This window comes from Nelumbo nucifera, chromosome 3 (assembly GCF_055504915.1).
Source record: "Nelumbo nucifera cultivar China Antique chromosome 3, China Antique-T2T, whole genome shotgun sequence".
Lineage (NCBI taxonomy): Eukaryota > Viridiplantae > Streptophyta > Magnoliopsida > Proteales > Nelumbonaceae > Nelumbo > Nelumbo nucifera.
Window position 1 is genome coordinate 89,542,001 of NC_142651.1, and position 239,925 is coordinate 89,781,925.

At 38.9% G+C, this 239,925-nt stretch overlaps 5 protein-coding genes, 1 long non-coding RNA gene and 1 pseudogene across 15 annotated transcripts; 3 read left to right on the forward strand and 4 right to left on the reverse strand.

Annotated features, from left to right (window-relative positions):
• Positions 1–47,612: 47,612 nt before the first annotated feature.
• Positions 47,613–148,877, forward strand: PRP39-2 (Tetratricopeptide repeat (TPR)-like superfamily protein). 6 transcript variants are annotated; one of them, XM_010249128.3, is made up of 13 exons: positions 47,613–47,785; positions 47,942–48,045; positions 48,295–48,524; positions 93,860–94,027; positions 112,837–113,209; positions 113,297–113,440; positions 127,632–127,784; positions 127,880–127,996; positions 129,259–129,339; positions 134,688–134,837; positions 137,775–137,915; positions 138,039–139,349; positions 140,220–140,591. In XM_010249128.3, exons 1-13 carry the CDS (start codon positions 47,746–47,748, stop codon positions 140,301–140,303), a joined length of 3,096 nt encoding a protein of 1,031 aa, XP_010247430.1. In that variant the 5' UTR covers positions 47,613–47,745; the 3' UTR covers positions 140,304–140,591. The 6 variants fall into 6 exon arrangements, 5 of the variants coding, with proteins under 5 accessions (XP_010247430.1, XP_010247429.1, XP_010247428.1 ...); XR_016083608.1 differs by adding an exon at positions 145,632–148,877 and having other exon boundaries at positions 47,614–47,785; positions 137,775–139,349; positions 140,220–140,430; XM_010249127.3 differs by having other exon boundaries at positions 47,614–47,785; positions 137,775–139,349; positions 140,220–140,307; positions 140,502–140,591.
• A 2,204-nt stretch (positions 148,878–151,081) lies between these two features.
• Positions 151,082–168,626, reverse strand: LOC104590452 (uncharacterized). 3 transcript variants are annotated; one of them, XM_010249122.3, is made up of 7 exons: positions 168,466–168,626; positions 161,393–161,646; positions 160,927–161,066; positions 159,479–159,581; positions 155,548–156,099; positions 154,343–154,680; positions 151,082–151,591 (listed from the first exon to the last, which is right to left on the reverse strand). In XM_010249122.3, the coding sequence occupies exons 2-7, from the start codon at positions 161,559–161,561 to the stop codon at positions 151,436–151,438; spliced, it is 1,458 nt and encodes a 485-aa protein (XP_010247424.1). In that variant the 5' UTR covers positions 161,562–161,646; positions 168,466–168,626; the 3' UTR covers positions 151,082–151,435. The 3 variants fall into 3 exon arrangements, with proteins under 3 accessions (XP_010247424.1, XP_010247427.1, XP_010247426.1); XM_010249125.3 differs by having other exon boundaries at positions 155,548–155,943; positions 168,466–168,624; XM_010249124.3 differs by having other exon boundaries at positions 155,548–156,096; positions 168,466–168,624.
• A 22,772-nt stretch (positions 168,627–191,398) lies between these two features.
• MSRB1 (methionine sulfoxide reductase B 1) lies at positions 191,399–199,460 on the forward strand. Its single transcript, XM_010249121.3, has 5 exons — positions 191,399–191,611; positions 197,669–197,780; positions 198,681–198,746; positions 198,870–199,067; positions 199,160–199,460. Exons 1-5 carry the CDS (start codon positions 191,434–191,436, stop codon positions 199,185–199,187), a joined length of 582 nt encoding a protein of 193 aa, XP_010247423.1. The 5' UTR covers positions 191,399–191,433; the 3' UTR covers positions 199,188–199,460.
• Positions 199,461–203,094: 3,634 nt separating this feature from the next.
• On the reverse strand, positions 203,095–204,153 carry LOC104590455 (chlorophyll a-b binding protein 40, chloroplastic-like). The gene has a single exon (XM_088901696.1). It carries the CDS (start codon positions 204,073–204,075, stop codon positions 203,269–203,271), a length of 807 nt encoding a protein of 268 aa, XP_088757822.1. The 5' UTR covers positions 204,076–204,153; the 3' UTR covers positions 203,095–203,268.
• A 2,483-nt stretch (positions 204,154–206,636) lies between these two features.
• On the reverse strand, positions 206,637–207,695 carry LOC104590449 (chlorophyll a-b binding protein 40, chloroplastic-like). Its single transcript, XM_010249120.2, has one exon. It carries the CDS (start codon positions 207,622–207,624, stop codon positions 206,818–206,820), a length of 807 nt encoding a protein of 268 aa, XP_010247422.1. The 5' UTR covers positions 207,625–207,695; the 3' UTR covers positions 206,637–206,817.
• A 1,260-nt stretch (positions 207,696–208,955) lies between these two features.
• On the forward strand, positions 208,956–211,979 carry LOC148801708 (uncharacterized). 3 transcript variants are annotated; one of them, XR_016084619.1, is made up of 4 exons: positions 208,956–209,340; positions 209,510–209,574; positions 209,860–210,281; positions 210,447–211,979. It is a non-coding gene; the product is annotated as an uncharacterized LOC148801708 (long non-coding RNA). The 3 variants fall into 3 exon arrangements; XR_016084621.1 differs by lacking the exon at positions 209,510–209,574 and having other exon boundaries at positions 209,855–210,281; XR_016084620.1 differs by lacking the exon at positions 209,510–209,574.
• Positions 211,980–227,627: 15,648 nt separating this feature from the next.
• LOC148801709 (miraculin-like) lies at positions 227,628–229,170 on the reverse strand (annotated as a pseudogene).
• Positions 229,171–239,925: the final 10,755 nt, after the last annotated feature.

Below are 239,925 nucleotides of genomic sequence, written 5' to 3' on the forward strand. Positions count from 1 at the left end.
GTTCCTGTACCAGTCGACATAGTTTGGGCCCTTCAACTCGTTGTCATCAAGCAATTTTGCAAATTGTCCGTTTGCCATTTTCTGATAAAAGAGCAAACATCAGTCTACTACCATATTTGATTCATGTTTATTTCATAGATATGGATTTTAATCTACGTTCCATTTCCATTTATTCATCTCTGAGATTTCCCTCATTTCTCAGTGATGGAGATTACGGGTTGTTTCTGGAAATGTGGGAAATCACATAGGGTGCATGGAGCCAACTGTTTCAGCTGCATAACCCCACCACCTTTCTGTGAAGGATCATATTCACTCATCATATGAGTTTTCCCTTTGGCCTCTGTCAGATAAGGTTCAGAGCCGTTTTCAGGTAAACCTTTCTGTCTAGTGAGTGCTTACTCATCATATTCGTGAATGCCAAGGTACCGTGAGAGTTCCCATTTTCTGGTGAAGCCCCTCCCACATCGGTCTATGATGCCCCTATCATCTTATGAAACACTTAGACAAGCCTAACAGCAAATGGATAACCCATTTTCTAGTGCATTTCCTCATTACTGAAGGACCCATCCTCATGCTAATGATGGAAGGCCTTTAGAGAGTTCATCATATGAATCTTCCTATCACATGCACTCATATTAGCTGGAGGGAATAGTTAATTACGCCCTAGTTTGATCTAGGTCAAACCAAAGTGGCTCCCACTGACTTTCATAAAGCCAAATTTCGGTGGGCCTAAATCGGATAGGGTTCCGCATGTAACCTCTTGATCAGGTATGGGGCCCACCACTGAGGGAGGTCATCCAATGACCAAAAGGGACACCATGGCAATGATGTGCATTCAGCCATGGTGTGCGCAAGAGCCACTGTCGATTGAGCATGGGCCAAGCACTTATGGCCCATGTACGTAGCACATCACACATCCATACATCATATGCAAGGATAAATTGATCCAATCAATTAATTATCTGTATAGCCCATTTGAAGCCCATTTTAAATCCATAATATTAACCATTAATATTATCTAGGTATATGGGCTGAATTAGGATAGATTGGTTCGGCCCATATAGCTTTAAGAGTTAAGTGGGCTTTTAGCAGTTTTAACTATTTAAAACTGGGCCTTTACAGGTTGGGCCGAATTAACCATTTAATTAAACATCAATCCTCAGGCCCATTAGTAGGAAAATTAGGGCTGACTTTCAGCCTTGATTAAACCCTAGATTCGGTCCAAACAATTTGAACCAATCTTGGTTCGAATGGGTCTTGGGTTTGATCTTTAATTAAATCTTTAATTCAAGAAAAATAATCTGAAATTAAATACTGATAAACGAACGATCAAGAATCAGTCTATCAGGGCTGTTCGCACAATCCTTCTTGCAAAACAAAGGTTAGATCACTGGTTGCAGTTTCATAAACTGCAAATCGCAGATTGCAATTCTTCCATCTACGAAATCTCCTTTTCTGCGAAATCTCCTCCTCTGCGAGTTCTCCTTTTCTACGCCACCATCTTCGATCCAAAATAAAATAAATAGAAATCCCAATTTCTATTGATAATTACATCAGATTGAATACCTATACATTCAGTCTAAAAAATAAAAAAAAAAAATATTTTACAGACCAAATGTAACAAAATAATCCATAATCTGCAAAATCGTAGGTTCCCTGCGCAAATCAAGATTTCGATCTCTTCTTGTACGAACAGCCCATAAATCAAGAATATCATAAAGAACAATTCTAAACAATAATCAGATTTATATAAAATTAATTTTAGTTTATTCGCCCATTAATTTTGGGAACAAATTTCCCAAAACCCATATCTGCGCAAATCGGGTAGAATGCCTTCTGCCCATTTGCGCAGGTTCAGATCTGAAACAAATTGGTTCAAGATTTGAACCATGGCTCTGATACCACTAAAGGGATGAGAGATCCATCATATGGACGCCCAAATCTTGCAGAATAAAGGGGCGAATTTCAAAAATTTTTCTCTTCCTTTCAACTGGGAATCGCATTCCCTATTTAGAAAATCATATTTTCAAAGATCAATCTTGAACCATAAACTGAACCAGATCTGAACCAAAAGGAGTAGGAGAGGATTATGCCTGATATGGAGAAATAATATCTCCCAACGAATGTGTTCACGCCCAAGGAAGGATCCAAAGACTGCTCCCACTGAAGATGGCGCAGTGTAGGATGGAGCAGAATCAGTAGTGTTCTTCTCCAAGAACTCTGTCCTTCGCAAGAAACAACAGGATGGAACGTAAGCACAGCTTCTTATCAATTCTTTCTCAAAGAATTGATGTCAAGATCGAATCTTGACTTCTCCCACAACTGGAGATCGAACTGGATGTCTGGCAGCTGCAGGAAAGAGGCGGCAAGAAAGATCATTGCAGGGATTGCAGAAATCTTTCTTCTGTGATTTCAGCTCTGAAGAGGATCTGATTATGTGATTCTTCTAAAGGCTGCCGCCACCTCCTTCTTTTGTAACCCTAAAAGACCAGCTCCTGATCCAATTAGGAGCTGCTGATCCAAATCATATTTGGATCAGACCTCTCTTTAGGTGATAAGGATAAACCTTTATCTTATCTGCAGATTAGATCAACCTTCTCCTAATCTCATTAGGAGGTTTCTAGATCTAAATCATATTCAGATTAGGACTCTCTGAGTGGATAGGGTTAAGACCCTATCCTATCTGCTGATCCATCTCAGAATTCGCTCATATTTAAGTTGTTAAATAAGTCTAGTTCGAAATGGGCTTTAGGCCCATTAAGCTTATGTGCTCACTTAACCTTCCTAACTGCTGCCCAGTTGGACTTCCTTGTATGGCGTGGGACCCAAGCATTGATCTACACATCAGCCACATGGCTCCGGCCCAGCCTTTGTTACAAGGCCTGGCCGAATACACTGTTATGGACAGTGCACCCCCTAAAACCCATCAAATGGGCTCTATGGGCCCAACATTTACCCTAAGTGGTCCCTGGGCCAAGCCACCTTGTAACACTCAGGGACTGTGGGCAGATGCAAGATTAGCCAATCAAGTATTATTCTCAATGGTCTTACACTTAATCTCTTAGCCCATAATGATCATACACTGCCCGATAAGAGATGACCTCTCCCTCGGCTGCAAGGAACAGTGTTGCACTCTCTGCTTATATAGATCCCGGGAATTAAAACCTTTTGCAAACATTTTAGAAACCATAATATATATATATATATATATATATATATATATATACTTTTATATCTCATATAAAATATACTTTGCAAAACAAATCTTAACGATTGAAATCGGCTGCCGGCAGTCTTGGTTTCCATCAGTGTGAGTGCATCCCCAATCATTACCTTTGTTTGACAAAGGGGCTGATCTTGTCACTATGATCACCCATTCAGATGAATTCTCAAACTGTCCCAACACACACAGGTTTTGACCCCTGCTAAGGATCTCACTGATTGGTACATTAAAGACAGCCCAATCCGACACCTATCACAATATCATAATCGAGTCTAGGGGTCGGGTGTAACTTTCCAGATTTGCCCATCAATCTCCAAGGTCCAGGGCAACATTGGAAATCTGGTCTAGTTCATGGATTCAATTAATCCTACACTGTATGTGCCTAGGGTCTCATCCTGACAGTTGAGACAGACCACCCCAACCGACTTGGTGGCACCACAGTGTCAATCTTATCAAGATAGGTCTCCCCAGACCGACCCACTGGCTGTGAACATTCTAAACTAACACGAGTCTCATTAAGTGTCCAGTTTAAGGGTATTACACAGAAACGTACCAAGGGAACACGAATCAAATATGCACTTTTATTCATTTACAATAAACTCATAAAGTACATCATTCTGATTGAAGCTAAGGGCATACAAAACTGTCTAACATTATGGAATGCATTAAATCTGTTTCTTATCAGATATTGATCAATGAATCCCCCTCTAGGGATGTCTTTCCCTCTAGAGGGATTTGACAGGGAGACCCCCTTTCTCCGTATATTTTCGTTCTTTATGCAGAGGCTCTTGCAAAAAAATGGATGAAGAATCTCTAATCATGGGAAACCAGATTGGATGCAAGCTGGCTAGGGATGGCCCAAAGATCCCAATATTGCAATTTGTAGATGACTTCTTGATTTTTGATGAATCCTCAAACCTAGCTTGCCTAAGGATCAAAGAAATTCTAACTGATTTTGCAAAGGCCTCGAGACAGTCACCAACTTTAGCAAGTCTGTGGTCATTTTTCAAAAAACATGCCCATGAGATTCTAAAAATTTTGGCCAGAATTTAGAAAATTCCTCTTGAAAAGATGCTTAGACCTACTTAGGTGCCCCCATCATTAATGGAAGAGTCACAAAGAATACCTTTCAAAACCTAAAGGAAAATATTCTTAACTCTCTTGTATGTAGGAGGAGAAACACTCTCTCAATGGTTGGTAAAGTTAGTTTTCTTAACTCTACAACTAATATGATTCCACAATTTATAATGAAATCTTTCAAAATTCCAAATAATGTTATTGAGGAAATTGATAAATATCGAAGAAATTTTCTGTGGACCAATTCAAATGACAAGAAGTCGATTCACCTTATGAACCGGAATCGAGTGTCCTTAAACAAAAATAGGGGTGGACTATGTCTAAAAAATCTCTATTATGTTAATGAAGCATGCTTAGCGAAATTGGGATGGAAAATAATCAACGATGAAGGAAATTTGTGGGTCAGAATTGTCAAAAGCAAATATTTTAAAAAGGATGATTTATGGAATGTCAACATCAAAAAAGGAATTTCTTTGGCATGGAGAGGGCTTCTAATGGCTAGGGATTTACTAAGGGTATTGGTTGGAAAATTGGCAATGGTCATTCAATTAACTTTTGGAATGACAGATGAGTGGGAGACACTCCATTAGCCAACTTGGTCCCCCAACCAGGAAAGGAAAATCTGGAAGGAAAGTGAAATCAAGTCCTTGGTGCCTTCCCAAATTTGGAAAAAGAATCAAAGTAATTTTCGTTCCAACTAGCCCAAAAAGTGATAGAATGATATGGAGAGTAAACCCTAATGGTCTTTTTACCACTAAGTCAGCTTATAACTTTAAGAGCAATGCTGATTTGGTGCTTAGAAATGATTTTAAGTGGGTTTCTAAAGTTTGGAATTTGAATTGCCCTCCCAAGTTGTGAGTGCTTTTTTTTTCTACTCCTCAACAATAGACTCCCATCTAAATCCCTCCATAGAAGGAGAGGGTTTAATATTAATGGTGATTGTAATGTCTATGGGGAAGAAGAGGATTTAAATCATATAGTTAGAGATTGTGCAATTGCAAAACAAACTTGGGTGTTGATCAATCCAAATAACAATGGTTTAGGGATCCAAAACACTTTCTTGAGAGCGATACTAAAACTTGGGAGCACATTAGATGGAAATGTCCTGAGGTTGGAACGACAATGATTAACTTTGATGCCTCATGCTCTAATGGTGGTGCTTGCTCAGTTGCTAGTATAGCAAGGAATCACTTGGGGGAAGTTATTGATGTAAAAGCTTTTAATCTTAGAGTTTCTACTATCTATATAGCAGAGGTGTGGGATGTGTGGGAAGTCCACAATTTAGCCGAGAATTTCAAAGACTATCCTATCATCATTGAGGGAGATTCAAAGCTCGTGATCGACTATCTGAATCGAAGGACAGCCCCACCGTGGAATCTCATAAGCATCATTCAAGACTGCCTAGAGATGGAGTTGTTCGTGAATGGAACAACCTACAACATATCTACCGTGAAGTGAATCAAGTTGCAAATTGATTGAGTCATGAAGCTCAATCGTCTTTCAATGGTGTAGTTTCTATTGATTTGTGTAAGCTCCCTTTTCCTTTAGCTTTCATTTGTTCAGGTGATCTTTGGGGACGTGCTACCCCCGTCTTGTGTAGCCCCTTCTAGGCTTTATAAAAAAATACAGCTCATCTACTCTAATTTATTACCCCCTCTATTCACTAGCCAAAATTCAGTTTAGAACCCTTGCCACTTGCACTAGACAAACATTTATTTGTTTGCAATATATTTTAAATTAAAATATTGAAACTTTTAATGGCTAATGAGCAATTAAAGGCTCATTTGGGAGGGATGAAATTGATTGAGCTGCTTTTACTGGGACGCAATCAAAAAGCCACTAAAGGACACTTTCATCAGAAAGCCACTTTTCATGTAACATTGGTTATAGGCTTCCCAAATGAGCCTACCTCACAAAGCCGAAAGTTCCCAAATGAGCCTACCTCCATGCGGCTTTTACATTAAAAAAAAAAACTCTCCATGTGGCAAAAAATTGGTATGGTGTCTAAGTCTCAGCTTGGAAAGAGTATAAATAAAAATATGTAGAGTGTAAAACCTTGTATTTTATATTACTTTGTATGTATTTTCCCTGTACATATTTGTATTTGTCTTTTCGAGCCTAAGGAGACCACTTTGACACATTTATGCTCAAGAGTCAAGACCCAAAATCCTTTAAATGTGATGGTTCTATGTCTATTTGGCCCTAGATGATCATGTTTTAGGAATTACTAGTAAGTGTGCAAGTGCTTTGCACGTGGCAATTTTTTATGATGATGATGATAGTAAATGATATGTTTCTAAAATTTTCTACATTTTTTTATATTTCTGTCTATAAAAATTACTTATTTGTTACACTTGTTTTTGTTTTATATGATGAATATATATTTTTAGAGATGCGTCCAAATGTTCTCTACAAATTATTTTGTACTTTTATACTTTGTGTGTTTTCATATATATATATATATATTATATATTAATTTTTATTATTTAATTATGACATCAAATGTTGATACATTTGACCCAAAGAGTTAAATTCTTGACTCACCATCAAACAAGAAAATAACTCCCTTTTGGGTTGGTTTTAAATTTGTATTTTATTTTCATGATCAATAAAATCAATTATTCTTTGTCACACTTATCTTTCTTTAATATGGTTAATTAATATAAAATATTAGATATGCCCAAATGCTTTCCGCATAATTTATATATTTTTGTGTTTGTTTATCTTATTTTAATTTTTATTATTTAATTATAACATCATAAGTTGAAACATTTGACCTAAAAGATTGAATTGTTGATCTACCACCAATTAGGAAAGAAATTCCACTTGTGGGTTAGTTTTAAATTTTTTATTTTATTTTACCATTAAAAAAATTTTGTTTATTGTTTTTAATTTTTAATATGATTAATATTAAATATTAGAGATATGTCCAAATGTTTTCTACAAAGTTTTTGTATTTTTCATATTTTTTATTTTTTTTCATTTTTAGTTTTTATTTAATTATGAGGTTATAGATCAAGGGTTGACACATATGACCTCAAAAGTTAAACTATTGACCCAGAAAACAATTTCATTTTTCAGTCAGTTTTAAATTTTTTATTTTATACCAACATCAATAAAAACAACAATCATTTATCACACTTATTTTGTATTAATGTAATTATTTTAAACAGAATTTAAATTAATAAAAGTTAGTTTAAAATTTAATAAGTTCCTCATATCAAAATATATTTTATAAGGTTACTATTTTTTATTAATTTTATTTATAAAACTAATTCATAAATTATTTCCATATATAATATTAGTAATTTAATTGGATTTTTATTATAAAAATTATTATTATTAACAAAATTGAATTAAATTTTTACAATTTTTGTATTTTTTAAATATGATTTAAATCGATTCAAATTATAACTTTTAGGTTTTTATTAGTAATAACAGTTAATAATTATGCTACCCGATTAAGATAGTCAAGATTACTTAACCACATAGATAAGTTAACTAATTAAATAGGTAACTTAAAGCGTAGGCTTGTTAAAAAATTTGCACTTATAATTGTTGCATAACATATGGATTAATTGGCATGAAACTATGGACCCGTAGTACGAGTCTAAACTCAAAAAGGACAAATATCTAGGGGTGCAACTTGAGCAAGCCTAGCTTGAATCAAGACCAACCCATCCCACAAATTTACATGGGTTGGGCTTAGATTTTCGGTCCTTGGGTTAGTCATGGGATTAAATGTTTTTCCATTCTTAATTTTTTGGGTTTGGCATAGGCCTAGCCCTTGGGCAACATGAGCCCAACCCAACTTTATCCCATGTCGAGTTCAAGTGAATTATATACATATGTAAATGCACATATAGACACATTATTTACATGCACACACGCACACACACACATAGATATGTTAAATTTTAGTATGTTCTTATTAACTAACCCAAGCTTGGTGGCCCATGTTCGAGCCTAACTCGAGCATATCAAATTTTAGCGTGGGTTGGGCTTGGCTTAGATAAATCAAACTTGACCTCGAGCTCAGGCCTTAACTCCAATTCTAAGGGTTGGGCTTGGGTTGAACTTAATTGTTGTTATTTTAAATTATTGGGAAATTATTTTATCTAATTAAGTAAATAAATGTGAAAATTATTTTAATTACTTTGATATTTTACTTAAATAATTCATTAAATATGGTGATTTACTATTTAATTACTTTTTCAAAAAGTTCACTAACTAATTATGTAACGTAAATTTATATAAGTTATGATAATTTTCTATAATAATTACAATAATTGTTAATTATATTTATACTTAACAATTTAAGGAATTGTCAATAATAATTAAATTATAATTACTGTAAAACAATTTTATAGTAATTAAAATAACAATAATTATAATTTAAATAATCTATTAAATATGGTAATTTGCTATTAATATTGTATTATGGTGATTTGTTGTTAATAATTCATTTACATGCATGGTAAGTTAGGCGGGTTAGGCCTAATTTAAGCTTAATCCGGACCCAACACTAAGAATTGGGTCTAAGGTTTAGACCTAAGCCTAATCTGTCCAATCTAAATCTAATCTTACTAGAATTTGATGCACTTGAGTTTGGCTTAGGTTAGGGGCCAGGCTCATGTTGCTAAATCAGCCCATACTAAATATATATATATATATATATATATATATATATATATATATATATATATATATATATATATAATATGTTATAGTTGGGTTGGGCTCAAGCTACCTAGCCCAAGAACCGAAAATCCAATCCTAGCTTGTCTTAAATCACAATCTAAGTTAATCCAGGCTCGAGTTGGCTTCACCTAAGTAGACCCCTATGGATTGTTTAGGTGGAAAATAGTTTTCTTTACGAGTTACTTTAACTTTCTATTCTATTTCCATCATTAAGAAAAATAACTTTATTTATCACACTTTTTTGACATGATAAATACATATTTTTATTCAAATATTTTCTTTACCAATTAGTTTAACTTTCTATTCTATGCTTGTATCTTTTTTAAAAATTTTATTTGACCCTTTTGACCTAAAAGATTGAACCATTAATCCACCGCTTGAATAGGGAAATGGTAACAAGAGTTTACACCTTAAATATAGGACTTGGAAAAACCCTTATGAAGTCCATTTGGGTTGGATTGGAACTAATTTTTTATAGCCATTTTATTTCAATTAATAGAGGCACTTTAAAAGGGGATGCCATGCTTTTAGTGAAATTTCTCAAAAAAAATAAATAAATTTTATAATGATACATAGTTTATCAGATTTAGATCTGGTTCCTTTAACTATTATTTCTTATCATACATTTACAATTAATTTTTTCTTTTTGTAAATTTTGTTACCTTTGAATGGGAGGAAAATTACAATGGCGTATGTAAAGGTCAGGGTACATTTCTTTTTTATTGACTGAATTTTAATGGGAGGATGAAGTGGCATCTATCCACATAAATGACTTCTATGGTTCAATAGAAATCAACTTCAATGCTCACAAGACTGTGCTTGCATTGTTCGCGCAGTCCCTTGCAATCTTATATTGGAATATATCCCCATGAAAAAAACATACAAGTATGAAGATATTCCCAATGCACAGGTAAAATACTATGCAAACGGTGTAAGCACAGTCTTGTGAGCACTGAAGCCGATCTCCAACAATGATTATTATTACAATATTAAATGTCCTAATTATGGTGTTTTGTCAAAGAATACATTTGTCCAGAAATTACGTGATTAAAGGGTAATTTATGTCTAATGAAAATTCCAAAAAAATCCAATATTAAATTTCTTAACTATGATATTTTGTCAAATTATACATTTCTCCCCAAGAAATTCAGTGATTAAGGGGTAAGGGTAATTTATCTCCACTAAAAATTTCATAAAATTACAATGCTAAATGCCTTAATTGTGGTGTTTTGTTAATATACACATTTGTCCCTATGGCTCAGTTTGGAAAGAGTACAAATACAAATATGTAGAATGCAAAACCTTGTATTTTGTATATATTTGTACTATACAAATACAAATATGTAGAGTACAAAACCTTGTAATTTGCATTATTTGGTATGTATTTGCACTCTACATATTTGTATTTGTACTCTTTCCAAACTGAACCTAAGAAATTCAGTGATTCAGGGGTAATTTATGTCCAATGAAAATTCTAAAAAATCAGACCATATTCCCACTTTTATAAGTAGTTTAGATTTATGGGTTTGACTATGATGCTGGAAAGACATGGTAGAAGAAAAAAACTTATATAACTATTCATCCAAAATCATCACAATGGTAACTGATGAAGGAGAATTTGGCCCGACCTCATGATAGGGGGACACGTGGGCATGACCCCGCATAAGCGACAACTCGATATAGTCAAATCGACACGTGGACATGACTCAACACGTGTGACAACTCAGCATGAATCAGCTCGCTACAAAGCGAGCTCGGGTAAGCTGGTACCCCGAACTAAAGTCACATTGAGCTAAGATCGTCGCGGAACCGGGTCACGACAAAAACGAAACCAAGTTCGTTATAGATCGTACCCGGACCGATGGATCACCTCGGTCCAAGGGCACTTTGGCATTCGTGTTAGAGCGGAACTGAGCACAAGCCCGAGGAGCTCGCTACCTGTCAGCCCGCCATCGAACAGCTAGGTATCCTGCATGGGACTTGCCTACCGTTCAGACCTCCGAATGGCAACTTCAAGGAGCACACCACAGTACTTTGTATCCTACAGGGCCGTACCTCGTAACAGTCACATTAGTTCACCAACTCCCCGGTTCTGACGGGAAGGGATAGTATTATCGTTTGACGGCACGTGACAGTATTACCATTTGACAACGTATGACAATATTACCGTTTGACGGCATTTCGCCCACCTAACACGTTAACAAGTCCCATCACAGCTGGGATCCGATAACTGTTCCACCAACCCGCATGGACCCCAGTATATAAAGACTCCCCCCCCCTAGGAGCAAGGTATGTTCTATTCTTATTGTTGTGTGTGTAATCTCTAGCTCTCTCAATGTTATCATCATCAAGCTCTCTCCGCTACTACTGTTCTCTAACTTAGTCATCGGAGTATCCTCACCAGGTGAGCCACCCTAGGATCTCTGACTCATCTCTTTCAGGAAACCCAGTTTTCACCGTTGTTGGCAACCAGATCATATCCAGTAGGGAGCAGCCGGATTATGCCACATCAATTGGCACCGTCTGTGGGAATCTTTGTTACTAAAAGCCTTTTTATCTCCATTTCAAAAAACTCAAAACCAAACCTATGGCTTCTTCCAGCAACGCCGGATAGCACAGAGGAGCAAACGTCTACGGGGGGCAACCTCAATACTCAACTGCCTGTGTAGGCCAATTCACCATACCGCTCCCCACGGGGGGGATCCCGGCACCTGCTATGCCTCAACTGATTGAGCCTATGAATGCCCCACTTCCCCCTATGGTGGGGGCAACCTCCGTTGAACCATCCTTAGTCCCCCTGGGAGTAGGACAAAACCAACTAAACGACCTGGTATACTACGTACGGGCTATTCAAGCCCGAATGCAGCAGGTCCAACAGTTCCAGCTGTACCAACAACAAGTTCTGCACCACATGTATCAGCAGCAGTTTCCGCCGCTGCAGCAGAACCAACAACCTACGCCTCCCTAGTGTCCAATCACCCCGAGCAAACCCCGCCGCTAAAGCAGCTGTCCTAGCCGGGCAGAGACCTCCTAGGTCTCATCCCGCTGCAGGAGAGAAAGACAAGTCTCTCCCACTTCTCAACAAGTAAGCAGGTCGAAAGATACTCGGCCCATAGAATCACTTCACCTCAGCCTTCGTAACCTGAAGGCACTCTCACAAGAAACCGGTTCGAGGTCTTAGCTGAGGACTCCAGGCAAGACATTTCAGTTTGTAGTAGCCGGCAGTTCGAATCACTCCTGACCAAACCACCATCTGACAGTGCGGAGGTCAGTAGCACCGCTGCAGAACCAGTTGAACAACGGCCAAGGAGACATGTTGGAGCACCTCGGGTGGTAAATCCAGGCCAGCTCCTGCGACCTAGCCGACCCGAGCAACCTAAAGATAAAACGGAGATAAGCTCATGAGTCACAAAAACTGCTCCCCTCCTCTCAGTACCCTCTCCGCTATCCCCCGAGCTCCTGGTCTCCCCGATGCCAACGAACTTCAGGGTCCCCCCTGGACAAGTATGATGGGTCTTTCGACCCAAACGACCATGTAGATTCCTTTCAGTACCAGATGCATCTCGCTGGGGCTGACGAAGCCTGCATGTGCGTCGCCTTCTCCACAACTTTCAAAGGGGTAGCCCGCACTTGGTATAGAAACATTGCGCCTGGGACAGTTAAAAGTTGGGCGCAGCTCGTACAACTGTTCACCTTGCACTACATCACTAGTAAGAAGTGCCCGAGGTCACAAGAAAGCCTTCTCAATATAGTCCATGAAAGAATGGTAGGATCCATCTAATGGACGCCATAAAGGTTGCGGAATGGGTGGGGCGAATTTCAAAAATTTCCTACCTTCTCCCAACTGGGAATCATATTCCCTGAATTTAGAATACAATATTCAAGGATCAACTTGAACCCTAATCAAACCAGATCTGTACAAAAAGATAAATGGGAGGATTATACCTGATCCGGAGAAGCAGTATCTCCCAAAGTTGGTGTTCACGCCCAAAGAATGCTCCAAGATCTGTCCCTGCTGAAGATGACACAGCTGTGGATGGAACAGAACCAGCAGGGTGCGTCCTACACACTGGATCCTTCACAAAAATCCCCTGGATGTACTAAACACTGAATTCTTTCAGTCTTTCTTGCAAGACTGATGTCAAGAACTGGTTTCTTGACTTTCTTTTCTGCAAAGATCAAATCTTGCAACAATGCAGATGGCGGCGGCAAGAGGAGATTTCCAGAAACGAAAAGGCTGAACTGTTTTCTTTTCTGGAGAGAATGAGATCTAATCTCAATTCGCAGGAACCTTTCTTGCTTACCAGAACCTCTTGGATCGAAATCTTATTTCTCTCTCTTGGTTCATTCGAAAAAATCTCCTCTCTTTTCTTCTTGATTAAGAAATCTCCTAATTAGGAGTTATCCCAATCCAAATCAGTATTTGGATAGGGGATAATCTTAATCCCTTTCCCAGATAGAGTTAGCTTACTCCTGATCTTATCAGGAGGTTACCAGATTCAAATCTGATTTGAATTTGGTCTCTAAGAGTGGATAAGGCTAAGAGCCCAATCCTTTTTGCTAACTTCAATCTCAAATTCGCCCCATTGATGGGTGATCATATCAGCCCACTTCGAAATGGGCTTTTGGCCCATTAAGTATTCAGTGTTTAATTAGTTTCCAATCTGCTGCCCAGTTGGGCTTCTTTGTATGGCGTGGGACCCAAGCATTGATCTACACACCAGCCACATGGGTTCGGCCCAGCCTTTAATACAAGGCCCAGCCAAATTCACTGAAAATCTCAATGAACCCCTTGAGTCCATCGTATGAACCCTATGGGCCCAACACTTACATTAAGTGGTCCCTGGGCCAAGCCATCTTATAAAAACCCAGGGACTGTGGGCAGGTGCAAGATTAGCCCATCAGGTATTATCCTAAATGGTCTTACACTTAACCTCTCAGCCCTTAATGATCAAGCACTGCCCGACAAGAGAGGACCTCTCCCTCGGCTGCAAGGAACAGTGCCGCACTCTCCTCTCACATGGATCCCAGGAATTAAAACCATTTGCAAACATTTTGAAACCGTACATATATATGTAAATATATTAATTTTGCAAAAACAAAATTCCAACGATTGAAATCAACTGCCGGCAGTTTGGTTTCCATCAGAGAGAGTGCATTCCCGATCATTACCCTTTGTCCGACAAAGTGGCTGATTCTGTCACTATGACCACCCACTCAGATGAATTCTCAAACTGCCCCAACATACCCAGGTTTTGATCCCCACTAAGGATCTCACTGATTGGCATATCAAAGGCAGCCTGATCCAACACCTAGTGAAGTGTCATAATCGAGTCTAGGGGTCAGGTGTAACTTTCCAGTTTTGCCCATCTATCTCTAAGGTCCAGGGCAAGACTGGAAATCTGGTCCGGTTCAAGGATTCAAGTAATCCCATGCTGTATGTGCCTCGGGTCTTACCCTGATGGCTGAGACAGGCCATCCCAACACTTGGTGGCACACCAGTATCAGCCTTGGCAGGATAAATCTCCCCAGACATATCCAACGGCTGTGAACATTTAAAACTAACATGAGTCTCTACAAATGTCCAGTTTTAGGGTTTTACACAGAATTAAACCAAACAACATGAATCAAACATGCACTTTATTTATTTCCACTAAACAACAAAAGTACATCAAAATGATTGAAGCTAAGGGCATACAAAACTGTCTAACAGCTCCCACTTGCACTTAGGTCCAATCTGGTACAAGCCGGAGTCCCATACTTTCCACGTGTTTCTCAAACACCTTCTGTGTCAGTGGCTTAGTCAATGGGTCTGCCACATTATCCGCTGATGCTACCTTTTGAATTAGGACGTCCCCTCTACCAACGATCTCCCGCAGTACATGGTACTTCTTCTCGATGTGCTTTGACTTCGAGTGGGCCCGAGGCTCTTTAGCCTGGGCGATCGCTCCATTGTTGTCACACAACAACGGGATGGGTGATGTGCTGGATGGAATCGCTCCCAATTCGTGTACGAATTTCTTCATCCACACGGCTTCCTTGGCAGCTTCACTTGCGGCAATGTACTCGGCCTCGGTTGTGGAGTCTGCAGTGGACCCCTGTTTGCTGCTTTTCCAGCAAACAGCACACGATCCTATCGTGAAAACATACCCAGATGTAGACTTTCTATCATCTGGATCCGACTGGAAATCGGCATCGGTATACCCTAGAACTTGCAGTGAACTACCATCGAATACCAGACAAAACTCTTTCGTCCTTCGAAGGTATTTGAGTATGTTCTTCACAGCAGTCCAATGCTCCTGTCCTGGGTTTGCCTGGAATCTGCTTACCACACTCACCGCCTGAGCTATGTCCGGGCGAGTGCACAACATGGCATACATGATGCTCCCCACAGCTGAGGCATAGGGAACGTCTCTCATGCTCTCAATCTCCTCAGAAGTCTTGGGAGACATCTTCTTGGAGAGAGTGACTCCGTGCCTGAAAGGAACGTTTCCTTTCTTGGAGTTTTCCATGCTGTATCTTTTGACAATTTTGTCAATGTAAGCAGCCTGGGATAATCCAATTATCCGCTTCGATCTATCTCTATAGAGTCGAAGACCCAGTATGTATGAAGCTTCTCCAAGATCTTTCATGGAGAACTACTGTGATAGCCACACCTTGACCGAAGTCAACATTCCTACATCATTCCCAATGAGTAGGATATCGTCCACATACAAGACTAAAAAGGTGATCTTATCCCCACTGGATTTCCTGTAAACACAGGGCTCATCCGGATTCTGCTCAAAGTCAAACGTTTTGACTGCAGAATCAAAACGGATGTTCCAACTCCTAGAAGCCTGCTTAAGTCCATATATGGATCTATTAAGTTTACATACCATGTGTTCCTGACCAGCAGCAATGAAGCCTTGCGGCTGCTGCATGTAGATATCTTCACTAAGATCTCCATTCAGGAACGCTGTTTTGACATCCATTTGCCAAATCTCGTAATCATGGTACGCTGCTACAGCTAGCAGGATCCTAATGGATTTAAGCATGGCCACCGGTGAAAAGGTTTCCTCATAGTCGATGCCTTCTTTCTGAGTATACCCTTTCGCCACCAAACGAGCTTTAAAGGTCTCAACCCTGCCATCGGGGCCCTTCTTCCTCTTGTAGATCCATTTGCAACCAATTGCTTTTACCCCGGAGGGCGGATCCACTAGAGTCCAGACTCCATTGGTCTCCATTGAGTCCATCTCGGCTCTCATGGCCTCCACCCACTTCTGGGAGTCTATGTCTAACATAGCTTCCGCGTAAGACACGGGATCCTCTTCACTAGTCAAGGCTTCCACCAGGTAACTATCCTGGTCATAACCATATCGGACTGGTGGTCTGGATACCCGGGTGGACCTTCTAGGTTGGTCATTACCTGGAACTTGTGGGTCATCTCCCACTGCTCCTGAGCTCTCCTCATCAAGAACTATTTCCTGACGATGGGTGTCCAGGATGTAATCGGATTCTAAGAATCGGGCGTTTCGACTGCAGAACACTTTCTGCTCACTTGGGTCATAGAATAGATAACCCACCGAATCCTTTGGGTAGCCTATAAACAGGCAACGGCTGGTTTTAGATTCCAACTTGTCCGCACTTGTTCTTTTAACGTGTGCAGGACAACCCCAAATCTTCAAATGTCTCACACTTGGCTTCCTTCCGGTCCAAAGTTCATATGGAGTTTTCGGAACTGATTTGCTTGGAACCCTATTCAGCACGTAGGTAGCAGTCTCTAATGCGTATCCCCAAAAGGATGTGGGTAATTCTGAGCGTACGAGAAGTGACCGGACCATGTCTAATAAGGTCCTATTTCTCCTCTCTGAAACACCGTTGAGTTGAGGTGTAGCAGGAGGAGCTAGTTGTGACACTATCCCATTGGCCTTTAAGTAGTCCCTGAATTCGTCAGAGAGATACTCGCCACCTCGATCTGATCGAAGGGCCTTAATTTCTCTCTCTAACTGTTTCTCGACTTCCTGTCTGAACTCTTTGAACTTTTCAAATGATTCAGACTTATGTCTCATTAGGTACACGTAACCATATCGTGAAAAATCATCTGAAAGGTGATGAAGTACACGTGTTGATTCCGTGTCCTAACACTCAGGGGACCACATACATCAGTATGTATTAGGTCAAGTGTGCCTGCACATCTTTCAGGCTTACCGTCAAATGGCCGCTTAGTCATCTTACCTTGGAGGCAAGGTTCACAAGTGGGAAGATTTTCTACGGCTAGAAAATCCAAAGGACCATCCTTTACCAGTCTTGTGATTCGGTCGACACCGATGTGGCCAAGTCGGTAATGCCAGAGGCACGTGGGATTTATTGTATCACGAGTCCTTTTCTTGGGATTTTCGACCGACGTAGTTTCGGTTAAGTTAGTTTCCAAAGAATGATGCAGAACATAGAGACCGTTCTCTAGCTCCCCGCATGCGATGAATTTATTATTCCGTTTAACAGTAATCATATTACTAAAGTAAACAGTATATCCATCAGCACACAATTTTGAAACAGAAATTAAATTTCTTCTCAAGTTCTGTACATAAAGACAATCTTTAAGTACAATGACTCCTTCTTTAAAAACTAATTCTACGGTTCCTATTGCCGCAGCTGCAACACTTGCAGTTGTTCCCAAGAACAGTGTCACCTCACCTTCACTCAACCTTCTGCTAACTTTGAACCCCTGCAGTGAGTTACACGCATGAGTTGAAGCCCCGGAGTCAACACACCAGGACACAGAAGTAACTAACATATTAGTTTCTATGACACAAGTTTCGATATTACCTTTCTTAGATTCCAGGTAGGTAGGACAGTTCCTCTTCCAGTGGCCGGTCTGCTTGCAAAAGTGACAGACATCAGATGCCTTGTTCTTCTTCTGCTTCTTGGGTTTGGTAGTCTTCTTCTGGGGCTTCTTTGCCTTTCTCTTTCTCTTGCCCGATTTGTTAGCTTCAGCAAGCATAACCACAGGCTCATCCTTCTTGAGTAAATCCTCGGCCCTCTGCAACATATTGCTGAGTTCCTGGACGCTGACATTCAGCTTATTCATATTGTAGTTCATAGTGAACGCATTGAAGGAAGAGGGCAAAGAATTTAGGATGGCATCCACTTGCGTGCCAAGATCTAGCCCGGATCCAAGAGCTTCAAGTTCGTTGATGTATCCCATCATCCGAAGACAATGGTCATGAACTTTCTGCCCTTTGGTCATCTGCGCGGTCATGAACAATTTCAGGACCTTCTGTCGAGTAGAACGGTTCTGCTCCTCATACATTGTCCTTAGACTGTCCAATATGTCCTTGGCAAGTTCGATCTGATCGAACTGCCTCTGTATTGAGTTGTCTAATGAGGCAATGACAAAGCAGCGGGCTAGGGAGTTCTTATCCTCCCAATCTTGGTAGTCCCTCCTACGGGCCTCAGAAGCCCTATCACCCGGACGTTCCGGGGCAGGATTTTTCACTACCTTGTCTAACTTTTCAGAAGTTAGGACCAGCATAAGATTTCTATACCAGTCGGCATAGTTTGGGCCCTTAAGCTTGTTATCGTCTAGAAGCTTTGCAAATTGACCGTTTGCCATTTTCTGATAAAACAGCAAAATCATTAGTCCACAACCTTAGTTTGATTCATGTTTACCTACATAGATATGGCTTTTAATCTATGTTCCATTCCCATTTGTTCATCTCTGAGATTTCCCTCCTATCTCAGTGACGGAGACGACGAAATGTCTCTGGAAATGTGGGAAATCACATGGGGTGCGTGAAGCCAACTGTTTCAGCTGCATAACCCCACCACCTTTCTGTGACGGATCATATCCACTCATCAAATGAGTTTCCCTTTGGCCTCTGTCAGACAAGGTTCAGAGCCGTTTTCAGGTAAACCCTTCTGTCAGTGAGTGCACACCCATCATATTCAGGTTACGCCAAGGTACCGTGAGAGAATTCCCATTTTCTGGTGAAGCCCCTCCCACATCGGTCTATGACGCCCCTATCATCTTATGAAACACTCTAACAGATCCAACAGCAAATGGATAGCCCAATTTTATGGAGCGTTTCCTCATTACTGATGGACCCATCATTGTGCTAATGACGGAAGGCCTTTAGAGAGTCCATCATATGGATCTCCCTATCACTTGCATTCATATTTGCTGGAGGGAACAAAATCACGGCCTAGTTCTAATTTAGGTCAAACCAAAGTGGCTCCCACTGACTTTCATAAAGTCAGATTTCTGGTGGGCCTTAATCGGCTAGGGGTTCCGTACGCATCCCTTTTCAGGGTTGTGGGGCCCACCAGGCAAAGAGGGGGTCATCCAATGACCTTCAGGGACACCATGGCAATGATGTGCATTCAGCCATGGTGTGCGCAAGAGCCACTAACGAGTCATCACGGGCCAAGTACTTATGGCCCATGGTCGCAGCACATCAAACATCCAAACATCACATGTAAAGGAGGAATTGATCCAATCAATTAATTGCTGTAAAGCCCATTCAACGGCCCATTTAAAAACCAAGTCATTAACGATTAATGTCCACTAGGTGTATGGGCTGAATCGCAGATAGCAGTTCGGCCCATACAGCTTATCTCACAATAATGGGCTTTTGCAGTTTTAACCCTTTAAAACTGGGCTTTACAGGTGGGCCGAATTAATCCCTGTAATTGAACATCAGATTTGGAACGAAAGTGTGAGACAATTGGACTGAGAACCGCCCCTTTCGAAACCCAGATTCGGTCCAAACAGTTTTGGTCCAATCTAGTCCGAAATGGTCCAAAACTGATTTTCAATTTCAAGAATTAATTATTGAATGATCTGAAATTAATAGTTTTGATTTCTAGCAAACACAAAACAATTATGGACTGTTCGCACCACCTGCAAAACAGAGGTTAATGACAAGGGTTGCAGTTTCATAAACTGCAAATCGCAGAAAACGATTTCTCCATCTGCAAATCTCCAGCGCCGCCATCTTCTTCCATCTTCTTTAATCAAGAAAAATAACAGAAATCCTATTTCTATTAATTACATTCTTGATCAAATCCTATACATTCAGTCTAAAAATAAAATAAAAAAAATTATTTACAGACCGAATTGAATGAAATAAATAAATAGAAAAGAAAAAGGGTGCGCAGACCATCTGCGCTAAAACTGCACTGCGATCTCCAGGTTTGAACAGTCCATTAAATCAAAATAAATAAAGAACAATTCCAAATAAATTTTGGATTTAATAGAAATTAATTTCAGATCAATCGCCCTTAACAAGAAACAGTTTCTTGAAAAAAAAGAAGACAATCTGCGCAAATCTTGAAAGAACACCTTCTATCCATCTGCGCAGGGTCAGATCTGATTTTCTTTTGGTTCAAGATTCGAACCTGTGGCTCTGATACCACTGAAAGAATGGTAGGATCCATCTAATGGACGCCATAAAGGTTGCGGAATGGGTGGGGCGAATTTCAAAAATTTCCTACCTTCTCCCAACTGGGAATCATATTCCCTGAATTTAGAATACAATATTCAAGGATCTACTTGAACCCTAATCAAACCAGATCTGTACAAAAAGATAAATGGGAGGATTATACCTGATCCGGAGAAGCAGTATCTCCCAAAGTTGGTGTTCACGCCCAAAGAATGCTCCAAGATCTGTCCCTGCTGAAGATGACACAGCTGTGGATGGAACAGAACCAGCAGGGTGCGTCCTACACACTGGATCCTTCACAAGAATCCCCTGGATGTACTAAACACTGAATTCTTTCAGTCTTTCTTGCAAGACTGATGTCAAGAACTGGTTTCTTGACTTTCTTTTCTGCAAAGATCAAATCTTGCAACAATGCAGATGGCGGCGGCAGGAGGAGATTTCCAGAAACGAAAAGGCTGAACTGTTTTCTTTTCTGGAGAGAATGAGATCTAATCTCAATTCGCAGGAACCTTTCTTGCTTACCAGAACCTCTTGGATCGAAATCTTATTTCTCTCTCTTGGTTCATTCGAAAAAATCTCCTCTCTTTTCTTCTTGATTAAGAAATCTCCTAATTAGGAGTTATCCCAATCCAAATCAGTATTTGGATAGGGGATAATCTTAATCCCTTTCCCAGATAGAGTTAGCTTACTCCTGATCTTATCAGGAGGTTACCAGATTCAAATCTGATTTGAATTTGGTCTCTAAGAGTGGATAAGGCTAAGAGCCCAATCCTTTTTGCTAACTTCAATCTCAAATTCGCCCCATTGATGGGTGATCATATCAGCCCACTTCGAAATGGGCTTTTGGCCCATTAAGTATTCAGTGTTTAATTAGTTTCCAATCTGCTGCCCAGTTGGGCTTCTTTGTATGGCGTGGGACCCAAGCATTGATCTACACACCAGCCACATGGGTTCGGCCCAGCCTTTAATACAAGGCCCAGCCAAATTCACTGAAAATCTCAATGAACCCCTTGAGTCCATCGTATGAACCCTATGGGCCCAACACTTACATTAAGTGGTCCCTGGGCCAAGCCATCTTATAAAAACCCAGGGACTGTGGGCAGGTGCAAGATTAGCCCATCAGGTATTATCCTAAATGGTCTTACACTTAACCTCTCAGCCCTTAATGATCAAGCACTGCCCGACAAGAGAGGACCTCTCCCTCGGCTGCAAGGAACAGTGCCGCACTCTCCTCTCACATGGATCCCAGGAATTAAAACCATTTGCAAACATTTTGAAACCGTACATATATATGTAAATATATTAATTTTGCTAAAACAAAATTCCAACGATTGAAATCAACTGCCGGCAGTTTGGTTTCCATCAGAGAGAGTGCATTCCCGATCATTACCCTTTGTCCGACAAAGTGGCTGATTCTGTCACTATGACCACCCACTCAGATGAATTCTCAAACTGCCCCAACATACCCAGGTTTTGATCCCCACTAAGGATCTCACTGATTGGCATATCAAAGGCAGCCTGATCCAGCACCTAGTGAAGTGTCATAATCGAGTCTAGGGGTCAGGTGTAACTTTCCAGTTTTGCCCATCTATCTCTAAGGTCCAGGGCAAGACTGGAAATCTGGTCCGGTTCAAGGATTCAAGTAATCCCATGCTGTATGTGCCTCGGGTCTTACCCTGATGGCTGAGACAGGCCATCCCAACACTTGGTGGCACACCAGTATCAGCCTTGGCAGGATAAATCTCCCCAGACATATCCAACGGCTGTGAACATTTAAAACTAACATGAGTCTCTACAAATGTCCAGTTTTAGGGTTTTACACAGAATTAAACCAAACAACATGAATCAAACATGCACTTTATTTATTTCCACTAAACAACAAAAGTACATCAAAATGATTGAAGCTAAGGGCATACAAAACTGTCTAACAGTCCAGAGGGAAGGAGAGTCGACCCGAAGCTACATCAAATGCTTCAACGACACCTGCCTACTAATCCCAGACTTAGACCCGACCGTGAGACTCGCAGCAGCAAAAAAGGGGATCATTCATCGAGAATTCAAGTGGCATGTGGTGGCGAACAAACCCAAGGACATCACAGAATTCCTGAAGCTCGCCGATCAGTTCATCGGAATCGAGGAAGAGATGAACCAACGGACTGAAGCCCTAGCAGATAAAAGAAAGAGGGAGGGCCATAGCTCGAACAACGATGGCGACAAGAGAAAGAAAAGCAAGTCCCCCACCAGGGGAGGGAACAGGTCGGATTTTCATCCTCGAGCTCCCCCGGTTGAAAGAACGAGCTTCACACCCCTCAATGCAAAGCGAGGGGAAATTCTCATGGCAATCAAGGACGCTTCCTTTGTGAAGTGGCCACCCCGGTTGAGGAGTGACCCGACCCATAGAAATAAAAATGTATATTGTCATTTTCACAGAGACCACGGTTATAGCACCAAAAACTGTAAAAACCTTCGTGATGAGATTGAGGAGCTCATTTGTTGCAGGTACCTGAGAAACTTTGTACAGAAAAATAATAAAGGCCAGATAGACCAACGAGGGGAGCAGAAGAAACTCCCGAGTTCAGCAACCGGCCAAGTGAACAGAGGTAGCTGCCCGAAGAAAGACCAGCTCGTGGGATAATCAGCACGATCACCGGTGGGCCGGTCGTCGCGGGTTGTTCCACAGCGACGGGAAAAACTTCAACTCGCGAATTAGAGCGTGAAGAGCAGAACCCTCCAAAGCGGTCGCGACCTGAGGACCCAATATTCTTCACCGAAGACGACGCGCGTGGGATTCAGTACCCCCACGATGATGCACTGGTCATAAGAATGAAGATCAACGACTTTGAAATCAGGCGCATCCTGGTAGATTCAGGGAGTTCAACTGACATCCTATTCAAAGGCACCTTTGGCAAGCTACAGCTCCGGGAAAGTGACCTCCAGCTTGCTAGCACTCCTCTAGTGGGCTTCAGCGGAGATGAAGTCAGGCCCCTCGGGCAAATTTCTTTACCCGTGGAGGTCGGCACATGGCCCAACATTGTGAGGTTTGAACATACCTTCCTAGTAGTCGCAATGCCTTCCCCGTACAAAGCCATTGTGTGACGGCCCATCACTCACGTGCTTCATGCGGTGGTATCTACTTACTACCTGGCCATGAAGTTCCCCACGGGCTTTGGGGTAGGGGTACCTCGGGGCAACCAGCTCGAGTCCCGGAAGTGTTACATTGCTGCTCTCAAAGGGAAGGCCAAGCTAGTAGATGACCTCAAGTTAGAACGACCTGTGGAGTACTTCGAGGAGCGAGCTATGCCGACCGAAGGAACGATCCACATCCCGACCTCGGCGGAAGATCCAACCAGAACTCTCCAAATCGGAGCCGCAATTGAAAAGCCACTCCGCTCTCGACTGGTAAGTTTTTACTTAAGAATTTAGATGTGTTTGCTTGATCTGCGGCTGAAATGCCCGGCATAGATGCTAAGGTTATAACTCACCGGTTGAACACTGATCCTTTAGTCAGGGCAGCTAAACAGAAAAAGCACAACCTAGCCCCGGAGCATTGGAAGATAGTCGATGAGGAGGTCAGGAAACTCCTCGTAGCCGATTTCATTAGGGAGGTCCACTACCCGAGCTAGGTGGCTAACCCCGTTCTGGTAAAAAAGGCCAACGGTAAATGGCGCATGTGCGTCGATTACACCGACCTGAATCGAGCTTGCCCGAAGGATTGTTTCCCTCTCCCTAAGATCAACCGTCTAGTGGACGCGACCTCAGGGCACGAGTTGTTGAGTTTTCTGGACGGATACTTGGGCTATAACCAGATCAAAATGGACCCCACCGACGAAGAAAAAACAACATTCATAACCGATCTAGGACTGTATTGTTACAAGGTTATGCCCTTTGGACTGAAAAATGCCAGGGCAACCTTTCAAAGACTTGTCAACAAACTTTTTGAGCCATTGATCGGCGATAAGGTTGAATGCTATGTAGATGACATGGTCGTCAAAACCCAATTTTCAGACTGTTTAATAAGCGACTTGCAATGTGTTTTTGAAATTCTGCACAAGTATAGTATGAAGTTAAACCCTAGCAAGTGTGTCTTTGGTGTCACCTCGAGCAAATTCCTGGGTTACATAGTTAATCGGCGTGGAATCGAGGCAAACCCCAAAAAAATCAAGGCTATCCTAGAAATGAAGCCACCTCGCAAGTTGAAAGAGGTTCAAAGGTTGCCTTATGCCGCTTCATGTCCAAGTCGGCAGATCGCTGCCTGCCCTTTTTTAAGAAAATCAAGAAAAGTAAAGACTTCGAATGGACTAAAGAGTGCCAGCTCACCTTCGACGAGCTAAAGAAGTACCTATTTAGTATCCCGGTTCTGACCTGACCCGAGGAGGGCGATGTTTTAAAGCTGTACCTCTCCGCGAGTGACAAGGTGGTTAGCTCGGTACTGATAAAAGAGGTAGATCGGGTCCAGTGACCTATCTACTATGTGAGTAAAGTTTTGTAGGATGCAGAAACCATGTACCCAGAGATTGAGAAGCTGGCGTACGCACTGGTCACAGTGGCTCGGAAGCTTCGCCCATATTTCCAAGCCCATACTGTCATAATCCTCACAAACAAACCTCTGAGGAAAGTTTTACTCAAGCCTGAGGTATCTAGCAGACTGACGAAGTGGGCCATCGAAATCAGCGAGTACGACCTCCAGTACGAGCCTCAGACGGCGATTAAGGCCCAAGTCTTAGCCTACTTTGTAGCAAAATGTACCTTCACCACCGCAACCCCTGAACTGACGAAGCTCGAGCACAAAGAGGTAGCTTCGACTAGTACAGCACCGGTCTCGGTTGAAGCAAGGCCAACTTGGGACGAGGAGCCTTGGATCCTCCATGTAGACGGCTCATCCAATCAACAAGGAAGTGGAGCGGGCGTTGTTCTACATGGACCAAGCAGGGTGAAACTGGAATATGCACTTCGGTTCGAGTTTGTGACATCCAATAATGAAGTAGGGTATGAAGCACTACTAGCTAGGCTCACATTGGCGAAAGAGGTACAAGCAAAGCACATTGTCATTTACAATGATTCCCAGCTCGTGGTCAACCAGGTCATCGGAGATTATGAAGCCTGTGACCCCTCCATGGCCGGTTATTTGGCCAAGGTCAGGGAAGTTCTACAAAGCTTCCAGTCATACTTCATCAGGCAGTTTTCAAGGTCTGAGAACACTGAAGCCGATGCCCTGTCCCAGTTAGCCAGCACAAGCAGCAACACCATGAGGACCGTGCACATAGAGAAGAGGTACAAAATCTTGCATACATCCGAACCGCAACCTACCAGCAAAGAGTAGCCCGGTATTATAACGCTCGAGTCAGGAAGCGACACTTTCGTGTAGGGAACGTGGTCCTCCGGAAAATTATTGTACATGTAGGTAAGCTCGGACCAAACTGGGAGAGTCCCTACCGAGTGAAGCAGATATACGGGGAAGGTACATATGAGCTCGAAACCCTAGAAGGAGAGCGAGTACCTCGGGCGTGGAACATCAGCAATCTAAGGCGATACTACCTCTGATTACGAACTGGAAAGGCACCAGCCCTAGAAACAAGTAAGCAAGCTCTAACTCTCAGATTGTGTTTTCTAGCTCACAGTCTACTATGAGAATACTAACTTAGCCATCGGAGTGACCTTACCGGGTTGGCCACCCCGGGTCCTCTGATATTTAGTTCCTTACAGGTCCCTAAGGAGCAACAAAGTTCACGAGTGGACTACAGGTCCCTCTCAAAGCCTAAGCGCCACAAGAAGACCCAGTTGCCTCTACAGCATGGGCGAAGTTCAGGAGCGGACTACGGGTCCCTCCCAAAGCCTAAGGGCCACAAGAAGACCCAGTCGCCTCTACGGCATGGGAAAAGTTCAGGAGAGGACTACGGGTCCCTCTCAAAGCCTAAGGGCCACAAGAAGACCCAGTCGCCTCTACGACATGGGCGAAATTCAAGAGCGGACTACGGGTCCCTCCCAAAGCCTAAGGGCCACGAAGACCCTGTCGCCTCTACGACATGGGCGAAATTTAGGAGCGGACTACAGGTCCCTCCCAAAGCCTAAGGGCTACGAAGACTTGGTCGCCTCTACAACATGGGCAAAATTTAAGAGCGGACTACGGGTCCTTCCCGAAGCCTAAGGGCCGAATATGCCAAACTGACAAGGACCTTGACGCTGCATAAGACCTGGTTACTTCGTCGGCATAAGCAAGCTACTTCTAACACCTAAGGTAAAGACAGCTCGGGTACAAACCCTACGATGTCTATTTCACCTCGGTTACCCTTACTCGTTGCCAAGCTCGGTGATCAATTATTCGGGGAAACCTGCGCAGTTCGGAGCAAACGCAATTCATTCTTTCGGTAATCCCTATTCACTGCCAACTCGGTAGCTCGGGTAACCTATATTTTAAATTACCCAGCTCAGAACTCACTCACACTTAGAATTATTTTGGACTCAGGAGTACTCAGAAAACTATATATTTCATTAATAGAAAAAGTTCATCCTCGGTGTCACTCTCCTCCCGCGAGGAGTCGGGCTCCTCATCCGCTGCTTTGGCCACCTCGGGGTCCAAGCCCGTCATCGAAATGCCGCCGAGGTCGAGGTCGGGGAACTTCTGCCGAACCAAGAACCAGCACAGCTTGAATCTAGATCAATAGGAGTTCGAGCCGTATTCGACCTGTAGAGCCTCGAACTCCGAGGACTCCTTGAAACTCTCGACGGCCTTGCTCCTTTCTTCCGCGATGGAGGCCTCGAGGTGAAAGAATGGTAGGATCCATCTAATGGACGCCATAAAGGTTGCGGAATGGGTGGGGCGAATTTCAAAAATTTCCTACCTTCTCCCAACTGGGAATCATATTCCCTGAATTTAGAATACAATATTCAAGGATCTACTTGAACCCTAATCAAACCAGATCTGTACCAAAAGATAAATGGGAGGATTATACCTGATCCGGAGAAGCAGTATCTCCCAAAGTTGGTGTTCACGCCCAAAGAATGCTCCAAGATCTGTCCCTGCTGAAGATGACACAACTGTGGATGGAACAGAACCAGCAGGGTGCGTCCTACACACTGGATCCTTCACAAGAATCCCCTGGATGTACTAAACACTGAATTCTTTCAGTCTTTCTTGCAAGACTGATGTCAAGAACTGGTTTCTTGACTTTCTTTTCTGCAAAAATCAAATCTTGCAACAATGCAGATGGCGGCGGCAGGAGGAGATTTCCAGAAACGAAAAGGCTGAACTGTTTTCTTTTCTGGAGAGAATGAGATCTAATCTCAATTCGCAGGAACCTTTCTTGCTTACCAGAACCTCTTTTGATAGAAATCTGATTTCCCTCTCTTGGTTCATTCGAAAATATCCTCTCTTTTCTTCTTGATTAAGAAATCTCCTAATTAGGAGTTATCCCAATCCAAAACAGTATTTGGATAGGGGATAATCTTAATCCCTTTCCCAGATAGAGTTAGCTTTCTCCTGATCTTATCAGGAGGTTACCAGATTCAAATCTGATTTGAATTTGGTCTCTAAGAGTGGATAAGGCTAAGAGCCCAATCCTTTTTGCTAACTTCAATCTCAAATTCGCCCCATTGATGGGTGATCATATCAGCCCACTTCGAAATGGGCTTTTGGCCCATTAAGTATTCAGTGTTTAATTAGTTTCCAATCTGCTGCCCAGTTGGGCTTCTTTGTATGGCGTGGGACCCAAGCATTGATCTACACACCAGCCACATGGGTTCGGCCCAGCCTTTAATACAAGGCCCAGCCAAATTCACTGAAAATCTCAATGAACCCCTTGAGTCCATCGTATGAACCCTATGGGCCCAACACTTACATTAAGTGGTCCCTGGGCCAAGCCATCTTATAAAAACCCAGGGACTGTGGGCAGGTGCAAGATTAGCCCATCAGGTATTATCCTAAATGGTCTTACACTTAACCTCTCAGCCCTTAATGATCAAGCACTGCCCGACAAGAGAGGACCTCTCCCTCGGCTGCAAGGAACAGTGCCGCACTCTCCTCTCACATGGATCCCGAGAATTAAAACCATTTGCAAACATTTTGAAACCGTACATATATATGTAAATATATTAATTTTGCAAAACAAAATTCCAACGATTGAAATCAACTGCCGGCAGTTTGGTTTCCATCAGAGAGAGTGCATTCCCGATCATTACCCTTTGTCCGACAAAGTGGCTGATTCTGTCACTATGACCACCCACTCAGATGAATTCTCAAACTGCCCCAACATACCCAGGTTTTGATCCCCACTAAGGATCTCACTGATTGGCATATCAAAGGCAGCCTGATCCAGCACCTAGTGAAGTGTCATAATCGAGTCTAGGGGTCAGGTGTAACTTTCCAGTTTTGCCCATCTGTCTCCAAGGTCCAGGGCTAGACTGGAAATCTGGTCCAGTTCAAGGATTCAAGTAATCCCATGCTGTATGTGCCTCGGGTCTTACCCTGATGGCTGAGACAGGCCATCCCAACACTTGGTGGCACACCAGTATCAGCCTTGGCAGGATAAATCTCCCCAGACTTATCCAACGGCTGTGAACTTTTAAAACTAACATGAGTCTCTATAAATGTCCAGTTTTAGGGTTTTACACAGAATTAAACCAAACAACATGAATCAAACCTGCACTTTATTTATTTCCACTAAATAACAAAAGTACATCAAAATGATTGAAGCTAAGGGCATACAAAACTGTCTAACAGCTCCCACTTGCACTTAGGTCCAATTTGGTACAAGCCGGAGTCCCATACTTTCCACGTGTTTCTCAAACACCTTCTGTGTCAGTGGCTTAGTCAATGGGTCTGCCACATTATCCGCTGATGCTACCTTTTAAATTAGGACGTCCCCTCTACCAACGATCTCCCGCAGTACATGGTACTTCCTCTCGATGTGCTTTGACTTCGAGTGGGCCCGAGGCTCTTTAGCCTGGGCGATCGCTCCATTGTTGTCACACAACAACGGGATGGGTGATGTGCTCGATGGAATCGTTCCCAATTCGTGTATGAATTTCTTCATCCACACGGCTTCCTTGGCAGCTTCACTTGCGGCAATGTACTCGGCCTCGGTTGTGGAGTCTGCAGTGGACCCCTGTTTGCTGCTTTTCCAGCAAACAGCACACGATCCTATCGTGAAAACATACCCAGATGTAGACTTTCTATCATCTGGATCCGACTGGAAATCGGCATCGGTATACCCTAGAACTTGCAGTGAACTACCATCGAATACCAGACAAAACTCTTTCGTCCTTCGAAGGTATTTGAGTATGTTCTTCACAGCAGTCCAATGCTCCTGTCCTGGGTTTGCCTGGAATCTGCTTACCACACTCACCGCCTGAGCTATGTCCAGGCGAGTGCACAACATGGCATACATGATGCTCCCCACAGCTGAGGCATAGGGAACGTCTCTCATGCTCTCAATCTCCTCAGAAGTCTTGGGAGACATCTTCTTGGAGAGAGTGACTCCGTGCCTGAAAGGAACGTTTCCTTTCTTGGAGTTTTCCATGCTGTATCTTTTGACAATTTTGTCAATGTAAGCAGCCTGGGATAATCCAATTATCCTCTTCGATCTATCTCTATAGAGTCGAAGACCCAGTATGTATGAAGCTTCTCCAAGATCTTTCATGGAGAACTGCTGTGATAGCCATACCTTGACCGAAGTCAACATTCCTACATCATTCCCAATGAGTAGGATATCGTCCACATACAAGACTAAAAAGGTGATCTTATCCCCACTGGATTTCCTGTAAACACAGGGCTCATCCGGATTCTGCTCAAAGTCAAACGTTTTGACTGCAGAATCAAAACGGATGTTCCAACTCCTAGAAGCCTGCTTAAGTCCATATACGGATCTATTAAGTTTACATACCATGTGTTCCTGACCAGCAGCAATGAAGCCTTGCGGCTGCTGCATGTAGATATCTTCACTAAGATCTCCATTCAGGAACGCTGTTTTGACATCCATTTGCCAAATCTCGTAATCATGGTACGCTGCTACAGCTAGCAGGATCCTAATGGATTTAAGCATGGCCACCGGTGAAAAGGTTTCCTCATAGTCGATGCCTTCTTTCTGAGTATACCCTTTCGCCACCAATCGAGCTTTAAAGGTCTCAATCCTGCCATCGGGGCCCTTCTTCCTCTTGTAGATCCATTTGCAACCAATTGCTTTTACCCCGGAGGGCGGATCCACTAGAGTCCAGACTCCATTGGTCTCCATTGAGTCCATCTCGGCTCTCATGGCCTCCACCCACTTCTGGGAGTCTATGTCTAACATAGCTTCCGCGTAAGACACGGGATCCTCTTCACTAGTCAAGGCTTCCACCAGGTAACTATCCTGGTCATAACCATATCGGACTGGTGGTCTGGATACCCGGGTGGACCTTCTAGGTTGGTCATTACCTGGAACTTGTGGGTCATCTCCCACTGCTCCTGAGCTCTCCTCATCAAGAACTATTTCCTGACGATGGGTGTCCAGGATGTAATCGGATTCTAAGAATCGGGCGTTTCAACTGCAGAACACTTTCTGCTCACTTGGGTCATAGAATAGATAACCCACCGAATCCTTTGGGTAGCCTATAAACAGGCAACGGCTGGTTTTAGATTCCAACTTGTCCGCACTTGTTCTTTTAACGTGTGTAGGACAACCCCAAATCTTCAAGTGTCTCACACTTGGCTTCCTTCCGGTCCAAAGCTCATATGGAGTTTTCGGAACTGATTTGGTTGGAACCCTATTCAGCACGTAGATAGCAGTCTCTAATGCGTATCCCCAAAAGGATGTGGGTAATTCTGAGCGTACGAGAAGTGACCGGACCATGTCCAACAAGGTCCTATTTCTCCTCTCTGAAACACCGTTGAGTTGAGGTGTAGCAGGAGGAGCTAGTTGTGACACTATCCCATTGGCCTTTAAGTAGTCCCTGAATTCGTCAGAGAGATACTCGCCACCTCGATCTGATCGAAGGGCCTTAATTTCTCTCCCTAACTGTTTCTCGACTTCCTGTCTGAACTCTTTGAACTTTTCAAATGATTCAGACTTATGTCTCATTAGGTACACGTAACCATATCGTGAAAAATCATCTGTAAAGGTGATGAAGTACACGTGTTGATTCCGTGTCCTAACACTCAGGGGACCACATACATCAGTATGTATTAGGTCAAGTGTGCCTGCACATCTTTCAGGCTTACCGTCAAATGGCCGCTTAGTCATCTTACCTTGGAGGCAAGGTTCACAAGTGGGAAGATTTTCTACGGTTAGAAAATCCAAAGGACCATCCTTTACCAGTCTTGTGATTCGGTCGACACCGATGTGGCCAAGTCGGTAATGCCAGAGGCACGTGAGATTTATTGTATCACGAGTCCTTTTCTTGGGATTTTCGACCGACGTAGTTTCGGTTAAGTTAGTTTCCAAAGAAGGATGCAGAACATAGAGACCGTTCTCTAGCTCCCCGCATGCGATGAATTTATTATTCCGTTTAACAGTAATCATATTACTAAAGTAAACAGTATATCCATCAGCACACAATTTTGAAACAGAAATTAAATTCCTTCTCAAGTTCTGTACATAAAGACAATCTTTAAGTACAAGGACTCCTTCTTTAAAAACTAATTCTACGGTTCCTATTGCCGCAGCTGCAACACTTGCAGTTGTTCCCAAGAACAGTGTCACTTCACCTTCACTCAGCCTTCTGCTAACTTTGAACCCCTGTAGTGAGTTACACGCATGAGTTGAAGCCCCGGAGTCAACACACCAGGACACAGAAGTAACTAACATATTAGTTTCTATGACACAAGTTTCGATATTACCTTTCTTAGATTCCAGGTAGGTAGGACAGTTCCTCTTCCAGTGGCCGGTCTGCTTGCAGAAGTGACAGACATCAGATGCCTTGTTCTTCTTCTGCTTCTTGGGTTTGGTAGTCTTCTTCTGGGGCTTCTTTGCCTTTCTCTTTCTCTTGCCCGATTTGTTAGCTTCAGCAAGCATAACCACAGGCTCATCCTTCTTGAGTAAATCCTCGGCCCTCTACAACATATTGCTGAGTTCCTGGACGCTGACATTCAGCTTATTCATATTGTAGTTCATAGTGAATGCATGGAAGGAAGAGGGCAAAGAATTTAGGATGGCATCCACTTGCGTGCCAAGATCTAGCCCGGATCCAAGAGCTTCAAGTTCGTTGATGTATCCCATCATCCGAAGACAATGGTCATGAACTTTCTGCCCTTTGGTCATCTGCGCGGTCATGAACAATTTCAGGACCTTCTGTCGAGTAGAACGGTTCTGCTCCTCATACATTGTCCTTAGACTGTCCAATATGTCCTTGGCAAGTTCGATCTGATCGAACTGCCTCTGTATTGAGTTGTCTAATGAGGCAATGACAAAGCAGCGGGCTAGGGAGTTCTTATCCTCCCAATCTTGGTAGTCCCTCCTACGGGCCTCAGAAGCCCTATCACCCGGACGTTCCGGGGCAGGATTTTTCACTACCTTGTCTAACTTTTCAGAAGTTAGGACCAGCATAAGATTTCTGTACCAGTCGGCATAGTTTGGGCCCTTAAGCTTGTTATCGTCTAGAAGCTTTGCAAATTGACCGTTTGCCATTTTCTGATAAAACAGCAAAATCATTAGTCCACAACCTTAGTTTGATTCATGTTTACCTACATAGATATGGCTTTTAATCTATGTTCCATTCCCATTTGTTCATCTCTGAGATTTCCCTCCTATCTCAGTGACGGAGACGACGAAATGTCTCTGGAAATGTGGGAAATCACATGGGGTGCATGAAGCCAACTGTTTCAGCTGCATAACCCCACCACCTTTCTGTGACGGATCATATCCACTCATCAAATGAGTTTCCCTTTGGCCTCTGTCAGACAAGGTTCAGAGCCGTTTTCAGGTAAACCCTTATGTCAGTGAGTGCACACCCATCATATTCAGGTTACGCCAAGGTACCGTGAGAGAGTTCCCATTTTCTGGTGAAGCCCCTCCCACATCGGTCTATGACGCCCCTATCATCTTATGAAACACTCTAACAGATCCAACAGCAAATGGATAGACCAATTTTATGGTGCGTTTCCTCATTACTGATGGACCCATCATTGTGCTAATGACGGAAGGCCTTTAGAGAGTCCATCATATGGATCTCCCTATCACTTGCATTCATATTTGCTGGAGGGAACAAAATCACGGCCTAGTTCTAATTTAGGTCAAACCAAAGTGGCTCCCACTGACTTTCATAAAGTCAGATTTCTGGTGGGCCTTAATCGGCTAGGGGTTCCGTACGCATCCCTTTTTCAGGGTTGTGGGGCCCACCAGGTAAAGAGGGGGGTCATCCAATGACCTTCAGGGACACCATGGCAATGATGTGCATTCAGCCATGGTGTGCGCAAGAGCCACTAACGAGTCATCACGGGCCAACTACTTATGGCCCATGGTCGCAGCACATCAAACATCCAAACATCACATGTAAAGGAGGAATTGATCCAATCAATTAATTGCTGTAAAGCCCATTCAACGGCCCATTTAAAAACCAAGTCATTAACGATTAATGTTCACTAGGTGTATGGGCTGAATCGCAGATAGCAGTTCGGCCCATACAGCTTATCTCACAATAATGGGCTTTTGCAGTTTTAACCCTTTAAAACTGGGCTTTACAGGTGGGCCGAATTAATCCCTGTAATTGAACATCAGATTTGGAACAAAAGTGTGAGACAATTGGACTGAGAACAGCCCCTTTCGAAACCCAGATTCGGTCCAAACAGTTTTGGTCCAATCTAGTCCGAAATGGTCCAAAACTGATTTTCAATTCAAGAATTAATTATTGAATGATCTGAAATTAATAGTTTTGATTTCTAGCAAACACAAAACAATTATGGACTGTTCGCACCACCTGCAAAACAGAGGTTAATGACAAGGGTTGCAGTTTCATAAACTGCAAATCGCAGAAAACGATTTCTCCATCTGCAAATCTCCAGCGCCGCCATCTTCTTCCATCTTCTTTAATCAAGAAAAATAACAGAAATCCTATTTCTATTAATTACATTCTTGATCAAATCCTATACATTCAGTCTAAAAAATAAAAAAAAAAAATTATTTACAGACCGAATTGAGTGAAATAAATAAATAGAAAAGAAAAAGGGTGCGCAGACCATCTGCGCTAAAACTGCACTGCGATCTCCAGGTTTGAACAGTCCATTAAATCAAAATAAATAAAGAACAATTCCAAATAAATTTTGGATTTAATAGAAATTAATTTCAGATCAATCGCCCTTAACAAGAAACAGTTTCTTGAAGAAAAAAAGAAAACAATCTGCGCAAATCTTGAAAGAACACCTTCTATCCATCTGCGCAGGGTCAGATCTGATTTTCTTTTGGTTCAAGATTCGAACCTGTGGCTCTGATACCACTGAAAGAATGGTAGGATCCATCTAATGGACGCCATAAAGGTTGCGGAATGGGTGGGGCGAATTTCAAAAATTTCCTACCTTCTCCCAACTGGGAATCATATTCCCTGAATTTAGAATACAATATTCAAGGATCTACTTGAACCCTAACCAAACCAGATCTGTACCAAAAGATAAATGGGAGGATTATACCTGATCCGGAGAAGCAGTATCTCCCAAAGTTGGTGTTCACGCCCAAAGAATGCTCCAAGATCTGTCCCTGCTGAAGATGACACAGCTGTGGATGGAACAGAACCAGCAGGGTGCGTCCTACACACTGGATCCTTCACAAGAATCCCCTGGATGTACTAAACACTGAATTCTTTCAGTCTTTCTTGCAAGACTGATGTCAAGAACTGGTTTCTTGACTTTCTTTTCTGCAAAGATCAAATCTTGCAACAATGCAGATGGCGGCGGCAGGAGGAGATTTCCAGAAACGAAAAGGCTGAACTGTTTTCTTTTCTGGAGAGAATGAGATCTAATCTCAATTCGTAGGAACCTTTCTTGCTTACCAGAACCTCTTTTGATCGAAATCTGATTTCCCTCTCTTGGTTCATTCGAAAATCTCCTCTCTTTTCTTCTTGATTAAGAAATCTCCTAATTAGGAGTTATCCCAATCCAAAACAGTATTTGGATAGGGGATAATCTTAATCCCTTTCCCAGATAGAGTTAGCTTTCTCCTGATCTTATCAGGAGGTTACCAGATTCAAATCTGATTTGAATTTGGTCTCTAAGAGTGGATAAGGCTAAGAGCCCAATCCTTTTTGCTAACTTCAATCTCAAATTCGCCCCATTGATGGGTGATCATATCAGCCCACTTCGAAATGGGCTTTTGGCCCATTAAGTATTCAGTGTTTAATTAGTTTCCAATCTGCTGCCCAGTTGGGCTTCTTTGTATGGCGTGGGACCCAAGCATTGATCTACACACCAGCCACATGGGTTCGGCCCAGCCTTTAATACAAGGCCCAGCCAAATTCACTGAAAATCTCAATGAACCCCTTGAGTCCATCGTATGAACCCTATGGGCCCAACACTTACATTAAGTGGTCCCTGGGCCAAGCCATCTTATAAAAACCCAGGGACTGTGGGCAGGTGCAAGATTAGCCCATCAGGTATTATCCTAAATGGTCTTACACTTAACCTCTCAGCCCTTAATGATCAAGCACTGCCCGACAAGAGAGGACCTCTCCCTCGGCTGCAAGGAACAGTGCCGCACTCTCCTCTCACATGGATCCCGGGAATTAAAACCATTTGCAAACATTTTGAAACCGTACATATATATGTAAATATATTAATTTTGCAAAACAAAATTCCAACGATTGAAATCAACTGCCGGCAGTTTGGTTTCCATCAGAGAGAGTGCATTCCCGATCATTACCCTTTGTCCGACAAAGTGGCTGATTCTGTCACTATGACCACCCACTCAGATGAATTCTCAAACTGCCCCAACATACCCAGGTTTTGATCCCCACTAAGGATCTCACTGATTGGCATATCAAAGGCAGCCTGATCCAGCACCTAGTGAAGTGTCATAATCGAGTCTAGGGGTCAGGTGTAACTTTCCAGTTTTGCCCATCTGTCTCCAAGGTCCAGGGCTAGACTGGAAATCTGGTCCGGTTCAAGGATTCAAGTAATCCCATGCTGTATGTGCCTCGGGTCTTACCCTGATGGCTGAGACAGGCCATCCCAACACTTGGTGGCACACCAGTATCAGCCTTGGCATGATAAATCTCCCCAGACTTATCCAACGGCTGTGAACTTTTAAAACTAACATGAGTCTCTATAAATGTCCAGTTTTAGGGTTTTACACAGAATTAAACCAAACAACATGAATCAAACCTGCACTTTATTTATTTCCACTAAATAACAAAAGTACATCAAAATGATTGAAGCTAAGGGCATACAAAACTGTCTAACACGAGGTTCACAATCTCTCTTTCAAGCCGCACCTTCTCCTCAGTCAGCGAGGAGATCTGCCCTTCCTGGGTCAAGATCAGCTCCTTCCGAGCCTCAGCCCCCTTCGCTCTGAGCACCTCGCCCCGAGTCAGGTCCTGCTCACGGTGGAGTCTCTGCACCTCCGCCCTAGCTTCGCGAGCTTCCTTTATGCGGATTGCCAATTGGCAGGCCAGCGCGTGGCCAACAGAGTTAGCCTGCCAAAAGAAAACAGGGGTCAGTGAAAAAAAAAAAAGATGGGAGAGGGGAAGAGAAAAGCAGAACACTTACCACCATGCTATGAGTGTCAACTAGCCCCAAAAGCCGGTCTGAGGACATCTCTGCCCACTTCATGATTTCGTCCTGAAAGACGGCACCCTGGCTCTTGCGCATGGCCTACACGTGGTCCATGATACTTTCTTTCACGATCGGAAGATAACCCTCCGGAGCAATATCCGCTCCCATGGGCGCGGATGAACTTTCTGGCTCCTAGGGGCGAGCTCCCTTGTGGTGAACCTCATCCTTGACCACCTTGGGGGCAGCAGGTCGGGCCTCTTCCTGGGGAGGCGCAGTGGAGGCTGGCTCCACGATTTCAACTTCGGGAGAAAGATCAGCCTCCCGGATCTCTTCACGGTCTTCTTCTTTCCCTGAAATCTCCTCAAAAGACTCTCTACGTTGACCGGCATGGCAGCTGCAAAAACAGAAAGTAAGATTAGCCACGAACTAATCAGAACCTTTAAAAAAAAGGGGCAAAAAACCCAAGGCAACCTACCAGGACTCAAGCTGGCCTGCACGAGTTTGTCTTCAACAAGGTAGTCCGAGTAGAGGAAGTCGAGCTCCGCCCAAGACTTGAACGTCTCCCTTGTCTTCAGGCCCAGTCTAACACCAGAAACCTGAATCGCCGGCCTCCAATGGGTGGGGAAAGGCCACCCCGCGGGTTGCAGACCACAAAGTAATCTCGTTTCCAGGCCGGGATTCTATTGGAGAGTTCGTGCAGTAGCTTATAGCCCGGGCGAGGAGACAGGTAATAGGTTCTCCTATGTTCGGGAAGAGCACCAGAAGAGTTTTTCTTTATTGACAAAATGGTGGAAAAGATATTGAGGTCAAGGGGAAGGCAGTATTTGTGAAAAAGCGAAATGGTCCCTACTACGTTGCGAATGGAGTTCGGGTGTAACTGGTCTATGGTAATGTCAAAAGATTTCAGGACCTCTACGATTAAAGGATGCAAAGGAAGACGGAGGCCAGCCACGAGCTGCTCTCCAAAAATCACGATCTCGTTATGATCGTGTTCCCAGGGGAAGTTACCTGAGGGGAGACTGTAGGAGAACTCCCTCGGGAAATTGTACCGATACACTAGGGCTTGGAGCCGGTCCAAGGTCATCGTCGAAGGGCCAAAGTGATCCGGCACCCGACCTTGGTGAGAAGTGGATGCTTGACTACCTGAGGCCTCTCGAGCCTCCCGGGGTGCCTGTATCTCGGGAAGGCCGCAGACTACCTCTAAACCCGAAGTAGCCCCATCTACCGACCTGGGCCGAGGTACCTGCCTCGGCCTCACCTAGAAGACTATCAAAGCTAGAGGAAGACATGGAACTGAACAGAACTGAAGAAAAGCGAAGGGAGACTCACCAAAGAAAGACGAATGGCTTAGAAGGAAATGGCAAACTAGAAGACCCGAGCTAAAGAAGCTAAGCGCAACCCCAGATCGAAGACTAGTAAGCTTGTGGCAAAGGAAATGAGTCTCGGGTCCCCCTATTTATAGCCACTGTATCGAGGAAGTGACGGTTGAGATCAAAGCAATCCGATGACTCCTAAGAAAACAGGTTGCACGACCCTCGAGATCGAAATTGGTTTAGCGCGTTTTTTGGCATCCGCAGAGCCTATAGATCGCTTGACATCCGCGCGTGAACCGTACGCAATCCATCTGACAGAGACCTAGACTTCGGGCCAAATCCATTTGGCGTATCATGAACTCCCCGAACGAGGTCAAGGCCCCTAGCTCGAGGAGTAGAGGGCAATTGATGAAGGAGAATTTGGCCTAACCTCATGACAGGGGGACACGTGGGTGTGACCCCGCATAAGCGATAACTCGATATAGTCAGATCGACACGTGGACATGACTCAACACGTGTGACAGCTCAGCATGAATCAACTCGCTACAAAGCGAGCTCGGGTAAGCTTGTACCCCGAACTAAAGTCACATTGAGCTAAGATCGTTGCGGCACCAGGTCGCGACAAAACGAAACCAAGTTTGTTACAGATCGTACTCGGACCGATGGATCACCTCGGTCTAAGGGCACTTCAGCATTTGTGTCAGAGAGGAACTGAGCACAAGCCCGAGGAGCTCGCTACTAGTCAGCCCGCCATCGAACAACTCGGTATCTTGCAGGGGACTCGCTTACCGTTCATACCTCCGAATGGCAACCTCAATGGGCACACCATAGTACTTTGTATCCTACAAGGTTGTACCTCGTAATAGTCACATTAGTTCACCAACTCCCTAGTTCTGATGGGAAGGGACAGTATTACCGTTTGACGGCACGTGACAGTATTACCGTTTGACAGTGTATGACAATATTACCGTTTGACGGCATTTCGCCCACCTAACACGTTAACAAGTCCTGTCACAGCTGGGATCCGGTAACTGTTCCACCAACCCGCCTGGACCCCAGTATATAAAGACTCCGCCCCCCCAGGGGTGAGGTATGTTCTATTCTTATTGTTGTGTATATAATCTCTAGCTCTCTCATTGTTATCATCATCAAGCTCTCTCCGCTACTACTGTGCTCTAACTTAGCCATCGAATTATCCTCGCCGGTTGAGCCACCCCAGGATCTCTGACTCATCTCTTTCAAGAAACCCAGTTTTCACCATTGCTGGCAGCCAATTCGTATCCAATAGGGAGCAGCCGGATTACACCACATCAATAACCAGTCAGGTGGCCATCAAACTAGTTTTCAATAAGTGGGTTCAAATGCCATTTAAAACTTAAAATCATTTCATGTACTAGTAAATGTGTATATACACCAAGTGGCAATTTTAAATGATGATAATGATGATGACAATTATAATAATAGCAACAACATTCAAAGTCATAATAATAATAATAATAGTAATAATAATAATAATAATAATAATAATAATAATAATAATGTAATTCTCAAAACCCATATAAGAAAGAACAATGTTGAAAGGCATGTGCTAACGACCAACCTATGAAAACATTATTCACTTCATATGATATGAACTGTAACCCCCACCCCCTTTTGATCAATTGGCATTTATTTCCACTTTATAACTTTGGCCGACATGAAGTCCCATAAGTGAGAAATTGAGGTTTATCGCATATCTCATGAAATACTTCTCATTCCACAGGCTAGTAAGGTTCATGCTCAAAATATCACAACGTATATATTCATGCATTACCTAACTCTGAAAGATCATCTTGAATAAATAAGAAATAATAGTATTGTGTGGCTAAACACGCAAAACCCTTTTTTTCTAATTTGTGCATAATACTTTGAAGCTTGACAAAGACACGTAACTAAAACATGGTGATGTTATTCCTTGACTTTCAACCTAAAGGATCCAGCTTCAAATTATGCTACCCATGTTATAAGGAGAGATATCAGATCCTAAACAGGTGGGACTTAGAGAGAGTTTTAATTAATGATCCTAAACAGGTGGGACTTAGAGAGAGTTTTAATTAATGATCCTAAACAGGTGGGACTTAGAGAGGGTTTTAATTAATGAAGACTTTCCCACCTAAAGTACTGCTGTTTCCAGAGCAAACTAGCTTGCCTTAAAAGGGTGCTAATTAGTAGAGGAAAAACAGGCAAAAGCCGGCCATCCTTTGACCAGTGATCACCGTCTTATATTATACACCGACCGGCTTAGACCTAACCTGAACAAGGTGATCCAAAAGCCAAAAGTCCTTGGATATTGAGTATGATTAATTCTATTAGATGGAGACACTTTTTGGTTGGTAGAATAAGTAGAGAAAGATAGGAATACACCTTTTACAAATTTTGTATAAATTTTCCTGTCTTTTCTTTTTTTTTTCCTACTTTTTCCTTCAATCCAAACATAGTCTAATTGTCTGGTCAATTGATCTTGACAATGAGTTGCATGTCGTGGCAAGTTGAAACACAAAAAATTCATCTTTTTTTCTAGAATTTAAGTTATTTGACATGAAACCTTGTTTGAATCATCAACCTGTAAAAGTCCATACTCACAAGATACTCCAGCTGTTTGAAGATGATAATAATCAGCCCTAGCCCCTAGACAGTCTTGTCTAGAATCAGGTATGCCATTTTTTCACTCTACAATGTGTAATTGAAGCCACATCAGTTTTTCTGGTGGGCGCAAAAGGGACTTTGTACACCAAATAACCATGGGTTTCAGTCATTCTCACAAGTCACACCAAAAAAAAAGTTTCAGTCAGGGAAATAATAATAATCATCATCATCTAAAAGGGTCGTTTGATAACTATTGAAATTACTGAATTGAAAAACTTATTGCTTTATATATTTTATTAGATAAAATAATTAAATAATAAAACAATCAAGGGTATGGTAGTCTTCAGCTTCAACCATTAAAGAGCTAAGAACCTTCTTAATTAAAAACTTGTTCACTAAAAGTCTAAAAGACAAAGCGATTAGTGTATGTACGAATAGTAAAAGTTACCTTATGATCTTGACATATTGTAATTACTTATTATTAAGAGCCCGTTTGATGTGTTTTTTCGCATGGTCTTTCGGCTGTTTATAAGTTGTAAAGACCGATTTTCGGTCTATTTTCGTTTGACGTGTAAAAGATTTAGCTGATAAAAGACGGAATGCCGAAAAGACGTGAAAAGCCCATTTTGGGTTGATTTCAGGAAGTTCCAAATGAAGCTTCCCGCATCTTTTGTGTTTTAATCTCGCGTGAAAAGACACGAAAAAATACGCGTTTGTCAAACATACTTCAGACTATTCAGATCTTCATGCAAAAGCTCAATACATCTTTTAAATATCAAAACTACCAGAAAATCTTTCCAAAAAGACGCACCAAACGAATCCTAAGTCTAAGGGTTAAATTGTTATTTTGTATGGACTAGAGAAATTATATGGGGTCTTCATTTTAAAGTCTTTGGTACAAAATACTAGATTTCTTGGAGCAATTATGTAACTGCAACCTCTATTGGTATTAATTTGTTGGGTGTCAGCTACCCAATACTTGAATTAACTTCTTACTGATGTGATGGCATACACCGTAATTAGTTTTAGACTGAGCTGTCCATCTTCATTCATTAAAATGCATAGTAAATCTGACTATATTGGTATAATGTCCAAGGGACCACCAAAAGTGCAGGCTTGATGAGAATGGGATTAATAAAGCAACATCATTATAAGGGACCATGGGTTGAATAAACATAGTAAGAACCAGACCAAGATAAGCCAAAATTTTGAAAATAACTGGTAGCATCAGTTCAGTACTCACTCAATCCACTACAGTTAAACTGCTACTTCTTCTTTGGAACTTGGCTTTTACACCCCAATTGGGTTCACACCGAAAATTGGCAGTAACAGTCCCATTTTGATCCATATTCATAGCTCATGGAGGCCTATCAATTCAAAAGCGGATGTTGTTGAAACATTTTAATAAAAGACTATAGACAATTCTTTTTTCATTAAATAGAGAATTCTTTTTTATTCAATAGGCAATTCTTTCACTATAATGTTTTCTTTCTATTTTACCTTTCAATTAATATCTATACTATATACTATAGGGAGGTTGCATGGGTCTCCCTATGATTTCTCTATATTAAAAGAAATTGTAAAATTAGATTCACATGTGAGATTAAGTGTGTTTTCCTTCTCCTTTTTTCTTTTGTTTTCATTTTCATTTTTCGTTTTCCTCTTTCTCTCTCTCATCATACAGTTTTTCTTTCCTTATTCTCTCTTATCCCACCTTATTTAGCTGTTCAGTAGTATGGTCGACCATACTAGGTTTCGAGTTATGCCACACCACTTTAATGTATTCAGTTATGGTGTGGTGTGGTTCTAAACTCACTATCTTGTGTTTTGGACTACATCACACTCAAAAATATCAGCCATACAAATAAATCATGGTCCTAACCATGCCATAGGGACTATAGACCCCTCTGCCTATCCAATACTTTGCATGTATGTTAATTTACATAATATTTTTTAAATTATTTGTCATATATCTAATTAATAATATTTATCTTACCATTGCAAAAGTTATTACTTAGTATTAAAAGTAAGAATTTTTCTTTTTTATGTTTTTACTAATTTTAATAATTCAAGATTAATGTTTTATTAATTATTTATCATTGATATTAGTTTTCTTATGTATGTGTTTTATATTTTTATATTACTTTTAATTTTTCATCATTATTAATTTTTTCAATTCATCAGTTAATATTTTATTAAATCGTATTAGTCATGGTTAAATTGATCATATGTTAAATTAATTTGTATTTTTCTTAAAGAAGCAAAAAAAAAATATCACTCTTGATCGACTGCATAGATTATCTCACATTGTGTATCTGAGATAAGGCTGCAATTGAATTGAACTCTAATCGAATAGTTTGGGCTCAAATTCAATTAGGCTTGATTCGAGTTTGAACCTTGGGGTAAGCTCGATTAGTTATTCGAGCTTAAGCTCAACCAATAACTACATACAAACATATCGTATATATATTATAGAGTATAAAATATATTTTTATATTCTATATAATATTAGAATATACTATATATTATAAAAATATATTTTTATAGTTTTGAGCTTTCGAGCCAAACTCGAGTTGAATATTTAAACAAACTGAGCTCGAGCTAGAAGATATAGTTCAACTCGAACTTGAGCTTGAACTAGAACCTAGTAGTATTTTAGGTGGTGTTTGGTAGTGTAGTGAACTCACGAGATAGTGGGTTTCAAACCACACCACATCACTTTTAATGTGTTTGGTTATGGTGCGGTGTGGTTTAAAACCCACTATCTTGTGGTGTGAACCATACCCCAAAATATTGGCCACACCATTATCTTGTGGTCACAACCACACCATAGTCCCTTCTCCCAATCCAATACTTCACATGTATATTAATTCATACAATATTTTTTTAATTATTTGTCTTATATCTAATAATAATATTAATCTTTCCATTACAATTGTTATTAATTGGTATTAAAAGTAGGAATTTTACTTTTTGTGTTTTTACTAATTTTAATAATTCTCGATTATCTTTTATTAACTATTTATCATAAATATTAGTTCTCTTATGTGTGTGTTTTATATTTTTATATTACTTTTAATTTTCTTGTCATTATTTATTTTTTAATTTATTCATTAAGTTTTTATTAATCCATATTAACTATGGTTAAATTGATCACATGTTAAATTAATTTGTATTTTGCTTAAAAAAATAAAAAAACTACTACTCTTGATTGACATCATAGATTATCTCACATTGTGTATCCAAGATACGTAGAATCAAAACACAGGGTGTTCCCTGAGCCACACCACGCCCTACATAACACCTATGTAGGTGTGGTGTGGTTCAGGCTACCTATTTTTGTCCATAGTATAGAACACCTATTTTGTTGTGGCATGGTGTGTTCTCAAACACACTACAAGTGTGATGTGGTTGAGAATACACCACCCAATTTATCATCTAGACTATAAAACACCCCCTTAGTCAAGTTGAGCTAAGATATGCCAAAGTTCAGCTTGGCCTAATTGCATCCCTAATCCGAGATACATGGAATCAAAACACAGGGTGTGTCTTGAAGCACACCACACCCTATAGAATGCCTATGTGGGCGTGATGTGGTTAAGGCTACCCATTTTTGTCCATAATAAAGAAAGACCTATTTTGCTATGGTATGGTGTAGACATGTGGTGTGGTTGAGAACACACCACACCATGGTAAAATAGGCATGTTGTACCACACCATGGTAGAATAGACATTTTGTACTGTGTTAAAAAATTGGTAGTCTAAACCACACCACACCCACATAGGCATTTTGCAAGGTGTGGTGTGGTTTAGTACACCTATGGTATTGTGGTGTGGTGTGTTTGCAACCACACTATAAATGTAGTGTGGTTGAGAATACACCACCCAATTTTTCATCCATATTATAGAGCACCCCCTTAGTCAAGCTGATACTTGGCCTTCTGCACCCCTAATATGAAACACATGGAACTAAAACATAGGGTGTGTCCTAAACCACACCACACCCTCTAAAATGCCTATGTGCGTTACAAAAACACCTATTTTGCTACAGTATGGTGTGGAGCATACCTATTGTGTGGTTGAGAGCACACCACGACATGATAGAATAGGCATTCTATATTGTGTTCAAAAATTGGTAGTCTAAACCACACCACACCCACATAAGCATTTTGCATGGTGTGGTGTGGTTTAAGCCACACCCTATATTTTGATTTCATGTATCTCATATACATAATGTGAGTTGATCTACGCCATCAATCAAGAGTAATGCTTTTTTTTTGGATAAAAATATTGATTAAAAAACTAAATGTAATATAAAAATATAAAACACAAGCATAAGAGAACTAATGCTAATGATAAATAATTACTAAAAAATTAACCTAGAAATATGTAAAGACATAAAAAATGAAATTAAAAAGATAAATATTACTAATTGCATACAATACAATTAATTTAAAAAAAGATATCGTGTGAAATAATAATTATTAAAAATTAAATTAAATTAATTAATTATGATTTAAAATATTTAAAATATGTAAATGGGACTATAGTCTCTATGGCGTAGTTTGAACCACAAGATATAAGTGTGGTCGATATTTTGAGCGTGGGGTGGTCGAAACCATGAGATAATGGGTTTGGAACTACACCACGCCATAACCAAGCGCATCAATGGTGGTGTGGTGTGGTTTGAAACCCACTATTTTGCGGATCAACAACACCTTCAAATGCCACCTTAGTCATCCAATGTCTAAATTCTTGGGTTCTACTCCTAAAGCATGGAAAGAAGCTAGCTAGATAAGGTTGTGTTTGGTACCATTGCCACCTCTACTTGCAACATTCTAGGTTGGTTGGTACAAATTTTTGAGAAATTGTATTATCACACGCTAGATAACTACTTCCACTAAAAAGCATTGGATTGGGTTTTGCCATTTATGGTGAAAACATCAAATTTGATGTTTCCTTAAGAAACAACAATGGTGCCAAATGTTGTATTGATAACTTAAATCATTTGTGGTAGAAAAAAAAATATTATCATAAAATTTGTATTGACCAACCTAAAACCTTGCAAGTAAAAGTGGCAATAGTACCAAACACAACCTAGTGAACATTCGTTGCTCTTTTGGGTTGTGACTTTTACTTTTCCTACCCAACTTTCTTGAACTTCATCAATCTCAATTCAAGGCAGCAAGAGCTGAGCTATTAAGGGGGGTGACGACAGCATGGTTAATTTTGTAGGTGTTTGGCATCAGTGCTGGGAATACAACACCCTGGGTATGTCTGAGTTGTAAGCACTATTTTCTCTTATTTGGAAATGGTGCTGCCACATAAGTTGTTTTCTGGGAAAACAATACTGGTTTTGTATGGTATCGTTGCTGTAGAACCATTTTCAGCATTGGTCTATATTATCCATCATTCAAGATGATGCCACATTGGTGTCACATCATTGCACTGCTAGTAGCAACGTGTTGTTTTCTGAGAAAACATTGAATTTGGTGTTTCTTTAGACCACACTTTACTGATTTTCAAGGCATTGTCTGGAGCAACATTTTTTTTTGGAAAAACAGTACCAAATAAGAGGTCGTTTTCTGAAGCATTGCTTTTTCTTATGTGGTGCCTATGTGGCACCGTTTTCTCAGAAAACGACATCAGTGCCAAACACTGCCTTTGTTTTAGATATGTTTTTGCTCATGTGACAGTTTCTTTTGTTTTCAAAAATAAAACCATGTTATAGAACACCCACTAGAGTTTAACCTTTCTCTACGGGCTCATTGTAGCGATAATAACCACTCAAAGGGCGTTCTAAGAGAAACTTTGGCTGTCCATGTTACAGCCTTACAGGCTATCTAAAGCTTTCTCTACAGACAGCCAAAAATTTCCACTGAACTTTGAACTGTAGACGGTCAGAGTATTTCAAATCATAGCCCCTCACAAATTGGCAAAAACCCTTTTTATATTGATGAATGATGATGTATCATAATTCTATTATGAATTTGCACTAGCATTAGCATGAAATGCTCTATTTATATCCGTGGATTTTGATCCCAGTTTCAAGATATATCAAATGGATGGATTAGATTTGCATAGCCATAGGAGTGATCATTTCTAATCCGGCCCGGGCTCAGGAAAAACATGATGCTGGACGGACTTTGACCAATCAAACTTCAATAACATACGCCCAAAGCCGGCCCAGGCTTGGACTTGTATTTCAGGACCAGGATCTGGGCCAGGCTGGGCAGATGCTAAGCCCGGCCCATGATCACCTCAGACGTGGAGGAAAAGAAGAGATTCCGGATCTCCTGCAAATAAAAGCTCTGATCAAATAGCATACAACCGCATATTAGGAATATCTCCACTACGAAATGTTTCCAATGTGTGCGGCTGGATTCCACTGCGGCTGAACACCTCGTGGAGGAGTATATGAGTTTCTACAGTCCTCAATCAAAAACCAATGATTGAGTTGCAACTCGTTAAGATGATTCTAATCCAACAGTAAGTATATTGAGGTGACAAAACTTCATCATGGAGATCCACCCTACCTATCAAATTCCCGAAGTAAAAGGTCCCATCCCAAGACGGCAAGCCCCCAACGGCTTTTTTAGTCCAAACACCCAGACAAGCAACATTTCACACGTTAGGGTTTCGTTCCCGCGCACTCTGAAGTCTTAACTGAATAACTGAAATCCACACCTCCAGCTTCTCGGCCAGATTAAGAACATATTGATGGATACATCCGACCCATCAAACGATCTCGACGAGCCAGGTGGTTTCCCTCCATTCCCCAAAATTCAATTATCTCAGATTTTTCTCTTATTTATTTGATTTATATTTTCAATCTCCCCTACTTTTGAGTAGAGCTCGTTTGCAATCCAAATCAGTTAGACTAACTGATGGGTCATCGATTGGTCTTTTAATATAGTTGGTTCTGACGAGGCCAAGAATCTCGAGGCTTTAATTACAAAATGCTCAGGTGACTTTGATTCATGGACTTCACTCATAGCAGAGATTGAAAAAGCATCACCTGTAAGTGATCTGTTATTCCATTATTTCCAAGTCCAACCATTACATTCTCTTTTCAATAATTTTGGGTTTAAAATTCCTTCACTGTGTAGAAAAAAATTGTAATTCTGGGAAGTTTCCTTGTTCTGGTTGTCTTTTTTGTTTGGTCTATGTTTGCTTCAATTTACTATGAATCTGTGGATTTGTACTGCTTCGAGGTTTATTGGGATGCTGGATGGAGTATAATGCATGCGTTTTGTGTAAACACTGCAGGATGATATGGGGAAGATCTCTTTAGTGTATGACTCCTTCTTGTCTGAGTACCCACTGTGCTATGGTTACTGGAAGAAGTATGCTAATCACATGGCACGGTTAAACACTATTGACAAGGCTGTTGAGGTTTATGAACGAGCCGTGCAGTCAGCAACCTACTGTGTTAATCTGTGGGTTGAATACTGTAGCTTTGGTATGTTGTTATTTGAAGATCCAGTTGATGTTCGGAGGTAATTTAGATGCTAAGAAAATTTGGTATATAATTATAATAAAGTTATTGATTCCAGAAATGGTCAAAACTAATAACTGAAAGTTATACTTTCAGCATAAAGTAGAAGTTGTAACCGTGATTGTGGCTCTTGAGGGCTAAAAGTTATTTCTTTTCCATTACATCGTTATTGGTTACTTTATTTGGATCTAACATCTTATCTTTAGATTAGATGACAAAAATAATTGAGGATTCTTATTCTAGAAATACCTCCACTTTGAATTACATGATTTTGAAGTAATATCATGTACTTTTTCTGCAACTGATACTGACCCCATGTAGACTATAGTTAGGACTAAGCTTTAATAGAGTTAAGTTGGGAATTATGTACATTTTCTGAGGTAAACCACCAATTAGATGGTTTTCTTTTTTATGGTCCTTGATTATACTCCAGTTTTTTTTTTTTTCTTTTTTTTTTGTAGAAGGTAAGGTTATTTTATTTAAATGAAACAGAGAATACAAGGAGGCCCCAGAAAAGGAGCAAGATGGCTGAGAACAATCTCCCAGCTTACATTACAACTCAAACACACTTCTGGACCTCAGCTGAGCTCCAAATACCCGAGGCTGGAGTCCTTTAACCCCTGCAGTCCATGATACTAATTTTCCCACAGCACAGGAGATAAGACAATCTATATCCTTTGCGTTGTTTTGAAAAATTCTTCTATTTCTTTCCATCCAGATGGAATTGATCACAGCTGCAGGGATAGCCCACCATACACTTTTAGCCAGCTTAGAAAGTCCTTGCAGATTCCAGCTCCATAACAGGTCCGACATCTTTTTTGTCATGACCCATGCTAAACCTTCTGAAAGGAGGAAATGATCCCATACTGCTGCCGAAACAGGACAGTGGATAAAAGGATGGCTATTATCCTCTTCGGCTTGACCACATAATTCACAAAGTAAGTTCTCGATTAGATTTCCTCTTCTGGTCAGGTTCTGTTTAGTTAGGACTCTATCCAAAGTCACTGCCCAAAGAAGAACATTCACTTTAGAAGGGGAAATCTGGGTCCAAATTTTAACAGCAGGAAAATTTCCAATCTTCCCAACTGAAAGCACTTTGGCAAAGGAATTCACAAAGAAACTACCATCTGCATTCCAGTTCCAACTCCAAGTATCCTCCTCCACAAGGTTTAAATTCTGGTTTGAAAGCAAGCCAAACAAATCCACCACTTGTTCCAATTCCAAGTATCGTCCAGTTAATTGGAAGCATATTCAGGATTATGTGTTGGCCTTTGAACAATTGGTACTCATTTTCCAGAGCAGTTTCACTTTAAATCTGTGTTACCTAGGCAGGAAGGTACAACTCTACAAGTCCATTATAGCATATGGTTAAAGACAAAGTCTCACCATTTTCCAAATAGGGGATATATGTGTAAAGTTGAGTTTTTCTATATATAATACAAAATAGCATTATGCATCTAATCATACAGCATGGTATAATATAAGATGACATATATCCATCAAAAAAAAAAAATATAAGATGACATATTATATAGAAAGGCCTTTCTTAACGGATCAGTTAGAATTCTTCTCTCTTTATCAGACAAGGGGAAGGGAAAGAAGTTAGAATGCCTTCTCCAGAGAACCAACCCTATTGTTGCACATTGTAAGATGATGTGGTCAATCCATACTGTCCATCAGATGGGAAGTCCTCTGGATTTGCCTTGTATTTACTCTTCTTTTTACCTCAGCTCTACATCCCACCAATTTATTGGAGTTTTGACCAGGTGATATTAACTTTTAAAAGCTTTACCTTTTTTCTTTCTTAATTGAAGAGATTCACAGCGAAGGGCTAAGTTCGGACACATCATAGGGCTGATGAAGCTTTCTTGATTAATAGAGGGTAGAGAGGGAAGCACATCATACCCTTTTAGACCCTAAAATAAATAAATAAAGAATGTGCTCCATTTTAAAGATTCCTGGATTATCTAGTTAACTTGTTGAAACTTCTCTACCAAACCTGTATACAATATGCAAAACACATAGAATCAGCACAGAAATCTAATGAAAATAAACATCCCAAAGGCCCATTTCTGTTTCTCTTTCAATTCTAAAAATTTGTAATGACATTTGGTTAGCATTTGGGATTGGGAATGTTTTGAATACTGCTCTGGTGCTGTTTCTTAGAAGTGCCCAACCAGCACCATATGGATTGTCAACTTGTCATCCACAAAATATGTCCAAATTATCTAGCCACAATGTTTCCCAAGTATATGGGAAGTCTTAGAGGTACTTAATCTTTCCTTTATAATTTTTTTGAAGATAAATAAAGAATAAAAATTTTATTTTTTAGAATTAGATGTAGACATATCTGTTATCACACAACATCAACTTGACTTGTTAGGCATGGTAACTTACTGATGCAGTGTGTGTCTTGTTTTTCTGTTAATATGGAAAGATATACTTTATTTGCCCTCCTGAAGCATTAAAATTGCCTTTTCAGCGGATAGAGATGGACTGTTATGATAATGTGATTGGATACTTCCAGGTAGTGTTCAATTGGCTATCTTCAAGGATTGATGACCCTTGGTCCTTTTGACACATGATAAGAGAAGCTTAGGCCCTTGCATCAAACCAGTGGCCTTTCCAACTTTTTAGCCAAGGTAAAGATAGGTCATAGGAATGACTGGAGAAGAGCTCATTTGGAGGACACTGGACACCAGTCTCAAAATCAAATCTGTAACTATTGTTCTTCATTAGTAAATATGGCAGTATCAGGCTGTTTTTTTTGTATTGGTCCTGTCATTTCAAGCTCCTTGGAATGTTTTATGTTTCTAAGACCTAGCCTGTTTAGAGGGTCCAAGCCCATCAGCTTTCTGGTTACAAGGAAGACTGAATAGTGCCCAAGGCCCAAGACCACCCAGGCACCCATCAAATATGTATACATTAGAAAGTTACGTAGATCAAGTTAGTTATGATATCATGCTTGTATCATGTGTCTTTTATGTATGGGCCTATATAAGGCGGTTTGAATAAGAATTAGGCAGTCCTCTCAATTCTCTCTCTCTCTCTCTCTCTTGTTTAGGAGGAAGGGCTCCCTTGAAGAAGCCCCTGAGGTAAGCAGATCTGGCAGAGATCAAGGAGGCTTTAACAATGATGGTAACTCAATGTGAACAACTGAATTCCTTGGGAGCAAGGGATAGTGAGAAAGGCTCAAGGCAGTAATAGGTGACTGATGGGAAATTTATGTTCAGCTAAGTTGGACTTCCCTCTCTTCTCAGGTGACAATCCGATCTCGGATTCAGAGCAGAGTGGTTCTTTGAATACAATGAGGTTCTAGGTCACTAGCGAGTAGTTGTAGCTTCAGTTCACATGGAGGGTGAGGAAATACTTTGTTAATCAATGGTATCACAGATTGCGTCCTCATTTGATGTTGCCTGGTTTCGTGAAGGCTATGTGTGCCAGATTTATCCTGTCTGGCTATAAAGACTTTGATGAAGCCCATTTAAAGCTGTGATAGACTGGATCTATCTGAGAATACTAGAACGAGTTTAAAAAATTGGCCTCACATGTCTTTGGATGGCCTGAGAAGGCACTAGTAGGTTGCTTTGTGGGAGGACTCAGGGAAGATATTTGGATTGAAGTGGAAGTGTTGCAGCTGGTGTCTATCATGGTCGCTACAAGCTTAGCTTTGACTCCATGAGGAACAGACCAATTGGCTTAAAAGATTTCACCGGCATTAGGAACCAATCTTCAAGTCTCCTCTGGTCCAATCTTATCTGAGCGAGTACAAATCCAATCGCAACAGCTCCAATCTTCCTCTCAAGAAGTTTAGTTGGATGGAGATTCTCTCCCGGCCTAGCATGAGTGTGGGCTCTACTACAACGGTGACAAGAAATTCTCTCCTGGTCACAGGTGCAAGAAGCAAGTCAAGCAACAACTCTTTGTATTGTGAATGGAATAAAACAATGAAGAAGATTCGGTTTACACTACGGAACAAGAATGTGTTGGCACGGAAGACAGAGATGAGGTGCTAGAAATCTCATTGCAAGATCTTATGGTCAAGCCAACACTGAGAATGATGAGGGTGGAAGGTATGCTCATGAACTGCCTGGTTTCCATTCTAACAGATAGTTGGAGTAATTGAGTACTTTGAATTTTATCACAGAGCTGATAGTTTTCCAAATGGGCCTGAAGGTTCAACCTATTGAATCATTTCCAGTACATGTGGCCAATAGAAACCATATAACTTGTATTGGGATATGCCATGGTATTGAACTTAAAATACAAAGGAACTGGTTCACAGTGGATCTCCACCCTTCAGAATTTCAAGGGGCAGATATCATCCTTGGTATTTAGTGGCTAAGCAGTTTGAGCCCCACTGTATGTGATTGGGACAAGCTTTCCATGCAATTTACCCCAAATGGTTAGACATATTGTCTTATGGGCTGAAGCCCATCTACTGTTAAACATGAAATGAACTAGTCAATTCTTAAGTACTACAAACACATGAACCCTCCAGTTCTATTGTATACAAGCCAAGATCAGAGCCCAACTTCTGTCTGCTTCAAATTCCAAGTTGGTCTCCTCGCTCAAGTACTTGGGTTTCATCTACAAATTCCAAGGTCATCTTGTATTGCCTGCCTCATCATTTTTTTTTATCAGTTACACAAAAAGGATTTATCATTGCCTGTCTCATCATCCTTACTTACAGAACTTATCCAGCTCTTTAATGAGTCGGCAGTAGGGGGCCACTCCAGCATTTTGATAACTTACAAATGCATAGCCTCTCACTAGTACTGGCCGATCATGAGAATGATGATCCAACAATACAAGTAAGACACTCAATTGCCTGCAGGTTTCCTTCATCCCTTACTGGTGCTGGACAAGGTTTGGGATGATGTCAGAATGGATTTTATTACAGGCTACAAGTCTCCTCTGGAAAATCAATTATTATGGTGGTCGTGGACAGACTCATCAAATATAGTCACTCTGCTGCCCTATCTTACCCATATACAGCAGTACATGTGACCTGGGTTTTCATTCAAGAAGTGACATGTTTACATTGGACACCTGTTAGTGGTGTTAGTGAAGGGGTATTTCAGTCTTTGTACTTGTTGAGAATGCTGATGTGTACTGTTATGTTAGTTCGAGTGCCTCTTACTTAAAGAAGGGCACTCAAGTCTTTTTCAATAAGTCAATAATATAATAATAGGTCTGGCCGAATCAAGGGATGAACTTTTTTTCCCTAATTCGAACCAGCCTTTCTCTCTTTTCTCTCTTCTCTCTTTTCTTCTTTCCTCTCCTACTTCTTGCTGTCTACTTTACTCTACAGTCAACGAACAAGACAGAATTCTATGGCAGGTCAAACTTCAACATGGTATCAGAGCTAGGTTCACCAAATCAGACTTGCTAGAATTCTGCCTTCTGCGCATTCGAATTAGGGTTTCACTTGGGGTTCTCAGTTGTGAGTTGGAGACTGGGAAAAGGGCTGAAAAGGAGTGATCGCCCTCTTCCCTAGGAGGTCTCTATGCCTCCGATTGTGTCGTTGGTGATTGGTTGCTGTGGTTTCTAAGCCCTAGTTAGGGCTGGTACGTGTGGTGCAGTGGTGTCTCAGCCCTTCGTATGGTTGGCCTTCAGGCGATGAGGTAAAGTTTTTTTTATATATATTTTTTTGTTATGGAATACATGAGAGGTGTAGTACAGTTCGCATGATGGGTTTTCAGATTGCAGTATGCTAGGGTTTATGCTAGGGTTTATTCTGGTTTGTGTGTGATTCGAATGGCAATAGTGTCTACTTAATGGTGAAGCTTCCTATAGTTGTGGATTAATGTTGGTGGTGTTACAAGTGTGGTTTTCAGCTTTTGATATCGCTGAAATCAGTGTGTAGACCTCGGTGAGTAGGGGTTGTGGTGTTGTAGTTTTCAACATTTAATACTGCTGAAATCAGTGTACAGACTTCGGTGAGTAGGGTTTGTGGTGTTGCAGTTCTCAGCTGTTGAAATCAGTGTGCAGATTTCGATGAAGTGTCTGTGTGTAGTGTGCAGTGTGTAGTGCTCCTAATTCAGTGCTCAGAATTAAGGGAGTTCGGCAATGGCAGATAACAGTGATAGTAAACCTAGTGTCATGATATCTACTGACTACCTGAATGTCCAAATGACCTCCATTAAACTGAATGGAGAGAATTATGTCCCTTGGGCCAAGGCTGTAGAGGTTTTTCTGAAGGCGAAGAAGAAAGTGAAGCATATAAGAGAGGAGAAACCCCCCGCTAATTCTCAGGAGTATGAAGACTGGGAACAGGAAGATGCACAGATCATTACATGGTTGTGGAACAGTATGGAACCCAAAATCAGTGTGAACTTCATGTTTCTTGACACAGCCAAAGAGGTGTGGGATCATGCCAAGAAACTGTATTCAGGTCAGGATAATACCACTAGGGTATATCAACTGTATCAGGAATACTTCAATCTGCAACAGGGAAATCAGAGCCTTGAGGAGTACTATGCCAATGTGAGGAATATCCGTAATGAGTTAAATGTCTATCATCCTCTCACTTCAGATGTCAAAGTTCAACAGCAACAGCGAGAGCAGCTTGATGTAACACGGTTTCTGGTGGGGCTGAAGTCTGAGTATGAACCAGTACGAGCCCAGATACTAGGGGGATCTGCTCTTCCATCTTTAGAGGAGGTGTTTGCTCGTCTTCGGAGGGCTTCCATTGGATCTATGGACTCTAATGTCTCCGATAAATCAGCATTTGCAGTGTCAAGAGGCCGAGGTGGCAGAAGTGGGACTCGAGGAACCCAGCCTGGCAGGAGTGGTAGTGGTGGATCTACACATATCCGTGGTGGTGGTCGTACTGGAGGCAGAGATTCAGGGGGAGCTCGTGGTAGAGGACGTGGCTCGGGTCCACGGAAGTGTACTCACTGTGGTTTGGATGGACATACCATTAACTACTGCTATGACTTACATGGTCCTCCCTCGACGTGGGCCAACCATGCCATGACTAGTGACACCAGTTTCAGCCCTACACAGGAGAAACGGTCAGCTGACCCGATGCCTTCTACTCCCTCAGATGGTCCAGGCAAGGAGATGGTGAGTGTTCCTCGTGATGAGTATGAGAGGTTTGTTCAATCCAAGTCGCAGCAGAACACAGCTTCCTTTGCACACTCAGGTATGGCTTGTTTGGCATCCACACCCAACCCCTGGATTATTGACTCTGGAGCCTCCGATCACATGACGGGAACTCCAGGTGTGTTTTCATCTCTCACTCATTGCTCAACATCACAATCTGTTACCCTTGCTAATGGCTCCACGTCATCTATCTGTGGTGTTGGTAATGTTGACCTAGACCCTGTATCCCTATCCTCTGTTTTATATGTACCTAAGCTTCCATTTAATCTTATGTCTGTTAGTAAGCTGACCAAGTCACTTAAGTGCTCCATCACTTTTTACCCTTCTATGTGTGTTTTTCAGGATCTCAAGACGGGGATGAAGATTGGTGGAGGGCATGAAGCCGGTGGACTGTATTATCTTGATGGTGGTGGACGAACGTCAACGGCTCTTCAGTCATCCATTTCTCCTCTCCAGTGGCACTGTAGATTTGGTCATCCTTCGCTGAAAGTGTTGCAGTCCTTAGTCCCTTCATTGAGTCAACTTTCTGTTTTAGATTGTGAGTCTTGTCAATTTGGGAAACACCATCGTGTTCCCTTTCGTTCTAGGGTCGATAACCGTGTGTCGAGTCTTTTTTCTTTAATTCATTCAGATGTTTGGGGTCCTTATAAAGTGATGTCATATAATGGATACCGATATTTTGTTATTTTTGTTGATGACTGTTCAAGAATGACGTGGCTCTATTTAATGAAAGAAAGAAGTGAATTATTTTCCATCTTCCAGAAATTTTATGCTGAGATCCGTAATCAATTTGGTGTTCACATCAAAATTTTCCGTTCTGATAATGGTCGTGAATACTTGTCTTCATCTTTTCGAGAATACTTGGACCAACATGGCATTATACACCAAACTTCATGTACCTATACTCCGCAACAAAATGGGGTTGCTGAGAGAAAGAACCGCCATCTTGTAGAAACGGCACGCTTCCTCATGCACCACATGAATGTTCCCAAAACTTTTTGGAGCGATGCAATGCTCACCTCTTGTTTCTTAATTAATCGGATGCCCACGTCTATCCTTGATGGTCGTTCTCCTTTTAGTGTCTTATTCCCCAACATGTCTCCGTTTCCGCTTTCTCCTCGGGTATTTGGGTGTGTCTGCTTCGTTCATAATCTGAGTCCCGGGACTGACAAGTTAGATGCACGTTCCATGAAGTGTATCTTCCTTGGTTATTCCCGAACTCAGAAAGGGTACAAGTGTTATCATCCTAGTTCTCGTCGTTCCTTGGTATGTGCTGATGTTACATTCTTTGAGTCTACTCCGTTCTTCGTGGGGTCCGGTGCTGCTGCTTCCCCCACATCACCACCTCCTCTTCCTCTTCCTGTGGCTGATCCACCTCCTTTGGTTCCAGTCATGCCTACGTCCTTGCCTCCGGTGCCACCATTGGTTGACCGTCCACCCATCCGTCACGTGTATACACATCGCCCACGTGTACCGGCTGCAGCTCCTCCAGCTTCATCACCGTCGACAGATCCAGCTCCAGCTTCGACACCAGCCTCCGACCTAGATCTTCCTATTGCCTTACGGAAAGGTAAGCGTACTTGCACCCTTCACCCTATTTCCAATTTTGTTTCACTTACCCACCTCTCCGCTTCCCATCGCCAGTTCATATCTTTGTTATCCTCCGTGGTTGTTCCTAAGGATGTCCAGGAAGCCCTTACCTCTCCAGAGTGGTGCCGTGCTATGGAAGAAGAGCTCTCTGCTTTGCATCATAATCACACTTGGGATCTCACCGCTCTTCCTCCTGGGAAGCAGGCTGTCGGTTGTAAGTGGGTGTATAGTGTTAAGTACTTGCCAGATGGTCGTGTTGAGCGCCTGAAGGCGCGGCTGGTTGCCAAAGGGTACTCCCAAACCTATGGCATTGACTACACGGAGACGTTCTCCCCGGTTGCTAAGATAGGGTCAGTTCGTGTCGTCATCTCTCTTGCAGCTATGTCTGGTTGGCCTCTCCATCAGCTCGATATCAAAAATGCCTTTTTGCATGGGGATTTGCTCGAGGAGGTCTACATGGAGCAACCACCTGGGTTTGTTGCTCAGGGGGAGGATGGTAAGGTATGTAGACTTAAGAAGGCTATTTATGGACTTAAACAGTCCCCTCGAGCATGGTTTGGTAGGTTCAGTGAGGTGGTCAAGAAGTTTGGTCTGAAACAGTGCCAAGTTGATCACTCTGTCTTCAGTCTTGACTCTTCGGCAGGTAAAATAATATTGGTGGTGTATGTGGATGATATCGTTGTGACTGGGAATGATAAAATGGGCATTGACAGATTGAAGGCATTCCTACAGGAACACTTTCAGACAAAGGACCTTGGCAAGTTGAAATACTTTTTGGGCATAGAGGTAGCAAGATCTAAGCATGGCATTAATTTGTGCCAGAGGAAATATGTGCTTGATTTACTGGAAGAAACAGGATTGTTGGGTACTAAACCGGCTGAGACACCTATGGAAACAAATACGAGGCTGAGCAGTGATATAGGTGAAGTGTTTGAAGAGCCTGGAAGATACCGACGACTTGTAGGCAAACTAAACTATCTAACCATTACTCGGCCAGATATTTCATTTGCGGTTAGTGTGGTGAGTCAGTTCATGCAGAAACCTTTGGTCCCACATTGGAATGCAGTGCTAAGGATTGTGAGGTATCTGAAAGGAGCTCCTGGTCGTGGTTTGCTGTACAAAAGTGGTGGAAAACTGGTAGTAGAAGGATACACCGATGCTGATTGGGCAGGTTCTATGTCTGATAGACGATCTACCACAGGCTATTGCACCTTTCTGGGGGGTAACCTGGTAACATGGAAAAGTAAGAAGCAAACAGTTGTGGCAAGAAGCAGTGCAGAAGCGGAATATAGGGCCATGGCACATACTGCTTGTGAACTAGTGTGGCTGAGGAACCTTCTACAGGAGATAGGATATGACATCAGTACTCCAATGAAGCTCTACTGTGACAATCAGGCAGCGGTTCATATCTCTTCCAATCCAGTGTTTCATGAAAGAACCAAGCACATCGAAGTTGACTGTCATTTTGTGAGAGAGAAGGTGCTGAATGGGGTGATAGAAACTGCATATGTTAGTACGGGAAACCAGTGGGCAGACTTGTTTACAAAAGGCTTGAGTCGGGGGAGAGTGGACTACATATGTAACAAGCTGGGATTATATGATATATACTCACCAGCTTGAGGGGGAGTGTTAGTGGTGTTAGTGAAGGGGTATTTCAGTCTTTGTACTTGTTGAGAATGCTGATGTGTACTGTTATGTTAGTTCGAGTGCCTCTTACTTAAAGAAGGGCACTCAAGTCTTTTTCAATAAGTCAATAATATAATAATAGGTCTGGCCGAATCAAGGGATGAACTTTTTTTCCCTAATTCGAACCAGCCTTTCTCTCTTTTCTCTCTTCTCTCTTTTCTTCTTTCCTCTCCTACTTCTTGCTGTCTACTTTACTCTACAGTCAACGAACAAGACAGAATTCTATGGCAGGTCAAACTTCAACAACACCCAATCCATTCTTATTGACTGGGACTCTACATTTATGAGTAAATTCTGGTTGGAGTATTTCAAGGCCCAAGGCAGTAGACTGTTGCATGCCACCAGTAACCACCCTTAAACTAACAACCAAACAGAAAACAAGTGCTTGGAAACTTTGGTGCTTTGCTGGAAAAACTAAGATGGTGGGTCCTTTGGCTTCCCTGGGTTGAGTTTTGGTACAATTATACATACTATTCATCAACAGAAATGACACCCTTTCATACCCTATATAGAAGAGATCCTCCACCCTTGATAAAAAAATAAGAGATCCTCCACCCATCCTGCCCTATGAGAAAGGGCTGAAGCTGATGAACAGCTATCCCAACGTGATGATATTCTCTGCTCCCTAAAGGCTCATCTCTTGAGACCTAGCAACTGATGAAAGCCCACTATAACAAACGGTATCATCACTTGGAACACCAAATCGGAGACTGGATTTATCTGAAATTATAGCCCTACAAATAATCCTTTTTGGCCAAGAGGGTCTAGCTGTAGGACAATGAGTATGTATCTAAGGGTAAAGAAGTAAATCCAAATCAATATACATAATGAGACCTAGAGTGGATGACAAAATGAAGGCCTTGCAGCATAACAGAAAACCATTGGGAAAATGGAACTGGTTCGGCCTTGTGAAGACAAAATACTCTAATCTCGTGAGTTCCTTCGTGAGGCAGCATTGGTTGAGTCTCACGAGTCGCCTTGTGAGGCTGCAATAATCTGACCTTGTGAGAGTTGCCTCACTAAACTATTAAATCCTGCCTCACGGAAGACCGCCTCGCAGAGTGACAATATCTAGTTGCAAAATACACCTGCAGTAAATCTGAAAATAGAATGAAGAAAGAAGAAAAGGAGGGAGAAGAAGAAGTTCAGTAGAAGGTTTAGGAAGAAGAGAAGAGAATGGAAGAAAAGAGAGGAAGAGAGCTGTTCGATCCTGTTACGAGATTATAGGTTGTAATTATAGGCTGTAAATATGTAGTATTAGCTCAATTAGGAATAGCTTGATTATAGGAATTATTCTTTCTTTGATTTTCTTCCTATTTTAGTATCTACAAGGCTGTATGATTTTCTTCCTTTTTAGTATCCGCAAGGCTGTATGATTTTCTTCCTTTTTAGTATCTACAAGGCTGTATATATATGTACTATTTTCTCAATTGAAAGATATCAATTTCTTCCAATTCTTGTTCTATCACAGATCCTTTCCCTCTGTCCCTCAATTTTATTAAATATGTTATGAAACATGAAGATGTAAGGTTACAAAAATTTCGTGAGTGGACTTGCGAGGTTACAACAATTTCGTCTCGCAAGAGTGAAATGTTTTGCCTTGCAGAGCCACATCTACCTCGCAGGTTCCGTGAGGTGTTCAAAGACAAATACATGTATGTAGCTTGCAAGGCAAGTTGGGCAAAAGCCATCTTGCAGGGAGCATTATCAGTTCAGATTTAATACAGGTATTTAATGATTTCTATCATTCAGCCATTATCAAAAAGGAAATAACTCTAATTTCATATGCTTGATTCCCAAGAGAAAGGGTACTTTAGAAGCAAAAGATTTTAGACCTATCAACTTGATTGGGAGTGAATACAAAATTTTAGCAAAGGTTCTAGTTGAAAGATTAAAGAAAGTTTTAGGTGAAATCATCCCCCCGAATCAATTTGCATTCGCAAAGGGCGACAAATTATTGACAACATCCTAATAGCAAACGAATACGTTGAAGAGAGGAAGTTGAATGGCAAACCAAGTGTGATTGTGAAGCTTGATTTGGAAAAAGCATACGACAAAGTAGACTGGGAGTGTCTCATGGAAACAATGAGATTAATGGGGTTTGGAAAAAAGTGGATTTAGTGGGTTGAGGGATGTATAAGCTCCACCTGGTTCTCAGTACTAATTAATGGGCAACCAAAAGGATATTTTAACGCTAGCAGAGGCCTAAGACAAGGCTGTCCCCTCTCCCCATTGCTTTTGTCGGTTAAGTAAGAAAGATAGGATTTGATTGATTAAGAGATTTGAATAAATTTAGGAAGGATTAGATTTGAATAATTTTAGGAAAGTCATATCCTAGGATTAAGGGAAAGATTTAGTCAATCCCTGATTGCGAGAGATTCTAGGGGTCTGCCTTTCCTATCTTTTCTTATTTAAGTTGTATGCTCAACATGTTTTTATGATCAATAAAGAAAATTCTCTTTTCTCTCTCCCTCTATATTTCGCCACATGGTATCAGAGCTTTAGGGTTCGATCATAAATTTTAAGGCCGCCATGGTTGGCTCTGGTTCAGCCTCTTCGGATGCTACCAGTAGTGTGGTATTCAGTCAGCGGCTATTTCTCTTTCTGAGAATTCTCTTCAAATTACCATTCACAAATTGAATGGAAAAAATTATCTTGAGTGGTCTCAGTCTGTGCGGTTGGTGATCGACGACAAAGGGAAACTCGACTATTTGAACGGCAAAGTGAAACCGCCAGCCACTGATGATCCAAAGTACAGGCAGTGGCGTTCTGGAAATTCGATGGTTACCGCCTGGTTGATTAACTCCATGGATCTGATGGTTGGAAAACCATTCATGTTCCTGCCGACGGCTCGCGATGTGTGGGAAGCTGTTAGGTAAACCTATTCAGATTTGGACAATCATTCACAACTGTTCGAACTGAATGCCCGAATGTGAAAGATGCAACAAGGTGAACGTGAAGTAACAACTTATTATAATGAGATGATGGTTGTTTGGCAGGAGTTGGATTTATTTGAAGAAGAAGAATGGGAAAGTCCGAGTGATAGTGCTCGGTACAAAAAGAAGATAGAAAGAGGTCGGGTATTTGTTTTCTTGGCTGGTTTGAATAAAGAACTCGATGAGGTTCGGGGACGTATCTTAGGGCGAAAGCCCTTGTCGACTATAAGAGAAGTTTTTTCAGAAGTGCGTAGAGAAGAAGCACGGCGGCAAGTGATGTTGAAGAATGTTAGTGAAACAAAAACAGAGAATGAAGGGTCCGCTCTTGTGGCCCGAGGTGCAGACTTAGAAGGAGATAGACGAGGAGGAAAGCAGAGGCCTTGGTGTGATCATTGTAGAAAGCCATGGCATACTCGGGAAACTGCTGGAAGCTGCACGGGAAACCGGCGGGTTGGAAGAAAAATTCAGGTAGTGACAACAAGTCATGGGGAGGTGTCCGCGCGTTTCAAATAAGCAATTTGGATCTAGGGCAGCAATCATCCTCATAGTCTCTTCCTTTCACAAAGGAACAAATAGAGCACTTATATAAAATGTTTCAATCTCAATTGTTAGGAAATTCTAACCCATCCTATTCTCTAGCTCAGTCAGGTAATTTTTTCACTGCAGTCATTGCTTGTACCAAATCTAATGGTTCCTGGATATTAGATTCAGGTGCCACTGATCATATGACCGGCACTTCGCAATTCTTTTCTTCATATACACCCTTTGTAGGGAATCAAAATGTTAAAATTGCAGATGGTTCCTTTGCTACTGTTGCTGGGAAAGGAACAGTGTCTATTTGCCCTTCTCTAAACCTTAAAGATGTTTTGCATGTTCCTAACTTATCATACAATCTCTTGTCTGTCAGTAAACTAACCCTTGATCATATTGTCGAGTTAATTTTTGGTCTTCTCGTTGTGAATTTCAGGATTTAACCTCGGGGGAGATGATTGGGGGTGCTAAACAGGATGGTGGCCTCTACCTCTTTAATAAAGGATCAACCTTTGGAAGGCAAGACCGACATACTTGTTTCAGTTCTATCTCTGTTTCTAGTGACAGTGAAATTTTGTTATGACATTATCGATTAGGACATCCTAGCTTTCAATATTTAAAGCATCTATTTTCCAAGTTATTCATGAATAAAAATCATTCAGTTTTTCAGTGTGAATCTTGTGAATTAGCAAAACATCATCGTGTTGTTTTTCCATCTCAACCATATAAAAAATCAAAACCATTTACCATGATTCACAGTGATGTTTGGGGTCCTTCTAGAGTGACAACTCTTTCTGGAAAACATTGGTTCATTACTTTTATTGATGATCATACTAGGGTCACTTGGGTTTTCCTTTTAAAAGAGAAATATGATGCTGAAACTGTGTTTAAAAATTTCTACAACATGGTTCAAACACAATTTCAGACTCAGATTAAAATTTTTCGAAGTGATAATGGAAATGAATTTTTTAACAATGTGTTAGGGAATTTTTTTGCTGAGAAAGGAATTATACACCAAAGTTCGTGTAATAATACACCTCAACAAAATGGGGTGGCTAAAAGGAAAAACAAACATCTCCTTGAAGTTGTTAGAACTCTAAGTTTTAAAACTAAGGTTCCTAAGTATCTTTGGGGAGAAGCCGTTTTAACAGCCACTTATTTGATTAACAGACTTCCTACACGAATTTTGGATTTTAAAACACCCATACAGGTTTTCATTGACTGTTTTCCAAACTCTCGGCTAGTGACAAACATTCCCTTAAAATTTTTTGGAAGTGTGGCCTTTGTTCATAACCATGATCCCAAACGTTCAAAACTTGATCCAAAAGCACATAAATGTATTTTTGTAGGCTATCCCACTAATCAGAGAGGTTACAAATGCTTTGATCCAGTTTTGAAAAAGATGTTTGTGTTTATGAATGTCACCTTCTTTGAAGGAACCTCGTACTACAACAACTCCCATCTTTAGGGGGAGAGTAACACTAGTAAAGATGGTTTTTTAGATAGTTCTGATTTAATGTTTGAATTTGTCCATAATGATGTTCCTCACAACCGTTCACTGAAAGAAAGTGAAGCAGAAAATACAAAATTAGTGGAAACAAATGAATTAAATATTGAAAATGTTGAGTCTACCAATGAACAACCTTTGGTAATGCCATCTCAAAATGAAAAAGCTGAAACAACAGAGATGCGTGCGAAACAGTATAAAGGCCTTGTATATTCAAGGGAATATCTAGCATAGAAAAGGAGAGGCACTATTCCACGGCATCAACAAAAATCTGATCAGAGGTTGGATCATGAAATTGATGATAATTCTTAAAAGATTCCTGAAAATATTCCTCCAGGTAATTCTGATTCTTCTAGTCAGCTTGATCTTCCCATTGCTCTTAGGAAAGGTGTTAGGTCTTGTACAAAACATCCTCTGTCAAATTTTGTATCTTACAAAAATATTTCACCTCCATATTGTGCCTTTATTTCACAAGTGTCTAGTGTATCCATTCCTAACAGTATCTAGGAGGCTCTAAATGTTCCTAAGTGGAAAGAAGCTATTTATGAGAGCTTTGGAAAAGAATGCTACTTGGGAGAAAGTGGATCTGTCGGATGGAAAGACAGTTGTTGGTTGTAAATGGGTGTTTACTCTGAAGTACAACTCAGATGGATCGTTGGAGAGATACAAGGCTCGCCTAGTAGCTAAAGGCTTTATTCAGACATATGGAGTGGACTACTCTGAGACCTTTTCTCCAGTAGCGAAGCTAAATACAGTTCGAGTACTCTTATCTGTTGCAGCTAATCTTGACTGGCCACTGAATCAGCTGGATGTGAAGAATGCCTTTTTGAATGGAGACTTGGAGGAAGAAGTATATATGGAGCCTCCACCTAGTTTCACTGAGAAGTTTGGAACTAAGGTATGCAAGCTAAAAAAGTCCCTATATGGACTTAAACAGTCTCCCAGAGCCTAGTTTGAAAGATTCACAAGGTTCGTTAAAAGTCAAGGATATAGTCAAGGACAATCTAATCATATTCTTTTCACAAAGAGATCCACCAAAGACAAGGTTTCGGTTCTGATTGTCTACGTTGATGACATAATCTTGACTGGAGATGATATTGAAGAGATGAACAGACTGAAGCAGAGCTTAGCCAAGGAGTTCGAGATTAAAGACTTAGGCCAGCTAAGGTACTTCCTTGGAATGGAAGTGGCAAGATCGAAGAAGGGCATTGTGGTTTCGCAACGAAAGTATATTCTAGATCTCTTGAAAGAAACTAGAATGAGTGGTTGCAAAGCTTTAGACACTCCGATAGAAGTTAATGCTAAGCTTGGAGAAGTTAAAGATGGGGTTCCAGTAGATACGGGTAGATACCAAAGTCTAGTTGGAAGATTGATTTACTTGTCACATACACGTCCTGATATTGCCTTCGCTGTGAGCATGGTGAGTCAATTTATGCACTCCCCGTACGAAGAACATCTTGAAGCTGTGTATCGAATACTTAAGTATCTAAAAGGCACACCAGGAAAATGACTCTTCTTCAAGAAAAATGAGAAGAGAGGGGTTGAGGTGTATACAAATGCGGATTGGGTAGGTTTGATTACTGATAGAAGGTCAACTTCGGGGTACTGCACATTTCTTTGGGGCAATTTAGTTACTTGGAGAAGCAAGAAGCAAAGTGTAGTTGCTAGAAGTAGTGCTGAGGCTGAATTCAGATCAATGGCTCAAGGAGTGTGTGAGGTTCTTTGGCTAAAGAGGGTTCTAGCGGATCTTAAGAGACTAGTGAGTTTTCCTATGAAATTGTATTGTGATAACAAGGCAGTTATTAGCATTGCTCATAATCTGGTTCTACATGACAGGACTAAACATGTTGAGATTGACAGACACTTTATAAAGGAGAAGCTTGAAGAAGGAATAAGTTGCACTCCGTTTGTGTCAACCATGCAGCAAGTTGCAGATGTCTTGACTAAGGGCTTGTTGAGACAGCCATTTGAGCTTCAAGTTTGCAAGTTGGGCATGATAGATATCTTTGCACCAACTTGAGGGGGAGTGTCGGTAAAGTAAGAAAGATAGGATTTGATTGATTAAGAGATTTGAATAAATTTAGGAAGGATTAGATTTGAATAATTTTAGGAAAGTCATATCCTAGGATTAAGGAAAAGATATAGTCAATCCCTGATTGCGAGATATTCTAGGGGTCTGCCTTTCCTATCTTTTCTTATTTAAGTTGTATGCTCAACATGTTTTTATGATCAATAAAGAAAATTCTCTTTTCTCTCTCCCTCTATATTTTGCCATAGCTTTTTACTCTAGTCACAGAAATTTTTAGCCAATTGGTGAATAAGGCTATCTCTCTAGGACTATTGAGAGGTATTGAAGTCAAATGGGAAGCCACCCAGATATCTCATCTCCAATTTGCTGATGACACTATCCTTTTTCTAGAGGTTGATGAAGAATTTGTGTCAAATTTGAAAAGGGTCCTCACATGTTTTGAATGGATTTCTGGACTATTAAACTTTTCTAAGAGCAATATTGTTGGACTAAATCTAGCCGATGCACACTCCTTGAATACTTTTATAGACATCTTGGGATGTAAAGTAGAGAATCTCCCCTTCTCCTTTCTGGGGATGCCTCTTGGAGAGAATTCGAGAAATCAAATTTTTTGGGAACCAATTCTAGAAAAATGTGAGAAGAAGTTAGCCACATGGAAAAGAAACTACCTGTCCAAAGGGGGGAGGCTCACTTTCGTTAGAGCATTTTTGGCAAACCTTCCCACCTACTACCTTTCTATCTTCCGCTTGCCTAACAAGATAGCCATTCAGTTAGAAAAGCTTCAGAGAAACTTTATTTGGGAAGGAGGTGGGGAAAGGGGCTCTCATCTTGTGAAGTGGTCTCAGGTTAGCAAACCAAAGGAGGGTGGTGGATTGGGAGTAGGCCAATTGAAAGAAAGAAACACAACTCTTCTCAATAAATGGTTGTGGCAATTCCCTCTAGAACCAAGTGTGCTTTGGACTGCTATAATTACTAGCAAATATGGGAAGCACACCAACGGTTGGGATAGCAAGCTTCACTTGAATCGGGCCAAAGACACCCACCCTTGGAAAGGTATAATCTCGACTTACAATTCTTTCATCTCCTTTATCAGATATAAGGTGGGAAAGGGCGATAAAATTAAGTTTTGGACTGACCTTTGGTGGGGTGACTCTACCATAGCCAACTCCTTCCCTTGCCTATTCAGCCTTACCTTAAACCAAGAAGCTTTCATATCCCAGGTTTTACCCCCTACCCCCTTATTTCAATTGGAATCTAACTCTTAGGAGACCTCTAAGGGACCTGGAACTTAGTGTGTGAAGATATCTCTTGATGTACACTATTAGAGTAGTCGTTGTTGTACAATATCATATTCTTATTATTTTTTTTGTTATTTTTATCTTTCAGCCCTATAAGGGCATTCTTGTAACTATACATATTCTTTATCTCTTTAATATAAAAGAGACTCTTTAGGGGTGGGGGTCGATTATTCTTGGCACCCCTAAATTTGTTTTCTTCTTGCTCTCAATTCGGTTCACATGGTATTAAAGCAAGGTGCCCTTTGATCTTCTTTCTCTCTGATCCACCTTGTTTTCTTAATCTATTGAGAGCTTACATCTTTGCCGATTGGTCTTGGATTGTTTTGATCTTTCCAGGAACCACTTTTCTATTTTCTGTGCATCCAAAGAGAGAGATTTTATTGGATCTCTCTCGTTTGGCATCTGTTTGCAGCAAGATTTGAAAGGAGTTGTCACCTAGCCCTTCTCAACATACTCTAAAATTTTTACAAAGATCCGTGAAGTTTTGAGAGAGATCTGGACTTTTCTTCTAGGCGGCTGCGCCCAAACTTTCCTTTTCTAGACTATGTTCAGTTTTCTTTTTCTATTGGATCTTGAACAATCTCCGGTGAAAGTAAGGGGCTTCTTTCTTAGTTTTTGACTCTCTTGGATTGATTACAGCTTATTTCACTCATTTTTTATCAAGTTTTACTTCAGTGTAGTTCTTTTAAACTTCAACCGAACCCTATTTTGTGCTACTTTCTTGCTGCAATGGCTTCAGACAGAGGTGACATCATTCCTATGAAGATGAATGGACAAAACTATGGGATGTGGAAGTTCCATTTTGACTTTTATGTTGAAGGGAAAGGTTTAGAAGGATATTTGAATGGAACGGTCACTAAACCAGCTAAGGCCGAGGCCAAGGCTTTACAACAATGGAAGTTGGATAATGGTAAGCTTGTTTCTTGGATTTTGAGTTCTATTGATTATCATATATCTGTACCTATGAAGAGAATGAAAACAACCTATGAGATGTACTTGTATCTGGAAAAAGTTTATCAACAGTCCAACGTATCTAAATAGTATCAGATATTTTCTTACAACCAAGGAGATAGGAGGATGCAAAAATATTATTCTGGTTTTCTTGATTTATGGACTGAATATGAGATTGTTCACATTGAACCCTCGGATCCAGTAGAGTGTGTGAAATATCTTCAGAAACACTTTGAGAAGAGAAAGGTGACTTAGTTCTTGATGAGACTTAGACCTGAATATGAGATAATCAGGTCCAACATTCTAAGTAGGGGAACACTTCCAGATATGGATTCTGTTTTAGGGGAATTTCTTTGGGAAGAGACTAGACTTCTCACTGCAGCTGGATTTGATGGGAAGATGGATGAAGTTGGGGCTGAAACAACCTTTGTTGCTGATGGGGGTAAGAATCCAACCTCCAAGGAGTTCTCCAAAACCCAGTGTTACGAGTGTAAGGGTTTTGGATACATTGCATCTCACTGTAAGAAGAATAATGTGTGTACCTATTGCAAGCTACATGGTCACATCATTCCTGATTGTCCAGTCCGACCAGCTAAGGGTTCTTAGAAAAAGACTCAACCTCGGGCCTATTAGGCAACAGATGGACAAGCAACAGACACTGTATCCACCAAGGGTGATTCTTCAGTGAAAGGTGATTCAACAAGTGTCATGGATGAAAAAAAGGTTCGGCAATTGGTATCTTCTGCTATTTCCTCTGCTTTCTCTGCTATTGGCTTGTCTGGTAAGTTCTCTACATATTGTTCTTCCCCTTCACATGCTTGGATTATAGATTCAAGCGCCACCAACCATATGATAGGAGCCTACCTCAATCACCCAAATCCTTCCATTGAAACTCACCATAAACATATTACTGCCAATGGTGAAAAGTTAGACACCATTGGTAGCAATGATCTGTCCCTTCAACTGTCACCAACCAGATCCTTCCCTCTCTCCAAAATCCTCTTAGTACCGAACCTTAGTACTAATCTGATTTCTGTTGGCCAACTTGTTGATGAAGGAAATGTTCTCACCTTTTCTCATGATGGTTGCTTGATACAGGACCGGTACAATGGGAAGGTGAAAAGGAAGGGGCGTGGGCTGGGCCGTCTGTTTGTGTTGGAGTTCAAGAAATCTCAATCAGGGGCATCCTCAGCTTTACTTAGTTCTTCTTTTTCTGATTCTCTGTTGAGTTATAGAAAATAATGTTTGGGATTTAAGGCATAAACGATTGGGTTATCCATATTCCCAAAAATTAAAATTTTTGTTTTGACTCTGGTTTGATTAAGAATAAAATTCTTTCTGTTCATATTTTTGATGTTTCTTGCACTACGTGTTGTTTGAGTAAAAGTCATGTTTTACCATTTCTTCATACATCTGAACATGCCACTAAACCTTTTGAGATAATATAGTGATGTTTGGTTTGCTTCTATTACTTCATGATTGGGATACAAATATTTCGTATTATTTATAGATGATTGTACCAGATATATTTGGATTTATTTTCTGTGGCACAAATCAGAAGTCTTTGGTGCATTTAAATTGTTTCATACTATGGTGCAAAATCAATTCAAGTGCAATGCGACTATCCTCCGCTCAAATTCAATGGGAGAATATAGAGATGGAGACTTCCTGGCATACTTGAGGAGTTATGGAATTCAGTCTCAGCGCAGCTGCCCAAACACTCCACAACAGAATGGTGTGGCTGAACGGAAGAATGGACATATTCTCAGTGTTGTGCGGACACTACTACAGGAGTCTCATACTCCAATTTCGCTTTGGGTAGAAGCAGCTAGTACAATCGTGTATTTGATTAATTTTCTTCCCTCCACTGTTCTAGGCAACATTTCTCCCTTCCAAAAACTTTTTGGTGTTCCCCCAGATTTCTCTAGCCTTCATGTTTTTGTTGTCTTTGTTTTGTTCATCTTTCTGTTTATAAATGATCTAAATTAACTGCTCAGTCTGCTATGTGTGCCTTTGTGGGATATAGTCCTGACCACAAAGGATTTTTGTGCTATGATCCTACTATTCGTCGTATTCAGATTTCCCGAAATATTGTGTTTCTTGAACATATCTCCTTCTTTGCTGGGGTTCCTAGATTGTCTGCTCCTTCCATCTCTGTTTTGCAGGACTTTGATTCAGATGACACTACTACTTGCTCAACTGAGAGAGATTTTCTTGTCTCCACCCGCAAGCGACTACGTGTCCTGGCTCCTGTGCCTATAACCCCCTTTCCACCCGGTCTAGAGCATCCATCTCCGATAACCTCTGTAAGTGATACTTGACCCAAGATCCTCCTATTTTAGATAGTAGTTCAGTTATTCCACTTCATCGTTCTACTCGTATTTCTCGACCCCCTAACTGCTATGGGTTTCCTTCAAACCATAGTTCCTTTTCTGTTGTACTTTCTTCCACAGGTATCCCTAGATCTTATCAACAAGCCATTAGAAGTTCTCAGTGGAAAGAAGCCATGGATGCTGAAATTCAAGCCCTCCATGAGAGTGACACTTGGGATCTTGTGCCAGCTCCTCCAGATGCTTCTATTGTTGGAAGCCGTTGGGTCTATACGATCAAATTGAAGTCAGATGGTTCCCTTGATCGATATAAGGCCCGGTTAGTTGCCCAAGGATACAATTAGGAATATGGGATTGATTATGAAGAAACATTTGCCCCATTTGCTAAGATCACCACAGTTCAGACTCTTATGGCCATATCTACTGTTTATTCTTGGACTATTTACCAATTAGATGTGAAGAATGCTTTTCTTCATGGAGAACTAAAGGAGACAGTCTACATGAAACCTCTGCCTGGATATTGCAGTGATCCTTCACGTGTCTGTCGCCTAAAGAAGTCTCTATATGGTCTGAAGCAAGCACCTAGGGCTTGTTGCAGCTGGGTATAATCAGAGTTCCTCTGACTACTCCCTCTTTGTTAAGAGAAGAACCCAGGGTATCACTATCCTCCTATTGTATGTTGACAACATGCTTCTAACTGGGGATGATCATGATGGCATTTGTGAGCTGAAGTCCTTACTTCATAACTCATTTCACATGAAGGACCTGGGTCCTCTTACTTCTTGGGTTTGGAGGTTCATCATAGTAGTCGAGGGTATTTTATTTGTCAACAAAAATACGCCTTCGATCTCGTTAAATTAGTTGGAATCACTTATGAGAAACATGTTGATACCCCCCTAGAGCTGAATGTCAAGCTATCTAAATCCGAAGGCCTCATCCTTCCTAATGCTACCTTGTACCGTCAGCTTGTTGGCTCTTTGATCTATCTTACTATGAACATGCCTGATATTTCACATGCTGTTCAGGTCGTCAGTCAATTTGTCTCTACCCCGCGGCAACCTCATATGACTGTTGTTCGCCGCATCATCCATTATGTTAGAGACACAACCTCTTAGGGACTGTTTTTCTCTTCCTCATCATCCATACAGTTGAGGGTTTATTCTAATGCTGATTGGGCTGGTTGCGCTGACACTTGCCAATCCACTAGTGGGTGGTGCATCTTCATGGGTAACTCTCTCATCTCCTGGAAGTGCAAGAAACAACAAACTGTCTCTTAAGTCTTCTATTGAAGCTGAGTATAGAGCTATGTCTTTTGCATGTAGCGAGATTGTTTAGCTGAAGTCCCTTTTCATGGATCTTGGTATTTCTCTTCCTATTTCTATCCCTCTGTATGCCGGCAACACCAGCGCTATCAAGATCGCATCTAATCCAGTCTTTCATGAGAGGACTAAACATATCGAGGTGGATTGTCACTTTATTAGAGACCTTCTTGTTACAGGCTCTATATCTCTTCCTCATGTAGCCTCTCACATGTAGATTGCCGACATCTTCCCCAAGGCCATGACTAAAAGTCGATATCTCATTCTTGTGGGCAAACTGATACTGATGTCTACGCATCAGTTTGAGGGGGAGTGTGAAGATATATCTTGATGTGCATTATTAGAGTAGTCCTTGTTGTACCATATCATATTCTTATTATTTTATTTGTTCTTTTTATCTTTCAGCCCTATAAGGGCATTCTTGTAACTGCACATATCCTTTATCTCTTTAATATAAAAGAGACTCTTTGGGGGTGGGGGTCGACTATTATTGACACCCTAAATCTGTTTTCTTCTTGCTCTCAATTCGGTTCACATAGTGAAATCACTAGCTTCTTGCACACCTTGAGAGAGGTATACCTCTCCCAAAATTCCCCTGACCTTCGTGTGTGGACCCTTCATCCATTTGGTAAGTTTTCAACCAAATCTTGCTTCAAGTCTTTAGTTAGGGAAGAACAAACTACTGATCAGTACCCCTACAAGAGAATTAGGTGTGCTCATATCCCTTCCAGGGTCTGTTTTTTTGTGTGGGAGGCCAACTTAAAGAAAATCAACACTTATGACCTCCTTCAGAAAAAGAACCATGGAAGGTCTTATCTATCTCCTCATGTCTGTTGTTTCTGCCTTAAAGTTAGGGAATCTACCAACCACATCCTACTTCACTATGAGGAAACTAGAAAATTTTGGAACTTTTTTCTATCATTATTTGAATACAGCTGGGTTTTCCCAACAAATGTGGTTGAATGCTTAGGGCAATGGTTAGGAAGAGGATTAAGCAAAAGAGGGAAAACTTTATGGCAATCTGCTACACATGCTATTTTATGGAGCATTTGGGAAGAGAGAAACAACTGGGTGTTTACCAACAAAACAAAAAACTATGAGGAGCTGATTTCTCTAATCTGTTACAGATGCTTTTGTGGACTTCCAGCTCAATTTATTCCAGAGGTGTCACATTCGATGACCTCCAAAGAAACGTTGTAAATTTTCTTCACTCTAATCACATACAACTCATCGCTTTCCGCAGTTTAAGATCGGATGAGGAAGGGGAGATGATGATCTTGTACTTTGATGGGAGTGCTTTTGGAAACCCAGGTGCAGTGGGTATTGGAGGTGTAATTTGAAAAAAGAGATGGTATTATCAGTTGGGCTTTTAGTGGGCCGATTGGAATAGCCTCCTCAACAAAGGCCAAAGTCATGGCAGCTCTAACCAGCATCAGGATTGCAAAGGACATGGGCTTATTAAATCTTACCATTAAAAGAGATTCAGCCAACACCATTAATTGGCTTTCTAATCCTAACAGTGGTACCTGGTTGAAGCGAGAGACATCCTCTCTTCTTTAAATGCTCATATGGTCTGGATTCCGAGGGAGCTAAACTCTGAAGCTGACAATCTAGCTAAATCTGGCGCTCACAGGGATTACCTATTTAGTGATAGTTTTCTGCCTATGTAACTTTCTGAGTGCTTAATTGGTGTGTACATCTCCTCATGTACCTCTTCTTTTTATTGGATAAAGTTAACCTTTTTTTTGAAAAAAAAGGCAAGTTAGGCAAAAGGAGTATGATGAAGGTTAGACTCAGGGTGTTAGATATGTGATTGGTGCCTCAGGGAAACCACGACTGGTTGTAGTTGAGTGTCGTATTGACACGTGTCGCTCTCTGAGGAGACCCAAGATCATGCTGTAATTGTCTCTTGGTCTTGAAGGACACATGTTCTAAGAAGAGAAACAAATGGGATCTGTCCCCAGGTGTCACACTAAACAAAAGAATGTTTTGGAATTCCAGCTTCATGCATGTAGTCTTGTTCTAAATAGAGAGACCATCCTCTATGAAGGGGATCCAACTTTCATCCCATTTTGAGACTAAGTCCTATTTCCAAGAATATCTTCCCCTCTCCGCTTCCAAGACTCTAAGTCCATCCTCTTTTTTGATCAATTACAGAAATCATTTTATTAATGGACAATAATATTACAACATGCTAGGAAGAGGTAAATAGGCTTAACTCTCCCGAGAAAGAAGAAAATATGATTATAATACAGCCCAAAACATCTGTTCCCTTCCCACCCCTTGTTTTGCCAATGTATCTGCAAAAGCATTTGCAGTCCTCCCTTCTCTCATTTGCATATTTCCACAATCCATTGTCCTTCTGTAACTGTGAAAATTTGAGAGAAAAAATGAATTGATTGTATTGTTTTGGAAGGAGCATATACACAACTTTATATAGAATTACAGAGCTAATTTACAGGGTGATAAAATAGGAAACTAACTTTTCCTAAAAAACTAATTTCTATATCAGTGGGATTCTCTAATTAATATCCCATGATTCTAGGATATCCCATGATTCTAGGAAATTAAGTTTCCTAAACTGATGGACCTAAAATTATGGAGAATCAATCTTCTACTTTCCAACACTCCCCCTCAAGCTGGTGAATATGCATCTTTCATTCCCAGCTTGGAGATAAGTCCTTGGAATGCCACACTGCAAAGCCCTTTTGTCAGCACATCTGCCAGTTGACCATTCGTTGAGACGTATGGAGTGCAAATTAATCCGCTATCCAGCTTTTCCTTTATGAAATGCCTATCTATCTCAATGTGCTTTGTCCTGTCATGTTGGACGGGATTGTGAGCAATGTTAATAGCTGACTTGTTGTCACAGAATAATCTCATTGGACCTTCCCATCTGATCTTTAGGTCTTCCAAAATTATCTTGAGCCATAGTAATTCACATACTCCCTGAGCCATTGCCCTGAATTCTGCCTCCGCACTTGATCTAGCTACCACATTCTGCTTCTTACTCCTCCATGTCACAATATTTCCTCCAAGGAACGTACAGTAACCTGTAGTGGACCGCCTATCCATGGGAGAGCCTGCATAATCTGCATCGGTGTATGCCTCTAGGGTTAATCCAGTATTTCTTTTAAACAAGATTCCTTTGCCAGGATGAGCCTTTAGGTAATGTAGTATCCTATAGACCGCCTGTAGGTGAACCTCTTTCGGGTTGTGCATAAACTGGCTAGCCACGCTCACGGCATATGCTATGTCTGGCCTTGTATGGGCAAGATATATAAGTTTTCCTACTAATCTTTGGTACATTTCCCTATTCACGGCTGGATCTTCATTTGCTTCTCCCAATTTGTGATTTGGCTCAATCGGTGTAGAGGATGGTTTGCATGCTAACTTTCCTGTCTCTCTTAAAAGATCTGTTACATATTTCTGTTGTGAGATAAAGATGCCTTCACTGGAATGAGCTACTTCAATCCCTAGAAAATACTTCAATCTCCCAAGTTCTTTTATTTCGAATTCTTTGACTAGGCATCTTCTCAAGGCTTCCTTCTCCTTTTCATCATTTCCTGTCACAATTATGTCATCGACATATACCAGAAGAGCCGTGACTCCCCCTGCATCCGAATGCTTTATAAAGAGTGTATGATCTCCCTGACTTTGTTTGTATCCGATAGCAAGCATAACTTTAGTAAATCTTCCAAACCACGCCCTAGGTGATTGCTTGAGACCATATAGTGCTTTCTTCAACCTGCAAACTTTATTTCCTTTGAAGCCCGGAGGAATATTCATGTATATCTCCTCCTCTAAATTACCGTGAAGAAAAGCATTCTTTACATCAAATTGCTCCAAGTACCAGTCGAAGTTAGCTGCTAGTGACAACAAAATTCTTACCGTATTCATCTTAGCCACTGGAGCGAATGTCTCCTGATAGTCAACACCATAGGTTTGTGTATCTCCTTTTGCCACGAGTCTTGCCTTGTATCTTTCTAGAGAGCCGTCTGACTTGTACTTTACTGTGAAAACCCACTTGCAGCCCACGGGTTTCTTTCCTGGTGGTAGGTTAACAATTTCCCATGTTTGATTCTTATCTAGAGCCTGCATCTCTTCTCTCATAGCATCTTTCCATTTCTCATCAGATAATGCCTCAGATAAAGTATTAGGAATATGAATGGTGTTTAGACTAACTAGGAAACTCCTATGTGATGGTGAGAATTTTTTAAAGGACATAAAATTTGCTAAGGGATATAAGGGATGTTTAGTGCATTCTCTTGTGCCTTTCCTAAGAGCAATAGGAAGATCTTGGTCAGATGCTAATTCAGAAGAAATTTCTGGAACTGTATTTACCTCATTCTCAGGATTAGGAGTTGAATCTTGAACCTGCACAAGATTAGGATCCTGGTTTCGTCTTCTTGAATATACCTGCAATCTCATAGAGTCACAAAATTCATCATTCTCTGTCATGGGTCTGGTATGAATGGGTGAAGAAGTTGGTTTGGTTTGAGGTGGTTCGATAGGTGCAGATACAGATTGAACTGGTATAGATGCTGAGTTTGGGTGTTGAAAAACTGTAGGTAGACCAAGCGGGAACAATTCTCTGTCCTTATCTTCAATGAATGACAAAGACTCCCCCTGAAGATAAGGTTGAGTGAAATATGGTGTTTTTTCTTCAAAAGTGACATCAATAGAGACAAAGAATTTTTTAGTAGGTGGGTGGTAACACTTATAACCCTTTTGGGTGGACGAATAACCCACAAAAATACACTTGATGGCTCTTGGATCTAACTTCCCTCTATTATGGGTATGAACATGGACAAAAGCAGTGCATCCAAAGATTCTTGGGGTGAGATTATTTGTTGTACGTAGATCGGGATAAAATTGAGAAAGTGTTTCCATTGGTGTTTTAAATCCCAACACCCTCGAAGGTAATCGATTTATAATGTATGCGGCTGTAAGCACAGCTTCCCCCCAATAGGTTTTTGGAACATGTTGGTGGAAAAGTAAGGCTCGGGTTACAGCTAGTAGATGACCATTCTTCCTTTCTGCTACTCCGTTTTGTTGTGGAGTATTAATGCAGGAGGATTCATGGACAATCCCTTCTTTTTGAAAATATGGGGATAAAGTTTGGTTGAAATAATCCCGTGCATTATCTGATCTAAATCTTTTGATTCTGACCCCAAACTGATTTTGGATCATATTATGGAAATTTGGGAGTACACTACTTACATCTGATTTAGATTTAAGAAGAAAGATCCAAAAGACCCTAGTGCAATCATCAATAAAAGAGACGAACCATCGTGAGCCAGACACATTTGGAATTGTGGAGGGTCCCCATATATCACTATGGATCAAAAAGAATGGGACTGAACTTCTATTGTTACTGATTGGAAAGGGCACATGCTTGTGTTTTGCAAATTCACACACATCACAATGAAAATATTCAACACTCAATCCTTTAAACAAGGAGGGAAACATAGTTTTCAGAATTCCAAAAGATGGATGTCCTAGTCTAAAGTGATGAAGCCAAATGGTGTCTTTGTTGGATGATGAAAGGAATGACAGAGATAACTTATCCTGGACAATATTTGATTTGCATGATTCTTCAAGATAGTAGAGTCCATTCTTCTCCTTAGCAAGTCCAATCCTCTTCCCCGAATCCTGGTCCTGAAATATACAGTAAGAAGGATAGAAAAGCACATTACAGTTCATGTCATGGGTGAGTTTTTGGATGGATATCAGGTTAGTGGACAATTTTGGAACATGAAGGACACTTTTTAGTGTAAGTGATGGATTAATATGGATATCTCCAAGGCCAGCTACGGTAGTAAGGGAACCGTCTGTAATGGCTATTTTTCGATTGCTTGGGCAGGGGGTGTAAGTGCTAAAATGTAGTGAGGAGTGAGTCATGTGATCTGTGGCTCCTGAGTCAATAACCCATAAATCCGTAATAGGTTCATCTGAGACATTTAGCCCGTGAGGAATAGAAAATTTACTTGAGATTGCAAGAGAGCCTGTACCACTAGGTTTCTCCAACGATCCCAGAAGCCCCCTTAACTTTTCAATCTCCTTATTGAACTCAGTCTTGTCTGGAGGCTTTTCTTGGCTCGACTGATTTGTGGTGAAGTTAGCTTGATTTCGACTCTTCTGTTGTCCTCCTCGGTAGCCCCATTCCCTATTCGATGGTTTACCATTCAGCTTCCAACACTTCTCTTTGGTGTGCCTTGGTTTCTTGCAATAGGTACACCAAAGAGACTCCTTGTTGTCCCGTGCAGAGGACAAATCTGTCTTCATTCCTTCCAGTATTTTCGGTTGTTCCATCCTTGTAGTCATGGCTGAACCTTCTAGTACTTGGGGTTCAAGCATAACCCCCCTACGGCTTTCTTCAGCACGAATCAGAGAAATAGTCTCATTTAGAGATGGTACCTCTTCTTTGCCGAGAATCTGGACCCTAACTTGATCAAATTCTGCGTTGAGTCATGCAAGAAAGTCATAAACGCGATCTTTTTCGATAAAACTCTTTAGGATTGCTGCATCTGCTGCACATTTAGTCTCAATGCACCGATAATGATCAAGTTCTTGCCACAGGTTCTGCAGTAAATTTGCATACTCGGTAACTGTCTTGTTGCCTTGTTTAGTTGCTCCAGTCTTGACTTTGATTTCGTACACTTGTGCTGCATCACGTGCTTTTGAATATGTTTGTCAGACGGCATCCCAGATCTCTTTAGCCGTGGATAAAAACATACACGTGTCGCTGATTTCAGGGTTCATTGAATTCCATAACCATGACATGATCATGGAATCAGCTTCGTCCCATGCATCAAATCTTGGATCTCCTTCCTTCGGTCCCGTCCCTAAGAGATGGCTAAGCTTTCCTTTTCCCTTTAAATATGTTCGAACAAACTGAGACCACTTCAAATAATTTTTCCCGTTCAACCTATATGCTGCCTGAATGTTTTGCAGGTCGCCAGATGCTTGATGTGAGGAAACTTCTTCCGATTGTGCAGTGATATTTGATACGGTGGCTTTTGACATATTGGGTGGGCTTCAAGAAAGAGAGAAAAACAGACAATGAAGGTCTGAAAAACTTAGTAAGGGTTGGCGATGAAGGCCTAAAGAATCTTTCAGCCAATGTAAAAAAAAAAGTAACTGTAATGCTCCACCAAACTGAAGAGTGGATCGAAACCACTCAAAATCAAAACGGATCCAAATGAAACCAAAGGGATTCAGTAAATCTGCTCTGGGCAACAGCAGATCTAAGATTTCAGATTGATCTGATGTCTCTACAAAGAGATCCCAGAAAAAAGGATGAATCTGATGGCGCAACAGTCCAGAAGAAGCAAAAATGTAGAGTTCAGATCTGTAGCCGATCTCGAAGAAGAATCAAGGACACTCAAGAACCTCCCAAATACTGTTTGAGAGTTCTTGAACCAGCAGCAGAGATGACCAAAGAGATGCTATGTGTGGATTAGGTCGTAACCTAGCTCTGATACCATGTGAAAATTTGAGAGAAAAAATGAATTGATTGTATTGTTTTGGAAGGAGCATATACACAACTTTATATAGACTTACAGAGCTAATTTACAGGGTGATAAAATAGGAAACTAACTTTTCCTAAAAAACTAATTTCTATATCAGTGGGATTCTCCAATTAATATCCCATGATTCTAGGATATCCCATGATTCTAGGAAATTAAGTTTCCTAAACTGATGAACCTAAAATTATGGAGAATCAATCAAAGAGTCAATCTTCTACTTTCCAACAGTAACCAGCTTAAAACCAGCTTTGAGTTTCCTTCAACAATTAGTCTGTGAATATTCAGCTCCTTTATCTTTCTTAAACCTTCCATTAAGGCACATATCTCAGCTCTAAGAGAGTGACCATTCCCAATGGGGCCTGAAAACAATGCAATCACCTTTCCATTCTCATCTCTGAACACCCCACCAACACTCGAGGGCCCAGGATTACCTTCACTACTGCCATCAAAGTTCAGTTTTACGCACCCTGGGCCTGGTGGACAAAGGAGAGGTAATTGATGAAAATGGAGCAGAATTTGCCACTTCCATCCATCTATTCAGCAGGATATCTGTAGAGACATCAGCAAACATATCCAAAGACTTCAGCCAATGCACCACCCTAACCATTATTACCTCAATGATACCTTCTTTATTCCTCTCCTTATCAGAAAAAGTCCTAGAGTTCCTTTCTTCCTAAATAGTCCAGCAAATGGCAGTCCTCACACACCTCCACATAACCCTACCCCTTTTTCTTAGGCCATCTAAGGAAAGAAGTGGCAAACAAACTTCATATATCTGGTGGAGTGGTCTGCCTGCAATCAAATAAAGAGATAAACCATTCCCATATATCAGAAACAAAGGGACAAGAAATTAGTAAGTGGTAGGAGCTTTCACCATTAGCCTTGCAGGGTGCACCAGTTTGGGGACAAGCACCAATTTGGCCTTTTCTTCTGGAGTAAATCACATGTGTTACATCTTTCTAGGAATGCCTCCCAACAAAAAGCTCCAATCCTTGGAGGGATTGGCTCACCCCATATTTCCTTGACTAGGAAAGACTGAATAGAAATGTTGGACTGTTGTGCCAAGGATTTAAGAAGGAAGCACAAGAGAAAACCCCAGAGGGGGATAAAGTCCAAATTCTACTATTCCTTTTTGATGGGTCCCAAACCACCCCATTCAAGATCTAAATTAAGTCCACAACCATTCCCAATTCTGACTCCCTAAGGCCTCTTCTAAGACCCAAATCCCAATCATACCCAAAATTTGACTAAGAAGGGACCAAAAAATCAGACACACACTTCCCTTTGAAACGGGAGAGGGAGAATAAAGAGGGAAATTGGTCTTTGAAGGGTACATCCCCCACCCACAAGTGTTCCCAAAATTTAATCTGATTCCCAGAGCAAATATTATACCCGATATGTTGCAAAAAGGATGGAAGAATGGCATGTATGGATTTCCAAGGAGAGGCCCGGTTAGTCCTTTCTACAAGCCCAGAGTCCCAGCCATCATCTGCTTGTCCATGAATACTCAAGATAACCTTGGTCCACAACTTATCCCTATCCCCACCAAAAAATCAGACACACACTTCCCTCTGAAACAGAATAGGGAGAATAAAGAGGGAAATTGGTCTTTCAAGGGTACATCTCCCACCCACAAGTGTTCCCAAAATTTAACCTGATTTCTAGAGCAAAGATTATACCTGATGTGTTGCAAAAAGGATGGAAGAATGACATGTATGGATTTCCAAGGAGAGGCCCGGTTAGTCCTTGCCACAAGCCTAGAGTCCTAGCCATCATTTGCCCATCCATGAATACTCAAGATAACCTTGGTCCACAACTTATCCTTATCCCCATCAAACCTCCACAACCATTTACCCAACAAGGCTTCATTTTTCTTTCGGATATTGCCTAATCCTAAGCTACCCTCATCTTTGCACTTGGAAACTAACTCCCAATTCACTCTATGATCTCTCCTTTCCTCCCTTGGCTCCCATAAGAAATCTCTCATCAACTTTTCCAGCACTGTACTTATTTTTTTTAGGGATTCTAAACACAAATAAGTAATACACCGGCAAGCTAGCCAATGTAGACTTAATCAAAGTGATTCTGCCACCCAGAGATAGACAATTCTTCTTTCAAGAGGCTCACCTTTTCGTGAACCTATCAATTATAGGGCTCCAAAAACTATTATTCTTTGGATTATCCCCTAAAGGCATCCCCAAGTAAACCATAGGCCATTGTGACACCTCACATCTCAAAATTTCAGCCCCATCCCTTATTTCTCCTTCTTCCATGTTCACCCCTACCACACAGCTCTTATCAAAATTAACCTTTAAATTTGTCATTTTTTCAAATAATTGCACTACTCTCTTCAAATTTCTGACTCACCTCACATCCTTCCCTTCATAGAATAGAATTGTGTCATCAGCGAACTGTAGATGTGTGATAGGCAACCTGTCTCTTCCAACCCCCTACCCCCTCACTAAGTTCCTCGAATCTGCCCTCTCTATTAGTTTCCCTAACATTTCTGCTATCAAAGTAAAGAGAAATGGGGAAAGAGGGTCACCTTGTCTAATTCCCCTGGTAGCTGGAAAATGATCCACTACAAACCCATTCACCAGGATTGAGTAATGACAGGTCTCAATACATCCTAGGATCCATTTGCACCATTTTACCCCAAAGCCAAAGCAGTCTATCACTTGAATTAAGAATGACCAATCTACCATGTCATAAGCTTTCTCTAGATCTAACTTACACAATCCCTTTCTTCTTTCTTCTCCTTAGATCCTCCACACACATTAGCAATTAAAATTTGATCCACAACCTATCTATTTCTCACAAAAGCCCCTTGATTTTGTGAAATTAGATCTGAAGCACTTCTCTTATTCTTCTAGACAAGACCTTAGCAATGATTTTATACAAACCATTAACCAAACTGATAAGTCTATAGTCTCTTGGGTGACTTGCTCCAACTCTCTTTGGAACTAATGCAATAAAAGTTGAATTTACCCCTGGATTAATCACCCCCTTTGATGAAACTCATTAAAAACTTTAAGGATGTCCTGCTTCAATATCTCCCAACAATCCCGGTAAAAGGCCATAGTGAAACCATCCGGACTTGGTGCCTTAGATCTATCCATTTAGAAAATTGCCTCCCTTATTTCCTCCACCTCAAATTTTCTTTCAAGCCACTCCTTTGCCTCCTCAGAAAGTTTTGGCCAATCTAGACCTTCCTACCAAATCCTCAGGTTTAGGGGCCTTCTATATATAGATTTAATATGCTCTACAAAAGTCCTAGCAATCTCACCTTGTTGAGTAATGGGCACCCCATCAATCTCCAACTTTGAAATCAAATTTTTCCTTTTCCTCCCGTTGGCCACTGCATAAAAAAATTTGGTATTTCTATCTCCCTCCTTCACCCACTTATGCCTAGATTTCTGTCTCCAACTAACTTCTTTATACAGTATGCTCTCTAATTGCTTCCTCAACACCCATCTCTTCTTTATCCCTATCACCAAATGTGCCTTCATTTTCCTTTGCATCCAACTCCTCAATTTGATTTATCACATCCTGTTTCCTTTCCAAAATTCTACCAAGGTGGAGGATATTCCATTCCTTAATCTTTGCTTTTAGATCCTTCAATTTCCAATGAAATTTGATACCCTCCCAATTGGTCCTTGGGGCACTACCATTCCACCAATTCTTAACTAGCTTCATAAAACCCAGGTGGGATAGCCACATATTCTCAAACCTGAATGGTGATGGCCCTCTATTGCCAAGATTCTCCCCCATTAAAATAATAGGTCAATGATCTGAGGTTACCCTAGGCAAGGTTCTAGAGTTAACCACCCCCCCAATGTTCCTCCCAATCTGCTGTGAATAAGAATCTATCCAATTTTGAACAGATAGGATTTGCCTATAGGTTGGACCAAGTGAATGTCCCATGCATCAGTGGAACCTCCTTTAGTTCAAAACAGTTAATGAAACTATTAAACTTCCTAATACTTGTATTTCCCCCACCCCTAACACTGTTTATCTCCTTTAAATATCTGATGACATTGAAGTCCCCACCTAAGCACCATGGTCCTTCCCAAAGTCCTCTGATGTCTTCCAATTCCTCCCACAACTCCTTTCTCTATATCTAGTTGGGCCATATGTATTGGTCATCACCCACTCAAACCCATCTGCCCTTTGTCTAAACTTGAGGGACACAGTAAACCTCCCAATCAACTCTTCCATCCCTTCTAAAATTTCTTCTTTCCACATTGTCACTATTCCCCCTGAGCTTCCCCAAGCCGGGCTCATTGCCCAATTTATTTCCCTTGCCTTCCATGGTGATCTTTCCCATCTACCATCAAGTTCCATCAATTTCGACTCCTGAATCAGCACTATATCTGGGTCTTCTCTGCTTATCACTTCCTGTATTAATGGCCTTTTCCTTCTACCCACCAACCCCTTAACATTCCAGCTTAAAATCTTCATTCCACTAATTTTCCCCCTTTCTTCTACCCCTTTAGTTACTCCCCCTCCTCCCCTTTCTCTCACTGAACTCCTTATCTTCCTCAACATCTCTTCTTAGTCTCTCAGCCTCACTCAATTTCCTCTTTTTAGCTTTGCCATCCTCCTTTCCTTTACTTAGAAGACCTTCAAGTCATCCGACTTCTTCACTTTACAGCCTAATTTCTCTGTCAAGTCTGAACCGACCCATTCTGTTCATTTCTTTTGGCAACCACCTTCTCTATTAACTCATCACTTTTCTTTTCCTCTACTTTATCTCCATCTCTACTTCCCTGTGAGCTTCCACCCCCTAGACTTCTACCACTATTATTTTTCTCAGCTTCTTCTCTTTTCAGTTTGTCCAAGAGACTCTCTATTAACTTCCAAATCCTTTCCCCCCCTTCCTCCTCTCCCTTATACATCTCGTTATCTCCATAAATTCCACCCCAGGGTTTTCTTGAGCTTGTGGCAACACAGCTAGCTGGGAATCTGGAACACAGGCCCTTTCTACATTATTGAGAGGGTGGGAGCAGTGGCCTATTGCTTGTAGCTTTTGACTACCTAGTAGAAATCACTAATTGCAGCCGCCTACATCTCATTATATTTATACTTAACTTAAAGGATGAGATATTACAAGGATGCCCTTAGTAGGGCGGCTACTAATATAGCTGAACCGTCACAACTTAAAAAACATAAACTAATGGGCCTAAAGCCCAACAACTTCCTAACTAAATAAAAAACAACTCGGACCAACTCAACACTCCCCCTCAAGTTGGGAGTAAATGCCACACATTCGAACTTGCGTAGATCATGCTCCAGCTTGTTCTTTGCAACACCTTTTGTGAGAACATCCACGAGCTACAGATCAAAAGCAATGTATAGAAGACAAACTTCTCCAGAAGTTACCCTTTCTCTGATAAAATGTCTATCCACTTCAATGTGCTTAGTTCGGTCATCCTGGACTGGGTTATGGGCAATGTTAATTGCTGCCTGGTTATCACAGTATATCATCATAGGTTCTTCTGCCTGTACACCAATTTCTTCTAACAGGGAACAGATCTAGAGAAGTTCTGAAACTCCATGTGCCATGGCCCTGTATTCGGCTTCGGCACTTGATCTTGCCACCACTGTTTGTTTCTTACTCTTCCATGAGACAAGGTTGCCTCCAACAAGGGTGCACACTCTAGAAGTTGATCTCCTGTCATCAAGGCATCCTGCCCAATCTGCATCTGTATAAGCCTCTAGTTTCAACTATCCATGATCAGTAAACAATATGCCTCTGCCCGGGTGTCCCTTCAGATAAGCAAGAATCCTATCAACTGCCTCCCAATGCTGGACTCGTGGAGCATGCATGTATTGGCTTACCACACTTACTGCATAGGAAATGTCTGGTCTTGTCATACACAAGTATAGCAGCCGACCCACAAGTCTCTGATATCTCCCAATGTCCTTTACTGGTTCACCTTCTGATGCATTGATTTTATGGTTTTGATCAATAGGGGTGCTGATTGCCTTTGTTCCAAGCTACCCTGTCTCTTGAAGAAGATCCAAGACATACTTCCTTTGAGAGATAAAAAATCCATGTTTTGATCTTGCAACTTCAATGCCTAAGAAGTATCTCAGTTCTCCAAGATCCTTAATTTCAAATTATTTATGTAGGTTGCTTTTCAGACCATCAATCTCACTGAGATCATTCCCGGTGACAACAATATCATCCACATAAACAATTAGGACTGACACCAAAGATCCCCTTCGCTTCACAAACAAAGTGTGATCAGATTGAGTCTGAGTGTAGCCAAAAGCAATCAAGGCCTTTCTGAATCTGTCAAACCATGCTCTGGGAGATTGTTTCAACCCACAAATTGACTTCTTAAGCCTGCATACCTTTCCCTTTTCAGTATCATTGTAAAAGCCAACAGGAAGATCCATGTACACTTCTTCTTGCAGATCCCCATTTAGGAAAGCATTCTTCACATCAAGTTGAAACAAGGGCCAAGAGTATGAGGCAGGAAGATAAAGAAGTATCCAAACAGTGGTCATCTTTGCAGCTAGTGCAAAGGTCTCTAAGTAATTGTTGTAAGGCTTATTTAATTGTTACTTTATAGTTGCTGTTAGTAGGCTGACTTCTTAAGATACTGTCAGTTAGTTACTTGTCTTTTTTTTCTTATTAGTTTGGTTCTAGGGTGTGCCGCCAGGGGCATATTTGTAATTTCTATTCTTTTTATTAAGTTAATATAAATAGAGAACTGGCGGCAGCCAGCAGTATCTTTTTTTCACTCTCAATCGTATCTCCCTTTTCTTCTCTTTCTCTCTCTCTCTCGTCTCCCACTCTCCATGAATGATTACATGGGATCAGAGCCAGGTTTTCTAGGCTGTAAAAGACCTACGATCCCTCCTGTTTTGAGCAAGGTTTCCTTCTTTAAATTCTTGGACGTGGAAGACAAAGAAACCCTAGTAGGTTATTGGCAGAAACCCTAGCAGATTTCTGGCGGCACTTCCTATATTTTTTCCTTGGTCGTAATACCAAGGAAACCCTAGTCGGAGAAGGGCGATGCTGATAGAGACTCTCTTCCTTCTCTGTTCGATGCTGTGAAGTCGATTTCAGGTTGGCACCTTCGTACAGGTGCTGAATAGGTGTGTTCTTGTTTTTGTCTTCTTTGGTCAATGGTATGAAGGGCTTATTCCTTTGTTATATATACTTGTTTGGATGTTGGATTGTTAGACTGTATGAGCTGCAGTCGGACTGATAGTAATGTCTGCGTTGGTTGTGTTGAACTGATTACCGGGCTGGTTTAATGACTGAACCATCTCAGAGTTGATTTCAGCAGTGTCTTGTTCTCTTCCTCACATCCTAGAAGTAAATTCCTTGAGGGTTGGTATTCTGTTTGTGGCTGCTGTGTAGTTGTGTTGTGTTTGGACTGTTTTTCAGCAGTATCCCATGGCGAATTATGAATCAACCTCATCGGGGGTTACACCAACACACAACACAACTGGTATGGGAGGTGAAAACATGATTTTTCCCATGCCAATTACCCCTTTAAATGGTCTGAACTACCTGGAGTGGGCTAAAAGCGTAAAACTCTATGTAACGACAAGGGGTAAAGCTGGTTACATTAATGGAAGGGTGAAAGAACCCAAGGGTGAGACAGTTGAACATGATAGGTGGGACCAAGAAAACAGTATGGTGATGTCTTGGCTCCTCGCAGCCATGGAACCTAATGTGAAAAGAACTTTATGTGGGCAGACACCGCTAGTGAGATCTGGGAACAGGCCAAAACCACCTATTCTAAGCAAATGCATTATGCCAAGGTTTACCAGTTACAAGCTGAATCTTCAACCTGTAAACAGGGAAGCCGTAGTTTGTCTTCATATTATTCAGCCCTTACCTCCATATGGAAAGAATTGGATCATTATCAGGCTATAGAGTGGAAACATGATGATGATGCTAAGGCCTACAAGAATCTGGTCTCTCAGCAACGTGTGTTTGCCTTCTTGTTGGGACTGAACCCTGCATATGAACCGTTGAGGGTTTAGATCCTAGGAAGCAAAGAGTTGCCGACGGTTCACAAGGTATACTCCCTTGTTCAATTGGAAGAAAGCAGACAAAGTGTGATTGTTACAGCTGAGGAGGAGCAAAAGTTGCTTTGGCTGCAATGAATAATAACTCCACAGGGAAGAAAAGTGACACTAAGAAGACTGATGATAAAGATAAGTTGTTCTGTACCCACTGTTGGCGTTCACAGCATACACGTGACACTTGTTGGGACATCCATGGGAAACCCAAGTGGGCAGTGAAGAATCAAGAACAGGGTAAAAGTCAAGGTCAGAAGAAGATGAACACAACACAGAATGCAACACATGTGGCAACCCAAGATACTTGGGTTGCCGGTAGTACCCGAGACCACCCTAATAAGTCTGACCCTAAGGAAGATATAATGAATTCCTTCAGAGAGCACCTGGAATCTTATGGTAGGGCTTTGCGACAAATGGACAGCTCAGTCACTGGTACTCCCTCTACTTCATTTGCATCTACTTCAGGTAATACGGCTTCTGCATTCCATGTCACTCCCACGGATTCCCCTTGGATCATTGACTTAGGGGCCTCCAACCATATGACCGGTAAGCCGAACTTGTTTCAGACTTATAGCCTTTTGTCAGGAAGGGATAGAGTGAGACTTGCAGATGACTCTTTTTCCTCCATTGCAGGCCAAGGATCAATATCTCTTCCCCATGGCCTTAACCTGAATTGTGTATTGCATGTCCCTCAACTTCCTATAAATTTGCTTTCAATTAGTAGCATTACAAGCTCTTTAAATTGTAGTGTAACCTTTTTTGCTGACTCATGTGTTTTTCAGGACCTAACATCTAGGAGGACGATTGGTAGAGGGAGCCTAGTGGATGGTCTCTACATTCTTGACAACAAAGCTGGTCTCTCGGTGTCATCCTCAGAGTCACATAGTCAGTCAAATAAGAGTCAAATTTTTTTGTGGCATAGTCGTTTAGGTCATGCTTCTTTCGAAATAATAAAGTCTTTGTTTCTGGTTTTATTTAAGTCATGTTCAGTGTCAGAGTTCTAGTGTCAAACGTGTCAGTTGAGCAAACAATGTAGAACAACTTTTCACTCAAGTAATAAAAGATCAAATGTTCCTTTTCATGTTGTGTATTCTGATGTATGGGGGCCTACCAATGTAATCTCTGAGGGCGGATATAAGTACTTTATCACATTGATCGATGATTACTCTCGCTATACATGGGTAATTCCTATGCGTAGTAGAGACGAAGTTCCAAAGATTGTGAAAGACTTCCAGAGGATGGTATTTACATAGTTCCATGTTGAAATACAAATCTTCCAATCCGAAAATGCAAAAGAATGCTTCCATGGGGAGCTCAATGAGTTCTTTGTCTCCTATGGATCTATTCATAGGAGATCATGTGCCAAAACACCACAACAAAATGGTGTTGCAGAAAGAAAAAATAGACACCTCCTTGAGGTAGCTCGTGGGATGATGCTACATATGAATGTTCCAAAAAGGTTTTGGGTGGATGCTATACTTGCCGCTGCTTATGTCATCAATCGCATGCCCTCCAAAGTGCTGAACTACATGGCCCCTCATCATTTATTGTACTCTCAGTCTCCTTTATTTTCCATTCCCATGAGAGTCTTTGGTTGTCGTGCCTTTGTCCATGATTTGTCTCCATCTCGAGGTAAGTTAGACCCTCGGTCCATTCCTTGTGTCTTTCTAGGGTATCCCTCCTCTCAAAAAGGGTATCGGTGCTTTGATCCCGTTAGTCGTAAGTTTTTTGTGTCTATGGATGTGTCCTTTGAGTCTGAGCCATTCTTCCCTGCTTCTCCACAGGGGGAGAGTAGTAGTGTGGAAAAGGAGAAGCAGGTTCAGGTATCTCTTCCTTCTATTCCGAACCTTGCTCCCTTCCGTGTCTTCCAACGAACACGTCGTAGAGATCAGCAATGTGATAGAGATGTGGAGCAGCCAAACACTGAGCAACCGACACCATTAGACTCCCAAGAGGTAAGTCCACTCCCTAACCCTACTCCTACTGTGGATGACCTTGACATTCCTATTGCTCAACGAAAGGGAGTCAGGTCATGCACTACCAAACACCCCATTACCCATTTTGTCTCCTATGATCACATTTCCCCCTCATACCGAGTCTTCCTATCTACAGTTGATTGCATCCCTGTTCCCAGAAATGTTGCAGAAGCCTTAAAATGCCTTGAATGGACAGATGCCATGAAGGAGGAGATTAATGCTCTTCACAAAAATCAAACTTGGGAATCGGTGGATTTTCCAAAGGGGAAAGACCTCATGGGGTGTAAATGGGTGTTCACGGTTAAGCACAAGGCAGACGGAACAGTTGAAAGGTACAAAGCAAGATTAGTAGCCAAAGGGTACACACAAGTATACGGGGTTGACTATGATGAAACTTTTGCTCCAGTAGCTAAGATGAACTCAATTAGGGTTCTCCTGTCCTTAGCTGCTAATCTTGACTGGGAATTGCATCAACTGGACATAAAGAATGCTTTTCTGAATGGTGACTTAGAGGAGGAAGTATACATGGTTCAACCCCTGGATTCTGTGCCAAGGGAAGTGAAAATAAGGTGTGCAAGCTGCAAAAGTCTCTTTATGGCTTAAAATAGTCTCCCAGAGCCTGGTTCAGTAAGTTTCACATGGCGGTTCAACAGATGGGCTTCAAACAATGTCAGTCGGATCATACACTTTTTGTGAAGAGATGTCAGGAACAGGTTGTTGTATTGATAGTGTATGTGGATGATATCATCATTACAAGAAGTTTGAGCTCAGAGATACAAAAGTTGAAACAATTCCTTGCATCTAAATTTGAAGTGAAAGATCTAGGTCCCCTGAAGTATTTCCTTGGGATTGAAGTTGCCCGCTCAGAAAATGGTATCTTTATCTCTCAAAGGAAATACACCCTTGATCTATTACAGGATACAGGCAAATCAGGTGCAAGGCCGGTAGATACTCCCATGGATGTTGACCACAAGTTAGGTGACTGTGTTGGTGAACCTTTGAAAGATGTGAAACAGTTCCAATGGTTAGTGGGAAAGCTGATTTATTTGTCCATGACCCGTCCAGACATTGCCTATTCCGTTGGGGTCCTAAGCCAGTTCATGCACTCTCCTAAGAAACCACACATGGAGGCAACGAAGAGAGTTCTTAGATACTTGAAGAAATATCCCGAAACAGGTCTACTATTCAGTAAACACAATCACCTAAAGGTGGAAGTCTTTACAGATGCTGATTGGGCAGGAGCTGTGGATGACAGAAAGTCCACAAGTGGGTATTGCACATTTGTGGGAGGAAATCTAGTGATCTGGAAGAGCAAGAAACAAAGTGTGGTAGCAAGGTCAAGCGCTAAAGCTGAATATAGAGCTATGGCACATGGGGTGGCTGAAGTCCTTTGGCTAAAGAATCTTCTAGGGGAGCTTGGAGTTGTTATTCATAGTCCTATGTCTCTTTACTGTGACAACAAGGCTACAATAAACATCGCTAGCAACCCTGTCCTACATGAGAGGACCAAGCACATTGAGGTGGACAAACACTTCATAAGGGAAAAATTGGAAAAAAGGGAAATTTGCATCCCTTATGTCAACTCCAAGGAACAACTTGCTGATGTCCTCACAAAAGGGCTTCCATTACTTGCGGCACAATGAGTTATGTGACAAGCTGGGCATGATAGACATATTCAGCCCAACTTGAGGGGGAGTGTTGTAAGGCTTATTTAATTGTTACTTTATAGTTGTTGCTAGTAGGCTGACTTCTTAAGATACTGTCAGTTAGTTACTTGTCTTTTTTTCTTATTAGTTTGGTTCTAGGGTGTGCCGTCAGGGGCATGTTTGTAATTTCTATTCTTTTTATTTAGTTAATATAAATAGAGAACTGGCGGCAGCCAGCAGTATCTTTTTTTTCCCTCTCAATCGTATCTCCCTTTTCTTCTCTTTCTCTCTCTCTCTCTCTCTCGTCTCCCACTCTCCATGAATGATTTCAGTAATCAATGCCATAGGTCTGTGTGTACCCTTTTGCAACAAGTCTTGCCTTGTACCTTTCTATACTTTCATCTGCCTTATATTTTACTGTGTAAACCCATCTGCATCCAACTGTCTCCTTGCCTTCTGGTAGATCCACAATGTCCCATGTCTGATTCTTAATCAAAGCTACCATCTCTTCCTGCATAGTTGTCTTCCGCTCAGGTTTGGAGAGAGCCTCACTAACACCCTTGGGTATAGACACTGAATCAAGAGAGGAAAGAAAAGCACGGTAGGAAGGAGAAAGTCCACTGTAGGATAAGTACTGTGAAATACAATGAGCAGTACACTTTCTCTTCCCTTTTTTGAGAGCAATAGGGAGATCAAGGTTATCTGTAACAGTGTTAGTAGAACCAATGGGAATTGAAACAGTAGCGGGACCAAGAGGAATACCCGAATCCATGTCAGCCGAATCTGGAGTCTCCAAGGAATCGACAGGAAGTTATGTGAGTTCTGCTGTAGTGGAATCAACCTCCTTGTGAAGTCTCTGTCGTATGTAATGTTGAGAAGCAGAACGCAAAGGAGGTGGCAAGGTAGGTGACATAGGGTGGTGGTCAAGCACAGGAGTAGACACAGGGACTGGAACTAGGAGAGGAATAGACTGCTGACTCACTTCCCCAAAACACTCCCCCTGAGAAGGATTCTTTGAGAAGAAGTACGTGGATTCAAAAAAGGTGACATCTATGGTAACATACCGGCTCCCAGCGACTAGATCATAGCAGTAGTACCCTTTCTGATTCTCTGCATATCCAAGGAATACACACTTCTTTGCCTTGGGATCAAGCTTTGAGCGGTGAGGACCAAGGAACCCTAAAAAATTATGGCGCCACTTCCTAGGTCAAAATTGAAGAGTCCAACAGAAACTGGACTCTTCCCCTTTCTCCAGTTTTTCTTGATTTTGATGAGAAACCCTAGACCAGCTACAGGGCACACAGATCCACCAAAAAAATCCAAAAACTGGGCTTACCTGAGAGCTTCGATCAGCCTCTTAAATCACCATGCAGTTGGCCGATCTAGGGCTACATGAGAGAACAACTTCAAGGAACCTTCGGCCCGCTCTAATACCAAGTAGAAATCACTAATTGCAGATTTAGTCGAGTTTCTTGTGAAAGGAAAGAGGGGGAAGATGAAGATTTCAGCAGTAGAGAAGAAAGGAGAAGAAAAAAAGAGTAGGAAGTCAACCAGGATTGTAAAATTAACCCTAGCCGCCTACCTCTCATTATATTTATACTTAACTTAAAGGATGAGATATTACAAGGATGCCCTTAGTAGGGCGGCTACTAATATAGCTGAACAGTCACAACTTAAAAAAACATAAACTAATGGGCCTAAAGCCCAACAACTTCCTAACTAAATAAAAAACAACTCGGATGAATTCAACATACCTCACACTTACATCTGGCCTTCCATTTTTCATTGTTGGAAAAGCTCTTCCGCCAACTGCCACAGCCAGCCCAACCTTTTCAGCATTTTCCAATGATGGTCAGCCCATCATTGAGCCTCATAAAATCCTTGATCTGCATTGGGTGCGCTCAAGGAATACCAATGATCAAGGGAAGTACTTGTTGAATGGACCCACTGGCGGAGGAGGTTTCTTGGGAAATATATTCCACCCTACAACGAAAATTTCCTAGCATCAACCTTGTGGACAAGGTTTATTTTTTTTGGGGGGGAGGTAGGTGGGCGAATTGATAAGACCTAGCCTGTTCAGAGGGGGCCTAAGCCCAAGACCCAAGGCCACCTACAAGGAAGACTGAATAGTGCCCAAGGCCCAAGACCACCTACAAATATGTATACATTAGAAAGCCACATAGATCAAGTTAGTTTTGATATCACACTTGTATCATGTGTCTTTGATGTATGGGCCTATATAAGGCAGTTTGAATAAGAATTGGACAGTTTGGATTTCCTCTCAATTCTCTCTCTCTCTCTCTCTTGCGTGTGCGTGTGTTCAGGAGGAAGGGCTCCCTTGAAGAAGCCCCTGAGGCGCACAGATCTCACCTGAGGTTCTTCCCCTAATGCATATTAATATAATCTGTTGCTGGGCTTCTAATCTGATGGAGAAGATATATGGGGCTGGCTTTTGGGCACTTGCACTGTCCAACTAACTAAAAGTTTTATAAAATCCGTGACATAAGTCAACTAGTTATGGGGGAAAAGTATGAGATTATGCTTGAATCCCATTAATTTGGTGCTCATGTATAATTTTTTCTATTCAAATATTTATCTTCTAGAAGGAAATTCATTGAAAAAAAGAAACAAAATATCAATTTTTATCTCTCTGGATTTTAACTGTATGAACCTTCATAGATACACTATTTGTTGTATAAAATAGTTGATGATAGGTTGAAATTGGATTTATAAGTGCCATCCAATTTTTTATATGTATAAACATGCAAATCTGTGTCATATGCTTAGGATATGTTTATGGATAATTCTCTGACAGTTGACATTCCATCACTTAAATTGTATGCCAGATTATTTGAAAGAGGGATATCATTTGTTGGAAAGGATTACTGGTGCTATTTCCTGTGGGATAAATATATTGCATTTGAGTATTCTCAGAAGCAGTGGAGCTCCCTAGCTTATGTTTACATCCGAACCCTGAGATTTCCAAACAAAAAGCTGCACAGCTATTATGATAGGTATTTCTCTGATCACAGACTTGTTAGAATATCTTTTCCATTGTTAAGACACTCCAAAATGTTTCTCTAAGAAAAGGGGAGAAAAACAACAAAGAAGAAAAATTGCCTTGTTGAAGATGCTAAGATGATTGAAATCCCACCCACCTTCCCATTCCCAAAATATGATCCTACATGGTCGTGTTTCCATGTACACACCAACTCTGTCATGATATTAAACTGAATTCTCTTGGAGGTCTTATTCTATGGCAAGAAATTTCTCTGGGAAGAAATCGACTACGATCTAGGTGATGCTTCTTGTAATATCTTTCAAGAAGTGAGTCATAGCATAAAACCAAACAATCAAGAGGAGAATGGGTAGATGCCCCCCAATTGAATTCCAAAGATAAACTTCCTAAAAATGGAAAATACTTTTTATTTCACTACTAATTCTATTGTACTTTATTCTATGCACATCTTATATTTTACTTCCAATTCATGGTAAAAGACTTACATGTTGTGTAGTTCTTTTTCTATAGAATTAAAAAAATTGGGAACTTTGGATAGCACCTAAAAAACTCGTGCAATTGGGGAATTCAAAATCCATACAAAAGAAATAATGATGAATAAATAAATAAAAGAAACAATGGTGAAGGTCGCACTTTGGGTAATAGAGTAGGATTTTGGAGCAAGGTTTAAAATGTTAGTATCGGTGGAAATGTTGGCCGTCCAAATATAAGGAACGTGTCAGAAATATCGCATGTAAATTGTAGAGAACACTGATGTGGTTCCCACTGCAGTGGTTCCCACTGTGTTCGTAGGACAGCATGTGTAGTTATTTGTTTCAGTTATAGTAGTGTCAGTTTGTTAATTCAGTTGTTATTTATTTCAGCTTTATTTACTTTATTTATTATGTAAGTACTAAGGGCAGATGTGTCATTTCCATTGTGTACTAAACATAACCTATAAATAATAAGAAAGTGGTGGCGGCAGATTGGTTAGAATCTGTTCCTCCTTTCAACCACTTGTGTTCTCCTGTTCCTCTTCTATTCTCTCTTCTCTCTCACTTTTCTTCTATTTTGTAAACCTAAAACCTATTAGGATTCAAGACTGATTACAGTCTTGATCTTCTACTTAAATATTGTAAAAATTATAGACATGGTAGAAGCATTGTAAAATATGAAAAAAATGATAAAAGCAGCATAGACACCTTTTTAAATTATTATCCTGTTCCAAATCATTAAACAAAGCTAAGAAACTAAGGTTATAGACAAAAGAATGCGTTCTAAAGTTGCCCCGTAAGCCTTAAGATTCAGAGCTTCATGATAGAATGAGTTAAAACAAAATTTAAACTTATAGAAAATGTAAATGGTTGTAACAGATTAACCAAGTAATCTATTATACAAACAAAAATTAATATTTAACTTCTTGTTTGAAATGAATATTGAGCTAGTTCAAAGTGGTAATCATGTAAGTTAGGGAGGCAATAACATTGTTACTCCACTTATCTACAATATTGTCACCAACTTATGTTATAATACTATCTCTTTTACTATACACAGTGCTATTTCATGTCGCTACCCATGGAAGTAATCTATGGGTAGCGACATGAAATGTAGATGGTTGTAATAGATTAACCAAGTAATCTATTATACAAACAAAAATTAATATTTAACTTCTTGTTTGAAATGAATATTGAGCTAGCTCAAAGTGGTAATAGTAGAAATTGCTGATAATTGATTTTGATGTATGCTTTGTGAAGAAAAGTAGTAGAAGCTGAAAGGTTTCAGCAAGAGAGAGAGAGAGAGAGAAGAAGAAGAAAAGAGAGTGGGATGTCGCCAGAATTGAATTAGGTCTGGCCACCAATCCCTCTTGATTTATATACTTAAAATAAAAGAATGAAAGATTACAAAGATACCCTTAGTAGGGCGGCTACTCTAAATAGCTAAACAATCACAACTTAAAATAACATAAACTAATGGACCTAAGGCCCAATAACTTCCTAACTGAATAACTTAAATAAAAATAAAACAAAGCTAGGGACTAATAACTTAAAATTAGCCCAAACTCAACACTGCCCCTTAAGTTGGGAGTAAATGTCATACATTCCCAACTTGCGTAGATCATGCTCCAGCTTGTTTCTTGCAACACCTTTTGTAAGAACATCAGCAAGCTGCAAATCAGAAGCAATGTATGGAAGACAAACTTCCCTTGAGGTCACCCTTTCTCTTATGAAATGTCTGTAAACAGTCTCCCAATACTGGACTTGTGGGGCATGCATGTATTGACTCACCACACTCACTGCATAAGAGATGTCTGGTCTTGTCATACATAAATATAGCAACCGCCCCACTAGTCTCTGATATTTTCCAATGTCCTTCACCAGCTCATCTTCTGATGCATTAATTATGTGATTCTAATCAATAGGAGTACTAGTTGCCTTTGTTGCAAGTTTCCATGTTTCTTGTAAAAGGCCCAGAACATACTTCCTCTGAGAAATAAAAATTCCATGCTTTGATCTTGCTACTTCAATGCCCAAAAAATACCTCAGCTCCCCAAGATCTTTAATTTCAAATTCTCTATGCAGATTCTTTTTCAAACTGTCAATTTCACTCAGATCATTTCCTATAACTACAACATCATCCACATAAACTATCAGAACTGACACCAGGGACCCCCTCCGCTTCACAAACAAAGTATGGTTTGATTGAGTCTGAGTATAGCCAATAACAATCAAGGCTTTCCTGAACCTATCAAACCACGCTCTGGGAGACTGTTTTAAACCATAAAGAGACTTCTCCAATCTGCATACCTTCCCCTTTTCAGCATCACTGTAGAAACTAGCAGGAAGATCCATATATACTTCTTCTTGTAGGTCCACATTAAGAAAGGCATTTTTTACATCAAGTTGGAAAAGGGGCCAAGAGTATGAAGCAGCAAGAGAGAGAAGGATCCGGACAGAAGTCATTTTTGCAACTAGTGCAAAAGTCTCTAAGTAATCAATGCCATAGGTTTTAGTGTACCCTTTTGCAACCAGTCTAGCCTTATACATTTCTATGCTTCCATCTGCCTTGTATTTAACTGTATAAACCCATCTACATCCAACAGTCTCCTTACCCTCTGCTAGATCCACAATCTCCCACGTCTGATTCTTAATTAAAGTTGGCATTTCTTCCTACATGGTTGTCTTCCACTCAGGTTTGGAGAAAGCCTCACTAACACCCTTGGGTATAGACACAAAGTCGAGGGAAGAAAGGAAGGCATGATAAGAAGGAGAATGTCCACTATAGGAGAGATACTGTGAGATACAATGAGTAGTACACTTTCTCTTCCCTTTTCTGAGTGCAATAGGAAGGTCCAGGTCATCTGTAATGGGGTTAGTGGAATCAATAGGAACTGAAACATCAGAGTGATTAAAAGGAATACATGAGTCAGTGTAAGCCAAATCTAGAGTCTCCAAGGAACCGATAGAGGTGATGTGGGTTCTTCTACAGTGGAATCAACCTCCCTGTGAAGGCGCTGTCGTGAGTAGCACTGAGGAACTGGACGCAAGGGAGGTGGTAAGGTAGGTGACATAGGAGGGCCAGATACAGGAGTGGACATAGGGACTAGAACCGGAAGAGGAATAGATGGCTCACTTCCTTCCCCAAAACACTCCCCCTGAGAAGAATCCTTCGGGAAAAAAGATGTGGACTCAAAAAAGGTGACATCCATAGTAACATACCAACTCCCAGAGACTGGGCCATAGCAAATAGTACCCTTTATGATTTTCTGCATACCCAAGAAAAATACACTTCTTTGCCTTAAGATCAAGCTTCGAGCGGTGAGGACCAAGAACATGAGCAAAGCAAACACAACCAAAAACCCTGAGAGGAATGTGGAACATCTCCCCCTCAAGAAAAAGAAGGTTGAATGGGATGCTAAATCCAAGAACATGAGAAGGCACCCTATTAATCAAAAAGACTGCGGTGAGAATTGCATCACCCCAAAATCGAACTGGGACAATAGATGTGATCATCATGCTCCTCGCAATCTCAACATTGTGTTTATTCTTCCTTTCTGCTACACCATTTTGCTGTGGACTGTAAAAACAATTGCTCTGATGAATTACTCCATACTCTGATAGATAGTAAGCAAGGTTCTTCTCAAAATATTCCTTGGCATTGTCTGATTTGAACGTTTTCACTTGTACCCCAAACTGTGTTAGCACCATCTGATGAAACTGTCGAACCAAGGATGGTACCTCATCACAGGATCTCATCAAGTAAATCCAAGAATACCGGGAAAAATCATCCACAAATAAAAGAAATATTGCTAGCTGTTGAGTTGGGCCTAGTTGTTTTTTATTCTTATTTTAAGCTATTTAGTTAGGAAGTTGTTGGGCTGTAGGCCCATTAGTTTATGTTTTTAAGTTGTGACTGTTCAGCTACATTAGTAGCCACCCTACTAAGGGCATCCTTGTAATATCTCATCCTTTAAGTTAAGTATAAATATAACGAGGGGTTGGCGGCTAGGGTTAATTCAAGAATCCTGGTTGACTTCCTACTCTTTTCTCCCTCTCTTTTCTTCTCTACTACTGAAATCTTTATCTTCCTCCCCTTTTCCTTTCACAAGAAATTCAACTAAATCTACAATCAGTGATTTCTACTTGGTATCAAAGCAGGCCGAAGGTTCCTTGAGTTGTTTCCTCATGCAGCCCTAGATTGGCCGACTGCATGGTGATTTAAGAGGCTGATCGAAGTTCTTAGGTAAGCCCAGTTTTTGGATTTTTTGGTTGATCTGTGTGCCCTGTAGCTGGTCTAGGGTTTCTCATCAAAATTAGGAAAAACTGGAGAAAGGGGAAGAGTCTTGTTTCTGTTGGACTCTTCAATTTTGACCTAGGAAGTGGCGCCCTAATTTTTTAGGGTTCCTTGGAGTTTTCTGTAAGGGGCGGTTCAAGTCCTGCCTGATTTGGAGGCTTCTAGAGAGAGTGGCTGCCTCTTTTCTCTCTTCTCCCGTCCCACAGAAAAGGAATCTTTTGTGGGAAAACAGTCTAGGACACCAGAAAGGTGTTGTTGGTTCCAGAAGTGTTTCGTTTGATCTTGTTACATATTTCAGTTATTTTCTTTACATTTTTTAAGAAGCATGGAGGGTCACGGAGTTGAAAATAAGCCCGAGAGTGAAATGGGACCAGTAGGAGGAGATGATGTAGACCTTTTCGGGACTGGGACCATTACTATAGTTAGGTTGGATGGTGCAAATTACTTAGAATGGTCACAATCTGCAAAGATGGCCATTGGTGCTCATGGGAAATTAGGGTATATCATTGGTGAGGAAGTGAAACCCGAAACTAGCAACTCCCGGTGGGTACAGGAGAATTATATGGTGATGACTTGGTTGTGTAATTCCATGTTGCCCCATATAGGTAAAAATTTTTTATGGGCAAATACAACTAAGGAAATATGGGATGGGGTTGCAGAAACCTATTCACAGAGGGAGAATGTTGCTAGGGCTTATCAATTGAGAAATTAGATTATTTCTACAACGCAGGGAGATAGACCTATTGCAGCCTGTTTTTCAGCCCTTAAAACCCAGTGGCAGGAGATTGACCATTTAGAGACATTTGCTTGGGAAACCACTAAGGATGCAACAACCTATCAGAAACATCTAGAGAAGTATAGGGTTTTTGAATTTCCTGCTGGCCTTAATCCTGAGTATGATATTGCAAGACAACATCTTCTTTCTAGGGACAGTGTTACCTTCTCCCAGGCATATGCCTTTGTGTCAGGGGAGGAGAGCAGGAGAGATGTGATGATGAAAAATCCTGTTTCTGATCAGTCTGCCATGGTGAGTACTGTGAAACCTAAACAAAGTGGAGATCGGGGTGGCAGTGAAATCAAGAAGGTAAAAGAGATTTGATCTGTGACTACTGTAAGAAGCCTAAACACACAAGAGATACTTGCTGGAAGCTTCACCCACATCTTGTGCCGACTAGACTAAAAAATAAGAAGGGAAATGCACACATGGCAGTTACTGGTGACATTCCGGCCCCTCCTACTACAGTTGCTCTGGAGTCTGTTGCAACTGCTGCAGTAAGGGCCGAACTTGAGAGGTATGGGCAACTTTTGAACCAACGGGATATAACCAGTTTCAGTTCAGCAGCAAGCGGACAACAAGGTATAGGTGGCACTGGTGGAGTCCACTCTACTGCCTTTGCTCACATAGGTAGTTCCTATTGCTGGGAAGGGATCTATCAAGATTATTGATTCTATTTCTCTACCCTCAGTCCTTCATGTTCCTAGATTGAGCACTAATTTGTTATATGTTAGTAGTTTGATTAAGAACCTGAACTGCTCAGCAATTTTTTCTCCTGGTCATTGTATTTTGCAGGATCTGGATTCAAAGAGGGACGATTGGGAGTGGTCATGAAGTGAATGGGATCTACCTCCTGGATGTTCTTCCTCCTCATCAGAGTCATCATGTCAGCAGGGATAGTGAGTCAGGGTCTGTGGGTCAAATTATGCTTTGGCATAATCGTTTGGGCCATTTACCTTTTTCTTCTTTGAGTCTTTTGTTTCCAAAACTTTTTGAGTTTGTTAGTTTGTCAAGTCTGGAGTGTGAAGGTTGTCAACTTGGAAAGCATTGTAGACATTCATTTAAACCTAGTAATAAAAGGTGTTCTTCTTCTTTTGATGTTATCCATTCGGATGTGTGGGGACCTTATCATGTTCCTTTTATGGGAGGCTATCGATATTTTCTCTTATTTGTGGATGATTTCTCACGATACTCTTGGATTTACCTGATGAGATCCCGCGATGAAGTACCATCCTTGGTGAGGCAATTTCATCAGATGGTGCTAACACAGTTTGGAACAAGAATAAAGGTGTTCAGATCAGACAATGCCAGGGAATATTTTGAAAAACATCTTTGCTTCATATCTGTTAGAATATGGTGTTGTCCATCAGAGCAATTGTCCCTACAGTCCACAGTAGAATGGTGTTGCAGAAAGGAAGAAAATAAACATTGTTAAGATTGCAAGAAGCATGATGAGCACATCTACAGTTCCAATTTGGTTTTGGGTTGATGCAGTTCTCACAGTAGTATATCTGATTAACAGGGTGCCCTCTCATATACTTGATTCAACACCCCATTTAGTCTCATTTTTCCTGAGGGGGAGATGTTTCATATTCCTCTAAGGGTGTTTGGGTGTGTCTGCTGTGCACATGTCCTTGGTCCTCACCGCTCAAAGCTAAATCCCAAGGCAAAGAAGTGTGTCTTCCTTGATTGTGCAGAAAATCAGAAAGGGTACTACTGCTATGATCTAGTCTCTGGGAGCCGGTATGTTACCATGGATGTCACTTTTTTTGAATCCACATACTTCTTTTCAAAGAATCCTTCTCAGGGGGAGTGTTTTGGGGAAGTGACTCAGTAGTCTATTCCTCTCCCAGTTCCAGTCCCTGTGTCTACTCCTGTGCTTGACCATCCTGTGTCACCTACCTTACCACCTCCTTTGCGTCCTGCTTCTTAGCATTACTTACGACAGAGACTTCACAAGGAGGTTGATTCCACTACAGCAGAACTCACATCACTTCCTGTCGATTCCTTGGAGACTCTAGATTCGACTGACATGGATTCAGGTATTCCTCTTGGTCCCGCTACTGTTTCAGTTTCCATTGATTCTACTAACCCTGTTACAGATAACCCTGATCTTCCTATTGCTCTCAGAAAAGGGAAGAGAAAGTGTACTGCTCATTGTATTTCACAGTACTTATCCTACAGTGGACTTTCTCCTTCCTACCGTGCTTTCCTTTCCTCCCTTGACTCAGTGTCTATACCCAAGGGTGTTAGTGAGGCTCTCTCCAAACCTGAGTGGAAGACAGCTATGCAGGAAGAGATGGCAGCTTTGATTTAAGAATCAGACATGGGACATTGTGGATCTACCAGAAGGCAAGGAGACAGTTGGATGCAGATGGGTTTACACGGTAAAATATAAGGCAGATGGAAGTATAGAAAGGTACAAGGCAAGACTTGTTGCAAAAGGGTACACACAGACCTATGGTGTTGATTACTTAGAAACCTTTGCACCGGTTGCAAAGATGACCTCTGTTCGGATACTTCTTTCTCTTGTTGCCTCATACTCTTGGCCCTTGTTTCAACTTGATGTGAATAATGCTTTCTTAAATGGGGATCTGCAAGAGGAAGTGTATATGAATCTTCCTGCTGGCTTTTACAGTGATACTGAAAAGGGAAAGGTATGCAGGCTTAAGAAGTCACTTTATGGCTTGAAACAATCTCCAAGAGGATGGTTTGGCAGATTCAGAAAGGCCTTGATTGCTTTTGGATACACTCAGACTCAATCCGATCATACCTTGTTTGTGAAGCGAAGGGGATCGTTGGTGTCAGTCCTAATTGTTTATGTGGATGATATTGTTGTCACGGGGAATGACCTAAGTGAGATTGATTGTCTGAATAGGAATCTACATAAAGAATTTGAAAGATCTTGGAGAACTAGGATGCTTCCTAGGCATTGAAGTTGCAAGATCAAAACATGGAATTTTTATCTCTAAAAGTATGCCTTGGATCTTTCTTCAAGAGACAGGGAAGCTTGGAACGAAGGCAATCAGTACCCCTATTGATCAGAACCATATAATCAATGCATCAGAAGGTGAACCAGTAAAAGACATTGGGAGATATCAGAGACTTGTGGGTCGGCTGCTATACTTGTAAAAGGTGAACCAGTAAGTGTGGTAAGCCAATACATGCATGCTCCACGAGTCCAGCATTGGGAGGCAGTTGACAGGATTCTTGCTTATCTGAAGGGACACCCGGGCAGAGGCATATTGTTTACTGATCATGGACAGTTGAAACTAGAGGCTTATACAGATGCAGATTGGGCAGGATGCCTTGATGACAGGAGATCAACTTCTGGAGTGTGCACCCTTGTTGGGGTTAACCTTGTCTCGTGGAAGAGTAAGAAACAAACAGTGGTGGCAAGATCAAGTGCTGAAGCTGAATACAGGGCCATGGCACATGGAGTTTCAGAACTTCTCTAGATCCGTTCCCTATTAGAAGAAATTGGTGTACAGGCAAAAGAACCTATGATATTATACAGTGATAACTAGGCAGCAATTAACATTGCCCATAACTTAGTCCAGCGTGATCGAACTAAGCACATTGAAGTGGATAGACATTTTATCAGAGAAAGAGTAACTTTTGGAGAAGTTTGTTTTCCATACATTGCTTCTGATCTGCAGCTCGTGGATGTTCTCACAAAAGGTGTTGCAAAGAACAAGTTGGAGCATGATCTACGCAAGTTGGGAATGTGTGACATTTACTCCCAACTTGAGGGGGAGTGTTGAGTTGGGCCTAGTTGTTTTTTATTCTTATTTTAAGCTATTTAGTTAGGAAGTTGTTGGGCTTTAGGCCCATTAGTTTATGTTTTTAAGTTGTGACTGTTCAACTACATTAGTAGCCGCCCTACTAAGGGCATCCTTGTAATATCTTATCCTTTAAGTTAAGTATAAATATAATGAGGGGTTGGCGGCTAGGGTTAATTCAAGAATCCTGGTTGACTTCCTACTCTTTTCTCCCTCTCTTTTCTTTTCTACTACTGAAATCTTTATCTTCCTCCCCTTTTCCTTTCACAAGAAATTCAACTAAATCTACAATCAGTGATTTCTACTCTAGCCACCCATAGAAGGAACATGGTATGGTCCCCACACATCAGTATGAATAACATCAAAAACAGATGAACACCTTTTATTACTAGCTTTAAATAAATGTCTACAATGTTTTCCAAGCTGACAGCCTTCACACTCTAAGCTAGACAAATTAATAAACTTAAATAACTTTGGAAATAAGAAACACAAGAAGGAAAAAACAATTGTCCCAAATGATTATGCCAAAGCATAATCTGATCCACAGACTCTGACTCATAATCCCTGCTAACATGATGACTCTAATGATTTAGAAGCGCATCCAGTAGGTAGATTCCATTCACCTCACGACCACTCTCAATCGTCCTCTTTGAAACCAGATCCTGCAAAACACAATGGTCAGGAGAAAAATCATTGAGCAATTCAAGTTCTTAGTCAAACTACTAACAGATAAAAAGTTAGTACTCAATCTGGGTACATGGAGGGCAGAGGGTAGGCAAATGGAATTAGTTATCTTGACAGACCCCTTCCCAGCAATGGGAACATGGGATCCATTGGCTGTGGAAACTCTGTCTCTGTCAGAGCAGAGTTGGTAAGAAGAGAAAATAGTGGAACTATGAGTCATATGCTCTAAGGCTCCAGAATCTATAATCCAAGGAGGTCCCTCCTTACTTGTAGTAGAAGCATAGTTTGCAATGGCATGTGAACTACCTGTATGAGCAAAGGAAATAGAATGTCCACCACCAGATCCACTTGTACCTAGCTGTCCACCTGATAACGGATTAGGACTGACTGTATCTCGCTGATTAAGTAACTGCCCATATCTCTCAAGTTCGGCCCTCACTGCAGTAGCTGCAACAGACTCCAAAGTAGCTGTAGTAGGGGGCCCAGGTAAGTCACCAGTTACTACCATATTAACATTTTCCTTCTTGTTTTTGAGTCTATTCGGCACAAGGTGAGGGTGAAGCTTCCAACAAGTATCTCTCGTGTGTTTAGGCTTCTTACAGTAGTCATAGATCATGTCCAACAAGTATCCCTCTTATCTTCCTTCCTGATTTCACTGCCACCATGATCTCCACTCTGTTTAGGTTTCACAGTACTAACCATAGCTGACTGTTCATGACCCGAATTCTTCATCATCACATTCCTTCTACTCTCTTCCCTTGATACAAAGGCATATGCCTGAGAGAAAGTAACACTATCCCTAGAAAGGATATGTTGCCTTGCAATGTCATACTCGGGATTAAGGCCACCAAGAAATTCAAAGACTCTATTCTTCTCCAAGAGCTTCTGGTTGATAGCTGCATCCTTACTACTTTCCCAAACCATTGTCTCCAGATGGTCAATCTCCTGCCATAGGATTTTAAGGGCCAAAAAATAAATAGCAATAGGCTTATCTCCCTGTCTGGTAGCAATAACCTGGTTCCTCAACTAGTAGGCCCTAGCAACATTCTCACTCTATGAATAGGTTTCTGCAACCCCATCCCAAATTTCCTTAGTTGTATTTGCCCACAAAAAGTTTTTACTTATATGGGGCAGTATAGAATTGCACAACCAAGTCATTACCATATAATTTTCCTGTACCCACCAGGAGCAGTTAGTCTCAGGTTTCACTTCCTCACTAGTGATATACCCCAACTTCCCACGAGCACCAATGGCCATCTTTGCAGATTATGACCATTCTAAATAGTTTGTACCATCTAAATTAACTGTAGTGATGGTCCCGACCCCGAAAAGGTCTCCTACACCTCCTTACCATTGTCTCATTTCACTCCCCGATTTGTTTTCACCTCCGTGACCCTCCATTAATCCCAAAAAAGGGTTAGAAAATCACTTTAAGATGAAGAAATATGAGATAATTCCCTTCAGGCACCACTAACACCCTTCTGGTACCCTAGATGGTCCTTCTACAAAAGATTTCCTTTCCGTGGGAGCGGGAGAAGAAGAGAGAGAAGAAGCAGCCGCTCCCTCCAGAGGCCTCCAAAACAAGTGGGACTTGAATGCCCCCTTCAGAAAACTCCAAGGAACCCTAAAAAATTAGGGTGCCACTTCCTAGGTCAAAATTGAAGAGTCCTACAAAAACAGGACTCTCCCCCTTTCTCTAGTTCTTCCTGAATTTGATGGGAAACCCTAGACCAGCTACAGGGCAAAACAGATCCACAAAAAAATCCAAAAACTTGGCTTACCTGAGGTCTTCAATCAGCCTCTCATATCACCATGCAATCGGCCGATCTAGGGCTGCATGATAGAGCAGCTCAAGAAACCTTCGACCTGCTCTAATACTAAGTAGAAATTGCTGATAATTGATTCTGATGTATGCTTTGTGAAGAAAAGTAGTAGAAGCTGAAAGGTTTCAGCAAGAGAGATAGAGAGAAAGAAGAAGAAGAAAAGAGAGTGGGATGTGGTCTGGCCACCAACCCCTCTTGATTTATATACTTAAAATAAAAGAATAAAAGATTACAAAGATACCCTTAGTAGGGCAGCTACTTTAAGTAGCTGAACAATCACAACTTAAAATAACATAAACTAATGGGCCTAAGGTCCAATAACTTCCTAACTGAATAACTTAAATAAAAATAAAACAAAGCTGGGCCCAATAACTTAAAATCGGCCTAAACTCAACAGTAATCATGTAAGTTAGGAAGGCAATAACATTGTTACTCCACATATCTACAATATTGTCACCAACTTATGTTATAATACTATCTCTTTTACTATACATAGTGCTATTTCATGACTATCCATGGAAGTGGAAATGGAAATATGCCGTGGAAGCTATCTCTTGTACTCCACATAGTGTTGGTAGTGTTCATTGGGTAATATGTCGATTCCAATAAAATTTCTTGTCGCTACCCATGGAAATGGAAATATGTCATGGATATATTAAGGAAATTAGGGACATTTAAGCCATGCTTTGGAGGAAGTAATAGAAACCATAAAAGTGAAGGTTGCACTTTGGGTAAAGACCTTGGATTGCTTTCAGAATTTCTCAGTCACTGACATTTTAAGGGCTTAGAGTGAGGTAGCAGAGTCCTCTAGAGAAAAAGAAAGAATAAGAATGGAATGGAAACCCCCAGAAGGCAGAAAAGTAAAATTGAACTTTGATGGGAGCTCATTGGGGAACCCAGGTTTGGCAAGAATAGGTGGTGCAATCAGAAAATTCGGAGAGTAGGACTTTGGCATTGTATTCAGGACCAATTGGTACTGCAAACTCTACAAAGGCTGAATTGTTGGCATTTGCTACAAGGTTTATGGTTGGCAAAGCAATTGGGCTTTAGACAAGTGGAGGTGGAAGGGGTCTCAAAAGTAAATTATCTCATGGGCAAGTGGTCATAGAAATATCCCATTTTCTTTCAAACATGTTTTCAAGGAAGTGGAAAAGACAGCATAGGACTTAAATGCTGAATTCAAGTGGGTAAGGAGTGCAAATAGGTTAGCTGACTCCTTTGCTAAACAAGGGGCTGAAAGGTAGCATTTGTTTTGGGTTTCTTTGTAAATTGGCTTTTCATATTTGGGAGTTAACTTTTACACAAAGATTGTCAACAGTCTTGGTTGAACAGAGAAAAGAACAAGAATAATCTTAGAGGTGTCAAGAATAATTGACCCCCACCTCAAAGAGTCTCTTATATATTAAAAGATACGTACAATTACAAGAATGTCCATATAGGGCTGAAAGAGAAAAGAAGAATAAGATATATAAGTAATATACAACAGGAACTATACTAATAAGATACATCAAGTTACAGAGTCTCCACACTCCCCCTCAAACTGATGCCTAGACAATAGCATCAGTTTGTCTATAAGAAAGAGATGTCAAACCCTAGTCATAGCTTTGGTGAAGATATCAACAATCTGCATGTCCAAGGCTACATGAGGAGGCGATATAGACCCAGTAGTGAAAACATCTCGGATGAAGTGGCAGTCCACCTCGATGTGCTTTGTCCTCTCATGGAAGACAAGGTTAGATGCAATCTTGATAGCACTTGTGTTGTCTGCATAGAGAGGAATAGGATTAAAGATGAATGCCAAGATCCATAAAGAGAGATCGTAACCAAACAATCTCACTGCAAACGGAAGACATGGCCCTATACTCTGCTTCAGTGGAAGACTTGGAGATTGCTTGTTGTTTCTTACACTTCCAAGAGATGAGTGAATCACCCATAAAAACACACCACCCAGAAGTGGACCTACGAGTGTCTAGACAACTAGCCCAATCCGCATCAACATATGCTCTCAACTGAATAGGAGAGGAGGAGAAGAACAGTCCCCGAGAAGTTGTGCTTCTAACATATCAAATGATGCGATGAACAAGAGTCATATGAGGTTGACGAGGAGCAGAAACAAATTGACTAACAATCTAAATAGCGTGAGAAATATCAAGCCGGGTCATAGTGAGATAAATGAGGGACCCCACAAGCTGGCGATACAAGGTAGCACCGGGAAGTAATGGACCTTCAGATTTAGACAGCTTAGGATTTAGCTCCATAGGTGTATCCACATGCTTTTCATCATTAAGACCAACAAGTTTAACAAGGTCAGAGGCATACTTCTGCTGACAAACAAAATACCCTTTATCACTACGATGTACTTCCAGTCCTAGGAAATAGGTGAGAGGGCCCAAATCCTTCATGTGAGAGGAATTATGAAGTAATAGTTTCAATTCATGAATGCCCTCAGCGTCATTCCCAGTCAACATGTCATGAACATATAGTAGGAAAATGGTAATACCCTGAGGCCGATGCCTAACGAAGAGAGAGTGATCAAAAGAACTCTGGCTATATCCAACAACAATTACAACATTGTGAAAACGTTCAAACCATGGCTGGGAGCTTGTTTTAGACCAAATAGAGATTTTTTGAGACGACATACTAAAGAAGGATCTTTGCAGTATCCAAGAAGAGGCTTCATGTAGACCATCTCCTTCAACTGACCATGAAGAAAGGCATTCTTCACATCAAGTTGGCATATGGTCCAAGACTGAGTGGCAAACACTACTAAAGGAACATGGACTGTGGTGATCTTCGCAATAGGAGCAAAGGTTTCTTCATAGTCGATATACCATACTCTTGACTATATCCCTAAGCAACTAAATGTGCCTTGTATCGATCAAGAGATCCATCAGATTTCAGCTTGATGTTGTAAACCCAACAACTCCCAACAATGGATGCATCTCGAGGAGCAGGCACAAGGTCCCAAGTGTCATTCTCGTGTAAAGCATGAATCTCTACATCCATGGCTTCTTTCCAATGAGGGCTATTATTAGCTTCCTGGTAGGAGCGAGGGACATTTGTGGAGGATAGGACAGCAGGCAAAGAGCTATGGTTTAAAGGAAAACCATAGCAGTCAGGAGGTCTAGACGTACGAGTAGAACGACGAAGAGGAACAGAAGTATGTAGAGTGTCTGAAGTAGAGGTATCACTTACAGGAGCGGTGGTAAGATGATGATCTGAAACAGGGGGAAGGAGAGTCGAAGACGCAGGGGCTGGAGCACATAACCGCATGCGAGAGAAGACGAGAAGGTCCTTCTCAGTAGAAGGAGGTGGAGCATCTTGTGAATCAAAGTTTGGCAAAACAGAAACAGACGGTACAAACAGTTTAGCAATTCCAACAAAAAATGAAATGTGCTCAAGAAAAACAACATTATGTGATATACAAATGCGACGAATAGAGGGATCATAACAAAGAAATCCTTTGTGATCAGGACTGTAACCCACAAAGGCACACATGGCAGACTATGCAGACAATTTAGAGCGTTCACGAGAGGGTAGATGAACAAAGCACACATCCAAAAACATGAAGCGTAGATAAATCTAGAGAGACATATTACCAAGAATAAAGGATTTCTGTAAGGGAGACATATTGCCAAGAATAAAGAAAGGAATATAGTTGATCGAAAACACAATTGTACTGGCTGCCTCTACCCAAAAAGAAGCTGGAGTATGGGACTCCTGCAATAATGTCCTCACAACACTAAGGATATGTCCATTCTTGCTCTCGACCACACCATTCTACTGAGGAGTATCTGGACAACTTCATTGCACTTGTATTCCATGATTCTTCAAATAGGATAAAAATCTCCATGAGTGTATTCTCCCCCTGAATTCGAGTAGAGTATACACACGTGTGATTGAAGCCAAACCCATACCATAGTATGAAACAACTTAAATGTTGGGAACACCTCAGACTTGTGGCGAAGAAAGTATATCCATGTGTACCTAGTACAATCATCAATGAACGACACAGAATATTTGTATCCAAGCCGATAAGTGATAGTTGCAGTCCAGACGTCACTATGTATAAGCTCGAAGGGAGAGGTAACATGCTTAGATATGTGAGGAAATGGTAAGATATGATTCTTACTTAAGCAACATGAAACACAAAAAGTATCAAAGGTGTGCAAGGAAGGAACTCTATTCTTAATAAGGCCTGAATCAAACAAAAATTTTAATTTTTCAGCATGTAAATGACCCAAACGTTTATGCCATAAGTGCCAGACATTATTTCTATGACTCAGAATGGAACTAGAAGTGGAGGAACTGAAATAGGCTGATGATGTTGCTATTTGAGACTTCTCGAACTCCAATGCAAATAGACGGCCCAACCTACGCCCCTTCCCTTTCACCTTTCCAATGTTCCGGTCCCGAATCATGCATCCATCCTGAGAGAAGATGAGAATGTTGCCTTCATCAATTAATTGGTCAACAGAAGTCAAATTTGTAGTGAGGTTAGGAACAAGAAGGGTCTTGGTAAGAGGGAAAGATGTAGTGGGTGAAAGCTTAAGAGACAGATCACTACTACCAATGATGTTTAACTTTTCACCATTGGCAGTAACAATATGTTTGTGATGGGTTTTAGTAAGGTTGCTTGGTTGGTAGCTCCAGAGTCAATGATCCAAATATGAGAAGGAGAAGCACAATAACAGGAAAACTCAGCAGGTAAGCCGATGGCAGAAAGAGCAAAAGAAATAGCAAATGATACCAGTTGTCGAATGTTTTCCTCAACCATAGATGCCAGAGAATCACCTTTAACAAAAGAATCACCATTGGTAGTAGATTTCTTATTCCCATGTGCTACAACAGCATTGTCAATTCCATAGGTTGATCCTTCCAGTTTTATAGGAGTAATATTGTCTCTATCGGAGGCCATTTCAGCAAGAAAACAACAGTCCAGCCACAAGGATATCAGAGACAACCAAATTCAGCAATCAAGAACTCAACATGACAGTCCAAAAAAAAGGCAAGTTTTTAAGAGTCGAGTCTAAAACCTTTCAAATATGAATCTGAAGTCTGAATCAAATAAATGGGAAGCAAGAAAACCCTAGGACGACACCATATCTATGGTTATAAGTTGATCGAGTCAGCCGATTGAGAGAAAACTATGATTTACCAACACATCAGGTGTCTTTTTCAAGAACAAGGAAGTATCTTGTGCTGATCGAAACAGTCCTTAGAAATCTCCAAACCAGAAACTGAGTGTAGGGTTAAGAAAAGCTTGAGAGAACCCTTCAATCTGGAGAGAAAAACTCAAATCATAGGCTGATGTAGAAGGCCTGAAGTCCAAAAATATTGCAGTCCAAAAAAGGAAACTGTATAGTGTTGCCGCCCCAAGAAGAAGATCAGAACTCTTTCGAAAACTTCACCAAATCAGATGTTGTTTGTAGGGAGAATAGATCAGGTCTAGGCGACACCAGATCTGAAGTTTGGCCTTGAACCAATGTCTCCCAAAAGAGATATAATGAAATCTCTCCTGCTGGTTGCACAAAGAAGAATGAACAGAAAAGGGTTGATCAAAACAGCCTTAATACAACAGGATTACCGCTTATAGTGAGGTTCAAGGGAGATAAAATAGATCAGAGAACAACCTGCTCTGATACCATGTCAACACTCTTGGCTGAATAGAGAAAAGAAAAAGAATAATCTTAGAGGTGTTAAGAATAATTGACCCCCACCTCAAAGAGTCTCTTATATATTAAAAGATATGTACAATTACAAGAATGCCCATATAGGGCTGAAATAGAAAAGAAGAATAAGATGTATAAGTAAAATACAACAGGGACTATGCTAATAAGATACATCAAGTTACAAAGTCTCCACAAAGATCAATCAACAGTATTGTTGATTTTAAAATATTGGCAAGACAAGGTGTGGACAGAATTCAATTTTATTGGGGCGGGGAGTGGTTTTTCAATGAGGAAACATGTAAATAGAAAGTCAAAAACAACGTTTACAGTGGGGCAATAAATATTGTAATATGAAGGGTGCTTTAATGTAGGAGATGAAGAATCAAATTTGGAATTTTCTGAAATTTTCTGTATTTTTGTATATTTGGACAGTATGGGTATTTTTGTCATTTTAACTAGTCCCATGTGGGCCTGGGCTATAACATCTTGTTCCTCTAGTTTAGTAGGGCTTGTTTTTCAATTTTCAGTTTATTTGCATTAATAGATAGAAAGTTATTATGTTTCTTGATGCACAAGACAAGGAGTGGCATTTTTGTAATTGTGGTGAACAGTGTTCCGGGCCACACATGTCACTCTATAAATAGATTTATTCTCTTCCTTTTGAAGATAATGAATGAATGAAGATTTATTTAGAGCTATCTTGCAAGTTTGCTGTATGGAGTTATTCCTACAAATCCTAGAGTGATTCCTTAGGATTTCTCTCTCTTTTATCTTCCTCTACACTCTCTCACTCTCTTTCTGTCTTGTGATAGTTTGTTCCAGCCCTACTGCATCATGCTTGCTATGTACATCATTCACCATTCTTTAATTCATGTCAATTGAATGTATTGCTCTACTTGACAGATTTGAACCTTTAACTAGGATTGTAATCCTGCAACTTCACTAAACATTTGTAATTCATTAAGTGGATTACTAATTGTGGGAGCAGGAAAAGTTATGGATGTGTTTGGAACGTGTTATTTAACCAGCATCACATACTTATTTTTCTCTTTTAAACGTTAAAGTACTCAGTCCAGGTGCTCATTTATTGTTCTTTATCATTGTTGTCAATTCTCTCTCTTTCTCTCTCTCTCCCTCTCTCTCTCTCTCCCTCCCTCTCTCTCTCTCTCTCCCTCCCTCTCTCTCTCTCTCTCTTACTATAAATAAAATCTTATTTTGTTCTACTAATGTTGTTATCCTCATAAATTCCACTTTTTGTACAATATTACTTATTAGATGCCTCTCTCACAAACTCTCAGTTTTAAGAAATTGGCTGCCATTTGGAAAGATGAGATAGAATGTCAGAATAAGAGTGCCAAAAAAGAACAATCGGAGGTTGTACTTAATTGTGAAACTAGAGAAGCTGCATCTTATCAAGAGAAGGAAATCTTGGGTGCCATCAAAGACATCTTCAAACCAGCAATTGGCTTGCATAATTTTAAAGGACTGCAGAAATATTTATTGGCTGGAGAATGGTTCTATCAGAAAGCAAGAAAATTGGATGCAAAGATCCATTGCTTTGAAAGTCAAATCCGGAGGCCTTATTTTCATGTAAAGCCACTTGATGCCAATCAGTTGGAAAATTGGCATCACTATCTCGACTTTGTGGAGATGCAAGGAGATTTTGACTGGGTATAGATTGATTCCTCAATGTTGTATTTGGTTGGACCTCTGGTTGTTGCTTGTTAGTATCTAAAATGACTCTTTTGTTAATGACAGACTGTAAAACTTTATGAGAGATGCTTAATTCCCTGTGCTAATTACCCTGAATTCTGGATGCGGTATGTGGAACTTATGGAAACTAAAGGGGGAAGAGAGATGGCAAACTTTGCACTTGTTCGAGCAACACAAGTTTTTCTAAAGGTATTGATCAGAATATCCATGATTTATATTTTTCAATTTCCTATTTACTTTTCTTTCATATTTCTTGGATTCTGTGATTCATTTTGTTCTGTTTGACTCATGGAACCTTTGCATCTTAAATTTTTGGCTGATGGTTGTTTTGAAAAAAATGACTTTAGAACTGATTTGTTCTAATTTTCTCCAATCTTTGATGCTATCCAGCATATTAGACTAATCAAAATCATCATTAATACTATAAAAAATTCTTGATGTTGAATTATCACCCTGAACCTTGGAGATCTACTTGAAGGACCTGGGGCAGGTTGACCTTAATTGCTTGTTTCAGCATCCTTGGTTACATCTGTATTTGTTAACAGGATGCATTGTGGAGGGGATGAAAAAGTGGATACAAAGAGTCTAATTGTCAATGTATTTATTTAAGGATTTGATTCAAATGATGTGAAATTACTGATATAAGAAGAATATGGCCCTACTAGGGAAATGGTTATAGAGATGGTCGTTAGAGACAGAGAAATTGTGGCATAAGGTTGTGGCTAGTATTCATGATAGGTTGGTCAATGGTTGGGATGCAGGTGTATCTTATCGGGCGACTCTTGCATCACTGTGGAAGGCTATTCATGGTTTTCTCCATCAGTTTCTCAACTTTATTAGGTATGACATTTATTCTGGAGACTCAATAAGGTTCTGGGAGGATGTTTGGGTTGGTTCTCCTCTGTTAATGGTTTAGTTAGCACTGGTTCAGTTCTAGGTCAGAAATAAGAGAGAAAGAATAGACAACAAGAGAAAGAGAAGGAGAAGAGAATAGAGAGAAACGGCTGGAGAGAAAAAAATCACTCTCCAGCCAACCACCTTTTTATTTATATGTTTTGAACTTTTAAGGTACAAGACTTTTATGTCCCTAATTAAGTTTGAGATATATAAACTAAGATAAAAGAGACAAAGCAACTATTAATAACAAAACATAAAGACTAAAATTCCCTCATGACTACTGACTCTAAAACTCCCCCTCAAGCTAGTGATATGTAATATGTCATATAACCCCAGTTTGTTACATATGTAACCCACTCTTCCTTGATTCCACTAAACTCCTTTTCTCTTACAAAGTGTGAATCAACCTCTATGTGCTTTGTTCTCTCATGGAAAACTAGATTAAATGAGATGTGGACTGCGTTGTCATAGTATAACATCGTGGGGCTGTCAACTGAGGACCCCATCTCCTGTAAGAGATTCTTCAACCACAGTAATTCACATGCAATGTGTGCCATGGCTCTGTATTCAGCTTCAACACTGCTCCTTGCTACTATAGTCTGTTTCTTACTCTTTCATGTCACCAGATTCCTTCCAAGAAAGGTATTATACCCTATAGTGGATCTTTTGTCAAATATTGAGCCAACCCAATCAACATCTATGTAACCTTCTACCTCAAGATTCCCTCTATCATGTAGAGATGCCTTCAATCCATCAATCCCCATACTATCACTACAAGTTATAACAATATCATCTACATATACCACCAACAAAATTTTCCCAACTTCAGTCTCATAGTTGAATACTGAGTGGTCAACTTGATACTGTTTCATACCAAAGTCTTTTACTTGTTCACTGAATTTGCCAAACCAAGCACGGGGAGACAGTTTCAACCCATAGATTGCCTTCTTGAGTCTACACACTTTACCATCCTCCCCTTATGCAACAATCCTTGATGGTTGCTCCATATAAACCTCCTTAAGAAGATTACCGTGTAAGAAGTTATTCTTGACGTCAAGCTGAAATAAAGGCTAGTCATACATTGCTGCTAAAGATATCAGAACCTGGATTGGTCCAATTTTGGCAACAGGAGAGAAAGTTTTTGTATAGTCTACTCCATACAATTGTGAGTAGCCTTTTATTTGATCAATGACTATAAACCTTCATTAAGATTAGGAAAATGGAATGGTATAATGAACAAATGTACATATAAAGACAATGAGAGATAAAAGGACTTATCTCTTCCCTAGACAGCACCCCTTTCTTACAATTGTGCCCAGAATAGATTGTATTAATAAAAGGAAAGGTACATGAGGAGATGTACATACTACAACAAAACCAGCAAAAAGAAATTACGAAGGCAGATTTCTTTCACTGTACAGATTTTCCCTAAAAGTACCTGATTTAGCTAAACCATCAGCTGTAGTATTTAGTTCTCTGGGAGTCCAGATTAAATTTACAATTAAGGTGTTCAAAATGTCTCTGGCCTTGGACAGGTAATGTGCTAGTCTCCAAGGGCCTGCCTCCTCCTCCCCTAACCATCTTATTGTGTTTGCAGAGTCTCCTTTTAGAGTTAGAACAAACCAGCCCTTTTCTTTAGCAATTCAAAGACCGGTGAGTGCAGCTAGGATTTCTGCTTTTGATGAATCAGCAACCCTGATTGGGCCACTAATTGCCCACTTAATGCATTCCTCCCTTCCTCTAAAAACTTTGCCAATCCAGGGTTTCCCAAAGCACTGCCATCAAAATTTAGAGCCAGCTCTGGTATCAACTTTATAGGAACAACAATTGACCTGCTAGAAGATCCTGGTGAGGAGAATAGAATTTCCCCCAAACTTCTTTGCAAATCATTCAGAGATAAGCCTTTGAGCTCTGTAGAAAAAGAGGCCCATAGATTGCCCAAGAAAGTAATGTGGGAGAGTAAATCTTCAAATGAGCTGGTTTTGTTTTCAAAAAGGCGATTGTTTCTTTCTTACCAAACACACCATAACACCATTTAGGTTTGGAAACATGTGGCTGGAAGACCCTACCTTTGTAGAAAAGGTTAAACGTTGGTGGCAAGAGGTAGGGGGTAGAGGCTTGAAGAAAGGGGTTAACTTCTTGAGGAAGCTTAAGGGTTTAAAGGAGAAAATAAAGGCGTGGAACAAGGATACTTTTGGTAAAGTGGAGGAAATCAAAGAAGAAATTATTTCAAGGATTGAGGAGCTAGATAAGAAAGAAGCTCTTAGAACTATGAACAGTAAGGAAAGAGAGGAAAGATGAAAGTTAAAATGTGAGTTAGAAAAAGTCCTTAGGAAGGAACAGATTTCTTGGAGGAAGAAATCTAGATGCAAGTGGCTGTTAGAGGGGGGTGGCAATACAAAGTTTTTTCACTCGCTAGCCAATGGGAGAAGAAGATAGAATCAAATTGCTAGGCTAGAAGTGGATGGCCTTGAGATAACTAGGGAGCAGGAGATTATCAGAGTTTTTGTGGATCACTTTAAGAATGTCTACTAGAGTCAAGGGGAGAGGAGACATTTCCTACTAGCTGTTCAATGGAATAGAGTGCCTAAAGCTAGTGTGGTGTGTCCAAGACTATACAAGTTAACAGAACAACAAGTCTCGATAGCCCAATGTTATGAGTGGAGAGGGGAGCAATTGATTTTGAATCCGAAGTTCAGAAGGCCTCTATTAGACCAAGAAGTGGAAGAGTGTATACTACTGCTGGAAAAGGTAGAAGGAAACAGCATTTCTAGAGATATAGAAGATGGTCTCTGGTGGAAAGAATGCAAGGAAGGCAGATTCACAGTCAAGTCATTCTACAAAGCATTAATTAAAGAAGAAAGGGGTCTAGATCAGATAAAAGGAGTATGGGGGAATCCAATACCCCCTAGGGTAGAAGCTTTTGCCTGGTTGGTAGCACATGATAGTATCCTCACCTCTAGGGGATTTCATCTGGCTAGTTGGTGCTATTTGTGCAATCAGGAGGAAGAAACAGTCTTCCATTTCTTCTTCTCATGCAGCATAGCAAGCTTCATATGGAGTTTCTTCTCTTTTCTATTTGGGATGTGTGGAGTTGTGTTCCTTTTGCAGTATGTTGGTCTATTTGGAGGGAGAGAAACAGAAGAGTTTTCGAGAACAGGTCAAACAATATAAAATACATGGTAGCTACACTGTCCAATCTGATATCAGAGTGGGTTCTTGGTCTCCCAGATTTTGATCAAGTCTCCAAAGCTGATTTATTGGAAAATTTCTGGAATTCCCTTGACTTACAGCCTTGTAATGTAGAAGCCTTTTCAGTTTAATATTTTGAGCATGTACTAGAAGTATGTACTTGATGTATTTGGAACCTTGTCTGAATTTTTTATTGACTCTTCAAAAACCAAAAAAAAAAAAATAGAGTGCCTGAAGCTTATGGCTGCAGCCTTAGAGGTGGAGTTTTCTATAGAAGTCAGAGAGGTGGTTTTCTCAATGGAAAGGTCTAAAGCCCCTAGAGCGGATGGTTTCTCTTTAGCTTTTTACCAGGAGTGTTGGGATCTCATCAAAAGAGATTTGTTGGAAGTGTTCAATGATTTCTATGTTGAAGGGGAGATTTCTCAAGGTATAAACTCAACTTTCATTGCCCTAATTCCCAAGAATAAGGAAGCAAAAATTCCAAAGGATTTCAAACCAATAAGCCTAGTGGGAAGCCTCTACAAGTTTACAACAAAAGTCTTAGCTGGGAGACTAAAAAAGGTATCACCTTTGGTCATCTCACAACATCAAGGTGCCTTTGTTGAAGGAAGACAAATCACCAACCAGGTATGGGTAGCAAATGAATGTGTAGCAAAGAAGAGGAGAGGGAGGGACTTGGTGTGCAAGTTAGATTTAGAGAAGGCTTATGACCTTGTGGACTGGTCTTTTCTTTTGGAAATTATGGGGAGAATCAGGTTAAGGGAGCAGTGGAGATGTGGATGAAAGGATGCCTTAGTGTCACGGTCTGACACAGGCTTAGCCTTGCCTATGCTTGGCGGGCTTATGTTAAGGGACACCATCATCATTTTTGCCTGTAAGATTTTTGGGAAAAGTGATGTTATCTTCAGGCAGACCACCAAAAGCTTAACGTACTCTTTGAGGAGGGGTGGTCGACCTCCTTGGGTGCCTAACCTTGGCACTCCTAGACCATCATCCCTTGCGGGGTGGCCCTGGTTAATGGCTAGCATGGCTACCAGGGTTCCTCATGGGCGCACACATGCTCATGGGGATAGTTCATGGATCGGCACTGCACTGCCGACACTCAAGGGAGGCTTGGCATTCGGGTCTGGCTCAAGCATGACCCTTCACCACGCCAGCCCCTTGCCCAAGCTGAGTGAGCTACCCCGTTGCCCATAGCGCACGGGTGTGTTCTGGCCCAGCGGTTGCCTTTCATCATGGCACACAGGTGCCCACATCATCGGCATACAGGAGACCCATCACATCGGCGCCCAGTAGCCTCACATCATGGTCTTCCCCCTTTAGCACGTAAGCGGCTCCTCCCATGGACCGGCCAGAGCCAGCCGAGTGCCCCGGCCATGCGACTTGAGGTCATGATCCAGTGCTACTGACCTTGGTGGAGCCATCTCATCGGGCAACTCCTAGCCTCCAAGCACACATAAGGCTTGTCCTAGCCTACCTTGGCCTGGACGCCGCACGGGTTTCTTCCGCTGTAGAACTACCCCTATGACATTAGTTCAGTGCAATACTCGATCATGATTAATGGTGTGGATAAAGATTACTTTCTAGCGAAAATAGGATTGAGACAAGGGGATCCCCTTTCCCCCCCCCCCCCCCCCCCCCCCCCCTCCTTCCTTTTCACCAGAGGATCTCCTAAGTAGGATGATTATGGAGGCTGATTAGAGAAACCTTTTTAGAGGATGGAGGATAGGAAGACTTGAGGTGATAGTCACTCATTTGCAATTTGAAGATGACATCATTTTATTCTGCGATGGAGGCAATCAAGAGAGTATAAGGAATTTGCATGAAGGTTTAGGGAAAAAGTTGTATAGCAAGGATTAATTTGGAAGATGGAAGTTTGAGAGAGCTAGCTGAGCTTGTGGGGTGTGTGGTCAAACAATGACCATTTATAGTACTTAGGGTTACCTTTGGGAGGGAATCCAAGATCAGAAGTCTTTTGGAAGCTAGTGGTGGAGAGGTTTACAAGGAAGTTGGCACTTTGGAAGAGGAATTATATATCCATAGGTGGGAGAATTACCCTAATTACAGCAACTCTAGAAAACTTACCTGTCTATTTCCTATCAACCTTTAGAATTCCAACTAGAGCGGCAGGACAATTAGAAAAACATACGAGGGATTTTCTCTAGGAACTTGGGGAGGAAAAGAGGGATCATCTAGTAAAGTGGGAACAAGTCAATAAAACAAAGGAAAAGGAGGGTTTAGGATTGGGGAACTTAGTCCACAAGAATACTTTTTTGTTAGGAAAGTGGCTTTGGAGGTTTCCATTGGAAAGTAACAGGCTATGTCATAAGGTGATAGAAAGCATTCACAGGCTAATGAACAATGGCTAGGATGCAAAGATAGCCCCCACATCTTCCTCGGGCTCTCCGTGGAAAGTAATTCAAGAGGTATACCGTATATCCTATCTTTTTTAATCTCATCAGACTTGATGTGGGTTGTGGTGCTAGGGTGCTTTTATGGGAAGATCTCTGGCTGGGTGATACTCCTTTGTGCTCCCTTTTCATTGATTTCAAAAGGGGTTTGAGGGATAATGAATGTGAGTTCCTTATTTGTTTGCTTGATACTCTTAAGTCAGCTACTTGGTTCAATCTTTGGAGGACACTAGAGTATGATCTGCTTCTTCCGATGGCACCTTTACCTGTGCTTCTTTCTTCAATACCCTTGTACAAACTCCTATTGGGAATGAGAATTTTCCAGTACAAAAGGTATGGAGCAAGCCCATTCCACCAAAAGTTCAAGCTCTATGTTGGGAGGTGTTTCTTGGGAAGGTGAACACCTGTGACATGCTTCAAACAAGGAGGCCAAATAAATGCCTCTCCCCTCATATGTGCATTCTTTGCTCTGTAGATGGTGAATCCCTGCCCCATTTAATGATCCATTGCCCTTTTGTGCTTTTTGTTTGGGAATCTTTTTGCTCTCTTTTTGGTTGTGGGTGGAGTGCTCCCCAAGATGTAGAACCCTTCTTTGATCCAAACTTTCTTAGGCAGCCAACAAAAAGAGGAAAGGTTATGTGGAAATTGGTAAGGGCAGTGGTGGTGCAGACAATATGGGAGGAAAGGAATGTAAGAATTTTCAACTAGAAGTATAGGTCAAAAGAAGATCTAGTGGAAGCCATAAAGATAAAAGTTGCAATGTCTGTTTTCTAATTGCTGTAATTCTGTATCTAATTCTCTTAATTGAATAAAATTCTCATTTTTATGGTAAAAAAATTGTGCACCAATAAATTTCCCCCCTGTTTCCAAGATCATTGCCCCTCCATTGCCAGATGAAATCGATTAAACTTCTAGGAAAGAACAAGTTGTACCCTACAAAATTAAGGAAGTAGAAGCAGATTTTTGTTTCTGGGCAATGAAGAAAGAGGTGAATTCACCTTCTTTCAGACAAAAAGGGCAAGCATGGGGGGAGATAAAAAATCTGCCTTTGTTCTTCTTCTGAACCAAGTCACAAGTGTTGATTTTGTAGAGGCAGGCCTCCCAAACAAAGAAAGAGACTCTAGGTGGAATATTGGAGCACCAGACCCTCTTGTGGGGAAAATTAGAGTTGGAGATTCCCATAACCAACGCTCTGAAGGACTTAGTTGAGAATTTGCCATCGGGTTAAAGTTTCCAAATGCGTTGGTCTGGGTTTGCTGAGGAAATGTAAACTTCACTTAGAGAACTTGAAAGGTTTACCGTCTCATTAATCTCAAAGTTTCTTAAAGGTCTTCTGAGATTTAGATTCCAGTTAATTCCAGAGGGCAAGGATTGGATACAGAAAGCAACAGTGGCACCTTTGGAAAGAGAAAGGTTGAACAGGCGAGGAAAAGTGTTGGCCAAGGTATCTAGGCCCACCAAAGGTCAGTCCTGTTGGAATGTTAGCTTTATATATTATGTTTGTATTCTGCTGAGTTAGGGCCAGTTTTTTCTTTTGTTTTTTATGCTGTAACTTAAGTAGGGGCATAAGGGTCCTTTTCCTTCTAATTATGGTCGCCCTATATATATTAATATAAGCTGGCGCCGCCAGCACTGTAGCAACACTATAGCAGACTCCAAATCTCTATCTTCTCTCTTCTCTTCTCTTCTCTCCTCTCTTCTCTCTTCTCTCCTCTTCTCCTACCTCTGTTCGGCTGTTAATATGGTATCAGAGCGGTTCTGCTAGGCCTGTGAGCAGATCGAACAAGCTTCAACCTGCTGTCTTCTTCAATTGAGATCAAAAAAGTGCAGACCTACGACTGGTACAGATTTTTTTGTGTTTTTTTCCTTTTCCTTGGTCGTGTACCAAGAAGAAACTATATGACTCCAGACTGCTGAATGTTTTCTGAGAAGCTGTGAGGTTCGAACCTCTTTTTTTATGGATCGTGTGATCCCATGTCTGAGAATTCAGATCTGTAGGTTGTGGATGACCTGATCTTTTAACCCTTGTGGTGTAACCATACTGGTTTATGACCCCTCTTAGCAGTTGATGTGTTTGGGGTGTCTGGAAGTTGGTGGAGTGTGACTGCTAGGTCAGATCAGCTCTGAGATCACCCTAAAATCTTGCCTTTTTTGGACGATCTAGGCTGGTTTGTGGTCAGATTGTGTCTAGATTGCAGTGTGTGCATGTGGGCTTCATCCTTGGTGTTTCTAGGACTGTTTGTTTGGTGATAGGAGGGTTCATAAGGTGTGTGTAAGGTCTGAAAGGTATTTGAATCATGTTCTCTAAGAATTCTGCACCTTTAGGAATTTCAGGAGGTCAAAATGGAATGAGTGGGGGGATGGATATGAGTTTTCCCATGGCTGTAATCCCCTTTGATGGACTAAACTATCTTGAATGGTCTAGGGGAATTAAACTTTATATTACTGCTAGAGGTAAAATTGGGTATATTAATGGTAAAACCAAGGAACCAAAGATTGGTAGTGCTGAACATGACAGATGGGACCAAGAAAATAGCATGGTGATGTCATGGCTCTTGGTTTCCATGCTGCCACAAGTAAGGAAGACATTTATGTTGGCTGAAACAGCTTGTGAAATATGGGAACAAGTAAAATCTACCTATTCAGAACAGAGACACTATTGCAGAGATATATCAATTACAAGTAGAATCCCCCACTTGCAAGCAAGGGGAGAGGAGTCTCTCGGTGTACTATTCAAACTTGACATCAATTTGGAAGGAACTGGATCATTATCAAAATGTGAATTGGAAGTGCGATGAGGATGCAAAGGCCTACAAATCACTTGTTTCCCAGCAACGGGTATTTGCCTTTCTTTTGGAGCTGAATCCTACATATGAATCCATGAGGGTACAAATCTTAGGAAGTAAGAACCTACCTTCAGTCCAAGAAGTTTATGCCCTAGTTCAGTCTGAAGAGAGCAGAAGAAGTGTGATGAATTGTACAGAAGGGGAACCGATTGCACTAGCTGTCCGAGGGGGTACAAGTTCAAATGTTGGAGGTTCTTTTAAAAAGGGAGATTCATAGAGGAGAGTGGATGACAAAGAGAAACTTTGGTGCACTCACTGTCAAAAGTCCAAGCACACTAGAGACACATGTTGGGATCTTCATGGCAAGCCGCAATGGGCTCAGGAATTAAGTAAGAAGTCTGATCCGAGTAAGAAGCCAATCCAGCAGAGTCAAAAGAAATATAACTCAGCAAATGTGGCATCTCAAGAGACTAGTCCCATGGTACCCCAAGAGCGACACTCTGGTTCTGACCCCAAGGAAGAGATCATCAACTCCTTTCGTGACCACTTGGAATTATATGGTAGGACACTTCGCCAGATGGATTCTGGCCCTACTCCTTCTACCTCCTTTGCGTCTACATCAGGTAACACTGCCACTGCCTTCTATGTGTCATCTCATACATCTGATTCCCCTTAGATAATTGACTATGGAGCCTCAAACCACATGAGTGGTAAGTCAGATTTATTTCAGGCATATAACCTCCTCTCTGGGAGAGATAAGGTGAGACTGGCTGATGGGTCTTATTCCACCATAGCCGATCAAGAAACCATCTCCCTTCCTTTTTTTTGGTCTTACCCTCTCTAATGTGTTGCATGTTCCTAAATTGCCTATCAATTTACTTTCCATTACCAGTATTACTCATTCCTTGAATTGTTCAGTGACCTTCTTTCCTTCTTCGTGTGTATTTCAGGATTTGACCTCGGAGAAGACGATTGGTAGAGGAAGCATGGTGGATGGCCTCTACGTGTTGGAGAATAAAGTTGGTTTTGTGGCTAGAGAGTATTTAAGTTCTAGTGAGAGTCATGCCCATTTGTGGCATAATTGTCTTGGTCACCTTTCATTTGAGTCTTTAAAACTTATGTTTCCTGAGTTGTTTAAGTCTTTGTTAGTTAGTAAATTGCAGTGTCATACATGCCAATTGAGAAAACATTGTAGAAATTCCTTTCCTTTAAGAAATAAAAGATCTGAATTTCCTTTTCTTATTGTCTATTCTAATGTTTGGGGCCCTATTTCTCTACCTACTGAGATTGGATATAAATATTTCATTACTTTGATCGATGACTATTCTAGATATACTTGGGTGTATCCTATGCGATCTAGAGATGAAGTGCCAAAGATTGTGAAAAACTTTCAACGAATGGTTTTCACTCAATTTCAAATTGAAATTCACATTTTCCAGTCAAACAATGCAAAAGAGTACTTCCATAGTGATCTCACGGAGTTCTTTGCTTCGTGTGAATCTCTTCATTGAAGTTCTTGTGCCAGGACACCTCAACAAAACGGTGTTGCTGAAAGGAAAAATCATCATCTACTTGAGGTAGCTCGTGGTTTATTACTTAATATGAATGTTCTGAATCATTTTTGGATGGATGTTGTTATGTGTGCTACATATATCATCAACCATATGCCATCTCGGTTACTAGAGTATAAGGCCTCGCATCAACTCTTGTTTCCTACAGCTCCGTTGTCCCCCATTCCAATGCGTGTCTTTGGGTGTTGTTTCTTCGTTCATGACTTGTCTCCTACTCGCAGTAAACTCGATCCCCGTGCCACTCCTTATGTTTTTCTTGGTTATCCGTTATCTCAAAAGGGTTACCGTTGCTATGATCCTGCTTCACACAAGTACTATGTCTCCATGGATGTATCATTCTTTGAGAGTCAATCCTTCTTCTCGGTTTCTCCTCAGGGGGAGAGTAGGGTTGAGGAGAAACACACTCAGGTTCAACTACCTCCTCTTCCCGACCCTTCTCCATTTCGGGTCTTTCTTCGCCGCCATAATAGCCAATAGAGTTCAAGAGCCATGGAACTTGAAACTATGCAACCAATATCATTGGACTCTCCAGAGGTAGATCCTCCTCATCAGCCAGGTACACTTGTTCCCAATGATATGCCTAAATCTCTTAACATTGATCCTCCTGTTGTTAATGATCTTGATGTTCCTATTGCTAAGAGAAAGGGTGTTAGGTCTTGTACTACTAATCATCCTATCTCTCACTTTGTGTCCTATGATCATATTTCACCTTCATACCATGCATTCATTTCCTCTATTGATAGTGTCTCTATTCCTAAGAATGTGGCAAAATCTTTATCCAAACCTAAATGGACAGATGCAATGAAGGAAGAAATTAATGCCTTACACAAAAGTGGCACCTGGGAGTTAGTGGATCTTCCTGAAGGGAAGGAACCAGTGGGTTGCAAGTGGGTATTCACAATAAAGCATAGAGCTGATGGTTCAATAGAAAGATACAAAGCTAGATTGGTGGCCAAAGGGTTTACACAAGTGTATGGAGTAGACTATGCAGAAACCTTTGCTCCAGTAGCCAAGATGAATTCAATCAGAATCCTCCTCTTACTGGCAACTAACCTTGATTGGGAACTTCATCAGTTGGATATCAAGAATGCATTCTTGAATGGTGACCTAGAGGAAGAGGTTTACATGACTCAACCTCCAGGTTTCGGTGCCAAAGGTAGTGAGCAGAAGGTGTGCAAGTTAAAAAAAATCTTTATATGGGTTGAAGCAATCACCTCGGGCTTGGTTTAATAGGTTTCATTTAGCAGTGCAACAGATGGGATTCAAACAATGCCAGTCAGATCATACTTTATTTGTGAAAAAAGGTGAAGGGAAAATTGTAGTTTTAATTGTCAATGTTGATGACATAGTAATCACAGGAGACTGGAAGATTGAAATACAGAAGCTGAAAAAAATCCTATCCACTCAATTTGAGGTGAAAGATCTAGGCCCCTTACGTTATTTTCTTGGAATTGAAGTTGCTCGCTCAAAAAGGAGCATCTTTATTTCCCAAAGAACATATGTACTAGATCTATTAAAGGCAAGTTGGGAGTGAAACCAATTGATTCACCCATTGAACCAACCATCAGCTAGGAGACAATCAGGGGGAGTGTTTGAAAGATGTAAAGAAGTTCCAGAGACTTGTAAAGAGACTCTTATATTTGTCTATGACCAGACCTAATATTGCCTATGCAGTGGGTGTTTTTAGTCAGTTCATGCATAATCCTAAGACAATTCACTTTGAAGCTACAGAAAGAATCCTTAGATACCTCAAGAAGTTCCCAGGAGTTGGTTTGCTTTTCCAGAAACATGGGCATTTGAAAGTGGAAGTGTATACAAATGCTGATTAGGCAGGGGCAATCGATGATAGAAAATCTACCAGTGGGTATTGTTCCTTTGTGGGAGAAAACCTAGTCACCTGGAGAAGTAAGAAGCAAAGTGTGGTGGCTAGATACAGTGCTGAGGCAGAATACAGAGCCATGTCTCATGGAGTTGCTGAAATGGTGTGGATAAAAAATTTGTTAAGAGAGTTGGGTTTTGCAGTTAACAAACCTATGTCACTCTATTGTGACAACAAGGTTGCTATCAACATTGCTGCTAACCCAATCCTCCATGATAGAACAAAACATATTGAAGTGGACAAGCATTTTATTAGAGAAAAACTTGTGAGCGGAGTAGTGTGCACTCCTTATGTTAGTTTAGAGGAACAACTTGCAGACATCTTCACCAAGGGCCTTCAACACGTGCGGCATAATAATTTGTGTGACAAGTTGGGCATGATTGACATCCATGTCCCAACTTGAGGGGAAGTGTTGGTATTCTGCTGAGTTAGGGTCCGTTTGGACAAATTAAAGCAGTTTTTCTTTTGTTTTTTATGCTGTAACTTAAGTAGGGGCATAAGGGTCCTTTCCCTTCTCATTATGGTCGCCCTATATATATTAATATAAGCTGGTGCCGCCAGCACTGTAGCAGACTCCAAATCTCTCTCTTCTCTTCTCTCCTCTCTTCTCTCTTCTCTCCTCTCTTCCTCTTCTCTTCTCCTACCTCTCTTCTCCTCTGTTCAGCTGTTAATAAGTCCAAAACTTGATTTTCAGCCCATTACCCACTTTAGATCACCGGTAAACTATTTCAGCAATTCACACCCACGGGTTAACACCTTCCAAGACCAAAAAGCACTCAGCTGATTCTGAAACTCTCCTGGGAACACCAACAGCCTAGCCATAACACCTCTAAACAGAGATAAAAACACCAAGAAACCCTTCTAAAAACTGACCGATCTCACCACATTAATTGGAAAACGAAAACAGTGTTGCTTCATCCCACCATTCACAGACTAGAATCAACCCCATGTTGCTTCATTTCACCATGCACAGACCAGAATCAACCTACATGTACCATGTACACAGTCCCTCTTTGAACTGCCAAATAGAGGGAGTCTAGAATACCATCAACAACCAAATGACCAATGCAATTGAAGCATGGAAGCCTCCTATACCCCTGGGCAATCGGTCCTTTTTTATTTTCCCCTCCCTTCACTGTATATGAGTGGAAACCTTCAGCTGAACCTGGTTGAAGTATCCTTCACAGAGCAAGTCGAGCAGATTGATCAACCTTGCTCTGATACCATGTGATTTAACCTGTAATTTATAATTTAAACAAGCAAAAACCTAGTAGAAACCTAGGAGACAGAGATTAAGTTGAGAAAGGAGAAACAAAGAGAAGAAGATTTAGAAAAGAATAGATTCATCAAAAAAAAAAGGATTTAGAAAAGAATAGGGCTAAGAGTCTCAGTATCAAGAACTGCCACCCTTATAACTTAAATAAAAGAGGAAAAAGACTAAATTGATCCTGCACAAACACTATAATTTAACAGAATTAAACATATTTTTTGTTGTAGCTCAAAACTTTTTGAGCAATCAGGGACATTCCACACATGATTTGTTGTTGTTCTTGTTAGCATTGTTACTATTTATTATTGTTTCATATGACCTAATCCATTAGTACTCAAGTTAATAACTTTATGTGTACATTCCTTTGCAAGCAGAGAGTGCCAGCAATTCATCTTTTCTGCGCTAGGTTTAGGGAGCAAATAGGAGACGTAGTTGGTGCCCGTTCTGCATTTCCTCGATGTGATCCAGAATTGGACTCTGACTTCATTGAAAGTGTTGCAAAAGAAGCCAATATGGAAAAACGTCTGGTGTGTAGGTTGCCTATTCATCTTACCTAGTTGGTGCCTTGTGGGGAAGTACTTTTATGCACTTACCAAAAAAATGTTTGTCCATTTTTTGTCAGGGAAATTTTGGAGCAGCTTCTAATGTATATGAAAAAGCACTTCAGATGGCCAAAGAGAAACAGAATTCACATTTTCTTTCAATTCTTTATGTTCATTTTTCACGGTTTAAGTACATGGTAGGGTCCAATTATATGGTAGATAAGAATTTTTAACTCATTTACTGCTTAAGTCTTATTTGGGGTTTTAGTTATTAGTTTATGTATACAATATAGTTTCACACCAATCTGGATGTGTTTGGAATTGGACTTGGACATCTGTTTCATGTGTTACACCTGTGTTTTGTGAACTTTTGTTTATGATCATGTTTCTCCTGTGCTTATTACATGGACATTCATACCTGATGATGGTAAGAACATTCTACTTGGAAATAATTAAAGCATGTTTTTAAAATGTAAAGCAGGATCCTTTGTTTTGCACATTTTTTTATTGGCATGCTTTCTCTTGAGAAAGCTTGCTTGGTTTAGTTGTTCTGCACATTTATCATCATCATCATCTGTTCACCATTCTGTTCTTGTCCCAAGTCCTAACTATATGAGGCTGGCTACATGAATCCTGTTTCAGCATTCTGTTCAGCACAATTTTTTTTATTGGCATGCTTTCTCTTGAGAAAGCTTGCTTGGCTTTATTTGGGTTTTACCTTTCTGTTTTGAATTCATCATCATCACCATCATCTCAGCCTTGTCCTACTATATGAGGTCAGCAACATGAATCCTGTTCCACCATTCTGTTCTGTTCATTTCTTACTACTTCAATCCATGTCCTTTATGATTAGGTTGAATTGTGAAAGGCCATGTGTGGGTTTTCACATACATGTAAGAGTGAGACCTTCAAATTTACGTGTTTGGCAGGACCATTGAAATGGGTAGGCAATTATAAAAATCTGCAAATCCAGAATAAAGAATTAATGTTTAGCACTAATACTTAGTTATGGCTTAGGAATGAGAGTGTTGGTTTAAGTATGCATATTAGGCCAGGTGTGAGGGTAAGTGGTACTCCAAGTTCTTTAACATACAACCTAAAAATATGGAATTTCTTTACAGATTTTTAAATGATCTTTTTGGTTCTGCATTTGTGATAATTAATATGCTTGTATGTGATTTTTATCGGTTGATGTGAACTTATTTGGCTGTAGTATATAGTTCTATGTTTATCTGCAGAATTACTGATACAACACTGTCTGAATGTTTAGTTCCATAAAAGCAATTCAAGATTAATTTTATGAGATTTTTTAGTATAATATTCTTATTTGAGTCTTTGTTTGTTATTTCATTGACCAACATATTCTTCTTTTTTCATTATGAGGTGGATTTCTCTATTTGATGTTCCTCTATTAACGGGAAGTTGCTACTGATTTTTTTTTTCCTGAATTTCTTAATAGATCACCGGTAGCATAGATGCTACTAGAGAAGTCTTAATTGAGGGTATTCATCATTTGCCATATTGCAGATTACTTTTAGAGGTATTTGCATATTGCTTCCTTTTTTTTCTCTATTCTTTTTTCTTTATAACTTCATGTTTGATGCCTCACCGGGAAATTTATTTACATCTAATAGAAGCTTTAATCTGGCATGCACTAGATGAACAAACTCTACAAAAGCCAATGCCTGGGTTAGGGTAGTTGAGAACTTTCTATATCCAGTCCAAACAATCTTCAATTTACTCAATTGATTACCCAAAGGTAGGTCCATATATATCCTTCTAAAATTTTGGTGGCAATGAAACATCAAAAAGTGCATCTCATTTACCTATTTCCAACATGATTAACTCCAAAGCCCCTTTGTTGAATTTGTTTCCCTTTAATCATCAACAAAAGAAAGTTGCACTTCTTTTTCAATTCACAATTTATTACTCTTGCACTACCTGAATCTCAACTTTTCTGTGTAGAAGAGGTATAAAAGGATCACCTTTTGAGGCACCAGGTTCTTGTATGTAACAGCCACGTTATTATTTCTCGAGTCTAGAGGACTGACTAGGAAAGGAAATGAAAAAAACTTGAATTCCACAGATTCTTCAAAAAAATTGAGGGGATCCACTATTCCCAATGCTGTTTTTATGTATGATTTAACAAATTATACCATAAAATTCTGTAGAAGCTAAACAATTAAATTTGACAAGACATAAGTCTTGAGAAATGACATTTAGCTTCAAAACTAGATATTAAAGCATGAATATAAGCATATTACATGGGATATCTGTCCTGTTTATATTATCCACGTCCGTGTCCGTACCATATTTGAGCATCATAGCCATAGTTATCAATGTGCTGGATGGAAGAAATTAAATTTTGATGGCAGCTGCATGGGCAATCATGGACCTTCAGGTATTGGTGGGGTAATCAGGGAGGAAAATGGAAATATTCTAGCCATGTTTTCAGGTCCTATTCAGCATGGAGATGTGATGAGATCAGAACTGTTGGCAGCTGTGTATGGGGTGGAGAAAGCTAAAGAATTGGGGATTGAGAGGTTGATTATTGAAGGTGATTCTAAAATTGCTGTGGACTTGCAAGAATGACACACTACAATGTTGAAGCTAGACACACCCCAATCACAAGCTATATTAAAGCTTTAATGGTTGATGATGAGTCATTTTTTGCAAAACTTGTAAAAAAGGCTCAGTTTAGAAAGGGTATAAATAGAAATATGTACAGTATAAATACATACAAAATACAAGATTTTGCACTCCACATATTTGCATTTGTACTCCTTCCAACCTGAGCCAAGAACGAATACAAATATGTACAATACAAATGCATGCAAAATAATATAAAACACAAGGTTTTGCACTCTACATATTTGTATTTGTACTCCTTCCAAACTGAGCCAAAGGAACAAACATCCTTTCATCGGTTCACCACTTCACCTTCTCACCTTCAGATCTTTTACAAAACTCATTGTGTCCTCTTATAAATTCACTTCCTCTACTTCACCCATTTGACTAATATAACTTGGAGCTAAAGTCATAACAAATCGGGGTTCCCTCAGTCCCACATGAACAGGAATAAGTAGGCCAGAAGAGAATGGAATAAAATTGAAGAGAGAGAGAGAGAGAAATGGTATAAAGAATGTTGATACATCAATAAAAAAATATAAACAAATGCTTTTTTGTATTCTTTTGTTGTATTTTATTTTCTACTCTTCTCAATTCTTGCACCAATCAAAAGAACAAATGAAGAAAAGAAAAATAGAGCAATGTAAAGAGGGGGCAAATAAGAGAACTGAAAGGCATATACATCCATCAGATCTTGTTCGAGTCTTCTAGCAACATCTTAGATGATTCCATCAAATCGAATCTTAATCTGAAAATGAAGATAGAGAACTCCATCTGATTAAGAACCCCATCGCCGTCCACATCTTCTTCCCTCAACATGATCTGCATCTTGTCATCTATCGATCCTTACAGCCCCAAAAGGTAAGAGTTTCTCTTCAAACTATCGAACGTGATGAATCCCTTATCAAGGTCTATGAGCAACTAAAACCCATTTCAGAGCTCCTCGATCAATCTCTACCTGTGTAACTTCTCAACAATTATGGGTAAGGAAGTAGAAACCTTAGAAATCGATGGCCTTTCATTATTATGAGAAGAAAAGGGATAAATCTCCTCCCACCTCTTTAATCTAAAAACCATTAATAACCATTAAAGCTATAGTTGGAAAGCTTTAACAATTCAATTTGGAAGTTGGATAAGATGAGGAAAAATCATCAGTGGTTAGTGGTAAGTGAGACAGAGAGGAAGATTTGGGTGTTAATGGCCTATAAAAACCAAAAACTAAAGCTGAGTTAAAGATGAGGAGTTCCCATTAGCTTGAATGCTGTTGGAGTCTGGTTGAGTATTCGTTTGTAGCGGCCCTGGTTTGCCCTTGTGATCTAGCAGCGGCGACTAGATGTTGGAGAGTCCGGTTACTTAAATGGTGACAACCTCAGGTTGGATATTACTATGTACTCATTTTAATATCAAATTTTGTAGTGGTCCAACATAATCTTAATTTGAACAGGTATTTACTACTTGCAAAAAAGCGAATTTCTTTGATGGCAGGTCTTTGTTTAATGAAATTGACACAAATAGCTGAAGGGGTAAAATTGGGTTTTGAAAATATTTAGCTGTATTAGTTTTAGTATTCAGATAAATGTTAAGGGAGGTTATTGATATAAATAAAATACTATATTTTAAAATCAACTAAAAATGAAATCGGTTTTTCTAGGTGTTAGATAAGTAGTTATACCATTTGGGTCAAACAAGTGAGTCCAAGATACAAGTCTGGATTTCCTACCCACGACAACTCTACCCACACCTACCCACATAACATCACAGCCACAAATGGGGAACACCTCATCCTCTTACATGTTATTATGCATGGGGAGGGGGGTAGTGTTTTGTGGGTACATGTGGGTAGAGTTGTTGTGGGTAGGAGATCTAGAGTCCCAAGATACCATTATTAAATAATAAAATTTAAAAATAAATAAAAATACATAAATAAAAAATTAGAATTTTTTAGTCGCATCTTTAATATTATATATTTGTCATATTAAACAAAAATAGATATGATAAACAAAAAGTATTATTGTTAATGATAGAGATAGAATGCAATGTTTAAAACTAATCCATAAATGATACCATTTTCCTCCCCAAGTGGTGGGCCAATGGTTTAAACATTTAGATCAATGGATTAACCCATGATGTTATAGTAAAATAATATTTTTTTCTAAAAATAGAAAATAATAAAAAATATAGACAATACATAAAATAGAAAAATGTAGACACATCTTTAACATTATATATTAATTCATAATAAAAAAGACAAGTGTGATAAACAAGAAATACTTTTATTAATGATATTATGAAATACAAGATTTAAAACCAAATGGGCCAATTGTACCAGACAAATGGGTCAACCCATGATGTTATAATTGAATAATAAAATTTAAAAATATAGAAATACAAAAAATATTAGTAGAAAATTTACCACATCTCTAATATTATATAGCCATCATATTAAAGAAAATGAGTGTGATAAATAAGAATTTCTTTAATTGATGGTGGAAATGGAATGCAAAAAGTAAAATTGTCTTGAAAAGGAAAATGTTTTCCATTCATGGAATGGTTCAAGAATTCAATAATCTAGGTTAAACCATGATATCATAATTAAATGATAAAAAATTAAAAATAGACAGAAATACTAAAAGCTATGAAAAGTAGAAAAAGTTTATATAAAGAGACATCGTTGATGTTATACATTCATCACATTATATAAAAAAAAAAATTGTTTTTATTAATAATGAAAATGGAGTGAAAGTTTTAAATTTTACATAAAAATAGATCCATTTTTTGTGTTATGTTAAATGAGACAGCTCATGTATCATAGAAAAAGTTTACTAGTGTGTGTGTGTGTGTGTATGTGTGTGTGTATGGAAACTGCTTGGCATATGGGTGAGGCGAGATAAAAAGTGCATTGTTGCTAGGCATCACCACCTTGACAACTATGATCATAGGTTTACATTTGACAACTCAGACAACACCATTGTCACTGTATTACTAAAGTACCAATTGATATTGAACAATTGACAAAAATAAGCCGATATTGTCATTGGTAAAGGCAGTATATAAAAAGATGGTCTGTTGTCTCCGTCTCATGTGTGCAAAGGACATAGCTGGTTTAAGGAATCTCCCTACCTCTTCTCAGCTGCTCGTATCTTGTAAGACATTTGACCATCGCTACTGTCCACACTTGGGAGACTTTCGACTGTGATGGTGGATCCCATGCTTTGGTGGAAAAGGTTCTTTTGGCAAGCATCACAATTGCGTGAACAAGGACCTCACTGTGAAAATTCAAGACTTGTTCCTTTCCATAGGCAGGTATCCCTAAGTTCTTGGATCAGAGCACATCTTTGAATCTGGAGAGTGGAGATTTCTTCTGATTCTTGATGCCCAAACTACCCTACTACCATTAATTTCATACAACTGTCCCTGTGGCATCTATGGAATTTAAAATACAAGGAAGAGCTCCATTAGAAGTCTTTTGTCACACCATTGTCCTTCCAAAATCTCACTTTCATCCTGTCCCCCATTTCATACTTGATTCCTTGAAATAGATTTAGGCCTTTTTGATACCTCTCCCAACCAAACAACCATAAGAAATGGTAGTAATGCCTAGATCCGTGATTCCTCAATTTATATAAATTGGGCATGTAATTAAACAATGCAAAATGTTGAAGGAGTTCTCATAGAGTTTTTTACAATCATTAGGTTTCATTACTTGATCACCAGTCTTGATGATATGTGCATAGATTTTAATAAATAGGGGCCATTGTTAGATCATCATCATCTAAGCCTTGTCCCAACAATAAGGGATCATCGACACGAATCCTGTTTATCCATTCTGTTCTGTTTGATGATCATCTAAGCCTTGGCCCCTATTTATTATCGTTAGATGTGATAGTAAATCTCAGGCTCAAGCATGAGAACATGGAAATGAGTCCGAGTGTAGCCACTTGGTGCAAAATATGTTGGAGTTTCTTTTTTGATAAATCACTATTATTTTATTTTATTCTTTTGAGAGAGAGAGAGAGAGAGAACAATAACTTGTGCATCCGGGTAATCGAATCCTAAATTATGTTGAAGCCTTGGAGGTTAGGTCCTTACCCAGTTCACCCCTCCCAAGACCCAGATAGCCAGAACCAGCATTGGGTAATGACCTTAATCCTTGAATACATATTTTATATACTTATATGTAAGAGCATCATATTGGAAGTGTCATTGCTTTTGCAAATTCAGTGGATCTGCCAAATTGTTTACACCCTGTTACTTGTGCAGGAATTAATAAACTTTGAGATGATGCATGGAGGGCCAAGGCAGGTGAATGTGTTAGATGCAATTGTAGCCAATGCAATCTCTCCACGGTCAGATGTATCCAAAGGTTTAAACACTCAAGATCGTGAGGATATATCAAGCTTATATTTAGAGGTTGCTTTTCCCTTTGACTGATCTACTATATATTCTATCATTTTTAAGGAAAGAATGAAAGGATAATATGTTTCTTGCATGTGTAATGCCATTTTTGTGTTCCATGTGTGCAAATCTTAGCGGGCTTTATGATACACGATGCTAAACAAACAGTATTTGCATTCATGAACCAATTAATTGGAAATTGGCACAAGACAAAAATGAAGAAGATTGGTGAGAAATTGCTGTAAAAGATTTTTTAATGTTAGTTTTTCTGTAAAAAATTACTAATTGTAGTAAGTTACTTCTTTATCATGGTTATCTTGGCCTTGAGCATACTATATATTGTACGAAAGTTTTATTATTTAGTGAAATTCAAATTTATTATATGTAGTAGATCCAATTTTCTATTTTTACTAAGCTTTGAGGTCTTAATTTTACTAATTTGCTTTATTTGTCTTAGGACTACCTTTGTAAAAAAGGCCATTAGCAAATGTTGGTCCCAGCTACCGGGGGTCTTGGAGTAGACTGGATACAGTCCTAACCTTCAGCATTTTTTTCTGCACAAAGTGGCCACTCTCAGACTTGAATCCACATTTTCACACTTGCCAGCCCAAAGTTAATCTTTAAATCTCTTGCCCTTGAAAAATGGTGGTTAGGACTTATTTTTATTTGAGTTATGTTTTGAATGGACCAACCCCCTATATGCCTATTGCTAAAACAAGGTATTGTTGTATATCTTGAATGGCATGGTTTATTTTTCTGAAGGTATGGTTCCTTACAACCATGGTCTAATCCTGGTTCAACTCCTTGATTTATTACTTTCTACATTATTTTCTGGTATGAAACTCTTAGCACTGGCAAGCCTTCTATGCCACACCTATTAGTTGTTTTGACCTTTTGATAAAACATGATTTCTTTTTTATGTTTACTGAAGACCTAGTTTGCTAATCCATATCTGGCATTGTTCTTCTATCTGGTGGGAGTATGGTTTATCAAAATTTCTTTAGCCAGAAACCTTGTGGTAGGAGGGATTAGGGATCTACTTCATCCACCATACATAGCCTCCTTGTAACTTGTTGGAATGTTTACATTATTTTTTATGTTTATTCTGCTGAGTTAGGGTCTGTTTGGTCTGGTTAAATTAAGTTTTTATCATTGTTTATGTACTCTAACTTAAGCAAGTGTGTAAAGGTCTTTTCCCTTTTAATTATGGTCGCCCTATATATAATAATATAAGCTGGCACCACCAGTCAGTTGATTCCAGAACCTTTCTCTTCTCTTCTCCCTTCTCTTCTCTTCTCCATTCTCTCCTCTCTCTCCCTTCTCTTCTTCCTTATTTCTCCTCTCTTCTTCTGTTAATATGGTATCAGAGCAGTTCTACTGGGTCTGAGAGCAGATCAAACAAGTTCTCTCTTATCTTGCTGTCTTCTTCAATTGAGATCAGAAAGGTTGACCTACGACTGGTACAAACTTGTTCTATTACCTTTTTTCTTTTCTCTTGGTTGTGTACCAAGAAAAAAACAAATGAATCAGGACTGTTGAATGCCGTCAGAGAAGTTGTGAGGTTCTAACCTCTTTTTTTATGGATCGTGTGATCCCATACCTGAAAATAGAAAACCTGTAGGTCGTGGATGGCCTGTTTTTTAACCATTGTGGTGTGATGGTACTGTTTTATGACCCCTCCTGACTGTTGATGATAGAAAATCTACCAGTGGGTATTGTACCTTTGTGGGAGGAAATGTAGTCACCTGGAAAAGTAAGAAGCAAAGTGTAGTGGCTAGATTTAGTGCTGAAGCAGAATACAAAGCTATGTCTCATGGAGTTTCTGAAATCATGTGGATAAAAAACTTGTTAGGAGAGCTGGGTTTTACAGTTAACAAACCTATGTCACTCTATTGTGACAATAAAGCTGCTATCAATATTGCTGCTAACCCAGTCCTCCATGATAGAACAAAACATATTGAAGTGGACAAGCATTTTATTAGAGAAATGAGCGGAGAAGTGTGCACTCCAACTTAAGCATTTTATTAGAGAAAAACTTGTGAGCGAAGAAGCGTGCACTCCAACTTAAGCATTTTATTAGAGAAAAACTTGTGTGGCATAATAATTTGTGTGACAAATTGGGCATGATTGACATCTATGTCCCAACTTGAGGGGGAGTGTTGAAATGTTTACTTTATTTTTTATGTTTGTATTCTGCTGAGTTAGGGTCTGTTTGGTCTGGTTAAAGTAAGTTTTTTATCATTGTTTATGTACTCTAACCTAAGCAGGGGCATAAGGGTCTTTTCCCTTTTAATTATGGTTGCCCTATATATAATAATATAAGCTGGCGCCGCCAGTCAGTTAGTTGACTCCAAAACCTTTCTCTTCTCTTCTCCCTTCTCTCCTCTCTCTCCCTTCTCTTCTTCCGTATTTCTCCTCTCTTCTGTTAATATAACTCAAGTTCTTAAGCATCCTGTGAGCTTGAAATTCTCATAGATCCAGCAACTTGTCTGAATGAGCACCACTAATGCACCTTTCAGTGAAAACTAGAAGTTTAAAATATTGATTACCTAAATGTCTTACTTTTGACTTTGAATAACAGTTATGCTACCCTTATGTTGGATTGCAACTTGATTCTATCCTAGTTCATTATCATTGGAGCATAGCATTACAGTGAGACCATACTGACACTTGTGTACATCTGCAACCTTGGTTTGCCTAGTTACTACAGCTAAATTCTGCTGACCTATCTTCTGTAAGCTTGAAGGCAGTGGATCTTCCCTCTACTCCATAGGTCCTGCAGTATAGTATCTAGGCATTAAGAAGAACCCATTCCCATCTTTTAGTAATTTAACTAATTCAGTAGGAAAGAAACTAAGCTTTCTTTAGAAATGTAATTTCCATGTGTCTATTATTGGATAAATTTTCTACATTGTCCACTTATATACATTTATCAATCTTTGATGATAGCAGTTTCTGGACCTCTGTGGAACCATCCATGATATCATGAAGGCATGGAATCGTCACTGGCGGCTTTTCCCACATTTGATGAGACCTCCTTTCCCATGTAAGCATCCAGCCAAAGGGAATCACACCCAAGAAATGGCCAAAGAAGTAAGACGAGATACTCTTATTCCCCTTCCTAGTTGTGCTTCTGAAAATGATAGCTCTCATGACCCATTTGAACATCCAAGGTTAAACCAGAAATTCTCTGTGTATGAAAATCCTGATATACAGTCTAACAACAGTGCCACTGGCCAGTCCCAATTAGAAGAAGCTAATGATGTCAGACAAGAGCAAATGCAACAGGTAACATTACCAGCTGTAGAAGAAGAATCTTGGCAAGATGCAGTCAAGCAGAATGAGGATGCTTATGATTTAGTGCATGAAGCCCATAATGGTCCTCAATCTACAGAGGCTGTGCAAAAGTATTCCAACAAGGAAAACAAACTTTGTAAAGCATCTGACCAGGAGTCCAAATTTGATCCTAAGTTGCCTTCACTCGAGGGTCTTTCATTAAACACAGATCATGAACAGGATTCTGCTCATACCACATCTCGTGGCTGTGAAGCTCCTCAAGAAACTCCTAGGTCGAATGGAAGCAGATTACAAGATGGTGGTGATGATAAGGATATTTCTGTATCTAATATGCCGTGCACCAAAGCCGATGACCCTGCTGGGGTTCATTCTCAAACAGAAAATGATTCTCCACATAAGGCCATGGATCCAGGTTCTCCACAAGCACAGACACATTCACAATCTATATCGCATACAGATGGCCCATTGCATCATAATGTCATCAATGGAGGAAACTTGCATCAGATGAGTTTTACCGGGCAAACTCCTAGAGATACCAATCTTGGATTTCATGGGTATCCTCAAGCCCAGCATCCTCAACAATGGCAGGTTTCTCCAAATTCATCTGTCCAACCTGCTGAAATTCACTCCCAAATGCCAATGAACCAAGGTTATCCCTGTCAGCCTCCATCCTGGCAAATCCCACAGGTTCAGCATGGCCCCCAAGTGCAAAACCAGCATCAGGTGGCTTCTGCTCATGTTCAAACAGCGGGTGCTCTCGTCTGGCCAGCTCACAATGTTCAGCAGCAGGGCTTTGCATGTGCACCACATTCACAAGTGGTCACTCAACATGTTTCCTACCCTCAAGGACATGTTTATCCATATCCACTGCAAAATAGTGAACAGAATGGACATATGCAAATCAATGAAGCATATGCTACTCAGATGTGGCAATATTATTATTACCAGCAGCAGCAACAACAACAACATCAACAACATGTTCAGCAGTTACAGTACCAGCAGCAGTCACAACAGCAGCAACAACTTCAGTACCATCAACAGCAGCAGCAGCAGCCACAACAAGCACTGTATCATCAACATCAACAGCAGCCACAACCACCACATTGCCATCAACAGCAGCAACATCCACAAAACCAGCAGCAGCAGCCACCACAACACAATAATCACCATCAGCAGCAACAACAGATAACATCATTGCAGATGCAGACATGGAACAACTATTACCAACAGGTACGCTTTGTATAAAAGCATCTCTCCTCCCCTCCACACCCCCCCCCCCCCCCACACACAAAAAAAAAGAGAAAAAAAAAGGAAAAGGATATCTCAACCATAATTTTAAAATCCAATTTTTTGTTCCTCGATAAGAACGACCTAAGGTAATGTATTTGGGATACTACAGCTTACTACTTAATCATCTTTAAAACTAATTGTGATGTTTCAAAATCTCAAATTTCCAGTACCAATGTAGTTACTTGTATCAACTTCCAACAGCTCAACATCCTCCGTCTTACCTATATCTGTAAGATAGTAACAAGTTCTCTTCTTAGAGTTGATGAAGAAAGGACTTAATACTCAATTCAGATAGATTTAATATATTGATAGCCATCAGAGACGTTTGACTTGTATGGACCTAACCATTTGAGCATGTAGCAAATTCCATTTCTCCACAGAGAAGATAGATCTATTCGCAGTGTACGTGAAGATGGGTTTGGTTTATGCAAGTCAAGAATCTACCCATATATGAATTGTTGACTCCAAATGTAAAGTGGGGTGAACTACAGAGAAGTTATACTAAGAAGACAGGTTTCGTCTGCCAAGGCTAATTTGTTACTATCTAACAGATATGAGCAGGAAGTTGAGCTGTTTGTACCAGTAACTACATTGGTACTAGAAAATTGAGATTTAGAAATATCAAAAAAATGTTTTAAAGATAGTAAAATAGTAATCTATACCATTGGACACATCTCTTAGTAATTACCAAACATTAAAAAAAAGGACTTGACCCTTTGCAATTGTGAGGTGTAATATCCATATTAAAATTTCAGAGCATGTATAGACATATTCCTCTTGTATTCGTAAAGCATTTCTTTTGTTCTGTAGGTTCAAGGAGTTGCTGAGCATAACATTGAAGAATCTAGACCTATTGCACATCCCCATCCTTCTCAGCAACCTTCTAATCAATGAAATGGTGAGGTTTCATGCAGAGGTACATAATAATTATAGCAACATATATTAACAAACAACTGAAGAGTATCCTTGTACCTAAAATTGAAATGGTATTTGTTAAAATAATTTAGTTGTTGGTGTTAGGGTCTGTTTGGCTAGTTAAAGTGTTTTTTTATTTCGTTTTTTCACTTTTGTTATGTTTGTTATTGTACTCAGGGGCACAATGGTCTTTTCCCTTGTTACTTCTGCCGCCCTATATATATATTATAATAAAGGCTGATGCCGCCAGCACTGTTACATCCCTTCTCTTCTGCTCTCTCTTCTCTCTTCTTCTTCTCTTCTCTTTTCTTCCTCTTATTTCTGGCCGGCCATACTATCAAGATGGTATCAGAGCAGGAATATTGACTAAAGAGAGCAGATCGAACAACCTTTACTAAGAGAATAGATCGAACAGACCTGCTGAACCTGGGCGGAACAGAGATCTGAATCTGGACTGAGGAAAACAGCTTTACAACTGGTACAGTTCTTCCGTTTTCTCTTCTTTACCCTTCTTGGTCGTGTACCAAGTGAAAACCAAACGAATCTAGGCTGTTGAATGCTATCGGATTTGTATACCTCTGTTTTTTTTTGGATTGTGTGATCCTGTTCATGTGTTAAGACAACTATAAGTCAAGGATGACCTGTCATCTCAATAATTTGACTTGATTATAAGTGATAAGGATCTCTCCTGCTGATTAATGGCTTTAGACATTCTGGAAGGCTGGTAGGTTGGGACTGTTAAAACTGTACAGATCTGAAATCTACTGAATATTGCTTCTGTTTTGTCCTGAATTTGGTATTGTTTGTGCTCAGCCTGTTTTTAAACCCAAGTGTGTGGGTGTGGACTAAGTGGAGCATTGTTTTGTAGAGTAAAGAGGGGTCCTAAGTCCGGTGTTTGGGACTGATTATCTGTTTTGACCATGTCGTCTGAGAATTCTGCTACTTCAGAGATTTGAGGGAGCCACAATGGAGTGAGTGGGGGAATGGATATGAGTTTTCCCATGGTTGTTATTCCCTTTGATGGTCTGAACTACCTTGAGTGGTCTAGGGGAATAAAATTCTACATCACTGTTAGGGGGAAAATAGGATACATCAATGGGAGAGTGAAGGAACCGAAATATGGAAATATTGAATATGATAGGTGGAACCAAGAGAATAGTATGGTGATGTCTTGGCTCTTGGTTTCCATGCTGCCACAAGTAAGGAAGACCTTTATGTGGGCTGAAACTGCTTGTGAGATATGGGAACAAGTGAAGTCCACCTATTCAGAGCAGAGACACTATGCCAAGATATATCAACTGCAAGTTGAATCCTCTACTTGCAAGCAGGGGGGGAGGAGTCTTTCGATGTACTATTCTGATTTGACATCGATATGGAAAGAACTTGATCACTATCAGAATGTGAATTGGAAGTGTGATGAAGATGCAAAGGCATATAAGTCACTTGTATCTCAGCAACGAGTTTTTGCCTTCCTCCTAGGGTTGAATCCTTCGTATGAGTCCATCAGGGTGCAGATCTTGGGTAGTAAAGACTTGCCATCAATTCAGGAGGTGTATGCCTTGGTGCAATCAGAAAAGAGTAGAAGTGTGATGAATGGTGTAGAAGGGGAGTCAGTTGCCCTAGTTGTTCGGGGAAATTCAGACACAAATGTCGGTGGTGGTTTTAAAAAAGGTGACTCGGAAAAAAACAGATGATAAGAGCAAACTTTAGTGCACTCACTGCCAGAAGACACGACACACAAGAGATACATGTTGGGATCTCCATGGAAAACCTAAATGGGCACAGGATTTGGGTAAGAAGTCAACACTTGATCAGGGCAAAACACCAGGCCAACAAAATAAAAAAAAGGTATAACTCAGCTAATATGGCGTCGACAGGGACTAGTCCTTTGGTAACTCAAGAGAGGCATCCCAGTTCTGACCCTAAGGAAGATATTATCAACTCCTTTCGTGAACATTTGGAATTGTATGGTAGGACTCTCCGCCAGATGGATTCTGGTCCTACTCCCTCTACCTTGTTTGCGTCTACATCAGATAATGCTGCCACAGCCTTCCATGTGTCATCTCATACCAATGATTCTCCTTGGATTATTGACTCTGGAGCCTCAAACCACATGACCGGTAAGTCAAATTTGTTTCAGACATATAACCTTCTCTCTGGGAGAGATAAGGTATGAAGACTAGCTGATGGTTCTTTTTCTACCATAGTTGGCCGAGGTACCATACCTCTCCCACTTGGCCTTACCCTTCCTAATGTATTGCATGTCCCGAAATTACCTATTAATTTGTTGTCCTTTAGTAGTCTAACTCACTCCTTGAACTGCTCAGTCACTTTTTTTCCGTCTTCATGTGTGTTTTAGGATTTGGCCTCGAGGAAGACGATTGGTAGAGGAAGCATGGTGGATGGTCTCTACGTGTTGGAGAATAATGCTGGTCTTGTGGCTACAGAGTCCATGAGTTCATCAAGTGAAAGTCAAGCCTATTTATGGCATAGTCGTCTAGGTCATCTTTCTTTTGAGTCATTAAAAATTATGTTTCCAAAGTTGTTTGAGTCCTTGTCAGTGAGTCAGTTATAGTGTCAGACTTGTCAATTAAATAAGCATTGTAGAAGTTCTTTATCTTTGCGAAATAAAAGATTTGAATTTCCATTTCATATTGTTTATTCTGATGTTTGGGGCCTTGTTACTCTACCTACTGAGGCTGGCTATAAGTACTTCATTACCTTGATTGATGATTATTCTAGAGACACTTCGGTTTACCCTATGTGATCTCGAGATGAAGTGCCAAAAATTGTGAAAGATTTTCAACGCATGGTGTTCACTCAGTTCCAAACGGAAATCCATATCTTCCAGTCAGACAATGCGAAGGAATATTTCCATAGTGATCTCACGGAGCTTTTTGCTTTGAGTGGGTCACTTCAGTGAAACTCTTGTGCCAGGACACCCCAACAAAATGGTGTGGCTGAACGGAAGAACCGCCACCTTCTCGAAATAGCTCGTGGCTTATTAATTCATATGAATGTGCCAAAACAGTTTTGGATGGATGCAGTCATGTGTGCTACATATATCATCAATCGCAGGCCCTCTCAGCTAGTAGAGTATAAGGCCCCACATCAGCTTTTGTTCCCTATAGCCCCGTTGTCCACCATTCCGATGCGTGTTTTTGGGTATCATTGCTTTGTCCATAACTTGTCCCCTACTCGCGGTAAGCTTGATCCCCGGGCTATTCCTTGTGTTTTTCTTGGTTACCATTTATCTCAAAAGGGGTATCGCTGCTATGATCCCACCTCTCGCAAGTACTATGTCTTCATTGATGTATCCTTCTTTGAGAATCAACCTTTTTTCTCGGTTTCTCCTCAGGGGGAGAGTATGGTTGAGGAGAAACAAGCGACTCAAATTCAATTACCTCATTTACCCGATCCTCCTCCATTTTGGGTTTTTCATCGTTGCCATAAAAGCCAACAGAGTTCAAGAGCCGTGGAACCTGACACTATGCAACCAACATCATCGGATTCACCCGAGGCAGATCCATCTCATCAGCCATGTACACTTGCTCTTGTTGATATGTCTGTTCCTCTAAATGTTGATTCACATATCAATGATCTTAATATTCCTATTGCTAAGAGAATGGGTGTTAGGTCTTGTACCACTAATCATCCTATCTCTAATTTTGTGTCTTATGATCATGTTTCACCTTCATACTGTGTCTTTCTCTCTTCTGTGGACAGTGTCCCCGTTCCTAAGAATGTGGCAGAAGCTTTGTCTAAACCTGAATGGACAGATGCAATGTAGGAAGAAATTGATGATTTACACAAAAATGGCACTTGGGAGTTGGTAGACCTTCCTGAAGGGAAGGAACCAATGGATTGCAAGTGGGTGTTCACAGTGAAACACAAGGCTGATGGAACTGTTGAAAGGTACAAGGCTAGACTGGTAGCAAGAGGCTTTACACAGGTATATGGAGTGGACTATGCAGAGACTTGCTTCAGTAGCCAAGATGAACTCTATCAGGATTCTTCTTTCATTGGCAGCAAATCTTGACTGGGAACTTCACCAAATGGACATCAAAAATGCTTTCTTGAATGGTGACTTGGAAGAGGAAGTGTACATGACCCAGCCACCAGGGTTCTGTGCCAAAGGCAATGAACAAAAGGTGTGCAGATTAAAAAAATCTTTATATGGGTTGAAACAATCACCTCGGGCTTGGTTTAGTAAGTTCCATTTAGCAGTTCAACTGATGGGGTTCAAACAATGCAAGTCAGATCATACTCTTTTTGTGAAAAGAGGTGAAGGTAAAATTGCAGCTCTTATTGTGCATGTGGATGATATAGTGATCACAGGAGATTGGGAGGCTGAAATACGAAAACTACAAAAATTCTTAGCCACTCAATTTGAGGTGAAAGATCTAGGCCCCTTACGTTACTTCCTTGGAATTGAAGTTGGCCACTCTCACAAGGGCATCTTTATTTCCCAACGGAAATATGTACTAGATCTACTAGAAGATACAGGCAAGTTGGGGGCAAAACCAATTGATTCACCAATTGAATTTAATCATCATCTAGGAGACAGTCAGGGAGAGTTTTTGAAAGATGTAAAGAAGTTCCAGAGACTCGTGGAGAGACTTTTGTATTTGTCTATGACCAGGCCTGATATTGCCTATGTAGTGGGTGTCCTTAGTCAATTCATGCACAACCCTAGGACAACTCACTTTGAAGCTGTAGAGAGGATCTTGAGATACCTCAAGAAGTTTCCCGGAGCTGGTTTGTTGTTCTAGAAACATGGTCACTTAAAGGTGGAAATATATACTGATGCAGATTGGGCAGGAGCAGTCAATGACCGAAAGTCTACCAGTGGGTATTGTGCCTTTGTAGGAGGAAATCCGGTCACATGGAGAAGTAAAAAAACAAAGTGTGGTGGCTAGATCTAGTGATGAAGCAAAGTATAGAGCGATGGCTCATGGGGTTACTGAAATCATGTGGATAAGAAATCTGTTAGGTGAACCGGGTTTTGCAGTGAGCAATCCTATGTCACTCTACTGTAACAATAAAGCTGCCATCAATATTGCTGCTAATCCAATCCTGCATGATAGGACGAAACACATTGAAGTGGACAAGCATTTTATCAGAGAGAAACTTGAAAATGGAGAAGTGTGTACACCATATGTCAGCTTAGAAGAACAACTTGCAGATATCTTCACCAAGGCCTTCATCATGTGCGGCACAAAGATTTGTGTGACAAGTTGGGCATGATTGACATCTATTCTCCAACTTGAGGGGGAGTGTTAAAATAATTTAGTTGTTGGTGTTAAGGTCTGTTTGGCTAGTTAAAGTGTTTTTTATTTCGTTTTTTCACTTCTGTTATGTTTGTTATTGTACTCAGGGGCACAAGGGTCTTTTCCTTTGTTATTTTTGCCGCCCTATATATATTATAATAAAGGTTGGCGCCGCCAACACTGTTACATTGCAAATCCCTTCTCTTCTGCTCTCTCTTCTCTCTTCTTCTTCTCTTCTCTTCTCTTCCTCTTATTTCTGGCCGGCCATACTGTCAAGAGTATTTAAGTTGGTGGTGTTTCGGTTATCAAGTGGATATCCCTAGACCCAGAGGTTCCACATAGGATATGCTTTAATCTCAATTCAAATATGAAGAATGCTAGCAAGCAACAGCAGGAATGCTACTCCTGAATTCATTGCCCTCTAGGGGTGTCCATAAGAAACTGAAAAATCGATCCGAACTGAAGAAACTGCTCTGAAAATTTTGGTTAACCGAACCGGTCGGTTCGGTTTCGGTTTAGTTTTATAAAAAAACCAAAGGATCGGTTCAGTTTTCGGTTAACCTATCAAAAAACCGTCGGTTAACCAAACCGACCGATTTTTATATATTATAATATTTTTATTTTATTTTAATATGTTTCCTTGCCCCAGCAGCCCAGCCCCCAGCACCCCTCTGACCCTCTCTTGGCCCAAGCCCAAAAAGAATGAATTTTTTCATTCATTCGAACCCCAAAACAAAACCCCTCTTAATCCTTTCTTCTTGTTTGAACCAAGGTTCAAAGTATCAACACGTATCAGCTCGTATCGGCCGATATGTCGTTCTGGGGCCTCTCCGATACGCCCCTACAGTGGGTGTATCGGGGGTCTAACCGGTTCAGGGGGTGGAGGAGCTCTAAACCGGCCCCCTGAACCGGTTTTGAAAAAAAATAAAGAAAAAAGTAAAAAAAAAAAGGTATCAATTTGCCCAATACACTCCTACCAGCAGCCTATTGGGCGTATCGATATTTTGAACCTTGGTTTGAACAGCAAAAGGCCAAAAGCCACTCGCTAGAAACCCTAGCAAGTAAGCTCTCCTTTCATGTCATTGTTGTCGATGCCTCTTCTTTCTTCTCCTTCGTCACCGTCATCTAGTCCACCAGTTTTCTATTTCTCCCCCATCGTTGTCACCTCTGGCCTCTTCTAGTCTTCTTTCTTCTCAGACTGAACCACAGAACCGAACCATTTCTCCTCTCTAGTCGCCGATTTTATTTCTCCCGTCGCCATCACCGTCATCGGTTCTACTTCAACAGTGATGACTTACAGGTAAATGATTTTTTTGGATATCATGTTGTGTAGGTTGTTAGACAAACTTGGCTTGAATCAGGTTTTTCCTTTGTTGAAACATTTTTTTTAATAAACATGGAAAAATAAATAAAAAATAAAAAAACCGAAGACCGGTTGTTTTGGTTCGATTTTGGTTTGGACTGATGCAAAAACTGGTGGTATCGGTTCGGTTTGCAAAATATACCCACAGTTCGGTTCCAGACAAGGTGAGAACCCCTTACAAGACGTCTAACATTCTCTAGTGTCTTTTCATGATCCCACCATCTCTGCAGTAGCGGACTTCAGGGAGATGCACGGCATTGTTTTCTAGCACCAATATATGGATAAATTGATTATTCTGTGTAAATTACGAACAATTTTCCGACCGGTTGGAAGAATGGGTGCCAATCTTTGCCATCATCTAAAATGGCTTCAATTCGGTGAAAGAATATTTGTTGTATGAGTTGATTTTCCGATATACCAAAATGAATAGGCTCCAATATTTAGGCTAATTTAAAAACACAATTTTCAAACCACCACCGAGCCAAAATGACAACAGATGTTCCTTTATCTATAATAAAAAAGAGGGAGAGTAATGATTTGGGTTCAACGATCTATAGCGTTGGAAGTTCATTTGACCGTATTTAGTGTTGCGTGATAACCAACTGTTACGGACTTGGTCGTTCCAGCTTTTTTCAGTCAAGTGATTTTTGTTCGTTCACCAAACCATGGATCATGGATGTTTTGAATTCATCCTCAAGAGGATGCATATGTGAAATCAAGATAGCATTATCAATAAGCTTACCAACAATTTGAAACAAGGGCTGAAAGAGCATGGAATTAATGTAAACGTTATTGACTCAACATAGTTTGGCATTAAAACCTTGTCAAGTAAGACATGATTAGTTAAGAACTAAAGATGCATGGAGACCTCTTGCATATCAGGCCTTACGAGTCGATAAAATCATGACCTAACAGCAAAGAAATAAAATTTAGGCATTCAGCGTAATCATTACTGGCATTCCCTATCTCCATAAAGAAGCAAATAAAAGGGCAAACTAATTTAGGTCATCAAATAAAGGGTATAACCAAGGTTGTTTTCTATTATTACATAATGGCCTGCAAAACCCCTTATCAGGTTGTACATCAGAAACTGATTGGCCCTCTGTACATATCCCTTTTCGTAGGAAAATATACAGAAAAGAAAAATTCCCAGAAAAATAAAATCTTTCTAGAAAATATTTTCTGGCTGAAACTTTTAACTTCCAACCAAACCAAACAGGTGATTATACAACTTAATTATTTTCCGTTTAATTACAAAAAAGAAATCTGGAAAGAAATAACAAGGAAAAGGGATCATCTAAAATTCTAAACAAGAATGATTATCATCTTAATCCTACATATCCATTGGTTTCACCTGAAGGCCAGCTCATGGATAATCTCCACCAAAATCACCTGCAGATAAGGCACAAGCAAAAATAGGTGAAGTTATTGGAGAGTAAGTATTATAATTAAATTTTAGGAGGATGCAGTAAGAGGCAATGATCATCATATGGCATTGATACTCCCATATGCTGAAGTGAAGCAGTTCCTGATGGGCCCATAGTTTTAGTAAACCAGATGAACCACAGAATTATAAAAGCCTTCCTATTACAGTAATACCTATTGAGACAATCAAATTGTCAACTCCACTTTTACCTTTTCTGCCTTCGACTAACAGTAATGCTCATGCAGTCTATGAAGCATGGGGCATGGCCAGAAAAAAAACATGCTTCCATAACTGTATGACCATGATTTGTTTCTAAAAATACAAGACTGACGAAGCAATCTTTTCATACTTCCTCAAACTGCCAGTTGATCTTCTAATATCTTTCTTTCCACGTCTCTACAACCAATTTTCTGACCTTAAACTCCGCAGTCCGTGTTTCCTCCCCAAATAATTCCCCCAGAAAGACCATTTAAACCTGAGACTCAAAAAACAACCTCAAGAAATGCCAAGATAGTCAAATCTAACCATAAGCTTAATATGAGAGATCTGGCTCCATAAACAATTTAATCCTTGACCGCCACAACTCCCCTAATTGCACAATTACCAAATCAACATTTTCTTCCCGGGTTGACAGAGAAGGTTAGAAGCAACCAGCCCAACTTGGATACAAATTGACAAAATATCATAATCGACTACCAACCTTTTGGTGGCTCCTTACATATCTTGAAAATTTGACTTAACAATACAGGATCTACTGTCAAGAATCCCCTTATTTGTCCATGCCATTACTATGTTCATCTTAAGCTGGGAAATTTGCAGTATGAAACCATGAATACAGCAACAGTTAAAGCAGCTTTAGGGCACTGATCAGGTTCAAGGAAAATAAACTAGGACCCCATTCACTCGCTGTCATCATTGAAGTGATTCTAGCTACGAGCTTTACCTGCACCTAGCATCTCAACATTACCTCTCACCTCCCAAAGACCTCCATCTTGGTTCTACCATCCAATTATCCACCATCAACTGTTCCTATACAGTTGAGACAATTCAGAAGATCTCCTTGATTAATAGTGGATCCCGAGGCAATTACTTATCCATTCTTCATTCATCCCCCCTGCCAATGATAGCTTTACTTGAAAGTCATGACATGGATGGATGTGATAATTTATCTTCAATGTGTGTGAAGACCTACAGAAAAAAAAAATGACCAAATAGATGTATATATCCTCATGTCTGTCTTCTTTGTAAAGCAAGCAGGGAAAGCTCTTTCCATCCGTTTATATCTTGTTCTTTTGTGACTGATATTAGGGAGATCTTTGCTCTCTTTGGGTGCAGGTGGACGCCCCCTCTGGACTTGAGCTCCTTATTCAGCAATTCCTTTTTCAGACCTCCCACAAGAAGAGGCAAGAAAATGTGGAGATGTACCAAAGCTGCAACCCTTTGGGCATTTAGGAGGAAAGAAATGGAAGGTAATGCAAGAATAAGAATCAGAATAGAAGAGACATCACAGATCTTAACATTGAAAGAGCTGTAAATTGGGTGAAGACTTCAAACTTATTCAAAGTGTTTGTGGAGTGGGTGCATAATGAAGGAAAGTGTCCTTCACAGTATAGACATCTTATGAGGGAGATAATCAAGCTAAAGATAGACACAGTTGTTGTTCAGTGGACTTACAGAGCTGCCAATGGAAGATGGGTTAGCAAGACAAGGATTGAATGAGAGAATTTGTTCTGGGAGAATGGATTACTTCTTGATATCCAACCCATTGAAGTATAAAACTATAAATATGCATTGCTTCACTGAAAGTGGGACAGGAAACCAATTCCACAGCAAGCAGAGAATGGTTCTTCTGTTATGTGGTGGAGGTTTCAAAAATCTTTTCTTCCTTTTTATTTTCTTTTGCAAGAGAGGGGGGGCCAGGGGGGAGGATGGTTGTCAGCCACTGAGCATTTCTAGCTTTCGATACTTGCTAATTTGGCAAAAACTAAATGCTATTTATTAATTATTTAAACAAGTAAAACACAGTTTTTGACTTATTGATTATTCATCCATTATCCATTCTTCATTATTATTGACACTGTTGTTGTGACAACCACATCAAGGATTCCAGTATTCCACCAGGCAAGACAAAAAAAACTCCCATTTTCATCCAATAAAAGCACATCAATATTTATAAGATAAAATCATAACACTAATGCGAATACAAGATATTTTTGCCCAAGAAAAATGGGAGAACATGATATCCATAAGATGACAAATAAGAGTGTCAGTAGCCAAAAAAAGATCCAATAACAGTGTCAACATAGAAGCTATCAACACTATAATGGCCACTGTTCTAACAATACTTGTCAACATTTAGAGGTATTATCCATTTTGTCTTCTGCACTTAAAAGTGAAAGACCTATGGGAGATGTCAACTATGTAAAAAGAGGAAGTGAAACACCAATTATATGCCAAGAGGCCGGGATAAAATCAGGTTATAACTCGTAGTTTTTTTTATCAATAGGTTATAACTCGTAGTTGAGAATATATTGTGTCAAGTCAATATTCACAGCTTATTAAAATATTAGAAACAGGTTTTATTTTTCACTTCATAACAGGTGAAATAAAAATATATATCATGTGAGAGAAAGTAGCAAGAAATCTGTAACTGCAAACTGAAACTGTCATTTAATGAAAATTCCACAACAAGCAAAACAAACAGAATCTGCAACCAAATTTTATTCCACTCTAAATTCATTCATATACACACCTGTATGGAAAAACCTTCATCTTTATCTGCACAATGAAAAATAAATAGAAATATTCTTGGCCACTACCTCTAACACAAGTAGATACAAATCTTCACAGAGGCTTTCTGCGAAGAGGATAAAGTAAGATTGGGAAAATACCAACAGCTGACTCACCAACAGAACTAATTTATTTATATTAAATGACCTCAACCCAGAGAAGGGTAGGAGTGGAGCATACTGAAAGATCTCACTATGGCTTGAGAAGAGAGGAGAGACAAAGGGTGGTTAAATTGATACTATCAAAAGAAGATGGGGAGCTGCTACTCATTATTGAATCTCTTTGCAATGATAGGACGGACATCATCAGCATCAACCAGGGTCTCAAGGAAGGGAAGCAATGAAATTAATGCAGAGTCTGACGGATCATCAAACCAACTCTTAATTGGGATCCCATTATTCACTTGCAACCTGAAAACCTGAAACCATAAAAGGAGAGAACGAATTATTCAAAACAGGAGCTAATCATATAATAGACAAGATTCATTAAGCACTTAAACTACTAAAAACCTGAAATCCCTAAATTCCACAGTTCATTTCTTGTACTATGGATACACAGGAAAACAGAATGCTCAAACTCTAAATACAACGGTTGAAAAGTACCTCTCTAGAACCACTATACTAAAAGATCAGAGACACCAAATTGATTCTTAAATGGACGAGACAAAAGGACTGATTACTCTTTTCATACTAGCAAATAGCTGGGAAAGGATCCAATAGTGATTATGAAAAATGATTTTTCCGGTCAATGGAGTGCCTCCCAGCCATTTCAAAAGCTCTAGGGATCTAAGGGAGACACCCTCTCTCCCCTCTTGTATTTATATGTGCAACAGAAGCCTTAGCTTCTCTCATGAAGAGAACTTCAGAGGGAGGGTCTATTTCAGGTTTAGAAATGTGCAGGAATGGTCCAAAAACTACCTTCCTCCAGTTTGTTGATGATACTTTATTTTTCTGGACACTTCCACTTCACATCTTCAGCACTTATTGGAAATTCTGACTTGGTTCCAAATCGTTTCTGGCCTCAGAATCAACTGGGAAAGAGCTCTCTAATCCCAGCTGGACAGGCCCCAGATATTAAAAATTTGGCTAATGTTTTGGGTTGCAAGGTGGCTCAACTTCCATCATCATACCAACAGCCCCCATTAGGTGCCAAATCCTCAAGCTCCATATGTGATCCAATTATTGAGATATGTCAAAAGAACTGTACTCATGGAAAGCCAGATATCTCTCTCAGGGAAGGAAGTTAACCTTAATCAAAAGCACTCTTTCTAGCCTCTCAAGCCATTTCCATTAAATGATCCAAAGCCCCTTTAAAGGTTGCAGAGAATCTGGAAAAGATTAAAAGAGATTTCTTATGGAAGATGTGGATTGGGCTAGTATTTGTACTCCAAAGAAGTCAGGTGACCTGGGAATTTATTGCATCAGGAACCTAAACATTTTCTTTTATCAGCAGCAGAAATAAATCTTTTATTAAATCAGGAACAAAATTTACAATAATATGAGTAGCCTCGGCTACCCCATGATCTTTAAGACAATAGCAAAAACCTTTTCTTACAGTTAAAAATGAGCCCAAAATCAGTTCCCTCTATTGACCCCTTGCTTAGCAAAATGATCAGCTAAGCGGTTTGCTGATCTAGGGACCCACTGCAAAATCACCTGTATATCTTCTGAAAATCTTTTAAGTTTCTTAACCTCATTCCTGAAATACCACGGAACTTTCTCATTATCTTTTAGCCAGCTTATGATCACCTTTGAATCTCCTTCAACCAACAACTTCCTGATCCCTAAACATTGCTCTTCTAAGAAAATGGCACTGGAGATTCAATGCTGAAAGAAATAATTGATGGTGTCATCTGATTGCAAGCAAACATGGGCTATCCAATGGAGGCTGGGATGCTAATCCTGCTACCCATACCACCAACACTGCAGTTTGGAAGGGCATTCAGAAGATTCATGCTCACTTAGAAGGAGTTGCTAATAATCTGGACAATGGCTCTCAGTTGAGATTTTGGTTGGATTCCTGGCATTGTTAAAGGACCTTGGCCAAATCATACCCAAGTCTCTTCAATGTTGCCATCAACAAAGAGGCAACTGTGGCTGAATTATTCTCCATTGAGTGAAAATCTGGTACCTGGACTCCCATTTTTGGAAGGAACCTCTTTGATTGGGAAATTGAGAGTCTTGAGGGCATGATTCCCCAAGTCCAACAATATCAGCCAATTGAGTCTTGAGGAGGATAGCAGAAGTTAGAAGTGGGACAAGAAAAGGATTTTCTTAGTCAACTAATGATGCAGCACCTAAGCTCGGGTAACCCCTATTTCCCCTCCAGAGTTGTATGAACACAGAAAGCGCCATCAAAGGTTGCCTTTCTTGTGTGATCAGAAGTCCTTGGAAATTGTGTCACCAAAGACAAGATAAGCAGGAGAGGCATCCCTCTTACCTCCCCTAGCTGCCCTCTGTGTAATGCTCTTAAGGAGACTGCAGACCATCTCTTTTAAATTGCCCAGTGAGCAGACAGACTTACTTGAGTAATTTGGTGGTCAACCTATATCTGAACTCAGTTTTTCCTAGCACTGCTGCTGGATTCCTAAACAGCTGGTTCATTGAAGACCAATCAAACAATGGAAAAATTATTTGGGATATGCTACGGATGGAGAGGAATAGCAGAATTTTGAAGGAAAATCCTCGCAAATAGATGAAGTTACTTTTGGACTATTTGGAAGGAGAGGAATAGCAGAATTTTGAAGGCAAATCCTCGCAAATAGATGAAGCTATACATACCATGACAGCAAAGGTTCTCTCTTGGGAAAAAGCATCTAAGCTTCCAATTAATATAATATAGTTCTTACTGCAGGATTCTCCCCCATATACAGCCTAATTGTAATGGGTTCTCCCATTTCATACAAGTAATACAATATACTTTACCTTTTCTCAAAAAAATGATAATGATTTTTCTCCTTCGGAGTCACGATGACCAAAAGAAATTCTGATAGAAAATTATTTTCTGATCCCATATAACATTTTCTCTCAGTAAAAGCATTACAAGGTTGTTACAACTATGAAAATAGAGCATATAAATACTCACTTGATAAATAGAAGTCCATTGCATAGCAATCAAACAGGAGATGAAGATTTGTGAGGAGGGGAAAGGATGGGAAGGAAAATAATACCTGTGGAGAATTATCAATAATAGCAACTTTTGCTAGGTCAACTCCTAAAACCGTCAAGTCTTTAGTGTAGCTACCATCTGAAAAGATACATGACTCACGATAAGCACGTCGAGAAATAAGCTTCCTGTCTGGATCCAGTATATTCAAGAGTTGCTCGGCATATGTGCTTTGACTGGCAGTAAACACAATGACCTCAAACATCTCCGCAACTCTTTCCAAGAATGTCCGAAGGTGAGGCCTCTGCCGTACATAGACAGTATGCTCCTTCATGTTGAAATGAACTTGAAAGGTGAAGTCTGCATCATCACAGGGCTCCAGAGTAGAATGAACAAGTGTTTCTATACAGATGGAAAACAACAATAACTTTAGAAAAATTGGCATGCATCAAATATTCGCAAAACAATAAAAATAACAGATGCATTCAACCAATATGAAGCTCAGCTTGGGGATTATAAACTACCACAAAAAACAATGTCATAGGTTACAACACCCAGGATCCAGCAAGTGGTGGTGTTTGAATTGTGACATGTATTTTTGGTTCTTAATGCAAAATAAAGCACATTGCAGGATCCAGAGAATTGAAACCTATGAAAACACATAATATAGAAATCGCAAAGTTTAGGATACTCCCACTGATGCGTAGACGCTCTTAAATGGAAGATGTGTCTAAATTGAACACACGTTGAAGTCCAACACTAAAAAGATTCTTGAGGACACTTTCTATGTTGCATTTTCTTTTAATATCCTAGCTTATTTGACATAAGTGAACAGCCAATGTACAGGCTAAGAAAATTTTCAAATCAAACATTATCAAGTAACAAAGGCAACTTTCATAGATTAGTTAATAAAAAATGTGAACTATTTTAATAGTATATGCTTTTCCATAGATGTATCCGTGAGTCCATGTTTTCTCATCTTGCTTAGTTGGACTCTAGTCTTGAGCACACATCAGATTTCAACCCGTGTCTGTGTCCATGCTACATTGGATGCTCTAATATATGACTGAAATCCATGAAAGTGGTTCCAGAGCTTGTTCAATTTGTTTGCACACATCCAAGAGGAATGAATTTATAGATATATCATAGTTATAAGTGGAATTAATTAAATTATTTCAAAATAAAGTTAAGTTATTATAAGATAATAAGCAAACAAATAAACAAACCATTAACTATACACCAAACAAAAAATATCAAAAACTTCCTTACCATCCAAATCAAGTACTAAAGTGATAGGCTTCTTTATCCGGGATTCCTTGGGTAACAACATAGGCCACAGAGTTGGAACAACTTCTGGTAGATCAGGTAAATTTTTTATAAACAACTGTGGATCAAAGTATTCAACTTCGTCAGTGTCAACAGAGTGTGAACTAACATCAGGTTCCTGGGTAAGGGACTGTGTTTGATGGATCGCTAGATATAGACATCCATCATCTGAGCTCATCATGGCTTCTTCACATGGTTCACCATCAAGGTTATTGCTCATTTCCACAGTTTCCTCAAGGAAAGGCAATATCATGCATCCCTCAGCCATATCGAACATCAAACTTGAATCAGTATATCCATGGTTGAGGAATGGATTGGCTTCCATAATATCATCAAATTCTGCATTCCCATCATAGGTTAAACCAGTAAGACACCTATCAGAAATATAAAAACTTGATATGTTGCATGTTTGATAATCATCGCATGAGCCACTGCTTCCATCATCAGAGGCATCAGCTTTCAAATGTGCCATATCAGAACAATTGTCACTCCCTACTGTAAAATTAGGAAAGGGTAAGAAATACTGGATTCACTTTTTTTGCAGAATAATTGGTTATCATGAAACTTCATGCAACTATTTTTTATGTGATCACTTCATGCTTGATAAGAGATTTTAATATATGCAAAAATACCATGGAGAAGAATGGAAGACCATGAGAAAATCATCACAGGAGAGACAAAGCATATGGTTGAAAGCTCAGAGTTATGTTATATGTGAAGAGAACAAAAAAATCAAAAAAAAAAAAAAGCCAAGTAATTATTGATGCTAGAAGCAAAACAAAGAGCTCAACATGTGACAAAGGTTGTCTAAAACGAGAGCTAACTAGCAACAATCATAAGAAAATCAATGGAAGCAAGTTTTCTACCTAAAACGAAGCATCTGCAAATGATGAAATGGAATGAATGCCAAACAGAATCTACATGAAACAACTAAATGGTCTTCACAATTTACTAGCATTTGGCAATAAATGATTCATTTCAATCTTTTTATGGTAAATAAAAAAGAAAATTTCAATCATCATCACCCACGAAACCATAGAGATTCAAATCAGACATTCAGACTACAGAAATTTGGGTAGATTTATGGAGAAACTGCATTAGTTCTCCCTCTTTTTTTCATACCTCATAATTAAAATACAGTTAGATTTTCATTCAAAATAATTCCTCTTTTGGTTATTCTTGGACACATAAAGGGAGAAACTGTGTAGAATTTGCACTAGAACTGTTATAGTATGGATAATTTGGTTTCCAATCAATGGTCAATGGAAGAATCTCTAATAACAAGGAGCAAGAAGAAAAACCTATGGAATTCATCATGATGAAGGTTGCTTTCTGGATGATTACAAAAATGAGTTCAAAGGTGTTTCTTTGGATTCAATATTGAGAATCTGAGATATAGTCCTTCAGTGGATTTTTTACCCTTAGAAAACTACAGGTTATAGCTACATAGATGGCACCAGAGATGGGAATAATTAAACTTAACTTTGAAGAGTGCTGTCTCAGCAATACAGACCTACCATGTAGAAGTCCTTAGAGACCATTTAGCAACATCTCCATAAGATTTTCAGGGCTAGCACAGGAAGGAAGGTCCTTGAGGAGAGAGGTCCTTGCCTAGATTTAAAATTAAGTCATTTCCTTGAGGTGAAATGGACCAACTGTAGAAGAGAATTGCCAGGTGGTGAACTGGTTGTCTACAAGTCTGTAAGCCCTTGGCTCTAAGATTCTTGCTTAGAGAAAGAAAGGCATTTTTTCCCTAACCTTAACTGCCTGTTCAAAAGGACAGTGGACACCAAGATCAGAAAACAGTCTCGCTGCTGCACTAACAGGAGAAGGGATAACAAAGTAACAGGGTAATCCTGTCCTACCTTCCGATAAGCAGTCAGCCCTAAGCTGTTGTATGTCTTCTCACTTCAACTTTGTGAGATGTAGGGTTTTATAATAGGTGAAAACACCTCCCACCTGCTAATCTGCAACTTTTTTTGATCAATAGTCTCCTGCAACTTTGCGGCTGTTATTTGGGAATACTTTTTTTCAGATTTCAGTTGCAGGTGGCTGCCTCCAGCGATATTGAAGATATTATTTGATACAGCCTTCTTCTCACCAAATTAGTAAGAGGGGGGGAAATCCTTTGGAGATGTACAAGGGCAGCAGTTCTGTGGTGTATTTGGGAGGAAAGGAACCCAACACTTTTCAAGGACAAGGAAAGAAGAGTTAAATGCGAGATCATTGATGACATCAGCAGAAATTTGAAAAAAAGTGGCTGATTCTGCTAGTGGGAAGGAAAAAAATAGCTGTTTCATTGCAACCTCCAGCTATGTCCTTTGTCAAGTTGAACTTTGATAGTTGCAGCCTAGGCAACCCAGGCTTGTCAGGTGTTGGAAGAGTGAATGAAACGTAATTGCAATGTTTTCAGGTCCAATTGTGGGAGGAGATTCTACAAGAGTAGAACTACTAGTGGCGTTAACAAGGCTTAAGAAGATAAAACTAAACAATACTAAAGTAGACTCCAAAGGTTGTCACAAGGTGGTTGGAGACTAATCAGGAATGTTCATGGACTTATAGGCATATGGTCAAAAAATTAGGAGTCTAATCGGGCAGTTGGGAACAAATTGATAAAGAGCCAACCTGATCATTTGCATTGACCACTACAAAACCCAGGATGCCCCCAAAGATGCAAAATAAAGAGAAGAATGCTTCCTCTATTATCCTTTTTGTGGGTCATAATCCATGCAGTCAAACAAATAGTTCCAACCATAACATCTGCTTCAACTTCAGGACTCTCTAAGCATATGATTCCAAGTCAAATGTCTCAAGAAGGGAAATGGAAATGAATGAAGATTAAAGCTTAAACCAATGCTCACCAAGGCATACTGCCATTAAAACAAAATAGGCATCAATCTCACATGTTTTACAGTGTCACCACTCTCATGTTGATTCCACCCTTCCAACAGCACCTACCTCACCAATGATGCCTCCATTTAATGTTTGGATTCAGGATTTATGGTTTGCATCTAACATTACTTTAAAAGCATGAGTTCAGATTCAGATAGGAGGGATAGTAAAAGAAGTGAATATCAAAATAAACTTTTGCAATTGTGATCAGGACATGGAACCTTTTTATCTTAATGAACAATTTGAATTTGCTCAACAATGACAAAATCCAGTAAATGTCTAAAATTCTCTTTTGCTCACTCTGTAACACCTCAGAATCTTTCTTTTCTATATCAATTCTTTTGAAGATTCAAACACATGCTCTAACTTTATTCATCATTCAAAAACACGATTTGACATTTATTTTGCAAAAAAAATCCCCACAATTAGTTCTGAACCAATATAGGGTCAGGCAGGCTGTAAGCCAAGTTGTGGATCATTCAGCTGAGTTTTGGTTGGAACCAACATTGTCTGAGTTGTAAAATACTTATGTGAATATCCTCTTGTCCTTTAAGTGGAGAATACTTGACTTTTTTTTTATTTTGAGAAAGGTTAACTGAGTTTTATTAAAAGTTAACTGAGAAAAGTTAACAGTGTACAAGAGCCAATAGAAGGCAGGAACATAACTAAAGAGGCAAATAACTATCAGAAAACAAAGATACTCTATGGGCTCCTGATTTGGCTAAGCTTTCAGCTACAGTGTTAAGTTCCCTGTGAATCCAGACTAGCTTCACATTCATAGAAGCCAAAATATCTCTAGCTTCAGCCAGCAGGTGGGCAAGCCTCCAAGGATGATGCCATAATTATAAAGTTCAAGCTACTCCACAGTATGCACCAAACAATTCTATAGGTGAGGGAACATGCTAATTAAATAGCTATTGACTAACAGGAACATTGAGTACGTATAGGTTTTTTTTCTTTGGAGGAAAAGAAAAGGCTTTACCTGTATAGCTTTGAAAATTTGGTTTATAGTTAACTTCATCAGACTGCAAAATAGGTGAGAAGATTGTTTCCAAGTTTGATGGGCATGTGGCTGGTAGAATCTCCTGCAATTCAAGTAACAAAATTGTCACTGCATTAATTAATATAAAAGCCTGAATGACCAATCTCAATGAAACAACGGCTTAAACAAGGAAACCAGATCTAATTACTGGAAAACAAGTAAGCTAAAGCAAAACCAAGATGTAGAAATCAGTAGATGTTAGCAAAAACAACAGATAACTAACCTACACATAACAGTACCAATATAACATTTTGACAGATCACACACTTTTTTTTTTCATTCTTTGCTTTACATGTTATCAGGAAGGTTGGTCTAGGCTGAAATAAATCTTCAATTAATTATATCCTTCAAGGTAATTTTCAAAACTCCCTATAAAATAGATATATAATGCCTCAGTTAAGCAGGTATAAACAGGATTTGATGTCTTCAATACCATGAATCAGATGGCCTAGAAATATAACTGTAGGATGATATTAATATCCTGGATCAGTTTCCTGAGTCAAAAAAAAAAAAGAAAAAAATAGAAAGATAATTGGGAAGTGAAAAAGTCAGCAAAACTAATGCAGTGAAAAATAGAATCAATCATGTGTATTGAAAGTAAATGTACAACCAAAAAGTGTCATTATTTGATCCATTGTTCAAATTTTTTCCTTATCAATAGTGTGAAATGTGTTCATTTCAAAGTAGAACCATACAACCCAGGAAACTTGTAGGGCAAGTTGATACATGCAGCTCAAGGATGACTTATTGAAAAAAATTGCAATGAATTCAAATTTGGAAGCCCTTCTCCTGGACCACGTAGTCCCCATTCAAAAACATTTTTGTTCACACCTTCCCTTGCCAGCATGTCTGCTAGGTTGTTCACATCCCAAGTTATCCATTTGAACAAGTGGTTCATGTTGATTATGGGCAATTTGGTTTATCTTAAACGATGTATGGGATTCCAAGGGCCTTCTGATGTGAGCAGAAATATTGAAGAACCAAACTAATCATTCACTTGACCCACAATGTACCATATGAGCACAAATTAGGAAAAAGACATGTAACCCTGCAGTATCGATGCAGCACACCAACTCAAGCTCAAAGAAAAGCTTGACCACCAAACCCTTCCACTGTGTGGTTATTACACAATAAGAAGTCCATTTACCATTCCTTTTGTTTATTTAACAAAAATAATGTAGGCATATCATTTGTGACTTGCGAACAGAGTATTCATAACTTCATGACAGTGAAATAAGCAATCACTTTCCAACAAAACAATTGTCATATAAATAACATATGATTGAACGGGGAAATGTGTAATCTCAAGATGTTAAAAACAAACTAAACAACTTTCATACAACAATATTCAGACATGTTCAAAAAACAATACATAATTAATTCCATACCTCTCTTTCAATAGATGCAGAATCAGTTAATGATGATGATGACCTTTGTGACCTAATGGCTTCCTCATCCACTAATTGTTGATGCTCAACAGCTTCATCACTTCTAATTTTATATGAAGGTACTTCAATGCTGGGAAAAACTGCAACAAGAAGTAAACATTAAAAAAGAGTACAAAATTTCGTGGGATGCAACATTCCCTTCATAATTAGGAATTAAGTTCATACTGCACATAGAAATTAATAAATGAAAACAATATGATGAACAGAGTTAAATGTTATGGAAAACAAACTTTTGAAGAGAAGAATATGGTGATTGAACAGGATAGAAATTTTGAAGCAAGTATGAACTAAAAAACACGATACACTACAGAGTACTCTTTTAAAAACTATGGAAGCTCTGTGATCTATTTTCATGATGCCCACTGAAAGATATCTTGCAAGAAAGACAAAACATGTAATTTCTTACCATCTTGGCAATCTTCAATAGAACTGCCCAACTCAGCTTCTTGTTGAGACATTCTGACCTGAAAACATGAATCCTTGGATATTTTACTTGACCGTTGACAGACCCGAAGCCCATTTCCATCTTTTATACAGCCTGTTCTTGACTTGGCCTTCATTTTTAGTGCCGGCATTTGATCTATGCTTGTGGATATACCAAACAATTAATTCAAAAATGTCAAATCAAAAATACGACCTCTATACACGTTTGCATCCAATCTGCAATACAAAGTGTTTTACCTTAGTAATCAAATAGATACCAGAATACAGGAACACCCAAAGGAGCAATGGTATCACTAGAAAAGGAAAAAAAAGAGGGAGAACTACAAGTGGGTCAATAAGATACAGTAGCATGGAACCTTTATCATGTAAAGATAGATATGTCATTTGAAAAGATACAAAGTCAAAAATATCCAAACAAGTGAATATGTTGGTCAAAGATATGAAGCCTACATGACACATATGGTACCATTCTAATTGTAGCCAGGAGAGAAGAAAGACAATAGCTGATGGCCAAAATATCCTAGCATCTGAATAAATTGGCACATAATATGAACTTGATTTTTTTATTAATAACAGAAACAGAATTCATTAATTATCAAAGAAAAAGAAACAAATAAGAGAACCAACAGGAAACAATGTTACAACCAAGAAAAATTCATTAATTAGCTCTCCCTAAAGAGGAAACAATGTTACAACCAAGCCCGATATAGTTGGTTCCTACCCACCCCATGTTTAGTCAAAGAACCAACAAAAGAATTAGCATCTCTTTTAACCCATTTTAGAGTAACATCCATCCCTTGCAGCAACCACTTGATTCTTCTCCTCATAGATGTAGCCCCACCAACCCACATTCTCTTCCTTTTGTAGCCAGCTAATGACCAACTTTGAGTCTCCCTGAATTGGTGGCTTCCAAATGTTCAAATCCTTGCCTTTTTGAAATCTCTCCAATTACAGCCAATAATTTAGCTCTCAAAGCATCACCCACCCCAATATGGCTAGAGTAAAGGGCAATAATTTCTCCTTCCTCATTTCTAAACACTCCTCCAATACTTAAAGGACTCAGATTTCCTTCACTGCTACCATCAAAATTCAGCTTAATGAATCCCCTACTACGTGGGGACCAAACAAGCCTAAGACTCTCCTTGAGATGAGCAAAATCAGGAAGTTCCTTCCACTTCCTCATCAAATCACCAACTGAAATATCCTCAAAGAACTTCAGGGTCTTCACCTAATGAACCCTTTTATAGTTATGGCATCAATTAGTGCCTCCCTGTTCCTTTCTTTTTCTTTAAAAAAAAATCTTTGATTTCTCTCCAAGGAATTCTTCCCCTTTTCTTCAGCCCTCCAACAAAATAACAAACTCTGAACGAAAGATTGAGGGGTCCGCTTGCATCCAAACAAAGAGGCAAACCATTCCAAAATTGAAGCAAATGGACAAGAGATTTATAAGTGATAGCAAGACTCACCGTTGGCTTTGCAGAGATGGCACCAAAAAGGGGAAAGACACCAATTAGGTCTTTTTCTTCAAATACACTTCCCAGCAAACACCACCAATCCTAGGTGGAATAGGATTGCTCCAAACCTCCTTTACAGGAAAGGGCATAGGGGTGCTCACAATTCGGTTAACCAAACTGTGGGCTTAATTTTGAAACCAAACCCATTCATCAAAAAAAAATTTGAAACCAAACCGATATTACCGGTTTCTGGAAAATCGATAACCGAAATCGAACCAAACCCAATTGGTTAACTGGTTACCTAGTTCAGTTAACCATCGGTTTGGTTCGTCGATTTTTTTGTTTTTATATTTACAATATATTATAAAAAATTATATAAGTATATAATAAAAAACTAGAAATACATATAAAATATTATATTTTAAATAATAAATAACAAATATATTACAAATAAATATATATATATTTATATATAATGCATATTTATTAATTTATAATATATGGATAATATAAAATATATATGAAAAATATATAATATACATATAATATATAGAAATATATGTATACCAATCGGTTCAATTAAACATTGTTTTTTATATTGGTTAACCAAAACCGAACCTATACCTTTGGTTTTTTAAAAATATGGAACCAAATCCGAATCGACTGTTTTGGTTAACTAGAACTTTCAATTCAGTCTCATTGCTTCAGTTCGGTTTTTCGGTTTCTCTTGCTCACTCCTAAAAGGGCATACCCAGACTAACACTCGGCTGAATTAAATGCACAAAGACTAAGGCACAAGTAAAGGAACTTGAGGATGAAAGGGTCCAAATTCGGCTGGACCCTCTTGAAGGGTCCAACACCACTCTATCAAGATCTTGAATCAAGGTCATGATAGTGTTGGTTTCACCCTCATGGAGGCCTCTTCTAAAGCCCAAATCCCAATTCAGACCAAACCATAATATGAACTTGATACAAGAATATATAGTATCCTATCTGGATTCAGATGAGTAGGAGAAAATCAATGGTTTATAGCAACAGCAACAAGGAAAGTTCATCATTTCAGAAGCATCGTAAATATATAATAACAAGACAAAATCTATCAGGTTGGGATGCATCTGTTTACACATTGCAATTAGGAAAACATAGAAGGACAACAACTGTTGTGATGAAACCAATCATACTAAAAAAATATTTCACAACTTGAAAATACAAGACAAAAATATCTGTTATGAAACCGTTATACTAAAAAGAATATTTAACAACTTTGGTTTATTTACATCCAGCATAGAACATAGTTGTCAAGGCGATGCCTAGGTGACAAGGAGCCCTTGGAGGTTCGCCTGGCCTAATTGCCAAACAGTTTTGTACATTGTTTTGTAAAATACTTTTATATTCTTAATTTTTTGAGATTGCAATTACAAAATAGACATTATTAAACTAAAATATTCATTTTGTGTGTTTACTTTCTAATTTCTTTTTATTATTTTCTTATTTATTAGGGTTTAATCAACACAAACATTGCTAAATGCTCTATTTTCTTCTTCTTCTTTTCCTATAACAAAATAAGGTCTTTTTATTTCTTTTGAAGGGCTAAACAATGGGGGTGGCCCATCCCCCAACCCAGGTGCAAAAGGGATACGATCCCAAGTCTCCACTACGACCAGCAAGATACCTTATCAACCAACTGGTTGGCACGTACTATAACAAAATAGGGGTTCAGCCCCCATATTTTTTGAATTTTCTTTTCTTTCTTCTTTTTCTTATGAATATGTTGATTTTCTATGCTTTAATATGAAGCTTATACTTTTCTTATGAAAATTATGGATAATTATCAAGGAAATGTGGTTGTGGAACCTAGAGAACTACCATAGGATATATGTTTTTCACTTAAAAAAATCCATCACCTAGGCAGGCACCTAGACAACAAGGCGCTCCCCTGTCGCCTAGCCTCACCTTGGCACCTTAAAAACTATGGCATAGAAGGCCATCAACAGCACCCATAATTTAACAATTGATATGGCATTAAACAGAATGGACTAGCGAAACTTGATTCATATAGTTGGGATAAGGCTTGGATGATGGTGATGATGGTTATTTACATCCACTTTTAAATTGCTCAATAAACTGTCTGTGTTGAGCTTGTTGGCTGGTCCCAAGCCCGGATAAAGGAGTAAGGTTGCATCAGGTTGGCAACCACCATTAAAATCCTCGCCACACTCTTATGAACATAGATTGTGAATTGTCATTTCGTGCACTGAAAAATAGAATGCAATAGGATACATGTAGCATGCCACATATAGTTGGGACAAAGTTAGTTGATATTTGAAAGAATTGGCATGAGGTGGTGATAAGCTCATCAAAAAAAAAGGAGTTGGTTTGTGCTCCTTGGTCACCTCCAATTGATGACTTTATTAAACTAAATTTTGATGGAAGCAATCAAGGAAATCCAGGCCCATCAGAAGCAGGAGGGGTGTTTACAAACAAGGATGGACAAATCGTTGCTTTGTTCTCAGGACTGGTGGGTTTGGGGGACTCAATAAGGGCTGAGCTTTTGGCAGTAATTTAAGGGTTGCAGATAGCAAAAGATTTGAGTCTGAACAAGCTGATTGTAGGTGATTCCAAGATAGTGGTGGGGTGGTTACATAAGCCAAACACTGTTATTTGAGCGTATAGAGATGAAACATGACAGTGGGGATACAATGGGAGAGAAGATCAGCCAATGGGATCGCTGATTCCTTAGCTAAGCAAGGAATAAATAGGGGTGACTTGTATTGGTCTAAGTTGTAATTGCTTTCTTGTTTGTGTTTCTTGCTTTTCTTTGTTGAGAGGTGCACCTCATGCCTCTCTTTGGGATGCTTGTAGAAAGAACAATCTAACTAATAATATCATTTCCCCTTTAGTTACACTCTAAAGTTTTTATCATTAACATTTAATTTTAATGAATAAATTTAGAAGAATATAAAGATCAAACATATCCTCCAAAGAGTTAGGGAGCTAGGTAACTCAAGACCTCAACAACCCTAGGTTGACAGATATCAAAAATTACCATAAGATTACAACTGTTTCCCCTGGACCCAGCATCCCCAATTTCATTCTCTCTCATTGACTCCAAATCTGGTTAGGCTGTTTGCCAGTGGGAAGAGAAAGAGGAGTGTTGTACCTTTAAAGATGAAGAGATAAAAAAGAAGGAGAAAGAATATCACACTATTACCCATAAGTACAATAAACTCTTATTGCATTAATTCAACTCAGTTCCAATAATAAAAATGACCATTTATGGACTCAACATAAGGGTTCTAATCTCCCTTCATAGGCTCAAAGTTATACTTAAGAAGTTCACTCAGAACAACTAACAACTTTTAATTGCTTCAAAACCAAGCAAAACCAGTAGGTAATACATATAGCCACTCAAATAAGGACTCTAGCCCATTAAATAACTCTAATCACTTTACAAATCCTACAACAACTAGAGAAATCAAAAACGACTCAAAGAAAATAAACATCCAAATCTTGTCACATGTTAACACCCTATTAGTAAAATGACCATAACTCCCTCAAAATGCATCTTAGTCTTATTTGGATAGATAACTCAACCACCAATTAATGATACCAAAATCATGCAAAAGACAAGTTTTGATCCCTGAAAAATATACTTAAATAAAAAAATGGCATGAACTAATTTGACGGTTTGACCCTTTAAAATGCCTAAACCCTATCCCTGAGAAACTAACAACTAGAAATTAAATAAGAGAAAAGTCAAAAATATGAAAATCCATAAGACCCAGAAATTATGAAATTGCCACTAACACAAGAATATTAAGAAACTTGATTTCTTCTTCAACAGTATCTTTCCTTGCTTCCATGCCTACATCTTCTGTGGCTTCCCAAAAGGATCATCTTTAGTTTCCCATTTTTTTTATAAATCTTCTGTTTCCCATTTTCAAAGATATGAAAGCCAATATCAACCAAACCTCAACTTTTGTTTCAAGTTCCTATTTAAACTGATTGTAGCTTCTTGTACTTCCCTTCTCTGTCTTCCTACTTGTGAATATACAGAAGAAGTTGACAGATCCCTCATAGAGAATTGTTTTTCTATTGACATCAGACCTTTTAAAAACTTGAAACCTAATATTCCCAATGAAGGAGAATTAAAACAAATCTTAAACTTATCCATCAATTGCATGAGCAAGAAAATAGCCTCAATAGTTAAAAGTTGACCCCTCAAATAAAAGTACAAGTTGTTTTTCCATTTTTTTATTACCTATATAAACAAGAACAACACATAGAAATTATCTTAATGCACTTAAGCTTTCATTCTTTTCTATGATTACTCCACCAGCATGTCTTGATCACTGTCTCCCAGGATCTCATAGTGTAACAATGTAACCCATAAGTTTGATGCAAAATACTTGTCACAATGCTGCACAATTTCTTTACACATGATGTATATAATGTTTAATAGGGATTATACTGTATGATCCGCTAATGAGCTTCCTAAGATCATCATCTAGGAATTCTGAAAATATTGCTCAAGTTACTTGCAAATCATAGTAGTTCATAGGGAAGAGGATAGTAGGAGAAATCGGTGTCAACTTTGAGAATTGTGCAAAGAAAACCAGTTCTAGAATCTCGTGCAAGAAGTGGATGAATTTGTAAAACCGCATAAAAATTACTCATTTTTAACAAGATAATAGAACATCTTTTTCTAATTCTGTTTACAATAGAAAATAGATTTTTAACAACAGTTGGAATAAAAACTTAAAAGTTATAGAAAAATACAAGCATATGAAGATTAAAAAGCTTCAAATCCTTTCTTCTGTTGCAGAAGCAATTTTCCTAAGCCCATAACTTCCAAATGATAGATTGGATTTAAACTTCAAAACTTGGAAAGAACAGAGTAACATAAATAAAATTCCCCTTGGAATTAGACCGTCAAACCCAAGTCAATCAGCCAAAAGATAGATTAACAAGCCCTTTAAAAGAAGATATTAAAAAAATATATTGCAATTAACCAAACAAGAAAATCAACCTATCAAAAAAATCAAACAAGAAAACCACAAAACACAACAGTTCCAAAGGAAAAGAAGAAAAACTAATTGGAAAAAAGAAAGAAAAGCTCAAAACCCAAACTAACCAAGAATAAATTAGAGTTCAGAGAAACCCAAAGAACAGCAAAACCCCCTACATAGAAGCACACCCTCCTTCGTGGAAAGAAACCGGATCAGAAGAACAGAAGAACAGAAAAATCAAACTTTTCACGAAAGTACTCCATGAAAAATCAAAGTCAACCAACAAATCAGTCTCAAAACAGATTCAACAACAACAGACTCAGATCACAAAATCACTACAATTAACAAAAGAAAATAAAACCCAATTCACCAGATAAAAATCAAAAGCAACCCACCAAGACAAATCTCACAAACAAAAGGAACGAACTCGCGAATTATCAACTGGGTGCTTAAAGAAACAAATAAACATCAACATAAACAAGAAATATGAAAAGAAAAATAAGAGTCAAATAAGATATTAGCATAGCTACCAAAGACAACGAACACGGAATATCAGAAGAATCTTCACATACCTGTACCTCTTCTCTCTCTCCCCTCTTCCTTCTCACTCAGCTGAAACTGAGAAGAGAAAGGGCGAAAAAAGGGTCTAATCAAGACCCATCAACTTACACTTTTTGAGCTTCGAACCGTCTTAGAGAGAGATGAGAGAGGAGAGAGAAAGAACATGTTGACGTCCAGAGATCCCACGAACGGCTCGGATACGATCCCTTAGTAGCTTTGCCTCATCAGTCATCACCAATAGAATCTGGACGCGTCCATTCTGAATCCAGCTTGACACTACACCCGGACACGTGCGCGGGATCGCGGAATGAGAGGAAGCTTGATAGACGGCAGAAAGCCGAACTGCCGTCGACTTGTCGGCGCCCGAACCGAAACTCCATTGACTTCCGGCGGGCCCCACCAGAGTCAGTGCTGACGTTTATCAGGTCCACCCAATCATCAATCCGGACCGTCTACTGGGTCAGCTGAATCTCTGGTGGAACCATTCCATACCCTAGCCACTGAGTTGACTTGACGACTTGCTTCATGACAACAGAAAAAAATCAGTTAGTTGTCAACATTAAAAAGTATACATTTTGAACGGCTGCGATCATCTGATGATTCTGAGTCCGGAATAGTTACGTTGGTAGGTAACAGAGGGGGAGGGTTGTATATTTGTATGTCCCACGTTCTTTTATGGTCCACAGTAAGAACGTGAGGGGATGGTTATGATCGTACGGTCGACTTTTGGTATTAAAGATCAATTTTAGGTGGGGCCGGAGTGTGGGTGGGACCCGTGAAGTCTTTTGTGATAGCACGTGAAGCTGAAGGCTACTGGACCATGCATGTGGGTCAGGCAAAAACATTTCTTACGCGTGTCTCTTACATGAGCTTCGTTTCTCTCTCTCGGTCTCTCTCACCGGTTTGGACCATACATTTATCGTGATTCTGTTTAGGCCCACGAAATGAGTTGGATAAAGGATCGTGATCCCTTTGGGCCCACCAGAACGAGTCCAGTATGGGTCATGTGGTCAAGTTTATCTGATTAGCCAAATTTTTTTAATTTTTAAAACCCAAAATAGGTGACTGTGGGTCGGCCCAAGATTTGCGGTGTGGTATCCAGAATCTGACCCGGTCAACTCAAGAAGGGAATTAATTCCTTTTTGCAAATGTGTTCTTGGTCTATCTTATGTGTAGACTTTCTTGTTCTTTTTTAAAGCATGACCGGTTCGGTTAACTGAATCATGGCATATATTTGAAATCGAATCGGTCTTATGATTTTCTCAAAATATCAAACTAAAACTAAATTGGATCAATCAATTAACTGGTTTGATCGGTTTAATTTTTTGGTTGAATCAATCTAACTAATTGGTTCAACTGAAACTGAACCGAGTAGTTTGATCAACCAAAAGTTTCAGGTTGGATCATACTCAGTGGTTTATCCATCTGGAGGTGTTAATGAATCAGTTTTGGGTTGGATTCAATCCAAATTAAAATCAATTTGAATGGATTAGATGGAGCAATAAGACATATTGAATTGGATTAATTTAGACTTAATGGTCCAAAGTGTTTATTGGATTAGATTGGATTGGACCTGATCCATCTATAATGGATTTATATTGATTTGATTAAACCAACATCCAGTCCATTGATAGAATATAAGAATACAGGTACCAATTGACCAGGTTTGAGTTGAAAACAATCTAAATTAAAATTAATTTAAAGTTTTAAACAGATTAGGTGATCCAGTCCAAACATTGGACTGGTCCACAACAATCTAGAGCATTCATCGGATTGGATTGAGCCTGGTCCATCTGTAATGGACTCATATTGGACCAAATCCAGTCCAATTGACACCCCTATATCCAGGAATGTCATAAGAATAAGAATGTGTGGATTTTCGGACCAGCCCAAATCCTACAAAACCACCTGGTCCAACCGGATTGTCCAGAGTGTTTTATTTCTATTTTATTTCTTTTTCTCTTTTCTTATTCGAATAATGACAAACTGGCAACCCGATCTTCTCCATCCAATGATCTTGATGAAAAGGTGTTTCCATTTGTATTGGTGTAAACCTATTTGTTGTCAATCTAATGGCCAAGAATTACAGAGTCCACCCCCAAGACGAGGACTTGGTTGCAATGCAAATAAAATTGCACTGTTGCAAAATGGAGCCTTAGCTTAGCTTATTTTGTTTGATTGTAATAAAAATGAATTAAATAAAAACATGAAGGAGAATAAAATAAAATCCAAAATAAAATTAAACAAAAATTTGCATTTTTTTTCATTTGCACTTCCATGTATTTGTACTGGTGCAAATAACAATTGCATTATGGATTGATACGTATCATTCAAAATATCAGGGGCTTTCCAATATGCCCTTACAGAGCGTGCTTTGGAGTCTCGACCAGTTCAGAGGATGGATGGACCTTAAACTGCCCCCTATTAACTAGATTCGACCATATCGATATTTTGAACCTTATTTTGCAATCAAAATGTAGCCCATTCAGCAGTCAACTGAGTGGAATAAAGAAGTACCTTCTTGCCTTCTTGGGCTAATCTTTCCTTGAAATCATGAAATGGCTGGAGGTCTCAGCCCAAACTCATGTGTCTCTCTGCTATTCCAAATCTGGAGTTGAGTGGACAAATCAAAGAATATTGCTTTCTGTTTTTCTCTAGGCAGTTTTTCTTGCACTTTTGGTCGTCCCAAGAAAGAGAAAGATTGTGTTGGTTGTTGCTTGTTAGTTTGGTTTGGATTGTCAGTTGGGCAAACTTTGGCCAATCACATCAAGATAAGCGTCCAAGTACATTTGGTAACGGGTAACCAATTATTTTGTGAGGCTCGCTGCTCATCTGATACTGTACGCTGCTCAAGAAATGTCTGGACTTTTTGGGTAGTACTTTGTGCTCTTTTAGGTTATACACATGAAACCAGTAGCACGGGGAGCAAAGGTATAACTTAGAACAGCATTAAGTGCAATTTATGATTAAATAAGTTGCAATTACAACCTACAACAACAGATCAAGGGGGTGTTCTCATGGTTTAAAGTATTGATGCAGACATTTGACACAGGAACAGGAGTATCGGGTGTTTTGCTACTAAATAATTTTTTTAGGCTCAATTCGGAAAGAGCACAAACACAAATATGTATAGTATAAATACATACAAAATACAATCTTTGCACTTTACATATTTGTATTTGTATTCCTTCCAAACTATGCCTTAGTTTTCATGTTTAGAATTGCATCAGGGGTCAGTTGTAAGCATGCCCACGCCCTAAAAATGCTCAAAGTCCAAAACACCCCTTATATGAGGTTTCGAACAGCTCCTAATACAATACAATACATCCACTATGGGGTATATTACATCGAAATTTTGAACTTTGAGTGTTCTACAACATGAATGTTTTTTTTTTTCATTTGTTTTTGGAATTTCTACATCAGCAAAAAAATTGTGAACTCAGTTTTTATTTCCAAAGAGAAAAAACAAATTGATTTTGTTTCAAAAAACAATGCATAACTAACAAAATATTGGTTTTTAAAAGAAAAAACAACTTTTCTAATATAGAAAGTATATGATTTATAGAACATCAAATAATCAGATGAAAACGTATTTTTTAAACCAGATTCAATAACATGTTTTTGGGTTTAGTTTTGAAAACAAAAACACATACACAACCGAAAACATCTCTTGTGTTCTTGTTAAAGTATTGAACCATAAAGCAACATCATATACTAAGGGGTTAACATCACATGTACGTAATTCATCAAATTCATTGAGGGATGGTAAGTTATATGATATAGTATTTACGATGCCATAGCATTTGCTCAACAGATTTTCTTTTTAATTTTTCTGAAGTTGAGTACTTCACTCGTCGCAAAATGTATAGACTACTACTCATTTGCTTTCTGTCACAATCATCACACATCCTAGTCATTACACCTTCCTAAAGTAATATTATATAATGATTAAGTGTAATGGTGAATTGGTGTAATGGTGACTCATGGGTTTGAGTTTTCAAGTGAAGGAAATCCACTTGGACATAAAGGAAAAAGTAGGAAAAGAAAGATGTATAGGTTTTTTTATCCTTTCTTTTCTTTCCCTACTTTTTTCCTTCAAATCAAGCATAGTCTTGGAGAAAAATTGCCAAAAGTTAGGAACATGCCCAGTCTACCGCTCTTAAACCTCAAATTATGGTTTTTAAAATCGAACCTACAACCGAATCGGTCAAGGGTCCAATTACTGGGTCAAACGGTCAGGTTGACCTGTTCTAACAAAAAAATTAAAAAACAGTCAAAACCGTTTGAACGGTTCGAACAGTTAACCAACCGGTTCAACGGTTTGCTGACCAAAATCAACAATTTTAAGGAAAAAAAACAGTTTTGGGAAAAAATGGAACCAATCATATGACCGATTCCTGATTTTTTCAGTCCAACCGTTCGGTCCACTCCAATTTTGAAAACCATGCCTCAAATAGCTAGCACCAACATTTGATAGTGGCCTTTTAACTAGTGTAAGAGCACATGCATGCAGTGCACATGCACAAGTAAGAACTAAGCATGGCATTTGGATTTAAATTTTATGACAAACACCAAGTCAAATATTTACTTTATATAATATATAGATATTGATAAATATGATAATCTAGTTCATTCTAACTGTGATGATTAATTGGTGTTAAGGATGTCATTGGGTCAGGTTAAACATTAAACCTGGCTTGGCCCATTTAGTTTAGGGGTCAGGTTTACTTAGGTGTAAGGCGAAGTTAGGGTTTTGATTTTTTTAACCAAGGGAGGTTCAAGTCAGTTTTGTCTTTTACTATCTTGGCCCGTTAGGTCATTATACCCTACAAATATATAGGGATGATCATCGAAAACTGAAAAATGGAGCCAAATTGATGAAATCAAACGGAAAATTCAGGTTAATCAAACCATTTAGTTTGGTATTTTTTGACAAACCAAAGGTAACAATTCTGTTTTGGTTAACCAATACAAAAAAAAAAACCCGGTAGTTAATCAAACCGGAATATATATATATAATTTATTATTTATTATTTACAAAACAATATATTATATGTATTCTAGTATTTTATTATATATTTATATATTTATTTATAATATACAATATGAATATAAAAACTAACAAAAAATGGAACCGGTCTACCAGTTAACTAATTGATTTGGTTCAAGGTTTTAAAAAAACAACGGTACCAAATTGATTTGGAAAATAGGCCAATAGTTCAATTAATCAAACCGTCAACACCCGTACGTAGAAGGTATTCTTTCGTTTTGGTATGACTTCTAACACCCGTAACCATAATTATGAAGTGACATCTTGGAACTCATAAACCAAATTCAAGCTTAAACTAATTATTAATAGTAATATAATTAATAATAATTATTTTTAAATTATAATTAACAATAATTATAATTTAAGCTATTATTCAAGCTTAAACTAATTATTAATAGTAATATAATTAATAATAATTATTTTTAAATTATAATTAACAATAATTATAATTTAAGCTATTACATTTAATTACCAAAATGTTATATTTAATTAGTTTTAGCCAATAAATTAGTAATATTTTTAAAAATATGATAATTTTCAGAAATTATTATATTTTAAATAAATACAATAATTTAATAATTATAATATTTTAATAGCTAACAATATTTTAATAATTAATAAAAAGTAACAAATCATTTATAACTTAAGCAACTATTAGATCTATAAATTTGCAGGTTCAAACAATCATTTTCTTTTGATTTAGGTTTAGCTGAAATATGCACCATGCCCACACATTATCGGGGATAATCAAATTCCAAGTCTAATTGAATATCAAACTTTTGGAGTCCAATGATGGCTTTAGTGGATAGGGCACAAGCTAAATAACCCCTAATAACCTCAACTTGGAAATTATATGCATATATGGTAAATATTATTATAAAATATTTAAATAACAAATTTTATATTAATATATACAAAAATGTTATGTATTTTTTATACTATACTAGAATTAAATAAAAATTTTAATTTGTAAAAAATTATAGTTTTATAATTAACACGGGCTTCTTTATCAACAGAAAATGTGCAAGCTTGAGCCCGAGCCTATCTTGACCATCGAGCCTAGATCTTGAGCCCGAGCCTGGCCCGACCATCGGGCCTAGATCTTGAGCCCAAGCCCAGCCCTTATATAAAGCCCGAAGCTCGAGCCCGAGCTCGAAGCCTGATCTATACCCAAAATGTCTTATTGTCAGTATACTTTAATAAACTAATATTATATTAATTTAGTAATAATTTAATAAATTAATAAACTAATTTATATTTCCTAATAGTAAATTGATATTTATTAATAATTTAAGAAGCATATATATATTTATATATATAATATTCATAAACATATACATATATTTATTTATTATATATAACAAAAGTACTTTTTTATATATGTTATAGTGTTGGGCCAGGCTTATTTGAGAAAGCTCAAGCTCAAGCCCACGGGCCTGAATTTTGTCCAAGCCTAAAAAATAACGGGTTAGGCCGGGCTGAGCCATCAGTCTACCCGGCCCATGAATAGGTTTAATTGTATATATAAACACATATGCAAAAATTACTGAATAATAATTAAAAAACACCAAAAATTAATTAAAAATCAAAAAATTCTAAAAAACCTAAAGCTTAATTAAAATACTAAAAATAATAAAAAAATAAATTAAATATTGCAAAAAATACTGAATAATAATGAAAAAATAATGCATTTTAATTATTAATAGTAATATAATTAACAATAATTATTTTTAAACTATAACTAACAGTAATTATAATTTAAGCTATAAATAGTAGAAAATTACATTTAATTACCAAAAAGTTATATTTAATTACTGGAAAATTACATTTAATTAGTTTTAGCCAAAAAATTAGCAATATTTCTTAAAATATGATAATTTCTAGAAATTACTGTATTTTAAATAAATACAATAATTTAATAATTACAATATTTTAATAGCTAACAATATTCTAATAGTTAATAAAAAGTAACAAATCGTTTATAAGTTAAGCAGCTATTATATCTATAAATTTGCAGGCTCAAGCAACAATTTTCTTTTGAGTTAGGTCTAGCTGAGATATGCATCATGCCCACACATCATCAGGGATAATCAAATTCGAAGACTACTTGGGTATCAAACTTTTGGAGTCCAATGATGGCTTTAGTGGATAGGGCGCAAGTTAAATAACCCCTAATAAGCTCAACTTGGAAGTTATATGAATATATGGTAAATATTTTTATATAATATTTAAATAACAAATTTAATATTAATATATATAGAAATGTTATATATTTTTTATACTAGACTAGAATCAAATAAAATTTTTAATTTGTAAAATATCATAGTTTTATAATTAACACGGGCCTCTTTATCAACAGAAAATGTGTAAGCCTGAGCTCGAGCCTAGCCCAACCATTGGGCCTAGATCTTGAGACAAGCCCATCCATTATATAAAGCCTAAAGCTCGAGCCCAAGCTCGAAGCCCGATCTGTACACAAAATTTCTTATTTTCAATGTACTTTTATAAACTAATATTATTTTAATTTAGTAATAATTTAATAAATTAATAAACTAATTTATATTTCCTAATAGTAAATTGATATTTATTAATAATATAAGAAGCATATATATTATATTTATAATATATAACATAAGTAGGTTTTTATATATGTAATAGTATCAAGCCAGCTTATTTAAGAAAACTTGAGCTCGATCCAAGCTTGAAAAATAACGGGTCAGGCTGGACAGTCGAAAAAATTGCCGCTACAACTTTAGTGACAGTTTGTCGACTTCCGGTAAAACCTTTAGCGACAGTTTTTAAGACTTTTAGTGGTAATTTTGATTTTCTTGTAGTATGTGGTGTTAAAGTGGTTAGTCAATAGTCATTTGAAATTCCACGAGATTAAGTTTGGAAAGGAATTGAATTCCTCCTCCATTCTTCCGAAGTCCAAGAATCAAAATGTGGTTTTGTGGCATGATGGATTGATATCTGATATGTGGGGTAAGGTTTTAAAAATCGACTCGGAAACGGAACCGTTCTAGTTATCAGTTTCCGGGTTAGTGGTTCAACCATCAGGGTCAAACGGTTCGAATGTTTTGCATATTAGGGCAAATTTATATGAGATTTCAGATTTGAGAGAGGAGAAAGAAAAAAGAGATGTCGACTGAGAAAGCCAGAGGTTGAGAAAGAAAAAAAGAAAGAAGAAGAAGAAGAAAGGAGAGAAGGAGGAGGATTCGATGATCACTGGCGACGATAGCAGCGACAACAATGATGGGGCGGTGGCAACAGATGCAGATCTAAGATATGAGTTCTTGGATCTCATACAAGGTTTTAAAAACTGACCCGAAAATGGAACCATTCTAGCTACCGGTTTTTGGGTCATCGGTTCAACCATCCAGGTTGAACGGTTCAAACAGTTTGTATATTAGGGAAAATTTATATAAGATTTCAGATTTGAGAGAGAAGAAAGAAAAAAAAGAAATGTTAGCTGAGAAAGAAAAAAAGAAAGAAGAAGAAAGGAGAGAAGGAGGGAAGAAGAGGGAAGAGGAGGAGGAGGATTCGATGCTCACCGACAACGATAGCAACGACGGTGACGGTGAGGTGGTGGCAATAGATGTAGATCTGAGATCTGAGTTTTCAGATCTCATATCTCAGATCGATTTCTCAAAAACACCTGTAGTCTTCTTCTTCTTCTCTTTGTGCTAGATCCCATATCTAAGTTCGTGTCTTAGACTGGATCTTAGATCTGAGTTCTCCTCTCTGCAATTATATTGCGAACCGTTGGCCGAGTCAAACGACTGCCTGGGTCAGTAGTTTTCTGACGAAGTTAATGGTTTTTGACTCAAGAATGGGTTAGGGGTGAAATGGAACTGGTTGCTTGAACGGTTTCTGGGCCGAACGATTCAACCGTCCGGGTCAATGACGGTTCAAAAACATTGATCTCAGATATGAGATCTGAGTTCTCGAATCTCATATTTGAGATCGATTTCTCTAAAACACTTGTAGTCTTCTTTCTTCTTCTTCTTCTTCTCTTTGTGCTAGATCCCAAATCTAAGTTCGTGTATCAGACTGGATCTCATATCTGAGCTCTCCTCTCTACAACTATATTGCAAACCGCTGGCTGAGTCAAACGAGTTGACAGTTCGACCACCCGGGTCAACGGTTTTTTGACAAAGTCAACGCTTTTTAACCCAAGAACGGGTTAGGGGTGAAATAGAACCGATTGCTTGAATGGTTTCCAGGCCGAACGGTCTGACCATCCGAGTCAATGACGGTTCAAAAACATTGATGTGGGGTATAAGGTACTAGGTATACAGTGTTAAGTAGATTCCAATCTGATGACAAGCAATACGAATAGTTAAGTGTCCCAATGGACAAAATTTGAAAAGTAACCATTCCCTTCCTCTTTCAATGGGAATTGGTATTTGCTCCTCACTAAGCACGCTTCACACCTACCCCACATCCACATCTTCCCACCTTGTATTGAGAACATCTCCCATGAATAATAAATACAAGTACGAGAGATGTTCCCAATGTGCGGCCAGGACAAGTTGTGAGGTTAGCGTGAGGAGCGCTATCTGAGTAGTAGATCCGGATGGACTACGTAGCTGTGTCAGGACGGAACCCATCTCTGTCTTAGGTCTTATCTTCTTTACACCATCCACTAGGCCCAGCGCACAAAGTTATTGCAGTTTGCGTATGTCGCGACCCGCAGGCCGCAACGTGGGCCTTGTCATTATAAAAACCACTCAAGGCTCTAGTCGTACGTAGCGAATACCAAGCACGAAGGCAGAGCAGAGAAGAGAAAATGCAACATAGATTGCATTCTTGATCTTGATCTTGAAGACGCAAATATGCAGCAAGAGAAGGCGAACGATCACGGCGTGGGTTTCAACCCAGTTATCACGCATCCCATGTCTATGCTCCACCTTGGGAGCACTGATTTCGGCCACTGCGAGTTATTCGGCTCCTCCCAGGTTCGACTATGTTATGGAAAAGATATAATATCTGAAAATTTTCTAATCAGTTAACTGGAATCATAAACATGGTAGCCAATAAGGTATTATTTATCAAAATTCATGAGTGGGTTTTGATTGGTCAAATATAGATTTCTCTTTCTTAACAGAAAATATATATTACCGTTGCCAACATGGGGAAAATCACCACCAGAAAGATTACAGGAAAGATACTCTCGGCCTGGAATATCTTCCTTGTATCTTATCGATGGCGATTTCCTACCAGTCGACAACTGTAATGTTTGTTCTGTTCACGGGCTGGGCTTTTGATTGTATATCAAAAGCTCATAATGCCTATATAACACTTAGTGATCTGAACACTGGTTATGCAAAAATCTTGATACATTATTCAAATGCCCACTATTCTTTTGTTTTTTGCTTTTAATTTTTTATTTTTTTGTAAAACAACTTGTAAATTAAAAGTGCACGTATGAACCCTATAAATTTCTAATTAAGCTTTCCTGTTACGAAAAGAAAATCCAGCATTTATTCAATGTTTAGATGAAGTAACCCAATAATCGGGGTTATAACTCCTCGACCATCTAAAAGTTTTTTTTTTTTAGAAAAAAGAGAGAGGAATTAGATATCATAGGTCAAATCATGTAATACATTTTGGCTTCCACCATTAGCCATCTACTAATATAGAGGAATCTTCAGATAACTCTACCCCAGAAATCGAAATATCGATTGAGGATGTACGAAAGTCGAAACCCATACTACCCCCACCCAAGAAATCTGAAATGTGTTTCGGCTCCTCCTCCCCATGTCATCGTAGGTTTAGTGTTATACCCATTATTTCCCTCCACCCCAACATCTTTTTCATCATCTTCTTCCTCATTTTGAACCTACGACATCCTCACCCTTTCTCAGATCTGTTAATTACAAATCACCGGAGCTCTATAGAAAGCTACGTCGTCTTCTTCCTCATTTCGAACCTATAGCATTCACCCTCTTCTCCGTTTCTCAGAGCCAAAAACTAAAGCATCTTCCCATCATCTTCTTCCTCATTTCAAACCTACAACATTCACCCTCTTCTTTGTTTCTTAGAGCCATTAATCACTGGACCATTGGAGCTACAACGTTTTCCTCATTTCGAAATTTCTCAGAGCCATTTAACACTAGAGCTTCATCTCTTACTCACCACCAGAGCTTCGTCTCACCGTTTCATCACCAAGGTTCATCTCTACTTGTGTTCGCCGTTTCATTACCGGAGCTTTATCTCTACTTGTGTTCGTTGTTTTATCACCAGTCTTCCTTATTTAAGACATTGAAACATTCTCAAATACCCCTATGTTCACTGGTCACTAACCCTGAACAACACAACGTTTACCGTTTGGAGGAAGCTGGAGCATCGATTTACTGTTCATCGTCTGTCGGAGGCACCTTGTGTTGACCATTGAAAGGACGCTCAAAGCTGGTTTTAGCGGCCGTTGGAAGGTTTCTCAGGCCCATGCATTCAACTGCTGTGGAGGTGGTTCCCTCGTTTTTCCGGCACAACCGTTGTGCTTATAGTTTATTCCGGTTTGGCCACCTAGCATAGGAAGCAGCATGACGACACCTCCCATCAAACGCTTATCCAGAGTTGAGATGGCAGAACGCCAGGCAAGAGGGCAATGCTTCAACTACGATGAGCTGTATTCAGTGGGCCACAAATGCAAGAGGCTATTCTGCCTCCTGGTAGACGAACTGGAGGAAGATGAGGAAGAACCCGCAGCACTAGAACTCGAGATCTCCCTCCACGCCATCACCAGGATAAAGACCTCCCAAACTATGCAGCTATGGGCACAGGTGGCAGGGAAACCAGTACGTATCCTTGTAGACTCGGGAAGCACGCACAACTTTGTAAATGAGCAAATTGCCCTTCAACTGAAACTACTAGTGGAAAGCAGACCACAACTACAGGTAGCCGTCGCAAATGGAGAGAGGGTTCACAGCCCTAGAATCTGTAAGGACATCCAAATACTAGTCGAATCCGAACCCTTCTCTGCTGATTTATTTGTGCTACCCTTGGACGAGTTTGATATAGTACTTGGAGTTAAGTGGTTGATTACTCTAGGCCCTATCCTATGGGATTTTAGCGCCCTAACGATGTCATTCAACCTGAATGGAAAACAAGTTACTTGGCAGGGAACCAGAGTAAAGGCAAAGAAACCGCATGTGCATACACTCCAAGGCGGAACTATGCACCCAACAGATATGGAAAGACTCCTCACCGACTTCTCAGATATATTTCAAGAACCCAAGGGACTTCCACCTGCCCGATCGTGTGACCATCGGATTCCTTTGATAACAGGTTCAGAACCGGTTGTCGTCCAGCCATATCGCTACCCACATCTGCAGAAGGACGAGATAGAGAAGCAGTGTGCGGACATGATGAAACAAGGGATCATCCGCCCTAGCCGCTCCCCCTTCTCTTCGCCGGTCTTATTGGTACCGAAGAAAGACAGTACCTAGAGGTTTTGTGTGGATTACAGAGAACTCAACAACAGAACCGTCAAAGACAAATTCCCGATTCCCGTGGTAGACGAGTTGCTGGATGAGCTCCATGGATCTCAGTACTTCTCGAAGCTAGATCTCAGATCAGGATATTTTCAGGTTTGGATGGCCCCCGAGGATGTGGAGAAAACAGCTTTCCGAACGCATCATGGTCACTTTGAATTTCTAGTTATGCCGTTCGGTCTACCAACGCTCCATCCAAATTTCAGTCACTGATGAACGAGGTATTTCGGCCCCACCTTCGCAGATTCGTCTTAGTGTTCTTTGACGAAATCCTAGTCTACAGTAAATCATAGGTTGAACATATACATCACCTACGGACTGTTTTGGAACTATTGCGCCAACACAAGCTCTTCCTGAAGTGGCCCAAATGTTCTTTCGGGGAGCGCCAGGTTCTTTATCTAGGACACATAATCAGTGGGCAAGGTGTCATAGTGGATGGCTCCAAAATCCAAGCAATTCAGGATTGGCCCAAACCTCAATCCACCAGGGCTCTCTACGGGTTCCTAGACTGGGTACTACCGCAAGTTTGTGCAGAATTATGGGTTATTGGCTGCCCCATTAACCAGTATGCTAAAGAAGAACGCATTCCAGTGGGATGAAGCAGCTGACACTGCCTTTGCGAACTTAAGGGATGCCCTCTCCTCCACACCCCGTACTACAGTTACCAAATTTTGACCTGGAAATTACGGTCGAATGCGATGCATCCGGTGTAGGTATTGGAGCAGTACTACAACAGCAAGGACATCCAATAGCCTTCTTTAGCTGCAAACTGGCTGACCGGCATCTAAAGCTACCGGCCTACGAGCACGAGTTGATTGGACTAGCTAAGGCCATGCAACACTGGAAGCCATACTTGTGGGGAAGATCCTTCGTTGTCAAGACTGATCACTACAGCCTCAAGTATCTACTAAAGCAGTGGTTGACCACACCACCTCAACAACATTGGGCGAGCAAACTGCTCGGGTTTGATTTCTGGGTGGACTACAAGGCGGGGTCCTTAAATCGGGCTGCAGATGCCCTGTCCAGACGTGACGAAGATGCTATGTTCCTTTGTGCGATTTCACGGCCCCGCGTCACCCTGTTAGAAGGCATTAGAAGCACGCTGCCCCAATCACTGGAATGGAAGGACTTGTTCAGAAAATACAGTCTGGAATGTCCAACACGAATTGGTCTATTCACGACGGGCTGGTGCTATACAAAGGACGGATATACCTCCCAGCCGACTGTTCCTTAATTCCCTCCGTCATCTCCAGCATACATAACTCCACACATGAGGGCATTCAAAAGACATTGCATCGCGTCCAAGCCAATTTCCATTGGCCTGGCATGAGGACTTCGGTTCGGGACTTCATCCAGAATTGCTCCACATGCCAACAACAAAAATGGGAAAACTTGCACCCGACAGGCCTTCTCCAGCCTCTTTCACTCCCAACACAAATATGGGCTGATCTATGGACTTCATTGAGGGCCTACCCAAGGTCAGCGGGGAATCGGTCTTATTCGTGGTGGTGGATCATTTTTCCAAGTATGCTCACTTCATTCCCCTGTCCCACCCGTATAGCGCGGTTTCAATTGCCCACGTCTTCTTTACACATATTTTTCGTTTGCATGGGCTACCAGAATCCATCGTCAGTGACACGGACCCGGTTTTTACTAGCACCTTCTGGAAGGAGTTGTTTCGGTTGTAGGGTACAACCCTAGCTTTTTCCTCCGCCTACCACCCTCAGACAGACAGGCAAACAGAGGTGGTAAACCGTACAATAGAGATGTATCTCCGTTGTTTTGTGGGTGACCAATCACGGCGGTGGGTTGATTGGCTTCCTTGGGCCGAATACTGTTACAACACGACCTATCATTCTTCTCTTGGCATGACACCATTCTGGGTCGTCTATGGTCGGGACACGCCCCGCCTATTGTCCTACGAACCCGATTCGACACGGTTGGATGAAATTGATCGTAGCCTACAAGACCGCGATGCCCTCCTGGCCAAAGTCTCTCTCCTCTTACAACAAGTGCAGGCACGCATGAAGAATGCCTATGACCAGCACCATCGGGAATTAACTCTCGAACCAGGACAGTTCGTGTGGTTGAAGCTCTAGCCCTATCGGCAACACTCCCTCAGACGCAGGGCTCCCCCTAAAGTGGCTCCCAAATTTTACGGGCCCTTCAAGGTTTTATGGAGGATCGGGAAAGTTGCATATCAGCTCAAACTGCCAGAACACAACAAGCTCCATGATACTTTCCACGTATCCTTGCTCAAGCCATTTATAGGTACTCCTCCTGATAAAGTACCTCCCCTACCACCCCTGAAGGACGGCAGACTCATTCTCCAGTCTCGAGCTCTTGTTCGATCCCGAGTCAATCGAGGTATCCTCGAAGTCCTGGTGGAATGGGACAACCTACCATCCGTCGAGGCCACCTGGATCCCCTGGACTGATCTTCAAGACGCATATCGAGATCTCGAGCTTGAGGACAAGCTCGTTGCCTAGGAGGGGTGTAGTGTTGTGGATGCGTTTGTGGGGAAGACTTACCGCCACCGGCAGCAATAGTGATGCGGGGCCCACATGGGCAGCAACTTATCTTATTAGCTTATCTTATCCTTAGCCAGCAACAGCTTATTTTTAGCAGTTTCTCTTATCTATTCTTATCTGTTCTTACTTTATTTATTAGAAGAGTAGTAGGAGTTTGTTTTATCTTAGGGAAGCCTTATCCTTCCCAAGTTAGGAGTCTTATCTGTAAGCAGTCGAATTCAACAAGGAGTCTTCCTACAAGGAGGACCCTCACCTCTTGTAATCTCCTATTTAAGGAGCTGCGACTAGAGAGTAAGGCATCCAAGAATTTCAGTCAAGAGAAGAGTTGAGGAGAGTTAGGGTGATCTCTTGGACAAATCACCCCTTAGGTCTCCACGATAGGGTCTGCACGCAAAGGGAGGGGCAAGGGGAAGCTAGAGGTTCTCCCCATGGACCGACCCGTGATGAGATCCTACGCCCGGGCCCATAACATGACATTTCTAATAATTTTGAGATTTATCTCCTTCATCACACAGTGATGAATATCACTAATGAAACTTTCAACCCCGCAAGTTCCTTCTGAATTGAAACTTTCTTCGAATTTTTTATTTAGATGATCTTAATCTCCTTCATCTCCAAGATCCAATCACCCTCATCATCTCACAATCTCCAAATTTTGTTTTTATTTTTTCAAATAGTAGCCATGGTATGAAAGAAATTATTGTTCTTATCTCCAAGTCTAAGCCAGTCTACTCTCAACTTTTGAGCCCAATGGACCTCTTCTTTAGCGAGAATATTGTCCAACAGCCGTTGGAGAACAATCTCATAGTTAATAGACCTGTTCACGGGCCAGGCTTTGGGCCGGGCCTCATTCAAAATTTGGCAAAAGCCAAGCCCGAGCCCAGCCCATGAACTGATCTAGTAATTAACAAGTGTAGGGTTATTTGGATCCTCGGAAATCTTGGACTGAGTATCCTCCAACATCTTCAAAATATCATTTTTTTCTAATCTTAATGTTACCAAACTGGTTAGATTGAAATTTGCACCTCCAATTGAGTGTTAGTGAGGACCCAATCAAGCTTTTCAATATTTTTCCAATGAAATTGGGAACCCCATATGTCCATATCAATAAGATTACAAGCATTAATGAGATCATTAAAGTTCCGAGTTTGACTAGGAAGAACAGTTCATCCTCCCTGTTTATTTGCACTGGTCTTGAAGGTGCTAAGGTCTCCAATCAAGCACCAAGGCCCATTCGTGGTCTCAGTGATCTGCTAGCTTGATCCAATCCCAAACAACCAATTGATCAGTCTTACAGGGTGGAGCATACATAAACGTATTAAATTGGACTCAACAACTTTACTATTATTGATATAAAACCATTATCTAGGGCCCAAACATCTAATCTAATTACATTATTAGCGGTCTCCATCTTGCTATCTTCGTTTATAATGACCACAATGAAGTCTTTTAATATGTATAGCAAATAAACCTATACAAAATTTGTAAAGGTTTCCCTACCTTTCTCTACTTTTTAGCCTTAACTCTATAACCAAGAACCTCTATTACCAACATCTTTCAATGCATGAAGCTTAAGGCTCCAAACTCCCTAGAGTCTTCACAAATCACAACCCTTCCACTGGATACTAAGAAAGAAGTAGCTTAAGAGCAAACTATAGCCCACATGACCAAAAGTACCCAATGGCTTACCTATACAACCGCTATTGCAATCCATTCTAATTCAGCCTTAATTGTGGAGGGCATTCCCATTTAACTTAATAATTACTGAAAACATTGAATAAACATATCCAAATACCTGCTCAGGAATTGAAATTGTTTAAGGATTAATAGCAATGCTAGAGTTGTATTTCTAATCATGAACTTAAATTTCAATATTTTCCCTCATTCTAAAGGTACATTTCACCAACTCATCACCAAGTAATCACCACGATCAAGTTATTTCAAAATAATATTGTTTTTTATCCTAGACAAAACAAAATATACATGTAGGAAAAGGAGAAAAATGCAAGGTTAGGTCAAACACTTCCATTTCTCAGTCAAACTTGACAGAGTCATTACAATCATTGGGATAAAATTACAAGGATTTTAATTGAAGTCTCATAATTTTAACCAAATTCTTATATCTTTTACTATAGTCTTATGAAAAGCTTTACAAACCAAGTCTCTCCCTGAGACTTTTTCTTTAGGTTTATTGTGGATTGAGTTAAAAAATGAAATAAAAAAGAAATGATAAAATCATATTTTTGTGATCTTTTAGTTAGGGAATTTGCCTAGTAATTTCTGTGATCTTTTAATGCAAGTGAACAACATTTATGTTTGGTCAAAGATCTAGCTTCTACAAGACTATTGAATTGAAATGAGCAAGGGCCAAACATACCCTTTGCAACCATCCAATCACCATGGTGGAAATAAGGAGTGTTTAAGTATATCCCATATGAATTCATTCAAGGTAGAATATACTCTTCTCTCTATAGCCAAACCAAAGCATGGGGATTAAGAATTTAAGACCTGCATTTAATATATAAGGACATCTCAGACATTGACAACCCATTACCAACAACCTCTTTCGGTTTTTTCATTCCCTTGACAAGAGGCCTATCCATCCCTTTTTGAAACCCAAATCAAATAGGAGAACAAGCAACAATTTGAGTATATATAACAGAAATAAGAAGCTAATGGGGAGCAGAGAAAAAATTAACAGGTTCAATTAACACAAGCAATAAAGTTCAATTAACATATCCAATCCAAAAAAAAAAAAAGACATTAGACAAAAATGAAAACATTTTTTGATAAATATCGAAACATGGAGCATGGAGATGGTTTGTACCTAAGAATAGAATGATAATTGCCTTTAGGTCCCTATAAATGAAAAGGGGATGGGTTATTGTGAAGTATAAGAAGAAGAAGAAGGAAGAAAACATCTTGTATGTTGCGGAGTCGAGGGTTTCACACTATATATGTATGTTGAGGAATGGGGACTTTCTTCGAAGAACCCCTATTTTTTTCTCAAGTGTGTACTTGTTGGCACACATGATGTAGCTTAGAGAGGTCAGAGATTTGCATAAGCTTGAAGTAGAGCTTCTCGATTTTCAGGGATTTTCGAGCTTGCACAAGCTTTTTGGGTTGCTAGTCTTATGGGCTTCTTGTCATCTGTTTAGGAATGGCAACGGGGAGGGTTTGGGGTGGGCCATCCCCTCCCCGACTCTACCCCGTAGCCAAAATCCCTTACCCCGTCTTCAGTAGCGGAGCGGATTTGGGGTGGGCACCTCCTTCTTATTAGGGATGAGGAATTCCCGAATTTTTCTTGCCCAAGTCTAGAGGTGTAAAGTGGGCTGTGCCGGGCCGGCACAACACGGTCCGAGGGCGGCCCGCGCAAAGTGCAGGCCATGCCGTGCTGTCCTCCCCGGTGAAAAATTTGGGGGTTGGCCTTGCACGGCCCACGGCCCAGGCCTATGCAGGCCGGTGCCATGACGCGGGCTGGGCTGGCCCGTGGGCTGAGTCTTGGGCCAGGTCGGGCCAAAGCTATTTATTTAAAAAAAAATTGACAAAGAACTTAAAACTTTAATTTTATATGAATTTTGTGTATAAAATTGCTTATATATGCAATAATTAAATAAATTAGTATAACAAAACTAAAAAAATATTTATTTTATTAATATATTATTATATAATTATAATTTATATAATATTATATAACTATATATAACTATATATAAATATATATATATGGACTGTGTCGGCCCGTGGACCTAAAACCCCAAGCCCAACACGGCCCGCGGACCATCATGCCGGGTCGGTCCAAGTTCGTACTGGGCCTCGGGCGGTATGACCCGATTTACACCTCTACCCAAGTCAACACCTAAAAATATATCATATTTGGGGTATTTTGGAAATTATATTATGGGAATTTAGGGGTATTTTAAACATTGGATTATGGAAATTTAGGGGTATTTTAAACATTAAATTATTGGATCCTAAATGTTTAAATTTGGAAAAATTTTAATGAAATTATAAAAATTAATGTTAAACCTAGACATATTTTAATAATTTACTATAAGGTTTGGGGAATTATATGCAAAGCCCTTCCCTGCCCCATCCTCGGATCAGGGCAAATGTATTTTCCCCATCTCCATTTAAGATTGGGGAAACCCGCCCAATTTGGGGCAGGGTAGGATGGCGCCCCAGTTTTACAGGAAAGTTCCCATCCCTACTACTTCTGTTGCCAAACAAAGAAAGGTAAAAATTTAGGCTTATGGGCTTTGAGAAGCCCAAAAGACACCATTAAAAGATACTTACCAAATGCGGCTGATTATAGGCAACTTTGTAATATGCCAATATGCATATATGTAATCATATCATCATCATACCATTGTTAAAAAATGAATGATCACTTCTTATTACTTCAGAGTTCAACCCATGCTCTCTTTGGTTTGCCCTTATCCTTCTATGGGCAAGAAGAGAACACCAAAACTGATGTTGTCCATATTATAATCGACATGATATAAAAATTCAGAGCTGACTTAATTATAATTAGAAGTCACAAATTTGGGCTTAGAGCTAGGATTGCAATCAGCTTTAATCAAATAGTTTAAGTTTAAGTTCAATTAGGCTTAGTTCAAGTTCATATCTTGAGGTAAGATCAATTAGTTATTCAAATTTGAGCTCAACTAATAAAAAGTTTGGCTTAAAAGTTCGCGAGGCTCAATTAACATATATATATACATACATACATACATTAGAATATAAAAATACATTTTATAATATGCATTATGAAAATATTTTTATATTCTATATAAATATAAGAATATACTATATATATTTTTAAAATATAATAAATATATTCATTTTGAGCTTTTGAGCCAAACTTGAGCTCATCGGATATTTAATCGAATCGAAGTCGAACCAAGAAATAGACTTAGTGTTGAACTTGAACTCAAACTTGAGCTTAATAGTATTTTAGTTAAATCAAGCCAAAACATATCAAAGTTCAACTTAACTCGACTCAGTTGCACCCCTACTTAGAGCCTCGAAAACTAGGGATGTTCATGGTTTGGTTAATTGAATAATGGGCAAAATTTTGAAACCAAATTGGTCCTTTAGTTTATCAATTTTTTTTTCAAACTAAAACCACACCGAATAAACCAATTAACTAGTTTTTGGTTTTTGACCAATTCGGTTCTTTGGTTATTAGTTTTTTATATATTTATAAGTATGTATATCTATATATAAATATAACCACCATTTTTTAGGTTTAATTGAAAACTAGACTGGTCCTTTAGTTTTTCAAATTTACTGAATTGATTGGTTCAATTAACTAGATTTTTCAATTTGATTTCATTAGTTTGGTTTGTTTTTTCAATTTTCTAGTTTTTTATGAGAACCTTTATCAAAACCTATACAATTAGGATAGTTCAATTTGGTTTTGTCGGTCAACCCAACCCATTGACAACCCTACTTAACAAAACTATACAGGCCATAACCCATAGCCCATAGCTCATCTAGACTTATTGAAATTTTTGGCAGTAGTAAGTGTGCATGTGCTTTGCACATGGAAATTTTAGACGATGATGGTGATAGCAATAGTATGTTTTCAAAAATTTCAACAATTTTTTATATTTTTGTGTATAAAATTATTTCTTATTTATCAGACTTTTTTTTATTTAATATGATGAATACATGATATTAGAGATGTGCTGAAATGATTCTTACAAAATTTGTTCATTTTTGTATTTTTTGTGTTTTTATATATTTTTTTTATAAATTTTATTATTTAATTATGACATCAAGGGTTATCATATTTGACCTAAAATGTTGAACTATTGACCCACCACCAAACATGAGAAAAACTTCACTCTTGGATAATTTTTGAAATTTATATTTTATTTTGCCGTTGTCAATAAAAAAAATCGTATTTCATTACCATCAAACATGAGAACGACTATAGTTTTTTTTTTTTTAATTTTTTATTGGGTAAATTACAAAGACCCCCTATACTATGGGGTTTGTGACAAAGACCCCCTGTACTTTGTTTTGCGACAAAAACCCCTCTCTACTATGATCATGAGACAAAGACCCCCTTCCGTTAATTTTCCCTTGAAATCCACCATTGCAATATTTTTTAATCCCATACTATCCTTGTAATAACTATTCACACAAGTGGGAGAAAAACACTGTTCATCTTCCCGACCTCAAGATACATGATCAACAGCGGCAGTAATCCCTTCTACTTCAAATTCCTTCACATTTCTCTCTCTCCCCCGCTCCCTCTTCTTCCCCTTTCTCGTATCATTTGGAAAGAAGCTGACGTTGTCAAAATTTCAATTCTTCCTCTAGTTGTCAGTCTAAACAAGCGCATTTTAGATTTATAGGGCTGAAGCTTTTTGATCGATCAGTTGGTTCTTCTCGGTCAATCCAAGACTCCGATCCTTGAAAAATTGCTGCTCGAGAATCCGACACTGCCAAAAATCTCCCGTCACCAGTGTAAATGAAGCTTGCGTCGATACTCTTAAATTCAATGTAGTGACTTGCACCGGATTTCAGCAACAGATCCACGCCAGGATCAACACAGAACAAAACCCTAGGCCTTGAGATATCCAAGCTGAATTTCCTTGAAGGTTCTAGAGATTCCGGGGATACGTGAGAGGAGTCTCAAAGTTGGAGTACAACAACGGGATCCAAGGCCTACGACCTCGCTCTGGCTGTAATTTTCTATTGATGAAGAGTATTCCTTCTGGGTTCCACACGGGAACCCATTTTGATAAAGAGAGAGAGGGATTACCACCGTTCTCAAAGCTGGTCATTTTGACATCGTCAAATTAATCTTCCCAAATGACACTAAGAAAGGAGAAGAGAGAAAGGGGAAGGGGAAGAAGAGAGATCGGAAGAGAGAAAAATGTGAAGGAATCTAAGTAGAAGGATTATCGTCGCTATTGTTCATGTATCTAAGATCGAGAAGATGAACAGTATTTTTCTCTCAATTATCGGAATAATTATTATAAAGATAATATAGGGATTAAAAAATATTTTTCAACGAAAAATTAACAGAAAGAGGTATCTCATAATCATAGTATAAGGGGTCTTTGTGACAAAACAAAATACATGGGGTTTTTATCACAGACCCCATAATACAGGGGATCTTTATAATTTACCCTTTTTACTTGATATGACGAATATATAACATTAGATATCACGCGCCTAAATGTTTTTTTCTTTTACAAATTTTTTGCATTTTTCATATTTTATATCTATCTTTTTCTATATCTATATTTTTATTATTTATTTCATGGAAAGATATATATTTGGTGTGATGAAATCAGTATCAAATACATCGATCACTTAAATGAGGACCATAGATTTCTCTTTTTAATTCTAATGGCACTTATACCTCACCCATGTATTGCCAGTCTGGCCCACCTAACAGCGGGCCTTGAGCTTCTGGTTTGTGATCAGTGGTTACAGTATAGGCCGGTAACCGTGGTCATCGGAGATTCAAGCTCCCCTGCAGCACTGTTTCTTGCACAATCCGAGTGACCACGTGTTCATTTTTGTGCTCAATCGATCGACGATCATTCATGGCCACAATTTCCTTTTCTTTCTTCTTCTTTCATTTTTAAATTTGAAGAAAAAGAAGTGAACCAACTAGCTCAAGACACTTGCCACGTGTAACGAAAAGCCAATGTACACCTGTCTAATCCAAAAAAGAAATTTAGATTCTACACCATTAGATGCAACCCGATTATGCGCTTATCAATCAATTGATCATTTTGAGGATTTGATGTTCTAATCAGACGGTGTACCTTGTAACGAGCATTGTTCTTGGTGCTTATCCAAGTATATTAACTCTCTTCTATAGCTACATTTTTAATTGAGAAGCGATTGTTTGGCCTAGGCGTCTAGCAATCAATGGCTTTGAAAAGTGTTCACAGTCTCAGCATTCCGACTTGCATTTCTTCTGTACACAACACTCGCTCAAGGTCACGGTTCTCCATTTTTCCAGCGTTGAACAAATCTCCAAGGCTGTCACATTCTGTTCGCGTAATGGGCTCTTATGCTTCTTCTCAGAAACCAGATAATGTTCAAGGTCTCTCTCTCTCTCTCTCTGTATTTATCTGTTTTCGAGGTGGCCCTATTGATTGGTTATTTGTTTTCTTTAATCTTCATGCTTTGCTTCTGCTGAATAAGTTCTTCATCTTCTTCCCAGTAAGCCCAATTAATTATCTTGATGAATTCTGCTTCTTTACCTCTTATTTCCTTTTTTGGTTGAAGTATATGCCTATGTGTCTCTGTACTTTTTTCTTCCTTTGTTTAAATTATGTATCTATTTATTTATAAGGTTGTGCTTCATGAATTTGATGTCAGAGACTTAGAGGCATAGCCCGAGAGGAATACATATCTGATTTCCTTTCGTGAAAAATCAGGGGATTTTTTTGAGTGCTGCTATGGAATACGCAAATCGGGTTAGTCTAGGATAGATCAGTAACCCAGGAAAATTCAGCCTTCTTTTCTGTTTTTCTGTTTATTTGTTTATTTGTTTTTTTTTACTGAATTGGAATTCACCTACGCATTCAATAGGACTTATTGGTAACTTTTATAAGTACAAAATATCTATGTTTTGAACCTGTAAATAATGTTTAAAGCCTCAGAGAACCTTAGGTTGCGTTTCGTTTGACCGGAAATAAGAGAGAAACAGAAGGTTCATAAGGATTTTATGAAATTCCTTAACAACTTTCCCTCAACATTCTTTTTCTCTACCAATCGCAACCTTGATTTATCTTACCTGCATGACATGTTATCGAAACCATAAAGATCAAGAAAGACAACCTCGTGGGTAACAGCAATTGAACCAATTTACTATGACACTTATTCGACAAGGCACAACTTTATTTTGTCCAAATTCCAAAAAATTTTACCCCATTCTTATGGCAACTACTACAAATGAAATAATGATGGGATCTTGGAGCAGTATTTTTCTACCATTTATCAAAACAGAATGTTTTAACTCTTTCAATTGACACTTGTTTACTTCATGAATCTGACCCAAATGCTGAGTTGATATGCTAACGAGTTCATCTCCAGAATAACCCTAAATCCTTTAGTTGCTGGATAGATACAGAGGTATAGATAAATAGATAGATAGAGGGTAAACATAGAGAGTTGGCCTGTCTTTATCCAATAAAGGGTTTATTTAGGGCTCAGTTGGGAGGGTAGAGGGCTTTAGCATTAATTGAGCTGTGTAACTGAGCCGCTTTGAAGAAGCTACCTTCACCTGAAAGCCAATTTCTCAGCTTATTGTATGCGTTTTTGGGATTTCTTGTCTTTTTCACCAAATATAGCTTCATGGCTTTCCATGTGGGGTCACCTTACAATGTCGGAAGCCACTGCATGAAAGCGCTCCTGAACAGGCACTTAGGGTGAGGCCTCTGTTGACAAGTCAAAAAATGCAAAATTGAAATTAGGGGTTGATCACTGGGCCATAGAGCTGTAATCTGGTCGGATTCAGGCTGGATTCAGTTACATCCAAATCCAATCCAAAATCCAAAATATTGGACATGGTTTGGATTCAGGTTTAATCCTACTTTTCTCTATTGTCATTTAAAATAAAGAAAAAATAAAAAAAAATCAATTCTTTTTTCAACTTATAATATATAAGAAATATACATAATATCTATTTATATGCATTGTTATATTACATATAATTGGACTCGGATTTTTATCAGATCGAATGGGGTCAAACCACATCCAATCTAATTACTAAACGGATGCAAGTTTTAGCATTCAAATCAGAGTAATCAGATCAAATGTCAGATTGAGTATCGGACTTTTGGAGTCTATTGGCAGCCCTAATGTGCCAGCCTATCTTAGCACATGGGACAAGGGTTGTAGCCTGGGCCTAGCTCAGCTTGCATTCCAGCCTACAACTTTAAATATATTATTTAATATATACACTATTGTATATTGTAGGACATATATAATAATACTGGTGTAAACCCATGTGTTATGCACATGCAAGTAAAGGGTAGAGATATGAAGTTAATGACTTAATTTTATGGGTTATATAATCAAACTTAACTTCTATGACCTGCACCCAAACCAAGGCAAGTATCTTCTTTATATAGTATAGATTATTTAAAATATATTCCATACTTATACAAAGTATTATATAATATATATTCTGGGCCCAGGATGGGCTAGAAATGATTAAAAGAATATGACTCCTTTGATAGCTTTCCAAATGCTGGGGATACATGAGCTTGTGCTGTTGGTGGATGGAGGTACACTCCTTTCCCACATTCCTTTGGCAGCTTTCATATGTCATTTGGGTGCTAGTTGATGCTGTTGTAAAGGAGATCCCCTCTATGATGCCCAGATATCTGTACAAGGGTGATGTATCATGTCAGGTACTTCAATTTTTAGTGTCAATTTTATATCTGATACTATATCTAGCTGTATCCTTGCCTTAAGTGGGCAGCATAGGATCCCTTCTCTCATTTTTGTCTAGTTGAATGGTCATTGTTTCGATGGTTTGGATGTTAGTTCGAAGGTGATGCTGTTGCTACCAAACCGAGGGATATATAGATTCTAGCTTCTCTAAGCCCCTTTTTTAATTTTTCTTCCAGACTGTGAGAGTTTCCAAGGAGCTCATTGCATGTACTAGCCTAGGTGATGCATACTAATCTCTATGCATTTATTCTCTAGTTTATGGAGCTAAATTGTGGAGGCGTATGCATGTGGGATCACCCTGCCTAAGGTTGGTTGGGATTGTTTTGAAAGTAATGTATTACAAGAGAAGATATTGTAACCAAACTTTAGGGGGATGTATTATATTTCAGTCCTAGGAAATAAGTTGGAAGATTGGCAGGGGGGGAGGGTTGGAGTTGAGTCTAGGACTTCCTATTAGAAGCCTGCCCAATTCACTGCCGTTTTCATGGAAGAGGTGCTCGACACATCTGAAAGGACACGTACCTCTACATATATATGGGTAACTCTGGTTTTTATAGGTATTAGCTCAACTCTTTGGAATTTCATCCATTTTCTTAGAAACTTGGTTTGGCCTCATTTCCATATAGCCTAGTGGCCCTCTTGATAGAGGAATGATACTTCAGGGAAGCATTGGTGGTGCCACACAAAAATCAAGAGTAAGAGGCTGACTTCACAACTTGCACAAGCTTGCTGGTCACTTTAGATGGAAAAAAGTGGGAAGAAAGACTTGTATTAAAGATGCAGAAATGTATTCTGGGCTGAAACTTATTCCAGAAAGGAAGGGTGGTGAGAGGAGCAAAGGGACTCATTTTGAGCCTGATGCTTTTAAATGGAAGTTTCCTGGTTCATTTGGCTTATTCTGTAAACAATAAAACTAGTAGACTTGACCCTTTATATATTACCAATTCACCATGGATGGTTTGGGCTGATACTTTCCCAGCCTAGTGAAATTCAGTTTTAGATCAGCCTGGAATTTTCAGCCTAGCCAAGCTCTGACAATGAAGTTTGGTTGGCCGGATCTTGTTACCATGACCTCCCATATTGGACCCAAGCTAGAACCAGTTGGTGGGAGGGGTGAAACTTGAATGGGCTCCACTAACACTTGTCTGGTTGAATAACCATCTCAGATGGGTTGCCTTTTGGTTTAGGAGTAGTGACTGAACCCAAAGTTGTCATTATCATCATCATCGCCCATGTCTTATCCCAACTATATGGGGTTGGCTACATGAATCTTGTTTCGCCAATCCGGTTTATTTAAAGCCATATCCACTATTAGATTATTAGTGCTTAAATCATTTCTTACTACTTCTATCCATGCCCTTTTTGGTCTACCCTGAGCTATTCTAGCTCCTTCAAAATTGTCATTATCATCATCGTCATCCATGTCTTATCCCAACTATATGGGGTTGGCTACATGAATCTTGTTTTGCCAATCCGTTTTATTTAAAGCCATATCCACTGTTAGATTATTAGTGCTTAAATCATTTCTTACTACTTCTAATGTGTAACAAATTGTGCTGTGCTATAATATGGCTTCAGACAACCTGGCTTAACCCAAGCCACATCTGATATGATTCAACCTGATCCAATTGAATTGTCTTAAAATCATTGAGTGTATGGTTTCTGAACCTTTGGGTGGACTTGGTTTTGCATCGTCTGTTGACCATTTAGTGCCCAGTGTGTGCTTGGATAGCTCATCCTAATTTAAGCTCTGAATTGATTTGGCTGGTCCTGGGACTGGTTCTAATGTTGGTAAGCATACAATTTCACTATTTAGTTATTTCTAGTGGACCTTGATTGAAGCCATACTTTCTGAGTTATGATTGCAAGAGATGGGTCATAAAACAAGCCCAAAGTGACAAAGAAGCCAAAGTGGTTTGACTACTTGTATGAGTTGAAAGCCTATGGTCTAGACTTTTGCCTGGATAACCCAACTTGTCACTTCTAGTCTATGATGTCAAAAGATTTGACTACATCACACCGTGGATTGGCAAAAGAAGTACTGCCTTCATACATGGAGAATTCATGACAATGAGAAGGGAAACCTTTAATTTGAGAAATAAATGAAGAAGAATCCCTACAAAGAAATAGGAAGAATTAAACTGAAAATACCATTTCTTTATCACAAGAAGTTGCCATGAGGAGGAGTTGATAACCCTCCACTGAAAATCTTTTCTTGTGATTCCTTACACTGTTATCATTTAGGAAATATTACACTGTCTGTGGTCAATATGTTTATAAAAAAGAGCAGCCTAGTGCACAAGTCTCCCCTGCCAATGCGGGGTCTGGGGAGGGACAGATGTACACAGCCTTACCCCTGCATATACAGGGAGGCTGTTTCCAAGATTTGAACCCTGGTCACCCAGGTTGCAATGGAGCAACCCAACTGTTGCACCGAGGCCCACCCTCCATGGTTAATATGGTAATGTTCAATGTAAATAGTGCTGCGGTGTGACTCTGTCAGGGACAATATGAGAGAATGTTGTAAACAATCAAAGAACATCAGGCATGCCTTTATGGGGTATGTTTCCATTGGGACAATAGAATAACCAAGTACAATCATCCAACAAGAAGACTGGATAATTCTGATTACATTTCTCCTCTCCCATCCTTTATCAATGCAACTATAATGAGAAGAATATGCTTTCTCTAGGGCTGTAACTTGGGGTTGGCCCGAGTTAGAATTTTACACTGCTTTGGACTCGGGCATTCAGGCTGGGCCCATTCAAATTTTGACAAAGGCCCAACCTGAATCCTCCCAGGTTGCACCTGTAGTTTTCTCAGTGTAAAACAAGCTTGTAGAGTTGATGAATTTTCATTAATATAGCGGGTAAAACCAAGGTCATCTCCTACATTAGAGAATGGGGCAAAAAAGAAGTCAAGGAATAAGGAGTTAGCTACTAAACACTACAAAGTAAAACCAAGGTCATCTCCTACAAAATTTAAGCCCCTTTTTGTAGGTAATATATTTTGTATATTTGAAGTTTACTTGTATAATTGGGATTTCAGTATGGCTTCCAAAGCCTGATATCTCCAAATTCTAAGTCTCCATCTAACTAACATTATCTCTAATTATGTATGTCAAAAATTTGTTATGATATATTAGTACTAGGAGTAAATCAATATCATGCTTGAATTTGCCCCAAGAACCGCATTTGGGGCTTCTGCCATGCATTTTTGAAAATGCTAATGGTTATAAGGAAGATCAAGTTTAGGTGTTCAAGGGAAAAGGGTTTTCTTCCAAGACCTGTTGGTTCAAAATTGATATTTCTTCTTCTTCGACATTTTTTGGGAAGCATATGAGCTTTTGTATGGTGAATCTTTGGTTGGTAGCTGTAAATTTGGCACAGAAAAAAAATTCACATCCTAGGTTGGGGGAGGTGCCAATCCAACAGTTGTAGAGTATTATGGATGAATAGACCTATCTCCATCTTGAAGATTTATTTGTTTTCCATGTTGAAATTCTTCTTTCTTCTAGTTTTCTTTCTGTTTCCACAATTTTTCAAAAATATAATTTCGAGGAACATATTGATTGGATTTATTACTGCAATCATTACTGTAGTATATATAAGATGTGGCTTCATATTGTAATCTTCAATGTCAGGTTCCTTACCTTCTATTAGTGTTATTTTCAAGAGTTCCTTTCATTTATTTGCAGAGGCTAGTAGCATAGGTTATGCTTCAATAAGTGAAGAAGAATGGAAGAAGCGCCTTACAAAGGAACAATTTTACATCACTCGACAGAAGGGAACTGAGAGGGCATTTACTGGGTATGATTCATATAATTTGCAAGAAAGATCCATCAAGTTGTAATTCTCTTCACATTATATAGTGTATATCCAATCATAATTAAATGACCTTATTGTACCTATTTGGGCTGCATAGTGTGTGTCTCCATATAATGCTGTTATACTTGTATACTGTAAAATCTCTTTGCAAACATGCAAACACATATTATCAAATATGATAATATGTGGATGTGGGATCTATGACATATATATATATATCAGTCAGATCTAAACATTTAATTTAAATATTTGAAAATTGAAAAAAATTCTAAGAAATAGAATTTGGTAATTGGGGTACTTCTACTGGTTGAAAGACAAAGCTGCCCTTTTTAATGAATCTTATGATTAATATAATAGTGAACTGTTATGTTTGTAGTAGAGGGAGCATTCCATTTCTCACCATGATTAAGAATTTCAGATTATATATTGCATTTATGGAAGTCACCTGGAATGAATAATTTTGTTTTAGTTTTAGTTTTTGTTCATAATTATATTTCAATTGTATGGTCAGCCTAGTGATGTTGCTATTTTCTCTTCATTGCAAACACTTTTGGATGCTGGGGTTTTTCCACTTTTGACGTTAGATTATTCACTGTTGATAAAAAAGAAAACAAAAAAGGAAATGGAATCATTTCTTGAAGTTCTGAAGTAAAATAAATTCATTTTAAAAAAGGTTATGGCCTCAAATGCAATAAAAAACTAAAAATGAAATCATTTCATTTGGTATGGATTCCTAACACCACAAAGAATCTATAATCATTTTCTTACCCTGAGATTGTGGTTTTAGAAGCTGAACATTGGAGTCCGTGACAAGAAGCATAATGCATGTCATAAACCAATTTCTTGTTTGAGTTCATTTGTATTTTCTTTTCTCAATTTCAGGGAGTATTGGAACACTAAAACCCCAGGAACTTATCACTGCATCTGTTGTGACACACCTTTATTTGAGTAAGTAGTTCCATACATACTAGAACTTGTGTACCAAGTGTAATTGACAAACTTGGATCAGCATATAGGGATGCTTTCCTTGCACAATTCCATTGTGTAAAGCTCTTGTGTCCTCTTTTCTAGGTCATCCACGAAATTTGACAGCGGGACTGGTTGGCCATCTTACTATCAGCCTCTAGGAAATAATGTGAAATCAAAGTTAGACCTGTCAATTATTTTCATGCCTCGCCAAGAAGTTCTTTGTTCTGTTTGTGATGCTCATCTTGGTCATGTCTTTGATGATGGTCCGCCACCTACTGGAAAGCGCTATTGTATCAACAGGTAAATAATTCTTCCAACCTCCCAAACTCTTTATTCTTCTTTGGTTCAAATCTGAAAATTAACTTTTATTTGTTGTTGCCCCATGTCTTCAGTGCATCCCTGAAACTTAAACCAAAATAGGAGGAGCTTCCAGGTATATAGAACAAGGATCACTGGTTTTGCGTGTAGATTCTCCATCAGTTATACCCTTGGTGGGTATGTATCATTGTATCAAAAAGATAAGAAGTATTTGGATAGTATAGATAAATAAATCGTAAGAACATGCTGTATGCTGTTATTCTATTACCTTGTCTATGATAACAATTATGTACCCGTTGGATTTAGTTATGCTAAACCTGTATAAATATTTTGATGCTTTCATTTGTAACTAGCAACTTTTGCTTTATCTGTCAATGGACTGCTTGGTTGGTAGCATCAAATCACATAGAGTTTTTTTGAAGGATTTCTCATCTTCCAGTCAAGAACTCAGAACCCTCATGGAATTTGTTTACAGTAATGAGGATGTGCTTCCAAGCTGCGTTTTTTTTTGGTGATTATGGCGTTCTACAGCACCATGAAGGTTGGTCATACTGGTCAGTAAATCCATGACCCACCAATTCTGTAAAATGTCTAATGGACCGTTTCTCAAAGGTCATAATAACACCTATTTAGAATCTTAAATTGTAATAGCTGATGACTACCATTAGTCTATTAGATTCAATAAACTTATAAAAAATTGGTGACTCTTATTACATTTATTTTGTTAATTACTGCCAAAATTTTGATATTAACAGTATATCACATTTCTCACAAAAAACCCTCTCCTTTGTCTTCTTCCCGTGTATCTCCTGAGTCATGCCTCACCATCCACAGCTTGTGAACTTATATATTCACCATTTTTTTTTTGATAAGTAAAGAATCAACTTATATATTCACCATTTCCTATCGACTACTAGGATGACTCCAGGAAGATGACTCCGACAGTGACCTCATTATTGTTTGTCATGCCAAGGCTAGCCCAAAGCAAGATATTTTAAATGCAATTGTTTTTTTTTTTTTTTCTGAGGTAAATTTGCGAATCAACTGATGTGAAATTCTCTTTCCTTTTTGGGTTCAAAATTTTGAATGTTCAATGATCGAATTCTGATAAGCAATGATTAAAATATTGATATGCCTGATATCCCCAAGTCTAGTGGGTATTTGTGCCTGATACCCTCAAGTGGGTAGCGCCCGTATCGGTGCCTATCAATATTATCGATACTGTTTTTTTTTTTTTTAATTCTATAGATATTAGAGGGCCTAAAAGAAAATTTTAAAGTTTTTAGAATATGATAGGCTTGATATAAGGGTGTATCATAGATTCATATCGATATTTTATTCCTTATTGTTACTGGTAAGCCACTTGGCAATTGCTGAATTTGGTTTTATTCCTTGTGAATTGTGATTGAAATTGCAATTAAGGCTCAGTTTGGAAGGAGTACAAATACAAATATGTACTCACATGAGTGTAAATACATGCAAAATAATATAAAATACAGGGTTTTGTGCTCTACAAATTTGTATAAGTACTCTTTCCAAACTGAGCCAAAGGTTCAGCCGCAAATACAAGGCTTTAGGCTTTGCAATATACATATTTGTATCTGTACTTTTTTCAAACTATAAGCCTAAGGGCTTTCTAGGATGCTTTATCTATGTGACGGAATTGGGATACAAATTGCCAGCACATATGATTTGGTTAAACCACGGAACGTGAATGTGGGCACACATCCATGATTATTGGAATTCGGTAAAAGTTTTAAATGTTCGCTGCCACGCAACCTTACTTTTTATCTAGGCTTGGGGTAGGCAGTGTAAGATAATCTCACAATAGCAGAGCTTGTAGTAATTCTAAACAAAAAATCCACAAGTCTTGAGATACTTAACTAGTATATAATAAGAAAATTTACTCTAACTTGTTTTCAACTTTCCAAGTATGATGCATTTGGAATATTTGAATCAAAATTTTGATCAATTACATTAAAAAAGCCACATGATATATTTACTTTTCATTTATTCATGTTTTATAAGGTATACTTTATTATTGGTTCAATTTATTTGCTTCACATTGAAGTTCATGCACATAGATTTAGGGGTGCAAATGGATCAGAAATCCGATCAGATTCGAATTACCCTATATCTGATCCGATATATGTTATATATTTATAAATATAGATATATATATATATATATAATATTTATGCTATTTATTTATTTATAAATATATTATTTATATTGTATTTTTATAAATTTGTTATATTATTTACTTTTTATAAAAATATGTATATATATGATGAAAATAATTAAAAAAATATTTTTATTTTTATCTAGGCTTGGGGTAGGCAATGTAAGATAATCTCACAATGGCAAAGCTTGTAGTAATTCTAAACAAGAAATCCACAAGTCTTAAGATACTTAACAAGTATATAATAAGACAATTTACTCTAACTTATTTTCAACTTTCCAAGTATGATGCATTTGGAATATTTGAATCAAAATTTTGACCAATTACATTAAAAAAGCCACATGATATATTTACTTTTCATTTATTTATGTTTTATAAGGTGTACATATCATTAAAGGTTCAATAATGATGTGCCACTTTATTACTGGTTCAATTTATTTGCTTCACATTGAAGTTCATGCACATAGATTTAGAGGTGCAAATGGATCAGAAATCGGATTGGATTCGAATAACCCCATATCCGATCTGATATATGTTATATATATTTATAAATATATATATATATATATATATATAAATATATATATATATATATAATATTTATGCTATTGATTTATTTATAAATATATTATTTATATTTATTTTTATAAATTTGTTATATTATTTACTTTTTATAAAAAACATGTATATATATATGATGAAAATAATTAAAAAAATACTTGTACTTTTTTTTATTTAAATTGGTATATTTTTTTAATAATTTATTAATTTTTAAAGAAAACAAGTCGGATCGGATCATATCTGAAGATCTGACTTACCAATTATGTAGGGATAGTAATGTCTATCCTACCTAATGGGTACCCACCCCAATGGGGTGGTTTTTTTTTGCTTGAAGGACGGGTTTTGGGGTGGGGACAGGTAGGGTATGGTATTTGGCTAAATCCGACCCTCTCTGACCCACATATTGTTGGAAAGCATATAAACTTTATGTATTTGGTGTTGAATTTAATAATATTTTGAGTTTTATGTGAAGTATAATCGATAATTTGTGTTTTTTACATTTCTTAATCAAATAATTGGAAAATATTATTGTTTGCTTATGTTATTTTACTTATTTATTGTTTATATATAACAAGAAATACTAGGAAATTAGATGTGAGTTCTAAACCAAATTTGCCCCTACCCTTGAATGTGGTGAGGGATTGAATTCTCAAAATCCAACCCACTATGGGTTTTGGGACAGGTACGGGTTGGGAGGTTTAGGGAGGTGGGTAGGATCTAGAATTTTAAAAACCATCCTAGAACCTACCCCTTTGCTATCCTTACAATTATGGCCTGAGTATGTATAATTGTATATATTATATTTAATAATATAAAGTTTATAAAGAATAAATTCAATGTTTTATATACATAGAATTTATTGTATATTTATAAATAAAAAATAATAATTATTATTTTTAACTTTTCATTGTTTTTTATATTTGAAAGGCAACAAAGCGGATTCAAATTAAATCCGATTCCAATCCAAGTATGATATACAAGATTTTAGACAGGATTTTGGATTCGGATTTGAAGTTTCAATAACCAGATAGGATTTGAATTGCACATCTGATTAGAACCCGACCTAAATACAGCCCAATACTATAGTACGTAGAACCAAATATTGCTGGATAACCAAGAGGCTAACGGCCTTCAACTGTTATGGTTTATGGTTTATGTTCCTTACAGCAGGACTGTTATTTGATGACTAGTTCCACACACATACAGGACTTAGGATTACTTACTGATGGAACAATTTTGATCTATGGGGCGTGGGAGTTTGGTCCATGGAAGTAACATTTCACAATTTCATTAACATTGCAAAGATTGTTTACAATAGAATTTTCCATTAATTTGCATCAATTTACATTGCAAAGCCAACACACAAAAATCAAATGCACATGGTTTCTCTGAGCAGTAAATTAAGAACATAAATATTAATTGTGGTTTATCTTGCGCTGATCACTTGCCCGGAACAAAGTTGGTGGCGTAGGCCCAGGCATTGTTGTTGACAGGGTCGGCAAGGTGGTCGGCAAGGTTCTCCAAGGGTCCCTTGCCAGTCACAATGGCCTGAACAAAGAAGCCAAACATGGAGAACATAGCCAGTCTGCCGTTCTTGATCTCCTTCACCTTAAGCTCAGCAAAAGCTTCTGGGTCATCAGCAAGGCCAAGTGGGTCGAAGCTGCCGCCGGGGTAGAGTGGGTCTGTCACCTCACCAAGAGGCCCGCCGGCGACACGGTAGCCCTCGACAGCACCCATCAAGATAACTTGAGTGGCCCAGATGGCCAGGATGCTCTGGGCGTGAATCAAGCTTGGGTTGCCCAAGTAGTCCAATCCACCCTCGCTGAAGATCTGTGCACCAGCCTTGAACCACACGGCCTCGCCGAACTTAACACCATTCCGAGCGAGCAGCTCAGGGAAGACACATCCAAGAGCTCCAAGCATGGCCCATCTGCAGTGGATGACCTCGAGCTCACGGTTCTTGGCGAAGGTCTCAGGGTCAGCAGACAGCCCAGCAGTGTCCCAGCCATAGTCACCAGGGAATTCACCAGTGAGGTAGGAGGGAGGCTCACCGGAGAATGGTCCCAGGTACTTGACTCTGTCTGGTCCATACCATGGGCTACCGGATGAAACCGTCTTGGGCTTAGCCACAGTCTTTCTCATGGTGACTCTGCCTTCACCGAGTAGCTGTTCGGAGGCGGACTGAGCAAGCTTCACGGCCTTGCCGGCGAATGAGGGAGAAGAGAGAGCCATTGTAGAGGCAGCCATGGTAGAAGAACAACTGAGAGGGTTAATTGTTGTGTTTATGTGAAATGGATGGTTGTTGGGCTAAGAAAGGAGAGGGGCTAAATAGGAGGCGTCAAGGAGGAAAGAGACGAAGCCCTGTCGCCCATGAACCTCTAAATCTCTCACACCATTGGTGGAAGGATTTTTGGGGAGTCTTTGGTGGTGCTGAGTGCGCCAAGTAAGATGAGAATGAGATGGTACAAAATCTATATATCTCTTTGCTAAGTGTCTAAGCACCCTATCCATATTTCTATCCAAGCTTACAAGAAGAGAGCTGATTAGGGCACAACCCAATTTTGATAGATGGACACATCCCTAGTTAAAAGACAAAAGGCACCCATGCCGAAGTACATATCTACATATATTGAAGTTCCTTCTTTTCAAAACGTCATCACTTTTGGCCTATTCACTATTCACCAGTCACTAGGGGTGTGCCCATTTATCATTTTTGGGATATGCTTCTCTAATTACCACTCTTAATTAGGTTTTATCTCCATCTCTTAATTGGCTCATAGTAATTGAGTTTGAGTTGCGCTCGACCTCGACTTGAGTCAAGTATTTGGTTGAGCCGAGTTCAGTCTTTGCAACAATCGGCTTGAGTGGTTTGTGAGTCTAATCGAGTTCATAAGAAAATATTATTATTTTTAATATGTTTGTTATTATATATAATACAAAATCATTAATTTTTTGACATTAGCATATTGATAATATAAATAAATACATTTATAATTGGTTTTCATATGTTTTTATTTATAACATTCATAATAATATCAATTTATCATAATTTTTAGTATTTTAATATACTTAATATTAATTTATTTATAATTTTTAATACTAATTTATTTATAACCAGCTTGAGTTGAGTTGGGCTCGAATAGCTCATGAGTAAGAGTATCAATGGACCGGTTTTGGATTGGACCCCATCCAGTCCAAAATCAAATTGGATGGATTGGATGGACCAACAAGACATATTGGATTCAACCAATCTGGTCAAAATATTTATTAGACTAGATTGCACCTGGTCCATCCGTAACAAATTTATATTGGATTGGGTTGGATTAAGCCAATATCTGGTCCATTGATATAAGATAAGAATATATGTGTTAATGGACCAAGTTTGGATTGAAACCAATCTAAATCAAAATGAATTTGAATAAATTGGACAGTTCAGACATTGAATTGGATCGGTCCAAATTGGTTCAAAACATTCATTGGTTTGAATTGAACTTGATCCATTTATAGTAGATTCACTGGATCAGATTGGACCAAATCCAGTCCAATTAACACCCCTACTCACGAGTGTTGAGCCAAATACATAAACTTGATAAGCTTGAGTCGAGTTTCGAGTTCTATGTTTATCAACTGAGTTTGAGCACAAGTAAATTGATATTCGGCTTGACTTGGCTCGATTACACCCCTGGTCAATGGGCGTGATTGATTGTATGTTTAAAGTTTAAACTATCAGATAAAATACATTGAATTCACTATATATATTCGGACCTAAGAATTTGGATTGTAAATTCCTTTCTAATTTAGAGAAAAAAAATTCACCACAATTAAAAGAATATAAGTTGAATATTTAAAAGAAGTATAACCAAATGGTACAGGTCATGACTGCACGCAAGTCTGCAACTGGAACAAAAGTGGACCCAATCCAAGCACTTCTACGGGTTGGCTTTTTACATGTGTTTCTATGTGTTAGAAATTAAGCTGATTTTGATGTGAAATAGCTTTAGAAGATAACTTATTAGAAGTAATATTTGCTGTTATTTGTATTTTTATATTTTTCTTTGCATTTGAATAAATATAATTAAAGAGTTGAACAAGTTAAATGGGACTATTCAATCAGTGACCCAATAACCAAACGGTTTTACCTCTGGTTTGAGTTTGACAACATTGTAGAAAACAATGGGTTTATGCAAAGTTCTCCAGGAAATCTGCCCTAATGATGTGGTGAGTTCTTTTTTCTTTTAATGGGTATTATGGTAAGATGAAAAGTACTCAGTATGGACAATTGGACATGTCTTTTCATGAGTCCCACCGTCTCTCTAGGGCAAAGAAATGAAGAATCCAAGAATTGCATTAAAGTTTCTTGTTTATACACTCAAAAAAGAAAAGGGAAAGGAGGAAAGCAGTCCTAACACCCAAAACATCACTCCCCATTCTCCAAGGGCTGTGTTTGGTTTGAAGGAAAAAGTAGGGAAAGGTAATTAAGAAGCCTTTACAAATCTTATATAGGTTTCCCTATCTTTCCCTTTCTTTAATTTCCTTACTTTTTCTTTCAAACCAAACATAGCCCAAATGTCAAGATAATCTAACCAACAAGAGGTTTGAATTTTGAAGAGCTGATGTTATTAAAGGCTAAATAAAGCTCGAGTTTCATAAATTATTAATGATATACAAATCCTGTAGGTCCTTACACCCACTAACTGATTTTCATCCATATGGAATCTAATGAACACAACACTGTACTGGCCCATTCCAGACCTGTGATGGATGAATGCAGTTTCATGAAGGTGGCTTGCTAATCTAGGAGCTCTGAATTGAAAGAACTCAATACAAATCAAATCTCATTTCATCAGAAACATATAACTGAACATACAAATAAGACTGTTTACGATTTGGCTCCATCAAACTGCATGTCAACACAAAAATCAAATGCACACATGGTTTCTCTGAGCAGTAAAGAAGAAATATTATTAATTGTGCTTTCTCTTTTGCTGATCACTTGCCCGGAACAAAGTTGGTGGCGTAAGCCCAAGCGTTGTTGTTGACAGGGTCGGCAAGGTGGTCGGCGAGGTTCTCCAATGGTCCCTTGCCGGTCACAATGGCCTGAACAAAGAAGCCAAACATAGAGAACATGGCCAGTCTGCCGTTCTTGATCTCCTTCACCTTAAGCTCAGCGAATTTCTCAGGGTCATCAGCTAGTCCAAGTGGGTCAAAGCTGCCGCCGGGGTAGAGTGGGTCTGTCACCTCACCAAGAGGCCCGCCGGCGACACGGTAGCCCTCGACGGCACCCATCAAGATAACTTGGGTAGCCCAGATGGCTAGAATGCTCTGGGCGTGAATCAAGCTTGGATTGCCCAAGTAGTCCAATCCACCCTCGCTGAAGATCTGTGCACCAGCCTTGAACCACACGGCCTCGCCGAACTTAACACCATTCCGAGCGAGCAGCTCAGGGAAGACACACCCAAGAGCTCCAAGCATGGCCCATCTGCAGTGGATGACCTCGAGCTCACGGTTCTTGGCGAAGGTCTCAGGGTCAGCAGACAGCCCAGCAGTGTCCCAGCCATAGTCACCAGGGAATTCACCAGTGAGGTAGGAGGGAGGCTCACCGGAGAATGGTCCCAGGTACTTGACTCTGTCTGGTCCATACCATGGGCTACCGGATGAAACCGGCTTGGGCTTAGCCACAGTCTTTCTCATGGTGACTCTGCCTTCACCGAGTAGCTTCTCGGAGGCGGACGGAGCAAGCTTCACGGCCTTGCCGGCGAATGAGGGAGAAGAGAGAGCCATTGTAGAGGCAGCCATGGTAGAAGAGCGAATGAGATCAGGTAGATAGTTACAGTGTTTACGTGAAATGGATGGTTTTGGGTCTGAGAAGGAGAGAGAGTATAAATAGGAGGCGTCAAGGAAGAAAGAGACAAAGTGTTGTCATCCATGAAACTCTGCAACTCTCACACCATTGGTGGAAGGATTTCTGAAGAGTGTTTGTGGCACTGAGTGTGCCAAGTAAGATAGATAGGATGGTAGCTGAAATCTTTGCTTCTTTTTCTTTTTTGTCCAACACTCTATCCATATATCTATCCATGTTTATACCAATTCATCTATCTATACACATATAGATAGATTTTTGGATCCTCTACAGGAACCGGAGGATACTGGGTCAATCGTGATGTGCCACGTCATCCTGATATTGGAAAGGATTTTAGACGATTCATCGGTTATGCCATTTGTTATTCACAAAATTCTTCGCCAAAAAAATGAAAAAAAAAAAAAAAGAATTGCATCTTCTGATGTCACCACAGGAAAATTGGGCATTAGGGACAGTTTTTTAGCGGGCAGATAAATGGCTGTAGCTAAAATTGTTAGTATTTAGGAAAATTGTCTAAAACTCACCATGAGTTTTCATCATTTCTCTTAAATTTATCATAACTTTTCAAAATGTCTAAAACTCACCATGTCACTAACTTGACATTAAACAGACTAATGGGTGTTAATATATCACTATTTTTTCGTAGAAAAATATAAAATATGTACAAAATAAATTAACAAGTGTTAATATATTATCATTTTAATATTTAGACATGAAAAGAAGTTAAAGTTCAAAAATATTTTCAAATATAAAATACATAAAAACATAGAAATTACAAAAAATATAAAAAAATTATAGAAATTGCAAACAAAATTAAAAATTATTTTCAAATTATAGAAACTATAGAAATTGAAAAACAAAATCAGAAAATAAAAATGGTAGAAAAAACACCAAAAATTATAGAAAAACACAGAAATTACAAATAAATAACAAAAGTATAGGAAAAATTATAGATTGTAGAAAATAGAATGTAAAAAACAGAAATTATAAAAAACATTGGAATTATAACAAGACACTAAAAATGCAAAAAAAAAAAACAAGAAAATTGAAAACTGAAAAATACCATTTTTCGTCTAACTCACCATTAACGGCGCACTAACGGAAGGTGAGTTTTGGAAAATAAAAACTTACTAAAATGGTGAGTTTTAGATATTTTGAAAAGTTGTGGTGAGTTTAAGGGAAATGTTAAAAAGTCATTGTGAGTTTTAGACAATTTCCCTAGTCTTTAAACTAGATTGCCTGGTGCTATACTAAAGCCTGCGGAAAATAGGATTTTCTTCCTCCCACTCTTATTTCTTTCATTTATTTGTCTTCCCGCTCCTCTCTCTCTCTCTCTCTCTCACATTTTACGGTCAAACCTTTGCTTACTCTTTTCTCACTTCTCTCCCAGTCTTCTCGCACCACTGAACTGCATCCAACTAGTGATGGCATCGACAACGGTCTCTCTCTCTGATTTGATCTTCAACGGACGTGGATTCCGGTTTCTTTCAGTGAATTCTAAGACACTAGGACTTGGGACGGTTTCACATTTTTATTTATTCCTTTCTTCAGTCCCATTCTAACAAGCATTTCATAGGGGGGGATTTGGGAGAACCTCTACGTGTTTGATCTCTTGAAGCTATTTGTTCGCATATCCTTCGGATCTTTGCAAGGTGAGTTTTCAATTGTTTTCAATGCTATTTTATTTTGTTTAGAAAATTGTAGATTTGTATGCATTATTTCTACTAGATGAAAGATTATCTTGTGAGTATTAATTTGTAAAATCAGTTATTATCTTGTGAGTATTTGTATATACCTTGATGATTTAGTGTGCTTTCTTAGGCTAGATCCATCTTCTTTGGTAAAATCATTGATGGATCCAAGTTTGCTGAATTGGATATCCCCAGGTAATTATTAAAAGCATTTGTTGAACTGGAAAACAGTTGATGCATGACATAAAATATAAATCCCCTTCATCTAAAAAGCATTATATGATCTAGATTTAATCCATTTTAACCCATTGACACCATTAGGAAGGCTCATCCAAACAGTCGATGCATGACATAATTCATTGGTATATTGTTATATATGGTGGCTACTAACTTTTTGTGGATATCATGTACAATCATATTTACTGATGAGGGGTAATTTGGTCCTCCAATGACATCATGACACGTGGCATCATAGAACAGTTGGATGATACATCGACACCATATATGTAAACCACTTCAGACACTTCACGACTACATCAACGACCTCGGCACCACCCCAGTAGGCTGAACTACGAATAGCTAGGCATCACCTTAGGTTGGTGTAAGAGGTGACCTGCTTCCACTAAACTTGCCCCGGTTAGTGACCTGCCTAATGCGCCAAGCGACCTCCCCCTTAAGTGGTCAATTGCCTTCGAATTTCACGAGATCACAACACCACGTTGGAAGAGCTAGTTATCACCCCACCCATTTCGGATGAGATTGGATAGACATTACTTGCTTACACGGAGTCCACCTCCATGCATGGAACCACCTCTGAACCAGACGGAGCGGAGATCTTGGATGTGTTTTGTGAGGCTCACGACAGCTCGCCTATATAAGGGCCTCACCTCTAACATCATGAGGTACACGCTATTTAGCACTCTCTCTCTCTCTCTCTCTCTCTCTCTCTCTCTCTCTCTCTCTTACTTTCTAGCTCTCAAAAACTCCAACTCGCTGACTTAAGCATTGGAGTGCCCACATCGGGTAAAAGTAGCCTGGGTACTCTGATATTATCTCTTTCTTTGCAGCTCGACCAAGTGAACTACATAGTCTGGCGTTTGAGCTGTCCTCTAGCAGAGAGCTACCAGATCATGCACCTTCATTTACATATACTTCTTTTTGTAAGTATTTCATAAGGGAACCTATCCCTCTTTTTGTATTAAGTCAAATATGTTTTTATTAGCCTATAAAAAAATTAAAATAGTATCATTTGGTTTGAACTTTGAGTTGTTCTCTATAAATATGGCAAAGGGATCTATCATTGTCCAGATTAAAGAAAAGTAATTATTTTTTGCATAATTACTGTAACTTGTTATTCTTTGTGAAAACTCTAGTGTTTGTCCTATGGAAATATGGAACCTTTAATTTTTATTTTATATTTTTGATAAGAAACTATAGATTTCATTAAATATGCATCAAGAAGAAAATCCAAGTGTACATTGTGAGCATTAGAACAAGGAGGCTTCCAACAAAATAGAGCTCCAAAACAAGAGAGAGAGAGAAGAGAAGAGAGAAAGAGAGAAGAAAGCATATCAAATTGGGTTTGTATTATTGAAAAATATTCTAGTTGTATTCTATTATGTCCTATCAATAACTACCTACTACTAAAAATGCTTAGACTGGAAGTTTTATTTTTTATTTTTTTGTTTAAATATGACTTTGTGCTTGGTAGAAATAAATGTTTCATTCACAGAATAGAGAACTATGCGGTATGTATTATTGAAGATGTGGAATTTGCAAGGGACTTTAAGTACAGATGAACTGTTTAGTTGGAAACATCATATTTGCGAAGAATTTGTGGTGACTGATCTTTGAAAAGAGCCTACTAGTTCCTGTTGGACATCAAATTCTTTGAAGAACACATAAGTCCTATTCAAGTCTCAAAACCTATGCATGTAGGAAAGCCTCCCAACCCAATGGCATCTCTACCTCCATGCAGGTCTATGTTTTTATTCACCTGTCACTACAAATTTCCATAAATAAAAACTCCACTTTGCATAGGCATGTTAAATAGATTGTGATGCTGCTATCATAAATATTCTTTTGACCTAACATTTTGAAAGAAAAGAATATGCTTTGGTATTAAGGTGCAATTCCACTTTAGAGCCATAAGTATCTATATATTTTGCTTCTAAAATTGCTTTACAAATTCCAGGAAAACATGACAAACCAACAAACAAGAATTCATCCTCAGGAATAAAGACATTAACATAGCTTTACTTGATTAATGGCACAATCATTTAAATTTTAACACATTTGAGCCATTCTTGACTGAGACAATAACAAAAATGAAAGTTCTAAAGAAACAAAGATGAAGAAAAGAAAGAGGTATTCTCTGTCAAGAACTTAGTAGCACTTGGCCTACTAATGAAACAGAGCATCTCCAATCCAAGTCGGAAGGATGTAAAACAGTGAGTGTGGGAAAAATCAGGGGTATTCTCTGTCAAATTGTACTACAAAAAGCTGCCCAGTCACCAAAATTCAAATTTCCTCATAAAGAGGACTGGATACCTCAGATTCCTTCAAGGCAGCTTTCTTATTGTGGTCTCTACTCTTGAATAAATGCCTAACTAGAGAAAATCTAACCAGAAGGGGCATTAACCTACAAGTTACCTATTCTTGCACCGTCCAGTGGTGAGAGAGGTTTATGCTCATTTATGTAGATTGATCAATCTGAGTTGGAGTATGCCAGAGAAGATGACAGATCCTTGGTGTATTCTAGAGAATATTTGACGATAAATTTCAGTCCTGGATGACTGCAACAGATCTTTTTAGAGATGTTCCTCTTCAGTCCTATTTTGATCCTATTGTTTTGTTTTGCAATAGCAAGTAGGAGATGTCCACTACTGATTTTTTTTCTTGTGAGTCTCTTTTTGGATTGTTGATAATTTACTCCTATTCAATCTTTAGGAGTAAAACTTTTCTCACTATTAGGAGAGGAAAAAAGTTTTACTCTTGGTACATATAATCATTTATTTTCATGTTATAAAATAATAACTTAGAACTATGTTATGCCTTATTATTCACCTTTTTATATTGTTTCAATATACAATAGAGAATATTTGTCTTTCTTAATCATCCTTTGAGGAATCATACAATTTGTTCTTCCAGCTCCCGCCATGGAGTGATTTTCGAGAAAGTTGGTTCTCTTTTATCCTTACTCTAACTGTAGAATGACAGTGGTCTTGTGTATTCTAGTTCATTAGATAGTTGGTATGCAGGTTCATGAAGGGCATAGTGTTGGAACTACCACATCATGAATTTAATGTGCTGATACTATCCTATGAACCTAGATGATTCTATCTTTCTATGGCGTTTTGCTTGCAACCATGTTAATTGGGTTGGTTGCAGGTACCTGGTAGATATGTGTCAAGGAGTCAGATCTGTTTGTTCTCCAATCTTGGAACATAAAGCTCTACTATGTTAAGATTAGTCCACCAGCGAGTTTAAAAAACAAATGTGGTAAATGAATTTGTAACATGATAGTTGCAAACTAAACTATAATAAGGCATTCAGAGTACACATCACATGACACTAATGGAGCCCTCTTGGTTGGGAATTGTGTAGATCTAAATTTCAATTTTTAATTATGATATTCTTTTAACAATATGAATTAATAATTAATACTAGATGCATCCCAAGTTAAAGTTTTACCTGCAGAATCTCTCAATTATCAAACTTCACATTGGAAGATAGGGTACAGATTTGGTGTTTTGAATACATATCCCATACCCACACTCACCCGTGTGCTTTGGTGTCCAATATAAGTACTTGGGTAAAATGGAGTCAAAAGAGTGGGATTGGCTCAGAAGTTGTGCAATATGGATGGCTGAACCCTACAGGAACATTGGGCATTTTTTCAAAAAGTTTCTTTCTCTTTCATCTGGGAATCGTATTCCCTAATTTAGAAAACTGCATTTTCAAGGTTCGTTCTTGAATCAAAACCGGAATAGATCAGAAACCAAAAGGGAAGAGAGGGATATACCTAATATGAAGTAACAGTAACTCCCAACGTAGGTGTTCACGCCCAAAGAGAAAACCAAAATCTGCCTCCACTGAAGATGACACAGCGTACGATGAGGCAAGATCAACAAGATGGTTCTTCAGTAGGAACCTAAATTCTTCAGCAAGAATCGAAAAGGGCTGGTGGGCACGACTTTGAATTGTTTCTTCTAGCAAGAAACAATATCAAGAACCTTTCTTGATCAGTTCCAAGCTAGAAATCGAACTGGGTAGAGCGGCAACAACTGGGGAATAATTCTGCAGGTTGCTGAGTGAGTATAAACTGAGGAATTCGCCCCCTATTTATAGCCTACTTCGGATTAGCTTCCTAATCCAATTAGGAGAGAATTTCTTGATCCAAATATGATATTTGGATCTGGACTCTCAAATGGATAAGACTCATCTTATCCTTTAGTTAATCCTGATTGGGTTATAAATCAGATTTTGCCCCCTTTTGATTAACTGACTTAAGCCTAGTTCGAAATGGGCTTTAGGCCCATTAAGTCACATAGCTCACTTACCCTTTAATATGCTGGCTAACTTGGCTCTCTTTGTATGGAGTGGGACCCTAGCATTGATCTACACATCAGCCACATGGGTTCAGCCCAACCTCTGTTACATGGCCTGGCCAAATTCACTACAAAACACAATGAACCCCTGAGTCTATCAGTATGGGCTCTTAATGGGCCCAACATTTACACTAAATGGTCCTTGGGTCCAACCACCCTATGAAGGCCCAAGGACTGTGGGCAGATGCAAGATTAGCCCATCAGGTATTACCCTTAATGGTCTTACACTTAACCTCTTAACCCTTAATGATCAAACACTGCCCGAAAAGAGAGGACATCTCCCTCAACTATAAGGTACAATGCTGCACTCTCTACTCACGGATCCCGAGAATTAAAACCTTTTGCAATATATATATATATATATATATATATATATATATATATATGTATGTATGTATGTATGTATATCTCTATATAAACCAGCAGTTTTGGTTTCCACCAGAGAGAGTGCATTCCCTGATCATTCTCGGACTGTCCCAATATACCCAGGTTTTGACCCCTCTAAGAATTTCATTGATTGACATATCAAAGATAGCCCAATCCGACACCTAGTGTAGTACCATAATCGAGTCTAGGGATCAGGTGTAACATTCCAGTTTTTCCCATCTATCTCCAAGGTTTAGGACAATACTGGAATTTGGTCCAGTTCAAGGTTTCAAGAAAACCCACACTGCATTTACCTCAGGTCTCACCTTAGCAACTGAGACAAGCCACCCTAATCAACTTGGCAGCACATCAGTGTCAGCCTTGGCAGGATAAATCTCCCCAAATCTATCCAATGGCTGTGAAGATTCTAAACTAACACGAGTCTCATAAGTGTCCAGTTTAAGGGTATTACACAGAAACACACCATAATAACATGAATCAATTATGTACTTTATTCATTTACAATAAATGGAAATAAGTGCATCAATTTGATTAGAGCTAAGGGCATACACTGTCTAACAGCTCCCACTTACACTTATGTCCAATCGGGTACAAGCCGGAGTCTCATACTCTCCACGTGTTTCTCAAACACTTTCTGTGTTAGTGGCTTAGTCAATGGTCTGCCACATTCTTCGCTGATGCTACCTTTTAACGTCAATCTCTCGTATATCCAGTGTTTTCACACAATAATGGAATGGGTGATGTGCTGAATTCCAAATTTTAGAATAAACACCTTCATTCATTAGGCAGCCTCACTTACGACAATGTGCTCGACTTGGGTTGTGGAATCTTCTATTCTTACTACACAGGACCCCATCGTGAAGATGTAACCAGATGTAAACATTCTACCATTTGGATCTGACTGACAGTCGGTATCAATATACCCAATGATCTGTAGTGAACTACCATCGAATACCAAACAAGACTCTTTTGTCCTTCGAAGGTATTTTAGTATATGTTTCACAACTGTCCAGTGCTCCTGACCTGGGTTAGATTGAAACCTACTTACCACACTCACTGCCTGAGCAATGTTGGGCCGAGTGCACAGCATGACATACATGATGCTCCCTATGGCTGAATCATAGGGAGTCTCTCACATGTCCTCAATCTCTTCAGGAGTCTTGGGAGACATACCCTTAGAGAGAGTGACTCCGTGCCTGAAAGGAACATTTCCTTTTCTTAGAGTTCTCCATACTGTATCTTTTGACAATCTTGTCAATGTAAGTACGCTGGGATAATCCTATTATCCTCTTCAATCTATCTCTATAGAGTCAAAGTTCCAAGATGTAGGAGGCTTCTCTAAGATCTTTCATGGAGAATTGCTACGAGAACCACACTTTCACCGTAGTTAACATTCATACATCATTCCCAATGAGTAGAATGTCATCTACATACAGAACCAAGAATGTAACCTTATCTCCCACTATCTTCCTGTAAACACAGGGCTCATCCGGATTCTGCTCAAAATTAAACTGTTTGATGGTAGAGTCAAACCGGATGTTCCAACTCCTAGAAGCTTGCTTAAGTCCATATATGGATTAAGTTTACATACCATGTGTTTCTGACCTACAGTAATGAATCCTTACAGTTGCTGCATGTAGATATCTTCAGTAAGATCTTCGTTCAGGAACGCGGTTTTGACATCCATTTGCCAAATCTCATAGTCATGGTATGCTGCTACAGCTAGCAGGATCACAATGGATTTAAGCATGGCCACGAGCAAAAAGATTCAGTCATAGTCGATTTCCTCTGTCTGAGTGTACCCTTTTGCCACAAGATGAGCCTTGTAGGTCTCAACCTTACCATTGGGGCCCTTCTTCCTCTTACAGATCCATTTGCAATCAGTAGCTTTTACCCCAGGGGGTGGATCTACTAGAGTCCAGACTCCATTGGTCTCCATTGAGTCAATCTCAGCTCTCATGGCATCTTCCCACTTTAAGGAATCTATATCCAACATAACTTCCATATAAGTCACAGGATCCTCCTCACTGGTCGTAGCTTTCACTAAGTAAGTTTCTTGGTCATAGCCATAACAAACTGGAGGTCTGGATACCCGGGTAGACCTTCTAGGTTGGTTATTTTCTGGAACTTGTCAGACATCTCCCATTATCCCTAGGCTCTCCTCATCAAGAACAACTTCTTGATGAAGATTATCCAGGATATAATCTTCCTCTAGGAAGTAGGCACTTCGAATGCAAAACACTTTTTACTCTTTTGGATCATAGAATAAGTAACTTTCAGAGCCTTTGGGGTAACTTACAAATAGGCAACGGCTAGTCTTGAATTCCAATTTGTCAGCACCAGTTCTTTTAACATGTACTGGACAACCCCAAATCTTCAAGTGTCTTACACTTGGTTTCTTACCGGTCCATAGCTCATATGGAGTCTTAGGAACGGATTTTGTTGGAACCCGATTCAGCACGTAAATAGCATTTCTAATGCATAACCCCAAAAGGATATAGGTAACTCTGAGTGGACAAGAAGTGAACAGACCATATCTAATAGAGTCTGATTTTTCCTCTCTTTAATTGTGGTGTAGCAGGAGAAGCCAGTTGTGATATAACTCCATTTTCTTTTAAGTAGTCCCTGAATTCGTTGGAGAGATATTCACCCGGTGTATGTGTCTCCCCAACTATTTCTCGACCTCTTGTTTGAACTCTTTGAACTTTTCAAAGGATTCAGATTTATGTCTCATTAGGTACACGTAACCATATCGTGAAAAATCATCGGTAAATGTTATAAAATAAACATGTTGGTTACGTGTCCTAACATTCATGGGACCACATACATCAGTATGCATAAGGTTAAGCGTGCCTGTAGATCTTTCGGGCTTTCCTGTAAATGGTCGCTTCATCATCTTACCCTAAAGGCAAGGTTCACAGGTTGGAAGATCTTCTACAGTTGAACCCTTGCAATGTGTTACATGCATGAGTTGAAGCCCTGGAATCAATACACCAGGAAGCAGAAGTGACCAACAAATTGGTCTCTATGAGAAAAGATTCGAAATTACCTTGCTTCTTAGTCTCACCCCTTCCTAGATGAAAAAAAAAACCGTTGTGCTTTGGGTAGGGTTGTAACCTGGTTGGATTAAAATCTAATAAGAATATGATCAAATTATTAAAAATTTGCATCCAAATATGATCTAAAATCTAATGAGATCTGAAGACCTTGGATTCAAATTTGAATCCAAATAGACTCAGACTGAATTTTGATTTCATCTAACTTAGCTTTAATTTTAAAATACAAAAAAAAAAATTAATTATTTTTTAACATTTGTATAATAAATTAATATAAATATAACATATTGAATTTATTATATATATATATATATATATATTCATACATAATATGTATTTATAATTTTAAATATAATTATATAAAATGTATATATCAAAATAAATAAATTATAATATTATTGGATTCAGATGGAGTCAAATCCGAATTCAATACAATTACATAAACACATCATCTGATCCGATGTTTGACCAGGTTAGATTTTTGGGTATCATTGACAAAGCCTAGCTTTTGAGTTGATTTTAAACTGTATATTCCATTTTCATTATTAATAAAAGTAATTCTTATTTACACATTTATTTTTATTGAATATGATAAAGGGCTTTTTACAAAATAAATAACAATGTTTTACAAAATTGACAAAATTGGTAATGTTTTGAAAATAATACTCAAATCAATGAAAGACAAAAATAATTTCTTTATGGGACAAAATTACTCCTATTGGTCTCTCTCTCTCTCTTTCTCTCTCTCTCTCTCTAAAAGCTGTAAAAATGCAACCCTGCAACCCCCCTATCTTTAGCACTTTCACACTAGCTAAAAAGAACATGAATGCTCTCTCCACAACTAGTATCGATCATTTGACCACTAGTCAATAAACCCCAACTTGACGATGTTTATTTGTGGTTTCTACCCATCTCTTCAATTGATGCTTCTGTTACAACTGCAGTTGATGGTTCAATGTGGTTGAATGTGGTTCAATGGACTTGATGCATAAGGTAGTTGTAATTAAAGAAACAAAGAACAAATATGAAGTATAATATGGCCATTCACCAATATGTGTTCGGGTTGTGGCTTTATCTGTCCACGACTCAATGCTCAATGGGCTCCCATCTCTAGCATTCTCATTTTCCTTCTACAAGTCCGAACGTATTCAAAATGCTCACTAGCTACACCAATCAGTCTCATCTAATTATAAAGTGAATTAGAAATTCAATCAGATTTGTTGTAATAAACATTTCGTATAAAGAGTAAAAACCCAAAATTTCTGAAAATTGTTTCTCGTCTCTGGTATTCCCTCTGAGAGAGAGAGAGATTTCATTAATTTGGAGAGGGTGAACCAAGTGAAGATCTTGAGATTTTGCAGAAACAAAACAAACTCTACCTTAGAAAATCACTTGGAATAGTGGTTTCACCTTACGAATCACTAATTTCTAAAGCACCTGGAGATGGTGTTTTCTAAGGCACACTACTAAAACAGTGGTTCTTTGTTGAAGAACAAGAAACGACATGGTTTTAACAAAGGGAGACAAGGAATTGGACAAACGATAATAGAGAGAAAGTGGACAAAATGCTCCCAAAACAAATCAGGTTTTTCCTCTCTTGATCATGGTTTTCACAATTATTTTTTAAACTTGAACGAAATGGTCAATTCACCAAACCTTATGATTAATTATGCAAAGGCCCAATGATAAATACATAACATTAGAGAACCGTCCAAATGTGTTTTTTTTTTCTACAAAATTTCAGTATCTTTTATGTTTCTCTCTTTATCTAAAGATTTATTAATAGAAATAATTCATGTTTATCACACTTATTATTGTTTAATATGGCCAATATATAATATTAGAGATGTATTCAATTTTTTATAGTTTTCTTTTTTTGTGTGTTTTTATCATTTAATTATGGCATTCTTGGGTTTACCCATTCAACCTAAACGATTCAACTGCTTACCCACCTCATAGATTAAAAAAAAAACAGTTTCATTTTTGGGTCAATTTAAAAATAAAGGTTTTTATACTATTAAAATTATTGTGTATAGATCTAGTGGAATTTAATGTTGAGAAATTAGAAAATAATATTAAATATAGGATTTAATGAGAGGGAATGTTACCTAATGCCTTAAATATGGGAATATGGGACTCTTTTCTGATAAGCAAAAAAAAAAAAAAAAAACCTCTGTTAAAACTAAAAGAGACAAAAAAAAACAAAACGTAGTAATCATTTTGGTACCTCATGCCTATATATGAGACTTAAGGAGAGGGAATTCAATGAATTGAATAGCAGTATTTAAATTACCTTTTTGGCCCATCACAATAGAGATAAACCAAAATAAAAAAGAGCGATATTTTAGCTAAAAAGTTCTAGAAATTTGAGACCATATTCAAACTTTTTATAGTAGTATAGATATAGATTTGATTTTAATACCAAACTAGAATTGTTGTGACCCCACCTCCACCAGATCATTTTATGGGTTTAACTTTTAATGCATATATATTGTGTGGAATACTTAGAGATAGAGAAATGCATGTATTTTCACAAGAACACCTTTCAACGAAGTGTTTCTCTTAGAAACAACATCAAGGGACTTGAAAGACTTTTAGGAAAGCCTTAAACTCTATGTTGAGGAATCTAGGGAGAAGAAACTTGGAAGGAGTTTAGGAATGCTTATTTGAAAAATAAGTGCTTATTAAAATAAGCACTTATGAGCATCTAGTGAAAAAGCATTGATTTCGAATAGGGGTAATATATAGGTATTTTCAAAATGATTTAACAGGCCATGACATTCAAAAAGGAAATAAGCACTTAAAAATAAGCCCAAATTTTGTGCTTCTCAAATAAGTACTTATTCTCAGGAATAAGCACTTGTTCAGGCTTATTTCCCAAATATAGGTAAGTGCTTATTGGCATAGTTCTGGCCCAATAATAAGTGCTTATTCAAATCAACACATATTTTTAATCACTTCACCAAACTTGTTGGAAGCCTCTACCTTTGAGTGCTATTAAATTAAACTTCGAAGCTATTCTAATGGAGAATCGACACTAGGGTGGGTGGCAAGAGACGTCAATGGCAACATCATCAAAACTAACTCAAAGATAGGCATCAACACTGTTAATGTACTAGAAGCTTGGGTGGCAAGAGATGCTATAGAGAAAGCTACACACTTCAACATAAACTACATCGAGCTAGGAGACTCCATGCTAACAATTGATAGTATTTTGGGCTGATTTGTTTTTTGGATTTTGAGAAGGGGGAAAGTTGATCAAAATTTTGGTTCCCATTAACCAAGATACCCATGTTCTTTTTTTTTCAGATTTTGTGGGGTCCACAACAAAGTCTAAGAGCTTGTTTATTTAATGTACCTTGATAAAATGGACTAATAAAACTAGTAGTTGAAGTTACATTAACCCTTACAATAAAAAGTGACCAAATTCAAGAATATAGACATTTTAGTTGAAAAAAATCCATAATGCTAACCTATTTTCCACCAAAATTTGGTGACTGATGGTGCTAGAAATACATGATACAAGATTTTCCTTCCACTTTTAAAAGTAATCACCCAATCATGTGGGATATCATCAAAATTCACAAGGGTGGTTGATTGGTCAAAGCCTTTCCAATATCACCCCAGCATTATAGATTTTCCTTCAACTTATAAAATTAGTAGAAGTGAAATAGTTAGTAAACAAAAACTTAATTTGTTTTGATATTTTAAAAATAAAATCATATTAATAAATAAAAAGTCCTCTTCTCTCTTGGTTTTCATTAGAGATCCATCCAATTAAAGGTTTGGCTAATATCATACCTTGTCCACTTTGTCACAATTTTAGTTGATTAGGAAAAATCCCTTATGAATGACGGGATGAGAGATCCATCATATGGATAGCCGAACCCTGCAGGTAGTTAGGTCGAAATTTTAAGAATTTCTCTCTCTCCCATGTGGGAATTACATTCCCTGTTTTAGAAAATCTGCATTTTCAATGATCAATCTTGAACCTAAACCGGACCAGATCTGAAACCAAAAGATAGGAGAGGGAGGTACCTGATACGAAGAAACAATATCTCCCAATGAAGGTGTTCACACCCAAGGAAAACTCCAAAGACTGCTCCCACTGAAGATGACACAGCATAGGGTGGAGCAAAATCAGCAGGTTCTTCACAAGAACCGAATCCTTCAACAAGAATTCAGTGGAGGGAATGTGAGCACGACTTCAGATAAGTTTTTCTCCAAAAACTGATATCAAAACACTTCTTGATCGCTCCTACAGTGGAGATCGAATTGGCAATGGCGACAGTAGGAGGAGGGCGCAAGAGCAGAATATGGCACGGTCTTACTGTAGCTGTATTCTCTCTTTTAGTGATCTAAGATCTGATTGTATTGAGATGAATGGAGGTTCGCCCTCCTCCTCCTTTTATAGCCTTAAAGAGAGCTCCTAACCGCATTAGGAGTTTCCTAATCCAAATCTGTATTTGGATCAGGACTTCTCGTTAAGAGATAAGGGTAAGCCCTTATCTTATCTATAGATTAGATCAACCCTCCTAATCTCATTTGGAGTTTCCAAATCCAAATCTGTATTTGGATTTAGACTCTCTGAGTGGATAGGGATAACTCCCTATCCTATCTGTTGATCCAAATCCCAGATCCGCCCCCTTCTTTAACTAATCAAATTAGACCAGTTCGAATTGGGCTTTAGGCCCATTAAGTCTATGTGCTCACTATCCTTCCAAACTGTTGCCCAATTGGGTTTCCTTGTATGGTGTGGGACCCAAACATTGATCTACACATCAGCCACATGGGTTCAGCCTAGCCTCTATTACAAGGCCTTGTTGAATTCACTGTTATGGACAGTGAACCCCTGAGCCCATCACGATGGGCTCTTAATGGGCCCAACACTTACAGTAAGTGGTCCCTGGGCCAAGCCACCTTATAAAAACCCAGGGATTGTGGGTAGATGCAAGATTAGCCCATCATGTATTACCCTCAATGGTCTTACACTTAACCTCTCAGCCCATAATGATCAAACACTGCCCGACAAGAGAGGACCTCTCCCTCGGATGCAAGGAACAGTGTTGCACTCTCTACTCACATGAATCCCGGGAATTAAAACCTTTTGCAAACATTTTGAAACCATAATATATATATATATACGTGAAGATGAAGGTATGCTTTTAATGTTGTACGTGAAGATGAAGGTACACATATTTTGGTTAGGTGAACTTTAACAGGTGGATGGGGTGGCATCTACCAACATGACTTCTATGGTTCTACCATGCATGATGATTGGAACTACAATATCTACCAACATGACTTCTACGGTTCTCCGTCACTCAGTCTTCTGCTTATCCTGAACCCCTATAGTGAGTTACACACATGAGTCGATGCCCCGGAGTCAATACACCAGGAAGCAGAAGTTACCAACAAATTGGTTTCTATGACACATGATTTGAAATTACCTTTCTTGGATTCCAGGTATTGAGAACAGTTCCTCTTCCAGTGGTCGGTCTGTTTGCAGAAGTGACAAGCATCTGATGCTTTGTCCTTCTTCTACTTTTTGGACTTGGTGGCTTTCTTCTAGGGCTTCTTCTTTGCCTTCATCTTTTTCTTTCCCGACTTGCCAGCTTCAACAAGCATAACAAGAGGCTCATCCTTCTAAATCAGTTTTTCGGTCCTCTGCAACATATTGCTGAGTTCCTGAATGCTGACATTCAGCTTGTTCATGTTATAATTCATGATGAATGGATTGAAGGAAGGAGGCAAAGAATTCAGGATGGCATCTACCTTAGTGACATGGTCCAGTTCGAATCCAAGAGCCTCAAGTTCATTGATATAGCCCATCATCCAAAGACAATGGTCATGAACCTGCTGGCCCTTGGACTTCTGTGTGGTCATGAACTGTTTCAAGACCTTTTGTCAAGTAGAACGGTTCTGCTCTTCATACATTGTCTTTAGACTGTCCAATATGTCATTGGCCAACTCGATCTGATCGAACTGCCTCTGTATCGGATTGTCTAGGGAGGCAATGATATAGCACTGGGATAGGGGATTTTTCTTTTCCCACTCTTGGTAGTCCCTCCCATAGGCCTCAGAACCCCTATCTCCCGGACGCTCCAGGGAAGGGTTTTTAGCCACCTTGTCCAACTTCTCAGAAGTTAAGACCAGCATAAGGTTATGGTACCAACTAGCATAGTTTGGTCCTTTAAGTTTGTTGTCATCCAACAGCTTTGCAAATTGTCTGTTTGCCATTTCTGGTAAAAAGCAAACATCAGTCCACAACCTAATTTGATTCATGTTATCTACATAGATACAACCTTTAATCTATGTTCCATTTCCATTTGTTCATCTCCGAGACTTCCCTCCCATCTCAGTGACAGAGACTGCGAATTGTCTCTGGAAATGTAGGAAATCACATAGGGCGCATGGAGCTAACTATTTCAACTTCATAACTCCACCACCTTTCTGTGAAGGATCATATCCGCTCATCACATGAGCTTTCCCTTTGGCCTCTGTCAGACAAGGTTCATTGCCATTTTAGGTTAAACCTTTCTGTCCAGTGAGTGCTCACCCATCATATTCGTGAACGCCAAGGTACCTACCGTGAGAGAGTCTTCCATTTTAGGATAGGCCCCTCCCACATCGGTCTATGACGCCCCTATCATCTTATGAAACATTCCAACAGATCCAACAGCACTTGGATAGCCCAATTTTATGGTGTGTCTCCTCATAACTGAAGGACCCATCTTCATGCTAATGACGAAAGGCCTTTAGAGAGTTCATGAATCTCTCTATCACATGCACTCATATTTCAGGAGGGAACAAAAATTATGCCCTATTTTGATTTAGGTCAAACCAAAGTGGCTCCCACTGACTTTCATAAAGCCAGATTTAGGTGGGCCCTAAACGGCTAGGGTTCTGCACGGTTCCTCTTTAGGGGAGGTGTGGGGCCCACCACGAAGGGAGATAATCGGATGATCTTTAGGGACACCATGGCAATGATGTGCATTCAGCCATGGTGTGTGCAAGAGCCACTATTGTATCTGCATGGGCCAAGTGCTTATGGCCCATGAACGTTACACATCACGCATCCATACATCACATGCAATGATAGAATTGACCCAATCAATTAATATCTGTAAAGCCCATTATTAAAGTCCAATTTAATCCATAATATTACTGATTAATATTATCTAAGTATATGGGTTGAATAGCAGTTAGTAGTTCAGCCCATATAGCTTTTCTATAGTTAGTGGGCTTTAGTAGTTTTAACTCCTTAAAATTGGGCCTTACAGGTGTGGGCTAAATTAAGTCTCACAATTAAACATCAATCCCTTGACCCAAAGTGGGAAATAAGGGCTGAGAACAACCCCCATCGAACCACAAATTTGGTCCAACCAGTTTGGTCCAATCTGGTTCGAATGGGTCTAGGGTTTGATTTTTAATCCAAGAATTAATTCAAGAAAACGATCTGAAATTAATTACTGATCAAAGACAAACAGAAATCAGTAACAGGGTTGTACGCACATCTCCCAACCTGCAAAACAGATGTTAGATCACAGTTTGCAGTTTCATAAACTGCAAATCGCAGATAGCGATATCCTTATCTGCGAATTCTCCTTCTCTTGCGCAACCACCTTCGATTATGAAATAAAATAAATAACAAACCCTAATCTTTCTATTAATATTACATCAGATTGAATTCCTATACATTCAGTCTAGAAATTAAAAAAAAAATTACAGACCAAAATTAATAGAACTGCAAAATCGCAGATATCCTGCGCCAATAAAGAATTCGATCTCCTTTGTATGAACAGCCCATAAATCAAGAAAACTATAAAGAACAATTCCATATAAATTTCAGATTTATAAAGATTTAATTTCAGATCATTCGCCCTTGATCTGGGAAACAATTTCCCAGAAAAACAACAATCTACGCAAATCAGGTAGAACGCCTTCTGCCCATTTGCGCAGGTTCAGATCTGATTTATTTCGGTTCAAGATTTGAACCATGGCTCTGATACCACTGAAGGGATGAGAGATCCATCATATGGATAGCCGAACCCTGCAGGTAGTTAGGTCGAAATTTTAAGAATTTCTCTCTCTCCCATGTGGGAATTACATTCCCTGTTTTAGAAAATCTGCATTTTCAATGATCAATCTTGAACCTAAACCAGACCAGATCTGAAACCAAAAGATAGGAGAGGGAGGTACCTGATACGAAGAAACAATATCTCCCAATGAAGGTGTTCACACCCAAGGAAAACTCCAAAGACTGCTCCCACTGAAGATGACACAGCATAGGGTGGAGCAAAATCAGCAGGTTCTTCACAAGAACCGAATCCTTCAACAAGAATTCAGTGGAGGGAATGTGAGCACGACTTCAGATAAGTTTTTCTCCAAAAACTGATATCAAAACACTTCTTGATCGCTCCTACAGTGGAGATCGAATTGGCAATGGCGACAGTAGGAGGAGGGCGCAAGAGCAGAATATGGCACGGTCTTACTGTAGCTGTCTTCTCTCTTTTAGTGATCTAAGATCTGATTGTGTTGAGATGAATGGAGATTCGCCCTCCTCCTCCTTTTATAGCCTTAAAGAGAGCTCCTAACCGCATTAGGAGTTTCCTAATCCAAATCTGTATTTGGATCAGGACTTCTCGTTAAGAGATAAGGGTAAGCCCTTATCTTATCTATAGATTAGATCAACCCTCCTAATCTCATTTGGAGTTTCCAAATCCAAATCTGTATTTGGATTTAGACTCTCTGAGTGGATAGGGATAACTCCCTATCCTATCTGTTGATCCAAATCCCAGATCCGCCCCCTTCTTTAACTAATCAAATTAGACCAGTTCGAATTGGGCTTTAGGCCCATTAAGTCTATGTGCTCACTATCCTTCCAAACTGCTGCCCAGTTGGGTTTCCTTGTATGGTGTGGGACCCAAACATTGATCTACACATCAGCCACATGGGTTCAGCCTAGCCTCTATTACAAGGCCTTGTTGAATTCACTGTTATGGACAGTGAACCCCTGAGCCCATCACCATGGACTCTTAATGGGCCCAACACTTACACTAAGTGGTCCCTGGGCCAAGCCACCTTATAAAAACCCAAGGATTGTGGGCAGATGCAAGATTAGCCCATCATGTATTACCCTCAATGGTCTTACACTTAACCTCTCAGCCCATAATGATCAAACACTGTCCGACAAGAGAGGACCTCTCCCTCGGATGCAAGGAACAGTGTTGCACTCTTTATTCACATGGATTCCGGGAATTAAAACATTTTGCAAACATTTTGAAACCATAATATATATATATATATATACATGAAGATGAAGGTATGCTTTTAATGTTGTACGTGAAGATGAAGGTACACATATTTTGGTTAGGTGAACTTTAATAGATGGATGGGGTGGCATCTACCAACATGACTTCTACGGTTCTACCATGCATGATGATTGGAACTACAATATCAATTGTTTTAGTTCTTGTTCGTTTGCTCTGAAGTCTGACATCTAAAAGTGCAATAATTACATTTAAAGGTATTTTGGTATTGGTGAACTTTTTTTTCCTCTGAACTCTGAATGTAGAGAATGTTGTTCTGAATTCTGAATTTTGAAAATTATGAAATATCCATTTTGACCCCATATATGAGAGTTTTTGTTTGTCTTTTTAGGGGTATCACTGGAAAACAAAAAATTGTATGATTGCACTTTAAGAGATAAGAGATAAGAGGAAATGAACAATCATTTTTCTCTTAATGTTGAAAGATTCCTCCTAAGAGATAAGAATTAAGAGGAAATGAACTGGGCCTTAATCACAATTCCTTTCTCAAAATACAAATTTGTCCCTAGAAGTTCATATGTTAATATGAATTATCTACCCGTCACATGTTCCAACGGCTAGGGAGGGAAAGAAGCAATTAGTCTTATACTTGTTTGGCTTAACCTAGAAACGATATTCTCATTTCATACTCTAGAATATGGGGATAAAGAGAGAAAAAATCAACTACTACGAAAATATTCCAATATGATAATGCGTGTTGGACATACTTGCTACACAAGAATGAAACAAAAGCACCAAATTCCCTAAATCCCCAATAACAAAAAAAAAAAAAAATGTTAACAAAAATGCAGCAAGCCTAAGCAAGTAGGCCAAGCGCCTAACTGATTTCGTTTGATTATTAATCTGTAGCCATCTTGAGCTATCTACAGATCCTTGGACTGCCTTGCCCTCACAAACAGAAATGGGAATTCTCCATGTTGTGGAACTGAAAGCCACCTCTTCTCATTCACCTCTATAATCCCTACAACTCGCATACACTAGGACAATAGGTGATTCGGTACTCAGGGTTTGACCTATTGATCCTCTCTATCCTGAATCAATTCCTCACTGTGGAGGCTCCTGGATGACCTGGTTGGACTTTCAGGGTTATGTACCTTATTGTTTGACTAGATGATGATGATGTGTCGTTGTTGGCCTCCTCCACTTGCCATACTCTCCTTAGTCCCGAGAACCCAGTATTCAAATCAGCATGCTCCTGGATCTCGTTTTCTTCTGATGATATCTCTTCGAGGTACTGATGTTTGAGCTTGAACTTGAACATGAACATGAACTTGAACTTGAACTTGAGCTTGAGCTTTTACCTATAGTTACCCCACCTCCACCACCTCCTCGAATGGCTGAAACAATATAATATTCTCTTCCAGCTTGGAGTTGGTTACCATCTATGTAGAGGACTGCTTGTGCTTGGTGATAATAGCTAGGCTCAATTGTGGCCGCTGTTCGGAAAATTGAAGCCAAAACTAATAAGCCAAATATTACTTATCTACGCCACATGGTTATAAAAATAGAGAGGTTGGTGTTGGTATTAGCAATGGAGGCTTTGCAAGTTTGAAGATTTTAGCTTCAATGGGTTTGGAAGAATGCAATGTAGCTCCCCCATTTATAGAGTTGGAAATTTCAAGCCATAACTGAAAACAGTTTTATTTCTCTAAAGGGATGGAAATGTAGGTATTGTGTTCAAAGTGACATTAAATGTCTAACAATCAGTTATGTATATACATACATACATACATCAAATTAATATATAGTTACAAATAACAAGTGGCAAAATTCGGTTTGATTGAAGAGTGAGTCCATGCTTTATATTCTGGCAAATAAATTGATTTGGGTTGTAGTTTGGTAGTTGGGACTTGGGAGTTATCATGGTTAAAGCTCCATGAGCATTTATAGGAGAATTCAATTCCAGTCAACAATGACACTAGTGGATTGGAAAATTTATTTAAACAATTTCATATTCAATATTTATTTTTGGTGAGTCTAGGATTGTGTAACATGTAGCAGGCTTTATTAGTTATTTATGCTGATGAGTCTTTTATAAATGAAAATAAAAGAAGGTTAAATATTTTTTTTTCAAAATGGAGACATTGGTATTTTGTAATTGTTAGAGATTTGCTACAAGAACATCCATGTTATTAAAGAAACTCATCAATTGCACAAAAAGTTGGTTATACTCTTCTGATCAATTCAATGTTAAAAACAATTTGTTTGAAGGAAAAAATTATACTACCGGAAGGGCCGATGATTCCATGATTGATAAATAACCACCTGATTGCTTTCCACATTTATCTTTCCGGTATTATAGTTGAACCTTTTATTTAAAATGCTTAAATGAGTTTGTTTTTTTCTCCACTATTGATTTAAATTTTTTATTGCATTCCATTATCAATACAAATAATTCTTACTCATGTCACTTATTTTTATCTAATATCACCATTGTATACAACTCTATCTCCACTTATTTTTATCTATATTTTTTTCTAGAATTTTATTATTTAATTATCACGTTAGGGGTTAACTAATTTGACCTTAATAGATAAACCACTGAGCCACCACCTAGATATAGTGTTGAGAATTGTTCAGTTAAAACCAAAGAGTCAAATTGAAAATTTTAGTTTCGGTTTTTTTCGGTTTTTGGTTACTTCGGTTGTGTTAATTCGGTTTTACAAAAGTTCAGTTTCGCTTTCGATTTTAAAATTTAGAAATTTGGTTATTATATATACTACATAATTAATATCTATAACATATATTATATTATATTATATTATATTATATTAAGATATAAATGTATTTTATATATTGTATTATATATATATATATATTATATGTGTGTGTGTGTTAATATGTTAATATGTATTAATATATTAATGAAATTTGGTTTTAACCAGAAATTGAACTGAAAAATTCAGTTTCGGTTATTTTGGTTTATTTGGTTCAGTTTTTAATTGAATAAACTGATTGCTCATCCCTACCTAGATGGAAAAAACTGTTTTGCTTTTGTAGGGCTGTAATCGGATCGGATTAAGCAAAATATGAATATGATCCAATTATTAAAAATTTGCAACTAAATATGATCTAAAATCTGATTGGATTTGAAGGCCTTGGATTCGAATTTGAATCCTAACAGACTCAAGTCAAATTTTGATTTAATTCGACTTTGCTTTAATTTTAAAATACAAAAAAAATTATTTTTTAACCTCTATATATAATACATTAATGTAAATATAATATATTAAATTTATTGCATATAAATTCATACATAATATGTAGTTATATTTTTAAATATAATTATATAAAATTTATACATTAAAGTAAATAAATATTATAATATAATTAGATTTGAATGGAGTCAAATCCGAATCCGATTCGATTACATAAATACATCATCTAAATCCAAGATAATCGGATCAGATGTTTGATTAGGTTAGATTTTCAGATATCATTGACAAGCATGGATTTGGAATTAATTTTAAATTGTATATTCCATTTTCATCATTAATAAAATTACTTCTGATTTACACATTTATTTTTGTTGAATATGATAAAGGGCATTTTACAAAATAAATAACAATGTTTACAAAAATAGACAGAACCAGTGATGTTTTAAAAATAATATTCAAATCATTGAAAGACAAAAATATTTTCTTTATGGGACAAAATTACCCCTATAGGGATCTCTCTCTGTCTCTCCAAAAGCTTTAAAAATGCAACCCTCCTGTCTTTAGCGCTTTCACTCCAGCTAATAAGAACATGACTGCTTTCTCCGCAACTTGTATCGATCATTTGACCACTAGTTAAAACTGTAGTTGATGGTTCAAGGTGGTTGAATGTTGTTCTATTGACTTGATGCATAAGGTAGTTGTAATTAAAAAAAAAATAAAGTAAAAATGAAAAAGAATCAAAAGATTCAAGTATAGAATGGTCATTCACCAATATGTGTTCGGGTTGTGGCCTTATCTCTCCATGACTCAATGCTCAATGGGCTCCCATCTCTAGCATTCTCAGTGTCTCCTAGAAGTCAGAAGGTATTCAAAATGCTCACTAGCTACAACAATCAGTCTCATCTAATTATAAATTCAAATGAACATTTCGTATAAAGAGTAAAAACCTGAAATTTCTGAAATTGTCTCTCGTCTCTGGTTTTTCCTCTAAGAGAGAGATTTTATAAAGTTGGAGAGGGTGAAAATCTTGAGTTTTTGCATAAACAAACACTACAAGAAATAAGCTTTTTAACGACATGATTGAAAATTCGTCATTATAAGACATTATTAACGTTAAAATTTGTGCATCGTCAGTATTATTCAACAAGAGATTATCTTTTAATGACCAATTTAAAAAGTTGTCATTATTGATAAATTAATTCCGTCGTTAATAATGGAAAATAAAAATTTTCTAAAACAAAATAAAATAGTGACCGGTATTTGCACGGATTTCCTTCCCACTAATTTGGGTCCCAATTTCCCTCTCTCCAATTATCAAAAAATTTCCCTCTCTCCTACTCCATTAGTGGTTTCCTATTCATTAAAATCTCTCTCTCTCTCTCTCTCCACCGTCCTTACTCTTTCATCCCCTCTAATTCCTCCATCGTCTCATTTGTCATCACTGCAACTAAAATGCAATAGGCGATTAAACATTTCTTGTTTACTTGTTGTTGTTACCGATTAGAGCTTTAGACGAACAACACCGGTGAGTTATCTGCTTGCTGCCATTGCATCCTTTTGGGAGAGAAGAAACATTAACATCTTATCATTTGAATTCATAGGGTCTATAACATATCTTCGCTGCAATCCGAGCTCATTACAACCAAAATGCACCAAAGGACCAAATGTATGTTTCTCTCTCCTCTCCCCCTCTTCTACCCTAAATCCCCAATTTATTTTTTGAAAGTACTCAATCTTTGTATCTTCAAAAATTTTTCTATAACGATGGAAGTGTTCATTGAATTAAACAGAGAAGCAAACACTAATAGGTCTTTTCTAATATTTTATTTAATTATTGAATATAAACCAACTGGCTTTTCTTTTTAACATATTCCTTCTTTTGATGTATGGTATTCTATAGTCTTGACATTAGAGTTTATTGGAGAATTGCAAATGAACACTTTCAATCACTTTGAACAATTCCATTTGGTTTCCCTTCAGTAAGCTTATATTTTTTATTCTTTTGTTTTTTAATTAATAGGTTAACAAGATATGGTGGAAGAGTTTTGAATGTAGATGGTTCTTTGTTTTATCTCCCTTCTTTACTTCCCTTAAAATTTCTTCTAATAGGTGTTAAAGAGTTTGTTATCATTGAATTTCTGTTTCAGAGAATTCTCTAACTATATGATTACATCAACGTAATATTTTTTATTGTATCCACTAGTTAATTTGTTTTTGATAGTGTATGTTTAATTACCAAAGATACATAAGTTCAAGTCTAGTTGTGGACTAGGAGATGGTTTTACCTAATTCCACTGAAGCAAATAGATTTGATTTTGGAGATAGGCTGTGGAATACCATTGAATATAATAATGGTCAAATATTGCAATGATCTTTTGTTGCCAAATGATTGATTAAAAAATCTTTTGCTACCAAATGTTTCTTTTAATCTTGTATTGTGGGGTATTAGCTTGGTGGTCATTGGTTTGCCCTTAAGTTCAGAACTAATACCTCCAAGAATGAGATCCTTTCTTGCATCAATTATTATGTTTTTCTTCAAAGAGGCCTTTTAATCTCCAATGGCCCATTTGGTTCACGAATATAGGAGTTTGGAATCGAAACCTAAATGGTCCATTCCAATTCCAACTATTTGGTTGAGCAGAATCGAAATCCCATTCCCATTCCTAGTGGAAGGGCATTCCTTTCCCCTCCCTTGGGAATGGGATCCCATTCCAACTGATTCCAATTCCAATTCTGGTTCCTATTTGAAGTAAACGGGCTATGAGAATAAACCATTTTGATTCCAATTTCAAAGGATTCTGATTCTGATTATGGTTCTAATTTTGACCACGAACAAAATGGACCATAAGAAATGTGATTTTCAGCAAGGTTTGTTGGGCATCAGAGTTTTGATCTCCATTAGATGGTGTTAGAGTGTCCCTAAGACATAAGATAGATGTTTGCTTGAGGTAATTTGCTTATTGTTGGATGGTTTGTATTGACAATATGAAGATAAAAAGTTGTGAAGGTTTATTTTGTGTGTTTTTTTATTGGACAAAAAGTTTTGATCTCATGCAGATGCTACTTCATCAAGACAAATTTTATTTTTATTTTTAATTTTTTTATTGAGAACTGATTAGAGGATTTTATTAGTAAAGAATCAGTGACCAAAAGAGAAAAAAGGGTCAAGATGACCCACCTGGCATAAGCACATTAGATCTAGCCCTAGTTCTACTCTCCACTAATTCCTTTTATAGAAAGTTATAAAATGGCATTCTTTTAGACTGATGCAATTCATTGATCATGATGACTTTGGAGACGTTTTAGATATCAAATGGTGGATTTTCAAAGGAAGTGAAGGGACATTTTAATTAGTTAGAAATTTAGCAAAAATGTTTGGGAGGAACTAAGGAATTCTGGGTTAAGCATTTTAAGCCAATGTTGTAAAAACAATAGTCAATTCTTGTTGTGTCCACAATTAGGGGCTGTTTAGTTATTTCAAACTTAAAGGCTTCAATTCAAGAATATCATATAATAAAAAAACTTTAGGATCAAAATGGTAATCCCCATGCCTTTGCTTGCATCTAGGGGTGACAATGTTGACCCCACACATTCCAACAAAAGTCAATGTGGGTCAAATGACCCATTAGGGTCAGGGTGGGGTTGGATTGAGAGTACCCAATAGGGTCAAGGCAAAGGGTCAAGGTGGGGTTGGGTCGAGGGTATCCAATAGGGTCAAGGTGGAGACCCAAGCTCTGTATTTGTAATGAATTAGCTCTGTATCATTTGTATCTTCCAACACCAATTAAGACACTTGATTGCTACTTTGGGACCCAAGTTGGTTGGTATCATCCTCTTCAAGCTTTTCAAAACTTGGTATTTCTTCTTTATACGAATGGCCATAGGAATGCTAATAAATTTAATTATAAATGAATATAGTGTTGGATACTTTAAAGGTTCTATTGACAGTTGCATATATTGGGGAAGGTAGTAGACTTATTCAATAGTTAAATTTTTAATCAAAGGATCTATAAATTTAAAATGTCATTTAGCTGCTAACAAATTAAGTACTCATTCAATGCACTCTTGCAAATCATCCAAACTACTATTTGCCTTTGGTATCAACCAAAACTTAGGCAACTAGCTAGTGGTTAAATTGTGCTTGGAATATTTCTATAGAATGATGCAAGACTATTAAGTCTAATGAAAACCCATTTTCTACATTATAAGTTGGGTGAATGAAAGTATAATATGATAATTTTATAGAACTTCTTTGTGTTTGCTAAACCATCTTTATCATCTAATATTTCCATTACTGTTTAGATTATGGATCTTGTTGAGAACATATATACCTCTGTCTCAGAAAAGTCAAATAGCCCTTCGATGTTCTTGATAGTACTTCAGATCTTTATGCACGAATATAAATAAATAAAATACTGACATTTCATTATTGAACTTCTCTGTTAATAATTAATCAAGCCAAGTAAATGCTCTTGACCACATTTCATCTTATGATAAGTATATGTTTCCACATTGGGTGTTGTAATAATTGAATCCAAAAACCCTAAGTAGGTTAATATTCATTACTTCAAAATTTAGGATAGCTGATTAAAATAGCATTACTAGAAGTTTTATATTGACTTTTCTTGACTTAGTTGTACTACCGGAATTAATGTGGTACAATTGTTGCTTATCTATCAAATAAATAGATTTACATTCAACTGTACATGATTTTATATTACTTGGGAACTCACTAATCTCTCTTGCTCAGATGCCTGTAAAGAAGGTCTTCATTATTCTTTTGATGGCAGCATCTGTCCTGCTCCATTTTCCATTATAGATAGTCCTAAAAGTACCTAATCCAAGTTCTCTCAGCTCTTCAAGATATTCAATTTTAGTGATGGGTGTCTAAACACAATAGTCAAGATAGCCATATAATGATCCAGACACCTCTATCAATTTTGTCAATGCAATGGTTTTTTAGGATTCTAAAATACAAATATTCATCAAGTATTACTAATTTAATAAACAAAATAGAAAGGTGTTACAATTTATCACTAAAAGACAAAAATGAAAAGATATTTTAAGGAGAAAATTCACATTTTACAATAATTCTCAATAGAATGGTCATGTTGGTCAATGCAATCATCTGAATGAGCATATATTAAATGGCCCAACACGGAATGTTGGATCTCCTCTAAAAATATCTTTCTTAGGATATGTTCATTTTGATGGTGATAAAGGAACTAAGGTAGCAGTTACTAGTTAGTTACAAGGTGGTGGTGGTGGTGGTGGTGGTGGTGGATACGCCTTTGGGATCTCAATTTCTTGTCAATATGTACATTTTTTTAATGGGTCATGGTAAATATAGGAGAATCAAGAATTGAGGGAGTATTCAGAGATTGTAATGGAAACAATTTCGGGTCATCTTCCCTAGACCTTTAGGATATGTGACTCAACAGGAGCAGCTCCACTAGTACTATTGCAAGGACTATGGCCAAGCAATTCCCTCAAGCATGAGAAAATAATACTTGGCTAGAAAAATGACAACAACCTTATAGGATCAAAGGACAATAAATAGCTTGGTTGGTACATTAGCTATACAAGGAGTTCAAATGGATAAAATGTATTGGAGAAATGTTTCTTCAGAGGATTTAGTGTCGTAGGCAAGGAGTTATGATACCATAACAATGTGCACCATCATTGTTCTTTTCTTATTAAATCCAACATAGTTATCAGTTACCAACAAAAAATCTCAGTTACAAAAATTTGTAGTTCTTACATTCAGCCTCAATTTCTACAATGGTGGAGAGCAAGTTTTAGCATGCCATTCCTGCATTATAAGAAGGTCATATTGGATTGACGATGGTTCCCCCTCCATCTAACATGGAGAAAAGTACAACCCTTATGGCCTTAGCATAGATTGTTTTTTATCTAGCATTCTCCTGCCATAGTTATTGATTATGAGGATGAAAAGAAAAAGTGCTGTCAGATTTGGGTCTGTGTGCTTTGATCATCTTTGTAACAAAAATTTAAGGATCATGATTAAAGGATCACTTCCAAAGTATTTGTGGAGATTTAGCAAGTAGATCTTATCTCTATAATGACTTGTTTTAAAGAAACTTTGTTAAAAGAAAAAGATGGTACATATGCACAAAATCTGGAAGTCAGCTAAACTCAGCTCAATCTTGTACACAAAAATATGAAAGAGAAAAGGAGGGCATATGCATTATCACCCAATAATCAAGTTTTTCATGAAATTCATTCTAGGATTAAGATAGCATAAACCACCAAAACAAGAATATCAGACCTCCTGAAACTTGAACATGCAACTATGTGCTAGCTATATAGTAGGATTGTGAAATTCATCATAAATAAAATCCATATGTTTTTCTTCATCTCTAACATGAAAACAAAGGCTCCACTCATATTTTATCATTCTTTTTGTCCATGAACAAAAGGAATTTTACAGGATAAATGATCAAGTTTTTCATGAAATTCTTTCTAGGATTAAGATAGCATAAAAACTACCAAGACAAGAATATCAGCCCCACTGAAACTTGAATAAATAACTATGTGCTACAGACTTGGATATACATTGTGAAGTTTAGACTTCAAAGGTAATTCATGGAGAAAGTAAACCATACCCATCATGAAGAATATACATAACAAGTTGGTTCATCTAAATATTCATAAAATGACCATTAAATTGGTAAAAAATTTTCCCCCTAAGAACTCTATCCACTTAAAAAATGAATTACTTAACATTTTTTTGCTAGGTAGAAACTATTATGGAGAGTTATGTAAATGCTTAAGGAGATTTATTTGACTATCACTAAATCCTTCAATTGAAATAAATTACATAATGAGAACTTTATTATGGTTTCTTTGTTTATAACTCCTCTAAAGAGTTTTTTATGGTTGTAGGTTGTAAAGTTGGGAGTAGTGGAAGTTCTGTTGGTAGCTGAGTTAAGAGTTATTTTTCAAGAAGCATTGTTTTTGAGGAATTAAAGCTCTTAGTGGTCATTCTAAGGCTTACTCCATGGAGATACATGGATATTTTTTAGCATATTTTGACATTTAATAAATAGTTTGTTTACGTTACATGTATATACAAACATAGAATTGTTTCTTTGGCTTCTCATTAAGCAGCCATGTTTGATAAGATTTACAGGGATAATTTTATTATTTTGAACCCACCAAAACCTTTTATATATAATATTTTTTGCTTACTAGTGTTAATTTTACTAAATGTGTATTTTCTTGTTTTAAGAGTATGGATACTCATATCACAATAAAATATAGGGAATTTTAGTTATGTAAGGCTCATTCATGGGTCAAGTTCTAAACTCTGGCATACACTAATTTTAGTTATGTAAGGCTCATTAATGGGTCAAGTAAAAATTGAGATTAATAGTGACAGTATACATTGGTCATTATTACTTTTAAACTTATTAACAATGGTATTTTTAGTCGTTATTATGAGATCAATACTGACGGAATATGTCGTTGTTAATAAATTTGAATTTATTGGCGATAACTTGTGGTCATTAATACATGTTTAGTGGTGATGAGATAAGTCGTAATTAATAGTTTTGAATTAATAGCGACAAGATCTTTCGTTACTATTGCAGTACTTTTAACGACCAATAGCACCCCTTTTGGTAATAGGTTTTAACGACCAAAATTATCATTTCGTCGCCTAGACTTTTAGCAGCAAGGCCTTTAGCAACGAGTGGCGATGGTATATGATATTGTCATTAAAAACTTTCAACGACGAGTTTTGGACTTTTAATGACGATTTTTCCGGATGTTAAAAATCTATTTTCTTGTAATGAAAGCAAACTCCATCTTAGAAAATCACTTGGAACAGTGCTTTCACCTTAGGAATCACTAATTTCTGGTGCAATTGGAGATGGTGTTTTCTAAGGCACACTATTGCAATGGTGGTTCTTTGCTGAAGAACAAGAAGCGACATGGTTTTAACAAAGGGAAGCAAGGGAATTGGACAAATGACAATAGTGAGGTGGGCAATTTGGTCCCCAAAAAAATCAAGTTTTTCTCCTGCTCATGGTTTTCACAATGATTTTTTCATCTTGAATGAAATTGTGAATTGACCAAACCAGATGATTAATTATGCTAAAGTCCCTATGATAAATACATAACATTAACACTAGATAACTATCTAAATGTTTTTTTACAAAATTTCAGTATTTCTTATGTTTCTATCTTTATCTAAAGATTTATTACTTAATTATGATATTATGGGTTGAGCCATTTGACTCAAAAGATTGAGCCGTTGATCCACCACCTATATACAAAAAATGATTTTTTTGGATCAATTTTGAATTTTGTATTTCATTTATATCATTAATAGAAATAATTTGTGTTTATCACACTCATTATTGTTTATTATGGCCAATATATAATATTAGAGATGTATTCAATTTTTTTACGGTTTTCTTTTTTTTTGTGTTTTTATCATTTAATTATGGCTTCTTGGGTTTACCCATTCAACCTAAACTGTTCAACTTCTTACCCACCTCCTAGATTAAAAAAAAATAGTTTCATTTTTGGGTCAATTTAAAAATATAGGTTTTTATGCTATTAAAATTATTATGTATATATTTAGTGTAATTTAATGCTGAGAAATTAGAAAATAATATTAAATATAGGATTTGATGAGAGGGAATGTTATCTATTGCCTTAAATATGGGACTCTTTTTTGATAAGCAAAAAAAAACTCTGTTAAAACAAAAACAAAAGACAAAAAACAAAACATAGTAATCATTTTGGTACCTCATGCCTATATATGAGATTTAATGAGAGGGAATTCAATGAATTGAATAGCAGTATTTAAACTACCTTTTTGGCCCCTCACAATTGAGATAAACCAAAATAAAAAGTGATATTTTAGCTAAAAAGTCTAGAAATTTGAGACCTTAATCAAACTTTTTATAGTAGTATAGATATAGATTTGATTTTAATGCTAGACTAGAATTGTTGTGTTCCCACCTCCACCATATTATTTTATGGGTTTAACTTTTAATGCATATATTGTGTAGAATATTTAGAGATAGAGAAGTGCTTGTAATTTCCATGAACACATTTCAACGAAGTGTTTCTCTTAGAAACAACAGTTAGGGACTTGAAAGACTTTCAGGAAGGCCTTAAAATCTATGCTGTGGAATCTAGGGAGAAGAAACTTGGGCAGAGTTTAGGAGTGCTTATTTGAAAAATAAGTGCTTATTCTAATAAGCGCTTATGAGCATTTGGTAAAAAAGCATTGATTTCGAATAGGGATAATATATAGGTATTTTCAAAATAATTTGATAGGCCATGACATTCAAAAAGGAAATAAGCACTTAAAAATAAGCCCAAATTTCGGGCTTTTCAAATAAGTACTTATTCTCAAGAATATGCACTTATTCAGGCTTATTTCCCAAATATTGATAAGTGCTTATTGGCATAGTTCCGGCCCAAAAATAAGTGCTTATTCAAATCAATACATATTTTTAATCACTTTTCTAAACTTGATGGAAGCCTCTACGTTTGAGTGCTATTAAATTAAACTTCAATGCTATTCTAATGGAGAATCAGCAATGGGTGGGTGGCGAGATGCGTCAATGGCAACATCATCAAAACTAACTCAATGGCAACACTATTAACGTAGTAGAAGCTTGGGTGGCAAGAGATGCTATAAAGAAAGCAAGACGCTTGAACATAAACTACACCGAGCTGGGAGACTCCATGCTAACAATTGATAGCATTTTAGTTCCATTCATTTTTTGGATTTTGAGAAGGGGGAAAGTTGGTCAATGGGATTCTGATTCCCATTGACCAAGATACCCATGTTCTTTTTTTTTTTACATTTTGTGGGTCTACAAAAATTTTATCTTTTTTAGGTATTGGTTTCCCAGATAACTAATACCCATCTCCTAAGTGGGTAAGTAACTTTCCCACATGAAGGGAAAGTTGCCAACACTTAGATGGGTCAAAATTATCCCTTTTAATAATGATTCTT

What these genes read in the sequence shown, in the direction of transcription:
- LOC104590452 (XM_010249122.3), bottom strand. Translation starts at nt 161,561, where the DNA reads ATGCCGGCACTAAAAATGAAGGCCAAGTCAAGAACAGGCTGTATAAAA. An exon ending in TATTGAAGATTGCCAAGATG is followed by an intron (nt 161,067 to 161,392) that starts GTAAGAAATTAC and finishes TTCTTGTTGCAG; the next exon opens with TTTTTCCCAGCATTGAAGTA. An exon ending in TTATTGATAATTCTCCACAG is followed by an intron (nt 151,592 to 154,342) that starts GTATTATTTTCC and finishes TTATGGTTTCAG; the next exon opens with GTTTTCAGGTTGCAAGTGAA.
- MSRB1 (XM_010249121.3), top strand. Translation starts at nt 191,434, where the DNA reads ATGGCTTTGAAAAGTGTTCACAGTCTCAGCATTCCGACTTGCATTTCT. An exon ending in GAAACCAGATAATGTTCAAG is followed by an intron (nt 191,612 to 197,668) that starts GTCTCTCTCTCT and finishes ATTTATTTGCAG; the next exon opens with AGGCTAGTAGCATAGGTTAT. An exon ending in AAGCGCTATTGTATCAACAG is followed by an intron (nt 199,068 to 199,159) that starts GTAAATAATTCT and finishes CCATGTCTTCAG; the next exon opens with TGCATCCCTGAAACTTAAAC.
- LOC104590449 (XM_010249120.2), bottom strand. Translation starts at nt 207,624, where the DNA reads ATGGCTGCCTCTACAATGGCTCTCTCTTCTCCCTCATTCGCCGGCAAG.
- LOC104590455 (XM_088901696.1), bottom strand. Translation starts at nt 204,075, where the DNA reads ATGGCTGCCTCTACAATGGCTCTCTCTTCTCCCTCATTCGCCGGCAAG.
- PRP39-2 (XM_010249126.3), top strand. Translation starts at nt 47,746, where the DNA reads ATGGATACATCCGACCCATCAAACGATCTCGACGAGCCAG. An exon ending in AGATTGAAAAAGCATCACCT is followed by an intron (nt 48,046 to 48,294) that starts GTAAGTGATCTG and finishes TAAACACTGCAG; the next exon opens with GATGATATGGGGAAGATCTC. An exon ending in TATCAAGCTTATATTTAGAG is followed by an intron (nt 134,838 to 137,774) that starts GTTGCTTTTCCC and finishes TGATGATAGCAG; the next exon opens with TTTCTGGACCTCTGTGGAAC.